Consider the following 224,616-nt stretch of genomic DNA (forward strand, 5'->3'; position numbering starts at 1 on the left):
AAGGGATTCCAGGAGGGGACCAATGTGCTTTGGCCTTAGAACTGCAGTCCGTCTCCCCTCATCCTGCGCCCAACTGGACGGCGAGGACAACCCCGCGATTGAAGTGTCGCGCAAGGACGCGCCCCCGCCCCTGCCCCCACCCGGTGACAGGTGGGGCCGCGGAGCTACTGCTGGACCTCCTCCTCCTCGCGCTGCCTGCCGGGAGCCGGAGCCGCTTCCGGTTGCTCTCGGGTTCCGAACTCCGACTCCCGTCGGCCCCCGGGAAAACCGCAGCGGAGTCGCGCGGTTGCTGCCGGAACTCGTAGTTCCATCTGCTGCTGCGCTTCATAGACAGAAAGGGGAAGGGCAGGGCCAAGAACTACCGAGGCGAAGGTACGGGTGGCGGGGAGGGGTCAATCCGCGCCGGCGTGGGGTTGGCGCTGAGGCGGTCCGAGGTGGTTGGGGTTGGGTGGGAGGAGATCCGCTCGCACACACGAGGAGGGTTGAGCCGCTGCCGCCGTTGTCGTCGCGAGTGCGGAGTTGGGACTGGAGCCTTCGCCGCGACGACGCCGGGGATTGTGTCGCTAGCCCCCGGCCCCTCTGCCTCGCCGCCTCGCCGGGTCAGCGCGGCCTGCTCCTACCCGGCCCGTCGCCCCCGCCTCCATTTCCCGCCCTCTCTTCACCACACACACGGCCCCCCCGATCATGGATCCGGGCAGTGGCGGTGGCGGCGGCGGCGGCGGTGGGAGCAGCAGCGGCAGCAGCAGCAGCGACTCGGCGCCCGACTGCTGGGACCAGGCGGACATGGAAGCCCCCGGGCCGGGCCCGTGTGGCGGCGCCGGCGGCCCCTTGGCGGCGGCGGGGGCGACGGCGGCGACCGAGGCCCAGCGTGAGCACCTCAGTGCGGCCTTCAGCCGGCAACTCAACGTCAACGCCAAGCCCTTCGTGCCCAACGTCCACGCCGCCGAGTTCGTGCCGTCCTTCCTGCGGGGCCCGGCCCAGCAGCCGCCGCCCCCAGCTGGCGCCGCCGCCCCCAACCACGGAGCCTGCAGCGGCGCGGGAGGCCCTCCGGGTAAAGGGCCGGGACGCGCGGGGCGGCCTCTGGGCACGGGAGGAAGCCGGCCTGCGAGGGCGGGAGCAGCCGGCCTGGGCCCGTAGCCCCCTGAGGATGGGGGTGGGGTGCGGTGGGCTCGGGCGGCGCGCCCCACAGGGCCCGGCGGCCCGTGGAGCGCTGACAGCGGCGCCGGGCGCTGGCAGCCCTGGGTGGGGCGGCCCGGGGCCGGGGAGGCGGCCTGCGCGGGGCGGCGGCGGCAGAGGACCCGGCGGGGCGGAGGCGGCGTGCGGGGGACACCCGCGGGGCCTGGGGGCCGCCCTTCCCCGGGGGGGGGGCCCGCAGCCACCCACTGGAAGTGGGGACCGTATGGGACAGGGGGAGCCGCGGCGGGTCAGTGCCACGAGGCCTGGAAGTGAGGACAGATGGAGCCACGAGGGGGTCGGGTGGGCGTTGAGAGATCCGAGGAGTTGGTGAGGACGAATGCGCGAGTTCCCCCTTCCCCTTGGGCCGAGGCGGGAGAGCCCCTCGCTGCAGTTTCTATTATTGAGGCTGTAATTGCGTTTTAAATGCCTGTGACACGGAACCGTCCTGAAGGAATCCCAAGATGCATTGCAGCCTTGTGATCCGGCAGAAACTGTTGGCCATCAATACAAAGATCTTGTTCACCCGTAGCATTGTCGGCGTGTGAAGTTCGCCAGGTGTCAGGAAGTTAGGGTTACCCCCCTAAACGTTCCTGCGTTAGGAGACTGCCTTGATCTCTGTGCCCCTTTTCTTAAGTGGGGACTCGGACCTTTCTCCTTAGTGACACGTTCGGAGTTTTCTTTGCGTTAAAATCGTGTACCTTATTCGGGCCGCCTGGTGTAACTCGCTCTTTCTCTCTGTTGATGGGCCAGGACGAGTCTGTTCACACACTTGAGCGTTTGTTAGGACTCCTAGTCGTCTTGGGCCGTTCTCATCAGCGCTGGTAGGCATTCTTTCTGTGGTTTCAAGTTAGTCTTTAAAAATCGTGCTGCGTTCTGCTTCAGTGACGGCGTGCGTTCAGGAACTGATTTACAGGAATGTCAAGTGAGAGAACTTTATACCTCCCAGAGACAGGTGCTTATGTTAGGAGCTGCCGCTATCAGTTTAAAGAAAGAAAAGGAAGGAAAAGGTGGAATGTCCTTCCCATTATTTACCCAGGGTATTGGGGACTGGGTCCCAGATGTTCTCAACAACTTGTGTGTGAGACTGGATTGTTGATTTCTCTTTCGAGTTCTAAGTTGGTATTTCTTAGGTAGGTGAACTTCAAACTTCTGCTGTGGTTTTTTCCCTAGAGGCAAAAAGAGTTTGGAGAAATAACTTCTCCGTGTATATGTGAATACACAGTTCGCATTTGGTTTTTTTTTTTTTTTTTTTTTTTTTTTGGACTGATTTATTTGTATAGGCACTTGATGTTTTCTTTTTGAATAAGGAAATCCAGTTTTTTTGTTTGGTTTTGTTCTGTTTTGCCTAGATCCAGCCGTTTTGGCTGCCCAGGCTAGTTCGTTATCCCTTTTTCCAGCCATTTTCTTTTTGCCCCTCCCCCCTACTTCCTTAGGAGGTTCCAGCACCGCTTGGTCTAACCTGGAACTCCGCTTCAGCTCTCAAAGGACAGTCATCCCTAGAGCAGTGGTGGGGAATGATGGCTATTGTTGAGTGGCTAGGCACTACCTCTTAGGTGGGGGGACTGCTTTTCTCTTCCTGATAATTTGCCAATTTCAGCTTTCCTCTTAACCCTTTCCTCTGTGACACTACTAGAAGTGGGAGTTGTAAAAGTGTGTGGGGGAGTGGTTGTTGGTAAGAAAATTCCTTACATGGTGTCAGGTTTTTCTTTCTTTATCAGAAACCTGTTTTGGTGTTACTTTATCAGATGCTTCTACAAAATGTCTGTTAATGTTTAAAAAAAAAATGCTTCTCTGTAGGATGTTTATTTAGAAGAGAATAGATATTCTAAATTGAGGTCCAGAGTTCTGTTGAATTGCACGTTCCAGCCCATTGAGGTCCATAAAATACCACCGTTAGAGCAGGGAACTGTGCTTGGAAGAAGCCGGGGAAAAGTTGGAAGTAGCACTTAGATTGAAATTCATAAAGGAGGAACCGTGAAATTTGCAGGTTTTTTTATAGTGAAGAAATAGTCAGTAGGGCAAGCATGTTTTCCTTGTTAGCCATAGCCAGAATTTGTGGTGGGTGTGTTTTGGAAACTAAATCCCAGGAGGGCTCTGGAAGGTGTCTGCTAGAGGTAGAGCACCAGAATGAATGACTGTAGAATGTTTGTCTAGAATGAGTATCCGTCATTTTCTCTACTTACCCACCTTCCTCCTTTCCTCCCTCCATTCCTTTCTTCTCTCTTTTTTTTGGGAAGTAGTTTCAGTGGTCCTTGAACAAGAGGAGGAAGATGCTTTTTCCCAAGGTGTCATTAGGCCTACTGGAGGGCTGCTGGTTATGCCTCTTCAGCTGTTTTTAGCTGTCCCATGTCAGAACTTGGACATGTGTTGACCTTGAATCCTTTGAAAATTTAATAAAGGTTTCCAAAGGAATGATTAAGTAGAACACATTTAAGTGTAATTCTCTACAGATCTCAAGTAAATTGGCTACGTGATGCTCCTTAAAGTAGAGGTCCTGAAATGAATGAAAACAAAAGACATGGGTTACTTGTACTAGAACTAACATTTCCTGTGATCGAATGTACTTGAAGTTCCACTTTGCACCCCAGTTCAGTCTTTTTGTTGTTGCTTTGTTAAATGAGAAACAGATTTAGCAGTGGTGATCAGAGTTACTTGGTGTTTTGGTTTATTTGGGCTGCTGTAACAAAATACTCCAGACTGAGTGGCTTTTAAACAACAGAAATTTACTGCTCAGGGCTCTGGAGGCGGGAAGCCCAAGATCAGGGTCCCGTCCTGTTCTGGTGAGAGCCCTGGCCTGGATAGCCAGCAGCCGACTTCCTGTGTCTCAAGGCAGAAAATGGGGAGCTCTATGAGACCTTTTTTTTTTTTTTTTTTTTTTAATGAAAGATAATCCTGTTGGTGAGGGCTCCACCCTCATGACCTAGGACCTCCCAAAGGCCCCACCTAACTTTATCACATTAGGCATTAGGATTTCAGTATAGAGATTATGGGAGAGACATATTCAGACTGTACTCAGCACCTGGACTTTTGGAACAGCTGGAGCTTCTAAAATAGTGGCGTGGTGTTCTTTCCACCAGCCCACCCTCAACATCTCTCAAAACTGCCATTGAAAGCAGTACAGTTAACACCAGCAGTCCTCAGTAGGCCCTCAGAACTGTCTCTAAGGTGTTGTACCTTGTATTGTGAAACTTGAATTTTGAAGAGAAATGGTCTATTTTGTAGTGTTTGAGTTTTACTGAATGGCTTTTTGTGGGGAAGGGATTTCCTTTTTTTTTTTTTTTTTAATGATTGAGCTAAAACTCACTATAGAATTTATCTTTTTTTTTTAAGATTTTATTTATTTGTCCGAGAGAAAGAGAGCGTGAGCACACGAGAGCACACAACCAGGCAGAGTGGCAGGCAGAGGCAGAGAGAAGCAGGCTCCCCTGCAAACAAGGAGGCTGATGCGGGACTCGATCCTAGGGGACCGTGGGATCATAACCTGAGGTGAAGGCAGTGACTTAACCGACTTTGCCGCCCAGGTGTCCCATACAATTTACCTTTTAGAAGTACACAGTGGTTTTAGCGTATATTCACAAGGTTCTGCAGCCGTCACCATTTGGTGAATGCTTGTTAATCACTCATCTCTCAAAGGTGACCTCTTCGGAGCCACCAGAGTAGAAAAGATCCAGAATCAAGTACTGGTTTTGCCCAGAAGGGCTCTTAGACTTTATTTACATTAAACGGTACCTGTGGAAACTGAGAGGTAAGTTTAGATAGAGAATAGATAAGATTCTTGAGATTTGTTTCTCTTTCTGTAAGACCTGAGGCCTGCAAGAACGATTCTGTCAAGGATTTCTCAGACTTCCATGGGACGGTAAAGAACAGAATAAGCAGAGGACATCAGGGGACAGTATTGTTCCTGGAGTGTCACTTCTTTTCCTGCCTAACTTTCTGTTCTTCCTGGTTATTTCTTTTCCTGCCTTGACTTACTGATGATTAGACTCTTGGATTTGGGCTCTTATTTCATGATTTTACACACTGTTAGAAATTTTGATTGGGAATAAACCCTGTTTGGGGCAGATTTTATTTAAAGTAGTTACTAGTACATAGCTTTTTGCATTCTTTTGTCCTTTGCTTATTTTTTTTTTTCACCTTTTTTGGAATCATACTGCATGAAAAGACAGCAGTTGAAATTTATCAAGCGAGTTAGAGAAATGTAGAGAACAGATTTTAACCCTTGTTTTGCCTGCTTTTGTTCACTGGGAAGGAAATACCTTTTTTTTCTTTTTTTTTTTTAATTTTTTTAGAGAAAGTGTGTGTACACAAGAGGGAGGGGCGAAGGAAAGGGAGAGCGAATTCCAAACAGACTCTGGAACCCCACGTAGGACTCGATCTCACGTACTGATACAACCTGAGCTGAAACCAAGAGTTGGATGCTTACCCAACTGTGCCCCCCAGGTGTCTCAGAGAGGAAAGTCTTAAAGTGTTAAAATAGTATTGTCTTTCTGGTTGAAAAGAAGGGAATGAAAGATGTTTGATAATGTTTTGGGGTGAATTAGCGGAATTAGTGGAATGTTTTGAGATGCGAATCTGTGGCTTTGCTTATATATATAGTAATTAACGAGCAGATGTTTTCATGCCTTCAGAACACAGAATGCTTTGCTGAGCACTTGCATGGATGCCACTAAGAGTTTGTGATCCCTCAAGGAGCATAGGAAGGGATGGATCCAATACCCATTGTACTCTTGTGGCAGACCCAAAGTGGTAAGAGGGCCATACAGAGGGGGTAGAGGTTTTCAAAGCGGAGAGGAGGAATCGGCCACGGATTTTCTTATGTTAATTGTTTCAGTCCTGTCTCGCTAATCCTAAAACCACACATCTGTTTTCTGCGAAGTGTTCTTTGTGGACACTTCCTTTAAGTTGAGATCTAATTTTATATACAGTCCACCCTTACGTTCTCTATTTTACTAAGTTTGCTAGGAATTTGCTGGAGTAGGGCCTTGGTTCTCTCTTTTTGTTACTTGAAGCACAGTTGACCCACAGTGTCAGTTTCAGGTGGACAGTGTAGTGGTTCCTCCCAGCACAGGGAGAGCTCCCCTCTGTCTGTGCCCCTGTATCCTGCTGTGCCTTGGGTCCCCACGAGCATTGCGGCTTTTCTTTTTACATTGCTTGTTGTCTCTTTCATATGAGCAGCAGTGAGGTAGTGCAGTCCTGGGGGTGTATCTGTTGGGCCTGTTAATTTAGGATTGCATCATTCTCTCCACAGTTCTTAAAATCTTCGGGAAGCAAGAATTTGGCCACGAGTTGAAGGTTCTTTTTTTTTTAAGATTTTATTTATTTAACAGAGAGACACACAGCAAGGGAGGGAACACAAACAGGGGGAATGGGAGAGGGAGAAGCAGGCTTCTTGCCAAGCAGGGAGTGGGGCTCGATCCCAGGACCCTGGGATCATGACCTGAGCCAAAGGCAGATACTTAGCCGATTGAGCCACCCGGGCACCCTTAGTTCTTGATTGTTCTGAGAACAGTCATTGTTCTGCAATCATTGATTCATACAAGGTGTGAATCCTTATTTTCAGTAGATTTTAACAAAGCGTGGCTGGCCTGTAGGTGTGTTTGGTTTTTTCATAAGTGGCTTTGTTTTGAGGAAACCTAATTGTGATCTTACTCCAAGTTGAACGAGATTCCCAGCATAATTCTACTTCCCAGGTGAGAGAAACATTCGGTAAGATTTTTCTGAGCATCTGTTCCTAGCCTGGCCTGACAGTGGTGACACAAATCCCAGCCACATCCCGGCCGGGGCATGGCAGCTCACTTCGCTGGAAACAAACAAAAAGTGTGTACTTGTGCGGGTTCTTGGGGCAGTTTCCTGAGTGACCATTTCTGCAGAACTCCAGTGGGTTTCATACTGCTAAGCGGTCTGTCTACATCTCCTTTGGGTGGTTGATTCTGGTTACGTATACGTGTTTTTCTGTTCTCTTTGTACCTTACTGGGGCAGCCTGAAATGGTTTCGGGTGATGTATTTTAAGTATACCTTGAATTGTTTTTGACATAGGTGGGATAGAAACCATAGATGAATGTTGTAGGGTTGTTTGAAGAATACAGTGTGACTTAACTCTACAGAAAGCCTAATCAGGTTGGTACGTGGCGTTGTGTAAGTAGGGTTTTGGAACGTGAGGGCTAGGAGTGACCCCAGCAGTCATAAAATGGCTCATTTTGGATAAAGAAACTGAAGCCTAGAGATGCTAAGTGAAGGCCTAAGGTCACTTATAGCTTTAATGCCATGGTTCATTCTAGAATCCACAGTTGCCAACTGCTCGTTCAGGGCTCTCTGCACCCATCGCTGTTTAATAATGGGAAGGAGGGAATGCCTAGAGCTAATACTCCAGACAGCGTGGGTCTTCTCAGTCAGGAATTTGCCTTTCTTGTATTTCATTCTTAAATTTTTGTAATTATTATGGGTCTTTTAACTGCTCGTTGTAATCATAAATTTACTGAACAGTTACCACTTGCTTAACGTGGAGTCTTCACCACACGGTAGGTACTGTTATCACATTTTACAGATAAGAAAATTAAGGCTCAGAGAAGCTAAGGAAATTAGTGAGGTGATATCCCTGACTGAACGGAGGAGCCACGGTTAGAATCTAGGTCTGATTTCAAAGCTGTTCTCGTAATGGTTACTCTGCTAGCCCTTTCCTGGTGATTTGATATTAAAAGATCTTTTTGGCCGAGATGCTTTTTTCAGAAAAGGAGCCGGAGTGTGTGGGCTATGGCACTGTCTCCGTGTTCTGTCTCAGTGGGAGCTGAGTAACATTCTCAGACGGAGACAGTGCTCTAAAGAAATACTTAGAAATTACGTCTTCGGACGTCTTGGGAAGCGATGACGTAAAATCATTAAAACAGATGTGTTCACTACCGTGACATCATGCCTTTTATTTTTAGAGTGTTAGGTAATTAGAGCAAAACCAGGGGCCTTTGTACGTGTTCTGTGGGCTCCTCTTTCTGATGTCTGCCTTTACTGTTCTCTGATTTTGTTTGTGGGAGAAAAACACCTCAGCGTGCGGTTTTGGTGAGACTGCGTGGTCACGTGAGCGCCCGAGAAGGGCTCCTTCCTTACCACACTGTGCTTGCACATCTCTTGGGTATCGTTTCTCTAACCCCGTGTTAAAAAGTTGGCACATGGCATTTACTCTCACATTTACTCTCTTGAGCCCTGACGGGAACATAGTAAACGCAGGACTGCTGAGAAAACTGAACAAAGGGGCGCCTGGATGGCTCAGTGGGTTAAGCCTCTGCGTTCGGCTCAGGTCATGATCTCATGGTCCTGGGATCGAGTCCTGTGTCAGGCTCTCTGCTCAGCGGGGAGCCTGCTTCCCTTCCTCTCTCTGCCTACTTGTGATCTCTGATAAATAAAATCTTTAAAAAAAAAAAAAGAAAACTGAACCAATAAGACCACCAGGAACTAACCCTGCGAAAACAAAAAGCCAGAAAAATTTAAGTAAAATCAGTTGTGTGTTTATTTTCTATGGTATGTGTGCTGGGCCAGCCTGTGGGGACTACAGGAGTAGAGAAAAAAGTCTCCACATTTCAGAAAACTACCATCGTTCTGGAAGTCTGTGATCTCCTGGGGAACCAGAGCGGAGATCTGTACGTGAGCACCTGTAATTGAAGGGAGGGTCCTGTCCTAGAGGAGTTCTGCGGAGGGATCATAGCCTTCAGGCGGTGGGCCGGGCCTGGAGTATGACGAAAGTGGAGCGTCAGGTGTGCCCAGTTGGTACAATGGAGGAAGCTGTGTGAGAGCAGCTAGAGCTGTGCACGCGTGGCTCTCTAATTAATTGAAATTAAGTCAAATTTAAAATTCCATCCCTCAGTTGAGGTACCACCTTTCAGATGCTTAATAGCCGCATGTGGCCTGGGACTGTCGTGTCACAGCACAAGAGGACACGCCCATCACGGCAGAAACTCACTTCTCACTTCTGTGCAGTGTAACACACTGTGACTTCTGTGACAGCACTGACGTTTTTATTTTTTTCTTTGATGAGCAAACCATTTCGCTAACAGGACAGAGTCTCATGCTCTGTCGACTGAAACAGCCGTGATCAGACCTTTTAAAAATATATTCTTGTTATAAAAATTATGGGGAAATCATGGGGCGCCTGGGTGGCTTAGTTGGTTAAGCGTCTGACTTTTGATTGCCGCTCAGGTCACGATCTCAGGGTCATGAGATTGAGCCTGGTGTTGGGCTGCAGGCTCTGTGAGGAGTCTGCTGCTCTCTTTTCCCTCTCCTCCTCGCTCTCTCAAAGAAATACATCTTTAAAAACAAAAATTACAGTGAAATCCATGTAACTACAATTAACCATTTAAAGATTTTACTTATTTGACAGAGAGACAGAGCGAGAGGGAGTACAAGAAGGGGGAGTGGGAGAGGAAGAAGCAGGCCTCCTGCCAAGCAGGGAGTCCGATGCGGGGCTCAATCTGGGATCACGACCTGAGCTGAAGGCAGACGCTCAACCACTGAGCCACCCAGGCGCCCCCAGTTAACCATTTTAAAGTGACAATTCAGCCAGTGTTGTGCAGTCACCACCTCTGTCTAGTTCCAGAATTTCACCACCCCAGAAGGAGACCCATGTCCATTAAGCAGTTACTTCTCATTCCCTTCCCTTCCAGCTTCTGGCATCCACCAGCCTGCTTTCTGTCTCTGTGGATTTACCTATTCCGAACATTTTATATGCGTGAAATTGTACAGCATGTGACCCTTTGTGTCTGGCTCATTTCACCAGGATCAGATCTCCTCTAACAGTTTTAAGATTCATATTATCATCGGTGTTAAAGCACAGGCAGTAATATTGCCTGACAGTGTTCTGGTAACATCTTTCACTTCTTGATTTAAAATTTGTGGTGATATACCCAGTATCACACCTAGTTCATTAATCTTCCTTTATCATGAACCAGAGTATTAGTTTCCCTTTTAATTTGGGATATGGCAGGTTACTCGCTGATGCACTGATTACTTTGCCACTTAATTAGAATTGTTCCTTTTTCGAATACTTGACAAGATGTATTTCTGCACATGGAAACACCATTGGCAAGTATGAAACCGTAATGTCACTCCTTACTCCTCGGGAGGTTTACTGACTTTCCCTTCACTGGGGATATGAACTGTGCGGGACTTGAGAAATCACGGCCATCTGTTTGTTGACCGTGAACAGTTGACTTTGGGCCCTAGTAGAATTCTAAGCCCGGGCTCCTTGGTGCCAGTAGAGTCAGGATGTGATATCCATTGTGAATAAAATCTGAGTAGAATGAACTGGAAAGGGTTACCTGTGGGTGTATTTGTGTGTGTGTGAGAAGACCGGATGCAATTATATTGAGAAGTTTAAATTGGAAAAAAAATTTTGTTTTATCTGATTTTTCTGGTTCATTATTGGAAAAATACCAGTTCACAAATGTCCGTAACACTGCCATTGGGTTTATAATGTGATCTGTGTCTGGATGCATGGAAAGCTTTTTTCCGCCTTGGGGAAGGTATGGTCAACTTTTTATTTTGGGGCCCTTTAATACCATAAGGTATATATAAAGCACTTAATTGATTTTGGTGCTTGACTCTCTCTGTCCCCGTGAGCTTTACAAACTTAAGGCAGACATATTATCAATAGGATGTTTTGAAAAATAAAGCCATGAGCAGATTTTCATTAAGGTGCATTCTGCAGCCACAGAGGTGGTCTCATGGCTGATGTCATTATTCTGAGAAGTGCCTTCCAGTTTTCTGCGACTATTGTGTATTTGTAAACCTAAGAGTTGGTTCTAGAACTTGGTGGTCAGGTATATGTATTGTTGGGTTTTGTAAAGCTCAGCCGCAGTTTGGGGTATCTTACTACATGATCTTTTTCCTGCCTTGACACACTAACTACATCATCTCTGACTCAGTGTACTTTTGATCGAGCAGTTTTTCAGCAGGGGCTGTTTGAAGACGGTCGAGATGGCGCTTGTCTAGTTGGAAAAGCCCAGCTGGGTCGGGTTTGTCCGAATGTTAGATGCGAGTGATTGCAGTTAGGGACTTCAGGGTGTTTGGAGGGGATCGAATGAGTCAGCACATCAGGGCTTGTTAAAAATCATTTGGAGTTACTTTGCCCCCGCCTCCAGCGCTGTGTGGGTTCGTGGGTGCCTGCACACATTTGATAGTTGTGCTGGTTGGTAGGGTTGAGTATCCCAGCTAGGTTAGTGGGGAGAGACTCGCCTGTTGAATACTGCTTGGTGCCAGGAGTTACTTAATAGTCACCAAGCAAATGTATTCTCTCATGTGGCTGTTTCGGCGTCCTGTCAGGTGGATGGCCAGTGGTTTCCAGAATTCCAGGGAGGGAGCCGCGTCTCACAACTCCCAGTGGCAAGCCGGCCTTTAAAGCAGGCGTCAGCTTAGCGCCCCCCCTTACCGCTGACGCTGCGCTGCCCCCTCCAGCCCGAGGGCTCATGAACTTGGTTCACTTAGCACAGCCTGAAAAAATTGAGCAATTTTTCCTTCCTCTACCCATAAACTTTTCTTTGAAACAGGAAAACGAAAAAAAGGTAACCTCTGTTACTTCTGAAATATCATTCCGGTTTCCTCCCAAACCTTGTTCAAATGATTTTTTTTTTTTAAGTTTCTATTTATATTCTAATCATGTAGGCTGGGGTCATCGTAGACCTTTCACTTCCTCCTCCTGCCAGATGAGGCCTCAGTTATCTTTGCACTCAGCCCCTCCTCTCTGGTGGGACCAGTCACAGGTTCATGGGGCGCGCTTGCCTGTAGTGGTGATGTTGGTCTTTCTGCCAGTGGTGTTTTTTCCCCCCTCTCTAGTTACCTCTTTACACTCCACAGGGACCTTCCCAAGTGACACTCAGCATGTCACTTCTTTCGGAAGAATTTGGTCACCCTTTACCTTTCAGGAACAGGAAATTACTTTCTTCAACACTTCACCTTGTTGAAGACTGGACCCCAAACTGTCTAGACTTACAGGTGTTTCTGTGCAGTGATTTAAAATTTTTTTTTTAAAAGATTTTATTTGACACAGAGAGATCACAAGTAGGCAGAGAGTCAGGCAGAGAGAGAGGGAAGCAGGCTCCCTGCTGAGCAGAGAGCCCGATGTGGGGCTCGATCCCAGGACCCTGGGATCATAACCTGAGCTAAAGGCAGAGGCTTTAACCCACTGAGCCACCCAGGTGCCCCTCCGTGCAGTGATTTTAAATACGGGCTTTGCAGTTTATGAATTCATTGTCTATTATTTGGTGTGCAGGATTCAGGTGACTTCAGATTCTTTTGATACCTTTTGCATCTTGGAGGCTTTTTTTTTTGAAGCAAGGGCACTTTCATATTGGAATATCAGGTTTATCAGATTTTTTTTAAATTTACATATTTGTAAATTTATTAGTGTAGGTTTCTCATTCCTTTCTTCCAGGGATGTCATAAGTAGATTTGCAGGGAAAAATAGTTCTGTGGAAACTGGATTGTTGCTTGAGCTTAGAATTCTAACACAGGGCAAAACTGATGTTGTGGTAATCATCATTTCTGACATGTTGTAAAGGATCCTTTGCATTTCAAGGACTTCATGTGAATGTCCTTTTTATTTTGTTGGCGTCCAATAGAATTTATTCAAGGATCTTAGTAATAATGTGTGATTATGGGATCGTAAAAAGAGCTAATCATAGCCTTCTTGGGCTAGAGCTACTAAGAGAGAATTTAGAAAAGTAATGATGTGTATTTGTTGAGCAGAATCTTAATAATTTGATCTGCACTGGGCTGCCGATTACTTTTATAATGCCTTGGGAAAGTTTTATGAAGCAAATTAAGAGAAGAAGCATACCTTTATGAATACATTTCAGTTACTGAAAATGTAAAAGTAAAATGTTTAAAAAGAACAGAGACTTCTGATTTGAACACCTGAGTTAGTTGCTGTTGATCTACATTATTGAGGTTTTTGTTGCATTACTGAAATTCTATTTTTACTGTATTTTAAAAGATAGATGAACATGGATGTATAGGACTTAATTTTTAATTGACTTTATTTCTATTAAACAGCACCTGTGGAACCTTCTCAGGAGGAACAGTCATTATTGTGTGAAGGTAATTTCCTATGATACGACCCTTTGAATGTCTAATTGAGAAAACCTTAAGTTGTCTATGGGTGTGAAGCCTGGATAATTGTTTTGTAAATACGTATTATATCTCAATTTCTTGTCTAGGTTCAAATTCAGCTGTTAGCATGGAACTTTCAGAACCTGTTGGTAAGAAAATTTCTGACCATATTAATACAGTAATATGAAACCCTTTCAGGATGTAAGGTGCAAATGTAAGTGTCGTGGTTTATTGTAATGCCTGCATTTAAAACTGACTTTGAGTCTTTGCTGTTGGGATTTAGAAAGCAGGACGAGGTGGCCATGAGCGCTGCCATGATACCCCGAGCAATACCCGAGTGACCGCAGATGGGAAAGCTGAGTGGAAGAGCACTAAAGGCATTTGAAGGACTTGTGCTTATTCCATGCCCTTTGTGAAAAATTTCCTTCCTTTTTGCAATGTTATTACTCATAAGGGTGTCGGATTCTCCAAGTCATTGCTAAAGTTGATACCAAATGACTTGCAGAGGGAAAAGCAAAGATATTGTAAATCGCGTGTTCTGATTTTATTTATTTTTTATTTTTTTTTTTTATTTTATTTATTTGACAGAGAGAAATCACAACTAGGCAGAGAGGCAGGCAGAGAGAGAGGAGGAAGCAGGCTCCCTGTGGAGCAGAGAGCCCAATGTGGGGCTCGATCCCAGGACCCTGGGATCATGACCTGAGCCGAAGGCAAAGGCTTTAACCCACTGAGCCACCCAGGTGCCCCGCGTGTTCTGATTTTAAACTCCCGTTTTCTTTGTCAGGACATCCCGACACTGGAATGACTGGGCCCTTAGGAACGGGACATCTCCTGTTTCCAGTTTGTCCTTACGGAAATGAAGCTTTGTTAAAATAGCAATCTCTCAGAGTCTCTGAGTCAGCTCTGATGTCAGCAGTGGGGCTGACTTGAAAGCTGTAATCCTTTTCTGTTGTGAAAGAGATTTTCCTGCTTATGTTTCACTAGATGTTAGGAAATAGAACTAAATATGCAAAGTTCTATTTGTTGTTTAAAGGCATCTGTGTTTTACAGTACAGATTGTAAGTCTTTTTCAGAATACTAAGTTAAATGTCTTATTTCAGTAGAAAATGGGGAGACAGAAATGTCCCCGGAAGAATCATGGGAGCACAAAGAAGAAATAAATGAAGCGGAGTTAGGGGGTGGTTCCTTGGGCGATGGAAGACCCCCAGAGGAGGGCACCCAAGAAATGATGGAGGAGGAAGAGGAAATACCAAAACCTAAATCTGTGGTCGCACCCCCTGGGGCTCCTAAAAAAGAACATGTAAATGTGGTATTCATCGGACATGTAGGTAAGTTGGCGCTCCTCGGCAGTGAAGCAATGACCCGGCATTAGCGACAGCGAACAGCTACCTGGAGATGTTTGTTGGAACTGAACAGAATTAATGTGAAATGTTTGGATTTTTTTTTTTTGACGGGTTTCACCGTTTATTTACGACAAGCCCCCGCTTCTGTGCGCTCCTCCACTCAGAAGTTCTTGGACACGATGCCGTCGGCCTTGGCCAGTCGCAGGATGGAGTCGTTGGACTCACCCATCCTGCGGATGGCCCCGAAATGTTTGGATTTTTTAACTCGCTAGACTTTTTTTAGCTGACAAAATATTGCCAGCGCTTTTGTTGGGCAGATAAATAATTTTGTCATGGCGTGGAAGCTGGAAGAAAATAAGCTTCAGTATATTTGTATGGGATGCACAATGGTTTGTAGACCCCCCCGATGGCGGCTAAGCATATTGTGACATCTGGTAATTAATATCCTAGAAAACGGGCCTGTTGTTCTGCGTGAACCTCTGTTACTTTGTTAATTTTATGGGCTTCATCTAACCTAGTTTAATTTTGTGTGACGAAGGAAATTAATAATTTGGAGTGACTTCTGGATGCTTGTTAGATTACTGGTTTAGCACAAAACAAAACCCTGTTTAATTTGCTCAGGTGTTGTCTGACCATCTGACTTAGCCCCAGAATCATGAGAGGGGAACACAGAATCACGTGTCCTTTTTGCTTCCCTTAGTCTCCGCTTTCTCCTGAATATAATGCTACACCATACTACTTTTTTAGTAGCAAGAACTCCTTTGAAATTTGTAAAGGAACATCTGTATTTGCTAAAATTAGTGAAAGGCAGACTACCTAAATGTAGTTCATAGCCCTTTGGCTACTTTTGCTCTCCCCTGAGATTCCTCTTGGGTAATTTATATTGTTTTGCTGCTGTGCTCTGAGCTGAAGGTCAGAGAGCAGTCTGTTGAAAAAGTCTGCTTATCAGTAAAGTAGTTCTATCAGTGTAAGTCCTTGTTGGGCTGCAAGGGGTCTTGGCAGCTTCTTTTACAACTGAAATCATGTAATTATATGTGCTAATTGGTAATAGTGCACATAGCAGGGTTCTTGTGAGGTTTTTTTGTTTGTTTGTTTGTTTGTTTTGCTTTATGCCTGTAGTTTGTACATTATTGATGTTGTTGTTCCTTTTAGATGCTGGCAAGTCAACCATTGGAGGACAAATAATGTAAGTCTGTATTTTTTGTTAAATAGTAGAGTTAACTTGATTGAATGAATTTTGGGCATTGTAAACGTATAGCCTTACAACGGAGATAAAATAGGTCTCTGGAAAATGCTATAAAGATGTTACCTGTAAGGAAAGCTGTTGTTAAGAAGGAATTTTTGCAGTGTGATAAATTGCTAGTATTTTTTGATAGATTTTAGGTATTCCCTAAAATTCTTTTGTTATCACTGTCAGACTCTTCTGGAACATTAAATGTATTTATGAAGGCTATATTTTAGATTTTAAAAAAATAAAAGCTAATATAGGGGCGCCTGGGTGGCTCAGTCATTAAACGGGTGCCTCGTTCTGGGTTCAAATCCCTGCATCGGGCTCTCTGCTCAGCGGGAAGCCTGCTTCTCCCACTCCCCATGCTTGTGTTCCCTCTCTCACTGTGTCTGTCAAATTAAAAAAAAAAAAAAATTCTTAAAGGAAAATAAAAGCTAATACAGAACCCCAGGTTATAGGAAATCTTAATTTGCTTTGAATATAATTTTCTTAGGAATAATGAAAACCAGCACATGAATCTGGTACATGGTGGTGGGGGGGACCTCCTTATTCCTTATTCATCAGCTCTTTAAATCCTAGGTGGATTAATCAAAGACCGGTAGTCCAGCTAGCATGCTGAGATAATTTGTTATCATAGCTTTTTATTACATACAGAAGCTATCCGAGTATGAAAACACCATGGTTGATCTTCAGCAGTGGATTCTGGCATTGAAGAAAATTTTTTTTAAATTAGCAGGTCTTATAATTTCAGTGCACCTGGCTAGCTCATTTCGTAGAACTTGAGACTCTTGGTCTCAGGGTTGTGAGTTCATGTCCCCCACATTGGAGATAGAGATTATTTTTTTTAAGGTTTTATAATTTTAATCCCTGCTGTATTAGATCTGTTTCTTTAAACTGTCATCAGAGGATCTAGAGGGCATATCTTCATTGTCTTGCCTTGTAATCTTAGTTGGTAATCTTCCCAGTTATTTCTGAAAATTCAGCAACACACCTTTAAGCTATTAAGTAAGGATCCTTAAGTAAGGCTCTATGGATGGAAGTGTTGGACCCATTTCATTTTGTGCATTAGGAGAATGTATATGTCTTCCTTATGGGCTGTAATCTTCATGGGTATTTCGCTAGGATTCTGTGCTCATCTGGTTAGGAACGTGTGCTATAGGTGACTCTGCAGAGAACCCACAGAGATGAAAGCTTGAACAGGAAGACTTTGGTTTGGATTGAGTCAAGGGAAGCAGTTCAGTATTTCTAAGGAATTGTTTTACAACTGCTATCTTGAATAGTTTTTTTAAAATATTAAATACTGAAATGTATTAATAAGATTTAATTACCTGGACAACACTTCTTTTATATTTTTATATTTGCCCCTTAAAAAAGTTTTTATTCTGAGGTGCCTGGGGGGGACTCAGTCAGTTGAATGTCCGACTCTTGGTTCTGGCTCAGGTCATGAACTCAGGGTCGTAAGATCGAGCCCCGTGTGGGGCTCTGCACTCATCAAGGAGTCTGCCTCTCTTCCCCCCACCCCCCAACGCCTCTGCCGTCACCACACCCCACCCCCAATCACACTGCACTCTCTCTCTAAAATAAATAAATTTTTAAAAAATTTATATTCTGGGGGCGCCTGGGTGGCTCAGTGGGTTAAAGCCTCTGCCTTTGGCTCAGGTCATGATCCCAGGGTCCTGGGATCGAGCCCCACATCAGGCTCCCTGCTCAGTGGGGAGCCTGCTTCCTCCTCTCTCTCTGCCTGTCTCTGCCTAGTTGTGATTTCTGTCAAATAAATAAAATATTTTTAAAAAAATATTTTATTCTGGGATGCCTAGGTGGCTCGGTTGGTGAAACGTCTGCCTTTGCCTCAGGTCATGATCCTGGGGTCCTGGGATGGAGCCCTGCGTGGGGCTTCCTGCTCAGCGGGGAGTCTGCTTCTCCCTCTGCCTACTCTGCCTGCTGCTCCCCCTGCTTATGCTTGCGCCCTCTCTCTCTCTCTCTCTCTCTCTCTCTCTCTCTGTCAAATAAATAAAATCTTAGGAAAAATTTAAAAAAGATTTATTCTGAAATAATTTTAGACTTATAGAAAGGTTACAAAACTAGTACAGAGTTACCGTATACCTTTCATTCAGCCTTCCCTCTAGCGTTAACATATTAAATAGCCATAGTACAGCCCTCAAAACTAGGTTAACATTGCTTGAGCGCTATTAACTAATCTGTGGCTCCTACTGGAATTCCACCACTTTCTCTACGATTGTTGTTTTTCGGTTCCAGGATTCACTGTTACATGTCAGTCGTTCCATCTTAGTCCCCTCCGGCTTGTGACACCGCACCGAGCCTCCTCTTCCACGACTCTCATTAATCTGGAGAGTGCTGTTTACGGTGCTCTTCAGTTTGGGTTGGACTGAGGTTTTTCACGGTTAGATTGAGGCTATCCATTCGGACGAGACTATCACACAGGCCATGTTGTGCGCTTCCCAGAGCATCCTGTCAGGGGTGCCTCATGCCAGTTCTCAGTGTGTTCTCTACTTCGGGCGCTCTTAGCCGGGAATGCTTGTTTAACGTGTTGTCTGCCAGGATTCTCCACACTAAAGTTACTATTTTTCCCCTTTATCTGGGAAGAGAGAATTTGAGACCATGTAAATATCTTCCCCTCTGATACTTTCCTTGATTTCAGCATCTATCAATGGTTCCTTTATTTTAAAATAGCTGTTTTCTGGAGTTGAAATCCCCTGAAGGGCTTCTTGACTTCTCTGAATAATTTGTAACTGTTTACTTCTTTTTTCTTTGTTTCCAGGTATTTGACTGGAATGGTTGACAAAAGGACACTTGAGAAATATGAAAGAGAAGCTAAAGAGAAGAACAGAGAAACTTGGTATGGCACTATAAATTACTTTTAAGGAAGCACTGCCTGCTTAATGCTGTTGTCGTCTGCGTAGATTCTAAGTGCGTGAGGTCTGAGGTGGTGTCATAACAGAGGAAAAGTTTCCTTCCCCCCGTACTTCAGAGTAGATCAGCTCCTGATGACCTCACAACTTGCACAGGGGTCGTTTGGGAACATCCACACATCTAGTAATAGACTTGTTGGATAAGTCCTAAACCATTCACTTAATAGGGTCATTACCTAACCACTAAAAAATTGCATTTATATAAAAATAAATAAAATGGAAAAAAATTGCATTTATAGAATTTATTACAGCTAGAAGTAGAACTTAAGTTTCAGTGAAATTTTGGAGAAAGCAGGTGAAATGATATAGTACTTAAGATATGATGAATAATGATGTAAATAAACATAGAAAAGATAAAAATAGTGGACAGAATTATTGACAGTGGGTTGCTTTTGAGTGGTGAAATAAAGGGTCAGTTTTCTTTCTGATCTTTTTTTAAAGTTAAGATTTGACTGGGACATTCATGTTTTTTGTTTTGTTGTTGCTATTTTTATTTTTTATTTATTTATTTTTATTTATTTTTATATTTTATTTATTCGACAGAGAGAAATCACAACTAGGCAGGCAGGCAGAGAGAGAGGAGGAAGCAGGCTCTCCACGGAGCAGAGAGCCCGACGTGGGGCTCAATCCCAGGACCCTGGGATCATGACCTGAGCCGAAAGCAGAGGCTTTAACCCACTGAGCCACCCAGGTGCCCCTGTTGTTGCTATTTTTAAATTGTATTCCTCTCCGGGGTGCTTGGGTGGCTCCGTTGGTTAGCAGCTGCCTTTGGCTCAGGTCATGATCCCGGAGCCCCAGTATCAAGTCGGACATCAGGCTCCTCATCGGAGAGTTGGCTTCTGTCCTGACCCTCTCCGCTCTCATGCTCTCTTTCTCTCTCAAATAAATACATTTTAAAAATTTTAAAAAAGTATTCCTCTGTATTAAGGGAAAAGATGGTCAGCGTTATACCAAAAAATGGATTACATACTATCTAATACACATGATGAAGTAATGGAGATTAACAGCTACTATTCTAGGTGGTTTGAACTTACATAAAGCATTTTCACATGGCATAGAAATCTGAAATAATTTTTAGCAAGTAACCTTTGCTCCCAAATGGTGGTTACTGACTTTCACTTTCGAAAAATATCCTTAGGTATGGGACACCTGGGCAACTCAGCCGCATCTGCCTTTGGCTCAGGTTATGATTCCAAGGTCCTGGGCTCGAGCCCTGCTTCAGACTCCCTGCTCGGCGGGAAGCCTGCTTCTCCCTCTCACACTCCCCTTGCTTGTGTTCCCTCTCTCGCTGTCTCTGTCTCTGTCAATTAAATAAATAAAAATCTTTAAAAAAGAAAGAATGAAAGAAAAGAAAAATATCCTTAGGTAGCCATTGTTTGTAGTATACTTTGTGCCAAATGATTATAAAAGCTCACAGTCACACTGGCCTTGGTACAAAGTAGTCTTCCTATGTATGCCCTCAGCTTATCTTCATAAATACGATTTGCTTATAGAATATATCTGGGTTTGAGGCACCTGGGTGGCTCAGTCGGTTGAGATTTTATTTGTTTATTGACACAGAGAGTGCTCACATGCAAGTACAAGCAGGGGGAGTGGCAGGCGGAGGAGAGGGAGAAGCAGGACTTGATCCTGGGAGCTTGGGATCATGGCCCGAGTTGAAGGCAGGCATTTAATTGACTGAGCCACCCGGGCACCTCACAGTGTCTGATTCTTGATCCCAGCTCAGGTCTTCTCACAGTTGTGAGTGCACATTGCATTGGGCTCAGTGCTGGGTGTGGATCTTACTTAAAAAATACATATATGTACAGTTTTCTCCCATCCAAAGTAAAGCATTCTTTTTGAAACCTTTTGTAAACCAGAATGGCATAAAGCAAAGGAGCAGTTGTCATTAATTTGGAGAAATTAATTAATTAATATGGAGAAATTTTTGAGTATTCCCAGACCCACAGAATAATCTCCCTTAGGCTTTTCTGATACCTTAGGGCTCAGATCTTGATAATGGGTGCACGAAATAAATGGACATAAAACAGATGCTCACAGACACAGTTCAAAGCAGTGGCGGCTTGATGCTGATGCTGCGTGTAGTTCCTGGGGAAAGCTGGAAGGGCTTGAGGGCACCACTCTAACTGCTCAGCATGCTACACTGTCTCTGGGACAGCTGGTTGCAGAACAGACGCTCAGCACGCTAAACACTGTCATGTCTGACTCGTAGTTTTGGCTCATGTCGTGATCTCAGGGTCCTGGGATTGAGCCCTGTGTCCGCCTCTGCACTCAGTGGGGAGCCTGCTTAAGATTCTCTCTCCCTCTCACCCTTCCCCTCCCTCTGCTTGCCAGCTCACTCTCTCTCAATAAAATAAATAGATAAAATCTTAAAAAAAAAAAACAACACCAAAAACCTCTTCAGGTATCTTTCGGTTAGCAAAAACAGGTACTAATACAGGTATTTATGTAATTTTTTTTAATTTTCAAATTTTTTTCTGACATAGGTCTTTTGTAAAAGGGAAGTGGCATCACATGAACTTTGAAAAATCGGGATACCCAGTAATTGACTGGATATTTGTAAAAGCTGGGTTTTTGAGTGTTTGAATCACAGTAATACAAGTTTCATTCTCTTGATTTTCATTTCTGTCTAGTCCTGTTTGTGATTTAAGAAAAAAATTTTTTTTGTTACTTTTAAGTAATCTCTGTGGGGCTCAAACTCACAACCCCGAGATCAAGAGTTGCATGCCCCACCGAATAAACCAGCCAGGCGCCCCTGTCCTGTTGATGATTTAAGTGTATGCCGAACACAAGGCTGGATGTCACCATTAGGCCCTTAATGGTAGAAGAATATCTGAAAACCTTCCATTTTTAGCAGTGTTAACCTCGTTTTCAAATTCTTTCAGGTATCTGTCTTGGGCCTTAGACACAAATCAGGAAGAACGGGACAAGGGTAAAACAGTAGAAGTGGGCCGTGCCTATTTTGAAACAGAAAAGAAGCATTTCACAATTCTGGATGCCCCTGGCCACAAGAGTTTTGTCCCGAATATGATAGGTGGTGCTTCTCAAGCTGATTTGGCCGTGCTGGTAAGTACAGCCTTGCTGGTTCACCTGCACGTTTGTCGGCAGCCCTGCTGAGTATTTGAGTTTATCCTCTCAAAGCTCAAGTGGAGTTTGGAGTGAGCTGTAAGACACGGTGACAGATTGCACTTTCGGCTCGCTTACCTGCTCAAGAAATCTTCATAATGGGATTCTCTTCATAATGGGATTCCCTTCGGAAAACATGTTTCATCTTTTCCCTACCATTGCTATTACCAATGACTGTGTCAGAGTTTAGTGTCCACTAAATGCCAAGCTGGGTCCACTTTGTACTTACCGTGTGTGCCGCGGGTGCAGAACTGAGTAAGAAACGATCTGTTTTCTTAAGGCCTCAGTTGTTTTGCGGGGTGGTTTTTGTTTGTTTGTTACACTACCAGCGCTCAAACACATACATGTTTGAACTGCAAAACAGATTTTGGAAGATCGGGGGATCAGAAGAAACATTTACCGAAATCTTAAGCCATTTAGACATTGTGACATTCAAAAGCATGCAGGTTATAGCTCATTTACTGGTATTGCCTTGCAAAAAAGCTTCTGATAAAACTGAAAGGAAAGCTGTTTCACTGTTCAGGGGGTCTACCTGCGTATGTAGGAATAAGCTGTGGATTTCTTGGAATAGGTCATCTCTGCTAGGAAAGGAGAGTTTGAAACTGGATTTGAGAAAGGCGGACAGACAAGAGAACACGCAATGTTGGCAAAGACGGCTGGTGTGAAGCACTTGATTGTGCTTATTAATAAGATGGATGATCCGACGGTGAATTGGAGCAACGAGAGGTGAGCTTTGCCTTCGGACTAGTGTTTGCAGGCGTGGGAACAGAGTAAAGGGTGGTTTTGCTACCCTGTGCTTTTTTTTTCCCCTGGGGTTTTTCTAAAACCTTAAGTTGTTTAATAATGACCCTAGAGTTCACTTGCTTTATATTATGATTGAGTTATTTATAAATACTCACAGATACGAAGAATGTAAAGAGAAACTAGTGCCATTTTTGAAAAAAGTTGGCTTCAATCCCAAAAAGGACATTCACTTCATGCCCTGCTCAGGACTGACGGGAGCCAATCTTAAGGAGCAGTCAGACTTTTGTCCTTGGTACACGTAAGTAACCTTTTCGTCTTGTGGAAAAACTTTGTCTTCTCAAGTTATTTCAGAAAACGCTGTAAGTAACTGTGGCTTTAAAAATACCGTCACCTTTGCTCATTTTTTAATTGGGTTGTCTTTGTTACTGTATTTTCACTTTCTTGCTGGTATCCTTTGAGGTGCAACAGGTTTTAATTTTGACAAAGGCCAGTTTCTCTTCTGTTCTGTTGGTTGCGCTTCGGTGTCAAACCTGGGGGAAAATCGCCTAATTCAGTCATGAAGACTTAGCCATATTAGTTTCTTCTAAGGTTGTTAGAGCCTTAGCTCTTATATTTAGATGTGTTTCATTTTGAAAGAGTATCTTCGAAGCTTTTTTTTTTTTGGTTAGGTAAAGTCTTGCTTACTATAGCTTTTTAAGTTTTCAAATTAGGAAGTATGAGTCTTTACATTTTGTTGTTGTTTTTTTCCTAAGACTATTTTGGCTATTTTGGGTCCCTTGAATTTCTGTATGGACATTAGGATCAGCCTGTCACTTTGTGCCAAAGGCAGCTGGGATTTTAATGGGGATTGTACGGAATCCATAAATGAATTTGAGGAGCATTGCTGTCCTGGCAACAGTAAGCCTCCCCGTTCCTGCACTGTAGTTTTAAGGGGGAAATTATTTTTATAGAGCCCTGATTTGAGAGCTGGAAAAGTCCGTAAGAATTAAGTAATAGAGTGTAGTCATTTCAGGGGCACTTGGGTGACTTAGTCGGTTAAGTGTCCCAACTCTCTAGCTTTCGGCTCAGGTCATGATTGCAGGGTCAGGAGACCCGCCAGGCTGCGTGCTCAGCTTGGGGTCTGCTTGAGGTACTTTCTCTCCCTCTGGCCCTCTTCCTCCACTCACTGTCCGTCTCTCCTTAAAAAAAAATAAGAACGTATTCACTTTATTACAAGATATAGGCCATTTGCTATAAAGTTTTTTCTAAATCTTTATGGGGAAGCTTTTTCGTTATATCTATGGGGCTATTTTGTTATATTTTTGTTTTCTGAGGAATGAAGGGGAGGAACCAGATAATAAATGGGGTTGGATGAGAAGAGTATGTGGATGGAAAGAATGTATTATAGCTGTGTTTTTCATGTAAAGTTACAGTCTTAAAATCCTGATATTCATGTTGATGGATATTGTTCTGTTCTCAGTGGATTACCGTTTATTCCTTACCTGGATAATTTGCCAAACTTCAATAGATCAGTTGATGGACCAATCAGGCTGCCAATTGTGGATAAGTACAAGGTACCCAGAATGTTCAAGAGATTGGGAGGGAAATTATAGGAGGGAAAGTCATTGATTTGTGTTTTGAGAAACAATCCTAATAATTGACAACATAGCGTGGATGTCTCTCTCTCAATGGCTTTATGTTATTTAGTGCTGTGGATGGATCATAATTTCATCAGCCGGCCTAGTTACTCAAGCTGTTTTCCCAGTGAGCCAGTGGGCATTTTTTTAGAGAGAAAGTCATAACAGCTAAAGCTGCCGGACTCAGAGGATTTGCACAGTCGTTGATGGATGTTGACCGATAGCCGTCCAAAATACTGCCAGCAGTGTGTGAGCGCGGCCTTTACCGTAGCCTCACCGACACTGGCTGTTAGTCTTTAGAAAATAAGCTATTATTTTTAACTGGATTTTCAACTTGGTTTTTAAAAAATTTTTAGCAATATGTAATGCTTTGACCTCCTCAAAGAATTGATTCTTAAAAAAAAAAAGATTCTTTCTTTAGTCCACGCTAAATTTCTTAAACAAGTATTTTTCCAATTTTATACATGAGGAAGCAGGCTCAGAAATTTTTGAGAGAACTGGAATTTAAACAAATAATTGAGATCTTCATATGTAGGATTTTACGCTGTTTGTCATACTGTGCTGCCCCTTTTTTTTTTTTAAGATCTTAGGCATACTTATTAGTACTAAAATTGCTTATATTCTAATGACAGATAACATATTTTTTACCTATCCTGTGTTGAGGAGTAATCCTAACCATTCTGACACTTGAGCTAAAGATTTTCTGAGTAAACTCCGTAAGATTTCACTTGGGGTTGTTGAACTGTTGTAGAGTAGTAATAAAAGTCTATAACTTGTTTTTCTTTTTATTTCACATTTAAACAGGATATGGGCACTGTGGTCCTGGGAAAGCTGGAATCAGGATCTATTTGTAAAGGCCAGCAGCTTGTGATGATGCCAAACAAGGTGAGAATTAGTAATGCTCTTTTTCATTTAGCTGTTCTCTTAAAAATATTAGCAAAGAGGTAGAACTTTTCAAAAATGTAGGGATTTCCATTAAAAGAAACTTAAACTCCTGGATTATGTTTTATTAATATGAAGTACACAGTTCAGTACAGAAGATACGGTGTTGTCGTTGTCCAGTGGCAAATGGGGAGGGGCCGGTATTAGAGCCACGTTCGAGCCGAAGGATGTGTCCTCAGGAGAGTCTTACCTCCATTCTTTCTCCAGGTGCAAGGAGAGCTCTGGAGTGGTTAAGTGACTTGTTTCTGTTAACACATGGGATTAGCAAAGTGAGTCCAGGATGAAAACCCAAGTTTGATCATGATATAATTTGCTTTGTTTTTTTTATTTTTTATTTTTTTAATTTTATTCTTGAAAAAAAATTTTTGAAAGATTTTATTTATCCATTTGAGAGAGGGAAAGAAAACACAAGTGTGGGAGAGGGGCAGAGGGAGAGAGACAAGTGGACTCCCCACTGAGTGGGGAGTGTGATGTGGGGCTGGATCCCAGAACCCTGAAAAGATGACCGGAGCCAAAGTCAGACACTCAACCAATTGAGTCACCCAGGCATCCCTGCTTGCTTCTCTTTTTCTTGTATTGTTACATTGGATACTATAAAATGTGCCCTATTTATACTCCTAATCTGTTTTGAGAGAAGAGAATGTGCCGTTATAATAAATGGGTTTTTTCTTAGGTCTTTCTTCCCGCCTTTTTGTAATTTGTTTATTATTGAGGTGGGTTTCATTAAAACGCATAAAGTCTCCTCCGTGAACTCTTCGTGTTATTTCTGGCTGCTCGGTTCCTGATAATTATAGACATGTTCCTTGAGAAACTGTTACCTGTTTTCCAGAGGGGCCTTCTCTGACAGCTTCAAAGATGTTTATGTAGGAAACCAGGGACTCAGCGATCAGAACCTCCAAATTAATAGGGCATCTGGGTGGCCCAGTCAGTTGAGTGTTTGATTTTTCGTTTTGGCTCAGGTTACAATCTCAGGGTCTTGAGATCCGGCCCCACATTGGGCTCTACACTTAGCACAGAGTCTGCTTCTTTCCCTCTCTCTGCCCCCCCCCCCTCCAACCTGTGTATGTTCTTTCCCTCTGAAATAAATATATCTTTAAAAAAAAAAAAAAAGGATTAGGAAATGTATCCATTGTTAGGGTAACGCTCAGGTGTAATTGGCATTTTACAAATTATACTTTGAGTTTTCTTGATGCCTTATGCACGGAAGACTGGAGTATCCTATCATAGTATCTTTTTACTGAGGTATTTATCGACACAACTTGAATGTCAACAGCAGTGGAATGAAAATAGTCATTGTGAATCCTGGCTCAGAGCAATTGCAGGAGTAGTTCAGTCATGGTAATGGAAGACAGAGTGGTGGTTGCAAAAGTCTAGGGACTTGAAGAATGGGGAGTGACTTGAATGAAGGCACAGAATTTCTTTTTGGGATGATGAGGATGTTTTGGAACTATGTGCCGATGTTGGTTTTACAATATCGTGAATGACAAGGAGATGCCACTGAACTGTACAGTATAGAATGGTTATAAAAGGTAAATTTCACGAGGGGTCTACCGTAGTAGAAAGAAAAGTAGAATTCACCATGATGAGCAAGTGGACTGGGGGCCAGGCTAGACTAGTCACAGCTTGTCTGCGGGAGCTGGGACCTCATACAGAGGAGCAAGCAGGTCGGCATAGCTTCGCCTGCCGCTGGGAGGCAAGCCTCGAAGACTCCATTCCTGTCAGTCCTGCTGAGTCTCCGTGGAACAGACTTAAATATTTCAAAAGACACAGATGCCAGACTATCTTAATATTAAAAAATTAATGGTTGGGTAACCTACGAAATGGGAGAAAGTAATTGTATATCATAAATCTGATAAGGGGCTAAATCCAGAATATATCAAGAACTGCAACTCAACAAACAAAACAGAAAAACCCAACTAAAACACGAGCAAGGGACTGCAACATTTCTCCAAAGAAGATGTGCACCCGACCAACAAGCCCATGCAAAGATCTCATCTGTAATCGTTAGGGGAATGCAAATGAAAGTCACAATGAGATAACGCCTCACACCCATCAAAAAAAACCCACACAAAATAATAGCTGTTGAAGATGTGGAGAAATGGGAACCCTCGTATACTGTGAGTGAGCACGTGAAACTGCACAGCCGCTGCATGGTTTCCTCAGAAAAATTTAAAAGTAGAATAAGTATATGATCCAGCAGTCCACTTCGGGATATATGCCCAAAAGTATGGAAAGCCATACTTTCCAAGAACCAGTGTTCATAGCAGCAGCATTCACAAAAGCTAGAATGGGGAAACAACCTATCGTGTCTGTGGATGGGTGAGTAGGTAAACAGAATGTGATCTAGCCATACCATGGGATATTATTCAGCCTAAAAAAGGGAAATTCTGACACATTTTACAACATGATGAACCTCAAGGGAATTGTGCTAAGTGAATTAATAAGCCAGTCATAAAAAGATAGATAATGTATGATTCCACCTTTTTTTTTTTTTAAAGCTTTATTCGGGGATGGGGAGAGAGGTTTTTTTAAATTTTTTAATGTTCAGTTAGCCACTGGATAGTACATTAGTTTTTGATGCAGTGTTCAGTGGTTCATCAGTTACACATAACACCAGTGCTCATCACAACACGTGCCCTCAATACCCATCACCCTACTACCCCTCCCCTAACCCCCTAGGGAGAGAGTCTTAAGTAGACTCTGTGCTGAGCATAGCGTCCAACGTGGGGCTCCGTCTCGTGATCCTGAGACAATGACCTGAGCGGAAACCAAGAGTCCATCGTTTAACTGAACGTACCACCCGGGCGCCCCCATGATTCCACTTCTTGGAGGTACTTAGAGCAGACAGAATCCTTATCTTCATAAACCAAGAGAATTTGTTGGTCTCAGTCTTAATTTTTGAAATTATGGATTAATTTAAGGATTAGATTAGCTCCTCCATTGTATTTAGCCATAGAAAACCACATGTGGAGAAGAGGGATTGTTACAATGTATTATTTGGCCAAAAAATAGTTCACGGTATTTGCTTCGTTTGTTACGGTAGGACTGCTAGTTTCCGTACTTATTTCCTGAATTTAGCTAACAAATACGGCTCTCTTTCACTTCTTGGAATGAATTTCAACAGGTATCAATGAGGTTTAAGCTGCCTTTTGGAAAAGGACACCATTATTGGTAGAGAGGGGAGAGATTACTAGAGTTAGCAAGTGACAGTCCGTAGAGTTCTGGTGTGGAACATAACAGATTCGCGATTCTCCACCATTTATCTACCAGCATGAGATAGTTTGGTTTGTCTTGAGGGCTATTATTTTGTTTGGTTTGTGGTATGTGTCTTAAAAATATAAATTTCCAAGGCCAGATAGGGGTAAAATAAGGGAATGTTTGTGGGTATTGCTTCTAACCTTTTCTGCCATGCTCTTTTTTCAATAGCTGGCAAAATAATGTAGATTTTACCATTGGACATGTAGTACCTTCACAGCCATCACCACTCTCAAGTTCAAGAACATTTTCATCACCCCAAAAGGAAACCCTGTACCCATTAAATAGTATATTTATTTATTTATTTATTTTAAAGTTTGGGGTTTTTTTTTTTAATTGTGTATTTGACAGAGAGAGATCACAAGTAGGCAGAGAGGCAGGCAGAGAGAGAGAGGGGGGGAAGCAGGCTCCCCGCCGAGCAGAGAGCCCGATGCGGGGCTCGATCCCAAGACCCTGGGATCATCACCTGAGCCGAAGGCAGAGACTTAACCCGCTGAGCCACCCAGGCGCCCCTGAATAGTATTCTTTTAAAGCTTAATTGTTCAGATATCCTTTGAGAAGCACACTCTTCAGATATTTGGTGTTGATAGGTAATAGAAGCTGTAGCCATTAAACCCTAGAATTCAATCATAGTAATCAAAACGACATTCATAAAATTAAAATCCAAGTATTAGATTTAATGTTTTAATTTTGAAAAGGTAAAAAAAGGGGTTGCCTGGGTCGCTCTGTGGGTTAAAGCCTCTGCCTTCGGCTCAGGTCGTAATCTCAGGGTCCTGGGATCAAGGCCTGCATCGGGCTCTCTGCTCAGCGGGGAGCCTGCTTCTCCCTCCCTCTCTGCCTGCCTCTTTGCCTACTTATGATCTCTCTCTGTCAAATACATAAATAAAATCTTAAAAAAAAAAAGAATGAAACATCAATTTCTTACAAAAGAAAAAGAAAAGGTAAAAAAGTCAAATGCTGGTTAATACCGTGTTCAGTTTGGAAATGATTAGGATGTGATAGTAAAAAGCTGATGAATTAGTATTTTAATTGGCAGTTTATACTTGTAGGATAGGATTTTCATAAAATTTGTGTCATATAAATGTAATAAAGTTTTATATCCAAATAAGTGTTTGGGCTAATCCATAAACTTAGAAAAATGTGGCTTGTAAGTCTTTAAATGAATAGTCATCATTTTATGTTACGTTCCGCAGTGAATGTGTCAGGAAACACCCAGTCCTGGGTTTGATTTGTCTTTTTTTTTTTTTTTTTTTTTTTCTTAAGCACAATGTGGAAGTTCTTGGAATCCTTTCCGATGATGTAGAAACTGATTCTGTAGCTCCAGGTGAAAACCTCAAAATCAGACTGAAAGGAATTGAAGAGGAGGAGATTCTTCCAGGATTCATACTTTGTGATCTTAATAATCTTTGTCATTCTGGACGCACATTTGATGCCCAGGTGAACTAACTGTCTTCGGGATCTTTACTGTCTAAATGAAATTAGAATTTAAGTGTCGTCATGCCCAATACAGGACTTGAACTCATGAACCTGAAATTGAGTCCCATGCTCTACTGACTGAGCCAGCCAAGCACCCCAAGTTCTTTTTTTTTTTAATCTCCTGTTAATAATATATATTATTACTTAGATAATTTGCCTAAAGTGTCTTTCCCCATAAATAGAGCACAGTTGCCTTGGAAATTAGGGTGTGTCTGCTCATTCAGAGTCAGTAACTTTCCAGACAGGAAAACACAATTTCTCTGTTATTGGCAACCTGACTTCCGCAGAAGAATGACAGTGTTTTCAGTAATTCAGTTTTACAGAATTTTTGAGTTTTCTTACAAGCTATGATGATAAATTAGATTTTGATGCTGGATACAAGGTTGTTTGACTGGGCCTTAGATACTGAGAATTGGGTAGAATTATGAGAAGTTCACATCTGGAACCGAACAAACCCAAAGCAGCTGTAGTGGTAGTGATGACCGGAAATCCTTAGTGGGGGTGGTGGCGGTGGAGGGAAGGCTCCGCTGAGAAGCAGTCCACCTGCTCTGTTTCTAAAGTCAGGGTCTGGCCAGGAAGGTAAGTGGGGCGAGGATATCAGAGTTCAACCTTGGATCAGGCGACCTGACCCAGCACTTCTAACTCAAAAATAACTTGAGACGGTGAGTTCCCTATTGTGGTACTATATGGAGCTGGAGAACATTCAGTGCTTTTTTTTTTTTACCCCAGGGATAAAGATGTGAAATTTTTTGTTTGACAGATAGTGATCATAGAGCACAAATCGATCATCTGCCCAGGTTATAATGCGGTGCTGCATATTCACACCTGTATTGAGGAAGTCGAAATAACAGTGAGTCTTAATCAGTTGATAATTAAGCTAACTGGGGTTCTGTTCGTGTATGTGTTCGAAGACTGTCTTGATCATTTCTGATCGGCAGCAGTGATGTACTCATTTATTGGCACTGCATGTCTTAAAGATTCTCTGATTCGGCATTCTGATCTCATTCTTTGTCCTTGGGTAGGCCTTAATCTGCTTGGTAGACAAAAAATCAGGAGAAAAAAGTAAGACTCGACCCCGTTTTGTGAAGCAAGATCAAGTATGCATCGCTCGCTTAAGGACAGCGGGAACCATCTGCCTTGAGACCTTTAAAGACTTCCCTCAGATGGGGCGCTTTACCTTGCGAGATGAGGGTAAGCCTTTACACTGATGCCTCGTAGCATCTCTGGGATGCGGGGCTTGTTCCGTCCGAGTACGGTGGGCGTCACAAGTTCATAGAAAACCCGGTTGCATGTCCCGTAATGTGTTTCTGTAATGAATATTTTATGAGTTCAGTGACTCGAACAGACAGAACCGACCGTGTAGCAATATGCTGTGGATTTAAGAATCTTAATTTTGATATTTTGCAGGTAGTGGGCTCTGAGAGTTATTTCCTAAATGAGACATTTCTATGATGAAACCCTTTGTAGTACATACGGTTAAAGCCCGTGTCGAAGGGCTTAACCCTGTAAGGCAAGTGTTCGCCATACGAGCCTCTGAAATAGAAACCTTGTCATTTTTGTGGTCAGGAGACACTTGAAAATCAAATATGACAGATGTTCAGTACGCTGATACTGGGGGGATGAGAGGGACACAGACCTTGTGGTCTTTCAGCACCTGATTTTTATAGAGGTTTAGTCATTTTTTTGGTGTGGGTGTCCATTTCTACCTAGTTCTGAGGAAATCTTAACTTGTGGCCATGAAACTCTTTGGTAGCATGAAAACAAAATGGTTCTTCCTAAATGTTTCTCTGTGGACCATTAATATTTCTAACTCCAGTGTATTTTAAGAATGTGGAAAACTTTCCGTAAAACATTGTGGTTCACTTGAAATAGAGCGTCTGCACCTTGCGAGTTCGTTCCACTTCTGTTTGACAGAAAACTTACTGTGTGTCTCCTGCACGTCAGGAGCTGTGACAAGCACGGGGGATGTGATGATGAATATAGCTTCTGAACCTTATTCAGAGGAATCTGTATAAAGGACAGTATTCACTGAATTTTTAAGTCATTATCTTAAATTCTTCTGGTAATAGTGAACCTCGTTACTTGGCTTTGTCCTAATAACATAACAAAATAAGAATCTTAGTTACCAATTAGAAACTGATAAAAAGAGGGTGGATGGAAGAAGTTCAAACCTAGCAAGAATGTTTAACCCCAGAGTTGTTTTTTCCTAAAGAGTAGCTTGGCTATAATGTTTTTCACGTGACCTACTGGGATTTGTATCCCTTATAATAGGACTGAGAATCCCTCTTCACTCTACTGAGTTCATTTATGTATCTTGAAATTGACTTGTTTTACATGTACAGTTGAATGGATTTTAGTCTGTTTACCGGGTTTTACAGCCATCACCACCGTCTAATTTTAGAACATTTGGAACATCTGAAAAAACCCTTCTACCTGTTTACAAGTCACTTTGTGTTCCTGTCCCTCGCAAACCACAGATCTTTCTGTTTGCGTTTTTGGGACATGCCGTGTAAGTGGAATCATACAATTTGTGGTCGTTAGTGTCTAGTTTATTTCACTTGGCATGGTTTTGCAGTCCAGCCATGTTGTAACGTGTGTTGAATGCGATCATCCCTTTTTATTGCCACATAGTATTCCATGGTCCGGATACTGCACGTTTTCCTTGTCCAGGCTTAGGTTTATGATACAGCAGGGATGTTTCCTTTCAAGTCGAGCCATCCTCTAAAGACCCACTTAGTAAGACTGCCTGATCAGAAGTCGTGCCTCTGGTGGTAAAGCCGATTATTTAGTAATTTGCGTTGTGAAAAATAATTTCGTGATTCTGAATGCCTCACATAGCTTTGCTGTTAACTACTGAAAAAGGGTTTTTTGTTTTGTTTTTGTTTTTGTTTTTGTTTTTTATCTCATTTCTAGGTAAAACCATTGCAATTGGGAAAGTTCTGAAACTGGTTCCAGAGAAAGACTAAGCATTTTCTTGATGACCCTGCACAATACTGTGAGGAAAATTGACTGCAAAAGCCTACTTCACATCGCCTTCTCTTATTTTCTGCCCATTGACAAACTTCGTCCCATATTTTGCAAAGACAAAAATCCACAGCAAAAGTCCACATTATGTCAGCTTTCTCATATTGAGAGCTCTGCTATGCCACTGTTGAATTTTCCCCCAGATTTTTTTCCCTCCCCTCCCAAACTCTGCTTCCTCGGACAGATTTGGCAATAGCTTTGTAAGTGATGTGGACATAATTGCCTACAATAATGAACACTTACAGGAATTTTTTTATTTCTCATTTTCCCCTTAGGCATACCTAGTCTTTTTTCCCCCAGGCAGATGATTCTGGGTGTGCGAGTGTGTGCACATGTTACAGACAACTACCATGTTAATAAAATATTCAATTTGAAATCCTTTTCGGTATTTGAATTGCTTTTGAATAACGTTTTTTATCTGGATGTAACATTGTTGCATTAGCTTTTTAACTTACCAAGTAACTGAGTACATTTTATGACTTGGACTTTTCTAAACTCTTTCCCTACCCCACTACTTTAAATGAGGCATTTCCAAACGATGCGCCAGTTTGTATTAAAGGAACGCATTAGTTTGACCCCTTCCTCTGATGGTTAATGCGTACGTCCACTTACATACTTTATGGAGCTGGGACACTGCTTCAGTAGTAGGTCCCAGCTGTTTCCTGCCAGTTTGTGTTCAACGGGATTTCTTAAACACAGTAAGTTGTAAAAGAGCAGCGTGCTGTAGTTTTTATAAGTAAAGCGTAATGAAATTGTACCCCTACAGAAAATTCCATTGACTTGTCAAATGAGTGGGATTTGCAATAAAGAAAGCATGTTGAGACCTGGCAGAAATGCCTCCTTTAGTATTCATAAGAGCTGCATGCGTCTAGTTTGAAAACTGTACCCGTTGCAAGTGCCGGTTCTGCACATTACTCCGTTTGCTGTTTGCGGCAGTAATTTTAAAGGTTGGATGGTCCTTGCTGCTTCCAGGCTAAATCTCATCCAGCCACAAAAGGCACACATACGTAGAACCACCCGAATCCGCACTGACTAAAGTTAACAGTGATAAGTAGAATCAAGCACAGTATCGAAGTTTTTCTCAGTTATTTGAAGTTGACTGTTTTCTTAAATATAAAGCTGAAATTTGCTGAACTGTTACTTGGGTGAACCACAATGGAGCACTGTGGTGGTTTTTAGATTGAAGGCTAACTTTATACTGTAACTGTCACGACTTTGAAGTTTTTAATGAGAATAAAGGGGAAATGGAAAGCCACTCTCTGGGTTTATTGGAAGCCCCCCCTTGATTCCGAGGGCTGTTGCCATTTATCAGAGACGCGGCCTCTTTTAGATTGTGGCTTATCTCTAAATAAGATACTTCGTAACTGTATATTTAATGACACATACCTTCCCTCAGAAAAGAAAAGCCTAGTCAGACTGTAGTTCCAGTCACAAAACTTAAAACTGAATTTAACCCTGTTCTCTTAACTATAGAATTACCATTCATTTCGTGAATGAGGCTGTATCTTACGGACAGTGCAGAGTTAATGTCCTACATCTTCCTATAAGTATACTCATGGCTATTAAATTGCATGAAGTTTAGCTAAATTTTATTATGTCAGCGAATCTCTGGGCTTTTATTTCTCTGGGAAATCCGGGAGCTTCATAATCAGTACCTACGACTCTTTTTGTACTTCCAAGTTAATAGGAACAAAATAGGAATTGCTTGGATTTTAATGAGTCTTTTAAAAGCTCAAGAGTTGTTGAAATTATTTCCAAATATAGATTTCCATTTTTAAATTGAGCATATTTTTAAAAACCAGTTCTGTTTGCTGTTAAAACACTTACACTTTTAGGATATTATGTGCATGTTGCCAAGACTCTTCAGCAGAACGACATGGATACCAACTGTCAAGGGCCCACCTCCAAAACAGAAGAGATCATGAACACAAATGTAATTGTGAACTAGAAATTTCATTGAATTTTTTTTACACATTTGTGCAAATGATCTAATCATTTAAAAGAAACCCCCCTGTTAAATATGGACTTGGAAGTTCCTTGGGAAGTGTTCATTCAGAGTTGATGCATTTTAAACTCATCACCCTGGCTAGTGATTGGGATGAGGAAATGAAATGTCTGGTGTGAACTGGCCGCGGGTGGCACCGGGCTCTGCAGAGCCGTGCAGGGAGGGCCCTGTGCTGTTGTCCCCCGCCCTGCGAGCGTGTGGATGTGGCTGACCACGCGACCGTACTAGGGTCATTGGCTGCAGACGAGTGTAATACGGACCCACGGACCCATGGACCCAAACATTTTTTCCTCCGGCTTTAGCATAGATAAGTTAGAATCACAATGTTCTTCGCATCTTCTTACATTAATGTTCTGTATACAACTTTCATGCTAGGCTATTTATAGTGTTTTAAATTAATGAACTGAATCGAAGAGAAGAAGGTGTTGTTGAAATGAACATCTGAAGTAATTGCCACTTTAAACTTTACTGTGGGGGAGGGGAAAGGACAGCATCCATTTCTTGTTTTTCATTCGCAAAAGGGACCTAACCCAGTGAAAATCAATGTGAAATCAAACCAGGAGAGTTGGACTGAGAATGTACTGCCGTGAAATTAAGTGATGTGTAGTAAAGTGTTCTTGAATACTTAAGCCCAATGTATGTGCGTTTTGAATGGAAAGTCTTGAAATACGTGATAATTGAATGTAAACACTTTGTAAATGGTGAAAGTACAGGTGGTTCCCCGCAGCGAGAGGCGACTTGTCTGCTAGTTCCCTCCGCGGCAAGCACTGCGTTTTCGGTGTGCACGGACTCTGCGGGGGTGCCCTCCCACGCCCCGGCACCCTCTCAGCCCCAGCGCCACAGATAGTGCGGCTCGCGCCTGCCGTCGGTGCAGGTTTGCAACCCAAGAAAAAGGCCAGCCTCTGGTCAAAAACTGCTTCCAGGATGGACTCTTGAGAAAAATCCGCTAAGCTCCCAGGCATCTCCAGGAGGACTGGTCGCAAGCGTCACCGCCCCGCGGCCTGTGATGACTGTCCCACAGGGCGGCACTTCAGCTCCTCTCCTCGATGGCACGGACTTCCTCACAGGCCGCCGGCCACCACATGAGTGGGGGCTTCGTGGCGCTGGGGACGGATTTCAGGCGGTCAAGGGGCAAACAGTTTTTCCAACAGCTCTCAACCTCAGGCAGCTCTGAACCTTGAGAAGTCGTCATCGCAGTCCTGGTTCCCACCCTCCAGCGGCCTGTAGGACGATTCAGTGTTCTGTACAGCATTGGCCTACCTTCTCAGCGTAAAGTGTGCCATGAATCCTCCCCCAGGCATGCGTGCGGTAGACCACCAGGAGCAGGATTTAGGGGACAATTATCTGTCTCCGCATAACGTGGCTTCCATTTCCTCCTGGTCATTTCTCAGTGATTCCAGCGAGATGCCGTCTGATACTCATGCTTCGTTTCTTTAGAGATCTTGCCACGGCAGCAGCTTGTTAAATAAATCAATGTAATTACACGTGCACAACTCAAAAGACACTATATTAGCTAGGTTTAAATTTAGCAGTCGGTTATATTAGATGTCCTAGTAAGCGGAACAGGGACAGTTTTTCTTCTGCTGCGAAAGCGCAGTGGATTCCATGTGAACCAGTTTATTGCCAGAATTCAGGCTGGGGAGAGTGGTACAATTCGTGATGGTTTTGGTTCTAGGATATTCTTGATTTTCAGTATCCTGGAACATACTGAGTCTTCCCTTCAGTAAATAACACATTTCACATACCTCTAATCCTATGCTTCCTTGAAACAGTACTACGCTAGCCAAGTTGTTTTACCAGGGGACGTTATAAGGGCCCGGAGATGGGAGTGGAGATTAGAACCTTAACGTTCTCTAACATAAGGGAAGAGCAGATCGGCACCGCGTCTGATTAGGCAGAAATGAGCATTTCTCAAGCAAGCCCCCCGGCATGGGAACGGTCTTTTCTGCCTCACCACACATGCCACTGTGCCCTTCAACACTTAACACGGAAACCTCAGGTATGTGGACAGCGAAGGTAGAATGACGTTTTGTGCTTCCTGAGGCTCCCTTCTGCCAGGCACATTAGCTTAGTGCTCCAGATGTCAGCCCAAGTCCCTGCTACCTCCTTTCCCGCCTCTGGGGAAGAGCGTGAGCTCCGAGCCCCTCGTGATCTCCACGTGCTCTCCGTGACAGATCTGAGCCCGGAGAGGAAGGTCTCCGTATTTTAAGGACTCCTACTGGGCTCTTGTAAATCGACTCACCTCTTAGTTAACTAGTTCGTCTGTTGTAAAGGAAATGTGGATCTCTCTCAGGCCAGGACTTGGTGACTAGTTTTTACTAGAACAGCGTAGGTCAATACCTAGCTCTTTTTTTTTTTTAAACCAATGAATTCAAGGGAACTGAGTAGCTCTGCTGGTGTTTTTAACCCAATTCCAAAGCATGGCAGAATGCTCTAGGTAGGAACTGTGGGAATCCAAGGTAAAGAAACCTTTTCTTATGATTTGTAGCTACCTACTGTGCCTGACTTGGTGCCTGTGTGAGGATGAATCCCTTAGCCGCTCTTGCAGTTACTCAAATGACTAAAGTTAAAAGAATTTGCTTTTGTAATAACAATAAAAATTGTCATCTTCCCTTTTGAAGGATTTGTCTGTCTGTTTACCGTCGCCTGTATTACTGTCTCACGCTCTGAGTGCATCTGTCCGCCCTCTCCACAGTCCTCGATTTCGGGGTCAGGTACTGAGCTCCCTCTCCCAGCAGATCTGGAGAGATCTGACGAGCCCGATCACATGAGGACCTGACAAATGCGTGGGCTGCCTGCACATGGGATGCAAAGCTTTGTACGGTCTATGTGACTCAGTTTTTGTTGTTTTTTTTTTTTAAGATTTTAGAACTGCAAGCAGGGGGAGGGAGAGGCAGAGAGGCAGACTCCCCACTGAACGTGGAGCCCGACGCAGGGCTCGATCGCAAGACTGAGATCACAAGCTGAGCTGAAACCCAGAGACAGGCTGAGCCACCCAGGCGCCCTACAGGTGATTGAGGCTTAACAGCGGCAGCCACACAGGAAGTCGGGGTGCATCGTAGTTGTATCTCAGTATGTGGCTTTGGGGACTTGGGGAGACATCAAGGATTCTGTCAGAAGTACTACCCTCTCTGCTCAAGGTTTTTAATAATGATCAAGAAGCCAAACACTCACGTGCCAGGACGGGACATGAATGGTAAACAGAGGCAGGATTTATACAGTGGCTAGTGGGCTGCCTGGCAGCAATATACTCCTGGGTCCCCTTTTTACTCCACGAGTTTGAGTTCTTGCTTAAGCCTTTGTAGGTGAAAGGACTCATTTGCAGGTTTTTTTGGGGTTTTTTTAAGATTTTATTTGACAGAGATCACAAGTAGGCAGAGAGGCAAGCAGAGAGAGAGACAAAGGAAGCAGGCTCCCTGCTGAGCAGAGAGCCCGATGCGGGACTCGATCCCAGGACCCTGAGATCACGACCTGAGCGGAAGGCAGAGGCTTAACCCACTGAGCCACCCAGGTGCCCCTCATTTGCAGGTTTTGGTGATCAGTCTCTAGTAAAGGTGTCAGGCATTCGGCGCAGTCTTTGCTTACAACTTGTCAGCAAGCTTGCTGTCGAAGCAGGGGTTCAGATTAGGGAAGTTCTAAGTGGCTTGGGACTGACCATGGCAGTTCACAATTTTCGACTCCTAAGTGACTAGGTCTCCAACCCTGCCCATCTGACCCTGTGCTCGAAACGTGTCTGGCCATCAGCCGCACGTGGGCACTGTACTGCGGCGGGGAGAAGATGCGAAGGAATCTTACACATCAGGCCCACAGACGCTAATTTCAGAAACAGGCTGTTTCTATCAATGCATCTTAAAAAAGTAGCATCAATACCTCGGACACTGTAGCTTTATAATGAACTACAGATCCGATCCAGTAGAATAAATGATGGCCAAGTTACAATATTTTCCAAAATTTTTAAAAAAGACTTTTTAAGAAAAAGAACACCAGTCTCTGGCCATGGGAAAAAAACAAGTTCCAAAAAATACTTTTTAAAATATTTTATTTGTTTATTTGACAGAGATCACAGGTAGGCAGAGGCAGGCTGCGGGGGGGGGGGGGGGGGGTTGGAAGCAGGCTCCCCGCTGAGCAGAGAGCCCGATGCGGGGCTCGATCCCAGGACCCTGAGATCATGACCTGAGCCGAAGGCAGAGGCTTCAACCCATTGAGCCACCCAGGCACCCCCAGAAAGTATTTTTTTATTTAACCTTTCTAGGGACAGGTTATCTATTTTAAGTCTCTGGCCATTTATGGCCATTCAGATGATACATGAAGAATTTCAAAAGTCACGTACTGCAGCAGCAAATTTTTTTGTTTCCTTATATTCATCCTCTAAATTCAGTCTTAAAAGTGAAATTTTTGTTACTGTGATTATGTTATTTCCTTTAAATTTTTCTCAAGGCTCTGGCTGAATTTCTTGCATGAAATATTTTCCTGTTTTCTGCTAGAAATAGATTAGTTAAAACAAGGAAACAAGAATCTTGCAGCTGACAAGTATACTTTTTGCTATTCAATTACTGTTGTTTTTACAAGATATTCTTTTTAACGCGGGGTTGAACTCATGTTCCTGATACTGAGTCGCGTGCTCTGCCTACTGAGCCAGCCAGGTACCCCATCAATTACTATTTTTTAATGATATGATCCTTCTGTTAAAAATTAGGCAAAAACTTTTCCCACAGTGTGCACCGAGTCACATTTAATGTTGCACGTTTTCTTACCCCATCCCACCTTTGAGCTCTTAAACATTTCATTTCAGTGGAAATGATCATGCCCAAATATTTAAGCAGTAAAGTTAAAATTCACTGAATCATAGGGGTTTTTTAAAAAGATTTTATTTATTTATTTGACAGCGACACAGCAAGAGAGCGAACACAAGCAGGGGGAGTGGGAGAGGGAGAAGCAGGCTTTCTGCTGAGTAGGGAGCCCGATGTGGGGCTCGATGCCAGGACCCTGGGATCATGACCTGAGCTGAGGGCAGATCAGACGTTATTAACAACTGAGCCACCCAGGTGCCCTATGATTTATGTGCATTTTAATTTTTAGGCATTTTCACCAGAAAGTTCTTTTCTTTGGTTTAAGAGGCTACTGGTCATCTCAGTCTGCTGGTAAAAGAGCTAGAGAGGAAATCATGGGGTAAATGAGATATTTAACTTTTTTGTAGTTATTTGTTGTATGATTAGATTAAAACTAACTATGGTGGGGCGCCTGGGTGGCTCAGTGGGTTAAGCCGCTGCCTTCGGCTCAGGTCATGATTTCGGGGTCCTGGGATTGAGTCCCGCATTGGGCTCTCTGCTCAGCAGGGAGCCTGCTTCCTTCTCTCTCTCTGCCTGCCTCTCTGCCTACTTGTGATCTGTGTCTGTCAAATAAATAAAGTCTTTAAAAAAAAAAAAAAAAACTAACTATGGTGACTTCACCCCTTTCAATGGAATAAAAGTGTAGGACTCAAACACTCTGTGTGTGCTCACAGACTTCACAAGTCTGTGAATAAAAGCAATCTCCATGACCAGCTTTGTTATTTCCTTGGCAGAGACACTAAATTTTAGGATCAAGAAATTTTGAAAGAATTAGATTCTTAGGAGTAATTACTATTTGTAAAGAAGTTCCAGCAGGGGGCGCCTGGGTGGCTCAGTGGGTTAAAGCCTCTGCCTTCCGCCCAGGTCATGATCTCAGGGTCCTGGGATCAAGCCCCGCATCGGGCTCTCTGCTCAGCAGGAAGCCTGCTTCCTCCTCTCAGTCTGCCTCTCTGCCTACTTGCAATCTGTCTGTCAAATAAATAAATAAAATCTTAAAAAAAAAAAAGTTCCAGCAGACAGAACTTGTGTACAAAAGTTGTTTTTTTATTAAGGCACAATTTGCATACAGTGAAATGTACATAATTTGTTCGTCAAGAGGGTACAATTACGTAGAAACGCACGTCAACATACAGAACATTTCCATCACCCCAAAAAGTTCCATTGTGTCCCTTTCCAATCCATTCCTCCTCCCAGCCAAGCTGACCCCTGTTCGGTTGTACACTCGTTTTCTCTGGGTTCGAGCTCCACATAAACAGAATCACTAGGCACCCAACTGTCTTCTTTCAGGAAACATGCTTTTGAGATTAATCACGTTGTGTCTTTCCGTAGTTAATTCTCTATCGCCAAGTAACATTCTATTTTATGAATATCCTAGATTTTTTTTTAATCCCTCCTTGAAGGGAGATTTAATTTTGTTTCCCATAAGGATTCTGTCATCTTGGTTGCAAATACAACCTTCTTTGAATTATCATTAGAAATGCAAACAAATACATAACCAGACAGAAAAGTTTCAGCTTTTATCTGCTTTTATTACCAAACAGATCATTTTGTCCCCCTAAAAGGTGGTGAAATGACACAAGCTCCCTTCTGATCCTGTCAGTCCTGAATGCTTTCTCCACTGCGTGCCCTTGGGCGAGCCATGCCTGTTCCCAAGCAGGACTGTCCCCACAGACTTGTGCTGCCAGGGCAAATTACCCAGACTCATACCTCTACTAATCAACTCCTTCAACCCTCAGGACCAAGTCCTTTTTTTTTTTTTTTGTTCCTTGTTCAGCTGACTGACTTTCTTGAATTATGTTCATGAATAACCTTTAAAAAGTTCTTTTACTGACCTTTTATTGATGACCTCCCATGATAAACCTGACAGCGGCTACTTGAAAACCTTCCTAATTTGAGTAAAGATGTACTGAACTGTTAAGGAATCAAGCAGGTATATACCAGTGTGAACACGGTCCCCCAAGAACTTGTCAGCTGCCGATCTTCCATGCCAAGAGACAAGTGGTACTGATAACCTGTTCCGCAGAAGTCTAGAAATCACTTTTCAGATTGGCCTGAATATGACATTCCTCAATGGATGTAATTCCTCTAGACTGGGGCTGGCTGGATTGCAAAGTTTTCTTCCTAAGTTGTGTCCAAGGAGGGGCCGAGTGACTCAGTGTACCGGTGGTGCTCACCCAGCCCCACCGCTGCTGGAAGCCCCCTAACTGCCCGAGACTTCGCTGCTCTCCCGCTTTCTCTTCCCCAGCGCCCTCCCGGGTTTCTTTAGAAAACTGAGTCCAATGACAATGTCTTAAGTCTTGACTAACGGGCCAGTTCTCCCCTGCCAGAACGCAGGTGCACCTCCTCCCCTCTTTCAGCGGCTAAGATGCACAGTTCACCTCCAATCCATTCAATCATCATATGTCCAGCTCGGGGCAAGTCTTGTGCTATTATGTGTGTGCTGGGCGCTATGCAGGTGATTGCCATCTCGCTGAATCCTCTAACGATTCTGGAGAACCAGCGCTCACCTACAAAAGGACGAAAGGGAGTGAGCAGGGAAAGTACGGGAAGGCTGGCACTGTCTTAAGAGCACATGGGAAGCACAAAGACCGCTCCTGGAGGAGGGAGTGAAGACAGTGGACCGGGAAGAGCCACGCTGGGAGCAAGCGTCTGTTCCCTGCGTGCCAGGTGAGCCCTGTGTGTACCCCTGGTTCTCGCGGAACAAGCAGATCCTACCAGGGCAGTGTAGGGCACTGACTCTAGAAAGAACTCTCACAACTGCTGTCCTCTCGATTTGTGAGCCACCCGCATCCACGCGGTACTCGGGTCCCGACAACGCAGTTCACAGTGGGCCTCACACCCTCCCCCGCCTCAGCTCACCCTGGGAACTCACGCTGCTAGGTGCGCACACACAAGTTGGGCACTGGGGACCCGAAGTCCCGTGAGGCCACGGAGGTTCAGTCTATGGGGAAACCAAAGATGCTAACAAGTAATTCAATAATGCCACTAGAGAGACGAGGCAGGGTCATTAAGCATGCTATCCCTGGTGCTGAAAAACTGAGACCCTAACGAAGTCCTTGGGACACAAAAACACGGTCATTTACCCTCCTGGTCGAGGTGACACACATCTTTCCTCCGCCTCTGCTATCACTCATAATCCTTCCACCGAAACGGCTTTCTGTGAGCTCACTGTGACCCCCCTGCCCACCAGCATGGCCTTATTCAGTATGTCTTCCCAATTTCCTCAGTACTGACATGCAGTCACCCTGTCCCGGCATCTCCGCTCCTCCAGAGGGAACGCAACACCCTCCTGGTTTCTCAGGCTCCGACAGTGGTTCCTTTCCTCCTGTCCCCAAACTGTGGGGCTCTGCACAGCCCTGCTCTTGCCCTGTCCCACTTTGTGTGCGCTCATCCGTCCACAGCTATAACCTTCCAAACTTCCTTCTTTCCTTCAAGAACCTTCTCTCCCACGGTCCAGATCCTGGATGTGCCCCTGGAATGTCAAGCTCAAAATACTGAAAAAGAATCTCGTATTTTCTTTCCAAATCTGTTCCTCCTGCCATCCCAAGTTCTACTAACCACCACTCATGTGCCCAAGTATTCAGAATTTGGGAGTAATCTGAATTTCCCTCCTAAAATATCCAATTTTGGGTCAGATCTTTTTCTTTTTTTTAAAGTAAGCTCCGTGCCAATTTGTGCTGTGGGCAGCACAATACGGGGCTTGAACTCACAGCCCCGAGATCATAAGCAGAGCCGAGATCGACAGTCAGACAGATGCTCAACCGACGGAGCCACCCAGGTGCCCTTTCGGTCAAGTCTTACACTTTGTCCTCGCTGCTGCTCCCCCCCTCAGACTTCAGTACCTAGAAGACCACAGTGCTTTCCTGTAAGCCCTGTCTCGGTCATTCCAATGCATTATTTATTCTTTAAAGAAATACCAATTATGTATTATGTATGGGGCTCTCCCCGACCCTCTGAAAGCTTATCCTCCAACGGGACAGCCAATGACGGGGCAGCAGCTGCGGAGGTGGCAGTGTTCGGGGAAGAAGTTAGGGCGCGTGGGAAGGTATGAAGACAGAGAGGAAGGTGTGGAGCCGAAAGCGGGATCTCCAAGGAGTGGGGGCCGTGTGTGAAGTCAGGGACATGGGAGGGAGGCACCAACTGAAGCCCGCCTGACATGTGGATGACCGTGTAGACAACCGTGTAATTTATTGTTCAAACGGAGACACTTTTTTTCAGGACGAATACTAAACTAGATAGGATACCAGATAACAGACGCCAAGTCTGATATATGTGAGGCGTGCGGCGCGATCTGTACCTCATCCTCACAACGACGAGGCCACGGAGGTGGTCAAGCATGATCGGCTTTGATAGGGTCAGATCTGCAGGTTACAAGGAAAACTGAAGAGGGCAGGGAACGGAGTAAGATGCACAAATGGAGACGGGAAGACGAGTTAGCAGTCTGAGGAAAACAGGATGCCGGCTGCACTACAAGATGGCAGGGGTAGAAAGAATTAGATAAATACAAGAGACATTTAAAAGGGATACACAAGTCTTTGCTGTTGACTGTGTCGGGGCGAGAAGAGTTAAGGATGACTCCCATATGCTGGCTGCGGCAACTAGGCAGCTGGTGGTGCCAATGACTGAGACAGAAAACACGGGACACGCAGGTCTGTGGGACCTGCTAGGCATGAGGTCTCCCCGGGATCTCTGCGTCAACACAGTGGATGGGTTTGAAGACAGAAGGTCTACAAATTCCCATTAGCTATCTATGATGGATAACGAATTACCCCAAATTTAGTGCCTTAAAATAACAAACACCTAGTGCCTCACAGTTTCTGTGGGTCAGGAGGCAGCACAGCTAGGTTCTGGCTAAGGGTCTCTCGAGAGTTGGGGTGCCTGGGTGACTCAATTAAGCAACTGTCTTCAGCTCAGGTCATGATCCAGGCCCTGCACTGGCTCCCTGCTCAGCGGGGAGTCTGCTTTCCCTCCCTCTTTCTGCCCCTACTCGACTCCGTCTCTCTCTTTCTCTCTCACATAAATAAGATCTTTTTTTTTTAAAGATTTTATTTGTTTATTTGACAGAGAGAGAGAGATCACAAGTAGACAGAGAGGCAGGCAGAGAGAGAGAGGAGAAAGCAGGCTCCACGCTGAGCAGAGAGCCCGATGTGGGGGTCGATCCCAGGACCCTGACATCATGACCTGAGCCGAAGGCAGAGCTTAACCCACTGAGCCACCCAGGCGCCCCTCACATAAATAAAATCTTAAAAAAAAAGTTTCTGATCGTCTCAAGGTTCAACTCCTCGAGGATCCACTTCTGTGCTCACTCCCGTGGTTGCAGCAGGCTGAGTGGCGTCAGGACAGAGTGGCTGGCTTCACCCAGAGCAAACACTTTGAACATAACAAAAGAGAGGGAGGGACAGAGAGATGCAGGGGGAAAAATACTCAAGGTGGAAACTACAGTCTGCTGTGTCCTATCTGATAGAAACAAGTCACACCCGAAGGGAAGGGAATGAAGCACCATCACTTAAATATCCAAGAATTTCTGGACATGTGTCCTATTTTTTATATCACCACAATATCACAGCCAGATTATGAACTTTCCCAAAGCCTAGTGATGAATTAGGCCACCTCTTCTTCTTCCCTACCACCAGCTCAAAAACCACATCCCTACAGACTGCTCCAAGGTCCACAGCAACCTTCAGCCCCGCAATGAATTAATTCCCAAAGCTACCATTCTAGCCTCATCTCCTATCCTCCCCTCTGCCTGTCCCAGCTCCAGCCACTTACTCCCTGCAAACACCACCGTGCTCCTTTAAGTCATGCCTTTGCTTTGGTCTACGAGTCTGGTTCTCAAACTCCAATTCAGATGTCAGATGTGACTCCCCGATCGCTCTTCTCAGAACGCTAGAAAACGCTGGCACACGGGGCCTCACACAAGAATTCAGAATACCGTGCTAAAATGACGACCCTTCGACATGAAATTCTAGAACAGATGAGCGGGAGTAGGTGCTGAAGGTTTGAAAACATTTCCTCCACAAGCTGATTACGAAGTCACTATCAGAGACCAGCAGAAGAACAGGCCTTTCTCCAGGTTTGCCAAAATGGAAGGAGCATTTTGGGGAAACGATAGACATGGAAAGCCCCCTACTTCCCTTCTTTCAGCTCTCAAAAATGTCCACAGCTAGTTGCAAAAAGACTAGAATCATCGTGTATGTGTATGTCCATTAAAATGCTCCTAAACTGTTTGCCTACACGACAGGAGGCAGGTTTGTTTTTTTTTTAAGATTTTATTTATTTATTTGACAGACAGAGATCACAAGTAGGCAGAGAGGCAGGCAGAGAGAGGAAGGAAAGCAGGCTCCCCGCCGAGCAGAGAGCCGGATGCGGGGCTCGATCCCAGGACCCTGAGATCATGACCCGAGCCGAAGGCAGCGGCTTAACCCACTGAGCCACCCAGGCGCCCCCAGGAGGCAGTTTTTAAAGATGAGGCAGAGCACTAGGTACCGACGTGGACAATCTCCAAGATACATGCATTCAGCGGAAAAGACAACGTACAGAACAGCGGGCACACTAGACTAGTATCTGCTTTCCAAAAAAATGATTAATGGCCGCCTGAGAGGCTCAGTCGGTTCAGCGTCTACCTTCTGCTCAGATCGTGATCCCCGGGTCTTGGGCTCGAGCCCCGTCTTGGGCTCCCCGCTCGGCGAGGAGCCTGCTTCCCCTTCTGTCTGCTCTCCCGGCCACTCCCCCCGCTTCTGCTCTCTATCAAATAAATACGTAAGATCTTAAAAAGGAAAGAGTAAGTTTAAACCCACGCATCCATAAAGAGGAAGAAGTATGTATTTCCTAAACGTGCCTGGCACATCCCTGGAAGGCCCCAGGACAACAGGTGGCCGCGGGGACCTCGGGGGACGCGGGGTGGGAGGGGCTTCTACCTTCTCCGGCCTCGGATTATTCCAGAGGGCACGCTTCGCCCGAGAGCTGAGGCCCAGGAGAGACCCGCGCCACCGGCCTCCGAAGGGGCAGCGGCGGGTGGCAGGCCAGGCCTCGCGCTCTCCCCGCGCCCCTCCCCCGCATCCAGGCGCTCGCTCGAGTCCCTCCGCGCAAAGTGAGAGCCAGAAGTCACCAGGAGGCTCCCGCGCCTCACGCGAGACACTGTGATCCCAGGCGCGGCCGCTAGCTCGGTTTACTTGAGCCGCCAAAACTCCGCAGCTGTGACTTCCGGGTTCTTGACCCCGCGCTCCCGGACGTGACGCGAGAGGCCGGTCCCGCCCCCCGACTTCCGGCTACGGGCCGGAGCTCGCGCGTGCGCACGGGGAGGCAGACCCAGGTACCGCGCGCATGGCTACACGAGGTGCGAGCGACATGGAGGGTTCCGCTTCCACCGCACCCTCGTCCTCAACCGCAGCTTCGGACTCCGCTCCCGCGACCCCGGCCTCCGTGGAGCAGCTGGATAAAGGACAAGTGAGTGGCCTTTTGGGGCGGGGGGCTCGGAAGCGGGGTGGCTGGGGGCTTGTGAGACGCGGGGTGCCGGTGCGGGCTTCGCGCCCCCGCGGGCGCCCCCGGAGTTTGGGGAGAGTCGCTGGGTCGAGCTGCGCTCAGCCTGCGCCCTCCTTCCTGCGCGCGGGGAGGCGCCTGCCGACCCCCAGCCCTGCGGCCTGGTCCCCCAGGTAGATTGCAGGTGCAGCCTGGGGTTCCGAGGTGAGACGCACCTGGCTCTGCTTCTTTACCCGTTGACTTGGCCAGGTCGCTTAATTCTGCAAGCTCAGTGACCTCGGGTCTAAGAGGGCCTCGGCTGGCTTCCGCGCCTCCCGGGGATCCCAGGAGGCAAGGCCCGTGAAGAGCTGTAGCCAGGGGCCTGACCCTTGGTAAGCGCCCAGTGGGTGCTAGTTATGGCGTGTTACGCTTTTCCCGGGATCGCTGCCTCAATCATCGAGGCCGCGGGAAGCACGTTCGCACCTGGCGCGATGCCTTCACGTGGGAGAGGCTCTCTTTGGCAAGTGGGTGCTGAGCGGATACTTCGGTCGTTTCTGATGGAGTCTGATCCCAAATTGCAGGATCCTAACACAGAGGGTTGTGAAGTTGTCTATTCCAATAGTATTTGAGGAGGGGGGAAAAAGGAAAAAAGGCGAGAGGAGGGAGCAAATGCTAAGTTAGAGTGAAATTTAATTTATTTGCATATCTCCACTTTGCAGATTAGAAAGGCAGTGGAAGCTCTGTTGACACATTCCAAGTCCAGGAAAAACGCGAACGGATTGTTATTGAATGAGAATGAAAATTTCTTTTTAATGGTGGTATTGTGGAAGATTCCAAGTAAAGAACTGAGGGTCAGATTGTAAGTTCTGATTTTCTACTTTTGCCCTTGTTATCTGCTGGGTCATTCTGTAGAGCTGTAACAGTCGTGCTTTTGTTTCTGGTGGAAATTTTGGAACTTCAAATTATGAGTTGAAATATGTAATTGTGACTTTAAAAAAAAAAAACACGGGGGGGCCTGGGTGGCTCAGTGAATTAAGCCTCTGCCTTTGGCTCAAGTCATGATCTCAGGGTCCTGGGATCGAGCCCCGCATCTGGCTCTCTGCTCAGCAGGGAGCCTGCTCCCCGCCCCCCTTGCCCCCCGCCCCCCCCCACCTGACTGCCTCTCTGCCTACTTGTGATCTTTCTCTATCTCTGTCAGATAAGTAAATAAAATCTTTAAAAATAATAACAACCCCATGTGCACTACCTTGGGTGGCTTCATTATGTTTTAAGTCTCCCACATAGTAATTGATACTTTATTTGGTGGGGGAGGGCCCTGGGAAGTGGGAGAGAAAGAATCTTTTTTTTTTTTATGATTTTATTTATTTATTTGACAGAGAGAAATCACAAGTAGACAGAGAGGCAGGCAGAGAGAGAGAGAGGAAAGCAGGCTCACTGCTGAGCACAGAGCCCGATGCGTAACTCAATCCCAGGACCCTGAGATCATGACCTGAGCCGAAGGCAGCAGCTTAACCCACTGAGCCACCCAGGCGCCCCGGGAGAGAAAGAATCTTAGGCAGACTCCACACCCAGGGTGGAGCCCAGTACAGGGGTCGATCTCATAACCCTGAGATCCTGACTTGTGCCAAAATCAAGTTGGACCCGTAACCACCCAGGCACTGAGCCTGCCCCAATTGATATTCTGGACTCTGGGTATTTGTGATGGTTTACTTGAATCTTAAATCTCTTCCCTGTACCATTAAAGACTAGATATATTTTTAAATGTTCTTGGTGGAGTATTTGCTTAACTAGCGTGGACATAGTTTGTTGGAATGACAATGAATTTATGTTCTGTGGAATAGAAACATACGTTGTATCTGTTATAATGCTTGCTTTCTCTGTTCCATCTCTGTGTTTTGCAGGTCCTTGCCTCACAGTATTCGATCAGATTTGACAGATATTTGTTTACTTACCAAGGATGAACCCAACTTAACTCCTGAAAAGACGGAACGGTTTTACAAGAAGCTTTTGAACAAGCATGGGATTAAAACCATTTCTCAGGTCAGGAGCAGTTAATATCTTCAGGACAATTAAAAGATCTGAGTCAGTCCTTGAAGTGATAAGTCATACATTCCTGTACTACCTACTAACCTAGTATTTCTGTCCTAGAGATTTTATTTTTATTTATTTAGCCATTCATTCATTCATTCATTCATTCATTTTTGCATAATCTCTCCGCCCACCGTGGGGTAAGCTCACGACCCTGAGATCAAGAGTCACATGCTTCACCGACTGAGCCAGCCAGGCGCCCCTAGGAATTTAAATTTTTTTTTTAAGACTATTTATTTATTTATTTGACAGACAGAGATCACAAGTAGGCAGAGAGGCAGGCAGAGAGAGAACGGGGAAGCAGGCTCCCTGCTGAGCAGAGAGCCGGATGCGGGGCTTGATCCCAGGGATTATGAGATCCTGAGATCATGACCCAAGGCAATGGCAGAGGCTCAACCCACTGAGCCACCCAGGCGCCCCAGGAATTTAATTTTTAATCTGATTTTTTTCTTTATAATTTTCGTTGGCTTCAGTAAGGTATGTTCCATCATTTCTATGATAGATGAACTGTTAAGGTTTTGTTTGTTTGTTTTGACTTAAAAGCTAATGTGTACATCAGTAACTTTTTTTTTTTTTTTTTGAGATTTCATTTATTTATTTGAGAGAGCATAAGCCAGGGGAGAGGGAGAAACAGACTCCCCACTGAGCAGGGAGCCCAGTGCCGGGCTGGATCCCAGGACCCTGGAATCATGACCTGAGCCAAAGGCAGATGCTTAACCAACTGCTCCCCGGGTGCCCCGTTCTTAACTTTTGTATCTTTTTAAAATATTTATTTATTTATTTATTTATTTGACAGAGAGAGAGAGATCACAAGTAGGCAGAGAGAGAGGGAGAAATAGGTTCCCCACCGAGCAGAGAGCCCAATGTGGGGCTCGATCCCAGGACCCTGAGATCATGACCCGAGCCGAAGGCAGAGGCTTAAACCACTGAACCACCCAGGCACCCCCTTAACTTTTGTATCTTGAAGAGTTTCCGGAAGATGGTTCCATTAGGTCACGATCAGCACTTCCAGAACTTTCCTGGGTTTGCCTGTGACTCGGCGCCTCCCGTTGTGGTTTGTAGTTGTTGGTGTCCTTTCTTTATATGGCCGTCCCAGCTCATCAGTCTCTCTGTCCCCAGTGGTTAACATAGTGCCTGGCCCACACTTTGTGCTCTCCACCTGTTCCCTAAACTGTGGCCCTGGCACATTTTAAGATCCGGACACAAGTTATTGCTTCAGTATTTCTTTTTCTTGTTTAAGTTCTTAATTTTTTATGTTTTTCCATTTCCTTGTGTTTTTTTTTTAGATTATCCCTCTCCGAACTTTAAAAAAGGAGTATAAAGCCTATGAAGCCAAGCTCCGCCTCCTGGGCAGTTTTGACTTCTTCCTTACTGATGCGAGAATCCGGCGTCTCTTGCCGTCCCACCTGGGGAGACATTTCTACCACAGAAAGAAGTAGGTTTCTTACCAGTAACGGGGTTTGAACAGAGTAAACTTCGCAGGTGTGTATACATTCTGCTCCAAGTGCCTGTGTGTTCTTACAGAGTTCCGGTACCTGTAAACCTTCTGTCCAAGAATTTATCCAGGGAGATCAATGAGTGCATAGGTGGGACGGTCTTAAACATCTCTAAAAGTGGTTCCTGCAGGTAGGTCAAAGCTATCAGTGTGCACCTGTGTCTCGTCTTCTATCCATTTGATAATAATTGCATAAACTTTTTTTTTAACAAGATCATGTTAATGAAACCAGACCTTCTATTAAAAGTAAGGTGTATCCCTAAGAAGTACTTGGTTCTCTAGAAAAGCACCGTCCCATAGAACTTCCCACCGTGATGGAAGTGGTCTGTGTCTGGGATCTGTATAAGAGCCATGAGCACGGGGCGCTTGGATGGCTCAGTGGGTTAAAGCCTCTGCCTTCGGCTCGGGTTATGGTCTCAGGGTCTTGGGATAGAGCCCTACATTAGGCTCTCTGCTTGGTGGAGAGCCTGCTTCCTCCTCTCTATACAGCCTACTTGTGATCTCCATCTGTCAAATAAATAAATAAAATCTTTAAAAAAGAAAAGGAGTCATGAGCTGTACGTGTCTGCCGTCGCCAAGGAGCTGAATTTCTAATTGTACTTGATTTCACTTCATGTAAACTGGAATGGGCATGTGCGGCTAGTGGCACCTGTGGGTAGTGGCAAACAAGGAGGACAGAACTAACACGTAGGGAACGTCAGTGGTTCTGGGCTCTCGTGTTGCCTGGGGTCGTATTACCCGTTACAGGGGAGAGACCCCTAAGTCTTGATTTGACTTCTCGTTCAGTGATTCGTCATCTGTCCTGCCTCATCTGCTGTCTGGTGTCTCTTTGTTGTCACACTGATTTCTTCTGAACCAGAATGGCGAGCTGGGTAGAAGCCCCACACCCGGCCTCTGGGATCAGGAGAGACCTTTTGGGGAGGTGCGGCTCCCCGGGTGGACAGAGAATGTGGCTCCATCTTTTTGTATTATGCCGAGGGGCTGGTTAAGTTTGAGGACTTGGCAGATGAGCAGAAGGAGGGGATTTTTTTTTTTAATCATATGATGTATTATTAGCCCCAGGGGTACAGGTCTGTGAATCGCCAGGTTTACACACTTCACAGCACTTAGCATAGCACATACCCTCCCTAATGTCCATAACTCAACCATCCTCTCCCTGCCTCCTACCCCTGGCAACCCTCAGTTTGTTTTGTGAGATTAAGAGTCTCTTATGGTTTGTCTCCTTCCCAATCCCATCTTGTTTCATTTATTCCTTTCCTACTCCCAAACCCCCCACATTGCCTCTCAACTTCCTCATATCAGGGAGATCATATGATAATTGTCTTTCTCTGATTGACTTATTTCGCTCAGCACAATACCCTCTAGTTCCATCCATGTCGTCGCAAATGGCAAGATTTCATTTCTTTTGATGGCTGCATAGTATTCCATTGTATGTATATATACCACATCTTCTTTTTCTTTTTTTTTTTTTAAGATTTTATTTATTTATTTGACAGAGGTCACAAGTAGGCAGAGAGGTAAGCAGAGAGAGAGGGGGAAGCAGGCTCCCCGCCGAGCAGAGATCCCGATGTGGGGCTCGATCCCAGGACCCTGGGATCATGACCTGAGCCGAAGGCAGAGGCTTTAACCCACTGAGCCACCCAGGTGCCCCTGTACCACATCTTCTTTATCCATTCATCTGTTGATGGACATCTAGGTTCTTTCCGTAGTTTGGCTGTTGTGGACGTTGTTGCTATAAACATTCAGGTGCACGTGCCCCTTCAGATCACTACATTTGTATCTTTAGGATAAATACCCAGTAGTGTGATTGCTGGGTTATAGGGTAGCTCTGTTTTCAACTTTTTGAGGAACCTCCATGCTATTTTCCAGAGTGGTTGCACCAATTTGCATTCCTACCAACAGTGTAGAAGGGTTCCCCTTTCGAAGGAGGGGATTTTTAAACATATTCAGAATCATTTTGAAAAATTACCTTCTGGCTGGGGCATCTGTGGTGTGGGGTTGGGCAGCACTGGGGGGCACTGGGGCCCTTCCTCCAGATACCCCAGGTATCTGCGTGCCCAGGGCAGGGCCCATGGTAAAATGGGACCACCAGGATGTCTGGACTCTGCTTCCCCAGGGCGGTTCTGGGCTTGTCTTCTGTCTGCAGGTGGGCGGTCCCTTAACTGGTGTAGTAAAGCTGCCAGGAAGAGGTGGTGGTCAGGCCTGGGCCCGACCCCGGTTGTAGGCAGACATCAAAGTCGTGGCTCATGGGAGGTAGTCCGCGGGCAGGTCAGAGGTGTGGGGGCCTGGGATCGATGGGCAGCTGCAAGAGGGAGATGGCTCTGAGAAGGCAGAGGAAGGAGTCCCGGTCTCCTCTTTCCCTTCGGGAGAGCTGTGGGCAGTTGACGGACAGCACAGACGCCTGAACTGTACTTTGCTCTCCTTTCACACCCACCCTCCTCCCGGCTCCCCTCATTCTCTCTCTTTTCCTCTCTCCCGCCCTGTCACCTGCCGCCTCTCCTCTCTCCTTCACTGCTTGTCATCTTCCCGTCTGGGAGACCGGGGATGTGCTTGTAGCCGGCAGTGAGCACGGGGTGGGCAGAGCCCTGCGTTTGGCTGGAGCGGGTGACAGCACCAGCCCCGTCTCGTCATCATTCTGCGACTCCCGGCAGACCATGAGTTTGCCTTGCCGCTCCTGGGGTAGGGAGGACGGGGCTGGCAGGAACAGGGCCCCAGTAGCTGAGCAGTAGTGGAGCTTTCCACTTGGCTTCCGTCTACACCCCGCTTCGGCGGAAGGGATCATCTTGCCTTTGCCCCGAGGACACTGTTAAACCAGGGACAAGAACTGTCGGTCTTAGACGATGACGGCTGGGTCAGGACGGGACCGTAAAGACATAAGCATCCCTCCTAGCGGTCTTTCCTTCCAGAACAGCCCCTTCTCAGGAAAGCTTGAGGGCCAGCTGTGTGACCCATGTTTTCTAGAATGAAGGTGGAACTTCTCCAGCTCTGCCCATTGGCTGATAAGCCTCATAGGGCAGCTCCTCCATCACTGGGTCACAGTATTTCGGGAGCAGGGCATTGCTAGAACTCAAAAGATCATAATTTCCCTTTACAATATATTGAACATGGGGCGCCTGCGTGGCTCAGGTGGTTCAGCGTCTGCCTTCAGCTCAGGTCATGATCGCAGGGTCCTGGGATCAAGTCACGGGGCGGGCTCCCTGCTCAGTGGGGAATCTGTTTCTTCCTCTCTGCTGCTCTTGCTTGCTCCTGTGCTCTCTGTCTCTCTGACAAATAAATAAAATCTTAAAAAAAAAAAAATCACATGAAACTAAGCAAAACAAGTCAATCACAGAAAAAGTTACCATATGATCTCATTGATAGGTGGAATTTAAGAAACAAATCAGGATCGTAGGAAAGGGAAGGAAAAATAAGACAAAACCAGAGGGGGAGACAAACCATAAGAGACTCTTCATCACAGGAAACAAACTGAGGGTTGCTGGAGGGACGGGGGTGAGGGAGGAGGTAACTGGCTGACGGGCATGAGGGAGGGCACGTGATGCTCTGAGCACCAGGTATTATATAGGACTGATGAACCACTGACCTCAACCTCTGGAACTAATAATACACTATGTTAATTGAATTTAAATAAAATATCAGTTGTGTAAAATAACTGTGAAAACAGAAATGGTGAAACCATAAAGGACTTGAACGCTTCTACGTTTAATTTTTTTTCTCAGGATCATGTATTTATGTTTCTCCCTTATCTGCCTGTGCTGTATTTTGAAACACAAATTACTATTATTTTTTGAAGCTTTTCTGTGTAATGCTGTATTACATTTCAGTACGATCCGCGTGGGCCACACTGGAATGGAGGTTGAGCACGTTGTCGATAACATCATCACCGTGGCGAAGAGGCTTTCCCAAAAGTTGCCAGAGGTGCGGTCCCACAGGGGGCATGTCTTGACTCTTGCTCGTTTCACAGAAACGGGACCCGCACCGATCGTACCTTTCTTGTCCGTTGCAGAAGTGGGAGAGCGTGAAGCTCTTATATGTGAAAACCGAGAGGTCTGCTTCCCTGCCCGTCTTTTCCTCGTTTGTCAGCTGTCAGGATGAAGCCAAGGGCATATGCACCCCCAGTCAGAAGAAGAAGGTGAGTAGAATTTAAAATACCAGTGGGCTTCGTCACAGATAGAAACATGGCCCAGGAAGAGGAGCAGATGCCCTTCCTGCCTGACGTTCAGTGGCTGCCCAAGTGGTCCTGCTTTGCGTGCGTTGTCCCCACTCTACAGATGGGCTCCGTTAGCGGGGGCGTGAGTAAAGCGTCGCGGGTACAGGTACCTTGTGTTTATTGGTACGTTAGTTAAGGGCCCGAGTAGGCTCAGCGGGGGCCCGTGTAGAGGCAAGAGAAGCTAAGAGAAAACCGGAAGTTCATTAAGCACTTTTTTATGGGCAAAATTGACAGTTATGTGAGGCTCACAGATAACCTCTCAGTTTGGGTTTGTAGGTTTTCAGTGCTCTTGATGCTAGTGCAAAAAAAAACAAAAAACAAAATCCCAGAGATTTTTTTTTTCTTTCTTTTTTTGGCTGTTGGTTAGACCAGTCTCTTGGTTTAACACTTTTCTTTAGCCATGTTCATCGGGCTCAGTGGGGTTTTTATTTGGGTCTTACTATTTTTTTTTTCTTTTTACTTGTAGGAATAGTGTGTTTTGTTCTTTTTCAAAATGGCTTTACTTCTTTTACTTTTTTATTAACTACCCATAAATCGTTCTCCAGTTCCCGGTAATTCCTGGAACACGTTCAGCATTACTGTTTTATTGTCCGATCGTTGGAGTAGCACTGTGCCGGCGTCACAGCCGATTCTGTGGCCCTGCTGGCTCCGTGTGAACCTCTTCTCTTTACGTCGTCATCATCGCATTGGGAACATGATTGGTAGAAATAATTTGAGGTGTAGGATAGAGATGTTTCTCTAGAAGATTTCCATTTCCGTCTTTTGGGCACCACGAGGCCTTGGGCCTGGAGCTCCCTGAAATCGCATTTCAGGGCTTGAGATCCCCTGAAGGATTCCGACCCAACCATGCGGAGACTGTGCACAGCTCTGCTTCCTCTTCCTCTTCACTCCGAGAGTAACTCACAGGCCTCCCAGCTTACTGGGGGGGGCTCCTCCCAGAAACCCACTCCAGTGTAGACACTGGGATTTGATTTCTCCCCATCCACCCTCCACCCCGTTAAAATAAAACTTGGGGATCAGCAAATACCCTTGGCATAATTTGCTTCTGGGCTCACTTACCCTTTGGGTCCTTATTTTATTTTATTTTATTATTATTATTATTTAAGATTTTATTTATTTACTTGGCAGGCGGAGATCACAAGTAGGCAGAGAAGCAGGCAGAGAGAGAGGAGGAAGCAGGATCCCTGCTGAGCAGAGAGCCCGATGTGGGGCTTGATCTCAGGACCCTGGGTTCATGACCTGAGCCTAAGGCAGAGGCCTTAACCCACTGAGTCACCCAGGGGCCCTTAGGTCCTTTTTAAATGTTTTGCAGGTAGTTGGTTCCTTGATGCCTTTAAGATTTAAAAAAAAAATTATTTTTTATTTATTTTTATTTTTTTAAGGCTTATTTATTGGACAGAGAGAGATCACAAGTAGGCAGAGAGGTAGGCAGAGAGAGGGGGTGTGCAGGCTCCCCGCTGAGCAGAGAGCCTGATGCGGGCTCGATCCCAGGACCCTAAGATCATGACCTGAGCCGAAGGCAGAGGCTTTAACCCACTGAGCCACCCTGGCACCCCCCCAAATATTTGTTTTTTAAATATATTCTACCCTACCTTTTTACTTATTTTTATTGGGAAGATGACCCAGAATAACAGACTGCTGTTATCAGAAGCAAGAAATCTGCATTTTTTGCCATTTGTCCGATTCATTTGAGGACTTGGAGAAAACGTTGAAACTGCTGGTTAAAATGTTGGAACTGGGGGCGCCTGGGTGGCTCAGTGGGTTAAAGCCTCTGCCTTCAGCTCAGGTCATGATCCCAGGGTCCTGGGATCGAGCCCCACATCGGGCTCTCTGCTCAGCGGGGAGCCTGCTTCCTCCTCTCTCTCTGCCTGCCTCTCTGCCTACTTGTGATCTCTGTCTGTCAAATAAATAAAATCTTTAAAAAAAAATAAAATGTTGGAACTGCTGGTTAAAATGGGTCGGACACAGTCAGGGATGTTATTGACTGAGACTCTGTGGTTAGGACAATGGACCTCTTGCCGTGGAAACATTTTACTGCTTCCACTTAAAGCCAAAACCCTTAAGTCGGTAAAAAGTGATCAGTTGAGGGGGCTTTGGGGAAACCGTTTTATTGAGACATAAAATCACATCAGAGTACTCTATATTTGAGGATAATTCTTAACTCCCCCGTGAACAGGATCAGCTGTCACGGAAGCTCCAGCCACACACCCGGGTTTGGGAGTCCCGGCATGTAATTACCAGAGCGAGCATCCTTGGCTGCAAGTTACAGCCAAACTGGAGTTGAGGCTCACGTGCCGGTCATGGGGTTTGTTTGCTCGGAGTTAGTACACATCGAGGCACTTTGCAGAAGCTTAGGGGGCATCAGAGCTGCCCGTGCTGAGTCTCTGCTGTTTATTTGCCGACGAGTGTGTCCCTTACTGAAGTTACGCTTGGGCTTGTGTGTGTACGGTTTTTGTTTATTTTTTGTAGGAAGCAAAGAAAAAACAAAAACAAAAAGAGTATCGTGAAAAACAGAAAGAGAAGAAGAAAAACAAAAGGCTCATGAAACAGGCTGAAAAGACTCCGTCGGGCCCAGAGAAGGACGTGGATACCAAAACCAGTGGAACTGCAGCACCGGCCCCTGCCCCTGCCCCTGCCCCCCAGAAGGAGGGGTCCGGAGCCCGTGAGAAGAAAGAGGGCCGTCGAGGAAAAGCTCAGTCAAAGGTGCAGGAGGAATCCGAAGACGAGATCCCTGTGCTGGTGCCGATAGGGGAGACGCCAGCCAAAGGAAACGCGGAGGTATGGTCATTGGTTTTCATTGTAATTGTAGGAAACACTGCCCATGGTTTTAATGAGCGGGCCAGGGCAGAAACGTGGGCAGTGGTTTCATTGCTGATGGAGAGTCCTGGATCCCCCGTGTCATCAGCCTTAGGAAACTTAGCAGGGCCAGGGCCGGCTTGCATGCGTGCTCCTGAAACCTCTCCTGCACCCCACCCCCGCGGGTTCTGGAAATCCGACTGCATGGGTTTCACGGGATCGGATAAAGGAACAGAATTTTTTAACTTTTTGATTCCTTGGTATAGTTTTCCCTCATTCTCAGTGTCCGTCCAGCTAGGAGAGGGTCTGTTGAACATGAGGAGGAAGAAAGGGGATGCTAAGAGCCCGGTTGGCTGTTCTTACGCCGGTGCAGCCTGCATGTCCCTGGTGTGAGGCGTGGCCTTAGGAGGTGGGAGTGACCGTCCTAGGGCTAGCCCTGCCCTTGACTGATTGGGTACTTTGTCCGGTAGCGGCAGTCCTTAGAATTGTCAGGATGTTGGAATTTTCATGTTGGTGAAAGTACTCCTTGGCAGGTGTCCCCTGAGTTTTTAAGTCTGCTCGAAGGTAACACAAGGATCCGTGTACCCGGGAGCATTGTAATTGTTTTTGGAGAAAGCACACTGTGTGTGTTTCCAGGGGACGGGATGTGACATGTTGCAGATTGGAAGGGCGGATAGCTGACTGGCTGGTGTGTAGCTCGAGCCGTAGAAGTGTGTTCATGCGTACAGAAGTCTCCCTTCTCATTCGCCAGCGAGGTGCAGAGGAGGACATGTCATGGGCCTTTCCAGTCATTTTTATAAGTAATTTGAGATGAAGATGTTCAGTAAGAGAGTACAGAGCCCTTGGGAATGCTAATGAAGTAACTAGGAAAAGGGCATAACATTTGGCATTCATTCATTTGTTTTTAAGATTTTTTTATTGGAGAGAGAGCATGGGTAGAGGGGTGTAGAGTGAGAAGCAGGCTTCCGGCTGAGCAGGGAGCCCGACATGGGGCTCCATCCCAGGACCCCGACACCATGACCCCAGCTGAAGGCAGACACTCGACCGACTGAGCCAATCAGGTTCCTCAACATTTGACTTTTAAATGATGCACACTTCTAGGGGGAAAGTAGTAAATGATAGGTAGTTAATATGGTGTGCTGAAGTTGTCAGAGAATTTCGTTTCTTGTATTTCTTACGTTTTCCAAATTTCCCATAACAATCCTACCATCTTATATTTACTGAAAAGCAAACTTCTGCTTTGCTGGCTGTTTTTGCCTCTCTGACTTCCTCCCATATTGGACGCGTCTGTCACTAGCGTGCTGTCCAGCAGCTGTGATCTGAGCTCCGGAGGATCCCCTGGAACACGCTGCCCTCCAAGACCGTCTCAGTCTGCTTTGGGAAGCAGGGCTTCCTGACAGGCAGCCCGCGTGGTTTTTACACAGACCGTTTGGGAAACTGCTGTCCTCACCCACAGGCAAGGAATGTATACACGAAGATGGAGAAGAGTCAGGATTGGGCCACAGGCTCCCTGCGGTGCTCCCAGCGGGCACTTCTCGGCGTCTCTACGAAAGGCAAAGACGGTTCTCTGTTGACCGGACCTGGGAGAGCAGCACAGGGTCCTTGCTACCGTCCGTAATGATGGAAAACGGTTGCCTTTCAAAACTGCCTGCGAGCCAAAAAGCAAAGCCATCCCTCATCATACTGTAGTATATCCTTTTGGGGGGTGACAAGATAAAGATGACAGTTCACAGAGGGACACTTTCAGGGTTTATCTTCCCTTGGACTTAACTCTGCTTTTTCTTAGGTGCAAAAACACGCCACAGGAAAGAAGTCTCCAAAAAAGAGTCCTGCTCCCAGCACACCCCGTGGGAAGAAGAGAAAGGCTTTTCCGGGTTTGGAGACCCCAAAGGCTGTGGAGCCCAAGACCCCAGGCAGTGGCCCGGGGAAGAAGCCAAGAGTCAAAGAAGATGCAGAGAAAGAAAAAAACTCTCCACTGGGGAAAAAAGACCCAAGACAGATGACCAAAAAGCCGGGGGCCAAGTTCTTCACCACTGCTAGCAAATCTGCAAAAAAAGCTCCCCGCACTCCCAAACAGTGGCCCAAAAAGCCCAAAGTACCCCAGTCGACCTAAAAATCCAGAGACTCAGGCAGAAGGGAACATCCACATCCCCCGAAGAGCTTTTTAAAAATGCAGGGTCCTGAGCCCCACACCATGCAGTCTTCTCTGGGAGTGAGGCCCAGACTTAATATTAATATTTTTTAAAACCTCTGCAAGTAGTTCTGACATCTGTTTGTGCATGTAAGAACCAGTAGTTTTGAAGTAAATCCATTATTTAAAGTCGGTCTTCTGTGCATTTGCTAATAGGACAGAGGGAGAATACAGTGCTGCTCTGGTTATTACAGCGTGCTGTCAGCTTCTGAGCAGAGTATCGGCCTTCCCCACCTTGTTGGTTTTCCTGGAACCCCTCCGATGTGACCCTTTCCCGCCCACTTTCCACCATCTGTTCTCCGAGGCTCCTTTACGCTCGTCCGTGCAAACCCTCCCAAAGCTCGTCCGCAGGCCCGGGATGGGCCCGCTGCCGACACTCGGCTGTGGCACTTCGGAGGGAGTCTTGGTGGGTTTTTGGAATGGACCCTTGAGATCCAAAATCCAAATCATTGATTTCGGTGGCAGTCCGCCACAGCTGTGGGTCACCAAGGCAGTGTGTTCGGTGGGCGGAGCAAGGGATACATGCCTGTCTTCCTCCAGACCCGTCGTCTGCCTGCGTGCGTTTACTCACATGTACACTGTACCTTCTGCATGACTGTCCGGTAGGTGTGTTCTGAAGCAGTAAGTGACTCTTGGGGTGCTCAGCCTCTCCCTGGATTTGATAGGGGGTCCACATCCCTGGTTATAAGCCAATGGCCAGTAAAGCGTGCTTTCCAGAAAGATCTTGTGGTTCGGAAACAAGGCAAGCTCCCAGGGGTCTTCCTCCCAAGTCAGGAGCCAGACCACCTGCTTTTTTGGTACCACTAATAGATCGTAGAATTTACTTTTTAAATCACAAAAGTCTAAAATGCAAAATTTGTAATGCCACTGGCCTCGTAGGCTCTCGAGTGTGCGTTCACTGTCGAGTGTGAGCGTCGTCGATGGGTTTTCCATAGAAACGAGGTGCCGTGGGGACGTGGACAGACGGGCTTCAGAGATGGGAATTCAAGGGCTGTTTTGCAGAGGCAAACTCAACGTTGTCAGGCTAGTCTGTTCTCTACAGGACGTAATTTTGCGGGGGAGAAGCTGTATGGTGTTTTCATCCCAGCCTCTAGCCAAATAAAGATTTTGCAGCGGCAAGTGGTTCTCTGGTCTGTGGCTTGGTCCTGATTGACTGTAAGGCAGCAGTTTACCTTCCTGTCCTCTGTGCCTCGGGTTTCAGTCATAATTCTCTGCAGTGGAAATGGCAGACTTGCTTAAACTTCCCAAGCAGGATATGGTTTTTTGACAAGGGAAAGCCACAGATGGGGCATCGGTGAAAATTCGGAATCGCGAGGAAAAGGCACAAGTCATTGCTGCCAGGTTCCTAAGGCTCAGGCACGATCCCAGCTGACCAACAGTGCTGCGAGCGGTCAGTCGTCTCCCCAGGGGCCGAGAGGAGTGCGGGAAATCTCCACTACAGTGAGACACACTCTTGGATTTAAGAGGTGATTATGTGGCTATCTTTTGGGTTTTGGTTTTTTTAATGATCTCTTTTTTTTAGAAAGAGTTTAGAGAGTATGCCAGCTGGGGAAGGGGCAGACGGAGAGAGAGAGAGAGAGAGAGAGAGAGAGAATCTCAAGCAGGCTCCACACTGAGCATGGAGCCTGACCTGGGGCTCGATCCCCAAACCATAAATCATACACTTTAGTGACTGTGCAGCCCAGGCGCCTTAATCAAATATGGAAGGGTTTTAAATAGCAAACAAGTCTTTGGCCATTTTATTAAATATGTGAAGGGTCTGCTTTGTCTACATTTCTTTCTCCTTAAATGGCTACTGTTTTCGGGTCACCCGAGTGGCTTATTCAAGCATCCGACTCTTGACCTTAGCCCAGGTCTTGAGCTCAGGGTCATGAGTTCAGGTACCACATAGGGCTCCACATTGGTGGATAGCTACTGTTTTGGCTGTGTTAACAAACATAGCATCAAGATTCCCTGTAGGGGGCGCCTGGGTGGCTCAGTGGGTTAGGCCGCTGCCTTCGGCTCGGGTCGTGGTCTCGGGGTCCTGGGATCGAGTCCCGCATCGGGCTCTCTGCTCGGCAGGGAGTCTGCTTCCCTCTCTCTCTCTCTGCCTGCCTCTCTGCCAACTTGTGATCTCTCTCTGCCAAATAAATAAATAAAATCTTTAAAAAAAAAAAAAAAAAGATTCCCTGTAGGACTTTGGGAAAAATAAGAGGTCCTCATCAATCCTTTTATTTTATTTTATTTTACTTTATTTTATTTTTTAAAGATTTTATTTATTTGACAGAGACAGCAAGAGAGGGAACACAAGCAGGGGGAGTGGGAGAGGGAGGAGCAGGGAGCCCGATGTGGGGCTCCATCTCAGGACTCTGGGATCATGACCTGAGCCGAAGGCAGGCAGTTCAACAGCTGAGCCACCCAGACACCCAAGACTTCTTTTTTTTTTTTTTTAAAGATTTTTATTTATTTATTTGTCAGAGAGAGAGAGAGAGAGAGCAAGAGCGAGCACAGGCAGACAGAGTGGCAGGCAGAGACAGAGAGAGAAGCAGGCTCCCTGCCAAGCATGGAGCCCGATGTGGGACTCGATCCCAGGACGCTGGGATCATGACCTGAGCCGAAGGCAGCCGCTTAACCAACTGAGCCACCCAGGCGTCCCCCAAGACTTCATTTTTAAGAAGCAGTTTTAGGTTAAAACCTCTGCCTTCAGCCCAGGTCATGGTCCCAGGGTCCTGGGATCGAGCCCCAAATTGGGCTCTCTGCTCAGCAAGGAGCCTGCTTCCTCCTTTCTACCTGCTTCTCTGCCTACTTGTGATCTCTGTCTATTAAATAAATAAATAAAATCTTAAAAAAACAAAAAGCAGTTTTAGGGTGCCTGGGTGGCTCAGTGGGTTAAGGCCTCTGCCTTCAGCTCAGGTCATGGTCCCAGGGTCCTGGGATCGAGCCCCACAAGGGGCTCTCTGCTCAGCAGGGAGCCTGCTTCTGTTTCCTCCTCTCTACATCCAACGTGGGGCTCTAACTTAACCCTGAGATCAAGAGTCACATGGTCCACTGACCGAGCCAGTTAGGTTCCCCCAATGTACCATTTTCTTTTTTTTTTTTTTGGTAAGATTTTATTTATTATTTGACAGAGATCACAAGTAGGCAGAGAGAGAGAGAGAGAGAGGAGGAAGCAGGCTCCCTGCCGACCAGAGAGCCCGATGTGGGGCTCGATCCCAGGACCCTGGGATCATGACCTGAGCCGAAGGCAGAGGCTTAATTCACTGAACCACCCAGGTGCTCCCCACAATGTACCATTTTCATGTTCAACTCTCCGATTGGTCCCCTTATCAGACCATTCTGCCATGAAAATATCAGTGTAAATTTTAATTTTCTTTCTTTTCTTTTTTTTTTTTTTTAATTTTATTGAGGGGTGCCTGGGGGCTCAGGTCATGATCCTGGAGTCCTGGGATTGAGTCCTGCACGGGGCTCCCTGCTTGGCGGGGAGTCTGCTTCTCCTGACCCTCCCCTTTTCATGCTCTCTCTCATTCTCTCAAATAAATAAATAAAATATTTTTTTTAAATGTTATTTATTTATTTGACAGAGAGATCCCAAGTAGGCAGAGAGACAGGCAGAGAGAGGGGGGAAGCAGGCTCCCTGCTGAGCAGAGACCCCAATGTGGGGCTTGATCCCAGGACCCTGAGATCATGACCTGAGCCGAAGGCAGAGGCTTAACCTACTGAGTCACCCAGGCATCTCAGATTTTAATTTTCTGTGACTCTAAAGCTCTAAGTATTAACTCTGGTCTAAGACACAGTTCTAATTACTGGTATACAATTGATCAAATGGTGTGTATTACGTATTTTGGTAAGATTTTCATTTTTTGCTACTTATAGATAATATTAGCAGCACCTCTCTCGGTGAGCTGGGTCTCTTCTCTTGCACATGTTTCCACGAATGACTGTTCCTCATGGTTACAAGGAGACACGGTTCAGCCTGCTTTGGCTTGCTATGTTTTTTTTTCACAGATTTAAGTGCAGAGAAACCTTACATTGCTGGTTGGAAATGGAACGAGGCTTCTAGCAACGTGGCTCATTCTTTGGCTTTGTTCAGAGCTGTTCAGATACACGCAATTCTTAGAGTGATGCACCACTGAATTATTTTTAACAAGCTGAAAAGTCTATTCATTCTTCTATTTGAGGACGCGGAAGTCTTGAAAGCAAAAATTGGCAAACGTGGGACCCGTTTAACAAGATTACCAGTCATTCATTTTCTTAGCACAGGTATCATATATTTTGAACTTTTCCTAGGTTTTCTGTCCTGAAGGTTTAACAGAAAAAAAAAAAAAAAAAAAACAAACAGAAACCGAACTTCTGTACACTGTTTTTCTTCCCTTAAATGGGAGAAAGGCAGTTTTGTTTTTTTTTAAGATTTTATTTATTTATTTCACAGAGATCACAAGTACGCAGAGAGGCGGGCAGAGAGGGGGGAAGCAGGCTCCCTGCTGAGCAGAGAGCCCAATGCGGGGCTTGATCCCAGGAACCTGGGACCATGACCTGAGCCGAAGGCAGAGGCCTTAACTCACTGAGCCACCCAGGCACCCCAGAAGGGCAGTTTTGAAAGGGGACCCTTTGCAGATTGTTGGGCATTGCTGCTGCTGGCTGGCTCAGTGAGGGAGAGTGCATGACTCTTGATCCCAGGGCTGTGAGTTCGAGCCCCATGTTGGGTGTAGCAATTACTAAAACTTAAAAGCAAATAAAACAAAAACACCTATAAAAGTTGAGGACCTGGAGGGGCACCTGGGTGGCTCAGTGGGTTAAAGCCTCTGCCTTCTGCTCTGGTCATGATCCCAGGGTCCTGGGATCGAGCCCCACATCGGGCTCTGCTCAGCAGGGAGCCTACTTCCGCCTCTCTCTCTGCCTGCCTCTCTGCCTACTTGTAATCTCTGTCTGTCAAACAAAATAAATAAAATCTTTAAAAAAAATAAAATAAAAGTTGAGGACCTGGAAAGTTCCCTTTAAGCTCTCATGCCTCTGTGATTCCCCAAAAGTCCCCGGGGACTCTGTGGCCCAGTTTGAAGACCACTGTTACAGGTGATGGACCAGAACGAGAACTGAGGGAGCAAATAAGTATGGTTAGACCTCAGTTTCTTGCTAGTTACACTTGGCACTGCGTTCCCCACTCACAGAAAACACGCAGTTTCCTCAGGCAACTGCCCAAAGTGTCCCTCCAGTCCTTCCTCTCAAATTAACTTTCATCTTTTTTTTATTAAAGATTTGATTGATTGATCAATTGGTTGATGGATTGATAGAGTACATGCATGAGCTGGGTGAGAGACAGAGGGAGCGGGAGAGAGAACTCCGGCCAACTCTGCACCGAGCAGGGAACCGGATGGGGGAGCTTGATCTCATCACCACGAGATCATGACCCAAGCTGAACCCAAAAGTCAGAAGCCCAACCGACCAGAGCCGCCCAGGCACCACTTCCCCTTTCACCTTGAATTTGATCACTTGTATCCACAATGTGAAAATCTAAACGCATCCTCGAGTAACGGTAGTGCCTCAGGAAGACGACCCATGCATGATCACAGATGCCCAGCTCACGGCCCTCCGCACCTGCAATGTCCTGCGTGATCTTATCCCCAGTAATCCGTTCCCGCTTCCATGGGCGTGTCCTGTACCTTCATCATGGCCACACTGATGTCCTGAAACCTCACTTCCAAGCCCCATTCTCATGCCACACAGTCTCCTACTGCCCTCCGTAACTTTCTCTTGTACCCTTGCCCGACAATTCTCCCAACTCTTGGATGCCCTGCAGTCCCTACTTTCCTATGGTGCCTTGACTTCCTTCTTGGGCCTCCCAGAGCAACGTGGGAGATAATCCCAACCTTTGCTTCCTTCCAACTCTGCATGCCTGCTAACAGCAGCGCCTGGTGCCATCGAACTTTCCGCCTGTGCAGGTGAATTGTCAGAGGCACAGATCATGGAGCAAACCACACAGAGATGCGGTCTGGCCGCCTTCACAATCACGATCACCGACCTCAGAAGCCACATCCTCTGAGAGCTGTAGGTGTCCCAACTTTTGATGTGTCCCTCGCTCCTTCAGCTCCTGCCAGAGACTGCCAGAGTCTTTGTTGAGGTAACTAGCGCAAGAGGAGTCCTTCGTTCTCCCTCAATGGACATTTGTGGCCCACCAAGAAAATGGCAATTTACCATGCCAGCTGCTCAGCCTCAAACTCACAGCAGTCCACAAGCCCCACCCAGAAGTCCCCGACATCTCCCTTTGCTCTTCAAATGATCGGAGGGCCCCCGAAAACTAGGACCTCAAAGGATTTTATGGGGCCTGGAGGCAGTGCAGGAAGCAGTAAACAGAAATACAAATATATATATATATGTATGTATATCTATCTATATATTTTTTAAAGATTGTATTTATTTGCGAGGGAGAGAACACTAGAGAGAATAAGCACAAGTTCGGGGCAGAGGGAGAGGGAGAAGCAGGCTCCCCGGTGAGCAGGGCTCAATCCCAGGACCCCGGGATCGTGATGTGGCCGGAGACAGATGCTAACCAACTGAGCCACCCAGGCGCCCGACAAAAACATCTTTCAACCGGTAACTGATTTTGTCAACACATAGAAAGATCGTATAAATGAAATAAGAATAGGGTGTTATCAGGGAAAAGATCAGTAAAAAGAGCAAGAAATCTTAGAAATTAAAAATGAAGCAGAAATTAAAATTCTAAAAAATTTTTTCTCATAAAGATGAGGGGATATGTTAAAGAGAAGCTTTATAATAGGGAAAAGTGAAAACAATGTTCAATAGTAGAGAATTTAAACAAATACATATATACACACAAAATATATATTTCTTTTTTTTTTCTTCTTTCTTAAGTAGGCTTCATGCCTGATGTGGGGCTTGAACTCACAACCCTGAGATCCAGAGTCATATCATGCTTTACCGACTGAGCCAGGCAGGTACCCCAAAGAGATAATTTTCTGTACCCAAATTTGATGTTTAAAAAAAAGAAGCAAATACAATAGAAAGTCATTAACAATGGCCATTACTGAATGGTGGGTAATTAATACCTTTTTAAAAAAGATTTTATTTATTTATAAATAAATTTATAAATAAAATTATTTACAAACAGAGACCACAAGTAGGCAGAGAGGCAGGCAGAGAGAGAGGAGGAAGCAGGCTCCCCGCTGAGCAGAGAGCCCGATATGGGGCTCAATCCCAGGACCCTGGGACCATGACTGGAGCTGAAGGCAGAGGCTTTAGCCCACTGAGCCACCCAAGCACCCTGGTAAGTAATACCTTTATTTCTACTGGAACCGTTCTTATATTTTACAAAATTTCACCAACATACATAGATGGACATTCATTATTTTTTATTTTTAAAAAATATTTATTTGAGAAAAAATTTATTTGAGAAAAAATATTTAAAAAATATTTATTTTATTAAAATTTTATTTATTTATTTGACAGAGAGAAATCACAACTAGGCAGAGAGGCAGGCAGAGAGAGAGAGAGAGAGGGAAGCAGGCTCCTTGCTGAGCAGAGAGCCCGATGCGGGACTCGATCCCAGGACCCTGAGATCATGACCTGAGCCGAAGGCAGCGGCTTAACCCACTGAGCCACCCAGGCGCCCTAAAAAATATTTATTTGAGAGAGATATTTTACAAAATTTCACCAACATACATAGATGGACATTCATTATTTTTTATTTTTAAAAAATATTTATTTGAGAAAAAATTTATTTGAGAAAAAATATTTAAAAAATATTTATTTGAGAGAGAGACCACACCCAGGAGGAAGGACAGAGGGAGAAGCAGACTCCCTACTGAGTAGGGAGCCCGATGCGGGGCTCCATCTCAGCACCTCAGGATCAGGACCTGAGCTGAAGGCAGAGGCTTAACCGACTGAGCCACCCAGCACTGATCCTTTATTTTTTTAAAAAACAAAATAGCGATATGTCAATATCCCAGTGACTTGGTTAAAGGTTATAGAAAATGTAAATACCTTCCCCAACTGAGACTTCCTGTGTCTACCAGTGACAACGAGCTGGAAACTAGTTTATGGGTTCTGCCAATCTGTCCTACAGGCAGTTCTTTGGGATTATTTTAGGAACAACGGTTAAGTGCTTTGCCTTGGCTTCTCCATCCCTGAGACAGAAATTCATGGTTTTGAAGTGACTGAACTCTGTAAGAGAACAGAATCAAAGCCCCACTTTCTCAACATAGCATGTGTTCTCTGACTTTTTCCCATATAGAGTTTTCAGGTCCCTTCTTTTTTACTCTATATGCTTCAAGTCTTTGTTAATGAAATTTTTCTTCTAATGAAAAAAGCCATCACTCCTTATAACAATATCTTCCTTACTTGTAATGGTCCCCAACCGAAAACCTACCTATCCATCAACGAGGGAATAAACGGGAATCCCTAATATGGGGATACCATATAAAAAGGAACAGACTACTGGGGCGTCTGGGTGGCTCAGTGAGTTAAAGCCTCTGCCTTCGGCTCGGGTCATCATCGCAGGGTCCTGGGATCGAGCCCCACATCGGGCTCTCTGCTCCGTGGAGGGCCTGCTTCCTCTTCTCTCTGCCTGCCTCTCTGCCTAGTTGTGATTTCTCTCTGTCAAATAAGTAAAAAATAAAAATAAAAAAAAGGAACAGACTACTGATACACAAAACAAAGGGAAATATATAAAAATGATTATCCTTGGGGCGCCTGGGTGGCTCAGTGGGTTAAAGCCTCTGCCTTTGGCTCAGGTCATGATCTCAGTGTCCTAGGATGGAGTCCCACATCGGACTCTCTGCTCAGCAGGGAGCCTGCTCCCCCACCCACCCACCTGCCTCTCTGCCTACTTGTGATCTCTGTCTGTCAAATAAATATGATCTTTTTAAAAAAATGATTATCCTCAAAGAAGCAAGAGACAGAATACAGTAGTATATGATGCCATATATAATAAACAGACTTATCTACGGTAACAAAAAGTGGATCCATGGCAAGAGAGGAGAGAGGAGTGTAGATTCCCAAGGGGCATGAGGACATTTCTGGGGGCTTTTATGTTATCTGTGCTATGCTTTCACTGATACGTATATACGCGGCCCAAAGACACCGATTGTATACCTTGGGTTGGTACAGTCTTGTCCCTCGTGTCTACCTCCGCAAAGTTCTGAAGAAAGAAGCGTAGAGTGAATGAAGTTAAGCAGCATTTCCCGTCTTTGCGATAGATTAAGGAAGCTCTGGGTGCTGGGGAGGTCTGCTCTCCTGGTCCTGCTGCTGGAGCCCCGTGAAATACCGGGTGAACTGTGCTTTCTACAGGGGACGCGGGAAACACGGGTATAAGGTGTGGGGGGGGGGGGGGCGAGGAGACCTCCCTCCTCTTAACCAAAGGAAGCTGAAGCCAAAATGACATCATCGCCAACAAGAGCCAGGGGGAAACCATGAATTTCATGGTTTTTTTGTTTTGTTTTCACCCAGATCCATAACTACCATATAACAGTCCCAGCAGCCTCTCCTGGAAGGTTTTTTGCAGACTTGGGCATTGTGAGAAAGCTGCTTTCAGCGCCAGGGAGAGCTACCTACAATTTATATGTTTATGTATCCATATATGTACTTTTATATATAAAAGCAGTGGCCTGTTTTAAGTCATTAAGGATGCTCATTTTCTTATTACTAGGTGAGGACACAGATGTCTTTTGACGTTCGTTACCACTGCAGTTCCTTAGATGGTTCCTGTTACACTGTCTGTTTTTCTATTGTTTCTATTTCTTTGTTAATGTCTTCTGTATAGAAAGGATCTTAAATCCTTTTCTATGTGGCTCTCAGCCTCCATTCCATTATATCCAGTACCATCGGAACTAGAGCGAGTCTAACCGCCTCCAGCATACCATCAAGTAACGCTGACAGTCCCGTAAAATGCAGTGTGTATCCTCAATCTTTACACATCCCTGTACCAAGCTCAGCACTGGGGCAATGCTCCAGTTCAAAACGGGTCTCTCTGGAAAGCTTCCAGAAGTTTGTGGTTGCTTCATGGTGGTTATTGGAAGGAGCACGGAAAGGAAATTAAGAATATACATGAACCATCCCTAACTTCCTGGGGACCTTCTGGGCCCATCCTAACCTCTTGCCCTTTGACACCATTAGCATTTTCAGGCTTTTTGTTTGTTTGTCCAGTTTGTCCAGTCTCCATGCCCAGCATCGAGCCCAACATGGGGATTGAACTCATGACCCCGAGACCGAGACCTGAGCTGAGATCAAGAGTCCAACGTTTAACCGACTGAACCACCCAGGGCCCCTGTTTTATACCATTAGGACACTTGATTCACTTACAGTGAATGGAATTCAAAACAACACCAGAAAGCAGTGTCAGGCGCCATGGGGAGATGGGTACTTGGTGACCTTCTGACTTACCTTCCCCTTGACCTTGTCTCAGAGCTGCGTGTTCCCTCTGCCCGGCTAGAGTTTGGGTTCCTTCCTATGGCCCTGCAAACATCTCTTCTTAGGATTTAGTGTTACCTCTGTCACCTGTCTCTCAGACCTTGCATGCCTACCGTCCCCCAACCCCCCACCACCCCATGCCCCCCGGTTCCCAGTAGGTAAGCCTTTATTTTAGCAAATGCAGCTCCGTATCCTTTCACCTGTGTTTTCCACTTTAGTCTACAAGCGACTTCGAGGTAGGGACCATAGCCGATAGATCTCTGCTTCAGCTTCTGATGCAGGAAAAATGGCAGTTACAACTTTGATGCAATATTGCTGTTGTATTAATTAATTAATTTCTTTAAAAAGATTTTATTTGTTTGAGAGAGTGTGTGCAAGAGAGAGCTTGCCAGAGAGAGCAGGAGTTGGGGTCAGAGGGAGAAGGAGAAGCAGACACCCCACTGAGCAGAGAGCCCAATGCGGGGCTCAATCCCAGGACCCTGAGATCATGACCTGAGCGGAGGGCAGACGCTTAACCAACTGAGCCACCCAGGTGCCCCTGTATTCTATCTGTTCTTTTAGGCATCTCATGAAATGGGGTTTATCTGACCCCTGTTGCTGCATTGTAACCAAAGCAGAAGTCTTGATTTTAGGCAATTTTAACTAATTTAAATTTAAATGGTCATATGTGGCAAGGGGCCTCTGTCCTGGAGAGCATGGGTGCAGACCCATCAGCACACCGGACATCTTCACCTACAGATCCGTCTCACTGTCCTAGGCTCCATGCTCCTCGAAGGAGAATACCCTTCATCAATGTATCTCAGCACCAAGCCAATAATAGATACTCAAATAATTGTTAATTGAAAGACCAAGGGATATATTTTGAATCGTTGGCTTGGAAGCGATCGGAATCAACTAGTTCAATGCTCCTATTTTACAGATGAGGAAAATATAGGCCAGTAAGATGATGTAATCTGCCCAAAGCTGTTGAACCATGTGGAATCCAAGGGCTGAACCCAAACTTTCTGGTTCTCAGTCCAGTACTTATTTTACTGTATCATACTTCTTACAACATTTGACTCCATAAGATTGTGGGTTGTGGCATTTGTTATAACTCTGAAGAATTTCCAGTATATATTGAATTTAATATTACTTAGCCACCAAAATAAAAAACTTTACAAGTCTGCTGGGGCTCCCTTCACATGTCAGAAGGCTGCTGTCACATATAACTGGTGAAATCTGAAAAATTTCAATTTCTTGCTTTTGAGAATATAGTATTTTAACATTGGGAGAAGTTGGGAGACGGGTACACAGGACTTCCCTATACATTTCTCAGAAATCTCCTGTAAGGGGCACCTGGGTGGCTCAGTCCTTAAGTGTCTCCCTTCAGCTCAGGTCATGATCCTGGGGTCCTGGGATGCAGCCCTGCATTGGGCTCCCTGCTCAGTGGGAAGCCTGCTTCTTTCTCTCCCACTCCCTCTGCTTCTGTTCCCTCTCTCTCTCTTTCTCTGTCAAATACATAAATACAATCTTTAAAAAAAAAATGAAAAAGAGGGCACCTGGGTGGCTCAGTTGGTTAAGCGTCTGCCTCTGGCTCAGGTCCTGGGATCAAGTCCCGCATAGGGCTCCTTGCTTGGCAGGGAGCCTCCTTCTCCCTCTGCCTGTCACTCTACCTGCTTGTGCTCTCTCTCGCTCTCTCTGACAAGTAAATAAATAAAATCTTTTTTAAAAAATGAAAAAGAAATCTGTGAATCCATAATTATTTCAAAATGAAAGGTTAAACATTTAAATAGGATTAAAACAGACTGTTGAAATGAAAAAAAAAAAAAAAAAAAGTCTTTTTTTCTAACTTTGCATTTGAAAAGAGACCCAGAAATGCTATTGTAATTATAAGAACTGGCCACAATGTGTCACTGGTGGCCTGCCACAGCCCATGAAAACATTTTCCCCCCTTTTCCCTAAATGAGAGTTGTCATTCATGAAGAAAGGACTTAAGAATATAAAACTACTATATATATAGGTATATATATAGTAAGTTAAGCAATATATATATGTATTTTAATTTTATTAAGTAATCGCTCTCTCTAAGGTTGGGCTCGAGATCAGAAGTTGCTTGGAGTGCCTGGGTGGCTCAGTCAGTTAAGCATGGAATTCTTGGTTTCCGCTCTGGTCTTGATCTCAGGGTAGTGAGATCTGGAGCCCTGTGAGGGGCTCACCTCAGGGCACAGTCTGCTTGAGATTCTCTCCCTTACCATCTCCCTCCCCCTCTGTACCCCCACGACCCCCTCCCAATGTGCTCTCTCAAATTAAAAAAAAAAGAGAGAGAGAGAGGCACCTGGGTGGCTCAGTGGGTTAAGCCTCTGCCTTCGGCTCAGGTCATGATCCCAGGGTTCTGGGATCAAGCCCCGCATTGGGCTTTCTGCTCAGCAAGGAGCCTGCTTCCTCCTCTTTCTCTACCTGCCTCTCTGCCTACTTGTGATCTCTGTCAAATAAATAAAATCTTAAAAAAAAAAAAAAAAGAATTCCATGCTCTACTGACTCTGCCAAAGCTGCTGTATTCAAACGTAGTTTTGTTTTTGTTTTTGTTTTCTGATTGGGAGCATTATGAAGTCCTTTTTTTTGGTGAAAGTCTTTTTTAGGTGAAAAGAAAGAAAACCCCTCAGAAAAGGAATGGAGTTAAAGAGGCAAATGGGGCATGGTCTAGAGGAACATTCTTTCCCAAACTGTGTTCCACAGGCTGATAGTGATGACATGGCCTGAGAATTTGTAAGAGGGGCCAAACCTGGGACATCTGGGTAGCTCAGTGGGTTAAGCCTCTGTCTTCAGCTCAGGTCATGGTGCTGGGGTCCTGGGATTGAGCCCTGCATTGGGCTCTCTGCTCAGCAGGGAGCCTGCTTCCCCGCAGCAACCACCCCCCGCCCCCGCCTGCCTCTCTGCCTGCTTGTGATCTCTCTCTGTCAAATAAATAAAATCTTAAAAAAAAAAAAAAAAAGAAGAAGGGCCAAACCTCAGGCCCTATCCCAGATCTATAGAATCAGTTTCCCAACAAGTTCAAAGGGCTGAGGCTGCTGGTACGTGGATCACACTTGGAGCAGGACAAGGAACTAGAAGAGACTCCAGAAAATGGACAGAGCCATGGGAAATGTCAGCTGCTGCCAGTACCATAAAATCTTCCCGATCCGGAGCTCACAAAATCAGAATTATCCATTTTTACCTGGACTGGGTTAACTGATAGTTTGTGCAACCTGCCTAATTATACCCACGAGATAATGCCTGTGCAGATAGGTGCAGACACAGAAAACATAGAAATTGTATTAAACACTTTTTTTTTAAGATTTTTATTTATTTATTTGACAGAGAGAGAGATCACAAGTAGGCAGAGAGGCGGGCAGAGAGAGAGGAGGAAGCAGGCTCCCCGCGGAACAGAGAGCCCGATGCGGGGCTCAATCCCAGGACCCTGAGATCATGACCCAAGCCGAAGGCAGCGGCTTAATCCACTGAGCCACCCAGGCGCCCCTAGAAATTGTATTAAATATTACACATCAAACTTTGGTTCTGATCTTGCAACGACGACAGGATAACTCATTTTAGAGTCTCAGACCAAAGCATTAATAATTTTTTTTTAAGATTTTATTTATTTGAGACAGAATGTGTGTGGGGGGGCTGAGAACTGCAGAGGGAGAGGGAGAAGCAGACTTCCCTCTGAGCAGGGAGCCTGATGCGGGACTTGATTCCAGGATCCCGGGATTGTGCCCTGAGACAAGGCAGCCTGAGCCACCCAGGCATCCCAGAACTGCTACTTCTATTTTTAACTTGTGCTAAAAAGCTCATAGTTCAAAACTGGCCCCTGGCCCTGCTGCTCTCATTTGTAAACATGCTGAACTTTGTTCAGGGCTGGGTTTCGTGAAGGACAGTTTGCTCCCTGGCTCGTTCCATATCCCATTGTTTACTTTTCCTTCCCTGTTCTTCCATTTTGTTCCCTGGCCTTTTCTGATCTTATCAGTCTCTGCTTTATTTCCTTCTCTCACGTTGACATCCCAAGTCAGTTCAGATACATCGTTACCGGACAGTTGGTGGATTTTCATAATTAAGTATAATTCTCTTTGACTGGTGTTTCTTCCAAGAGCCTTCAGGCTACTTAGGAATCCTTTTGAGATGGCCTTTTACTTATTTAATTTTTAAAACATTTTTTTATTACTGAAGTAGAGTTGACATCAGGATGGCCTTTTATTTTATTGCTTTTTTAAGATTGTGTTTATTTATTTGATGGAGGGAGACAGAGAGAAACCACAAGCAGGGGGAACGGCAGGCAGAGGAAGAGGGAGAAGCCGACTCTGCGCTGAAAAGAGAGCCTGATGGGGGGCTTGATGCCAGGACCCTGGAATCAGGGCCTGAGCTGAAGGCAGATGTTTAAGGGCTGAGCCACCCAGGCTCCCCAGGGATGGCCTTTTAAATTCCCCTTAGAATCTCTTACAGACCAGTGGTGGGCAAGGAGCACACATTCACCGCCAACTTCTTTTCATCCTCTAACACCCTTCTGGTCTGCTATACTTTGGATTTGTTTCTTACTAACAAATGGTCTTTTTAAGAAGCATTTATTTTGGGCTCCTGGGTGGCTCAGTGGGTTAAGCCTCTGCCTTCGGCTCAGGTCATGATCCCAGGGTCCTGGGATTGAGCCTGGCATTGGGCTCTCTGCTCAGTAGGGAGCCTGCTCCCCCCCGACTCTGCCTGCCTCTCTGCCTACTCGTGATCTCTCTGTCAAATAAATAAAATCTTTAAAAAAAAAGCATTTATTTTTATTTTGGGGGGGAGGGCAGAAGGAGAGGGAGAGAGAGAGGGCATTAAGCAGGTGCCACGCCCAGCCTGGAGCTCAACCTCATGACCGTGAGATCATGACCTGAGTTGAAAGAATTGGTGGCTTAACCGACTGAGCCTCCCCATGCCAGCACCTCTAGGGAGTATTTATATGGTAGTGGAAAACGTTTTTTGTTTTTTTTTTAAGATTTATTTTTTTGACAGATAGAGATTACAAGTAGGCAGAGAGGCAGGCAGAGAGAGAGAGAGGAGGAAGCAGGCTCCCAGCCAAGCAGAGAGCCCGATGCGGGGCTCGATCCCAGGACCCTGGGATCATGACCTGAGCCGAATGCAGAGGCTTTAACCCGCTGAGCCACCCAGGCGCCCCTGGAAAACGTTTTTCCGCAAATAGATACACATCAATAAATACTAAAGTAGTCAACAAAATAATTTATTGAACACCTGTGTTCCTGTCGCTATGGGGTGCAATGTTGAAGAAAAACAGATAGAACCCTTATCTTCGTTGACTTACAGACTAGTGAGGGAGAGAAACAGGTATCAAATAATAGGCGAACAAATGTAACATTGTACCTGTGTCTAGGGCCAAGAGGGAAGTAGGTGATACGCTGAGCACCTCGGCTGTTGACCTACTCTGGAAAGTCAGGGACACTTCCCTAGGAGAGTGTCCCATGGAGAAGCTGTGAGTTCAGGAAATGCCCCTGAGGTGGCCAAGAAGAGATGCTTCTGTGGGCAGGCGAACGTAGGGGGTTCAGTGGGCTGATCTGTGCCAGGGATGCTCATGTTAGAGCATCGGGGTGTAGATGACGGAGGAAGTAGGACGTGTAAGATTGCCAGGGAGGGCAGAGAATTGGCACAGGAGAGGACATACTGCAGTGATTTTCTTTTCCGACAAAGAGAGTCACCGTTCTGGACGTCCATGTGTTCGGTACTTAACCTTCTACAGGCGCCAGCGCTTTTCCTTGGAGGAGCCGTCCTTCTGTCCCTTGCTGAGCATGTCACCCCTCCCCAGCTCCACGGGCTGCAAGGACTGAGCGGAAGCCCCGGTCGTATAACACGATTGTATACAACCCATCTTAGACCACGTCCTGGCCTCGGTGGTTGATTCTGAATGGTCGTACAGCCCAGTTCTGGCCAATAAGAGTCAGGCTGGGGTATTCATGGCAGTTTCTCTAAGCGTCAGTCTTCATGGGGTCGCTGAGAAGACGTCCTGTAAGCCTGGACCTGCTGGGAGCTCTCTGGCCTCCTAGAGGGACAGCCTGCTTAAGAACGCAGAATCAGGTACTGGCTGGTGGCTCGATCGGTTAGGTGGCTGCCTTCAGCTCGGGTCAGGATCCCAGGGTCCTTGGATCGAGCCCCGCGTTGGGCTCCCTGCTCCGCGGGAAGCCTGCTTCTCCCTCTCCCTCTGCCTGCCAGTCTGCCTACTTGTGCTCTCTCAATCAAATGAATTAAAAATCTTAAAAAAAAAAAATGCAACCAGTGGACAGATAAAGACTGAGTTCTGATGACATCGGGGCAACATCATGTGGTTGATTAAGTCCCACGAGCTCATACATTTGCTTTCTGCGTTCACCTAGTTTAAGTAGGGTTCGCTACTCACAGATCACTTGCAACTAAAAAATTCTTGACATAACCCACCAACACCTTTAGAAAGAATGCCAGTAAAGTTCTTGAGAAGGAACTGGTGCCCAGAAGGGTATCTGAATCGCGAAGAGGTTGGTTCTTCCTGGCTGCTGGGACTTCACTGCTAGATTTTGATGCCCTTCTATAAAAAAAAATTAAAAATGTGCCAAGCCACTATAATGTGGGTAAACTAGTGGACTCGAAACGCTTCCCCTGATCGGAGAAAAGCAACAGAGACTTTGCTGATAATGTAGACCAGGTGGGGAAAATGAGCATTTGAAGTGAGAGGCTTTTACACAGCCACATGGAACTCAAAAGACTGTCTAATACCCAGGGAGCTAGGTTTATTCTAGAAAAGCAGCAGCAGATTTAAATATATTTTGTAACACATTTGTGTGTGATGTATAAAATTTGTGAATTCTTTTTTTCTTCCAAAAGACCACACACGCGCACGTAGGTTTCCCTGTACACCTATGGCAGTGACCGTTCCCCAAAACATCTCTCCTGATGAAGACAGGAGAATTTCATGTCGGTGGGTGATGAATGTTAGGGAACAGAATGGGCTCCAGTGGTTTTTTTTTTTTTAATTAATATTTAAAATTTATAGCACCACCCGATTACCGTGATTTAGATTTAGAATGTGTTCACATTTATTCCTCTTGGCAAATGTCTTTTAACTACGGTGATTTAAATTTTGCTATAAATCAGACTAGAGCAGCAGACGTAAGTTTGTGCTAAGCGCATTTTATAACAACCTCACAGAAGGGAAAAAATGGCTTTGGACATATTTTTGGAAACATTCGTGTTGTTTACTCAAGGGAGGACTTGTGCACTCTTTATATTTATGGCTTCTGCGAATTTCTTAATAAGCCTTGGCACCCTGCCAAGGGATATAAATGATTGAGCCAAATTTATGATCCTTGAGTATGATTTAAAAAAAAAAATAGTTGGATTAAAGGAGCCTGAGAGCCGTGTCCTTGGATTGAGACGGCAAGTTTCTCTTCAACTACAGTGTGGGTGGTGAGTTACCTTCAGACGTCACGGTAATTCTCCTCATTGATACACATCCCACAATCTCACATCTTGAAAGACCAAGATCTTGGCCCCAGCATTCCAATAGATCAAGTTCCCTTAATCTGTGTTTTGCTTCATCACAGGGGTCCCGCTGCTCCTTCCTGTTCGCTAGTCCATTTCCCAGACCCACATCTTGGAGGATCTTCAAACAGTTTTTTTTAATTCTAAGGATCTTGAGTGGAGGCACCGTGACTGGCCGATTTGGCAATCCAGCAAACTGCCCTGAACGGAGCTGGCACTTGTATTTGTTGAAAAGACACAGGAAGCTCCCTGGATTCTATCCATGGTCCCAGAAGGACCAATTCCAAGTGGTCTCGGTTCCAGAGGCTGGAGGCAGTAGAGACGATGGGCAGGATTAACTCCATAGTCAGAGAGTTGGGGGAGGAAAAATCAGCTGGGAATAGCTATCAAGGAAAGACAGACACGTGGAAAAGGAATCCTATATTTCCAACTCTGGGGCCAAAGAAAGAAAGGAAGGAAGGAAGGAAAGAAAGAAAAGAAAGGAAAAAAGAAAAAAAGCAGTGGAAAGTAGGGACCTTTCCTGAGTCCAGGAAGGGAGTTCTCCTGATTTCTTGTGGTCCTCCGTTCTCAGAAGCTACTAAGAATTGAGTTCTTTTTTCTGGTAAATGTATTGTCTCCCCAAATACAAGCAGGAAACTGTGATACACCGTGACATTGAACTCGGTATCAATTCCAAAAGGAAAAGAAAGTCCTTCAGAAGCAAAGATCTGTTTTCCTATCAGTGTGCAGAGTATCCTCCAGGAGGGCTCCTAAAAATTACTGGAAAAAAAAAACCCCAACAAACTCTGCCTTATTATCCCCCAAAATATTTAAGTATCTGCTCCTCCCCCCCTTGAATAATTGCTGTTCTCTTGCTTTACCTCATGTTTGGTAGCTAGCTTGCAGTTACTTACACATTAAACTTGATGTGCAGGCAACCAGCCTATGGGAAATAAAAGAATCTAGTTGATATTTTGTAACTTTCTTACACTTCAGCATTTCATCAAAGCTTCATTTGGAAGCAGCATAGCCTGGGGGACTCAGGGGGATTGTTCAATTCGCTTCATTATTCATGAGAAGGAATGTGCTATTAGCTGTTTTATTCTGTGCATTTGGGTCTAGCACAGAATTTCATGTGATGCATTGACATAAGTCAGCGCGTGTGGCTTGTACAATTATCACATGGTCCCTTGGCAAACATTTAGCACGTGTCTTTCATGTCTGAGAGCTATAAAATTTCCCTTTCCTGATACAGGTATGGAATGGTAGCAAACAGATCATTTTCATTTTCATTATTATTTGATGTTGTCCCTCTGGTCAGTCCGTTTCTGTACATAGTGATAACTGTCCCAAGATTGAGGCTCTACTTTTTTTTTTTAAAAGATCTTATTTATTTGCCAGACAGAGATCATAAGTAGGCAGAGAGGCAGGCGGCAGGGGAGGGGGGGTACCGAGAAGCAGGCTCCCTGCTGAACAGAGAGCCCGGTGCAGAGCTCGATCCCAGGACCCTGGGATCATGACCTGAGCTGAAGGCAGTGGCTCTAACCCACTGAGCCACCCAGGCGCCCCTGAGGCTCCATATTTAAGCCAGTGATTCTCAAGCATTTTTGTGCTTCAGTGCCCCTAAGAGATGGGTCACCCCTTCATTATGCCCCTGGGAACAGTTTCTGTAACAGTGGACCAGGGAATATGCTTCAGTGTCTGGGGGTGCAGTGGCTTGCAAGGGCCCCTTCTGACTCCAAAGATGATGCTGGAAAGCTTACTCCGTTCATTAGTCACTCCTCTAGGGCAAGGTAAGGGTACTTATGAGAGAAAGGAGAGCCAGAGAAGTTGTAACAGAAGCCGAGTCAGAGCCACGCATTGAGTTGGGGGAAGGTGCCACGAAGCCACAGAATTCGGACAGCTTCTAGAAGCTGGGGACAGAGAGAGGAGAGATCCTCTGCTGGAGCCTCCTGAAGGAACCAGCCTTGCCAACACCTTGACTGTAGCTTAGTGAGACCCACTTCGGACTCCAGATTTGCACAACTGTCAGATAGTAAATATGCGTTGTTTTAAGCCATTGAGTTTGTGGCGATCTGTTGCAGCAGCAACAGGAAACTGATACAATCCCTTCGAGTTGTCTTTGTACTGGCAGATAAGCATGCAGCTTCCTGTGGCTTTATGATGGCCTTCAGTGCCTGGCCCTTGCTCGTCTCAGCTCCCTGATACCCCATCCAGCACTCTGGGGTTTGGCCACTGTGGCCTTTCAGGATCTTCTGACTTAATTTTTCCTATTCTCTCCACATGCCCCTGCAGCCAGTTGCCTCTTGTGCACCCTACAGATCTTGGCTCCAAGGTTCCTGTAGACATACATTCCAGAAGTGTTTACGAAGTGGTAGTCACTCTGCCAGGGACTGGGAATCCACAACAAAACAGGGTCTCTGCTCTCCTAGTGGGGTGGAGATAGGCTGTAAGTACCCAGATGATTCAACAAGTCATTCCAGATAGCGGGCTGCTGTAAGGCCCAAGCTGCACCCGGCACCCAACACTCCCGAGCAGCGTTAGATGGGCTGCGGGCTAGGCCTCTCCAAGGGAGCCAGCCATTGGGAGCTGAGACTCAAATGGTAAGCCGCCTCTGGGCCTAAGAGCCTCTTCCTTAGAAAGGCCTTCCCCAATGCCACAGGCCCTGGCAACTCTCCCTGAATGTTTCCGTCACAGTGCTTACCTGGTATTGTAAATCAAATTGTGTCTCCTCCAAATCCAACTCTTGAAGGCCTGACCCACATGTGACTATCTGATACTACATTTTTTTTTTTTTTTGACAGAGATCTCAAGTAGACAGAGAGGCAGGCAGAGAGAGAGGGAAGCAGGCTCCCCGCCGAGCAGAGAGCCCGATGTGGGCCTCGATCCCAGGACCCTGAGATCATGACCTGAGCCAAAGGCAGAGGCTCAACCCACTGAGCCACCCAGGCGCCCCACACATGTGACTATCTGGACATAAAGCCTTTACCAAGGTGATTCAGGTGATAAGAGTTCACGAGAGAGAGCCCTAAACCAGAAGGAGGGGCATCCTTATGAGAAAAAGACACCAGGGATGTGTGTGCCCAGAGAAGAGGCCACACGAGGACACCGTGAGAAGGTGGACACCTGCAAGCCAAGGAGAGAGTTCTCACTGGAAACCAACCGTACAGTCATCTTTATCTTGGATGTCCAGCCTCCTGAACTGGGAGAAAATTCTTGTTTTAGGTCGCGGGGTCGGTAGTATTTTGTTAGGATAGCCTACACAGACTAATACAGCTGATCTGTAAATCGACATCCCCTTGACCACTGTGAGAGAGGCACGTAGCTAGTCTCCCTGTTCCTCATCCTGTCCCTCCTATGACCTAGGCTCTGCCCGGTAGCCGGAGAGAATGGTCTAGAATGCAAATCAATTATGGCACTCCCAATTCAGATCTGTCGAGGAACTGCCATGCCACATAAAACAAACTCCAAATTCCAAGTCATGGCCCTGCTCTTCTTTCTGACCCTTCCCACCAACCATATAGACCCTCTGGCTCCCCAGACACCAAGCTGCAGCCTCAGGGCCTTTGCACTGGCTCTTCCCTCCTCCCGGGGCACACTCCCCATCTTTGCGTGGCGGTCACCTTCTGAGGCCTTTGCTAGTGACTCACCCACACCTTCAGTGTAGCTCCCCATTCAGGTCATGTCACCTGGCTTCCGTGTGTCTTTGGTTTGCACTGCTCTAAATGGTCTGTGTCCCTGTTCTACACCTTGCACCCCTTCCCAGGCCCGGCTGGGGACTCTGCCTCGTGCACTGCGGAGCCCCAGAGCACAGGGCCGGGCCTGGCCCACAGGGGCACCTGGCCGCGTCCAGTACAGTGGGTGACGTGGCACTGGCTTGGTACCTGCGGGCCCGGGAGCCAGGCCCCGGGGAGCCCGCGCACCCCCGAGCCAGGCCGAGGCGGCCCCGCCTCCCGGAGCTCCCCGGGGGCGCCCGTGCCCCCTCCGTCCGGAAGACCGGGGACAATACGGTGGCTCCGGGGCTCCCGAGTTTCCACTCGCAGAGTACGAAGCACCGGAGGAGGTCTGAGGTCCGGACAAGTAAACAGCCTCTCGGGGGAGGCTGCCCGAACCCCGAAAGTGGGTCAGCTCCCGGTCGGACGCCGGTCTAAGCCCCCGCGCCTCCGCTCCGGGGAGCGCACGCGGCGCCCGGGAATTTGAACCGCGCGTCCAGCAGTCGGGGGTCGCGCCGCCTGGGGCCCCGCTGCCGCCCGGCCCGGCCCGGCCCGGCCCGACGTGGCGCCGCCGCCCCCGGCAACGACACTGCCGGGCGCAGCCAATGGCGGCGTCTCCCGGGCGCCCAGCGCGGCCTCCCGCCGCCAGAGGGCGCCGCGCGGGCGCAGCCGAGCCGCCGCCGTCGCCGCGGGTCGCGGAGGGAAGCTGCGAGCGAGCGAGCGCCCGGGCCCCCGCCGTCGCCGTCGCCGCCGCCGCCCGCTCCCCTGCGCGCCGCTGTCCGCCCGCCGGCCGGCGCGGCCGTCCCCGCAGGTAGGTGGGCGCCGCCCGGCCCCGCGCGCCCCCGGCCCGGCCCGCGCCCCTCCCCCGCCCGGCGCCCCCGCCCGGCGCGCGCCCGCCGCCGCCTCGTGCTCGCGCGCGGCCGTTAACGGACGCCGGGCGGGGGAGGGGCGGCGGCGGCGCCCAGGGGCCGGGGCGGTAGAGGTGGGGGTGGGTCGCCGCCCCCCAGGGAGGGGAGGTCGGAGCGCGCGCCGCCGCCCGGGGCCGGCAGTTCCCGGCGGACGCAGGCGGGCGGGGTCCCCGGGGCTCCCCTCCTCACCCCTTCTTCCCCTCCCCTGCCCTCCGGCGGCGGGGCGACCCCCGGGGCGCGTCTGCGGGAAGCGGGGCGCCCAGGGCCGCCGCTCCCCGCCCTCCACGCCTGCACGCGCTCCCGCTGGCCCGGCACCTCCTCTCTGCTTCCTTAACCCCCCTTCCCCCCAACCCTCCACCAGTTTATTTTTTCCGTCGTTTGTGTCTGTTCGGTCACCGCGGGTCCCCTAATCCAGTGTCTTGGGTCTGGGGGCGGGAGGGACGCGCGCCGAGTGCGTGGCTCGTTTATTTCGGGGAACCAGCACCCCCCCCCCCGTTGCTTTTGCGCGGGGCGCCCAGCTAGGACGCGCGGCGGAGGGTTTCCTGTCTTTCTTGGGGATGCGGGGACTGTCGGGTTTTGGGTTTCTTTCCCCACCGGTGAGGAATGGCGACCTGTCAGTTCTCATTAGCGCGAAGGCACGGCTGGGGACGGTCATCGCAGGGGTGTGGTCAGGCCGGGAAGCGCCGGCGGGGGCCCGAGAGTTTGCGCCTGCGCCCGGGCTGGGGAATTCATCAGCGCTCGGGTATTTCTCCCGTCCCCCCCCTCCCCCACCCCACCAAGTGCTTAGAGATCAAAGAAGGCACCTGTGCTAGGTACCGAGCGAGCGGGCATCATGAGACCCGAGCTGCCCGGGAAGGTGGCCGCCGGCCCGCCACACGGGCGTGCTGAGCGCTTAGGTACGTGGCTGGACCCAGCTGAGATGTGCCCCGGCTGAAAAAGACATACATGATTTTAAACACTAGGTATGGAAAGGGAAAAACCAACCAACCAACCAAACGGTGAAAGATCTCATAATTTTAAGTTAAGATGTGAAGATGATAATACTTAGAATCTAATCGGGTCAACCAGAGTAAATCATTGACATTATTTACACCGGTATCTTTTTACTTTTGTTGAACATGGCAACTTGGAAATTTGAAATTACAAATATGGTTCGCCTTATACTGCTATTGGCCAGGGCTCTAAAAGAGCATCGGAGTGGGGGCAGGGCAGCTGGGAGCCTGTGCCATCTGCTTATCTTTTCCTGCTTCCCTGATGGCATGTGGCCTCCTGTCCCCTAGGCTCTCAAGGAGCCCCCGCCTGGTCCTTCTCACTCTGAGCTGAACTGAAGTGAGCTGATTGCAAATGAGGTTCTTGTCCTAATTTGCAGAATAATACAAGTTTTAAAATTTTCTTTGTTAAGAGAGTTTCTCTCTCTGCTGTGTATTGGAGTCTGGAAACAGGTTGGGTTAGAATCAGAATGAGATCGTGAGTTACGGAGGATGAGTATTACCAGTATTCATGGGTGCCTTCTGTAAAGAGCATGTTAATTTCCAGGCCCTCTGCCACCAAAATGAATTGGAGAGCCCAGGCCATCCTCTGAGTTAATGTGATTTTTGCTTGGGGGCTCCCGTCTGTCTCATAACAAAGTGTCCAGTAGAAGAGTCATTGTTTCAAGAAAGTGTTGGAACATCGGGGATGTTTCACTGCCTGGGTTTGTAGTCTCTGAGAGTTACAATGGAGCCCAACACTTCTGTAAGTGTTACAGAGTGAGCTAACTGTTGCAAGACAGGGTTGGGTAAAGTTACTTTAACTACTTTTTGTTTTGTTTGTTATGCTCTTCCGTGGAGAGGCTTGAGTCTGAGGATACAATTTAATGCAGACTGGTAATTATAAGTTTTCACTTTAAATTTAGGAATACCTTTTTTTTTTAAAAGATTTTATTTATTATTTGACGCAGAGAGATCACAAGTAGTCAGAGAGGCAGGCAGAGAGAGGGGGAAGCAGACTCCCCACCAAGCAGAGAGCCCGGTGCAGGGCTGGATCCCAGGACCCTGAGATCATGACCTGAGCCGAAGGCAGAGGCTTTAACCCACTGAGCCACCCAGGCACCTCTAGGAATACCTTTTTAGGAGAAAATACAAACACTGTGCATATACCCTGCTCACTTTCTGTTTTGCTGCGTATGTCTTGTACGACTGTTTAGTATTCAGTCCTTGTGTTTAAACACATTATGTTATGGGTGAAGCATATTTCCAGATGCAGAGTTTCCCTGGACTGTTGTCCTACCTCCTTGAGTCTGCTGCATCCCCATGGAAACCCTCTGCTCTAAGTTTCTTAAAATGGTGTTCCTTGAGCATGTCACCGTGTGTGTGAGTGCGCAGAGGTGTGTTTATTCTGTCCCCCTGGAGTGTCTTTAAAATGCCCACCTGTCTGTCGGAGGCGTATTTGTCTTTCAGATCCCAGCCTGGGGCTGACTTAGACTACTCGTCCTCCTCCTGGCATCACCGCCACTTACAGTGCAGAATAGCCTGGTGGATAAGAATTTGGGCTTGGAGCCAGCCTGTCTGGCTCTGAAATCCAGCTCTGCCACTTCCCTAGCTGTGATCCTGGACTGCTTGCGTCACTTCACTATGCAAAATTTCCTCATGGTACCTATCTCTTGAGACTATTATGAGGATTAAATGATTTAATACCTGCACAGCACGTAGAACAATGCTTAGCATCCAGTAAGGGCGCTAAGTGTTAGCTATTGTTCGGTCTCTACACCATGTTGCAATCATGTATCAGTTACCGTGGTGTCTTTTCTTAATGGGAGCTAGTTTCTAAAGTTGTCTAGTGGAGCTAAAATGCCACGTATATGAGTACAGTGTCCAGCTACTAGCGTTGTGCTTTGTACCAGACTTTAGTATGATCAGTTTCACTGTATAGGCACTGAGTAAATAAGGAACTGTAATGAAGACCGAGGGCACCTTTCCGCCTTACCTAAAACTTCAGAATGAGTAACAGATTTAAAATCAGCTGATGGAAGAAAGATGAGATGATGAGGATATTCCAGCTTGTAAAATTTCAGATAATCCAATGAGATTTATATCTAGTTGAGTTTCTTGCTTTAAAGTGCACTATCCCATTCCGGTTCCCTTTTATTTAGGGAGAAGTGTGTCTGCCATGCTTCTCCGCTGTTGGCAGTGAATGAAACCCATCACTGCGCTCCTTCATGGGTCGCTTGTGGTCTTTCTCTCTGTTGCTGTCTCTGGTTGATCCCCATTGTGTTGATTTCCTCCCCACCTTGTTCCCCTAACGGGTAGGAGGCAGAGTCCCATCACAGCCAGTCCCATCCCGGGACCCTCTGTTGTTACGCCTGCCCTTTCATGTTGGGTGTTAACTCTTGGGCCTCTTGTAAGAAGCATTCTTTTTTTTTTTTTAAAGATTTTATTATTTGACAGAAATCACAAGTATGCAGAGAGGCAGGCTGAGAGAGAGGGGGAAGCAGGCTCCCTGCTGAGCAGAGAGCCCGATGATGCCTATGCCGTGCTTGATCCCAGGACCCTCGGATCATGACCTGAGCCGAAGGCAGAGACTTAACCCACTGAGCCACCCAGGCGCCCCAAGAAGCATTCTCTTTATGCTTGGCCCCTTCATTCATTCTTCCATTCAAATATGTATTGACCTGGATCCAGATGTGGGTAGATAATCAGGACTAAGACAAACAAGGGACCTCTGGAAGCAAATAGCTTAGCGAACATGGGATAAGGCAACAATTGAGGGGATAAGGGAAGGCCTTTAAAGGTGATATTTAAGCCAGGACTCCAGGGGAAAAGGAACCAGCTCGGTGAGGTTCTGGGAAGTGTGTTTTGGGTGGAGGGATGAGCAAGCACAATGCCCCAGAGACACGGAGCCCTTGACTCATCTGTGAACCCGCAGAAGGCCAGTGTGATGGGAGCTGAATGTGTGGGTGCATGAAGGTGGGTGAAAAGAGGTTGGGAGGATCCTCCCGGCTATGATAGGTCCCGGTAAGGACTCTGGATTTTTTATCTACGTGCCCAGGGAAGCCACTGAAGGAGTTAAAGCAGAACTGTAACAACTGATTTGTGTGTTTAAAAGAACATTCCTTTTAGTTTAGTGTGGGAAGTGGAGGGGGGAGGGGACAGTGGAGAAGACTGGGAGCTCAGAGCCCAGGCAAGGAAAGGAGGATATTGCGACGTCCGCGTGAGCGAGGGGTACGACCTGTGGATCTGTGATCCGGCAGGGGGTGGCGGAGGAAGCCTGCGCCGTGGCCAGAGGTGGGGGGGGGGGGGGGGGGCTGCACATACTCTGCAGTGTCACTTGGGGGCTTTGTCAAGGGGCTGGTGGAAGTGGGATGGGAGAGAAAGAGGAGGGTGGGGCCAGGGGTCTGATTTGAGCAAGGGGCGACAAGGTGGGTTTCATTACGGAAAAGGTAAGATGGAGCAAAGGGTTTGGATTGGCGGGAGGGCCTAGAATTGGGACCGTTCAAGTCAGAAGTGCTGAGTAAACATCACAGACGGCTCAGAACTTCATATATGTCACGGCCTTACGCATGTCAGCATAGACATAGACGGTCTTATTAATGCTGCTTGGAGACCAGGTAGCTCTTTGGAAGGGAATTAGGCATATCCCTGCATCACTTCTTACAGTCCACGGGTGAGTCGCATTAAAAAAAAAATTTTTTTTTGTTTTTGGATGAAACAATAAGAGTATTCAGAGAAAACATGCAGAGTTATAATTTCAAACTGGTGAAGGTGTATGTGGGTGTGTCTGAATCCAGGTGCCATGAAAGAAAATATTGATGCATTCAGCCACGTAAGCTAAAAGCTTCTGTCAGAAAGCATAGGAAACCAGGAAGGAATGACATCGAATGGGGAAGAATAAGAACACCACAAAAGTCTGCTTTCCTCACTCTGGAAAGAGCTTTCCTGAATGAGAAAAGCTCAGCCTGGAAGGAAAGTGGGCAAAAGGTCCACGCGGGCAGTTGGTGGAGAAGGAAGTGCAAGTGACCTGACTCAGAGCAGCCTCCCTAGTGACGGAAGGGCTGAGACAAAAAGCTCGTCACATTGTCACCCCACTGTCACACGTTTCTTACCTCCCCGGTTGGCAGGAGTGAAACACTAGATGAGTGGTCCGTGAAGTGGTGAAATCGGGGCCCCCGTGCGATGTGGGGCAGGGTCGTGTTCTACCTTGGCAGTGGCTGGTGAAATAAACGCGTGCCGCCTTTAGCCCGTGGCATTTCTTTGAAGATATGCACGTATGCGTATCTTCACACACACACACACACACACACACGGACACACACATGAAAAGTCCCGGGTGCCTGGTGAGCTGTAGAGACTGGAAACAACCCAAGTGCGCATCATCAGAAGCCATGGTAAGACCGGATCCTGGAACACGGCGGTTAAAGCAGCTTCTCCTGTCCCCTGATAAGGGAGTGACCTTTGAGGTTAGGTGCGGAGAGACAGAAGCAAGTGCAGAACGCCTGGGGAGCCCCAGATGGTATATAAAATGACAGACGCACAGGGTGGGTTGAACTCTGTAGTTTGAAATAATTACAAGCTCACAGGAAATTGCAAAAGTGGTGTCTCGAGGCCCACGAACCCTTCATCCATTTCCCCCAACGGTGCCATCTCATGTCACTGTAGTGGAGGATCAAAGCCAGGAGACTGAGATTAGAGCATACTGTTAACCAGAGTACAGGCTCTTGCTCTGACCAGGTTGTCCGTGCACTTGGGTATGTGTCTGTCTGTCTCTGCAATTTTATCCCCTGTGTGGATTCACGGAGCCACCGCCGCAGTCAAGATGCTCTCTCGTTTCGCAGAATTTCTTTAGGGTGCGGAAGAGACCGTAACAGTGGGTGGTTGCCCTGAGGAAGGGTGCACGGGTGGCCTAGTGACAGGCGAGGAGACATGCCTTTTCACCGTCCTAGCAGTAAAATCTTACTTCTTAAACAGTCCACGATGTCTAGGAGACATCTCGAACTGCCAGAGGGGGCCGGGGAGGGTGGGGGGTGGAGGAGGGTCTTGAGCCAGGGTTGGTGCAGGAGGTCCAGGGGTGGGGGGGTGCGGCTGGGGAAGAGGAGGGGCTCCAGCAAGACCCCAGGGCTCTCCTGAGATAAAGCCCCAGTCTCAAGGAGGGAGTGGATGTCTGTCCTGCTCCGCTGAGTTTGAGTAAGAAAAGTAGCTGTTGGATTAACTTTATCAGATCCTTCCTCACTTTAAAATCGAGGCCAGATTTTAACTAGATCCAAAAATAAGATGATGTATAAAACATTTATCTTTTTTTTATTAAAAAATTTTTTCAGATGTATTTATTTATTTGTTAGTGAGAGTGCGTGCACAAGCAGGGGGAGCACTAGGCTGGGGGAGATGCGGGACTCAATCCCAGGACCCCGAGATCATGATCTGAGCCAAAGGCAGCCGTGTAACCCACGGAACCATCCAGGTGTCCCTATCTTTTCTTTCTTTCAAAACGGAAAGGGAAGGGGTGTGTTTCTCAGGTGAAACTCAGCTGGGATGGAAGAAAATAAGGACAGAGATTGCCAGGGGTAGGGGCATGGCAGGGATTGGCTGGGGAAGGGGCCTGAGGGAACTTCCCTGAGTGACTGGAAGGGGGTTATGTCTAGGTGGGGGGGGGAGCTGGGGCTGGGTGACAGGAGTGTACCTTTGTTCAGAACTTGCCTTGAAGTCTGTGTGTTTTACAAGGAAAAAAGTTTCTGCATTTTACCTTAAAAACACTGTAAACAAACACTGAAATCTAGGGTCATGGTGCGCATGCAGACATGCGTACTGATGAATTATAATGGACGTCTGCCGCTTTGCAGTTCATCAAAATAGTAAGGTGGATGGATGGATGGACAGAGGGACGGGTGGATGGACAAAGATGGGCAGATGGGTTAAATGGCAAAATATTCACTGTGGAACTGAGAAAGATTTGTAACCCAGCTCTGGGTACGGTTCGTCTTAGTGCAGGTTCCGGGGGAGAGAACTAGAAGAACATGAGATCCCCTATCCTACTGCCTTTGACTGTCACCTGATACAATGTTCCCAAATCTTTAACCATGTAAAGGAGGCATGTGTTTCACGCTATTAAAAGAGCCTGCTGTCTTATTTTCTCTTAATCGCCTGCTTCAGCTCTTTGCCACCTGCCCTTTGTCCTTAAGAGGTCGAGGTTCAAGGTTTTCTGGCACTTTTCTGGGGAAATAGCTCTAAGACTATTAACTCAGCGGATTATCCTGATCCCATAGTCCCTTCTAGGCCAACAGGGACCTCAGACTAATTCCCCACCTTCCCTGTAGGTTGGGAGGAAGGGGTCCTGTTCATTAAAGATAGGGAAGAGTTCTTGCTTTGGGTAGACTTTTTTGTTACTGAGTTTCACTCCTGACTGCTGTGACCCCCACCCCCCCCACCCCGCCAAGTGCTATTCTGGGTGCCTTTGAGCGGTAAGCTCTTGCCCTAAATTGGTACCACTTTATTATTTTATTTTTATTTTTTGAAGATTTTTATTTATTGATTTATTTGGTAGAGAAAGAGAGCACAATAGCAGAGGGAGAGGGACAAGCAGACTCCCCGCTGAGCATCGAGCTCTTTGGGGGGCTCCGTTCTAAGACCCTGAAGTCGTCACCTGAGCAGAAGGCAGACACGTAACTGAATGAGCCCACCAAGTCTTCCCAAAATTGGCCTCACTTTAAATAAAAGAGAAAAAAGGCTTGATGGTCCCTTACGTCATCTTTTCAAGGAAGGGTTCAGAGGCTATAAAGACTTTTTAAAAAATACCCCAAATTTTTTTCTCAGCCATAATTCACTTACAGGGTTCAGGAAGAACGTTTTAAAGGTACACAATGACAAGGGCCTGTCCCCCAGTTTTCTTTCACCACCGTGGTTCCATCTGGAGCTGTTTCGCAGATATACAAGCAACTGTGACTATATAGTCTCCCCCCACCCTTTTTAAAAAAAAAAAATCACAACTGGGTTGTATTGTGGACACTTATATCTTACCTGTCTTTTTTTTCCAGTGCATTTTTTTTCTGGCACAATCCACTTACATCTTGATAGGGATAGAGTACATTTTTTATCTTTTTCTTTTACAAATAGTGCCTCCTTAAATAACTTTGTACATGCAGGTAGGAATTTAAACTTTTTTTGTTCAGGAAATGGTCAGATATGTACAGGTGGAAATGGAGAAGCCCCCCCATCGTATACCTCCCATTGCCAGTTGGGACAGGGGTCCATATTTTTGGCAGTCTTGTTTCATTTCCACCCTCTCATCCCCCTTTAAGCTAGATTACCTGAAAAACAAACTCCAGAAGTAATGCCATTTGCTTTCCATGTCATGGGCTTTGGAAACATTTTATTTTGGAAATATTTCAGATATTGACGAAGTAGAAAGAATCCCTGTGTTTGTCCCCCATTGGCTGCATTCTGCTGTTTAATCCCCACCCCACTCCTTTTTTTCTTTTCTTTTTCTTTTTTTTTTCTGGTTGCTGGAATGTTTAGTCTGATTTGATTTTTTTTAAAGATTTTATTTATTTATTTGACAGACAGAGATCACAAGTAGGCAGAGAGGCAGGCAGAGAGCGAGGGGGAAGCAGGCTCCCTGCTGAGCAGAGAGCCCGATGTGGGGCTCCATCCCAGGACCCTGGGATCATGACTTGAGCTGAAGGCAGAGGCTTTAACCCACTGAGCCACCCAGGGGCCCCTGATTTGATTTTTTTTAAGGTAGGTTCCACACCCAGCATGGGCTTTAACTTGATCAGGACCTGAGCTGAGGGGCACCTGGGTGGCTCAGTCATTAAGCGTCTGCCTTCAACTCAGGTCATGATCCCAGGGTCCTGGGATCGAGCCCCACATTGGGCTTCCTGCTCAGCGGGAAAACTGCTTCTTCCCTCCCACTCACCCTGCTTGTGTTTCCTCTCTCGCTGTCAAATAAATAAATAAAATCTTAAAAAAAAAAAAAAAAGAACGTGAGCTGAGATTGAGAGTCAGATGCTCACCTGAGCTTAGGAGATTAGATTGTCCAGGTTCCCTGCTGGAATTTTTTTTTTTTTTAAAGGAAGTTGGGTTTTATTTATTTATTTGACAGAAAGTACAAGCAGGCAGACTGGTAGGCAGAGGGAGGGGGGAAGCAGGCTCAGTGGGGAGCCTGCTGAGCAGGGAGTCCGAAATGGGACTCCATCCCAGAACCCTGGGATCATGACCGGGGCGGAAGGCAGATGCTTAACTGCCTGAGCCACCTAGGCGCCCCCTTGCTGGAATATCTTAAAGCCAACCCCAGATAGATCATTTCACATATAAAGACTTCAGTGAAGTACCAACTTGGGCAGAAGATCAAAATATTTAGAACTGACAGTATTTAAAAGATGAAAAAGTGATCACCAGTTACCTACCTTTGGAGCATTCCAGAGCTCCTCCCTATCCCCTACATTTTGAAACAGGTAGATTTAAAAATAAAACTAAGAATGTCAAGCAATAGTGAAACTAAAACATTTCTGCTAGCCTGGGTGCAAGTTCCCCATCCGCCACATGGGTTCCCGTGCACAGTTTGAGTGAACAGATGTCCTCCGAGGCTTAGGTCCCAGCAGTCATGCAGGATACCTGTGCGCCCTCCTCACCCCTGCCACGGGGCATTTAACAAACCTTGGAGGTACTTCTGGTTGTCATGCTGGGGGAGGGGCGCTACCGGCATCAATGGGTGCTGGCTAGGGGCGCTGCTAACATCCTACTGTGCACAGGGCAGTCCCCAGAATAAAGGACTGTCAGGCCCGAACTGCTGAGCTGGAGAAACCCTGGTTTAGGACGCTGGAAGATGGTGTTTTATCACCCATCTCTTCCCTGTGGTTCTCCCTTAACTTGCTGGGAATTGCTTAATGAACAGTGATGGTTGGCGGGGGGGCAGACACAAATAGCTTTGACTGGTGTTGACATTTGCCAGTACACCCTTACTTTCTAGAAAATTCCAAATGAATGACTTCATTCAGATTTTTTATTCTATCAGTTGTATCCACAAGGATTATTTCAGAAGTTTGTACGACAAAATATGTATAGGGTTTCCGCTCTGCTTACCAGGAAGTCAGACTCCCTCCCAGGCAAGCGGATGTGAAACCTTTCCACTTCTGGAGAGCTTCCAGAAGCCAAACAAGGCCAGGACTGTTTTAGCGGCAGCTTCTGCGTGCGTGCGTAAAGAAAGGGAAGGAACAAAACTTAGAGCTGAAGCGGTGGGGGGATGGAGAGAGATGGAGGAAAATGACTTTTTCATGGTGATTGTCCAGGAGGAACATGCCCAATTAGCGTGGCTGCTGAACCTTGAGAGAGTGAGGACCCGATGCTTCTGTGTGCTGGGCGGCCCAGACCATCTGGATAAGCCAGGGTTCTTGGCATCGGGGACCCCAGAGTCAAGGCAGCAGAGAGGGACGTGGCCACAAGTAATTGCGTGGCAGGACCGCAACTTATGGGTGTTAGTGTTGGGGTCCGGGAGCCCTGTGCCTGATGTGACCCTGTGGCTTGTTTCTTTCCAGATCGATCATTTAGAACGTGGATGTGTGGGGTAACATGTCCAGTGTGTCCGAGGAAAGAAGAAAAAGGCAGCAGAACATTAAGGAAGGACTGCAGTTTATACAGTAAGAGCTTGACTCGTACCTGCGTTACTGGCACGTGGTGCAGCTGACCCTTGAACAATGCGGGGGGAGGCACCCCCCCACACCAATTTAAAGTCCACGAATAACCTTTGACTCCCAAAAACGTAACTACTGATACCCTACTGGTGACTGGAAGACTGACCAATAACCTAAATAGTCAGTGAATGCATTTTGTACGTTGTATGTATTATTTCTGTTTTAAGGTAAAGCATGCTGGAGAAACAAAGTAGTAACAAAGTCATAAGGAAAAGAAAATACATTTACAGTAACGTATTATATTTGTCGAAAAAGAGAAAGTTATAAGTGAACCTGTACAGTTGAAGCCCGTGTTGTTCAAGAGGTCAACTGTACTTTTTTATATTGGATTAAGCGCGGGGAGCCTGCTTCCTCCTCTCTCTCTGCCTGCCTCTCTGCCTACTTGTGATCTCTCTCTCTGTCAAATAAATAAATAAATAAATAAATAAATAAAAAAAAAAAGAAAGAAATCTTTTCTTTTTTTAAAGATTTTATTTATTTATTTGACAGACAGAGATCACAAGTAGACAGGCAGGCAGAGAGTGGGGGGGAAGCAGGTTCCCCGCTGAGCAGGGAGCCCGATGCGGGGTTTGATCCCAGGACCCTGAGATCATGACCTGAGCCGAAGGCAGAGGCTTTAACCCACTGAGCCACCCAGGCGCCCCAGATTAAAAAATCTTAAATCCGGTTTATAAGTGCCCTTAATTCAGGTCTGAAATGAGGTATTTTTATGCAGCAATAGTTTTTGCTCTTGTACTTTTGATTTCTTGTTCTGAAGTATAGCTTACTGTCCCTGATTTTTAGAGCTAAAATCCTTCAGTGTCTCTGAAAATGTTAGACCGAGGGGAATTGCAACCTAATCCATCAGAACACTTCCGAAGACTGGAAAGTGACTGAGAATGAACTTGTACGCAGGGCTTTTGTAATCAAACATTTCTGTTAAGAAGCTTGGGCTTTAACTAGCCTTCTCGAGGGTGGCAGAGTGTGGCCGGGATGATACAGTCCAGGGCCTGGGCGGACTTGTCCCCGCCGAGGGGCCTCCATGTTCTGTCCGTGAAGGAGACCACCTTCTCTGTATACAGTGACTCAGTCACAACTGTTAGTGGCTCGATGCTGTTTCACAGCTTTTTTGGTATTTGAGGAATTAAGCCTTCTTTTAGTGGAGGTAGGTTGGAGAAGAGAAGTGTTACACTTACTAAAGAGAACATAAAGGAAGAGTTACAGATTCTTCCTTCCCCAGACCTACCTTATGTGTGAGTCGTGGTGTTAAAAGAGAGGTAGGTCTTTCAGATGCGCTTTGAACCTGTGCAAGCTAATAGAACCTGTTTCACAATGCCTTCTGGATGGAGAAATCCTGATAAGAGCCCGATAATTACAGTTACTTGGTTTCTTCTTCCTAGGTCACCCCTGTCGTACCCAGGAACACAGGAACAGTATGCGGTAATGATGGGGAACGTCTGCCTAAAAGCTCTGCAAGTAGCCTGAGAACTGTCACATTTAGTGGGGGTTGGCCGACGACGGCTTCGTGGGCCGAATGTGGCCCGAATGTGGCCCCGTTGTCTGTTGCTATGAATAAAGTTTTATTGGAGCTCAGCCACACCTATTTGTTAATATATTATCTGTGGCTGCTTGCATGACGTATGGTAGCCAAGGTGGAGACCATCTGGCCCACAAAGCCTGAAACATTTACTCTCTGGGCGCTTAGAGAGTTTGCCAGTCTTGTCCACATACGGGACAACGGTATTTGTTGGTACAGGTGGACAGTTGTCCTGTATTGTCTTTCCGCCCTGAGGGTAGTTTGCACTAATTTTTCTTCTGAGACCTTTGAAAAATACCATTAGCCTAGCTCTTAGCTCACTGAAAATAAGGGGGATAGATTATGTCGCAAAGGAAAGTACACACATGCTCTTAATTTAGAAGAGAGGAGCTAACAGGAGGAAAGGGTGCCTGGATCCTAAGAGGGGAGAGCTAGAGATGAAGCTAGTTAGAAACACGGTGAAAGCCCGGTTCCCTGGGTCTTGGACTAAAGGCCCTGGTACGGACTGTTTGTTCACCTGTGGCTTCTTGTCTCTGTGGGTTTTGATGCTTCGAAATGGTCCTTCTTTCTCTCTGCCTCTCTCTCTCCCCCTCGTCTCTGTTTCCTTCTCTGCCTTTTTCCTTCTCCCTTCCCTCCCTCTCTCCAAACAGATGTAGAATCAGTGTTATGGCTCGGAAACACCCAGAACGATCCGTTCATTTTACAGTTCATTTTCTAGTCCTGACATTTGGAACTGGGTTCCCGAGAGGTGAAGTTGCAGGTCACAAGTCACCTCCTTTGTTAAAGGTTGATCTGTCCAGTGTTCCTTACTACTTTTGTCAGCTTAGACAGGAATTTTGCAAAATGAGACCGAAGACCTGAATATTTGTCTGTTCTTGTACTATGTATCTGGTCTTGACTTTTAAAGATTTATTTTTTTATTTTTTTATTTTTTTTTTATTTGACAGAAATCACAAGAGAGGCAGGCAGAGAGAGAGGAAGGGAAGCAGGCTTTCCGCTGAGCAGAGAGCCCGATGCGGGACTCGATCCCAGGACCCTGAGATCATGACCCGAGCCGAAGGCAGCGGCTCAACCCACTGAGCCACCCAGGCGCCCCTGGTCTTGACTTTTAAAAACATTAAAGCACTGATAGAAATCATGAAGGAGCTTTTTGTATGTACTTCAGAACTTTTATATGTTCTAGAAGAATGTATATACTACACTTCCTTGGTGAGGAAGAGGTTTACCATCCCCACTCCCCAATCCGTAATTGACTTGAGTGAGCATTTACAAAAGAGGAAATACAATGGTCCATAAAAATGTGGGACATTATTTGCAACTGATGAATCACGAAATTCTACCTTGAAACAGACAAAAGATATAGAAACAACAACAACAAAAATGTGGGAAATCGTTGGTAATCAGACATGCAAATAAGAAAGGGGACAGTTTTTCACCTAGAAATCGGTAGGGGTTTTGTGCGCACACAAACACAGATGCACACATCCTACCCTGATTTGGGGGGGGGGGTGCCATGAAGGAAACCAGATGTGTTCGGTGTTACTGCCCCTTTGGAAGGCAGTTCAGAAATACTAGTCAGAAGCTTACGATGCTCATTCTTTGTGACCTAGAGTTTCCCCTTGTAGGACTTTCTCATAGGCACAGAGTTGGGGATGTGAACAAATATTTTGCTGCATTTCTCTCCATGAGAAATGGAATTTCCTCTTTAAAAAGCGAGCAAGAGGAAGCCCTTGCTGAGATGGCGGCAGGTTCTGGGTTCCCAGTTTCTTAGAGCTGTGTTTCTTGTTACATCTCTTGGAAGGCTCAGGAAGTTTTTGGTACAAAAACGAAAATTTCCTTAAGCCCGGACTTGTTCCGTAAAGGGCTTCAAGTGGTACCTTTCTTTTTTTAAGGTATATTTACGTGCTCTGGTGAGAAATCTTTTTAATGAAGGCAATGATGTTTATCGGGAACGTGATTGGAACAACTCAATAAGCCAGTACACAGAAGCTTTGAATATTGCTGGTTATGCAAAGTCTGAAGAAATTGTCATCCCTAAAGAAATAATTGAAAAGCTGCATATAAATCGTATTGCTTGCTATTCTAACATGGTGAGTTGTGATTTCTTTTAAAACAGCGTTTCTAGAGAGAAAAAAATGTTTTCAATGACATAGTACATTAGAAGTCAATTTTCTAATTTCTGTTTTGAAGAAAGACATACTGACGCTTTTAGAGTGGCTTGAGGCTTTGAAAAATCAGCTTTGGCTAAATGTTTAGGGATTTTAGAAATACTGTTTCTTGGACTGGTCCTTGGAGTTGCCTTGTGAGTTTGGCTTCTGGACTGTGTCTGTTTGTAACAGAAATTGATGCCGGAAGACACAGGTGTTCACAGATTTGTTTTCCGTGGTGGATTCTCATCGGCTAGCTGTTTGGAGGTTACATTTCCAGGTGGCATTTTTTTCTTTTTTAAAGATTTTATTTATTTATTTATTTGACAGACAGAGACCACAAGTAGGCAGAGAGGCAGGCAGAGAGAGAGAGAGGGAAGCAGGTTCCCTTGCTGAGCAGAGAGCCCGATGCGGGGCTCGATCCCAGGACCCTGGGATCATGACCTGAGCCGAAGGCAGAGGCTTAACCCACTGAGCCACCCAGGCGCCCCCTCCAGCTGACATTTTCATGAGCTCCGCCAAAGGGTAACTAGTGGAGAGAGTAGGACAGGAGAATGACACCTGGGGCATCAACCGTGTCTGAGAAGTTTTATTTCCTGAAGATCCGGGGCCTTTCTGGCCAGATGTTAATGTTTATCTGATCTGGAGGATGGGTATATGGGGAGTGATCTTCGTACTTTTGCATATTTGAAATTTCGTAATGAAGATAATTTTCAGAAAGAAAAATGATACTGCAGACTCAAGAGTTTAGAAGGGTTGGGGGTAATAGTCTGGGTCTCCATTGGTTTGCATTCGCAGGAAGCCACCAGTGTAAGAAATGAGCTGTGGCTAACTTTTCTCTGGTCTCACACCCCAGGGTTTCCACGATAAAGTTTTAGAGGAGTGTGACGCCGTCCTCAGTTTAAATGCCAGTAACTGCAAAGCTCTGTATCGGAAATCAAAGGCTCTCAGCGACTTGGGAAGGTACAGAGAGGCTTATGACTCTGTAGCGAAGTGCTCCTTGGCGGTGCCTCAGGTATGGATCTCGTGCTTCGGTTCGTTGTTTTACACCGTAACCGTCTCCTTGCTTCCGTGTGGACAGGTGGCATTGAAAGAGTTAACATTTCCAGCCAGCTGTCCGCTTGCTCAGTTGGAGCACTCAGAAAGCAAGTGTCTGGACCAAATAGGTTTATTGCTTTTCTGCCTGTGCGTCTTCATGGTCAGTACGTAGAAGCCTCCATTAAACTTATTTTCGTTGTCCCCCCCCCCCCCCAGGATGAACATGTAATAAAACTAACTCAAGAACTAGCTCAGAAATTGGGATTTAAGATAAGAAAAGCATATGTCAGGGCCGAGGTAAGTCAGTTCTCTCCAGGAGGGATTTTCATTTTGTTTTGTAACTTAGAGTCAGTTCTATTTGTAACTTGATTTTTTTTTTTAATTAGTGTCTTTATTTTCTTTCAGCTTTCATTAAAATCAGTTCCTGGGGATGGGGCTGCCAAGGTAAAGTGATTCCTTCTGTAAAACTCACAGCTTTTTGTTAAAAAAAAAAAACAAAACCAGATAGAAGCATTGGCAGTTCTGCTTTTAATATTTTTGGTTTGCATCTATTTTTGAGGGCTTTTTGTTCCTCAGACACATAATTGGCCAGAGCTTCCTGTCCTATAAAAAGAAACAAACAGCTCAAGTAATATCTTTCAACCAGCATTTCCTGAAGGCCAGTGGAGCGTTTTCCAGGATGTTCATAGATGTTAGGTTTTCTTAGAAAAAGTGGCTCAGGGCCACTTACTAATTTGGGGAGTCACTGGGTTTAACACAATGAACAAGTTGTTTTTTTAAAGGTAAGTCTTGGAGCAGTTAGGATGCCATCCTGAGTTGGGGAGTGAGCGGTGGCTAGACTGGTCCCTCTGGCACGGGCACGGTCCTGAGGATCCGTTGAGAAGTAGTGTCCACAAGCAGCAGGCAGTGGTGCCCCTAGACCAGCCCTGCTTAGCCCCGTGGCCCCCAGCGTCCCATTTGTTTCCTGGATCCTCACTGGAAAGGGGTCCGCTTTCGGTGAGAACCTGCGCTGCTTTTTTAGAGGGACGTGGACAAGACGGCTTGTAGCCTAGAGTCCTTCCAATACTATGATCCACTCTTTGGTTTAATTTCTAGGCTTTGAACTCTTCTGTGGAAGATATCGAGCCAGGTACGTTTTCACCTGTCCTCTTTATCTAGAAAGTGCCAGCTTTAGACACCGTGTACCTCATAGTGCCATCAGATAAGATTCCCGTGTGCTTGTTAGTATTAAAGCAAGAATCATTTTGAAAACGACCTTTTGCTGCTGGCTGTGTGGGCAAGGGAAGGATTTTACTAGAAGTCGGTTGGCGGCCCCTGAGCACTTCCTGTGGCCCCCCCAGCATCTCACAGCCCTGGCCAGAAGGGGCCCGGGCACCGTGAGAAACATGCATACGTTTTCACAACGAGATATGTCTATTCCTGGGTAAAGCAAATGACTTTTAGAATTCTTTCTACCTTCCGATTTGAATTGCTTTTCCTCCGTCTCTCCATTTATTTTTATAATCGCTTTCCTAGTGTCCCCTAGCTCTGCACTTTTTCTGTTACTGCCTCTTGACACTCGTCTTCTGTGGGTCCACTGAGGGCGAGTGTGTGCGTTTCTGTCCGTGTTACAGATTTATTAACTCCGAGGCAGGAAGCCATTCCCGTTGTCTCTGTGCCCGCATCCAGCTTCTCTCACCAAGTTGGAAGCGAGCTGGCCTCCGTTCCCATTCTGCCCTTAACTTCCGTTTTGCCGCTGCAAGTGGAAGAGAGCTCTCTGCCATCGACAGTGTTGGCAAACGGAGGGAAGACCCCCTTCACCATGCCGGAAGCATTCTTGGATGATGGAGATATGGTCCTTGGAGATGAAATAGATGACCTTCTTGATTCAGCCCCTGAAGCCAATGAAACTGTGATGGTAAATGTCAACGTTACTCTTCTCTTTTGAAGCCAGGTCTCATTTTTATTTATCTGTTGCTATTATTTTTTAGAGAGCGCGTGAGTGGGTTGGGTGGGGGAAAGGCAGAGCGAATAGGAGAGACAGTCTTAGGCTGCTCCATGTTCAGCTCCTCTGCAGGGCTCGATCCTGTGACCCTGAGATCATCATGAGCTCAGCTGAAATCAGGAATTGGATGCTTAACCAACTGAGCCACCCAGTCGCCCCAGGCTTAATTTAAAAAAAAAAAAAATTGCCGTATAACTGTATTTTCAGTATTATCTGTAGACTAAACTTTGGGTCTCTTACCTTAAAAATGACTTTTGTCCTTCTCTGGTTGTACCTGGCTCATGTGGTTATTTTTTCAGTAAAATAGGAACGCTAATCTAGTGATGACCCAGTTTTCCTCAACACATGTTGGAATCACATAGCATGGAAAGGGTGCGTTTAAAATTCTGAAAAGGAGTGGTGACTGGGTGGCTTAGTCGGTTAAGCGTCTGTCTTCAGCTCGGGTCATGATCCCAGGGTCCTGGGATGGAGCCCTGGTCGCTTGTGCACATGTGCGCGAGCAGTCTCTCTCTCTCTTTTTAAAGATTTATTTATTTATTTGATAGAGATCACAAGTAGGCAGAGAGGCAGGCGGAGAGGTGGGGGGAAGCAGGCTTCCCACAGAGCAGAGAGCCCGGTGCGGGGCTCGATCCCAGGACCCTGGGATCACGACCTGAGCTGAAGGCAGAGGCTTTAACCCACTGAGCCACCCAGGTGCCCCCCTCTTTCTCTCTTAAATAAATAAATAAATCCTTTTAAAAATAAGTAAAATCCTGAAAAAGAATAGGCATTTGATATTTAAAGAAAAATATGTCTTTTGGATTAAGGGCTCATGGGATAACGCCTCAGGGCAGCTATAAAGCCAAGGCCAGATCTGGACCCAGACTGCTGCTTGTCTGGCCTGCAACCTAAGAATGGGAGGGGGTGTGCTTACAATTTTAAATGTTTGGAAGGAAAAAAAAAAGGAGATCAGTATCTTGTGACATGGGAAAAATGATATGAACTTCGTATTTCAGGGTCATCAATAAAGTTTTATTGGAACCCAGCCACGACTGTCCACTGAAGTAGTGTCTGTGGCTGCCTTTGCATTGCAGCCACATAGTGGAATAGTTGAAACAGACACCGTGGTGGGCAAAGCCTCAAATACTTAACATTGAGCCCTTGGCAGAAAAAGTTTACTGACCTCTGCCGTAAAGTGTATTGAAATAGCGGCAGTGGCAGCAACAGTCAAAGGAGGGGGAAGAGGCGGAGAAATTCAGGGCTGGTTTCCGTGTGGCTGAAGTAGAGAAAGAACAGGGTAGAGGGTGGGCACCCCGGGCTTTGCATCTTCCCGCCTCCCTTCTTCAGCAACTTGCTTCACCTCCGGTTTCCTGGTCTCTACCATGGCCGTCAGGGTGGGATGTATCCAGGAAACTCAAGGTTAACGTAGATAGTATGTAACTTTCCTCTCAGTTAATTGTTACAGTGAGCGGGGAGGAGAGAGGCAGCCTTCCATTTGTCCTGGTGAGATGGTACCTTCACATCCCCAGGAAGGACTGTCCAGGGTTTCCGGCTTCTGCTGCTCCCTTCGCTTGAGCGCCTTCCTTCCTCCCCAGCCCCCACACTGCTCCTCTGGAATAAGGCCGCTTCTTAGGAGTCTCGCGGTAGGGTGAAGGAAAGAAGTCAGAGGGAAAGGAAATGGGAATGGAACATGTGGCTTGAAACAGTACCGGACATCACATCTTGATCCTTTTTGAAAAGTGGTCTTGGGGGTACCTGGGTGGCTCAGTGGTTTAAGCCTCTGCCTTCGGCTTAGGTCATGATCTCAGGGTCCTGGGATCGAGCCCTGCATGGGGCTCTCTGCTCAGCAGAGAGCCTGTCCCCCCCCGCCCCCCCGCCTGCCTCTCTGCCTACTTGTGATCTCTCTCTGTCAAATAAATAAATAAAATCTTAAAAATATATATATATGTATATATATACACATTTTTATATGTATATATGTGTATATATATACACATATATATTCATATATATATATATATATATATGAAAAGTGGTCTTGCAAAGAACTAAGCTCTGTATCCTTGATTCTTCTACGGAATCTTGATTTTGATTTCAACTTTGTTCCGTAATTGCCCAGTGTAAGACTTTGTGTCTGTGTGCTGATGTTCAGAGCAGTTCAGCCTACTTGTAACTGAGTTGCCCGGATTTTAACAGACTCTTTTTTTCTTCTCTAGCCATCAGCGTTAGTCAGAGGAGCCCTCCCAGCAGCCAGCGTCCCCCCCAGCATACCCTTCTCAGCATCTCTCTTGGGCACTTTGCCCATCGGTGCGAGGTATGCTCCTCCGCCCTCCTTCTCAGAGCTGTACCCGCCTTTGACTTCATCCTTGGAAGATTTCTGCTCTTCTTTAAATTCATTTTCAATGAGTGATGCCAAGCGAGGTAAGAATTGAGCCATTCATGTAAATAATTGCAGTTAATTTTTTAAAAAAAGACAACCTGTGTTTGGCAGTGATTTAACTCTAGGTAGTTGGTACTTGGATTATCAGGGTGGCTGAAAACTCAGTCTTCAGTTTTAACTGGCCTGGCCTGAACCGTGTGCCATTCAGGAGCTCGAGAAGCATAGGAGTACATAGGGTCGTAAGTGGCACCCGTTTTTGTTTGCTTTCTTAAGCAAGATAGCGTGTTAAGTGGGATGTCTGTTGTTTGGGGGGGCGGGGCGCAGAATGACTTATACTGTTTCCGGCAAGGAAGGAGTACCCCATCTGAGAGAGCTTTAAAGACAGGCTATCCCTTTTAAATTCTGAACGAGGCGCATAGTTAAGACTAATTTCCAGTGAAGACTTTTCAGAATTAGACTTCTAGAATTCGAGTGTCCTGCTTCAGGCTCCATTCTTAGAGGTCAATGGACTGCCTGGTACCTTAGTTTTCACAAGGGTTTGCTGAGTGTTTGTTCTGACTCCTGTTTCCGTAATTCTGGGTTTGATATATACTTTAAACAGTAATGATAACAATCTTCATATTTTTTCCAAGGCGCTGTTACATGGTTAAAGGGAGAAAAATCATAATGATTAAATTCAAGAGATTGATACCTGAAAAACTTAAATTTGTGTGAAACAGAAGGGCAGAGAGCGAATAATCGAGTGGTAGACTGAGACAAAGAAAGTCATCGCGTCCTTACTAACTTCCTTTATGTGAAGAGTTCTGGCTTTGTAGTTTGACAAGGAGAGGCTCTTTTCCCTTTTGGAGTATGAATGATTTTCTTAGTCTTTTTAACTGGTCCTGCTCTGTAGGCCCTGCTTTAGCTATGGCTCCGAAAACAGCTCTTTATTTAAGTTTGTCTAAGGGTTGTGTGTGCCCTTGGTTTCCAGAGGGAGGTCCCCTGCCCCGTCTGGGTGTCGAGAGTGAGCAGGAAAGTTTGGAACGGGGATGGGGAAGGAAGGCGGGGAAGTCGGGGAAGTCGTAGTCAGCCCCTGAGCCCTGATGTTCTTGTCACATGATTAGAACGAGAAGGTCTGTTGAAGTGTTTTTATTATTTTAGATCTGTCCACCTCAACTTCTAGAGAGGGAACAGCGCTTAGCGGCAGTAATTCCTCCCTTTTACTTGTAAGTGTTACTTCCTCTTTTGTAAATACGTCGTTGCTCAAACTTGAACGTAGGCCTTTCGCTTAAGTAACTCACTTACTTGGATGGATGTGCTGGGGGAAATAATGCTAAAATAGGACTCTCCTGGGACATCTGGTCGTAAATGCTCTGTGTTGAAGCCTGGGTCTGTCGCAGACCCCGCAAGAGGCTGTCGCGCTGCAGAATCAAAAACAGGGGAGCTGAGAGCAGGGCAGATAAAAATCAGGCGCTGTGGTGCTGTCGAAGCAGAACTGTTACCTGGTACTTTTAACAACTCGCAAGGAGGATCAAAGACAGTGGGGGAGGGGCCTAGAGACCCAAGGAGAGGAAACCGAAAGAAACCGTTTTCTTACATAGAAGCGCAGCAAGGACAGACTAGCACTGATTTCAGCGGAGGACGAATGTTTTTGTTTTTTTTTTTTTCACAAATTTGTTTCCTTCTTTAGTGATAGTGCAATATTTGTTGGCTGTTTTTTTTTCCCTGTTTTTTGTTTTCTTTCTTGTTCTTCTTGCAGATGAATGGACCAGGCAACTTGTTTGCTTCTGAGAGTTTCCTGGGAATTTCAAGTCACCCCAGAAATGACTTTGGAACCTTTTTTGGAAGTGCAGTTACTAAACCACCTTCATCCGTAACCCCCCGACATCCCCTCGAAGGAACCCACGAACTGAGACAAGCGTGTCAGATCTGTTTTGTTAAATCAGGTCAGGACCAAACAAAGGCGCCGATGGTATCAGTAAGCCAGTCCATAGTCTGAGAGTTCTTAGGAATTAGTAAATATGTGTGGAAAACCCCAGCTACTGTGATTCTTCCATCTCTATTTGAGGTTTTTGTGTTGTTGTTTTTTTTTTTTAAGATTTTATTTATTTATTTGGCAGAGAGAGACAGGGAGAAAGGGAACACAAGCAGGGGGAGTGGGAGAGGGAGAAGCAGGCTTCCCGCGGAGCAGGGAGCCTGATGTGGGGCTCCATCCCAGGACCCCGAAGGCACACACTTAAAGACTGAGCCACCCGCCCCTGTCCCTATTTGAGTTTTCTCTTAGCAAGCAGCAATTACTGATTTGGGCCCATTGGAGTCTAATAGGATAAGTCTGCTCTTATTTGATATGATTTCACTTACAGAATTATATGGAATGCAATATCTACCTGATTTTGAAATCTCGAAATTTTTATGAGATTCTTTATGTTCCCCGTACATGTTTAAGAGAGTGATCATTTTCTTTTTTCTTTTTTTTAAAGATTGATTTGAGAGACAGCAAGAATGGGGGTGGGGAGAGGCAGAGGGAGAAGCAGGGAGCGCAGTGATGCGGGGCTCCGTCCTAGGACCCTGAGATCACGACCTGAGCTGAAGGCAGACGGTTCACCTAACTGAGCCACCCAGGCGCCCCAAGAATGTGATCCTTTTCAAATAAAGCAAGAACTAGCGTAAAAGCATTCTAACACCAGTATTTGATGTAATGTTTATAAAATTAAAGTCTTTTCATTGATTTGTTTCATATCTTTACCCATAAGTCAGATGCTAGAAACAAAGTTTATCCTAAACTGGACCCAAATTCATTTCCTTTCTTAGTTGTGTATTTAACAGTGTTCTTTAGTGTAAGAGGCCATCAGAATTCCTGCCCTCATAGTTAAATAACGGTCTGTTTTGGGGCCACTAGTGTTGAATAAAACTTTGTATTCTCTGACAGCAGATACGAGGCACAAATTGCTTCAGTAGCTTATTTACATTTGGGAGTTTTAAAAATGGGATTTTTGTGGGACTGTAATAATCAGTATCCATCTGTTCACATCTGCTTGTAAATGTGCCTGTGAAATGAAACGTTACTTTTTGTGCCTTTGAGCAATCCTTCTTCATGTCTTTTCCAGGCCCGAAGTTAATGGATTTCACTTACCATGCTAATATGGATCATAAATGTAAGAAGGATATTTTAATTGGTAGAATAAAGAATGTTGAAGATAAATCATGGAAAAAAATACGTCCAAGGCCAACAAAAACAAATTATGAAGGCCCATATTATATATGTAAAGGTACGTACCAGAAGTACATAATTGGCATGCATGGCATAAGCGATAAGTTATTTGCTACATTTATTCTAATGGTTCCCATATTCCTGTTACCAGAAGTGTGCAGGTCGAGTTAGCAGCAAGTTCCTTGGGTTGAGACATTTGTATTTTTTTCTATTCTTTTTACCTTTGTTTTTAATGTCTTTTTTTAATATTTATTTACTGTAGAGAGAGAGTAAGCAGGTGTGAGTGGGGGTTGGGACGGGTTGGGGGAGAGAGAGAGAGACAGAGGGAATCTTAAGTAGACTCTCGCTGAGTATAAGACCCAGTACAGGGCTCGATCCCATGACCCTGAGATCACGACCCCAGCCAAAATCAGTAGTCAGCCTGCTAAGCCATCAGGCGCCACGTTTTCTCGATGTTGATGGACACAGGCTTTGACCACCTTCCCCACAGAAAGCGTCTCACACTTGGAATCCCCTGACTTAGCGTAAACAGAATCAGAGTGCTGAACCAAGGCTTTGAGAAGGTTACTCTTCTAGGTTGCTTTTGAGAGAAGTTCGTGGATTCATCTTTGTCCGATCACTCCCTCTGAATGTGCTTCGAATGTCCTTGAGTGATTTTTTAAACTTTGGTGGAGCACATGCGGGAATCAGAGCCTTTCCCCCCATCAGAGATTAAACAGTAATTCAGGCTCATGGGCTGTTGTTTTAGGGTTAAAACCTGCCCCCCCCCCCAAAGTGAGATGCGTATCCTTGCATAAAGCTGTCCGTGAGTTGTTCCAAGAAACTTACGGGGTGCCCTAAACGTGTCTGATAGTCACTGTCTTTGAAAAACCAGCAGCCACGTTTTCTCCGTCTTTCAATTGTCTGTCTTTCTAGACGTGGCCGCTGAGGAGGAATGTAGGTACTCCGGCCACTGCACGTTCGCCTACTGCCAAGAAGAGATCGACATCTGGACCCTGGAGCGGAAAGGGGCGTTCAGCAGGGAGGCTTTCTTTGGTGGCAATGGGACGATCAACCTCACCGTATTCAAACTTCTCCAAGAGCATCTTGGGGAATTTATATTCCTTTGTGAGGTACTGTCTCCAAACCTTATTTTCTACCATAGAATCGGTGAGTTTCTGACTCGCAAGCCCAGAAGTAGAAAATGCCGAGCACTGGTCTGGCCATATGGGGACCATTCACTCAGCCTCCAGCCGTTACGACTAGGATCCAAAAGGAAAAAAAAAACAACCTCATTTTTAACATATATCAGTAGAACTGTGTAATATGTAACTATGTGCAAAAGTATGGTACAAAAGTTCTGTTTTGCATTACGCTGTTGTGGTAACTCTTCTTCTCTGTCTGTTCCAGAAATGTTTTGATCATAAGCCTAGAATGATAAGTAAAAGAAATAAAGATAATTCTACTTCTTGTTCTCACCCGGTTACAAAGCATGAGTTTGAAGACAATAAGTATGTTGGTAGTTTCTAATTTTTATAGTGACGCAATAGATTCTGTTTTTAGATCCAAATAAAACCAGAGTAGTATCTCCGTAGGCATTTTAGGCTTTTGCTTTTGTTGTTGCTGTTTTGAAAGACGATGACTGTTGAAAGATGTCTCTTAGTATACTTGCTGGGAATTTTTAAAGGGATTATTAAATTAATGTTTCATACAGAAAAGCATTATTGATTTGTAGCTCCTTATGAGAAGGTTTTAAGTATCTTATGGCTTAATGTGTAGTTACCGTCCCCTCTCCATTAATGCAAGGGTTGTGTAAAGTGATTCATTTTTTTCGAGAAAGATTTAAGATGTATTTTCAGTCTAGAACTTGACCTGATGTACATATATATATTTTTGTTTGTTTTCTTTTGGAGAAACCGTGGCAGAACAATAAAATATCACTCCGTTTGTATCTCAGGTGCCTTGTCCACATTTTACGAGAGACAACGGTAAAATACTCCAAAATACGCTCTTTTCACGGCCAGTGTCAGCTGGATTTATGTCGACATGAGGTTCGATATGGCTGTTTAAGGGAAGATGAGTGCTTTTATGCACATAGTCTTGTAGAACTGAAAGTCTGGATATTACAGAACGAAACAGGTAGGTTTGTGCGGGGAGAGACGTCACCTCGCAAACCAAGAAACAGACTCCTCACTCCAGAGTCCACACTGGTGGTCCCCGGGGGGCAGGCGGGGGGCCAGATGGAAAAGGGGACGGGGATGAAGGAGCATGCTTATGGTGAGCCAAGGGGGATGGAATGAGGTGCTGAATCACTGGATGATGTGCCAGAAAATAACGGAACCCTGTAAACGAATCTGGAATTGGAAAAAAAACCCCAAAAACAAAAAAACCCTCAAATGAAACCCAAAGGTCTCTTCAAAAGCAGGCAGGCTTTGGCAGAGCCCCGTCGCAGACTTCCTCTGTCATCGTGATGTGGCGACATCACTGCTGATTTTATCCTTAGCTGTAAACTGTCACCGTTCGTTTCTGGAGTGGCTTATTTTGAGTACAGCCCCACGTGGTGACTTGCTGGGACCAGTTCACTCACCTAGCCTGCTCTTGTGAGGAACGGCGATTCCTCCAATGGCATCAGGAGCTGCGTTTGTAAATACTCCGGGGTGGAAAAGAGAGACGCGACATGCATTCGTCGCTGGTGGGGGTTTGTGCTACGTGGGGGACCAGGAGGGAATCGAGACTGGCCGGACTGGTGGACTGTCCATGCGCAGAGGGGGAACCTAAAGGAAGGCTTGTGCATTTCCAGGTATCTCACACGATGCTATCGCCCAAGAATCTAAACGGTATTGGCAGAATTTGGAAGCGAACGTACCTGGAGCTCAGGTATTTTCTCTCTCTCTCTCTCTTTTTTTTTTTTTAAGATTTTATTTATTTATTTGACAGAGAGGCAGGCAGAGAGAAAGGAGGAAGCAGGCTCCCTGCTGAGCAGAGAGCTCGATGCGGGGCTCAATCCCGGGACCCTGGGATCATGACCTGAGCTGAAGGCAGAGGCTTTAACCCACTGGGCCACCCAGGCGCCCTCACTGACTTACTCTTAATGTGAAAAAAATCCCAAATTTTAGTTGATCATCATTAAAAAAAAGCAGATATCCTATAATACCTGCCAAGCCTGTAGGAGTCAATTCTCTTATTCAGTTTAATTGGTAAAACAGTTTGGTTCTTGGGCTGTGGGGAACCTGGGAGTGAGGGACGTGGACCGTGTCTGTGGCTGTTTCCCATCCGGCGACACTGCTCTATCCACTGCCTCCCCAGGTCCCCCAACACTCCCCCCCAACAAAATCCAAATTATCATCCTCCAGACCTGGCCTTCCTACAGTGAGCTTTGGCATCTGTAATCTCTTATCATTCTCTTGCATTGGGGGGAGAATTGGAGATTTAGTTATGTACTCAGTGTCTCTGGTAGTGTACATAACGGCCAACTCATCACACCAGAGAGTACCAGAAATTGCGTGCTGTCATGAGAAAAGAGATGCAGGGTAGTTCAGTATTTTGTTCTCTGAAAACTGGCGTTCTCTTAAAAGTAAAATTTGGGTTTTAATTGTTTCAGGTGCTTGGCAATCAGATAATGCCAGGATCTCTTAACATGAAGATAAAATTTGTGTGTGCTCAGTGTCTGAGAAATGGCCAAGTCATTGAACCAGACAAAAACAGAAAATATTGTAGTGCAAAAGCAAGGCACTCGTAAGTAGTGTGTGAGTGTGTCTCTGTGTGTGTGAGAGTGTGTGTAAACAATGCCAGTTTCATAATTCTCTGTTACATGGGTATAAAACCAAACGTAGAAGAAAAAACGATTGACTTTGAAGAGAACAGAGCAAAAGTGGATAACGTAGGAGTAATTGCAAAGCGAAAGGGATTTTTACCATTTCATAGAGAAGAATTCAACAAAATTTGGTAGTGTCTTTTCTGAATTGGATCAATTCTTTGTTCAGGATTCCTAGGGAATGTCTGGTAACAAATATGAACAGGAAATGAAATGACAGAATCAGAAGGCATTTCTTTTAGAAGGGTTGAGAAAAAAAAAAAATCTCTGGTCCTTCAGGTACAAACGTTGTACCTGTCCCTTTATATTATGCCTTGTGCCAGTGTGTCTTTGTTTTTTCTGAACTCCATGTTTCTTAGGTGGACCAGAGATCGGCGTGCGATGAGAGTGATGTCCATCGAACGTAAGAAGTGGATGAACATCCGTCCTCTCCCCACAAAGAAACAAATGCCTTTACAGTTTGATGTACATACGTAATTTTTAAGCCACTTTTTTTTTTATTAGGCATTTCAAATCATTATAAAGTAGTAGTGATTCAGATTGAAACTTGGAGCCCTTTCAATGCTCGTCTTAATACCAAAATTTTTAAATGGTTCTCTTGTTTTCCTTCCCCTTTTGTATGTGTGGTTCTGTGACAGTTTTCCGATTGACTGGGATTGTATGAGTTGCTCGGAAAAAAGGAACTAGTCAGTGAACTCCAGAAGTAGTCACGGGCACGACCGACCTTATTTTCAGATGAATTACTTTGGGAGTGAGTGGGAAGGGATTTCGTTTAAACTTCATTCCTAGGCCAGCTTCAACCTTCAACTCAAGGCCTTCTCTTACTACAAATGCTATTGCTAAGTTTCTTTGACTCAAGCAGTGGATACTAGCTCAAAGATACTCCACTTGTTAGGATTTTCTAAAAGTCACCCAAAGGAAAAATGGTCACTGTTCGAGGCACATCGTTCTTCAGAAACCTTTGTGTTTTTTTTTTGTTTTTTTTTTTTTAAAGATTTTATTTATTTATATGACAGAGAGAGATCACAAGTAGGCAGAGAGGCAGGCAGAGAGAGAGGAGGAAGCAGGCTCCCTGTGGAGCAGAGAGCCTGATGCGGGGCTCGATCCCAGGACCCTGAGATCATGACCTGAGCCGAAGGCAGCGGCTTAATCCACTGAGCCACCCAGGCGCCCCTTCAGAAATCTTTGGAAAGAAAGTACCAGACCCGCTGAAAGTTAGGCTGCTTTTTCGTTCACGAGGTGGCGTGTTTCTGCTCCATACCCTCTGCTGCCTTCTGTGGTCTTGAAGGTCTGAGCAGACCCTCTGAGCCGGCCCTGGACTTGACTCTCCACGAGAGAGAGTCTGGAGGGAAGTCACTGTGTGAGCTAACAGAGACGCTTGGAGCGTGGACAGGCAGTAAACTTTTTTGCCCCGATGGCGGACAGGAGGAGAGAACCGTTTGCCTAGAGAAGCCATGCAGGCGGCTTGCAGAGTCCCCTCGGAAACGATGCCCCCTCTGACTTGCCCGAGAGAGCTGAGGAAGAGGCAGGTTAATACCCCGTCACCCAGGGTACCTTGCATTTTGTGAACGTACCCAGGTTACAAGGTCAGTCTATGAAGGAGGCAGCGTGCATGTTTCATCCACGGTGGTTTTATGCTGGGGATCGGAGTAGTTTAGTTGGTGGGCCTTGTAGACGGGGAAGAAGGTTTGTTGGAGCCGTGGATATCTTAGGCTTTCAAAGAGGAGAGAATGGGTGTACTCCTCATTCTTTTTTTTAAGATTTTATTTATTTATTTCACAGAGATCACAAGTAGGCAGAGGGACAGGCAGAGAGAGAGAGAAAGGAGGAAGCAGGCTCCCTGCTGAACAGAGAGCCCGATGCGGGGCTTGATCCCAGGACCCTGAGATCATGATCTGAGCCGAAGGCAGAGGCTTAACCCACTGAGCCACCCAGGCGCCCCATTCTCATTCTTTGTTAAAACAAAGGCGGCTGAGAGTGATTCTAGTTCAGCTGCCGGGACGACTGGTTATTCTTTAATCTCAGACGTGATGCGTTGCCGTGCACTGTGCCGCTAGCTTATATCCTCCTTTTTTCTACCATAGTAGGTATTGCTAAGGGATCCTTTTTCTAACAAGAAATAATACTCTGTGTGTGTGTGTGTGTGTGTGTGTGTGTGGAGACAGTATGGTGAGGTGGATGGAAGGAGACCCGGCTTCAGAGTCTGCCAGAAGGGTCCTGGTCACGTTACTCAGCCTCAGTTTGCTCACCTGTAAATGGGAATAATTATGTCCTAGGGAAGATTACGTGAGATGGTGTTAGTAAAAACCCAGCACAGTGGCCGGCCTTTCCCTTTATCTTCTCTTCTCCCTGCTCCTTATCATTGAACTTGGAGAGACTGTGGTAAATGTTTCCCTAGTCATACCTGCCTAAGAACTTAATGGGGTTTCACTTTATGCAGAGGATTGGAAGTGGTGGTGGGGGGCATTGACATTGGGCCAAGGGAGGAAACCTGCAGTATTCGGGGTGGCCCGACCGCTTTTAGATTTATAGCGGAAACTGACGCTAACCTCTGACATTATGTAAACTGATATATAGGGCCAGCCTCTGCTGAAACACAAAGTGAGCTAACAGTTAACCGTACTAGAATGCTCTGTAAAGACAAGCATATTGCTATTTGAGAATGAGCTTGGTAATGGAGGTTTCCTTCGTTCCTGCTCGTTGTGGTTCTCAGGGCCGTCTACGTTCGGCTGATGCGATCACCTTATTTTCCTCCCTGTTTCACCACATTTGCTTAGTAAAAACACGAGGCAAATAAGCAGAAGAGATGTTGTTTGAACGCTGTGTAACGAGACGGCCTGGCTCGTGTCATCATTGTCTCCAGACAATGCGTATCGAATGCACGACGGCTGCGGTTAGCGGCCAGTATGGGTTATATGAGGAAACCGAATTCTGAGATTTTTCCTGATACCGTGTAGGACCCTTGGAGCAGTCTGCAGTTTCCTCATTACCTCCCAGGAGCTGACAGGGAGGTCTCGTGGGCATTAGGCAGGGAGAGCAGGAGCTGTCAGACTGAGAGGGGGCCAGAGATCTGCCCTGTGGAGATCCAGGGCACTGGATAGAAGCAAATGCTTCGAATAAGGGCGTTTGTAGACATTTTCTTGTCAGAAAATATTCCACATCCTAGTTCCTTCCTTTTTTTTTTTTTTCTTTTGGAGATTTTACTTTGAAGGATTTTGAGAGAGAAAGCTTAATTAATATCATCTCATGTCTGTGGGGCTTAGAGCCGGTTTTGAATTCATTCAAAGTCATCCTGTGTAATAATTGTGTCACTCAGTGTTAGCACAGATAATAATGCTCATTTTGCTTAAGTGTAAAAAGTAGGCAGTTTCACTAACTGTACCCTTGTCTTAAAGCCTGTTCATGTATTTTTTTTATACAGCTGTGCAATCATATTGCTTCCGGGAAAAAATGTCAGTATGTCGGGAACTGTTCCTTTGCTCATAGTCCTGAGGAGCGGGAAGTGTGGACTTACATGAAGGAGAATGGGAGTAAGTTGCCGTCTTAACTGTGGCTTGACGTCTGTGCAGTCGAGCTTGCTGGGAAGTTGCCTTTCTTTCTGTATGTAAATATGCCAGCTCACCTCGAACCCAGAAAGCAGTTTGCCTTGGAAACAGTTGTGCCATTGCGTCAGTAGGGGAGAGCCCGACACCTGATCCGTGTTTGCGTAGGTCGGAGCTGGATACAAATCCATGGGTGTATGTGCATGAAAGAAACAGACATGTTCCCGAAAGGTGGCCCGGGAAGTTAAGGCCTCCTGTTGTGAGTAGGCACCCCCGAAAAACCAGGTCAGATTTGAAGTTCCTCAAGGAGGTCTTACAGCTGCAGGGGCAGAGGCCTGAGGAGAGAATGTCTGTCTTGGTCAAACGGCAAGTGTACCGTGGGAGTCTTGGAGAGGAGCCCGAGACAACCTTTCACTTTTGACCAGAGAGGTTTTCCTGCAAGGACGGGGATCGTTGTTGTTGAATCTCTAGTACAGTGATGGGAATTTACCAACTGTTGAAGATCTGCGGTCTCTGAATTACAAGAACCAGTCCGACTGAAGCATGTCACCTGCCGGGTCTGACCAGTGTCCACGGTCGGTGACGTGTGTGGATGGGACTCGTGGCTGTCTTGCTTGGAGGAGGGGCGTACCGGTGGGCCTTCCTGAAGATGTCCTTGCCGAGCAGGGCCGTAGCAATGGTTCCTGCTCCCACTGGTCTGAATGGAGAAGGATTTCTAGGTGATCTCTCTTCTTAGTCTGGTGACATGTTGTTAGAAACACTTGGGTAGGCAACAAAGCCAGTTTTTTTTGTTTGTTTTTTTTTTAAAGATTTTTATTTTTTTGATAGAGATCTCAAGTAGGGGGAGAGGCAGGCAGAGAGAGAGAGACGGAGAGGAGGAAGCAGGCTCCCCGCTGAGCAGAGAGCCCGATGTGGGGCTCGATCCCAGGACTCTGGGATCATGACCTGAGCCGAAGGCAGGGGCTTTAACCCACTGAGCCACCCAGGCACCCCCAAAGCCAGTTTTTGACCTTAACCTTACTACCAGATTTTTTTTAGCACAGTGGTTCTCAGCCGGGGATGAATTTTGCCCCACACACCTGCCTCCCTTGAGGACACTGGGCAGTGTCCAGCGATGTTTTTGTTGTCATGACCTGGGTGGGGTGTCCTATGGGCATCCAGTGTGGAGAGTCCAGGAATGCTGTTAAACATCCCCAGTGCACGGGACAGCCCCCCACAGCAGAGAATTAGCTGGCCCAGATTGTCAGCAGCCGTGGGGTTCAGAAACCTGGCTTCTTCGCACTTGTCGGTCATGCTGAACATACCTGGTCTTACTGTAGGAAACTGCTTGTAGCCACTGCCCCGGACCTGGTCCCGGCTGTGCTGTTGTAAATTGTACCCCAGCATGTGGGTCCTCGCGGACAGGGGCTCGACTGATGGGTTCCCGTCAGGGTCAGAATCTTGGTCGCAGAGGGGAGTGAGTTTCTCGACTTTTTCGGTAGACAGGAGCATATCTGCCGCAGGACCCTGAGCTGTGTTAAGTAGCCCATGTGGTTGTGGGGGTGATAGGGTCCTCCTGGGGCAGCATGAAGCAGTGGGAAGTGCTTTTATTTTTCTTTCTTTTTAAAGCAATACCCTTTTAATGGTTTCTGACTTTTCAGCACCCCCAAAGAGTCTTGCAAATGTGGGGAGTTCATAGGTTCAGGGCCATGAGAGTTCACCTCCTGCTGGGACAGGGCCCCTCTCCTCGCCTAATGCAGCCTAACGCAGTCCGTCTCCGTTCTGCCCTCTGGCTTCCCTCTGGAAAATGTATGCCGACTGATGCAAAAGCTTTGCGTGTTCTTGTGTGTGTCAGTGGCGTAGTTAAATCGCCGCCGCTGAAAGGGATTTGTTTTTCTTTAGTACAAGATATGGAGCAGTTTTATGAACTGTGGCTAAAGAGTCAAAAACATGAAAAAAGTGATGACGTAGCCAGTCAATCAAACAAGGAAAACGGAAAACAAATTCACATGCCGACAGATTACGCTGAAGTTACCGTGAGTCCCCGGTGGTCACCCCCCCCCCCCCTTCCTTCCTCCACTGACGGAGCCTTCCTTTCCTCCCAGCGTGGCTCCCCGGCTGCCTGCCTTCCTCCTGTCTCTCCACCTCCCTCTGGTGGCCCTGGGCTGTTAGCTTAAGTCCCCGATGCTAGCAAATCCTTCCCTCTGTCCTTTTGCTGACTTCGGAGCCGGAGAATTTGGAGCCTAAATGCTGGGGCCTCTCCTTACCAGCCTGTGGCCCAGGACAGGTCATTGAGCATCCCCGAGAGGGGTTATGGTGGGTAAGTGAAGGAGGGTGGGTCCCGGACACTTTGGCCAATGCTGGGTCTCAGAAGATGCTCCGGAAATGTGGGTGCTAACCCCCTCATTCCCTCCTTACATGGCGGTGTCTGACCTCTGCCTCAGGGTCCTGTGAAGATACTAAGTCACCTGTGGTTTTTTACTGTTTGGGTTTTCTTTTAAACATTTTTACAAGAGGAAAGAGGATAATAAAATGAATATCTTGAGCCCACCATGTTAACAGTTCATCGTGTTCACTTTTGTGAAATAAAGAAAATGTTTACAGACAGGGCTGGTGTTGCCCCCTTTGTCCCCCATCCCTGAGGGACAAGATCCAGTGTGAATTTTCCAGGCTACGTTTACCTGTCTTTGACACATTTCTTCCTGAGCTATGGTTCTGGCTGGCTTGTGTTTTTAAAGAGGACATACACATGCATTACTCCGCTCCTTGTTTCTAGTTTTGTGTTTTGGTACCTCCCCGTAATTGATTCTGCTGGATCTGGGTCACGTCTCTGGCCTGGCCTTGCCCCCAAGCGTTTCCCGGAGTTGTGCCCTTTGAACTCCCATCTCCTCTGCCAAGGCACAGCACTGGTTCCCTTGCCGCCTCTCAGGTGTTCCTGTGTTCCCAAAGCAGGGTCACCTGGACCTACTGGATTGTGAGATTTACCTGGGCTGTTTAATCAGGTAGATTTTCATCTGTCCCCTAGCTATAGCGAGTCACAGTCTCATGGCAAGTCTCCAGGAATCTGTTCTTAGTCACTTGAAAATGATTCTTACCCAGGACATTTAGGGAGCCCTGCGCAGACGCCTGTAGCTTGCATCTGCGGTGGTCCTTCCACTGACCGGAATGTAGTTCCTTCTGTGTAGGTCTGTGTCCTAGGGACAGTGTCTTCGCAGCATCTGGACTTCTCTGGTCCCCGGCGTGAGCCTGGGACCCATAGCAGGAGCTCTTCTCGTGTGCCCTGAAAGGCACGGCTGCTTGTCCTCTGCAGCTGGAGAGCGCTGGGCTTTCCTGTCCACTCTACGGGTCCTCACAGCGTTCATCCTTCCCAGGGTCCTCACGGGAGCCTGGCCCCTCCTCCTCCCCACAGACGTGCTCGTCTGTGCACCAGCCCCTGTCGCCTCCCTGCCAGAGACTTGCTGGGCCCTGACCCAGTCCATCACCGCTGCCCTCTGCCGCCTGTGCTCTGCCGCCCCTCCCGGGGCTGGGGTCCTTTTCTTGGTCCTGTTTTCTGACTTTGACTTTGAGCTTTACCTTCTTGCCTGGCTCCCCCCACCAGACGGGCTCCCCGAGAATAGAGTCTGGGTCTGAGGTCAAGTGCTTTCTAGCTCTGCTGCCCTCCCTGCACCGGGTTTGGCCCGTCAAGGGACGCAGATGACCCCGTCTGACGGGACGCGTGTGTTTGGGGCGTTGCAGGCGGACTTCCACTGCTGGATGTGCGGCAAGAACTGTAACAGTGAGAAGCAGTGGCAAGGCCACATCTCTTCAGAGAAGCACAAGGAGAAGGTTTTTCACACCGAGGACGACCAGTACTGCTGGCAGCACCGCTTTCCAACAGGGTATTTTTGTATCTGTGACAGGTACGTCGCTGCCGCGAACCCCCCCGCGCGAGAAGGGCCGCGGTCACGTGACTCACAGTCCTTCTGTGGTGGGCAGAGGTTATGCGGGCGATGAGGTCTGGGAGCGGATGCCGGGATTTGGGCTCCAAGCGTTAGTTGTTCCTCGGGTGTTTCTTCATGAGAACGTGTGCTTACATGAAAAGATTGACTAGTCTGCCCGTATGGGTGTGAGATGTCTTAAGATCACCGAGGAGATAGGAATGTTTGTTCCAATTTGCCCAAACCGTCTTTGAGCTGTCAAGGGTGAGTGGCTAACCGCAGTGCACCCTGCCGTTCTGAAGCCGCCCGCTGGATACGGGCTGTTCCGGTGCATCTACGGAACCGGCTCAGGCCGAAGGAGAATGTTACTGTCGCTCCTTTGTTTAAGTTGCTTTAGAAAATGTTTTAGCAAAAAACCAGAGTTTTGAATTGCTCCTCATTTTGTCAAGATCACGGTCTATATGTGATTTCCCCGTTTAGATCCAGGTGATACCCAAAACTACCCAAGACATCTTTTACAGAGCGCGACTTCTGATTTCTTTCCCCTCCATCAGGAAGGACTGTGGTCTTCCCCCGGCCACCCACCCCCAAATCACCCTTGTTTTTCACGACATATATTTACAAGTGCTGATTTATTTCCCATGGCAGATGTCAAGGCTATGTAGTATTCATTTCCCTAGGCTTAAGATTTTGAACTAAAAGTTTTATGCCAGTCACCAAGCCAGTGAAGCGTGCACGCTTTGGGTTTGTATAAATAACTCGCGGACGCTCACCAAGCTGACTCGCCCCGCAGGTATATGAACGGCACCTGCACAGAAGGGAACGGCTGTAAGTTCGCACACGGGAATGCCGAACTGCATGAGTGGGAAGAAAGAAGGGATGCCCTAAAGATGAAACTCAACAAAGCAAGAAAAGATCACTTAATCGCCCCAAATGATAATGACTTTGGAAAATATAGTTTTTTGTTTAAAGATTTAAACTAATATGCTGGCTTTTATGTACGTTACCTAATCAAAGCATTGACCAGAAAAATTGAAAGTGTTCCAAGGCACGTAGCAGAGGAGCTGCAGACTTTCTGCTTGTATTGGCGTCTCTCGTACCTCCTGAGCAGCAACCCACAGTAGGTAGGAAAACGGGCTGTTGAACAGGTCTGGCCTGATGCTGTCGTGGCCCCACTGGCATCAGATGGCGAAGTGACCGCTACCCGGTTGCCATCTGTTGAACAGACTTTTGGATGAAGTGTGTTGGGGAAGAGGATAAGGTTATGTCTAAGACGACTCCTTGAGTTGGTCCTTCAGATAAGAACCATCATGGGGAGAGAGTAGACACTTGGCGCTAGGGGTCAGAAGACATGATGGATGAAATTCTTCACGTTTTAAATGGAACAAAATCGTTTAATATAATAAAGTTTGCTACTTATCTGTATGTAGGTTGCTAAAAAGGATTTTCTTAACTCAGATTTTAAGCCAAATAACCATTTAACACTAGTACATGTTAAATGGGGTATTTTTCTGTATTTGTATGTTTCACTATGATAAGGGAACTAAGGATAATGTGCATTGAGACTATTTTGAAAAATAATCAGTTGACTCAAATTTTATTTCTTGGTCTTTTGCTGTTTAAATGATGATTTTGAGAGATTACACTTGTACTGTTGGTATTGTGTAGTGTATGGACCAATATTGCCTATTGCCTGTAATAAACACTTTATATATAGATGTCTTTCATTTTTTGGTGTGGTCCTTCCCCCCCCCCCAAGAGAATTATTGAAACTGGGCCCTAAAAATCACAAGGTTTTTTTTTGTTTTTAAACACCTTTACTTAAGCAATTAGTGATAGTATGCAAATTAGACACGAAAGTGACTTTTTTGTATTTTTATTAAAGATTTTTATTTATTTATTTGACAGACAGAGACCACAAGTAGGCAGAGAGGCAGGCAGAGAGAGAGGAGGAAGCAGTCTCCCCACGGAGCAGAGAGCCCAATGTGGGGCTCGATCCCAGGACTCCGGGATCGTGACCTGAGCCGAAGGCAGAGGCTTTAACCCACTGAGCCAGCCAGGCGCCCCCAAAAGTGACTTTTCACTCTGTCCCGCTCTCTCCCAGATTTGGGTTGATAAGCAGCTTCTCTTGTTCAGTGACATGGCAACTCTCCTGGGGCTCTTCTGCGTTTCATTCAGCTGCATGACTAGCAGGGAGACAGACGTGCACGTGGGCCATGGGACGAGGGTTTCTACAGACGACTGGCACAACACTCTTCAGTAGGGCCGTTTTGGTTGTTCAAAGACCACAGACGGCATGGTCAGGATGGCTGGCAGAAACAGAGACAGAGCTAAGATGTCCCCTGGGATCCTGGCCTGCTTCAGAGGCTGGGATGCAGTGAGCTGGGGGGCAGAGTTGTCGGCAGAGTGCGGGGTGGGCGTGGGGGCTGCTACATCCAGAGGTAGGCGCCCTTGTTGGGGATGGGCGTCATGCTGGACGGATTTGGAAGGCAGGGATCTGCTGGGCTGTGATGTGCCAAGCCTCCACACCCTCACGCAAAGTCACTTCCTCGTGACAACCTTGAATGGGTGGGTTTAGGGGGGTAACAAAAAGGTTCTTTGTTCTGGTATATGAGTCCAACAACCCTGGAGAGGAGGGCATAGCTGCTGGGAGTGAGATGAGACAAGGAGAACATTTAGAAGAACCAGAGGCTGCCTGTGACTCCTTGAAGACAGGAGAGACTGGTTTCTCTCCACGTGCGGGAAGGCGGTTGAGACCAGTCATACTTGGTGGATGCATTAGGAGCGCGTCTTGTTTGCCAAATAGATAATCTGTTATGGGTGACATTTTCTGTAGAATAGACTGGTAGTGCTATTTTTCTACTAGGTCTGTCTAGTCTGTAAAGATGGACTTCATTACATTTTTTTCTTCTTTGGACTTTCTTCCAAACTCCTTTCTCCAAGGAGAAAACAGATGTTAAAAAGTGGGTCTTGGAGGGGCGCCTGGGTGGCTCAGTGGGTTAAGCCTCTGCCTTCAGCTCAGGTCATGATCTCAGGGTCCTGGGATCGAGCCCCGCGTCGGGCTCTCCGCTCAGCGGGGAGCCTGCTTCCCTCCTCTCTGACTGCCTCTCTGCCTACTTGTGATCTCTGTCAAATAAATAAATAAGATCTTTAAAAAAAAAAAAAAAAAGTGGTCTTGGGGCACCTGGGTGGCTCGGTCATTAAGCGTCTGCCTTTGGCTCAGGTCCTGATCCCAGGGTTCTGGGATCGAGCCTTACATCGGGCTCTCTGCTCCACGGGAAGCCTGCTTCTCCCTCTCCCACTCCCCCTGCTTGTGTTCCCTCTCTCGCTGTGTCTCAATCAAATAAATAAATGATATATTTTAAAAAAAAGTGGTCTCTGGTGCTCTGTTTCAGTTAACAGATGAAAAAGTCGCTTGTCTTAACTTTTGGAACACCTGCTAGAAACTTAGTTTGAGATCCTGTGAGTGGTCGAGGATCACTTTAGTTGGCGTGGAGAGATCAGAATATAGGTTTCTTATTATTTGTTGCAGGGGAAGAATACCAATTTCTAGAAAGCCAATTCTGGGTTCCTGATACAAGGTCTCCAAGCAGCAGAGCCACAGTTGTCCAGATGGCCCAGGCTCAGGGCGTAGGCTTCCCTCCTGCAGTACCCGCCAAGCTGTACCTTCTCGGGCACATCCTGTTTGCTAAGTAAATGCTCAGAAGCTTTAAAAGTTAATAAGCATTATTTCTCTGTGGTTCTAAGAAAGGATTTACAGAAGTAACATATGCTCTCCCCGCCCCCTTCTCAAACTCCAGCAACTTGATCATGGCATAAAAAGTGACCATGAGGGGCACCTGAGTGGCTCAGTGGGTTAAAGCCTCTGCCTTCAGCTCAGGTCATGATCCCAGGATCCTGGGTTCGAGCCCCGCATCGGGCTCTCTGCTTGGCAGGGAGCCTTTTTCCTCCTCTCTCTCTGTCTGCCTCTCTGCCTGCTTGTGATCTCTGTCTGTCAAATAAATAAATAAAATCTTTAAAAAAAAAAAAAAAGTGACCATGAAAGCTCGGATATGGGTCAATGTGGACATTATGGCTGACTTGGCCTTGAAGGGAGGTGCAGTCTGACCCTGACTGCCTGGTGTGTTCAGAAATGAACTTATCAGTTTCAGAAGCACATTCTGGTGTCAGGGCAGCAGCCAGATGTCTCGATGAGAAGAGGAAATGAACTGCCTTTTTAAATCCAGGGCGATTTCCTGGTCTATGAGGTGTCACCTTGCATTGCCGCAAGGTATTCTGGGTCTGAAGAGTGAACCCCCAGGCAGCACAAGTTCTTTGGACCTTATCAAGGCCTGTGCCAGCGACAGGTGTCTTACAGAAGTGTAGGGTGAATTCTGTCCTAGCAGCCCACGGTGAATGGAGACTGGTGACTTTTGACCACATTTGTTTTCCTTAGTAATACACCAGTGAAACTCAGATCTATACAGACGAATCCACAGGGACTAGAAATGGTAAAGAGGGTGAATATTAAAAAACCTAGAAATACATTTTTTCTAGGCATCTATAAAAACAAGATTATGTAAAACGGTACAAAAACACTGTATTACCGAGTTTGTAATATAATAGATGAAAAAGTGAAAGAGCACAGGAACGGGAAGAGGAAACAGCTACATTGGAGAAGCTTTTGTCTCCTACTGCAATTAAGGTAGTATAGTCTGGGGCGCCTGGGTGGCTCAGTGGGTTGGGCCTCTGCCTTTGGCTGGGGTCGTGATCTTGGGGTCCTGGGATCGAGCCCCGCGTCGGGCTCTCTGTTCGGCGGGGAGCCTGCTTCCCCGTCTCTCTGTGCCTGCCTCTCTGCCTACTTGTGATCTCTATCTGTCAAATAAATAAATAAAATCTTAAAAAAAAAAAAAAAAAGGTAGTATAATCTGAAGTAGAAATTCTGGGAAAAAACTTACATAGTGATCCCCAGAGCAACTGCTAAGGATATAACCAAAGAAAGGTTTAAAACCATTAATTGATGGGATACTAGCAAACATCCACTTAATACAAATGAACAAAGTAAAGAAGGAACATAAAGGACATGGCAGCTACAAAACAAGGAGCAAAAATGGTTGGTGTAAATAAACTGCCAGCGTACTGGGCCTCAGCGGTTGACACACGGAATGTTCCAGCTCCCTAGCAAGGTAGGCAAGGGTAACCACACCTTCCATCCTTGGAAGCCAGGCACCAGGCTCAGGCAGCTGCCCTGGGGCACAGGTGAGGTCTTATCTGGTTATTACCCGCCCGTGCCTTTTTTTATTTTATTTTATTTTATTTATTTGACAGAGATCACAAGTAGGCAGAGAGGCAGGCAGAGAAAGAGGAGGGGGATGCAGGCTCCCTGCTGAGCAGAGAGCCCCATGTGGGGCTTGATCCCAGGACCCTGAGATCATGACCTGAGCCAAGGCAGAGGCTTAACCCACTGAGCCACCCAGGTGACCCCCGCCCGAGCTTTGTTTGTTTCTTGCCGGCACTCACCCTGCCCTGGTCCCCTCCGAGTTTCATCTGCCTCCTTTCCCAGTCATCTGCGGCCCCAGCAGCTGAGTAATCATGGACCTCACTTCACCCCCGGTACACATGGCATCTCTCTCTCATGGAAGCACTTCCTTTCTGTCACTCTCACACCGCATTTCGTCCCTTACTGGCTTGTCCTTTATAATCACAAAACTTCAGGAAGGACCTCACAGAGAGAGTCAGCAGAGAGTCACTGGCGCCCTGGCAGCCTGCCTTTGAGTCTGAATTTCCCACCGGCTTGCTTTGCGGCCTCAGACAGGTGACTTTTCCAAGCGTCGGTTTTTCTTGCCATCTGTGGGGTGAGTACAGGCAGCACAGACCGTCCCCCAAGGGCCGTGGTGGTGGGAGATGAGGCTCTGGGCCACACGCCGCTTGAAGCAGATCGTGGACGCTGGGAGACTACAGTCGCAGACTTAGTGAGACGTCACTGTGGGCCCGGCACGTTGCATAAATCACCTCATTTATCCTCAAAACAACCCTGTGTGAGAGGTACTGGTATTACCTCCCATTTCACAGACGTGCAAATCGAGGCCAGGGGACCGCTCCCGCCTGCCTCACTCCTGGGACCCCGGGCACCTCTCGTCTCTGCACGTATTCTCCTTAGGTTAAGCGGGGATGATACACGGCACCTATGTCCCCCAGGCCTGTGCGGACTCGAGGGCACTATGGCCATCATCATCAGCACAGCGTTTAAAACTCAGCAGGGAAAGAGACCGCTCCCCTGTGCCCGAGGCTCCCTACAGCCGCGCCGGGACGCTCCCGTCATGGACCCGCCGCTTGCTCAACCCGCGCCTGCGCGGACTCTGCGGACGGAGGGCGGGGCCTGTGCGACGAAGGCCGGCGGCCGCAGGTGGCGCATGCGGGGAGGCAGTCCGCGCCGGCTCCGTGAGCGAGGGGCGGGCCCTCTGGGGGCGGGGCTGTCAGGCGGGTCGGCGTCCACGCAGACTCCGTGAACGAGAGGCGGGATCGCCGAGGGGGCGGGGCTGCCGGGAGGGGCCAGCGTCCGCGCAGACTCCGTGAATGGGGGCGGAGTCGCCTGCGCGGGGGCGGGCGCCGCGGCGGCTGTGGGGCTGACGTGGAGGGTCCGGGTTAGCGGGCGCGTGGGGCTGCGGGATTGGGGAGCGGCGGGCCGGGCCGGGCCCTCGGGCCCGAAGCGGCGGCGGCGGCGGCGGTATAAAGCCGGCGACAGGGAGCATGTAATGTCGGAATGCGGAGGCCGCGGCGGCGGCAACAGCAGCAGCAGCAGCGACGACGCCGAGGACGAGGGTGGCGGCGGCGGCGGCGGCCCCGCGGGCTCCGGCTCCCTCAGCCCGGCCCCGGCCGGAGCGTCCTCGGCGGGCCGGCTCCGCCGCGGGCTGCGCGGCGCTTCCCTCATGGCGCGCCGGCGGCCGGAGCTGCTCTGCGGGGCCGTGGCCCTCGGCTGCGCGCTGCTCGTCGCCCTCAAGTTTACCTGCAGGTGAGGCGGCCCGCAGCCCCGGAGCCCCGGCCGCGGCTCGGGACCCGCAGGGTCCGGGGCTGGAGAGGCCTTCGCGGGGGGAAGTGGGGCCTGGCTTCCCCGGGAGCCACCGACCGGACCCTGCTCTGCCTGCGGCCGTGCCCGCCACTTTCTCCCGGTCGGCCAGCCAGCCAGCGGCCAGGCGAGATTTTCGGGCGCCGCTCGGGACCCTTCCTTCGTCCCATTTTAGCACCGAAGTTAGTGGGCCAGGTTCTGAGCACCTGTTGGGGCTTAATGGGGGGCGCACCTGTCACTTGTGCCCAGGCTGTGGGACCCTCCTTTTAACACCCATCTTGTTTCCCTGATGCCTCGAGTGTGATGATTCACGACTGTTAGAGTCCCACACCCCTTCGAGAATCCGTGCCCGCATCGGTCTAACGATTATTTATCCACACGTGCTCTGGTGGGTAACACTCCTCCGGGGGAGCGTTGAAGATCGCACCCTCCTTTCCAGTGGGTGGGACCGGCTTAAGCAAACAACTTACTGTAATTTTAAAAGACTTCTGTAAATGCTGCCGGGATAGAAGGGATGAGGGTGGGGCAGAAAGGCCTTGGTGACCAAGCGACAGAGGAAGCTCACCCCAGAAGGAGGAAGGGCCCAGCGCCCGGAAGATTGGGGGGTAGAGTGTCCAAGGTAGAGCGAGCCAGAAGTGCAAAGGGTGGAGGAGGCGGGTGTTTTCCTGGAACTGCAAAGAAGACCTGGGTAGGCTGGACCTTAGTGACCAGGAAAAAAAAATGAAGTTACTGTGCCTCTTTGGGGGGGAAGGTACCCACATACAAAATGTTCTTTAAACTCCAGGAGTCCTTTTGGTCCCTCAAGTCCTCAGTGTATCTTCTGGGACTCCCCAGTTTATAAGTCTCTGTTGCAGCTGACTGGCGTGTTCGCCAAGGGGAAGATTGCAACTTGGAACATTTTAACCGGGCGTAGTGTGTGGCTTCTGTTGTCAGAGAGGTGTCAGAGGTTTGGGAATTTTAGTGGAAAGAGAAAAGAATTATGATAACTGTCATTGATCATTTGCCAAGAACCAGCGCGGTTGCTCATCCTTGGCACTCGGGCAGAGGGGCCGTCCTGTCCGTGGTGGAGTGTTGAGCGGTATCACGTACTACTAAATCCCATAGCCCACAGCCCTAGATGCAACAACCAAAAATGTCTGCTGACATTGCCAGGTGCCGCCTGGGGAACGAAGCTGCTTCCTTGAGCACTGTAACTTCCTTCAGTGCATTTATTCATTTAATACGTAAACTGAGAGCCTGGCATGAACTTTTAAAATCTCAATCCCCAGTCGTGTCTGGGTGTACTCTAGTCCTTCCAGGTTATAGGTGAAGGAGTTGAGCTTTGGTCATGTTACAAAACTTGCCCCAAATCACACCCACCTGTTAAGTGGCTGAGCTGGAGTGTGAATCCTTTATTGTGAGGTACAACAAGGCTCTTAACCTCGCTCTTTACCGTTCGCTGTGCAAAGGAAATATATAGAGAGGATTTTACAGTGTGCAATTGCCAGGTGTCTTTGGGTTCAAATTAGGAAGAGAGGTTCCCCCTCACCCCACTCCAGGGCTTACTGACATCTCTTTGTTCACCTATAGACATAATGCTTCGAGTTTGTTCTGAAAGCTTAAAAAGCTAAGAAAGTCCTTTGAGATTTGGGAAGGAGGAGTGTAAATCCAGTTGCTGGAGCAGGCGGAGCGAGATCCCTGCCTGCTTCGGAATAAGAGTGAGCCAGTGAACTGTCTCTCTTCTTTCTGTGCCCCTGGCAAATCTGGACAGTCTTTCAATAGACTGAGATTGATTTTTTGCTCTTACTTGATTGAATGTCATGATACTGTTACAGACTTGAACCTTTCTGGCCCCCTTTTTCTGTTTTTTTTGTTTTTTTGTTTTTTTTTAAAGATTTTATTTATTTATTTGACAGAGAGAGATCACAAGTAGGCAGAGAGGCAGGCAGAGAGAGTGAGAGGGAAGCAGGCTCCCTGCAGAGCAGAGAGCCCGATGCGGGACTCGATCCCAGGACCCTGAGATCATGACCTGAGCCGAAGGCAGCAGCTTAAACCACTGAGCCACCCAGGCGCCCCCCTTTTTCTGTTTTACTTTTTTGTAAGATTTTGTTTATTTATTTATTTATTTGACAGACAGAGATCACAAGTAGGCAGAGAGGCAGGCAGAGAGAGAGGAGGAAGCAGGCTCCCTGCTGAGCAGAGAGCCCGACGTGGGGCTCGATCTCAGGACCCTGTGATCATGACCTGAGCCAAAGGCAGAGGCTTTAACCCACTGAACCACCCAGGCGCCCCTCTGTTTTACTTTTAAGATTGTTGTGTTAATGAGGACAATAGGATTTTTTCCAAAATGTTATTTTTATCAATAGCTCCAGGCCTAAAATGAGCTCCAGGCCGTCTTCTGTGTTGGTTGCTTAGCTGAGTTCAAACCAGATAATATAAAAGAGATTGGTTTGGGGTAGAGACACGATAATTGTGCAGTTTGGGGCCTTTAATCTTTGTTTTACCTGCCTTTCTAGGCATTGACTCTCCTTGATGGCATCCTACTCCCTTTCCTTTCACCGTGCTTTTGGAGGGAAAAAGTTGTGTGTATCTATATATGTATGGCACATATATTCATTTTGCTTTGTTGCATTTTGTGAATTCAAAATTGCTTCAGATCCGCTTCAGAAGGAGGTGTAGGGCATGCATTTCACAGAAAAATTGGGAGTTGAAACCAGCCCTTTTTGCTTGCAACCAGCTCTTGAGTTTCTCAAACCTCAGACTGAGCGTTCAAATCTGCAGGAAATCTTTGGTCTAGGTAGAGTTTCTCAAAAACTTGTAGCAAGTTTAAGAGTTAAAGGGAAACTTGTGTTTCTGGTGGGGCAGAGGCAGGTGTTTCTTTTCCCTGGTTAATGTTTGCTTTTCCATGGGCCACGTATTTTATCTGGCCAGCGTGCTTTAGGAACAGCTCTGAACACACGGAGCAGTAATACTAAGTGGATTGTTATCCTTCGGCTGTCACAGACCTACATTTTCCCTCAGATTGTGTTATTTCACACTCAACACGCAGTTTGACTAGGAGAAGAATCATCTTGAAAGGGGGAATTTTGGAGCTTTTAATAACGTGTCACGCACGACCTTCCTCATCTCGCTGCATGGCTGCCTGTCATTCAGGTCTCTGCTTTAAAAGATCCCCTGTCACATCACCCTGTTAAATTCTCCACATAGCGGTGACACTTTGTGGGTTTTGGTTTGTTGTGTACGTGTTCGGTTGTTTGCCTGTTGTCTTCCTTGAGAAGTAACCCCCTGAGAACATCATGGTGCTTGCTGTTGTCACCTTGGTGCCTGCGGGGCAGTTTCTGAAGCATACTCCCATTTGCTCAGTGAACATTTTTTGAATTACTGCATAAGTGACTCAGTTTTTCAGGTTTGGAGATCTTTTGCATAGACAGAGCTCCCTGATTGCAGTGTTGAAATGGTAGTTTGAGTGGATAAATAGGAGATTGGCTCTTTTGGTACTGCTACTTTATGATATTAATAGTTTTTGGTTAAAATAGGGAAGCAGCGTATTTAAGTCTGTCTTAATTCAGGAAGCTAACACCTTCTAGATGCAGAGGAGGGTGTGGGATCCTTTCCTTTATGCTAAATGACCCACTCCTCTTAGAGGAGGTTGGGTCTTGGGTGTTTACATTTTCCTTTTTGGTTCTAAATACCTGTCTGTCTGCTGGGTATCTCAGAGTTGGCAGCACGTTCCTTCTTGTTCTTCCTTCCTGTTACCTTGCTGTATTCTGAGAAGCCAGAATGTCAGGTTTGTTTGAACACGTATGGGAGCATAGAACATAATGATGTGTCCTTTAGCGTCGTCCCTAGTAAAGCAAATGGGCCTCTGACACTTTGATTCTGAATGTTCTTATTTATGTCTGTCTGTGTGGGTTTATATTAAATCTGCCTTTGCATATGTTCAGGTGAGATAGGAGGGTCAGTTTGTTGGTTTCACAAATTATTGCACTTCAGAGGACCAGGAACCATAAACAATGAGGATCTAACTGTGAAAAAGATAGGGTTCTTGCCCTCAGGGAGTTAATGGTATGGTAAAGTAAATAGATCATAGGTAAAATAAGTAAGTTGCTAATTGTGGTGAGGGGTATAAAAGCAACCAACAGGGAGCTGAAAGAAAAAAATGAGGTCTCATCCTTTGGGTAGAGTTGTCAGAGGAGGAGACACACCAGCCAAGATGTTTTCTCATCAGCTTCATGGTGGTATATTTTACATTCAGTTAAATTACACATTTTATGTGTACAGGTTGATGATTTTGATAAATTTAACCACCTGCATCCTTTCAGTCAAGATAGAGAATGTTTCCTTCTCCCCAGAAAGTTTCCTCATACCCCTCCACAGCCAGTGTCCTTGCCCCAGTCCCCACTCCAGACAGACACTGATGTGATTATTTTGTTATAGATTAGTTTTGTCTGTTTTGGAATTTTACGTAGATGCATTCATGTTACATGTATTTTTTATTATCTGGCTTCTTCAGTGTAGTTATTTTGAAACTCATCCAGTTATAGTATGTATCAGTTCTTTATTGTTGAATAACATTTAATTATAAGAATATATACCAGTTTATTCTTTCACTTAATGTGACACGCCAGCTTCCTTACGCATACTATTTAGATAATTTATCTTTTCTCATCCGTGTGCTTTCATCTTTCCTATGTCTTTATGTGTAAATTGGGTCTCTTTTAGAAAGCATTTGGTAAGTCTTGCTTCACTATCCAGTCTGGTATTCTCTTCCTCTTAACTGGGTGGTTTAGTCCTTTTATATTTAATGTAATGATTGATATTGTTGGGTGTAATCCTGCCTTCTGGCTGTTTGTTTTATTTGTACCTTCTGGTTTTTGTTCCTTTCTTGGTTCTTTTCTGCCTTTTAGGTTAATTGAATATTTTCTAGGGTCTCTATTTTAATTCTTTTGGCTTCTTGGCTAAACCACTGTAATAGTTTTATGCCATGTTAGCGCAGATGTGTGAACAGCTCAAGGTGTTCATTAAGCTCATTCAACCTGGTGGGATGCAGCCTCAGCCAAGATTTTTGTCTTGTTGGGAGAAATAGTGACCACTTTGTGATTTCAGACCACTTACTCATTCTTTTCTGTCTTCTCTTGATCTCTCCCTTTTGGGAACTTCAGGTACTCAGGAAGACTGTCTTACAGGTTAAATGGGCTGTTACTTTGTTAGTCATCTTAATAATCTCTGGATCATGACATTGTTAACATTGAAAATTAAGCAGTCAATTATTTTACCGGAAAAATGGGTTTACTCAGGAATAGCAGAGAATTGCAATCCAGGACATGCAGGCTATGGCAAACCATAGGCAAGTCCTCCAGAAAAATGAGAACAATATTCTTTTACGGAGAAGGAGGAAGATGGGAGGGGGTAGTTGTGAATGAAAGTCCATTGGAGAGATGCAGGAGTTTGGGGGGGATGACAGTTTTTCAGTGACTGGTTGCTGAAGTCATCAGTGTTTTTGTAGGAGTTGTCACATCTTTTCCAGTTGGGGTTTGTAATCCTTTTCCTGTTGAAGATTCTCCCTTAGAGTCTGTAATTGATCATTTTTTTTTCATGTAATTGACATGGAGAAGTGTTGGCTCTCCCCTCTGGCCTCCGAACTCCATTTTAGTGGCTTCCCAATATATATCTGGAGAAATCTACCTTATTATTCATTACTTTTGCCTGAATGGCCTGTATAAATGCAGGCCAACTCCAGCTCATAAGCATAATGTTTTCTCAAAGTTGAGTTGATGGTAAAAATTTCCCATAGAAATGTTAGTGGTAGCCATGAGAGCTCCCTCCCCTTAGTTCTGAGCAAGCTCACTGGTTGTTCCAAAGCCCTGGAGACCAGCAGCTCCTGTGGAGAGCCAGGCTGCAGAGAGATGAGGGTGGGGTGTTTTGGGTGTAGGAGGCAAGAATATGGATTCCTCAAAGAATCCTTCTCCTCTGCTCTCTGCTGCCTTCCCGCCCCAACCTGGGGAGAGAGTATTAGAGAGTCGTTTTCAACATAGTGTTCGTGTATTGCAGTTCCTCAGCTAAATACTGCCTTAGCACAGCCTAGTTTTTACTCCAGGGTGATATTTTGGGAACTCCATTTTCTTATTCAAGAGTTGTTTCTTTTAAGCTTAAGCTGCATTCTCCCTCCACGTAGAGCTGTTGTTAGAAGAAGATAAACTTAGCAATCTTGTTTGTGTTTGCTCTTTTTTAGTCGAGCAAAAGATGTGATAATACCAGCAAAGCCACCTGTCAGCTTTTTCTCCTCGAGGTCGCCGGTTCTTGACCTCTTCCAGGGGCAGCTGGACTATGCGGAGTATGTTCGCCGGGACTCAGAGGTGGTGCTGCTGTTCTTCTACGCCCCGTGGTGTGGCCAGTCCATCGCTGCGAGGCCAGAGATTGAGCAAGCAGCGAGCCAGCTTTCCGACCAGGTAATGCTGACCCTCCACCTGCCCTCGGGTGACTGTTAGCCTGGTGTGCGGGACTGGTTGCTCCCCCAGAGACCCCTCACCCAGCTGGCTGATTGAGCCAGGCTGAAGGCCAGGAGCCTCACTTTATAAATGGTAAAGCCTTTTGTAAAGAAAAAAGATTTCTGATGGGTGGGGGTAATCGTTGGTTAGACTGGAGAGGGAGCAGTGGATGCAGATCAGTGTCATCTCAGGGTGCCAGGCTCTTCGGTTTCAGTGCCGAAAAGCCTAGTTGAATTTCTGTTTGATATTTGTTGATGACTTCTTTTCTTTTCCTTTTTTTTTAATGTGCACGTCATTTATTTGAGAGAGAGTGCGCGCGCACGAACATGGGGTTGGGGTAGGGCGTAGGGAGGGGCAGAGAGAGAATCTCAAGCAGGCTCCATGCCCAGCATGGAGCCCGATGCAAGGCTGGCTCTCACCACCCTGAGATCGTGGCCTGAGCCGAAACCAGAAGTCAGACTAAGCCAGCCAGGCACTCTGCTGTAAGACACATTTATGTGTCATGACTACAGTGGAACATGTTGCCCTATTAAAAATACATGGACCAAAAGTATATGCATCGAGTACTTAATGAAGGCTACCTTTGTGCTAGGCCAGAGGGATGGGCAATGAGTCATCTGTATGGCAGTGGTTTTCAACCCAGTGGATCCTAGTTGCTTTTATAAAACAAATACATAATGAGGTGCCTTTTGCTGTCCTGAGAAGGAATTCATAGATATAAAACTTCCGTACGCATGTAATTGCAAAAGAGTCAATCCACTAATTATAAAGGTGGGGGAAACAGAAGTAACATATAATCAGGTCATGCGTGTTTCAGGTTGTAAGTGCTTAGGCGGAGTAGGTCCTGATCACTTTATGGAGAACTGCTGGGGGCAGACTGGTGAAGGTGTGTTGTGGTAGAGACTCAGGTACTGCGGGGACACTGCTCTCACTGACTTGAGTTTCCTGAACGGGGGACAGCTCTTGGTAAAGACTGGGACCAAATAAAGTATTTTCTGCCTTAGGTTTACGTAAGAGTTGCCTTCCCAAGAACTTTGGTGAATACAAAAAACAGGCTTTCGGTTCACATATAAAATGGAATTAGGTCCTGTATTAGAATAATAACGGACGGGTTTCCCCAGCCTCCTTGTTCGGCAGGACATTTCAGACTGCTCTGGGTGCTGTGCATAACTCTTCCCTGTGCAGAGCAGTTTCGAGCATTGTGGGCTGTCTCCCACAGTGCCTACCCACCCCATGCCCTGTAGCTTCCCAGGCATTGCAACAACCAGAAGAGCATCCCACAGATTTCTAAAACGCTGCTGCTGAAAACCACTCATCTGAGGTAACTGATGCAGGCAGCTGAGTTCCAGAAGTTTCTTTGGAACTCTGGGTAGGTTTTTCTTAGAAACAATGTTATAAATGCTGGTGAGGCTTTCTGCCCAACCTAGCAAAGCCTTTTGAACCATTATAGATCCCTGAATGTGGTGCAAAGTACTGTTTAAATCTGGCTCTTCATTAGAACTCTTCATTGCCTAGGACATCTGTTCTGAGGGGGTTGTTATTTTCTGTTCCAACTTTGGACCCATGGGATCGATCAGTTCCCTGTGCTCCCTTTCCTCCCCTCCCCCTTTAAAAATGGCTAGCAGTCGGGGCACCAGGCTGGCTCAGTTTGGGAAAGCCTGTGACCCTCGACCTTAGGGTTGTGGGTTCAAGCCTCACATTGGGCAGTAGAGCTAACTTGGAAAAAAAAAAAGGGCTAATAATAACCAAACTGGCAGACACTTCGAGGGAGGAAGCAGGAACTCCAGTGGAGCACTGGGAGGCAAGCAATGGGTTAGCATAAAAGATGTCACCACTTCATTCCTCAGGCTTTCCCCAGGTCTTCTGAATTAAGAGAACACGGCGGGGGGTGGGGGCGCCTGGGTGGCTCAGTGGGTTAAGCCTCTACCTTTGGCTCGGGTCATGATCCCAGCGTCCTGGGATGGAGCCCCGCTTCGGGCTCTCTGCTCAGCAGGGAACCTGCTTCCGCCCTCTCTCTTTCTGCCTGCCTCTCCGCCTACTTGCGATCTCTGTCAAATAAATAAATAAAATTAAAAAAAAAAAAAAAGAGAGAGAACATGGGGGAGCACGGAGGGACTCTCCTGTGTTTAGGGCGGGAGTCAGTCACTTGTTGCCTTATTGTCAGCTGAAGCAGCTGTATCCTCACGAGTGATTACAGGAGTGGCGTTCTGGTGTGCCGGGGCCTGTGCTGTTTCTCATGACAGCTCTGCATGCTGGTGCTGGCATCCCTGTTCTTGGAAGCAGGACCTCAGACCTAGATGGTGGAGCGGTTGGCCGAGGATCACAGGATAAGGGGTGAAGGTTATAGTGCCATGTTTTTTTCAAAATTTTTTTTCCAGCTCCTTCCAAATTGAGTGCTTATTATTCTGTGTTCTCACTAGGGAAAAGGAGGGGGTTTATTTTTGGAAACAGGCAAAAATCTTTTGAGCCACGTGGCTTTAGTAAAATTAGCAAACATGGTTGATTGTGCCCTATTTTTGAGTAAAAGAAAATGAGATGTCACCTTAAGTAAAGATGATATTGTTTTCTTTTTTCATAAATGGACTCTTAAAGGAGCTCTGAAGAGCTTTTACTAAGTTTTAAGCAATATTGCTGTTTCCAACATGGAAGGAAGGCCTCTGAAGGTGACTTTTCATTTGTAGTCTTCTTATTTTTTCAGTAGTATTATGAAAATGTTTTCACATAGCAAAGGTAAAGGAATTTTGTACATACCTGCAAATTAAATGTTATTCACTTTTTTTTTTAAGATTTTATTTATTTATTTGACAGACAGAGATCACAAGTAGGCAGAGAGGCAGGCAGAGAGAGAGGGGGAAGCAGGCTCCTGCTGAGCAGAGAGGCCGATGTGAGGCTCGATCCCAGGACCCTGGGATCATGCCCTGAGCTGAAGGCAGAGGCTTAACCCACGGAGCCACCCAGGTGCCCCTGTTACTGACATTTTATTGTCATTTATTCCTCTTACTATTCCTCTAGTCAGTGGTTCTCACCTAGAGGAAGTTTTCTCCCCCAGGGGACCTTTGGCAGTGTTTGGAGCTGTTCTCGGGGATCACTACTTGAGGCGGGGGAGCTGCTAGCGTGCAGTGGGTACAGGCCAGGAATACTGCCAGAGCCTCCATCCAGTGTGTAGAACGGCTCCTCCCAACAAAAGCAAACCTACCGAGAGCCCTGTACCGGCGGAAGGCTGCGGCGGCAGTAGTGCTGGAGTGGAAGAGCCCCTCTAAGCTATGACCCCACCTGGTTTGGGTACATTTCAAAGTCGATTGGAGACCCAGGGACACTTCTCCTTAAATACTTTAGCATCTACCTGTAAGTAGATGTTTAGTTTGTATTTTTGCTACTTAATACTACATTTTAGAGCATAGCTTTAATTATCTTATTCTTACTGGGTGTTAGTGTGGTCATTAAAAATGGTCCTTTGATACTTGTGACGTTTTATTTGCAGCTGACATTTTTTTCCCTTCTCCCATGCTCAGTTTGACTATCAAAAGATAGCTTTCCGTTGAGTTTTAGTGTAATCATGCTTAGAAGAAGCTCACTCGTGCTCATTCACTTTAGAGTTCAAAGCAAATCATTTCCCTCTTGGACTAGACTGTAAAATACTGGAATCCTAGCTAGACAGCATCGATGAGAGTCTGTCTTGTTTATTGTGGTGGTAGGTGATGACCTTCTTTGAATACCGGCGATAATTTTTTTTTCTCGCTTTCTGTTTCGGAGAAGAACAGTTCCATTTCTGTGATTTTATCTTTAAACTCTTGGTAGTTTTTCAGTTGTTATTCGTAGTCATTTGAAACCTTTTTTTGACTCTGCAGGTGTTGTTTGTGGCAATTAACTGTTGGTGGAACCAGGGGAAATGCAGAAAACAGAAGCACTTCTTTTATTTCCCTGTGATATATCTGTATCATCGGAGGTAAGAACTTTGAATTTGTTTTCTAATTCCAGTAAATTTCCAAAGTGAACTTTTCTTCTGTTTTAAAGTATTAAATATTCACTGTAGGAAATGGAGAAAATACAGATAAGCAAAAATGAAAGGGTCTGGGTATTTTATCAGCACTACACAATCGTAACGTGTTTTGCTATATATCCTCTTCAGACTATACAGATCCACCCTCTTTTTTAAATAAAAAAATGGGATTGTGTAGTATTTCCTAAACTGCTTTTTCTTGCTTGTGTGAACATCTTTTCATACCATTACAATGTATGGCATTGGTTTTGATAGTGCCCCCTGCCCCTTTGTGTGGCTACACATTTCAGACATTCTGAAGTATTTTACTGTATGAAAATGCAAAAAGGTCCTAATCCTGATACCTGGCAATATACCTAGTCAGGAGGGAATTTTAGCACCTTTTCAGCTGGGAAGAAAATTAACTACGAGTACACGGTCCTATGCCCATAATCCTGAAATCCAAAGAGGTTTGAAAACCTAAAAGCTTTTCATAAATGTTGTTCCCATGTGCACTCACCTAGCCTGAAGTGACAAGAGGCTGCCTTTAGTCTTTATCCCACTTATGGACCCAGTTTATTATGCTGCATAAATATTGGTGTTTGATTTTGGAATCCTGCCCAGATCTTGCTGTGAGTGTTAAGTAATGTCTCAAATCAGACTTGAAGAATTTTGAAGACAGATGAGTCTTTGGACTTTGTTCAATGTAATTGGCTTGAAGTTTGTTAATGAAGGTTAAATGGGTAAAGAATGTTTCATTAGTAAGAGCTTTACTCTTTATGCTTAATTTTTTCCCTCCCTCTAAACTTCCTAGGCCTTTAATCAATGAGGATTTATAAGAAACATCAACCTATCATTTGTGGGTTATCTGTCACGTTCCATCACGCCTCATGTTTCTAACATAAAATGTTGTGTGGCATGCAGTATTGTTTCTCAAGAGCTGTTAAATAATATTTGAGCAGAAATGCACTTTGTCACCCCATCTCCACCTTCAAAGTCCTCTCTAGATACAAGAGTACTTCTCAGAGTGTGAACTGTTGTATTTGCAGATGCTGAAGCTCCGTGCTCTGTAATGGGATAAATAAGCTTGCCCTACGAAGGTCCCTGCAGTTCTCTTCTTGGAAATAGACAGTATTTGGAGATAGGAAATAGGGCACGGGTGCCTAGTATAGGCCTTGCCACTGTAGGTAACCAAGCCACTGACCAGAGGTGGGCCTGATTTGATGTGATATTAAAATCAGGAAAGTTCCCTTGAATCAAGTACAAAATATCTTTTTGGGTTATATGGCTCTGCAATATATTGTCTTATACTGTTTGTTTTTTTAGATTTATGGAAAGATTGAAAGGACGTGCAAGGAACCTTAGAAACATCTAGTCCATCCTTCCCATTTCACAGCTGAGAAGTTGGAGGTTGATAGTCTCCTCTAAGTGCTCGCCCCTCATTTTTGCCCATTAGGTTTTACTTTTTCAGTTCATTCAGACCTCTTAATAGTCATTTCAGTATCCCCCATTCCCAGTGTACCAAAAACAAACAAGTGTTAAGGCACAGAGATACCTGAAAGGTAGATTTTTCATATCCTATTTAAGAATCTCTGTTTTATCCAGAACACATATGAATGAATGTGTTTCTTTAACTAAACTCTTTTGTGACCATTCAGTGGTGTTGAGGTTCTCTTGATTGATAGTGCTTACAAATGTGGCCCCTCAGCCTCATCACCAGGCAACAGACCATTGCTGTCTTTGTGGTTTTGTGTTTTTTTTTTTTAAAGCTTTTTTTTTTTTTAAAGATTTTATTTATTTATTCTACAGAGATCAACAAGTAGGCAGAGAAGCAGGCAGAGATAGAGGGGCAAGCAGGCTCCCTGCTGAGCAGAGCCCGATGCGGGGCTCGATCCCAGGACCCTGGGATCATGACCTGAGCCGGAGGCAGAGGCTTAACCCACTGAGACATCCAGGCACCCCCATCTGTATGTTTTTGTTGTTGTTACTGTGTTTGTAATGGCTTACTTGCTAACGGCTGCTTAGAGAAATTAATAGACTTTCTGTATTGCTTTTAAGTAGATTCCATTTTTTTTTGCTCATATTGATAACCACTCACCGAGAAAGTTTATAAAAGGTTCTGAGGCAGGGAGTGGTTTCTTCTAACACTCGTTACAAGGCTCCGCAGCCCTGGATCAGCTTGTCCTGTGGTCGTGACTGTGGTGTGTTGGTGAAATATGTTCTACACCTACATTCTAGAGATCTTCTCAACTTCTGCCAGTCACTGGGATCCTTCTAATGACACTCCAGGAGGCTGCTTGCCTGAGTACATGACATTTCCAGATTTGTTGCCTCTTTTTTGCTGAACAAAATATGTTATCAGATGATTTTTTGATTTCTTCCTTTAATTTTTTTTAAAGATTTTATTTATTTATTTGACACAGAGAGAGAGATCACAAGTAGGCAGAGAGGCAGGCTTCCCACCGAGCAGGGAGCCCAATGTGGGGCTCGATCCCAGAACCCTGGGATCATGACCTGAGCCAAAGGTAGACACTTAACCCATTGAGCCACCCAAGTGCTCCTTGCTTTCTTTCTTTAAATTAAAAATTGTTGGTGGTTGATGGGGTTGGTGGTGGTGGTAATTTTTAAACTTACGTAAGTCTTGAATTGATAGAGTTGTTAACTCTGTCTTCCAGCTGTGCATGTGGAGCGCTATGTTTACTTTTTTCATGCTAACGTTCTTTTGTTTGGCATCATATTTTTCAGAGCACCCAGAAGAATTGTGTATATCTCATCCCATTATATGTGTGTGTGTGCATTTATGTTAGCATATAGTATTGGGATCACAGCATTTATGTAATTCTTTACTGTGCTCTGTTTATTGTTGTTATTAACAGGAAGCTTAATGTCAATTTCTGTTTAGACAAAAGGATGGTTGTGGAGTAATTAATTTCACCTTACTCCCCCACCCTGCCACATTCCATTCAGTTGTATTTGAGCAGCGTCTACATTGTGCAAGACTGAAGAAAGCCATGTGAGGATTCTGATTAGCTTATTAGGAGGGTCACTGAAAGTCGGTCTTATTTCTTAGCAATGCTAAATCATATTCCTGTGTATCCTTACGCACACCTGGAAGGGAAATAAGATAATTTTTGCAGGTCCCTAACTTTGTCCCTTCCCCTAATCTTTTTTTGTTAAAGTAAAGCTTCGAATAGGTTTTAGGTTATTTAGTGATTCTTTGTGTAAGTGCCTGTGGGAATTTTTTTTTTTTTTTAAGATTTTATTTATTTGTCAGAGAGAGAGACAGAGAGAGAAAGATCACAAGCAGGCAGAGGCAGAGGGAGAAGCAGGCTCCCTGCCGAGCAAGGAGCCCGATATGGGACTCGATCCCAGGATGCTAGGATCATGACCTGAGCCGAAGGCAGAGGCTTAACCAACTGAGCCACCCAGGCGTCCCGCCTGTGGGAATATTTAATAGATACATGTTAGTAGGCCAGGGGCCAATTGCTCAGCTTGTTTTTTTATTTCAGAATGATGTGCAAAAGAAAGTCTGCCACCCCCTCCCCCCGCCATCGATTATGTAGTTAAGATCCTGGAATCCGTTAGCGTTTGGTCAGTTGCCAGGATCGCCTTTCTGTTTGGTTTTGTTTTTTAAAGAAATATTATTATGAGAATTTTTCTTTTCCCCCCAGAGGCTAGAATGAATGTTCTTTGAAATTCAGTTTGCAGTTGAATTAAGCTCACAGGAGAGTCGTGGCTGCTTGTGCCACCTGGCACACGAGATGCCTATTCTCAGGCCCTGTATCCACCGCGCGGGACACAGAAGGCTACTCACCTGTGAAGCAGTCAGGATCGTCTTGTGGTTGATGATTTCAGTTATACGTTACAGGTTTAATGCATGGTGTATTATTTTTATTTTTTTATTTTTATTTTTTTGGTACTAGTTTTGGACCAATCGAATACAAAGGCCCCATGAGTGCTGTTTACATTGAGAAGTTTGTCCGCCGGGTGATGAAACCACTTCTCTACATCCCATCTCAATCAGAGTTACTAGATTTTCTCTCAAACTACGAGGTACCTGTCTTTCATATCTCCTCCCATCCCCAAGGTTTCACTGGGTTGTGTTGGATTGTGCATATTGGAAAGGTTTTTTATACCTCCTGATTTACAGCGATGAAAAGATCACGTTAGAGATAAGCCCCAATTAAATACTTTTTGAGATACTTGATCATAGGGATGGTTTGGCCAAGTGAGTTTCAAGAGAATAGAACACTTGTAAAACCTTGTGAATTTTTTGTTTTGGAATTTGCAAGACTTTTAGTCTGTCTTATGATGCGCTTAGAGCATGTAAGAGTTAATTTACAGATTATAATATCTGCAGATCCCTAGAAATCTTATTTGACGCTTTATGGCATGTTACTACAGAATAGTTGGTTTTACTTGTCGGCTGTAGTTTAGCTTTAAAAAAAAAAAACTGGGAATATGTTCCCTTCTGTTTTATAAAGTGCATAACCCTTTCTAGGTCTTATTAATGGAAAGATTCCTAACATGGCTTCTCTGCTGCTTTCCCATCACCAGCTTCATCCCCTGATAAGTTATTTTTATAAGATCTTCAGTGTGTGTTCAGGACCGCTTATTAATGAGAGGCCAGTGTAAAGCTTAAAATAATCTAAATAAATTATAAGTACAGTTCCACAGAAAAACTCAATGGAGCAAGTGTAAGTCATACTTGGGTATAGCAAGTAAAAATGATACTTAGACACAGGACTGTAGGTACCTGAGACATAAACCCTATGATCCCAGACCTCACTGAGGGTTTAGTAATTGTGACTGGGTTGGATTTTACCTTTTGCACTGGGGAGAGTTTATGCAGATTGGACATGAATTTCTTTCACTGGGATGTCATTTACAGCTTTTCAGCCATGTTAGAAACACTGTGTGTTAACTGTCCGTAGGTTCTCTAAGCAGCAGTATCGCTGTCCAGTCATCCTGCTTGTAAGTTCTCAGGTGTGCATTAGAGTGAATGTGTCCTTCCTCTTACGTCGACACAGGATGGATTTTTGTGCCCTTCACAGGTTTGTCTCTGTTCTGCCGGGACAAGCTGGCAGCTGGGAACCACCCTGGGGGCCTGGGCCTGGTCCCTTTGGCAACACTAACTCCTGTGGCGTGGGCCAGATCACTCAGCTGCGTGATGTCAGGGGACTGGAACAGGGTATTTAACTCTTAGCTGCCGTAGTTGTGTGGTAAGTGGGTGTTCACGTAGGTTTGTGTAGGCGACGGGGCCTCAGAGGCAGGGCGGCAGAATGCTGAAGAATCAGGACTTGGATGCCGAACTCTGTCACGTGTTAGCTGGGTGGCCTATGGGCTGCTTAACCCTTTAAGCCTCCGTGCCTTCATCTATGGACAGGGATCGAATAAGACATGAAAATGCCTACATGATGTAGTCCCAGTACAGGAAAACTTATCTGCACAAATGGCATGACGGGAAAATCCTGGATTTTTAGCACTGTTGAGAGAACTTGACATGTGCATAGTGCTTGCTGGAGCTCCCTACTTCTGTAAGAAATCTTGTGTTTTATAATTAAGATGATAAAAAATGACCAGCAGGGACGAAGAGGTCTTCCTTCAGGTGAGCTCTGCAGGGAGTTCTGTGGGACACTGTGCCCAGTTTTACTTGAAACCCTCTATTTTTTTTTCATTACATTTTCACTCAGTTTTTCCTAAAAAATAAAGGGAGAGATGGCAGAGGAGCAATGGCACATCAATAAACACTGTATATTATGTGTTTACCCTTTCAAAGAAACGTATGGGAAAAAATGGAGATCATTTAGTTTTATAATGAGAGCACTGAAAGGCAACTTCAGTATTCTTTTCAGCCCTGTTGGAGATTTGTATCCAGAGTTCTGAGCCAGTTCTTAGCAGGGGACACGCAATAAGGGGTAAGACTCGGCTAGGACTTCGGGGGCCTGGATATTAGCCCTGATGTAGGCAAGTCTCTGACTGCTGAGTTTTGCACAGATTTCTCATCTCTGAATGTAGGGAATTGGCTTATGTAATCCCTCCCGACTGTTTTGGCTTCCGTGAGGTTTAAAGACGGAAAGAGGGAGGGAGAAGAAGGTTCGTCAGTTATTGGTTGGGGAAGTTGTTTTTTTTTTTTTTTTGAGACAATGCGCGTGAACATCAGTATCAGAGCTCTTTCTGATCTTGTTTTGTTTATGGCCTCCGTAGTGTCTCTGTGGTTGGGCCTGCAGGAGAGAGGCGAGTTCCCCTTTAGGACTGAGCAGCAAGGCTGGTTTCCTACCTTTAGCCTCTGCATTTTCTGAGTCTGCTTGTCAGCAGTGCTTTCAGAGATGATGCTCCGAGTTTGACGCTGAGTTCCCATCAGGCTTACTGATGTGCTGGTTACATTACTGAAGGGTGTGTTTCGGGGGCCCGCCGAGTTAGAGTGATGCGCAGCAATGTTCAGACTGCCTTGAAAGTAGGACCAAGAGGGTGTGGCCACGATGGGACCCTGTATGGCCTGTCAGCCTTTAGAACGCTTCCTCTTGAAGTGGTAGATAGCTTTCATCATGTTAGTATTCTCTTTCACGGGGCTTCTTCTCACTGAGATGAAATTGTCTGGTTGGCAAGAGACAATATTTGATTAATGGTGAAAGAACTCGGGAGGCAAGCCCAGCATGGCACCTGCGAAACCCTTCATCTTGTGAAACATACCGACACTGCCTAGATGGTCTCGGTTTCGTGCACACTCTCTGTAAGATAACATAATGGCGAAATTCTGGATCCAGAAATGAAACCACCACCACGGCTTCGAGAGTCGAATAAAGAGGAGAGGTAAAGGAATTTTTGGAGGCCCCACTCTAGAGCACAGTATGCTTCTGGACATTCCTTTGAATTACAGTTTCCCAACCTCGGCATAATGGACGTTGGGAGTCAGGTAGTTCTTTGGAGGTGGGGGCTGTCCCACACTTTGCAGAATGTTCAGTAGCATTCTTGGCCTCCACCTACTGGATGCCAGTAGCACATCCTCCCCGCACACCCCCCAACCCCCCCCCCCCCCCCCCCCGCTTTGCTGTGACAACCAAAAATAGCCAGGCATTGCCAGATATCCCCTTGGAGGACAAAATAGCCTCATTTGAGAACCTCTGTTGTAAATTACTGTTTTCCCAAATGAGGCCTTAGGAAGATGCTTCACAGGCGTTAGTACAAACACATCTTTTTTGCAGCACACAATGCCACAACCTCATTGTCAAGCTTTTCTCCTCATCACAGTGGCAGAGAGAATATGGAAATCAGGGAGTGCCTTGACTGGAAAATCCTGGAGCGTTATCTCTGGGGGACTGGAGACAGGAATGATTTGCATGGTCATCAGTAGAACTGTCCGTGATGTTCAGCCTTATAATCAAATTGTTACTGCCCCTCCCCGCAAAACATGCTTCCTAAATATGTTGAGGATCTCGCTAATTTAAAGGAATCTTACTATAGAAGGTACATCTTTTGATCAAGAGCCTTATCTCCTAATTCGTATGTTTTTTAAATAGGGATTTCAGTATCAAGTGTATTTAAATTTAAGTTTACCAGAATTGGGCTAAAATAATGATTTCATGTTTTTGTGGCACTTTGGAGGTTTGTTAGAATGGCGCTGCTTTTTGCTTATGTCTCCAAGTGTGTTTGTGACACCTTGAGGAAATGCATTTGGTAATTGTCCCCTCATTAAAAAAACTATACTGGTTAATTGTAAATCAATTTGTCTCTAATCCACTTATTTGTGAGCAGTTTGGACCATCATAAAATTGTGCCATTAGTGTTAATTACTTGGGAAGTGATATCTGAAAGTAATAACTTTTAACATAAATTTTTATTTTACTATGTGTATCCTGACCGTATATGTACATATGCTTGCGTTGCTGTTTTAAAGAAAAATGCTCTGATTTTATCTTGGTTTGAATTTTTTTTAAGTCCTACCGATGAATCCTTCCAAAAGCTTCTTTCAGATGATTTGTTATTGAATTACCTAAAGCAGTAAAATGTGTAAACCATTGTAAAACATTGTATTTGACTTGCTCTCTCAAACCTGCCCAAACCCATTTGCTCATCATTAACTCTAGTTTTCTATGTGTAGAAGATGATAGTGCGCCCGGATGCAATTTTTAGGAAAATAATTTTGCCTTTGATTTATGGAATATCACAGAAATACATTGCAGGGCGAATATTATAAATATTTGTTTCTGTAAATTCCAGTGTACTTCACTCGTTATTAGCTAACAAAGAATGTGTAAACTGCACTGCAAAAGTGCCCTCCAGTGTTCACGTGCTTTTGCTTCTGATCTTCCTAATAGCCGTGTGAGATAGAAATGATGGGTCCTTCTGAGCAGAGTAAAAGGTGGAGGACACCAGGGGTGTAATTTAACCCTCAATGGAGACTGGCCTGTAGCCCAGGGCTTCTGGCTCCCCAAATTCTCGCTTGTATCTGAAGAAATGTTTAAGGTCTTGGAGTTGAAACTTCTCTGTACATCTAGAAGTTAAAACTTTGGGCATTTAACTATTTTATGTCATTTTTCAGCTTTTCTCTTTCAGGATAGAAAAATTTTGAAGGTGTTGACTCTAACTTTTCCCCCTTCATTTTTAGGAATTTTTTTTTTTTATATTTTATTTTTTATTTATTTGACAGAGAGAGAGATCACAAGTAGTTAGAGAGGCAGGCAGAGAGAGAGGAGGAAGCAGGCTCCCCGCTGAGCAGAGAGCCCGATGCGGGGCTCGATCCCAGGACCCTGAGATCATGACCTGAGCCGAAGGCAGAGGCTTTAACCCACTGAGCCACCCAGGCGCCCCAGGAATGGTTGTTAAGAATGAATAGTAATTGAGGATGGGGCCAGGGCTGTTAACCTACTGTTAAAGCAGCCGGGTTTCACCATTTCCTGTTACAGATTGGGTGTTCTGTGTATGATAATCACAGTATTGAGGCAGGGTAAGGTCTAGATTTTTCTTCTCAGAGATGCACTGAAAACATATCTGCTTTGGTGCACCTGGCTGGCTCAATCAGTAGAGCATACGCCTCTTGATCTCGGGGGTTGTAAATTTGAGCACCATGGTGGGTGTAGAGATTCCTTAAAAATAAGTAAGTAAATAAATAAAACCATACCTGCCTCATAGTGAATGCAGCTAAAAACCAAAGTAAACTTGCCAGTGGATACTGCAGAAGGAGAAGAGGAGCTTGAAGTCCTCTTGTTGGAAACTATGTTAAGAAATTCTACTTTCTTCATTCATGCCAATCATAGAATCCCTCTTCCTCGAGGATTCTTCCTGCCTATTTAAGATACAGACAGGAAAATGTCGTTTATTACTTGTGGACAACACAGACAAACATATGCCAGGGTCATTGTTATTTTGGTGAATGTCGAGTCGAGTGGGCAGGAAATAGCATTCAGTGATGAAAATGTCACTTGCAAAGTCACGAGTTCTGTGCCTCTTCTCATTTTAGTACTTTTTTAGTTATTTGACTTAGATATCAGTAGCTTCTATATTAACAATGTCTTCTTTTTTAGTTTTTAAAGCCCTTGACAGAGTCATCTGATTTGTGCCTTGTAACCTACCCACCAAATGCCAACAGTATCATTTAGAACATTTATCTTGTATTTGTAGCTAAAATAGTTTCTAATTCTTATCACGAATTTTCTGTAATTTATCCACCTAAGATCAGTGATTCTGCATACATCCATTAATTTATTCTTAGTGGTTTTGGAAAACCACCTTGTTTTAAATTGAAGTGGGATGGGGAAGAATCTTGGGAATCTTTGGAGGGGAAAGCAGGGGCTTAGGAAAATTGCCAAGTGATAGAAAACCTGAGCCTTTTGGAGAAAAACCTAGTAGAATGCCTGGCACCTGTTGTTATCCTGTTGTTTGTTAGTGAAAGGCTGCTCTGCCGCTCCCAACTCATAGTTTTAGAGCACTGTGAATTAGACAGTTTTGAATTTTCTAGGTGTTTGTTAACATCAGTACAGGAACACTGTAAGTGCCGTTGAGTAGAAACATCCCGAGGTCATTGTTCTTCTGGCCACTAGAGGGTGCATACACCGTCTGCTAAAATTCAAGCCGCGCTGCGAATGGTGTTCACTTAGCAAAGAAATATTTTATGCTGAGGAGGATTTGCTGGCCTTCTATAAATAGCCCGTTTCCAGCCCCCTCATTAGATCAGGTGCTGAATATACTGTCCCCCACGGAATGGAATTAAAAGCACGCAAACTGGGTCGGGTTGTAAGCCAGAACTCCGCATGTGTTATTCTTGCTAAATTGTAGGAGAAGCTTTGTGTCATTTATCTTTTTGTCTCCATTCTGTCACTCATTAACAAATGTTTGTTTTGTGCCTGCTCAGTGCCAGGTACTGTCTGAAGCGGCTATATAGTGAGGAGCTAGAGAGACCCTCTGCTTCCTGGAGGTAAACACCGAGATGAGCAACAGACCAGAGCACAGACAAGGTGCAGGGGGTTGAGTCGTGTCCTCCCAAAATTCCTAGCTGCCAGGAACCTCAGAATTGGCCTTATTTGGAAATAGGGTCCTGACAGGTGTCGTTAGTTAAGGATCTCGAGATGCAAGCATCCTGGACTTAGCGTGGGTCCTAAACCCAATAACTGGTTCTGTAGACGAAGAGGAGAGGATGCAGAGACACAGGCCAGAAGGCCATGTGACATTGCAGGCAGACACGGGAGGGATGCAGCCACAAGCCAGGACTTTATAACCAAACGCTGGGGAGGAGGCAAGGAAGGGTTCTTCCTCAGAGCCTCCGCACAGAGCACGGCCCTGCTGCCCTCCTGATTTCGGACTGCTAGCCCCTAGAACTGGTGAGAACAGATTTGTTGATCAAAGCCAAGTTTGAGGTAATTTGTTAGGGCAGCTCTAGGAAACTAATGTACAAGGTCATTTCAGATCAGTGCCCAAAGGGAAATCAAGGAGGCTGATGTGGTAGGCACAAGGGCAGGGAGGGATGGTATAACTGCTTTATAAGAGAGGGAAGCCGTCTCTGAGGAAAGGACGTTGCAGCAGAAACTTCCAGTGAAGCCCGTGTGTTATCCAGCCTTGAGGAAATTTCCAGGAGGAGGGAACAGTAAGTTAGAGGTCCTAGGGGAGGACTCGGACTGGTGGAGCCGGAGCAGACGGCAGAGTGGTGGGAGAGGAGGTCACACAGGCATCCACCTGTCGTGGGTCCCGAGTACACCTGCCTGACCAGTTGTATGCGGGCACTTGAGCTCCTGTGAGCGTTCCCCCTGGGGCCAGTTAAGCATCCAGGAGTGGACCAGCAGGCCACTAGGGGAGGAAGACCTTCATATGTTGGTCAGCATCCGAGTGAGGAGGCACAGCCTGTGTACGGGCAGGGCTTCGGCGTGCGTGCCCTGCCGGCTCATCTGAGAGAGCCTCACAGGTGTGCGAGGGCGGGACAGTGTCGTCTGCCTGGCGGTGGGCCCTGGGTTTATTTGTTGCTGAGCAAACTGTGGGCCCGGACCTAGACTGGTCCTTGTGCGTGAATACGCACTTTCTTGTCTGAAATATTTTAAGTTTCATTCTCAAACCTGCCAATTTTCAAAATTTAATACAGACCATTAATGGTATTATCAATATTTGAAAAATAACACTTGAAATAGACTTTGCATACTCCTTGTGTTGGGAATGGCTAGTTTTTTACAATTTCTGTTGCTTTGTACCATGCTCTGAAGTTGTTGATTCTTAGGTCTTCATTTCTGTGGCAGAGAGAAGTGAACATAACCTTGCAAATGAGATTGCTTTGTATTTTTTATGGGATTGCTTTGGCCACAGTGCTTGAAAATTGGAATGCCTGTTCTCTTGAAGATGAGGTTCCTTCATCCCAGTTACAAAGGTGCTTGAAAAACCGCAGCTGTGAAGCTGTCAACAAGAGTAAACCCTTACTCTGGAGAGGTGTGCACAGAGGACCCCTGCAGTCGGTCCGCCCAATACTCGTTTTGAAACGTTGAGTTTGGGTTTTCCTTGAGGACTCAATTCACATTTCCCTTCCTTCCATTACTGTGTGTACAACGTGTGCATATGTATACATGAGACGTGCAGCTGTACCACACGTGTAGACAGGTGCACGCTCCTGGGCCCCGTGTCCCCTCCTGTTAACGTGAGTGGGAAGAGGGTTGACATTGACCTCCTTTAATTTTTAGCCACGGAACATTTCTTCATATGTAGGGTGAATTTATTCTACTTGATTTTGGTTTGGAAGATTCGTCAGAATTTAAAGAAACTTGAATGAGTCTGTTGTCTTTCTGTTGTGTTCATTTCTGTTATCTTTTATGCCCAAGATTAACTGACTAACTAGAACATCTAAAGATTTCATTTTTTAGATGTTAGGATTAACCATTCTGACTCTGTCAGTTTCTAAAAACCAGTTGATTTATTTAGAATTGAATCTTAAAATAAGCAAGTGCTTTAGATTTGAATGTGTGTTCCACTGCAGATCAGAAATTTCCTTTTTTTTTTTTTTTTTTTGGCAATATACTGATGTAAAATTTCACCAACAGATTAAATTTCTGCTTTACCTTTGGGATCTGATTTTGTCCCAGTGATCAAATCAGCTCAGTTACTTACTGAGAGCGTGTTTTAGGGCCAGAAAGGAGTCTTTACATTTGTCTAGTGCTTTATCAAGCTCAGTCTTCTCAATAACCCTGTGATGAATTGTCCCCATTTGCCAGAGAAGGAGACTGAGGCTTCCCATTGAAGGGTCCACCCAAGCCCATTCAGCGTCAGACTCCAGGCCCAGCACTCCTTCCCCAGGGATCTCACGGTTTGGCTTTTCGGACAGATACGATTATCACAGACAGAATTTGTGCCTCAGGGCCTTCAGAGAAGGAAGCAATTATCCTGACCTGGAAGGCGGAATATGTCTGGTAGGGGACAATTAATTGGTTTGGCAGAATGCAGGAGTGTTCTGTGCTAAAGCTTAGAGAAATGGTGTGAGCAGGTGGAAAGAAGCTGGTGGGACTGGAGGAGCAGGAGGGTAAGAGTTGGGCCCTCTGCCGACCGACCTGACCAGAGAGGAGGGTTGCCATTGTACAGGATGGGGGGGGGGTCTGAATGTGGGGGGAAAGTGCCCCTGGAAGGATGACCGTGAACAGCAGTGGAGCCAATCTCATTTAACCTGATCTCCGTAAGTGTGAAGGCTTGTTTGGTGTGAATGGGAGGAAGCGATTGAGGAAGACATCTGAGAAAGGTCACGAAGAAATCACTGATTTCGTTTACCTGGAGACACTTAGATAAAAGGCGTGAGTACTTGAACTTGACGGTGAGGTTTCTAGTCAGGGACCTAGGAGAACTGTGGTCTGAGCGTGGAGAGACCCACTTAGGGAGAAGGAAGAAAGTTTCAGCTCTCAGTGCCTCAGTAAACGCTCTGTGTCTCCCTCCCTTACCCTGCAGGTTGTCTAGATGGAGGGAAAGCTCAGTCCTGTCCCGCAATTTTGTTCGTGTGGTTAGGCTTCTTAAACAATGAAACATAATGAATTGCAGTTTCCAAGTAATAACAATGGCATGTCCTGGTTTAAAATATTCTTGTGACACAGTGGCCGCCGGTCCCTCAGTCACCTCATTCTGCTCTTGTTCCCGCAGCCCGGAGTCCTCGGCTACTTTGAGTTCAGTGGCTCGCCCCAGCCTCCTGGTTACCTGACCTTCTTCACTTCAGCGCTGCACTCGCTAAAGAAAGGTAAGAGTGGTTCCTGTCCAGACATGAGTACTTGCAGCAGACGTGTGTATATTGTTACCTTCTTTTATGTGCCTTACCCTATGATGACGTATTTTAATTGTCCCGATTCTTTTTCTCGGTATGTGTATAAAATAACACTGTTTTGTGTTGTACTGGCAAACAAAACGCCATGCCATCTCATATACAGTTTCTAAGGTGTTTAGCTTTTTAACTGTAGCTTGATCATTCTGTATTATTTTATACCTGAAAATTTAATACGCCATGATCTCTTTTTTGAGTGTATAGAGACAAGTTGTGGTCAGAGTTTTTAGTGGTTATGTTACCAGTTGGGTATACCATAATTTAGGAATGCATTTCCTTTGGGAAGTAGTTTTACCAGTATGAGAGTCATGTTACATTACAGCATAAGCATATATATATATGTATATAATTTTGTTTTATTTTATTTATTTATACTTAACTGGATCATGTATTATTTGAGGTCCCTACTTTTTAAATGAAACATTGTGTCCTGCCCATCTTTTCATGTTGTTCCATGTTCTTCTCTGTCCCAGTCATGACCTCCTGTCAGTTTTCTGTTGGATCCACTTTCGTCCGCTCACTTGTCTGTGTCTTCTGTTACTGTGCTGCTCTAGGCCCCTTCCCTCGCCCCTGGACTAGACCTGCACCCTCAGCTGGTGTCCCCTCTTGCCCTTTCTTCCTCACATTAGGGTCTGTTCTCCCCATCCTCTAGGATCCAGCTCTCCACCTGCCAGACCCTGATTCATCCTACAGGGTCCGGTCAGATACCACTTCTACAGTTTGCCCTCATCTCATTTGGGTATCTTATCAGTTCTCATTCATAGCACTTAACATACTTTGTATTTATGTATGAAGTTATGAGATTTGTTTTAATGTCTGTCTTCTTCCTCAGACCGTGAGATTTCTGAGCGTGGGGCCTGTATGTCTTCCGTAAATGCTCTTCCTCCAGCGTCTGGCGCGTAGCAGGGTTCAGTCACTCTTTGCCAAGTGAGCAGTCAGATTGATGGCTGTGTCATCTTTTCCCCAGTAGATCAACCAAAAATACATAACTGTCCTTCTATTACTGGGTATTAGATTGCTTCCATTATTTTGCGAGGAGGAGGATTAGAGTAGTATACGAGTACAATCGAACAGTCATATGACGGGCCGTTTTGAGATAGACCCTGTCTTAGGTTGTATGGATAGAGGATCTACTACGTTTGTGTTTTTCATCTTGGGGACATCGAGAGAGGAAATCAAGCTGTCACATAAGTATGTGTCCACCTGAAAGACCCTGAGCTGCCCAGATTCAGGTGATTAAGAAGACTTAAAGTTTGAACTTTGAAAGCAGCATACTGCCAGCATAAAAAAGCTTAGGAAGCCGATACTCAGAAATGTTCTTAGAAATGAAAGCTCCCTCAGAGATCTCAAGTGAAAACTGCGTGAAAGGCCAGTCTGCAGTCACTCACTCATTGACCTCATGGTAGTGTTCAAGTTCTTGAGCTGTGGAGGACACTTCGGGATGGTGGAAGGATGTTTTATTACCTGGTTAGCTTGTGTTGTGTGCTAGCGATTCTTCTCAAATTACTTTTTCCTTCAGAAGTTTCCAAAATATTACTTCTTTTAGAAGAACTTTTCCAAGTATAAGATAGTAATCTTTTCTCCCCTGTTTTTTCTTTTCTTTCTTTTAAGCAAGGGAAGGTGATAAATGGGTAAAAACTATTTGAAAGAACAAAGTGACCTCTTTGGTCAAATCCCTAAAACTGACAAATGATCCCAGGCAGTTTCTTGTCAGAATAAATCTAGTCTCTGATTACCTTGACTACATTTCTTCCCTAGCTTGTGACTCTAGTCGGGTCTGGTAAAATCCTTCTGTATATGAACTTTGCAAGAGCTGAGATTCATTCTGATTCATCATTTTTCAGTTCATTTTTGTGGGTAAACTCTCACTTAAGTTTAATGAAGCACTTTTAGAAGAAAAAGACAAGTGTAGAATGATGACTTTCCATATATAATATGTGCACTAAAATCTTGCTTTGAGCATCTGGTTTTCCCCCACCCCCCAACTTTCCTTTCTCATACCCAGAAGTCAGACAGTATTTTACTTTTGAATAGTAGATGTTTAGTAAGAGAAACGTGTGCACATTTTTTTTTAATGTTATAGTTTGAGATGCAAATTATAGGTCAGGGTTGTGTTTAGATTGTGTGCAACAAATTGAGGCCTAAGACACATTTGCCTCACTTAACAGTTGCTTGTGGAGAGCTCACCTAGAGAAGTGCCCGGTCTGTTGTAGGAAGCAGATGCCCTGGTTCAGCACGACACAAGTGGTTACAAAATGCACCTCTCTTTCCATTGCCTTAATTTTTTTTAGTTGTCTTAGAAATAGCCAGGACAGTCTCTGACATTTGTCTTGAAGCTAGCTGGCCTCAGTGGACAAGTCTTCTGAGAATGTACTGATGTGAAGCCTCATGTCTGGGTGTGGGGAGTATGCTAAGAGAGTCCACGCCTGCCTCAGAAATGTGTGAGTTAAGTTCTAAGATCTGGTTCCGTGGTACTTTGTCCCTCTCAAGACCGTCTCTATAACATTTGATAACTTTTACACATTATCATATGGAAAATTAAGGAAATTGGCTTTCTGCCTGAGGACTTAATACTGACTGCTTTCTCTTTTTGTGGTTTTAGTTCTTGCCTTTCATCTCAGTTATCTGGGTCCTTTGCCCCTTGATCGCAGTCTTGGTGCTGATCTGTCCGTTGACAGGCCTGTTAAGTGATGTGGGCGGTACTGCTTTGTCATATTTCTGTCCACTCTTTTCCTAGCTGTGTTACTGTCACCGTTTGTTAATACAGCACTTCTGTATTTTCATGTAGTTTAATCTGTGGTCCTTCTTCTTGATTTCTTTTTTTTTTCCCCTAAAAATCTGATCACTAATTAGTTCATTTTCTTTTTAATTTTTAAGAATTGTTTAGCACTTCATGCTACCTGGATTTCCTCTGGCTTTTTTCACATACAGAGCACAGTAGTTTTTTCCTCCCCTTCTTATTGGCTAATCAGCACCATTTACAAAATAATGCTTCCATTTTCCCTCATCTTGATGATGCCTGGTTTTATCTCAAAATAATGTAAGCGGGTTTGTTTCTATGTTTTCTTTTGGTCTAGATACCTCTTTTTGTATGAGTAAATATAATTTCATTTCTTGCTTTGTAAGTTATTACCTGGTAAAGTCTGAACTTTGCCTCCCCTAAGTCTTGTGTCCTATGGAATCCTCTTTTATATCATTTGGCTGGTTTTGGTAGCAATTGTATTAAAGGTATATATTGACTTAGAGGTGATGGATGTCTTCCTAACATTTCGCCTCCCTCTCTAGGATTGCAGCATGATTATTCATTTATTCAGACCTTTTAATTTTTTAAAATAGGTCTTACACATTCCTCATTAATGTTTGATCATTTCAAAGTGCTGAATGATTAATTGTGGGCCAGCAGTCTGTGTGTGTTTCAGGATTGGGAGGGGAACCAGTCTCTTGGAGATGGTTCCAGATGCAGAGCATCTTTGAACCTTTCCATTTTTGATCTTGGCAGGCAGGCTTTCTTTTTTTCCTAAAGAAAATTTGGTAGAAAAAAAAAAAAAAAAGAAAATTTGGTAGAGGGGTCAGTGTTTTTAAGTTGCTTACTGGATTTTTTTCCATCTTACGCTTATTTCATTATTTGTTATAAACGTGTTCTGGTAAAATGTTGTTATATTCCGTTGTGATTCAGTGACTTTTTTAAAAAAGATTTTTTGTTTATTAGAGAGAAAGAGTGCCCTCAAGCAGGGGAAGGAAAGAGAGGGAGAAGCAGACTCCCTGCTGAGGAGGGAGCCTGATGCGGGGCTCAATCCCGGGACCCCAGCATCATGACCTCAGCTGAAGGCAGATGCTTAATCTTCTGAGCCTCCCAGGGACCGCTGGTTTAGTGACTTTTTGAAAAGAGAAAATTTGCAACCAATTTCAGTCCTTTTTTCCCTTTGGCCTACAGGAGGGACAGAGTGCTGGCTAGTGAGGGAAGCCGTGGTCTGGGAGATGGCACTGCCTAGTGTGTACCCTGTGTGTGCCAAGGACAGGAGCTATAAACTTGAAGAAAATAATTGAACTCTTCTTCGTGTGAGTTTGTGTATCTGTGAGATTGAAGGTGGTGGAGAGAAGAGTCAGCGATGATTTTATATAGCTACATCCTCTGTACGATACTTTGTGAATAAGGTAATAGTCTTCATGTCCGTAGTAGCTCAATTAGAAAGCTGCTTGGCTGAAAGCACTTTAAGTATCATGTATGTTTCCTTAAAGAATTCTACACAAGGTATAGTATAACCTGACCAGCCAGTGGACACAGACCTTCCTTTGCTTGCACTTTCTGTTCCTATGGCATGGTGCTCTCACTGTGGAAATGACTGTGTACCTTTCCCACCAGGATATGAGCTGCTTTGTTCAGATAATATTTTGATTGAGTGCCTTGAGGCCCAAGTTTTATCCTCCTCCTCCTCCAGCTTCAGCACCCTGCTTGACCAGTGTTGTAGCTAAAAGGCTGAATGAATGACTATAATAAAGGCACTTGACCTTGAAATTGCTCAAGTGAGAGCAATTGGAGCAGTGAGATGTTAAGTCGCCTTGGATTCCTTCCCACCACCACTTCTGTTACCTGGCCTTGCTGGTTCCTCAGACCAGAGTGTAGGCATCGCTCGTGACAGGACGGCGTGGGCCCCTGCCTAACGCACTCTTCTTTCTCTGCCTTTCTGCTGGCGTTTCACTGTCCCCTGACACTGGAATCCTAATGAGGGGAACTGAAATTTACATGGTACTTAAATGTTGACCTTGAAAATACACTAAACCATTAACTAAGGATGCCATTTCTACTTTCTTCTGCCACTATTAGGAGTTCCTAAACTTAGTTGACTCTGGAACCTTGTGGCATTAATTTTCTAAGGAACACCCTTTGGGAACTACAGTTGTAATGAATTTTTTATTTTATTTTATTTAAAAAAATTTTTTTTAAGATTTTATTTATTTGACACACACACACACACACAGAGACCACAAGGAGGCAGAGAGGCAGGCGGGGGGGGGGGGGGAGCAGGCTCCCTGCTGAGCAGAGAGCCCGATGTGGGGCTCGATCCCATGACCCTGAGCCCAAGGCAGAAGCTTAACCCACTGAGCCACCCACACACCCAGTAGTGAATTTTTTAAAAGAGGAATTTATTAGTGGAGGAACCGCTAATTCCAGTGTAGGGTCGCCCACTCTGCCAGGTGGCATCCGACGGAGCTGTGCTTTGCTGGTAGAATTGAGTCCGGGCGCATCCAGAGCACTCTCCTGCATATCCTTATTCATGAATAAAGCTTTTTCTGGAGTGCTTTTCCGTTAGCTTGTGAACTTTTATATAACATCAAGAAGTCCAGAGGGGAGGATTTTCTTATTCTGTAAGTGACAGACATTTTTAAAGGTACTGAGAAAACAGGGGACTGATTTCTCAGATAAGTAAGGTTCATTCTGAGATTGGTTTTTTCCCTGAGTTCCTGGGTCTAACTCTTGAGAGTTTGGATCAGGCATTGGGTTTAACAGTTCTCCGTGAATGAAGCAGGTTCCAGGATTACTTGTTTTTCTTGGATAATCACATTCGTTGTCACTGTACTTGTAGAGGGAAATCTTTTCCTAGCTGTCTCCTTGAGTTCTGAAGCCCTCTGGGGACTGATTAGTACACATAGACTAAGTATGTTAGAAATTCCATGCTTTTTGTTCCTGTGCCCCAAACTGACTTCTTTGTGATGTTGCTGTTGTTACAGCAAGGATGTCCCCATGTTTCATAGGAGATGTTTTTATTGCCCTTATGACTTATCTCTTAAGCCTTGTAAATGCTGCTAGAGAAGAATTAAAGCCAAAGGCAACCCTCCCCCGCCCCGCACTTCAAGTTAGAGTCAGAAGCACGACTTACTGATGGAGCAGACATTTGAAGATCCACCGTGTGCTCCAACTTTGAATAAAACTAGTTCCCCAGCATGTAATACCACCAGGTAGGATGGCAGACAGGTAAGCTTGCCTACAGGCGAGTCTGGGGACTAGTTTATGCCAGTTTGTTGGAGTGTGGAGGCGGGTCATTCACACTAGATCACTGACCACTCAGAGGAGATGGTGCTGGCATGGGGAGGGTTTCCCAGGAGAGTGAAGTGTTAGCCTTCAGGTAAGTGCAGGGAACTAGAGAGAAGATAGAGAGGGGCTGGGGAAAGCAAAAGGTATGCAGGAAGCTCAGAATCAAATTTAGTCATTTATAGATATTTTAATTCCTTGAACCGGTGTATTTTAAAATTAATGCTATCTTCACTTTCTGTTTTGTGATATTTTCTACCTTTGGAGAATTGTCCTTTTTAGGGTGTGTGTGTGTGTGTATCCTGTTTCTTAAGGGTTTTTGGTTTGCGTGTTTGATGTTTTTGACGCTAAGACTCCAGGCAAAGAACCAAAAACATTAAAATCTTTAAAAACTCTCAGGGATCGGGGCGCCTGGGTGGCTCAGTGGGTTAAGCCACTGTCTTCGGCTCAGGTCATGATCTCAGGGTCCTGGGATCGAGTCCCGCATCGGGCTCTCTGCTCAGCAGGGAGTCTGTTTCTCTCTCTCTCTCTGCCTGCCTCTCTGTCTACTTGTGATCTCTCTGTCAAATAAATAAGTAAAATCTTTAAAAAAAAAAAAACAAAACCTCTCAGGGATCCCCTTCTGTAATAAAGTCACAAGCTTATAGTGAAACAACTCTGCACCAACCCAGTTCTGGTCTCTGCTTGGCCACTGTTTCTGTGAAGCTGAGTATGGTAAGCTGCTACCAGGCTGAGCCTTTCCGGGAGTCAAGCCCTTTATCTGCATGATCCAGTCTTCCCTCTTTGAAGTAGGAACTGTGAATATGGCCTTGTGACTGTCTCGGGTAAGGAAACAGGCTGTGAGGAGGCTGTTAACTGACTCGAGGTCACTGGGGTGGCTCCCCAGAGATGTCCGTGTTCTAATCATCAGAACCTATGAATATAGTACGTGGCATGGCAAGGGACAGTTGAGGTTGCCAACGGAAGGAATTGGGTTGCTAATCAGCTGACTTTGAGAACGGGAGAGTATCCTGGATTATCTGAGTGGGCCCAGTGCCATCAGGAGGATCCTTAAAATTGGAATTGAGAGGCAAAGAACAGTGTCAGAGTGACACAATTTGAGAAGGACTTGTCCAGCCCTTGCTGTCTTTGACGGTGGAAGGGCCCCAAGCCAGAGAGCGCTGGCTGCTTGTGGAGACGGATTCTCCCCGGAGGCCTCCAGAGGGAACATGCCCTATGGACACCTTGATTTTAGTCCACTGAGGCCTGTTTTGGATTTATGACCTCCAGAACTGAGAGATAAACGTAGCTCTTTTTTTTTTTTTTAAAGATTTTATTTATTTATTTGACAGATAGAGATCACAAGTAGGGAGAGAGGCAGGCAGAGAGAGAGAGAGAGGAGGAAGCAGGCTCCCCACCAGGCAGAGAGCCCGATGCGGGGCTCGATCCCAGGACCCTGGGATCATGACCTGAGCGAAAGGCAGAGGCTTTAACCCACTGAGCCACCCAGGCGCCCCAAACGTAGCTCTTTTTAATCTACTAAATTTGTGGTAATTCGTGACAGCAGAGGTAGCAGACGAATACAGTCACAGACCAGCAAATGAGGAGCTGGGATCGGAGCCCAGGACCACGTTATTCCCGCTTACTGCTGTGTTCTCCATGGCTGTGGGGCAGGGGGCCTTGTGGTCATTCCTGCCTCCTGGCCTTTGCCCATGATATTGCTTTAACTAGATTGCCTTTCCCTAGTTAATATCCACCTCCTTCATTTTCCAGTTTGTAAATATTGCCTCGCTAATAAAATGTCTGGCACATTACGAACATCAGATGGAGATTTCCACGCCACCGGTCCTTTCCTGGAGCTCCTGCTACACGAGGTGCCGTGGCCCCACTTAGCAACTAGCATTGTTTTCTCATTTCCCCCTGAACTTCATTAGTATCTTCCTCACAGGAAGTTTCCATAGGCCCAGACTGAGTCCCTTAATAAGTCATTTTAGTAGCCAGTGTTCTGTGTGACCATGGTCTGTCTACCCATGACCCCTTCCAACTGGTCTTCAGGGTCTCTGTCTGGGAGATAAGGGAGCTGTGCTCTAGTCGCCTCTAAAAGACACTTCAGTTTGAAAATGCACTGGCCCTTGGCTTGTTTTTGTAGGCCTGGGAGCTGAGAATTGCCTTTATATTTGTTAAGGGTTGTTTGCAAGAAAAAAATACATAAAAAAGAGCTTGTTACCTTTGTGCTAGACCTTAAGAACAGCCTTAAATGGAGGAGGGATTTGTAAATGGATGGGTTTCTTTGCTGAAGTCTTTCCTTCCGTGAAGGTGTAAAAACAAAAAAAAATTTAATCGAAATACACACAAGAGAAGTACTTGATCATTTTCATACCGTGCTTTGGTGAAATGGGGGGCGGTGTGAGGGATTTACTGTCGCGTTGGTGTAGTGACTGTGCATGGTTAGCTCTGCGGTTTGTGTTCCCCTGAAACGATGTATTTGGAACTACATTTCTCTCCTCCCTGATTGACGAGAAATTAAAAGTCCCAGTGAAGGAATTCTGTGTTTCCTTAGCATTTAGTAGTGTTGTGGCCAGCACCAGAATGTGCATGTTGTCTCTGTGGTGCCCAAATGCCAGAAAAGTTTCTGGGTAATTGCTTTGTGCTTTATATTAAGAATTTTGAAAATACGCAAACCTCAGAGTCACAGTTCTGGTAACAAAATGCAAGTAATTGCTATAGTTCATGTGTTGGAAACAAACATTTCTGTGGTCTGTTACCTTTCCTTGAAGGTTTTTTTCATCTGGGTGAATATATTTAGTATGGGAAATGTGGGAAGTCATCCACTGAAGAATTACGAATCACTGCATAATGCTAAGTAACATGGGAGGGGGGTGGTTACCCTTTTTGTGTAGTCGTGTTGTTTCCCCTTTTTCTGCCTTGTCTAAAACTTAGGAAAGAAGGGCAGGAAAGCAGAAGTTCATAAAAATGGCAGAGTATAGAGTATAATGAGGATTGTTTCCAGGAGGGTGCCACGATGCAGGTTTGCTTTTTGGAAATGTCACTACTTCCCAGGGTAAAGAGGTGAAAGAAGTTTTCCCAGGGCATCGGGGACTTCTTAGCCATGCTGATTAGAAGTCACATGACTTAACCCAGTGGTATTTAGTTTTAAAGTATCATGCTTTTTATTAGCAGTTCTCTTCCTGAGCATTTTTCTTGACCTGATACTCCGTTTTGTTCCCTGGTACCTCCTGGCTAGCACATGGCTAGTTCTGTTGCAGAAATTTCCGCACTGCTCAGCTGCACCGTTTCTCGTCATTCTTTCAGTGTATCCTTGGCCGTCTTGCTTTGCGGTACACTGAGTGCCGTTAGCTTCAGGCCTCTGAGAGAGAATTGATTTCAGAAGCTCAGCAGTTTATACTTAGAGGCACAAGGTCTAGGGACCCACCTTTTCCTTTCTGAAGGAGAGGAGGGGACACAATTTTTTGTTTTTTTAAAGGTTTTATTTATTTGACAGAGAGAGACACAGTGAGAGAGGGAACAAGCATGGGGAGTGGGAGAGGGAGAAGCAGGCTCCCCACAGAGCAGAGCACCTGATGTGGGACTCGATCCCAGAACCCTGGGATCAGGAGCTGAGCCAAAGGCAGATGCTTAAGGACTGAGCCACCCAGGCACCACCCCCCCACACACACACTCACATAAACAGAGCTCATTAGCTGTATGTTGCTGGTGGCTACCATATAGGACCGTGCAGCTACCGACATAGGCCTCATTATCCAAGTGTTCCAGGGTAAAACAATTTTTTCTTGAGCTACTGAGTCTCCTGCAAACACATCCCTGAGTTAAATGGTTTCAGATTTGTGTTCCTGGTTATATGTTAGGTGGTGAGTGTGAGTTGTGTAACTTTGCTTCAGGCAAATTTATTATTATGATTATTATTGGGTGGGTTTTTTTGTTTGTTTTGAGAGACAGAGAGCAGGAGAAAGTGTGCACACATGTGCGAGTCAGGTCGGGGGAGGGGCAGAGGGAAAGACAGATTCTTTTTTTTTTTTTTTAAGATTTTATTTATTTATTTGACCCACAGATCACAAGTTGGCAGAGAAGCAGGCAGAGAGAGAGGAGGAAGCAGGGTCTCTGCTGAGCAGAGAGTGACTCAGTCCCAGGATGCTGAGATCATGACCTGAGCCGAAGGCAGAGGCTTAACCCACTGAGCCATCCAGGCACCAGGAGAGACAGAGTCTTAAGCAGACTCCATGCTGAGTGTGGAACCCGACTCGGGGCTCCATCTCTTCACCTGATCCTAAATCAAGAGTTAAACGCTTAACCGACTCAGCCACCCAGACGCCCTACAGTTGAAAATCTGTTCTCCTTCCTAACCAAAGAAACGATTGTTACGTTTTCTGGAATGTTTGAGAATGTTAACATTTTGCCTCCCAGAGGTAGTTGATACCGTCTCAGTATGTGTGTTTTACCTCAATAGTAAACTGAAGTCTTGATGTTAAAAAGTAAATTTAGGCAAAATAAAATAGTCTGATATTAAAATGTTAAGCAAAAGCCCCCAAAGAAAAATCTTGATGTGAACCAGAAAGAGAGCCAGATGCATCTGAGTAGAAACCAGATGGAATTTCAGATTCTTCCATCCTGGATGTGCCTTTGGTGCTTGCAAAGAGTTGAACAGTGATGGTGCTGTATGGAAGGTCAACAGAAGCTGTGTTACCTAGGGGGAGTGTGGGAAGCAGGGGTGGAGCTTTTGGTTAGTGGTGGAGAAGAACCCCACCCTCAAAAACAGCCAGGGGTGAACTATGCATAAGTACAAAAAGTAGACAAGATTAAGATTGAAGCAAGCTTCTTTATTATTCAGAGCACATAAGTAGGGACGTTCTGCTGTGATGCTGTGGTGATGCCCTGCGGGCCTAGACGGTGGCTATGTGTGTGGTAGGCTGCCTTGTCTCTGAGGGACCCAGATCCCAGGGCTCAGCACCTTTTGCGGCAAATGGCCAATACGCCAGTGTTTATGGGCTGTGCTCAACTCGCTCTCTTTAGTTTCCTGTCTGACCAGCTACACAAACTGGTTTTAACTATTGCCTTTACCCTGATGTTCTCTCCTGGTCTTGGTACATTAGGCAGCGGTCTTTGTAACTCTTTTCACTGGATGGTTAATAGACACTTGTAACTGGCCAGTTACCTGGCTAACAAGAGTTTATTGAGATTTCAAAAAAAAAAAATTAATTGAATAGGATTACGTATGTCGTTGTTGGACCTTATTTTGGTGGGGAAGGGGAAAGCATTATTCTAAATTTATTTTAATTTTTATTTAGTTTTATTTTTTTAAGATTTTTATTTATCTGTCAGAGAGGAGAGCGAGCAGGAGCACACAAATAGGGGGAGTGGCAGGCAGAGGGAGAAGCAGACTCTCCGCTGAGCAGGGGGCCAGATGTGGGACCCAATCCCAGGACTCTGGGATCACGACCGAGCTGAAGGCAGATGCTTAGCTGACTGAGCCACTCAGTCATCCCCCAAGTTTATTTTTAATTCAACAAATTCAAAGTCCTTAATTAAAATGTTGAAGCTTTATTACTTTTAAGAATAAATTACTCATCTTAGAAATGGTAGAGATCCCTACTGTAGAAAGCCTTGGAACCCTGTTTAACAGAGAATATTCTGGATGTGGAGGTGAGAGGTGTTATTTTTTGTGTCTTTTCTTACAGTATAAACTTCCTCTGCTAGTTCAAGTACTCTTTGTACACATGGCAGTGCAAATTTAAGTGGCTTCTCCTAGCAAGATTTCTGCTACATGCAGGAACTTAAAATAGATGTGTGAATTTCATAGATATCTGTGTATGTGAAAAGTAAAGTTTTAAAATTGTGATGTGTTTGGGTATGTTCGAATCCGCTGTGTGCAGCAGGCTGTCCATTCTTAATGTAGTTAAACAGGTTTTTGAACGGGCCTTTTCAACTTTTGGATCAGCCTGTCACTTTTTATTTTCTGCTCTTGATAAGTCATGTTGGTGACATTGGCCAACTATCAAATGCATTTCCTCACTGGCTGCTTTTCCTTCTCCTCCTCTCTTTTTTTTAGCGGTGGCCGTCCACCAAGATTCAGCCTTCTTCTGGAGAGTGGTGCCTTCGATGGTGGCCTCTCTTATGTCCTGCTTTTTCTTTTGATGGCTATACATGCTATACCATTTTTTAAAATTCAGATTTTGAGCTAATTTTATACTTGTAGAAAAGTTGCAGAAATAGGACAAGGATTTCCTCCATTTTCTTCCTTCACCTCGCTTCCCCCAGTGTTAAGATGTTCTGTAACCAACCATTTGTGACGGTACTTTGGTCAAAACTAAGACATGACCATCGGTACAGTATCATTAACTGAACCATAGGCCTTGTTTGAATTTTGCCAGTGTCTTCACTTTCTTTTCTGTTCCAGGATCTAATCTGGGATCCCACATCACATACAGTTCTTTTTTTTTCCCTCCTTAGTCTCCTCCGACTGGTGACAACTGCGCAGTCTCCCCATGTTTTGCGTGACCTTGACATTTTGCAGGAAGGCTGGTCATTGTTCACTTTGTTTCTCAAAGCGCTCCAGCTTTTGCCATTAGGAGCGTCTTGGGTCAGCTCCTATACCCTTTGAAGATGCTCCATCCTTTATTGTGACACTGAGGTGTGCCCGCCTCCTTTTGTACTTCCCTTGCCCCACTTCTGGAATCAGCCTCTTCTCCAGGGAGCCCTGGTTTCTTTTATGGAAGAAAGGCATGTAGAAACCAAGATCGGGGTGCTGGGTGTGCTGGTTGGTGTCAGGTCTTATGACTTGTAGGCCCTTTCAGCAGGTAAAGCAAGGACATGTTATGTATTTACACCCACACATTGACATAGATTAGTAGCTGTCTTTCTGTTATCTGTGTGTGTGTGTGTGTGTGTGTGTGTGAAAAGCCCTAAGTTTCTATAATTTCCTCTGATTCCAATATAACACCAGCATGTAGCTTTCCTCTGGTAATGTGTAACTTTTTCCACCCAGCCCTGAGAATCTGGCTCTCATTGTCCTTAGTTTTACGATACTCAGTCAAGATACTGTTCCAGTTACTCAGCTCTTTCTCCCCACACCTCCAGCCCCCCACCCCTCACCCCTCCTCTGTGGTGTGATAGTGAAGCTTGTTTGTTAGTGCTTGTGTTCCACATTAGCTCCCCCACATCTTGGTTGGTTTAATGATTTTGGTTTGTGAGTGTGTGAAGGATCTGAAACATCGCTGAAGCTCTGAGAGCCTCCATAGGAAAAGGTGTCCCCGGAGGAGGAAGGTCAGGCTGCCTCACCCCTGTTCTCCCGACCCCATTTCCTCTCCTTTCCCATCTTTGCCCCTGCTCCCCTCCATGTGTAACCAGTGTCTGTTGTTTCTAGCTTATCCTTCCTGTGTTTCTTTGGTTTTGTGTCATATTAAACTAGTCGGATTTGAATGAAAGGTGGCGTCAGGGATTACCACACTGGGCCCTCCCTCCCCGGCATCCACTCCTCTGAAAGCAAAGCGACACTCCTGCTGGTGTGTTCTGTACCTTCGTCGTTTATATTTGGGCTACTTGGATGGAACTTGTTACATCTAACAAGTAAATAAGATACCGGTATGGCTATCTTATATAACATCTAGTAAAACAGAAGGGAGCTAGGAAAGAAGGTATCATTTCCTATACCGTCTTACCCACTCGCCTCTAATACTAGATATTTTAGTCAATTTTTAGCTACACATACTACATCTGCTCCTTGAGGGAAAGAAAAGAAAGCTTACACTTAAGGATAAGGTCCCTTTTGATCTCTATCTCCCACACAAAACTATTTTTATTATCCTTTCAGGGTCCTTATACTCTTTTTTTCCTTATACTTTTTTTAAACATACATGCCTGTAGGGGAAAAAAAGTATGTTGTTTTATAAGGTGTGAGTTATTTTTCTTTCTTTTTTTTTTAACATAAAAAGATACACTTTACCTCTTTTTAGTTTGCTTTTTCCTCTCACCTGTGTCAGGAACTATTTGACAGGTTCATGTCAAATAGTAGCCCCAGTCCACCGTTTTGAACACCTGCAGAGTGTTTCTTGGTGACTGTCCATACGGGTGACCTTGGGCACACAGGCCGGGACTCATGGTGGGCTTTGGGGCCGCAGCCTCTGCCCACGTCTCACTGTGAGCATGCAACCCCTTGCTCCCCTGAGTGGCTGCCGCTTCGTGTGTCCCATCAGCATCACATCAGATGTCCTTTCTCTGCTGGTCACCTATAGTTGGTATTTCCTGTGTCTCAAATTTGGGGCAGTTTGAGGTAAAGAGAGGTACTTTGTTTTAATTTGCTTTCTTCTGAAATAGGGCGGTTGAGTGTATTTTCATGTAATTATTAGCCTTTTGCTTTTTTTCTGTGGTTTGCGCATTTTTAACTTCTTTCTTTTTCTTGTTAATTTGTGTGAGTTCTTTGTACATTTTAGGTTCATTCATTTAACCAATATTTATTGATCTCTTAGATGCCTGGCCACTGCGATAGGTGCTGGGGTAATAGCAATAAATAAGGTTTCTAATGACTTCACAGAAGTTAAGAGGAAGTTGGACCAAAGAAAATTAAAATAAATCAACAAGATTATGTAGATATTAATAAGTGCTGTTAAAAAATAGAGTAAAGGTAGAGAGAGTGCTTGAGCGGAGAGGAAGCCCCCGTTTCCCCTTATAGACCTGGTCCTCGGAGTATTTGCATTAAGGTGGGGTGGTCAGGGAAGGCTTTTTGGAGAAGGTGGGGCTGGAGCTGAGGTCTCAACGGTGAGGAGCCAGCAGTGGAAGTGTCCAGACAGAACAGCATATCCCTAGGCTCCACGGTGGGGCACATGAGAGAGTGGCAGGGGTTCACAGGAGATGAGGTCAGACCACCGCAGGCAGACACAGTGTGGGGACTGTCAGGGTTGTTACTCAGGAGGCTCTGTGAGGTCTGTTTCCGGAGGAGTGTTCTCCAGCTCCTCCTTTTCTGCCTAGGCTAGGTGACCGCAAAGAGCTTTGCTCTGGGGATTTGTGCATCAAGACTTGATCATTGCATTTTGTGGTTGTTTTAAGGCATAGGCTTTTTTCTTTAATAAAGGCAAATTTTCTGTTTCAGATTACCTAGGAACAATACGATTTGGGGTTATCACAAATAAACATCTTGCGAAACTGGTATCCTTAGTACAATCTGGAAGTGTGTATTTACATAGACATTTCAACACATCACTTGTAAGTATTTTGAAATCACATTTATATTAGTGCAGTGGTTCTTAACCTTGTTTAGGTCATGGAGTTCTTTGAGAATTGGATAAGATCTATGGGCACTCTCCCTAGGAAAGTGTATGTGATTTTTCTATGCAAATTGAGAGTTCCTGCAACACCACGCTAGAGCCCGCGTCCCCGTGTGCAAACCCACGCGTTAGAGGGCTCTCAGATGTAACATCTACCGATTCTTTGTTTTTATTCTTCGACGTTGGTGCAGCCTTGTTTGCTTTCCTCTTCGGATGAAATCGCAGGATGATTCTGTTGGAGAGTTGTTACTCTGGGCATAATGTTCTCAGAGGTTAAGCTTCCGTTCGGCGATGTTCTTCGTTCATCTGTTCCATTCGTCAGGAGTAATCATGTGGCACGCTCTTCTCCTTAGCTGATGAAACGGATTTTGAGGTTCTTGTTAAGTCACAGTGAGAAGCTGATGGCTTCTCACCCCAGAGAGCCTTGGTTTTCCATTGTCTTTGCTCCCTGATTTCATTTGCTTTTGGTGAAGCAGCCCGAGCTCAGCTCTTTCTGAGCTGCTGACCTGTGCCCTGCGTAGCCCTGTGCCTCTGCTCTATTGCTGCTGCTTCAGTCCTATCACTGAGTATTTTTTTAAGTATATTCTGTCTCTAACGTCACTAACAGTGTGTGTCACTTACAGGTTTAGTGAAGACCAGTATCTGTGTAACCCATGTACCCAGCCCATTCAAACTGGGCTCCCCTTGACTCTGCGTGCAAGTCTCATGCCTGCGGGAGGACTGTTAGGCCCTCTCCGGGGCACCACTTTGGTTGCCAGTCCCCCTGGCTTCTGCAAATCCCTAGGAGCCCAGATGCCATGCTGTATTTCATGTAGTTTGTACTCCAGCAGTCAGATGTATTTTTGTGTTTTCCAAATAGAAATGTGTTTATGATGTCTGAGTTTGGTTTTTCAAATTCCTGGCCTCCCCACTTTGAGAGTCACTGCTTCGCTGGTTTCTCCGCCACCCGCCCACCCTCCTGGTGCCTCTGAGCTGCTTCTTACTTCCTCTGCTTTCACTGTTGGTGTTTTCCCTCCATCCTCCTCCTGTAGCTTGCTGTACAACCAACATACATCGTATGGGTTTAGAGGGGAGGGCACTGAGGAAGGAGCATAAAACAGAGAGAAGCTGGGGCTGTGGGAATGGCCCTGGCAGACGCACTGGGCTTACTGCTTCAGGTCTGTAGTTCTGAAGGTCGGTGGTTGGTTTAGCAGAATTCCTTTTAATAGTTTTTTTTTTTTTTAAGATTTTATTTATTTGACACACAGAGATCACAAGTAGACAGCGAGGCAGGCAGAGAGAGGGGGAAGCAGGCTCCCCGCTGAGCAGAGAGCCCTGGGTGGGGCTTGATCCCAGGACCCTGAGATCATGACCTGAGCCCAAGGCAAAGGCTTAACCCACTGAGCCACCCAGGTGCCCCAGAATTCCTTTTATCAAATGAAATACTTTTGGGATTCCAGTATTTTAACAAATAAAACCAGTGGACATCCTTGTCACGAGGCAATTTAATTCTCAGTTTTGGAGAGTATAAAAGATCTCATTTTGTGGAACCCTCCAAAGCACTTTTTTTGGGTTTCATTTTGAAACCCAGTAATCCATATTTGAATTTCAAACATAATTTTATGTTGACCTACTTTAAACAAAGCACAAAATCTACATGTCTCTTTGCTTCATTCCGTACACGTAAGTGTGATCTGTGGCTTTGTACAAGTTCTAGGTCGTGCGTGAATTCATTCAAGTATTTGTTGAGTTTTACTGTGTGCCAGGTGTTCTTCTAGTCACTGGAGTACGGGTGACCAGACGATGCAGATACAAAGCTCTGCCCTAAGGGGTATCTTCTCCCACCATTTTGAGCCCAGTTTTGAGGAACCAGCGTACAAATCTGAATGAGCCTCGACTTTATAACTTCCATTCCCTTGGGTATTCATTGATCCTTTTATAATAATTCTTTTATAAGAACCCAGTAAAATATAATAGCTCCCCTTGGCCAGGGTGGAAGAGGTCGCTGTTGCCAGCAGCAGATCGGGAGAGTTCTTCCTTGGTTGAGGAGTCTGCTGAAGGGAGCAGGAGGGGTCTGTGACCTGAAAGTCGCCCCTCTGAGCTGCCCGTGCTCTTCGCAGCCACTTGGGAGGAAACGCTGTCTGGCGGAGCAGGGGCAGGTCACGGCCCAGAGTCGTCTTGTGTGCACCTGGGCGGTGGTGGGGTGGTCGGGGCCTCTTGAGCCTGCCCTGCCTTCAGCCCTCCCTGTGTTGTCCTTCGCAGGTCTTTCCCAGGGAGGCGATCAACTACACAGCAGAGAACATTCATAAGTGGGCCTTAGAAAACCGAGAGGCGCTCCTCCGATGGCTGCGGCCACACGGCGGCAAGAGCCTCCTGCTGAACAATGAACTGAAGAAGGGGCCTGCGCTTCTTGTGTTTGTCCCTTTCAATCCTTTAGCTGAAAGCCACCCTTTAATAGATGAGGTAAGAGTCCTGATGTTAAAAGGTATCTGCTAGGGAGCAGGAAAACCTCATGAACTTGGATGTCTCACTCCACGTTCAGAGTGATTTCCACCATGCAGTGGCAGCTGCGTTTCTGTGGCGTTACTCCTTCCTCCCATGAATGGGCAGGAGACTGTGTGCTGGAGATGGGATCCACTGCGGCCTTGCTGGCCACGTTGACTGACAGCTGCTCGGGTCTGGGGGAGTCGGCGCGAACAGGCATGACCAAGCTGCGCCTCCCCAGGGTAGGACCAGATGTCCCTCGTCTGGCCATGACCCACTGGGGGAGTGGGATAGAGGGGATGGAGAGCAGCACAGGCAAGGTTCAGTGTGGCCTTGGAGACGCCGTTGTGGAGGGTATGGGGGCCTGACGGCAAGCCCTGGCCATGCTCAACCCGGCAGCCAGGGAACGACAGTGGTGATACTGGGCTCCCCTGTTTCTCTCAGCCTTTCCTGTCTCGAAGATAAGCAGAGCGGTTTCCAGAGACAGAGCTGTCAGGAGTCTGCCCCTCCCTCCTGCTTTTCCTGTTTCAGCTGGTGCACTCACTCTCTCCGGGTGTGAGTTTGTTTTATATGCGGATCATTTGGAGGCACTTCGAGAGAGTAATAACAATTACCAGAGAGTGCCTGGGATTGCTAAATTGGATTTACTGGGGGTTTTTATTTTTTCCTTCCCTCAAGGATTCTTTAATGAGCCCAAACCAATTTCAGACAGCCGGTGTAGCACTGGCGGGGCTAACCAGACACGCGCCCCGCGCCCCCCCGCCTCTCTGCGTCAGCCTGGTGGTCTGCCTGGAGGCAACGGGGGTTCAGGGATCTTCCCCAGCCAGGCCCCTGACTTTGATACTCTGGAGCCTCATTGTGAAAGTTGTTATCCCTGCTGCTACCCTGGCTTCAAGGAAGAAAGGAGAGAAATGAAATGGCTTTTGTTTCTTTTCCTCTGATTAGGGAAGACTTGAAGTAATAAGACTTACTCCTGAAGAAAATCTTCACTACGCAGATATTTTATGAACTAAGACACTCTCCCAATTTCCTAGGCTTTTACTGCATCTACTCTTAAGGGCCTTAAGGCTCTTTGTAGGAAAGGTGGGTTTTGCATCCAAGGCACAGCTACGGTTTAGGGTTTTTACTTTGACTTTTAAAATTTCTTTGTGGAGAATTCTGTCTTGTCTAATTTGGGCAAGTCAGGGACCTGGGTGGGGTAGTGTTTTGTGACTGGAGCCCAGTTCCCCTGTTTAGGGGGTTGTTGGATTTGGGCCTGTGGCAGGACACTAGCTTTCCTGCCTTTTCCCCTGGCTTAGCATCTATCTTCTCTGCCCTAACTCCTCCATCTCTGGCCAGGCCTCCTCCTCCTCCTTTTTTTTTAAACCACTTTGTTCCTGTGTCTCCTTTCCTCTGAGCTCAGAGTGTCCCTGCAAGATGCGTGGATTCCCCTAACCTCGCTGTATGGTTGAGATTGTTGAAAACCAGATGGCATCTCAGCAGTATTGTGAATTACTTAGCCAAGTAAAGTGTTCTGTGCAGTACATTTCCCTCTTCCTTTGAGGTCATTTTAGCAAATGTTTATGGAGCACTGTGTCAGGGAGCCGTGGGTGAGAACGATGGAGAAGACGCAGCCTTACTCTCACGGTCTCAGAGGCTTGTTCAGGAGGGCGGCAGGAGCTTACTTTTAATTAATGCAAGGTGGGGGAAGGTCAGTCCCAGGCCTGGCTCAGGAGGAATTAGAGGAGAGAGGGCTGTGTCCCAGAAAGCTAAGGGCAGCCAGGGGCGAGATTAGGAGAGGCAGTGGGTGGGGCAGGTATGGGGAACAGACTTTCAAGGTGGCCAGGATGTGGATGGGTTGAAGGAAACATAAGGGAAGGCACAGCCTGAGCAGAGGCCAGGCGGTGGGGAGGTTCCTGCAAGTTTGGTGTTAGGAAGTGGTGTGGGCTGCGTGGCCCCCAGAGGGGCCGCCTGGAGAAGACCCAGATTGGAAACCTGAACAGGAGAGGCGGTTGGGTGTGGCTTTGAGGACTTCAGGATAATTGTGGCTAGCACAGTCTCACTGACAGAGGAGAGATGTCAGCTGAGCTGTGTGCTCCCATGATTCACGTTTTCCGGGCAGCACTGCTCCAGGACTTTGGGAAGTAGTAAAGCCCGGAACTTGGGCGCTGGTGGGGATGGGAAGTGGGGTGTGTGAGCAGAGAGGTAAGGAAGCCCTCAGGCTTGGGTCGCCTGAACACTGCACCTGGACATTCCCAGGCTGAGTTCTGAACTCATCAGCTCCTCAACCACGGGAGAGTTTACGCTTTAAGCCTTTGCCCAAGCCCACCTCGAGGCCCAACTGGGACAGGCGGTTGAGGAAGCTCACATGGTGGAGAGAGGTCAGCGTCACGTGAGGTTAGTTGCTGGAGCTTGCCAGGCAATGGGTTTTGAGGCAGCCGTAGTGGGGAGTGTGGTGGGGATAAACCAGAGGACGGCTGTGTGCTGCCTCCGCTGTGAGCCCCGGTCCGGGCCCGGCAGCTGCTGACACACACGCACGCCCCCCACCCCTGGGAGACCACAGCGTCAGGCCACTGACCGCTGCATCTCTGCAGAGCTGCTCCCTGCGGCCAGTGAGGGGTCCGTGTGCCTCTCGCAGCGCTGCTCTGAGGCGCTCACGGTGTGCGAGCCTTGTGGGCAAAGTCATGGTTGTCTTGTTCTTACTTAAAACTTTGTCTGATTAAAGAAGATGGAAGAAAGCATTTACAGCGCATTTAAAGTTATGTTCCAGGTTTTCCTTATTAGTTCATGGGAGATGAAGTATGGCCTCAGGCGATTCACATGTGAAGACGAAACTGGACTCGCCTTTCCACAACTGCCCAGTGTGTCAAAGGGGCATAAAAGTAAAAACCAGTTCAGCTTATAGGAGAAAAATAAGAATTCCTCACGTTTTAAGAGCATTACTCTATACAAAATAATTTCTTCAATTAAAAATATCCTTTATGTGGCTTCTTTGCTTATGAGCAATGTTGTGAAAAGAGCTGAGAAAACCTTTTAAGACTCCTGCTGTCGTAAATATACTCCTACTTCGACTTTTTGTAAAAAAAAAATTGCATAAATACTTGAATTTTTGTGGGATTTTTTTGGGGGGGGGCAAGGGGCATGGGTGGGAATGATAATCCGTGGTGTCTTTGGGTGTCAGGCAGTGCCCAGATGGGGCCAGAGGGCCGCTGGGCTCCTATGCAGTCAAATGCTCTACCACTGAGCTATACCCCCCGCTGGGCTCCTATGAATCATACGGGCTTGACCTTATGAGTGTGGTGTGCCGTCAGAGCCTTAGCCACAAAGCCTGAGATGTTTTAGTGGCGGGGGGGGGGGGGGGGGGGGGGGGGGGGGGGGGGGGAGGGGTGGAGGGGAGGAAAGAAAATGAAACACTGGTTTATCTTCTTAAGTGGTCTTTTTTTATGCCCGAGAACTATTCCCTTCATTTTTCTGTACAAAGGCATATGTTTTGAATTAACAATCTCTATGAATACCATATATAGAATTGGGATTTTTTTTTTAAATTGGAAAAGTACTCATTAAATGGCTTTGCGCGCACGTGCACATACACACTCTCTCTCTCTCTCTCTTTCATGAAAAAAATCCCGAGTGACTTAACACCTTTTAACTAAGTGGCAAGATTTGATCCAAGTTAGCACGTGATTCTATTTTAGAGAGTAGATGGAGTAAATGCTTTTGGATTATAATGACTTGCTTGTTTTTCTTATGAACCTGGGGAGGGTAGTGAAAGGTGTTCAGTTTGGAAACAGAATGAAATGTCAATCTACTCAGGCTGATACTGACCTGAGGGGAAAGCAGTTAATCTCCCCAGGACATGGGGATCTGTATGTTACCCCGAGATGCCATTCATTCCCCAGATTTTGGGCATTTGTTCTGTCCCTGGCTCTGGGGAGAATGGGAGAAATCCAGCAGGGTCCCAACCTGTGAGGGTCTGTAAGCTTGTGGGGAGGAGGGGTGTCTCAGCAGACACTTATGAGACTGTGGGTAGGGCTTTGGAGCCCTGAAGATACAGAGCCGAGCTCCCAGGTGAGGTAGGGTGCCGGGGAGTTAGCTCTCCTGAAGCAGCCACCCTGCTGCTTGGCCTTGGGGCAGTACAGAGGTGTGTCGGCTGGAGGAGGTCCTGGCCAGGCCTGCTCTAAAGAGGGTGGGGCGACACCGGAAAGGCAGATGCAGGCCAGACTGTGTTAAGTTGTATCCTCCGGGTAGTAGGGAGCCATTGAATGTCGTTCGGCTGAAGAGTGCTGTGCTTAGGGTGGTAATTTGAAAACCAACGGTGACAGTGTGGAGGCCAAGTGAGGCAGGGGAGAGCTCGCTGTGGTGTTCTGTGACAACTGAGGGCCTGAACTGAGGCTGTGGGGACTCAAAGGAAGGGGCCGTCTTTGTTTGAAGTCCGAGGTGGTGGGCTTGAGGGATAGCCATTCCCATTCTGCGATGCTGATTTCTACGGGGGGGAGGGGGAAGTTAATGGGGGAAGGCAGGATGGATGAGTGTGGTTTGGAGTAGGTTGAATTTGAAGCCTCCTGTGAGGTGGGGTTTTATTTGGAAACAGGATTGCCGTGAAATACTGTGACCCACTCATTAGGGGTTTGGGACGTGTTCGGACCGTTAGTGAGGGTGAAGAAAGAAGACGTCATCCCTGTGGGAGAGTTACAAAGCTCTGAAGGCAAATGCACTCACCTGGGAGCCGAGATTTAAAATCTGTCCCGGCTTCGCAGCCTGGAGTTATGTTGCAGGGGGAGCTTGGCTCTTGTCGTGTAGTGGTCGGAGACGTCTGCCTCTGAGACTCCCTCCTGCTCTACACAGTTGGCTCACTGTTAAGAGAGTGACATGTTCTGAAAGATAATCCAAGCCTCTTCCTGAATAGCACTTGGTGTAATGGTTTCCTCTTGGACGCATGGAGAGGAAGAGCCAGCAGGGGCTTCTTGTGAATCAGACCAGGGTGCTTCCGGGCCCGACGGCCACGGGTCTCTCCTTCCGCCGTGACCGCACCTCTCATGGCTCTGCCCTGTGTTTCAGATCACCGAAGTGGCCTTGGAGTACAACAACTGTCGTGGGGACCAGGTGGTGGAGCGGCTCCTTCAGCACCTGCGGCGAGTGGACGGCCCGGTGTTCAGGCCTCTGGCGCCTGAGCCTCCCGCGCAGCTGCCAGAGCCACGGCTGATCACAGCGTCCCCCTGCTGTAACACCGTGGTGCTGCCCCGCTGGCACTCCGTCTCCAGGACCCACAACGTCTGTGAGCTGTGCGTCAATCAGACCACGGGGGGCGTCCGGCCCAGCTCGGTGGGCATGCCGCAGTGCAGCTTTTTCGAGATGGCGGCGGCTCTGGATTCTTTCTACCTCAAGGAGCAGACCTTTTATCACGTGGCGTCGGGCAGCATCGAGTGCAGCAATTTTCTGAGTTCCTACAGCCCCTTCAGCTACTACACTGCATGTTGCAGGACCATAAACAGGGCCGTGACAGGCTTCATTGATGCTGGACACAGTGTCTTTGAAACCCCGACCATCGCGCTTTCTTCCCTCGAGGAGAAATGTGAGGCCGACCCCCCAGGCTCCGTTCCTCACATTGAGGAGAACAGGTATCTCTTTCCTGAAGTGGACGCGAGTAGCACAGACTTCACAGGCCTGAGCTGCAGAACCAACAAGACCCTGAACATCTACCTTTTGGATTCAAATTTATTTTGGTTATATGCAGAGAGGCTGGGGGCTCCGAGCGCCACTCGGGTGAAGGAGTTTGCCGCAATTGTTGATGTGAAAGAAGAGTCTCACTATATCTTGGATCCAAAACAAGCCCTTAGGAAGTTCACCCTAGGTACTGTGGGCAGTTTCCTTCCACAAACATAACGAGTATTGCTTAACTTAATGCTGGTAACTTTTATCCAGGGATCTCAGTACCTTTGGTCTTGGGGGGATGTCAGTTTTGTAGCTCACTTGAAATCTTTAGACTCTATTTGGTCACCATTTTAAAAGAAGCTAATTTTGTCTATTAAAGGGAACAGAAACTTCCTAACTCCCCATTTGGGATAAGTTTGTCATGTAACCCCTGGGGGTGATAGGAGCCCAGCGTTCCAGATGGGCAGTGCCTGTCCCGTTTCTGAGTTGGAGCGAGCTGCGTGGGGTGGGCCCCTGGCTGCCAGAAGGGTGGTGGGGTGAGAGCTGTTGTGCTGGGAGCGTCCCGGGGAGCTGATGAATGGGACCCCCATGGCAGCGCCATTCTAAAGGAGCTTAAGCAGGAAGCGGTGAAACGTAGAACCACCTGTCCTCCCTTTCGTCTCAGGTCTGGATGTACAACTATCAAGGCCATCAGACCCAGTTCGCTTGGATGCTGTTTTTACCTCCTTGAGAAATGCTGCTCTGACCTTGGGTGCCTAGATTGTAACAGACAAGTGTCAAGTGCAATAAACAAGTGTCTGTTGCAAACCAGCAGAAACCACTTTGGGGGTGGGGGGGCCCATTTTGGGAAAGCATCGCGAACTTGCCCTTGGTGCTTGGCAGCAGCAGTAAACTAACCCATGCTGTCCTGTTCCCAGGGCTTTGCTGACATCCTTGATGTCCACACAAGGAAGTGAGAATTCAAAAGCCGTGTTAGTTCAGCCTCAGTGGAAACACAGGGAAAGTCAGTGTTTGCCAAATGGAGACAGGAGGAATACCGTAGGGAGGGAAACCTTTTATTTCCAAGTTTTAGAGGGTATGAAAGCAAGAGTAAACTCAAAGACCCCTAAATAATAGTCCTTTTAGCTGTCTTCTTTTAAGCCCAGGTGAAGTTTGCTTCTGATATTTGACACTTTTGGCTCAGGTCATGATCTCGGGGTCCTGGGATTGAGCCCCGCATCGGGCTCTCTGCTCCACAGGGAGCCTGCTTCCTCCTCTCTCTCTGCCTGCCTCTCTGCCTGCTTGTGATCTCTCTCTCTGTCAAATAAATAAATAGAATCTTTTAAAAAAAAATCAAATTATATATTATAAACGTGATGCTCTTAAGTGTTCAGAGAAACCCTGTGACCAATCCCTCTCTGAACTGCATTCTGTATCGATACTACAAATTGCTCCGAATTTGTGTTTTCTTTCTTTTTTTTTTTTTAAAGATTTTATTTATTTATTTGACAGAGAGAGATCACAAGTAGGCAGAGAGGCAGGCAGAGAGAGAGGGGGAAGCAGGCTCCCCGCTGAGCAGGGATCCCCATGCGATGCTGGGCTCCATCCCAGGACCCTGAGATCAGGACCCTGAGATCATGACCTGGGCAGAAGGTCTGACTGAGCCACCCAGGCACCACCCCCTCCCCGAGTTTTCTTAAAGTGAAACAAGCCTGTTTTTAGAGGGTTGTTCATTGGACTTCATAATTCCATTCAGTAATACACTTAGCATTCAGTGAGCTCATAATGATGTTCAGTTTGAATTTCGGGTCTTCTGAAAGAAGGCTTCTTCAGATTTCTTGTGATCTTCTGTATCTACTCTGCAGCATACATCTAGCACAGTTCTTTTTGTCCGATAGTTGGTGACATTTGAAGGGTCCTCATTTAAAAATGCCTGTGTGTCGTTGGTTTGCAGAGTTGACTCTTCAGTCAGTTTCTCTGGGCGAGTTTAGGGATTTAGGGTTTGTTCGCATGAGGAGAGAATTTTTGGTTTTAAGTTTCAGAAACTTAGCCAAGTAAATAACTCCGATGCCGACGGTGACCTGTCTTTAGTATGTGTGTGCCACCCTTCACTTCCTCCTCCCTGTGTAGAACACATCAGTGTTGATCAGGACCGGAGTGAGTTAGAAGAAGGAGAAAGAAGGGAGAACACAGCAGATCAGTCCTGCTTCGGACGGACAACCAAGCAGTCTGAGGACAGTGGATTTTATGGGGAGGGGAAAGCTGTCAGGTCAAGTTAGGTGTTTGGATTGCATGTGGGTTTTATTTATAGGGTTTCCCACTAAATATAATTGATTTATTTTCCCTAAACTTTCAAGAATGAAACTTAAAGAACTCGAATAAACAAAGACCACAGCTCCATAGCTCCCTGTCCTTGAATTAATGAGCACGAGAGACTCGTGCTTGCGTAGTAGCTGTTTTTGTAGTGATGTTCAGAGGTCTTGGGATTGTAGGTTGAAATCTCTTAAAGATTGTGGCATGATGATCTTTGCAGTCTCGGGTGTCTTATCTGTGGACCGATCCCGTGAGCAAAAAAAAGAGAATTCCTAGTCTGTAAATACCCGAGCATCTGACACCTAGCGTTTTGTTACCTAAATCCCTGTCTGGGGAGTTGTCTCGGGGCTACACCGTGTGCCACACCGGGCAGCTGTGATCAGAGTTTTACCTGCAGGTGAAGTGCTAAAAATGTAAGCCTGTGAAGCCAGCCCAGTTTTTTAAATGTAGCCTTTAAAGTAGGCCAGCTGCTCTCCTCATACTTGGCGAAGAGCTGATCTCATTTTCTCTTTATTTTTAGAGTCTTTTATTCAAAACTTCAGCGTTCTTTACAGTCCCTTGAAAAGGCATCTCATTGGACGTGACTCTGCCCAGTTCCCTTCTCAGCATCTAATCACTGAAGTGACAACTGATACCTTTTGGGAAGTGGTCCTTCAAAAACAGGTATGGAATCAGGGGAGAGGCAGAAATCACACCATCGCTTCCTATTAAAATAATCCCCAGAGCCGCAGTTGTGGGGTGAGCCTTCAGGTTTGATGTGCAGCTTAATCACATGGCAGTCTTCTCGCACAACACGCACAAGTTACATGCTGGTTTTCTAACTGCAAAAAGTCCTTAAAGAAAGCACATAATTGGAAAGATCTAAAAATGAAATTTTTCATAATTGGTGCATAAGCAGCATTTCTTGAATGCCTGCTGGGTTCTGAGCCCAGTGAGGATGTGAGCCCATTTCCTAGGGCCAGTAACAGCCATCTTTCCCTCCCCCAGGATGTTTTGCTGCTTTATTACGCTCCGTGGTGCGGCTTCTGTCCATCCCTCAATCATGTCTTTATCCAGCTCGCTCGCCTCCTACCGACGGATACATTCACTGTGGCGAGGTAAGGGAGCCTGCGGCGTTTCGGGCCTGTGCCCGTCTTCCCTCCTTACAGCCTAGCCATATGGTTTGCAAGGGTCTGCCCGCTGTTCGTTAACCTTGGGTAAGACTTGCTGCGATTGAATTGTCAGTTTGAAGCCATGAGCAAAACCTCACTGAAACCGAAGCTTTCCTGATGCGTTCTGAGTGTTCTTTCCATGGTGTCGAGTGTGTTTAGCCCTGATTGAATTTGGGGAGGAGAATTTGGTGAGTGTGGGAGCAGCGCTGACCTGGTTGCTAGGACAACCCCCGCATTGGCCGACTCTCCAGAACAGCATGGGAAGGGTGCCACGGGCTTCCATGCACTGCGGCCTTGGCACAGGGGAAGGGGGCCCAGTGCCCGATGTGCTGCCAACTGGCCCTGGGACCTGGAGCAAATCTCTCCGCCCTCACTCTTGAAATTAGGAGGAAGGATTGGTTGATATCTATGTGTTCTAGTTTTTTGATTCTGTGGGTAACTGGATGTGGCCTCTGTACTAAGCAAAACGATTTTTAAATCCTTATTTTGTTAAAAAACAAGCGTCAAATGAAGAATTTTTGGAAAAGGTACTAAACTGTTTGGGGCGGGGCTTCTTTAGACTACAGCCTTCCAGACAGAATTAAATATAAAAGATTAAATCATAGGACAGAATATCAGAACAAAGAATACTGGATTTGCTCGTTCCTTTGAGAAATGGAAACTTTGCAAAGTGAAGCAGTTACAAAAAATAAAGACAGATTCCATGAGGAAAGGGCTCAATGAGAGAAACGAGGAAAGTAGGCTTTAAAAAAGAACAGTAGCTGTATTTTCCAGCATCTGTGTTTCACCCACTGGATCTGCTGTAAGTGGTGGTCAGAGCCAGATTTGAGGAGCTACTGTGTGCCATGAGATTTCTCTGTATATATGTTACCTGACCTGCTCGTTGGAACACTCAGTGAAGCAGGTGTTAGGATCTCTTTTTACTGAGGAGGCAACTGAGTCTCAGAGAGGGTAGGTAATTTGCCCAGAGTCACACAGCCTGTGAGTGAGGGACCAGGACTCAGAATCAGGTGCTCATACACCAGACCCTGAGAAGGAACAAAGGTTTAAGGAAGTGCCGAGAGGAGAATGTGGTCTGTCTGCACAGGGGAATGTTCTTCAGCCTTGAAAAGGAGGAACATTCTGACACCTGCTACAGCATGGGTGAACCTTGAGGACTCAGTCCTAAATGAAGTACAGAGATACAAAAGGGCATGGGCGCTGGGGGTCGAGTTGGGGGCTCAGTCGGTTCAGCATCTGCCTTTAGCTCAGTTCATGATCTCAGGGTCCTGGAATCGAGCCTGGTTCAGTGCTCCCTGCTCAGTGGGGAGTCTGCTTCGCCCCCGCCCCTGCCTGCCCCTGCTCCTGTTCACACATTCTATCTCTTCCAAATAGATAAAATCTTCAAAAAAAAAAAAAAAAAAAGGACACATGCTCTGTGATTGCCAGGTTGTGAGGCCCCCAGAGGAGTCAGAGTCACAGAGACAGAAAGTAGCTGGTGGGTGCGAGTGGGGGACTGTTGAATGGATAGAGTCTCCGTTTTACAGGATGAAGAAATGGTTGTGGAGATGGGTCATGGGGATGGCTGCACCCCATCATGAGTGCACTTACTCAGCTCAGCTCTGGGCTCGGAAGTGGTCAGGCTGCAACATTTTGTGTGTATTTTACCACAGTGAAAAACCATCTGGGGGGCAGGGGGAGCCACAGCCGGGAGGGACTCCTGGGGGAATTAAAGACTTGGATAGGTTTCTCCTGGAGGAGAAGAGTATAAATAAACTGAAGTGTGGAGATGACAGTCTAATAAATGTAAATTAGAACAATAACAAAGTGGGGCACCTGGGTGGCTCAGTTTGAGCCTCTGCCTTCGGCTCAGGTCATGAGCTCAGGGTCCTGGGATCGAGCCCCACATCGGGCTCTCTGCTCAGCGGGGAGCCTGCTTCCTCTCTCTCTGCCTGCCTCTCTGCTTACTCATGATCTCTCTCTGTCAAATAAATAAATCTTTTAAAAAAAAAAGAACAATAACAAAGTATCATTTACACTTACTAACAGTTGCTTTTAAGTGACAGCATCTTGTGTTGTTAAAGTGAAGTTGGCTGGGTCAGACCTAGCTCAGTGAAATGGGTGTAACCTTTTTGGAAAGCATGTTAGCAACATTTGTAAGAAAGTACAAAAATGGTTACACAGTTTTGCCCCAGTTAATCTCACTTTGGGGAATTAAGGAACTAGGACTTGGAGAGGAGCTCAGCCAGTCATTGTAGCAGGAGAGCAACAGCTAAGTACATTGGGGCTGGGAGTGTGATGGGATGTTGACCCTTTATTAGAACAATGCTTTTCATATCATTAATTGAAAGGAGTCGCATCTGAAATGTCGGAGCGCCGCTCTTCACGTTGTGGAGGTTTGCACACCGAGCCCGAATGCGAATCCCGGAAAGAAGGGCCCGACCAGCTGTGGAATTTTGAGTGGATGTTAATGATAATGTTTTTCTTTCAATCGTACTTGCTTTTTTTGAAGTAAATCTCAGGAGAAGAAAAGTATTTGATGATAACGAAAACGTCACTTGTTTAAAAAATGGAACTCTGACATTTTACGTGGGCTGTCCCAGGCAGAGGCGGGAGTGCTGTTTTGTTCCGTTGTTTAAAACCATTATAATTCGGCCATCCTTCTGGACAAATGCATGGCACTGATTCATTCCTACTCCCCATTATACTTTCTAGAAACTTCTGTCAAGTTAATGATTCAAAAAATTGCCATCTTTTGTATGTATTGTTTGTGATGATGGACATTGGAGTCACCTGGCCAAATGGCCCTCCATGGTCTGCTCCTTCTTTCTAGGATGTTTTCTTGGTTTTGTTTGTTTGTTTGTTTGTTTCTGCACCGCCTGAGCGATCCCTGCGGGCTGGGGTGGGGGGCTGCTGCACTTAAGCCGAGTGCGGGCTGCAGGAGGGACCACTGCCTCCTTCAATATTAATGAAGCACAGGGTGGGTAATTGAGCAAAGGTATCATTTTCTGTGTTAGAAAATTAATCTAAAATCTGCTAAAAAAAATAAAGGTTTTGTGGCTCCATCCAGATTTACAAAATAGAAATATAAAATAGAGTATAGTCTTTATTTTCCAGCTTTCTTATGTCTTCAGAGGCTTGATGTATTTTGCACAGTGATTTCCTTTTTCCAGAGTTGATTCAGGGACTAAGGTACTTGACCAGGCCCCGTTAGGTGGGTGGACTGCTCCTGAGGTGTCGGTGAGGTGTTTTGTTTTGTACTGTTTTTTGGGGGGAAGCTCATTTTTACTCTCAAGATATGCCACTTCCACTCCACAAGCGAAGTGGAAAGTGGCATGTTCTGGAAGCATTGGTTCTTCTTGCCTGAATTGCAACCAGCTTGCGTTGGTTGTGTACCCACTAAGAGGGGCTGGTCAATGTGGCCACAGAAAGTGTTCCAGGCTCTTCTGTTATTGGAGAAGGTTATTTCAGGTCAGAGTGTCTTCGGCTGATCCTTTACTTTTTTTCATCTTTCCCTTTCCCAGGATTGATGTGTCTCAGAACGACCTTCCTTGGGAATTTATGGTTGACCGTCTTCCCACTGTCTTATTTTTTCCCTGCAACAGGTAAAGCTGATTTTTTTCTATATTTGAGCAGATGGGATTCTTTTGCCGAAAATGAAATGTGTTTAAGGTACTTCACAGAAGTGAAATGCAAATCATTACGTATTACTAAACTGTTTTGAATAAAATATATTGTTCAAAAAATGTGCCCTTGGGGACCAAGGATAAAAGGGCTTTGGCGTCACAAGCTCAGATGTGGTTTTGGTAAGAACTTAGCCCCTCTCAGAGTGTGTGTTCTCACGCATATGAATATGGCCATCAGAACTTGTTTGCCTTCTTCACCATAAGTACGTACAGTGGATGGAAAGCAAAGACCCACATTCACGGTGGGGGCCAGGACACGCGCTCATTGTCGAGCCCCCGGATGTCAGGCCCTGCCTGCCCCAGGCTTTCCTATGTGTCATTTTCCGCTGGGTCCTGCTGATGACGACCTTGTCCCTCTTGTGCAAGTTGAAAATAGACACTCGCCTCCCCACCGTACCCCATTCCCGGGATTCAAGGAGCCTTCTCCCCAAGTGTGCAGACTTCTGTGAATATCTGCCCTGGGGCTGTCACTTTGATGTCTTCACGTTTGTCTAAGCAGACTCCAGCTTTGGTGATGACAGCAGCTACCTTGAAAGCCCAGCAGACAGGGGTGGGACATAAGCAAAGGGGACGGCTTGACTTGATAATTAGTAAATGTTGGATGTGGATATTTTGCTAAAAGGGAAATTAACTCTTGGCCTTTGAAAGCCTGATAAACCAGATGTACTTTCCCTGTTTAAAAAAAGATTCCCTCTTGTTGATAAAAGAATGGGTCCTCGGGGAACAGTCACACGGCGCTGATGGTATCTTTCCAGGGGGAAGCATTTGCAGGATTATTTCAGTGAGGTTGTTGAGTCCCACATGTGATGTCTCCTGTTCTCATCTCCTGCACTCACTTCTTCCGTTCATTGTAGCCACTGCCATACTTTCTGTGTCTCCAGGAGAATGCTTCCTTCCTAGAGATTGAATCATTTCCTTGTTTTTTCCTCTTAATGTCAAGGAATTTTTGCTGGAATACTTCCTGGGGTGGTAGGGTCCTGTCACATCACACACTAAAAACGGAGTGTGACTCATCCTGTTCTGTTAACTGTCGTGAAGAACCTTTTTCCTTCTAAGAAGCATTTAAAGTGCCACACGTTCAAGGGATCCTGGGCGGTAATCCTGACAATTTCATCTGTGCGGGGTGGAGGTCAGGCACGAAGTTCAATGGTTTTGGAATTTCAGACAGAGTTTGGGAAGGTGGTAAAGTCATAACACCCAGCATGAGCCTTTGCATGGAGACGTTCTCAGCAGCTAGAACTCGGGAGTGCGCATTGAAAGAGACACAGAGAATCGTGTGTTGGGGAGACTGAGTCGGGCTGTGTGGGGGACGAAGCTTTTGTCGGAAAGCCGGCGGAGGCGGTCACTGTGGGATGCGCGTGGGTGCTCCCTGAAGCTCCTCACTGCTGAAAAGTCAAGAAGGTACATACCAGATATGAGGAAAGTGTCCCGCTCTTCGTTAACACGCAGAGCTTGGGAAATTAAAGCCTTACTGCTCAGGAATGGAATTTTTCTTATTTCCTAAAAATAAAGAGTAGTCAGAAATGAAGTAAGCTCCTTGTCAGCTGGTCCAAGTTGAGTGTTGGCGTGCTCAGAGGGCGTAAATGGGCCAAGGGCAGGCTTTGACCACTCGCAAGAGAGGAAATGGAAAAGGCCTTTTTCACGATGTGTGTGCTTAGGTTATTTTTAGTGAAGAGACTATATAGGTTCCGATGAAATAGAAGTTTGCTCATGCCACTGGGTTAAAATGTGTGCAGCAAGTAAGGGACATGTCAAGATGCTGACAGTTACTTAAGAGGAGAAATACTGGTGATGGGAGGGATGCTGCTTGTTTGCTTCGCAGCTGGTTTCTGGTGAGCAGGTATTTTATAGTCGTGAACAAGAGAAGCCACACGGAACGGCTTGTCCTCCCCATGGTGTGCCCCCTGGCAGGCCCGGCTCTCCTGTGCGGGGGCGTCTTAGAGCCGCTCTGCTCGCTCTGCTCTGTGTCAGTTGTGGAAGTCGGGTGCTCTGGCCAGGCCTGGCTGAGGACATCTCGGGGGTGCAGTGGCTTACTGTAGTGTGGGCCTGGGAGGGGAGCAGCCCACCCGCCCCCACCCTCCTACCCCCTTCTTTGGAGTAGAGGCCTCACACCCTGTTCCTCAGGTTCATATCTAGCGGTTTAGGTGCTAGAGGCGTGAACGCACTCCTAGTGAATTTAGAGCGGACTCACACCGCGGGGCCTTTTACAGCTCCACTTCCAACATGATTCCTTTCTGGAAAGTTTGTTTACACCTTGCGTTCTCACTACTTCTAGAAAGAAAGCTGGTCAGCAAAGCCTGTAGGTAGCTTCCCAGAGATGACTCTGGGACAGGACTCCAGAATAGCGTGCCGACAGGGGTCGTTCTCGGCCCTGGAAACATCTGCACACATGCGAAGGCACCTGGGCAGCTCTCTCCCAGGGAGTTCAGTTCCTCTGCCCTACGTGACTAGGTTTGCGCCGCGCGGCTCAGCAGCAGAGCCGGCCTCCGCTCATCCTTCCCTGCCCGCGCCTCACACGGGCCAGGTTTTCAGTTGTCTGCTGAAAGGCTGGGAGGCCCCAACTCGAAGCAAACTTCTCCAGATGAGAAAACCTGCTTTAAAGGAGGGTGTGGCTATATACTTACTCCAGATGTTTGACTGTTCCACGTATCCCAAAGTCTCCATAAGTGTATAAAATGGTGCATGTGTGATTTTAATTTCCCTGTGATTTTTATTTCCTTGGGAAAGAGCTGTCCATCAATAGACCACCTTTTGTCTTTTCTTGGATATATGACCACTGGCTTTGTGTGTGGAGAGGGTCTGTAAGCTTTTAATGAGTGGTTTCTTGGTTGGGTTTTTTTTCTTTTTTAAGATTTTATTTATTTGATAGAAAGAGACACAGTGAGAGAGGGAACACAAGCAGGGAGAATGGCAGAGGGAGAAGCAGGCTTCCTGCTCAGCAGGGAGCCCGACAGATGTGGGGCTCAATCCCAGGACCCTGGGATCATGACCTGAGCTGAAGTTAGATGCTTAACAACCGAACCACCCAGGCGACCCTCTTGGTTGGTTTTTTAAGGCATCAGATGATTGTTTTTCGGCTAACACTCTGTTCAGATTAATTGGTGTCATCCATACAGCAGTCTCGTGAGAGCGACAGTGCTCTTTTACAGACGAGAGGCAGTTCAAGGGCACAGAGGGGCCACCTGTCTGGACACTCAGGACTGTGAGCAGCAGCCTCGTGAATCTGCCCAGCAGGCGGCTCTGGGGCCCGTATGTGGTAGAAATGTTGGTCATCAGACAGTTAAATGACAACTTCTAGAAAGGAATTTTCTACATCAGGACTTGTGACAGAGCTTTGGGGGGGCCCCGTTCATACGTCACTTTCCTTCCTTATTCTGTGTTCTCAGGGCGGGGCAGCCTTAATTTCTCGGAGTCCCTTGGTTGGTCTTTTTGTCAGGGGTCAGGCTTCAGTGATACCTCCTCCACTGTGGTAATAAAAACAACTCCAGATGTTGCCAGATGCCCCTGGGGGCTTATAGTTACCCCAGTTAAGAACTCCTGCCTTGGATAATGTGTGATAAATGTTGGCTGGAGAAATCTGGCTGAGTGTGCAGTCTTTCCAATTGCATCACGCGCTGTTGACAGCCACAGAGTGACGCAGGTGATGTCCTGCCCCAGGACATCCTTCTTACACGCCACTGGGCCTCTCAGAGCTTTCGAAGGCCACTTTGCCCCTGTGCTGCCGGTGCCCTCCGTCCCTGGCTCAAGGCTTGGGCCTGGGAGCTTCTAGTATTTCTCGCGAGGTGGTTATCAGAAACTGGGCTCTTTGTCCTTAGGAAGACACATACTCAAGATAAGCCACCTTAATTACAGAACGAGCATATGCGACATCCTCAGCTTTGTAGAGAAGTTTTTGCCCAGAAAACATTTTCCTTGCTGACTTTAAGTAAAATCCTCGGCATGTCTCTTGGTGGGAAGCCTGGCCTTCGGTAGCAGTGTGCTTTGGACTAAGAATGTTGATGGGACTCTCACCTTTGACCCCTTTCCCTTTGTCTCCAGAAAGGACCGCAGTGTGAAATACCCCGAAGACCTTCCCATCACCCTTCCTAATCTGCTGAGGTTCATTCTGCATCACTCAGACCCTGCTTCCGCCCCCCAGAACTTAGCTAACCCTCCTACCAAAGAGTGTCTTCAGAGCGAGGCAGTCTTCCAGCAGGGGCACATCTCCCACTTGGAGAGAGAGATCGGGAAGCTGAGGGCAGAAATCAGCACCCTCCAGCGGGCGCAGGTGCACGTGGAGGCCCAGCTGTCCAGCGCGCGCAGGGACGAGCACCGGCTGCTTCGGCAGAAGCACACCCTGGAGAAGCAGCACAGCCTGCTTCAGCGGCACAGCGAGCAGCTGCAGGCCCTGTATGAGCAGAAAACCCGCGAGCTCCAGGAGGTGGCCCGGAAGCTCCAGGAGCTGGCGGATGCCTCGGAAAACCTCCTCACTGAGAACACGTGGCTCAAGATCCTGGTGGCAACCATGGAACGGAAGCTGGAGGGCAAGGACGGAGCCGCAGCCCTCTCGGCCCCCCGAGAGGCTACCTCTGACCACCCCGAGCCTCCGGGTCCCCCCCGGCTACCAGGCAGCAGCCTCCCGCCTTCCAACAGCAGCTCCACGCTGGCGTCCGAAAGGAGCAATGAGAACAGGACAGACTAACTTTTTAAAATGACATGAAGAAATCAGAGGTGAAAACTGTACATTGGGAATATATTTATGCAAATTTTATTGAAATTTATTGTAAATAAAGATTTTCTCAGTGGTCTAGAAAATCAGCTTGAATGTCATTCAGCGTTTATTGAACAGGGATGACATCCCTTCCACTTATTGCACCAACTTGGTAGCTTTGAGACAGAAACAGTAGCACAGCCCATTTGAACATCTGTCTGAAAAGTTAGTCCGGATTTTCGTGGCTCAGTGTCAAAGAGTTCCCTCCCCATTCCCCGACTGTTGCTTCTGTGATGACATGCGGGATGAAAGGCTGATTTCCTGACTGACCCGTCAGAAGGCCAGAACACAACAGTTGGGCCATTCAGAAAGAATTCAATGAGAGGTCATAACTTCACTAAGCCATGTGAGCGTGTGGCTCTGGCGTCAGCGCTAAAAAAAGCAGCCATCGATCAACAGGAACAGTGAGCGCTCTTGTGTGGCTGTTCGCTGCCTCTCCAGGCACTCCCACTTGCCTCGCAGAGACCCCCACCGGTGGGTCCCCCCCCCCCCTCCATGGGCGCTGTGCGCCGTGCCCCTGACCCAGCGAAGACGTTGCCCCTGGCAACCAGGTGTAGTAGGCGGGATGAGGGAACCTCCAGGAGCAAGACCTGGGAGAAAGTGAAGGTTTATCATGTCAAAAACAGACTTCACCAGCGCCGGTTAAAACCTCAGGGCAAGTCTGACAGTTAAGCGATCACGTTCAGGGTCAGCCTGGGGTAGGGGCTGGGGGGCGGTCCTGGGTTCCCCAGGTGAAGGCAGCCTGGGTGCGTGCTGCTGGCTGCGGAAAGTCGAGGTAGAAAGCCTGGAAGTTCTGAGATGCGAGCGGAACGGATCAGACATCCCTGCACCTTCCGTGTTGGTCTCAAGGGCCCTTCATCAGAAAACCAGCCTTCTCCCTGGTCGTCCCTGGGGCACCTTTGCAAGTGCTAGCCCCCTCTGGCCCACGGGCCCTCTGAGGGTCTCTGGCCTGATTCTCAGGTTCAGCCACCCCCATTTTAGGGGCCAGGGACATCTCTCCTGTGCCAAAGCCTAGCTGCCTTACTGGGGCTCCTCAGTCGCCCCCTGGGGCAGCTCAGACTGCTTACCAGCCCTTCTCCCAACTCCCGAGCTAATTCTTCACGTCTGACCCCCACTCTAAGGGTACGCTGCTAAGATGAAGTGTTCCCTCAGCTCCCTCCTTGGAGTTCCAGAAAGAAGATTAGTTCAACATGCTTGTTAGACTTGGGTGAGCCCAGAGGAGCTGCCATCAGCCTGACCGGTGCTCCATGATAAGCCCACGCGGGCCTCTGGTTTATGACCAAGGGTGCCGACACAGGCCACATTTTCGTCACAATAGTGGAGAGTGTGCTTATGGTGGTGGGATTAACGAACTCTGAGAGTTCACTGATGTGTACACAAGGGACGCCTTGAAGATGCAGGCCGTGGGGGTGCTGGCCCGGCTGAGAGCCACCATGAAGACCCTGTCCTTGACCTGAAACTCACTGCCTCTGCCGCGCGCCCTCCCTGGGGATCCTCTAAGGGTGGGCTGTCAGGCCGCCGTCCGGGGGCCTCTCCTGGGTGCTCATTCCCTCGGAGCTCTTCGAGCAGGGTCAGGAGACTCTCCCGGGTGACCCGCTGGGAAAAGTGAAGTCCGATACCCAGCAGGTGGGTGCCGCTCAGAGAAGAAAGGAAACTAATGTGTGAAAAGGAGGAGGGGGGACCCTCAAAGCCCCCTCCCCCGCCCTTCCAGTGCAGAAAGTATTAAATACAACAACAAACAAAAAACCCGATTTCCTCTTTTCTGGCCCAGCTGGGTTTCCGATAAAGGCAGCAGCCACAGGTGCTGGTGTTTCTAGCAAAGCCTGTGCCAAGTGACGCTGGCTGGGGGCGGAGGGCGGACAGCAGTGGGGCAGTGCTCAGCTCTAGAAACTGCTCTGCTACCAGGCCACCTGGCAGCCCTCGGGACGTGGGCCCTGGCCCGTCCTTCACCGGCTTTCAAGCAGTGGTGGTGGCTTCCTTGCAATAACTCCACTCTCAACAGGAACTGGTTATTTAGGACCGAAAGAGAGGGGGGCGCGGTTCTTGCACCCATTGCTAACCAAGCAGAAATCATCCAAGCACCCCAGCTGGTCAGCCACGAGACTTAACACGGACATGTCACGTCTTCTGCCCCCCCCACCCCGCCCCCCACACGTATATATTAGAGGCCCCTGCCAAGTGCAGTGTGGGCCTTCCATGTCTGAGACCCCCCCCACCAACCCCACAGCCTTGAGTCAGCTCATCATGACTACAGTCAATCCCATGTGTTCCACACGGTCTTTTTAAAAAATCAGCAAAAAAGGCTTCAGCACATGCTTCCCGGGCCTATTTACAGCTCTGCTTGTGAGTTCAGCGTTACAGTAGTAGCTCCATCAAAAACAGGCTCAGCTAAACATTCAAGTAACAAAAGCGCTACGGGGTCTCGAGCCCCGGCAAGGTCAGGCCTGCCCACTGCCTGCAATGGGCAGTCCCACCGGGAGGCCGGGGGTGGGGCACCCAGGGCCGCCGCCTCCTGGCTACTGAGGACAGCCAAGACCTTGGGAGTCAGTGCATGCGGTGATGAAGCCCAGCGAGGCCATGCCAGCAGGTGTCACGCCGTCCTCAGCCGCTCGTCTGTGGTGTCGCCCCTCCCATGCCCCTCAGCTGGAGGCAGACAGGCCTTGGGGCCTCTGCATCCCAGCTTAGCCATGGACTTCTGGGCCGCTCGGGGTCAGCTTGGCCTTTCTCTCCACGCACGGTCCCTTGGCGGAGTACTGCACCAGCAGGAAGGGCTCCTTGGTCTCGCCATCGCCCACGATGCTCTCCTCGTCCTCCGACTGGCTGATGCGCTGCAGCCGCAGGTAGCACCAGCAGCCCAGGATCAAGGCCCCCAGGGCAGCAATGGCAATGAGGATGACGATGACCGTGACCACACCCGTGGTGGGGCTGTGGTCCATAATAGACATGGTCAGCGCCTGGGGAGGCTTCCGCGGGAGGAAGCGCGTGCGGCCGTCTGCTCAGCGAGGCTGGAACCCAGGCTGGACACGAGAGCCCTGAAAGACAAAGCAGGGTGAGGTTCCGCTGGGGGCTCCACGGGGCCCTGACAGCTCCCAAGCTCAGGGGTCCGGGACTGGGGGACCTTTTTAATCAGGTCTTAATTAAGTCTGACCATCCTGCCCTCGTCCTAGCAAAAAACACGCCGGTCAGCTTTCACCGTTCCCAGCTTAGGACGTCACGAGCGTTCTCTTGGCTCCCAACAGCCCACTTCCACCTCTACCCCTGACATTGTCGGTGCTCCTGCCACCAAAAAGGAGTCACCCTTGCCCAGCCAGGGAGCCAGAGATGCAGGAAAGGGGACCCATGACCCCCAAGCCCACTGCAGCCCCGCTGGGAGCTGGAAGAGGGTCTGTTCGAGGGGATTGTCCTGAAAGCCCAGCCCGCCGATGTGTTCAGTAACTGCCCAGGGACCAAGAGGAGCCAGGACTCCGTGATGGCCAGACACGTGAGAATTGAAAGCAGGGACATGACCTCAGCCCCTCGCTCCGACAGGCGACGTAGGTAACTCAGCCCAGTCGTCGGGAACACCCGGGAGAGGGTGCAGCCGATGACAGCCTTTGTCCCCTATTACCAGGGAACTGTGACCAGCCAGGGAAGAGCCCTCAGCAGCCCAGTCCTGGAACACGGATGCACTCGGGACAGCGTGGGCAGGGCAGGCGAGAGAGTGGGGCAGACCGACCCCTTCCCGCACCGAGCTCAGCGTCAGGGGCAGGACCCAGACTGCAAACAGATCGATACACCAATGCCCATCACTACAAATGCATCAGTGCCGTGTCAGGAACACAGGGGACTGGGCGCCAGGACGCTACGTTGGCGGGGCAGGCGAGGCCGAGGCTGAGCCGGCAGGAAGAACCAGCAGGAAGAGCCGGCCCCTGGGGAGGTGCATTCCTGGCAGGGGAATGGCATCTGCGAAGGCTCAGAGGCAGGAAAGGGCCTGCTGGCCAATGCAGGAGCTGGAGCACCAGAAGCGTGTGCTAGACCACCACCTTCTCACGACGGCCCATCTTAGACAAGCCTCTGCACCTTGCTGGGTCTCAGACTCCTCCTCTGTGGATGGGGCTGGTGAGCGGCCACGGAGAGCCGGCAGTGGGCAGCACAGCAGACTGAAAAAACGCACTCTCGAGGTGACTGAAGCCACCAGGCTCCCCTGGGTCCCAAGACCCTGCACTTTCTAACCTCCCCACCATCCAGGAAGCAAATAACAGTAATGAGCACCCAAGTGTTCGAGGGTGGGGAAAACCCTGTGCGGCCCTCAGCACTCCGTGAGAGCTGGCTGTTGAACTCATTTCTCTGGAAAGGTGGACATCAACACAGGGAGACAGCGGTGGAAGGGAAGGCTTTCCGCCCATTCAGGATGGAACCTGCCGCCCTTGAGCAACAACCACCTTAATTAGAAGTGATTCTTAACCCAAACCAAGGAGACTCCCCGCCCACCCAAGGCCAGGCTTGCCTGAAGGTCAAAGACAGCTAAGTCGACGCCCCTGGAGTCTGTCCAGGGACCAGCCACCACCCGCCCCCCCCCCCCAGCCCTGAGCACAGCCCTGCCACCCGTGCCCACATCTACAGAGACGTCCTGGGCAGGAGGGGGCGTGATATCCCTGAAGTCCGCCCCGTTCTTAGCACCTGCAGGGTCAGGCTGTTGCTGTCCCTCTCCAGGGGCTCCCTGGTCACCATGTGGGTCCACGAGCCAGTACCCATGTCGCCCAGAGGAAAAGCCTCAAGTCCTACGGGGCCTGAGAGGCCGCATCCCCATCCCCATCCCCTGCTTCTCCCCGACCGCAATGACCTCCAGGCCTTTAGCCGACAGATCTCTCTGCCCTAATGCTCTGCTCCCCACACCCTTGTTCGGCTGGGGCCACCATGCCCTCCTCCTAGGGGACATCTGGCAATGTCTGGAGACATTATTTTTGTTGTCACAGCTGGCAGTTGGGGGGGGGTGTTCTAGTGGCATGGAGTGGACAGAGACCAAGGATGTGCTAAACATCCCATGGTGCAGGGGACAGCCTAACAGGGATCCAGCCCCAAATATCAACAGTGCGGAGGGTGACAAACCTGGGCCCAGGAGGGGGTCCTTGTCCTGCGGCCACACCTGCTCCCCCCCACCAACCAAGAAACTTGCTTCAGTGTGCAACCGTGGCTTCCCTGGCAGCCATCTGGTTGGCCCCTGCCTCCCCCATCGGGCTGTGCACTCTTGGAGGGGTCCTGCACGCTGCTGGGCTGCCAAGTGCACAGGCTATCCTGGCCTCTTCCGTCCCACCACCCCTCTCTGCCTGTCCCCTCAGGCCTCCAGAAAGGACAGATACTCCCCCACACCCCCGACAACCTGCCACTTGGGCCCAGTGAACCTCTATTCCTGCTACGGAGGACACCTGCCTTGTCCCTCCGCCTGGCCCTCTTGTGTCCAGTGCCTGCTAGGGTGCTTACCCATCTACCAGGCCCCCGGACAGGAAGGCAACGCAGTATCAATTCAGAAGGGGAAGTATGTGTGTGTTTGGGGGCAGGAAGTAGGAAATCAAACAATAGCGGCAAGACCTGAGTGGGGGGGTACCCTAGGGGCCAAACCTGCCACAGAACCTAGGAGGCACCTACCAGTCCAGGGGGAAGCCACATCATCCTAGGAATGATGGGGAAACTGAGGCAGAGGCTGCCCCAGCTCAAAGGGACACTTTGAGAGGACTGGTGACCTCAAAACCCTGTCTGCTGTCTTCCCCCTAGGCCAGAAGGACACTCACCCCCAAGTGTACAGAGCCATGGGCACGCCTGGCCTGTGCTCGCTGGCGCCACCCTCCCCCGCCCCCAAGTGTGCTGTTTGTCCCCGCATTTGCTCAGCAAGTATTTTCCAAGAAATGATGGTTTAAAAAAATCAGTTCACATCATCCATTGCTCAGAACCCGCCCTGGCCTCAGCAGAGAAGCAAAACTCCCTGCCTCCCCGGGCTTCACAACCTTCCTGCCCTCCCACCTCAAACCCTCTGAATTTTCTGTTCCTTCTGCCTGGAATGTTATTCCGTGACTCTCTTGTGACTGGCTCCTTCCTATCATTCGGGACTTTCTCCGTGGGTGCCTCTGGGGAGGTGGGGGTGGGGTTCCTTCCCAGACCACCCTGGCTCCAGACGCCCCACCACCCCACACCTGCCATCGCCTTGCAGTACACCACTGTGACCACTGTGATCCCCAACCCTGTGATTATGCTCGATAAATGACAGCTGAGTGTTTCAAGCCCAGAAACCTAGTGATGAGTTAGAGGAGCCCCAGCCCTTATGGGGATCGTGGAAAGATCCCACCCCTGAGCCCGCCCTCCAACCCAAAGCCAGTCCCGGGACCCCTCTGCATGGGTCCACACACCTGTCCCAAGAGACTCCAGAAAGTTGGCAGCCCGAGTGTGAGGGCAGGTGGATTCCCAACAGGCCTGAGTCCACGAAGGGGCAGCTGTCTCCACGTGCTAGGAGGCAGGGAGAGGAGGGCGTCTCTGGGAACCGGACCCCAGGGGACGTCTGAAGCGTGAGGGTGGCCAGCTGGTTCTCCCGACCCCCCTGTGGCCGAGGCTGGACCCTATCCACTTGGTTCGCCTCTCCTGATGTCCCTTATGCCCTTCTGAGCCAAGTTTCTCCTGTAAGTCAGCTGACCCCCTCACCCTGATCCAGGCAAGCACCCAGGGTGGGACAAGGACGGCCATAGCTCCCGGCTGGGTCGACGCCCAGGATGGCTTGCGAGAAACCAGCCCCCGTTGAGAACACCATCAAAGTCGCTTAACACTCATTCCATACACTCGCTTCACCCTCCCAAAAACCCCGTGGTGAACACTGCTCACTGGTATCAGTCCCACTTTACAGATAAGCAAACTAAGGCACAGAGAGTTTGTGTGCATTGCCCAAGAGTGAAGAGCCAGAATGCAGCATGTGACCCCAGAAGGGCAGCCCAGGAGAGCCAAGGAAGGGGCCTGCAGGCTCCGGGTGCTCTGGGGTGGGCAACAGAACATATGCCCCCACCCCAACCTCTGCAGCAGCTCCTGGCCGGCCCCTCAGTTAGGGTGAAGGCTAGCACTGGAGGCCGGAGGCCGTCTGGATCCCCAAGACATACAGGACCGATCCTCCACCCCCAACTCCGTGGACGCTCAGTCCTGCCTCCCTGGGCCAAGGGTGGCCTGACCTCGGATCTCACCCACAGCTCCTGGAGAAGCAAGCTCTATAGCTCAGCCCTGCCAGTCTGTTGAGGCCGCCCCACTGGGCTCCCCACTCCCTGTCCCTCTGCCCACCAGTGGGTTCAAAAGGACAGTCCCCACCTCAGCCACCAGCCAGCTGAGGGTAGACAGATGCCTTCCATGGCCTGCTGACCCTCAGGGTTCCCAGCTTAGGTCTTCCCCGGTGTAACACTGGGTTCCAGTTACCTCCTCTTTATGAGACCCCCAAACTGAGCCTTAACCCCAGTCCACAGGCGACATTACACACCCAGGCCCCGTGGGGCCGCAGCTAGCAGGAGAGCAGATTCAAACCCTCCCACTTCCCCAGCCCACCTCCCGCCCCTACAGTCAACAGTGAGTTGTTCCCGGCTGTCCCAGCAAACTACTCCTAATGGCCTTGGTGTCTCAGTGTGCAAAATGTGTGCTCAGCCCCTCACCTCTCCAGCCAGGCTATGGGGAGGATAAGCACTGGTAAGAAATGTGGAAATGGAATGGGGGTGGGGGGAGGCACTGGGTTTGCACGTCACCAGGCGCCACACCTTCCTTGCCACAGGGAGGACAGTTGAACCCTTAGCATCACCTCCGCCTCCCACCACCAAGGACCTGCCTCCCAGGAGGGTAGAGAGCCCAGTCCAGGCCCATCACCACAAACCATCTCTTCCTCAAGGCCACCTGCCACCTTCTCGCTTAGCTGGGCATATCACTGGTGACAATGTGCCCAGCAGGACACCAGCTCACCACTCCCACCCTCCACCTGGAACTACCCTATTTACAGGGGGACCAACCCCTCCCCGGGGATCGGGGGAGCGGGGTTTGCAGCAGTGCCCCCAGGGGTTAAGCCATGCCCTTGGGCAACAAAGACATGTGCCAGGTGTGCCAACAAGCCAGGCTCCTCCCCTTCAGGGGACCCCCGTTCACACACCAGAAACATCTCCTGCCTGGTTTCTGATTAGGAACATAGTATGGCAGAGGGAGGACAGGATACTGCTGGGCACCGTCAGGATGCAGATGGGACGTCTTCTCTGTGCCAGGTCCAAGCAGGCGCTGGGACCCAAGGACGCATGGCACAAGCCTCCTGCCCTCCAAAAGCCAGGACCAAGAACAGGAGGGATGCAGACGGGAAAAAGCATCACGGGGCTGAGGCTGTGGACAGCCATATATATAGGCAGGGTCCTCTCCACCTCCCATCACCCACCCAATCACACCCCATCCTCCAGAAGAGGAAGCTCGCACCAGAAACCCCCAAGGGTTCCGGAGGGCAGAAGAGGAAGCTGGTGCAGACTGAGCCCAGGGGCTGCCCCAAGGTCAGTCTGGGTCTCCTGGGGCCCAGCCTGCGGCTCATGCCCCCACCCTGTGAATCAGCCACTGGCCATTCTCAAAGGGTCAGCCCACTTGGCCAAAGAACTTTGGTAATAACAGAAGATGCCCAACGAAAGTTGCCGATGATACTCTATGTGCCAAACACAGAGAAGCTGAGCACTTCACACGGATCCTTTCTCCTTCCAGCCTCAAACAACTGTAGGGTTATTATTAAGCCCACTTTGCAGATAAAGAATCTGTGGCTCAGAGAAGTTAAGTCAATTGCCCAAGGTCACACAGCTCAAAAGTAGCCTCCCAGGGAGTCAAACCCAGGCAGCCTGGATTCCAAATGCCAGATTTCAACCCTGACATAAAAATGTCATATTCTTGATCCCCACCTCCCTACTCCCCTGCTTCAGGCCCAGGAGCCTGGTAAACCCCGGTGCAGCCCCCCCCCCCCCCCGGCCAGGGCAGGCTGAGTGACAAGGGTTGGATGCTGGGGACACAGGGATGACAGGCGCCCCGGCAGCTACCGCGTGCTGAGCGCGGGCGACGTGCAGGCGCGGTGCCAGGCGAGCTCCACGCACCCTCTCATTTAACCCTGCCAGGCGACGCTGTCTTCCCCACTCTACCAAGGAGCTGAGCGAGGCAGGAGGGGGGAAGGGGCTCAGCCCCCTGGGCGACAGCTGGAGGCGGAGCGACAGCTGGAGAAGCAACTCCGGTCGGCCCGACTGGGGCGGGGAGGGGGGCGGGAGGACGGGGGACCACGATACCCAATCATGCCCACGCCGCGCAATCACCGCCGACGAAACTCGGCCCCAAACGCCGCGGCCCGTCCTCAGTTCCCCACCTGCGAAATGGGCTCCAGACGCCGCCAGGACCCGCGTTCCCACCCCTGACCCCCGGAGCCCGCCGGACCACCCTGGGGGATGCTAAGACGCCCGCCTCCTCCGTTAATTTTAAATACCCCGAGGCGTCCCGAGGACCCGTTCCAGCGGCCGGCCTGGGGAGCGGAACTGCGGGCCGCGGTGGCGGGCTGGCACGGGGGGGGGGGGGGCGGGAAGACACCCGCTCCCCGCAAAGCGGCCGCCGCCCCCCGGCGCCTCCTTTGTCCCGATCTCGCCGCAGCGCAGCGGACAAAGAACCCCCGCCCGCGGGCGCGGCCCCCCGGAACAGACCCTCCTCCCGAAGCCGCGCCCCCGCCCGGGCTGCCCCTCCCCCGCCGCAGAGACACCCCCCACCCCCCCACCACTGCCCGCGGGCGAGCCTCCCCGCGCGCGCCCCCAGCCCACCGGGGGCCGCTCTTTCCCCTCCCTCGAGCCCCCGCCCGGCCCAAGCGCCCGGCCCTCCCGGCTCTGCTCACCATTTCGCCGCCCGAAGCCCGGCCCGATCGCCCCGCAGCAGCCCCGCGGGCCCGGCTCCGCCCGCCAGCCAGCCGGGTCCGGCCGCCGTGCACCGTCGGGACGCAGGAGCCCCGCTCTGCGGCGGGCGGGGCATCTCTGGTTCCGCCCCGGCCGGAGGCGTGGCGCGCTCGGAGCGGCCAATGGAAGCCCGCGCTGGGGCGGCGGGGCGGGGCGAGGTCACGTGCGCGCGGGGCCGGGGCGGCCCCGGCGGGGCGGGGGCTGCGTGCAGCTGGCGGCCCTGGGGGCGGGGGGCGGGCGCGGCCTCGGCGCGCGCGGATTGGGCGCCGGTGGGTGCGGGGCGCCGGCGGCAGCCCTCCCTCCAACTCCCCGAGGTTGCCGTGATTCCCGCTCACTCACAGAGAGGGAAACTGAGGCGCGCCGCAGGTAGGAGTGTTGTCTGGAAACGGGGAGCTGCGGAACCCTGGGCGGGGGCAGGGAGAGGCGGGACCTTGGAGTTGAAAGTCCTAGTTTGGGGACGGAGCAGGTCATTCATTCGTTCGTTCATGCATTCGTTCCACATTCGTGCGTCTGTTCACTCCACTCTGCGGAACACCCACCAGGTGCTGGGTTCGCCGGTGGCCGAGGAACAGTTACGGACAGGACCAACAAGGATCCTCCTGGCACCGAGCTCACCTTCAGGTGCTGGCTGGGGCTGCGGGCAATTTACAGCCCCTTGGCCGCTTATAATCATGGCTCTTTAACCTAGTAAGTCCGTGATTAGGTCCCCCCACCGCCACGTGCTGTACTGTGGCTCAACATATTTTATCCACTCGACCCATTTTACGGATGAGGAACCCGAAGCTCCAGAATGCTGAAATACCACAGCCTCCTCGTAATGGAGGCGAAATTCCAGGCCAGGCCTTGTAGCCTGGAACACCAAGGTGCCTGTTAGTGCACTAGTCCCCACCTGTCCTCCCAGGAAGGCAGTCCAGAGAGATGACAGCCCCTTTGTGGCCAGCTGGGGCCTTCAGGAGGGGTGAGAGTGGGTCCTTTGAAGGCCTCTGTGCCCCAAGTCCTCCACAGCTAGGAAGGCAGGAGGAATACAGGTAGAGCCATCATCCTGGGAGCCGAGTGTTCATCTGCCTTCCATGTCTTTCCCAGCCTCAAGCAAAGCCTCTGGGAGAAGATGGAGGGCCCAGCTCATAAGGCCTGGTGGCCAGGTCCTGCTTACTCTCCCCACTCCAGTATGGCTGGCCTCTTTCCTTTCTCTCTTGCACCAAGCTGCTCCCTTCCCCCACCCCTGCCCTGCAGCCCAAACTTGGCCAGCCCTGCTTAGTCCCACTGCAACATTCTTGCCCTTCATCTCCCAGATATCCACCCAAGTGCAGTCCGCTTCATTATTCTCCCTCACTATGCACTGTGAGGGCGTGTGATTAACTTCTAGTGTGTCTCTCCCGCCGGGCTTGGGTCTGCTCTGTGCATCGCCACGTCTGCAAAACAGTATCTGACACACCACAGATCCTGACTCCAGGGATGGTGAGTGAGTGAGTGACCACACCGTAGACCTCCGGGCCTGGCCCAGCTCCATCCTAGCCAAGGTGGGGCCAGGTGCCGACGGTGAGCTGGAGGTTAAGCAGGAGTGGGAGACAGAGAAGCAGAAGGAAGCCCAGCTCCAGGCCGCCTATCCTTGAGGCCAGATCAAGCATCTCAGTACAGTGCCCGCTCCTGCCTTCAAAGGCTCCCCTCTGGTCAGCCACACCTGGGAGCCCAGAGCAGGGGGAAGCAGATTCTTCCCACGGAGCCAGTTCCAGAGCTCTCTGCATTCCCAGCGTTAGGTTGGCAAAGACCTCATTAGTGGTGAGGACATGGGAGGGGCAGGCTCAGAACTCCAGAGCCAGGATTGGCAGATGACTGGAGAGGCAGGGACACTGCATGTGTGTGTGTGTGTGTGTGTGTGTGTGTGCGCGTGTGTTGGGGCAGGGGGTGGGGAATGCCACTTGACATAGAGGGGGCTCAGATCCAGCCTTTCCTGCCCAGTAGCTTTGGAAAAGCAGCCAGTTGGGGGTGGTTTGGAGTCCCATCAAGTGCCTGGTATAGAGGATGCAATCCTCCCTATTCACTGTTAACATTAGTAACAGGGTCAGACAGGTGTGGGGTGAACTTGGGCTTCCCCATGTAGAATTTGGGCAAGTCACTGCACCTGTCCGAGCCCCAGGCTTCTTGGCCCCTGAGACCCACCTGCGGGATGCTGAGGCATGGGGGGCTGGGAGCAGGCTACCTGCGACCACCCTCCAGCTTGCCCGGAGTGAGTTGTTTCAATAACAACAAGAATGCTAAGTGATGATAATAGTGGACAGCAAGCACCACATAGGCATAAACACATTTTAATCCTATTTTACAGATGGGGAAACCGAGGCACAGAAGCCCGCTGGAGGTCCTATTGAAATGCAGGTTCTGTCTCAGTAGGTCTGGGCCTGTGGTTCTACATTCCTCACAAGCTCCCAGGTGAGGCTGGTGCTTTGTGAACCACACTTGGAGCCCCGAGGGGCTATGGCACTCACTAGGGGTCACCCAAAGTGGTGAGCTCTGAGCCTGGTTTTATCCCCGTACGGCAGGCTGCAGAGTCCTGCCCTTAACCTCGACTCTCACTGCCTGCCTGGCCCGGCTTTCTCCCCTACAGAGAAGAAGCAGGAAGCAGAGCTCCCCTCCCCAAGCGCATTTCCTCTCTCAGGGCCCCCGCCACCTCCCTCCGAGGTGACATCTGGCCCTTAGAACCTCCCAGCCCCGAGCCTCCCAGGGGTCCTCCCTGTTGATGGCACGAAGCTTCTCACAAGTTCAGTAGCCAAAAAGATAATTAAGGGCGAGGGATGAGTTCACCCTGGCCCCCTGGGGCTTGCTGGGACCCAGCTGGGCCTGCCCCACGCCAGCCCGGCCCTGTGCCTGCTTCCCCTGGGGGGCTGGAGGGGCTGGAGCAAAGGAGGGGCTTGCTGAGGAGTAGAGCCAGCTCAGGCCAGCCTCGGGGAACCTCCCTGCAGCTTGGCCTCCCTGCCTAGCCACAGCTCTCAGCCCAGGCCGGCCTCTGCTCCTGAGGCTCCCCGCCTCTATCTCAATAAGGGTTCCAGGCCGCAAAACAAAATGAAAACTCCTTGGCCAGAGGGGAGTCTCCCAGAGGCTGAGAGTCGACCCACTGATGAGTCCTGGAGGGTGAGGTTAGGGTGGGTGCCAGGGGAGGCGGCACCTAGCTCTGAATCACACAGCAATTCTCCTTGAAGGGGAGAAAGCTTCACTTACTGTTCTGCAGTGCTGACATCGCTCCGGGCGCTGGCTCAGCCCCTGCCAGCCGGGGAGAGCGGGCCTTGGGCCCCGAATCTTGCTCTGTCTACACTCTGGATCTAGAATTTCACAGCCTGTTGTTTTTCTGCCTGTTCATGTTTACAGTCGCCTTCTACTTGTGGCACAGGTATCGCTTTTCCATTTGTGGTGGAGACACAGCCGTTCCTTTTTAAAATCAATCTATTTCGGGGGGAAAAAAGTGAGTCACCTCGAAGCAGCATATGATGGGAGTAGAGGGGGTATGGGGACACATTGGGGGACAATTGAAAGCATTGGGGCCGGTGGCAGACGGTTGGATGAGGTGGGGCGCCTCTTGGAGCTGTACCACTCACAGCTCAGGCACCCCACCATCCCCAGACTGCACGGCCCCGGCAGAGCCCCGGTTGGGAGACCGATAGCCCCCGGGCTCCTGTTCCCACAAGAAAACTCTCTCTGGGTGGTCATGGGTTGCGTAGGGCCTGGGTCAGCTCTGGTCTTTGTTCCCGGGGTCCATGGTGTCACTGTGATGAGGACCAGACCAAGGGAGGGGGATCAGCACACCCCTACACCCCTCCCTGGGCTGCCTGATGTTTCCGTCTGTAGCATTCACCCTGCCCCCCACACACACTTGACCGCTGGAGCCTGTTAATCACCCATTCACTAAATCATTCGTCCCACCCAGTCATTGTTGGGCACCTACTATGTGCTGAGCCCTGTGCTGGCAGCTGGGGAGACTGCGTGAGCTGGACAGGTACAAGTCAGGTCATGAAGTTCAGGTACATAGAATTATGGGTACACTATAATACAAATCACAGTGTATTCTCTTTGGTCTATGCATGACCTGCTCTTTTGAAAAGAAGTCCATAATTAAAAGAACTATAATCATGTAATAGATACCCCATAGCCCATCGATCAAAAGCTATGACCCTGACAATGGCCAACATCTAACCCCGAGGTACCCCCGTCCCATCCCTGCCTTGAAACCTGTCTTCATCACTCCCCGCTTTCCTATGGGGGCAGTTTTCTCATATGCACCTCCTACAAGTATTCAGGCACACCTTGGAGATAGGGTCAGTTTTGTTCCAGACCGATGCAGTAAAGCAAATAACGCAATAAAGCGAGTCAGATAAATTTTTTTTTTGTTTCCCAGTGCATGTCAGAGTTTTGTCCACACAATACTGAAGTCTATTAAGTGTGCGGTAACATTATGTCTATAAAACAATGCACATGCCTAATTAAAAGGAAATATTGCTTAAAAACGCTAGCCATCATCTGAGCTTTCAGTGGATTGTAATCCTTTTGCTGGTGGAGGGTCTTGCCTGGATGTTGACTGTGGCCGACTGATCTGGGCAGTGGCTGCCCAAGGCAGGTTCTTAAAACAGCAACGACGTTTGTCACCTGGACGAATTTTTCTTTTCATGAACAACTTCTCTGTTGCATGTGATGCTCCTTGATCCCATTTCCCTCCGCGTAGAGCTTCCTTCCAAACGGGGGTCAATCCTCCAAGCCCCACTGCTGCTTCATCGCCTACGTTTATGTCCTATTCTCAGTCATTTGTTGTCCTTTCAACAGTCCACACAGCGCCTCCACCGGAAGTAGTTTTCATCTCCGGGAACCACTTCCTTTGCTCGTCCTCATGCAACTCTTCTTCCCTCCAAGTCATATGAGGAGATTGCAGCGATTCAAATAGGATAATAATGAAAAATAATGAGACATTAAAAAAATAATGAAGAAGTTTGAAAGATTGCAAGAAATACCACCGTGGGACGCAGAGGCTCCACGTGAGCAGATGCTGTTGGGAAAATGGCGCCCGTGGACTTGCTTGGCCACACGATTGCCTCAGACCTTCTTCTGTTCGTGAGAAACACAGTGTCCGTGAAGTAGGGGAAGCAAAGCACAATTAGACAAGTTACTCTGTGTTTTTAATTTTAGTTTCTCTCTACTAACTTCATCAGAAGGGCATATTCATTTGCCGGGGCTGCTGGGACAAATGGCCACCAACTGGACGGCTCTAACTGAAGAGAAGTGTCTTCTCTTCCAGCCCTGGAGGCCAGAGGTCTGCTTTAAAGGGGTCGGCAGAACCGTGTTCCCTCCAAAGGAAGGAGACCCTCCCGGGAAGGGTCTGTTCCCTGCCTCTCCCGGCTGCTGGTGACTGGCCGCCATCCTTGGCAGTCCTTGGCTTGTGGATGCATCACTCCGGTCTCTGCCACTGCTATCACGTGAGTTCTCGTGCCCTCCCCCCCCCCCCAGCATTATTGAGGAATAATTGACAAATATAACTGTATTTATTTATAGTGTACAATGTAATGATGTGATACACATTGTGCAATGATTACCCAGATCAAGATAATGACTCCATCCCTTCATGTGCTTCCCTGTGTGTGTGTGTGTGTGTGTGTCCTTGTGTGTGATAAGAATGCCTAAGGTCTCCCCTCGGTGATTTGCAGGTATACGGTACTGAGTTAGAAACTATCGTCATCATGGTATGCATGAGATCCTCAGGATTTCTTGATCTTCTAACTGAAAGATTGTACCCTTTGACCTACATTTCCCCATCTCCCCCTCCCCCCAGCTTCTGCCAACCACTGTTCTGTTCTGTTTCTATGCAACTCGCTCTTTTGTCTTAATTCCTCATATAAGTGATACCGCACAGTTTTTGTCTTTTTCTGTCTGGTCTCTTTCACGTAGCGTAATGACCTCTGATTTCATCCATGTTGCAGATGGCCGGATTTCCTTCTTTTGTACGGCTGAATAATATTCCAGCGTGTGTGTGTGTGTGTGTGTGTGTGTGTGTGTGTGTGTGTACCACATTGTCTTTATCCATGCATCCACTGAAGGACCTTTAGGTTGTCTCCATGTCTTGGCTATTATAAATAATTCTGCAATGACATGGGGATGCAGATATCACCCCAAGATAGTCATTTCATTTTCTTCAGATCTATACCCAGAAGTGGGATTGCTGGATCCTATGGTAGTTCTTTTTCCTATATTTTGAGGAACCGCCACACTGTTTTCCATACTGGCTGCACCAATCTACATTCCCACCAACGGTGCACCCAAAGGGTCTTTTCTCTACATCCTTACCGACCCTTGTTATGTCTTGTCTTTGATGACAGCCGTCCTGACAGATGGGAGGTGGTATCACATTTTGGTTTTGATTTCCATTTCCCTGGTGATGAGTGATGTTGGGCACCTTTTCATCTCTCTCTTGGCCACTTGTGTCTCTTCTTTGGAAAAATGTCTGTTCAGATCCTTAGCCCATTTCTTAATTGGATTGTTTGGGTTTTTTTTTTTTGCTCTTGGGTTGTATGAGTCCTTTAAATATTTAGGATCCCCTACTGTAGATTCCCTTTTCACTTTACTGATTGTTTCCTTTGCTCTGTGTAAGCTCTTGGGTTTGATGGGGCCCCTCTTGTTTATTTTAGCTTATGCGCTTTTGGCATCTCCTACAAGAAATCATTGTCAAGACTCCTGTCAAGGAGATTTTCTGCTATGTTTTCTTCTACAAGTTCTGTGGTTTTAGATCTTGTATTTAAGTCTTTTATCCATTTTGAGTTGGTGTTTATTTTTTTTTGAGTGGTATAAGACAGGGGTCTGTTGTCATTCTTCTGCAGGCAGATATCGTCTATTTATTTAAGATTTATTTATTTATTTATTTTAGAGAGAGAAAGAGAGATAGCACAAGTGAGTCAGTGGAGGGGCAAGGGGAGAGAAGCAGGCTCCCAGCTGAGCCTGGAGCCCACCAATGGAGGGCTCGTGATATGGGGCTCAATCCTAGGACCCTGAGATCATGACCTGAGCTGAAATCAAGTTGGACACTCAACCATCTGACATGCTCATTCGCCCTCCCCCCCAATACCATTTATTGAGGGGACTTTTTTTCACCACTGGGTTTCTTGTCAACGTTGTCAAAACAACTAGTCAACCATGTATGGGTTAGTTCCATTCTAACCCAATAAGACTTCATCTAAACTTAATTAATCACATCTGCAAAGACTTTACTTCCAAATAACATCAGATTTATAGGTTCCAAGAATTAGGACTTTAGTATATTTGGAGGGGAGGGACACGAGTCCATCCATGACAAGGGCATCCAAACAACCAAAAAAAAAAAAAAATGTATCGAGTTGTATGAATCTTCTGGGGCTTAATTTCTTCATGTAATAGTACATAACTAAGATCGACCCATACCAGTTCACTTGTTTTAACTGTCCCGTCGTATTCCCCCAGATCAGTGTACTGTTGCTCTCCTGTGGATGGCCTTTTGGGTAGCGTCCAGGCACCTGCTACTTGGAAGTGCTGTTTGGATGTTTCTGTGAATGGCTCTAGCTACATGCACGCAGGAGTTCCTCTGGGGTGTTTACTAGAAACGGAATCACCAGGACTCAGAATATGTGAACGTTCAACTTTAGGAAACAATAGCAAATAGCTTGTTAAAGTCGTCATACTGGTTACACTCCCACCAGCAAGGCATAGGATCTATGTTCTCTCCGGCACTTGGTATTATTAGATTTGAAAATGTTTGCCAGTTGAGTATAAAATTGTTTCCAGTTGAGACCTTGATCTGCATTTCCGTGATCACTCATGATGCTGAACGTCTTTATCAACCTAAGGTCTAAAACAGGTTCACCTGTACTTTCTACTAAGGTTCTGAAGTGTCATTCTAGACATAGGAGTTCATAATCTATCATCTTTCCCAACATCAAGTTCTAAAGGATATTTACCTGTAATTTCTACAAAAGATCTTTAAGTGTTTTTTGTTTTTGGCCTTTAAGTCTTCAATCCAGAGTTGATTTTTGTATCTACGGTGTGAGGTAGGGATTGGTTGTATAACCTTAGGAGCTTTTGTAGGGTGACAGGTGTATTTGAGGGGTGGTGGGCCAGGATGCTCAACTGGGGACTCTTGACTATACTAGCAATTGCTCACCGGGTTTTGAGTTCAAATTCTGCTTCTCTCATGGATTGCCCATGGGATTTTACCTGTCATGCCTGTGAGCCTCAGTTTCCTCATCTGTAAAATAGGAGTCCTAGTGGCTAATGCCCTTGGCTGGTTTGGAGATTGCATGAGTTAAAGTATACAGAATGTTCCCCACATTGCTTGGTATGTAGCATAAGAACACCGACTAGCATTTATTGAGCACCTGCTATGTGCCAAGTAACTTGGCAAGGTCTTTATTTGTGATATTAACTCATTGAAGCCCCTGGCAACTCCATGAAATAGATGTCTTCCCCACCCTTTACAGGTGAGGAAACTGAGTCTCAGTAGGAGCGAGTAAATCCTCCAAGAGCACACAGCTAGCATAGGACTCCCACCACCATCACACATCAAAGCCATCTCTTTACCTTGCCTCCAGCCTCCAGAATCCAGTCCCAGGGGAGGGGAATGGCTGTCTCTCCTGGAGGAAGTTTCTAAAGGTTGAAATGGATGAGCGGTAGGCAGTGCGTTTGACCGTCCCACTCCCCCAATTCCCCTTTGGCCCCTGCCTTTGACCCTGAAGCTGGCAAGAGGCTGGTAGCAACGTCTATCCATTCTCTCCCTCAAGGGCAGTTGGAGGCCACAGAGATGAGTCACTGGCCCTAATGTCCTCCCCCTGCCCCCCCCACCGGTGTCATCCATTATTCACAGCTGCCATCCTGGGCCCAGGCGGGGTTGCTTTGGGGTCAGGCGGGAATTACTCCCAAGGCCTGGCTCTCAGGGGCTTTTCTCCACAGCTGAGCCCGAGCACACACAGCCCTCTTCTCTAGATCTGACAGCTGGGGGCTTCCCACCAAGAGGGGACGCAGACTCCAGCATGCGCTCCAGGCCTGTGGTCCGCCAGTGGACGAAGGGCTTTGAGCTGCCTCTGAGCCCAGCTTTGTCACCTCCCAGTCACCTTTACTGTGCCTTAATTTTGTCATTTGTAAGCGGGGAGTACTAGCTCTTCCTTGCTGAAAGCTGCGGAGATAGATGATCCACGCAGGAGGCATGAGTAGCCCACAGCAGGCTTGCTCACTAGAGCCACTATTATTACATTCCCGACTCTGGGGGTTTCTGTCACAGCCCTGCTGAGGGTGTCAAGATGGTGTGTCTCCTACAGGACACAGACCCCCAGTGTGCTGCCTGCAAAAAAGGCTTCTAACCAGCCAACACGTCCCCCCATAGAAGCTGGCTCAGGGTGATGAGTCGTGGGGTAGCTGTTTACTGAGCACCCACTATGTGCCTGCAAGCTTCGGTGGTGACCCACAATCATGTCCTCGTGTCCACGGCTCTTACAGTTCTGCGCCCCCGGAAACGCAGGGTCCTGCCAGGAGAAGACCTCCTGGGATGGGGGGGGAGGCAGTCTACAGCCAGGCTGGGGCACGGACTGGGGCCAGAGGGCTCCCAGGTCTTCCCCTGGCTGGGGTGAGGACTGATGCACACCCATGCCTGAAACTGCACAGAGCTCCCATCCCCCACACCTGCCCCTTGGAAGGCCCTCCCTGAGGGGCAGGGGTAAGCCTGGAGCCGCTGGGGTCATGCAGACCCATCTTTGTCTTACGGCATATTTAAGTTTATTGCTACATCACAAACTACCCCAACCCTCAGCAGATAAGATTTTTCCTCACAGCTTCTATGGACCCGGAGTTCAGGAGTGGCTCCGCTGGTTGGTTCTGGCTCAGAGTCTCTCATGAGGTCGCAGACAAGATGCCGGCCAGGGCTGTGGACCCAGGAAGGGCGGACAGGCTGGACGACCCGATTCCACGTGGCTCAGTCACCTGGCTGTGGGCAGGAGGCCTCCGTTCTTGAGCGTCCTCACAACATGGCTGAGTGATTCCAGATGGGGACCAAGAAGGACGCCTCATATAAGCTCGTCACACAAGTCACCCTCCTTCATTCCCACTGTATTCTGTTCGCTGGAAGTGGGTCACTGAGGCCAAAGCCCACGCTCAGGGGAAGGCTCTACTTGTTGAAGGAAGGGATGTCAAGGAATTTTGGGGTCTATTTAAAAATCCCCAGATCAGGTGACTTGCCCAAGTCCCTTCTGTGTTAGCCTCAGTCTCCTTATCTGTGGGATGGGGGTATTGAGTCCTAGCCCCTACCTCGAGCGGCCTCTGGGAAGTTGAGAGAAGATACAAGTGCAGAGCCTGTCAAGGGAGTGACACCCCCATCAGAGGGTGATACGGCTCTGGGTATTTAAAGGGATTTTTCCAGGGCCAGTGCCTTGTTCTCCTAGCTCAGTGGGTCTCAACCCTAGCTTCACCAGAGGGATCTCACACAGAACTTTAAAAACATACCTCCAGGGAAGCTTGGGTGGCTCAGTTGCTTAAGCGTCTGCCTTCAGCTCAGGTCATGATCCCAGGGTCCTGGGATCAAACCCCGAGTTGGGCTCCCTGCTCAGCAGAGAGCCTGCTTCTCCCTTTCCCTCTGCTCCCGCCCCCCAACTTGTGCTTTCTCTCTCTCTCTCTCTCTCTCTTGCTCTCTCACATGCATGCCTCTGTCTCTCAAATAAATAAAATCATTAAAAAAAAAAAACACCTCTAGAACCCCCCTACCCTATTTTCTGATTCAGTAGGTCTTGAATGGGACCTTTAAGTGTATTTTTTTAAGCTTTCCAAATAATTCTCATTCACAGCCAGGTTTGAAATCAGGGTCCTCACCTGGGAAATGTTAAATGTCCCATCAACAGACAAAATGTCATGAGGAAATTAAAAATGAAGGGGAAGAGGTCCCTATAATTCAGTAGTTCTCAGAGCGTGGTCCTCAGCGTCACTTGGGAACTTGTGAGAAATGTGCATTCTTGGGACCCACCCAGGCCTACTGAATCAGGAGCTCCAGGGCTGGAGCCCATCAGGCTTCATTTCAGCAGTTCCTCCAGCTGAATCTGGTGCACACATGCCTGAGACCCACGGCTCCCTGGCTCCTTCTCTCCCCTTTGCTCACTCTGATGAAGCAAGTTGCCATGTTGTGAGCTCCCATATTGGAGGGACCCACACCGCAAGGAACTGAGCACCACCAACATCCACTGAGCAAGTTTCCAAGCAGACTTTTCCCCAGCCAAGCCTACAGATGAGAACACAGCCCCACCAGACACCCAGGGGGAGCCCATGTGACCCTGAGCTGGAGGAAGCCACACCCAGATTCCTGTCATGCAACACCTGTGGGGTGGCCTTTGTTGTTTCAAACCGCTAAGCTCTGGGGCCATTTGTTACACAGCAGATACATAGCCAATAGGATGGGTATGGGCAGGAAGGGAAGAGTGGGAGGAGGGAAGGAACTGCTGGAGTAGTCCGGAATCTTCGTTAGAAAGAGATTTGAGAAGCATGGAAACCCAGTTTGATGTGTAGAGCTTGTTTGGATCCTGATTTGAACACATTAACTTGAACAGCATACGAATTGGTCTTTATGTATTTTTGCGTGTGTGGATATTCTGGGAAATGTGAACGCCACAGGGATCCTGGATTTATTTAGGCTATGATTTATTTGGTGTGATGATACCATAATGGTATTGTGGTTCTATTTTGAAAAAGAGGCTGTGTCTTTTAGAGAAACATATTGAACTATCGGCAGTTGAAGTGATAGGCCATTGGGGATACGCTTTAAAATAATCAGATGGGGGTGTGTGGGTGCTTCAGTCAGGTAAGCATCTGACTCTCGACTCCTCCTCAGGGTCGTGAGGTCGAGCCCTGCCTCTGGTTCCTCATGGAGTGGGGAGTCTGCTTGAGATTCTCTCTCCCTCTGCACCCCCCCCATTCATGCTCTCTGTGTCTCCAAAATAAATAAATAAACTCTTCAAAAATAAATAAATAAAATAATCAGGTGGCGGGGGGGAGCGTTATGTTAAAATGATTGGCCGTGAGTTGATGGTTGTGTGGAGGGGAAGGATGGTGTGTGGAGGCTCCCTTTATTATCATCTGTGGCTTTGTATGTATTTGAAGTTTCCCATAATAAGTTTTTAAAAAAATGCTGTGAGCCCAATGTGCCCATTTTACAGATGGACAAACCCCAGAAGCAGGCAAGAGGGTTGGAGTATGAGTAGAGGTATGTAGGGCTGGACCAGGGCTCCACCCGTGTTTTGTTCATCCTGGGGAAGGGGCTTGTGCATGGACTCTGGGGCCTGCTTCCATGCCTAAGCCTGGGTGTGGGCAGGGATCTCCCCTGCCATTTGAGTCACGGATCTCCAGCAATCCATCCGTCTGAGAGCACCTGGTCGCTATTATGTCCATACCTGTGAGAGGCATCTTTTTCTTTAAGATTTTATGTTGTTTTATTTTGAGTGCGATCAAGTGCAGGGGGAGGGGCAGAGGAAGAGAGAGAGAGAATCCTTAAGCAGACTCACAATGAGTGCGGAACCTCATGTGGGGCTCGATCTCACAACCCTGAGATCATGACTTGAGCTGAAATCAATGCCAGACGCTTGGCCACCTGAGCCACCCAGGCACCCCTAGAGGCATCTTTGAAGTGTATAAATGTTAGTGTTGTTTTGTTTTAACCTATGAAAACAAGAGGTATATTTTATTTTAGATCCTTTTTTTTTTTTTTTTTTAAGAAGATACTTGTTCATGGTAAAATCAAAGGGACAAGCCAGGCTCCCTCCCTCTGTTCTCCAGTCACTCCCCAAACACAACTATTTAACTCATTTATTCAACAGGTGTTTGTTGAACACCTCCTGTGTGCCAGATGCCATGCTGGGCTGTGATGCCCACGAGAAATAGGATACAAGCCTCGAATGAGAGCCGCACATGAAATTTGAGATTTTCAAGGAGCCACATTGGAAAAACGTAGAAAGAAACCGGTGAAATTCATTTTAATAATGTATTTTCTGTAAATTCATATATCTAAATCCAGGATATAGAACCGATCTAAAAATTATTAATGAGATCCCTTACATGGTATTTTCATACTGAAGTAGTCTGTTCGGGCTGCCGTAGCAAAATCCCACAGGCTGGGGGCTCAGACAACAGAAATGTCCATTCTTACAGCTCTGGAGATGGGAAGTCTGAGCTCAAGGTGCTGGCAGGGGTGGGTTTCTCTCCCTGGTTCCTAATCTCTCCTTAGAAGGACACCCGACAGATTCGCACCCATCTTAACTGCCTCAGTTTACTTTAACCATCTCTTTAAAGACCTGGTCTCCGATTACAGGCATATTCTGAGGAACTGAGCCTAAGGTCTGAGGGCTTCAACCTGGGAACTAAGTCTTCAAAACACGGTGTATGTTTGACTCGCATCATGTCTCCATTCCGACCAGCTCCGTTTCAAGTGCTGGTCACCCCATTTTTCTCAGTCTTTTTTTTTTTTTTTTTTAAGAATTTACTTACTGGGACGCCTGGGTGGCTTTGTTGGTTAAGCATCTGCCTTTGATTCAGGTCATGATCCCAGGGTCCTGGGATTGAGTCCCACACAGGGCTCCCTGCTCTGTGGGAAGCCTGCTTCTCCCTCTCCCTCTGTCTGCCACTCCCCTGTTTGTGCTCTCTCTCTCTCTTTCTGACAAAAAAAAAAAATTTACTTACTTATTTGAGAAAGGGAGAGAGTGAGAGAGCGAGCATGAGCCGGGGGAGGAGCAGAGGAAGGGAGATAATCTCGAGCAGACTTCCCACCGAGACAGAGCCTTATGCGGGGCTCAGTCCCATGACCCCAAGATCCTGACCAAAACCCAAACCAGGAGCCAAAAGTGCAACTGACTAAGCCACCTATTTGCCCCTTGGTCTTTCTTTCTTTCTTTTTTTTTTGAGACATAATTGACATAGAACATTTCTTTTCTTTTTTTTTTAAAGATTTTATTTATTTATTTGACACAGAGAAAGAGAGATCACAAGTAGGCAGAGACGCAGGCAGGGTGGGGGGAAGCAGGCTCCCTGCTGAGCAGAGAGCCCAATGTAGGGCTCGATCCTGGGACTCTGGGATCGTGACCTGAGTCAAAGGCAGAGGCTTAACCCACTGAGCTACCCAGGTGCCCTGGAACATTTCTTTTAAGATTTTATTTTTGCATTGTCTTCACACCCAGCATAGGGCTTGAACCCACAACCCCGAGATCAAGAGTTGCGTGTTCCCCTGACTGAGCCAGCCAGGTGCCCCAACATACAACATACTAATTTCAGGTATACAGAATAATAATTTGGTATTTGCACGTATTGCGAAATGATCACCGCCATAAGATTCCCTAACGTCGGTCACCAGACGCGCTTACGGATTTGCTCTTCTTGTGGTGAGAGCTTTTAAGATCTCTTCTCTTAGTAACTTTCGAATAGACGATACAGTAGTATCAACTGTAGTCACCGACCTGTGCATGACATTCCCAGGACTTCCTGATCTTATAACTGGAAATTTGTACCTGCGGGCCACCTTCACCCACCTCACTCCCTGCCCTGCCCCTCCCCTAGCTTCTGGCGAACCCCAATCTGTTCTTTTCTTCTATATTTCAGTGTGTTTAGATTCCACATGTAAGTGAGATCATACAGCATTTATCCTTCTCGGTCTGACTTACTTCACTTAGCATAATGCCCTCAAAGTTCCATCCCTGTGGCTGCAAATGGCCGATTTCTCTCTTTGCTTTATGGCTGAATGGCATTCCTGGGCATAGTATACACTGTATCTTCTTCATCCATTCATCCATTCATAGATACTTCGGTTGTTTCCATGTCTCGGCTGTTGGAAACGATGCTGCAGTGAATCCATATCTTTCCAAGATCCTGATTTCATTTCCTTTGGATCTACACCCAGAAGTGGGATTGCTGGATCATATGGTAGTTCTGTTTTAACTTTTTTGAGAAACCTCCGTACTGTTGCCCACAGTGTCTGAACCAATTTACATTCCCACCAACGGAGCATAGAGGCTCCTTTTTCTCCACATCCTTGCCAGCGCCCGTGCCCTGTCTCTTTTGTCATAGCCATTCTGCAGGTGTGAGGTCATCCCTCATCATGGTTTTGATTTCCATGCCCTTGGTGATCCGTGACATTGAGTACCTTTTCATGTGCCGTGTACTTGTATGCATACTTGGCACGTACTTTCACGTACTTGGCCATCTGTACGTCTTCTTTGGAAAGATGTCTATTCAGATCCTCTGCCCATTTTTAAATCACTTTTTTTTTTTTTGCTCTTGAGTTGTATGAATGAGATATCCCCATTTTTAAGAGTACAGATGGTAATATTCCATACATGCCGTTCTTTGCTTTTCTCACTTAAAAATAGATCTCCAAACTTGCTTCCCATCATCTCGCACAGATATGCCTTATTCTTTTTGATTTCTTGATTTTTTAAAAGGATTTTATTTATTTAAGATATTTATTTATTTAAGATCACAAGCAAGCAGAGAGGTAGGCAGAGAGAGACGGAGAAACAGGCTCCCCACTGAGCAGAGAGCCCAACGTGGGGCTCGATTTCAGGACCCTGAGATCATGACCTGAGCTGAAGGCAGAGGATTAACCCACTGAGCCACCCAGGCGCCCCTGATTTCTTGATTTTTTTTTTTTTTAAAGATTTTATTTATTTATTTGACAGATAGAGATCACAAGTAAGGAGAGAGGCAGGCAGAGAGAGAGAGAGGAGAAAGCAGGCTCCCTGCCAAGCAGAGAGCCCGATGCGGGGCTCGATCCCAGGACCCTGGGATCATGACCTGAGCGAAAGGCAGAGGCTTTAACCCACTGAGCCACCCAGGCGCCCCTGATTTCTTGATTTTAAAGACTGATTTGAAACATTTCAAAGTGTGATGCGGCTGAGTTAGAGTCACAGAGCCAGGCGTTTGTGGGGCGCTGACTGCCCCGAGTGTGGGTCACCTCCTCCCATTGACCCCACAACCCTGCAAGGTGGATGCTGTTCGCAAAAAACGATGCAGGTTCGTGAGCTGCTCTTATAAACAGGTGGAAAATAAAAACCACTAACTTCCAGGGAAATGTCAAGTCCTAGATCTTAGAACTCCCTTAACCTCCCCTGTCGAGGTTAACAGAACAATAGAATACTAATGTACACTATTATCATACTTCATTAATACAGAGTAATGTTATAATATAGTAATAAATGAGCAATAATATCCTATCATCAGGAGAAACTGAGAGGTTACCCCACAGGGACTGAGACCAGGACCAGCAGACCCAGGGCTGGTTCTGGGGCTGAACTGTGGACACAGTACCCGAGCCCAGGGGTCCAGGCAGAACTCTGCCCCTCTCGGATCTCACTCCAGGAAGGAAGAACCTTCCAGAAGGGAAAGTGGTGCCAGGAATCAACCTGGAACTGGCCTACCGGCCCCCACGTGTGAGATGAGAGAGGGGTAGAGGGCACATTCCTACACCACAGCTCACCTTCCAAGCCCCAGAACCTTCTGGGTCCTAGCAGCTACTCCTTCCTGTTCGGGGGGATCCTGAGCCAGCAGGGTCTGTCAGGACATCCTCGGGGCCTCTGCCAGTGCTGGGGCCCCAGACAGTGTGCCTGCCCTGTCAGAGGAAGGGGCTGAGCAGAAGACCACAGTGCCTGCCTCCTAGGTATGGTGAGGGTGCAGCTAACTGGGTAGCTGATGTCTTGTGAGCATCGTGAGCCCGGACGGGCCCCGTGTGACTCAGGGAGGGCCTTTGCCCAGAACCACACTGCCCCCGTGGAACGGGCTCTTTGGGCTCTAAGCCACGCAGGCTGTGGGTTCAGGTCTGAGGGTGACTCGTCCCAGCTCTGGTGCCCCCACATTTCTGCGCCCCAGTTTCTCCATCTGTAGGTAGCATGGGCTTGGTCCAGGGGCCGCCTGAGCACTTGGGAAGAACTCTGGCCCACGGGGGGTGCACAAGAAATTGAGAATCATTTCTGAGCAGAGCTGGTGGCCGCGCAGGGCTCCCTGATTCCTGATGAGCTGAAGAAAACCCATTTTGCCCACCCTACCCTGGGCCCCTTCCAGGCCCTGTCCCCGCTGCTCCGGCTCCTGAGGGAAGACGTTGGAGCTGGCAAGCCTGTCTCCAGCACGGGCTGGGAGGCCAGAGTGAAGGGAGTGGCTGAGGCAGAAAGGTGGCTCTAGGCCCTGAGCTTCTGCTCGGAGTCTCGTGGGGGTTTCTGCCTTTCCACCTGTCCTTGTTCCCTCTGTCCCCTTCCTCCCTCCTGCATCGCAGTACACATAGCCGCAGCCGCTCCTGTCCTCTCGCATCCGCAGGTCTTTGCACGCGGGCCGCTCCCATGGCCTCCGGGTCCCTCCCTGGCCTTTGAGATCCCCCAGCCCCCGTCTAAGACCCTGCCCAGGATGTCCGCCCTGAGCTCCTACTCTGCGGGCCCCAGAGGGCTGGGATCAGATCTGTGCCAGTGGTGCAGCCCGGAGACAGTGGGTTCTTCCCGACCCCCAAACTTTGAGATACCAGGTGCGGTCCTGGGAGAAGCCGGGAAGAGAGGCTGCCCACGCCCGGGGCACTCGAGGTCTGAGAGGAGGCAGATGTTAAACGAATAGTTATGTAACTACCCCCATACAGTCTCCGAAGGCGAATGCTGTGCCACGAGAGTGTGTCACAGCGTCTGTGACCCGGCCAGGGCTCTGGGAAGATGTCTGGAAGAAGTGACATTAAAGCCGAGTCTGAAAGCTGGGAAAGAACAACCAGCCAGGCCGAAGGAAGCACGGGTTCAAAGGCCCAGTGCTCATGGGAGATGCAGAGGGGAATAGGGAGAGACGCCACAGGCACACAGAGACGGGGGTGAGAGGCTGCGGGCAGAGGTGAGAGGGCGGCGGACCTGTATCCTCAGAGAAATTTGAGGCCATGAAAGGATTTGGCGTCCCTGGGGAGATGGGACCCCAGTCAAATGTTAAAAGCTAACTATGTCGGTCTGTCCTCACGGAAAACAGATCAGAGGGGCTGGGCCAACAGGGAGGAGGCTCCCACAGCCCCTGAGTCCCTTGGACTGAGGCAGGGATGAAGAGACGAGGAGTTTGGAAGAGTTTTAGCTGGGTGCAAAGAGAGGGATGGGAGGACTCAGGGCGAGGCCTGGGACAAGGGCCGACAAGCCTGCTGTGCCCAGCCGCCCACCAGTCGCCAGCCAGGCAACAGTCCCGGGACCAGAGCCATGGGCCTGGGGGACACAATGGGTGCTGACCCCGTCCCCCAGGGAAAACACATTCCAGGAGCCAACACCCATCTCCATCCCAGAACCAGGCCCTCTTGGGAGGAGACTTTGAGCCCCGCCCTTCCTGGAGCGCTGCTGGGTGACCCTGAGGAGGGGGCAATCTCGCTTGCCTTCTGGGCTGAGAGCCAACCGACCGCTGTCCCCAGGCTTTCTTGGGGACCTGGGACTCCTTCTCAGGAAGCCTCTGCCCTGCTCAGCCCCGCCCCGCCCTCGAATGTCCCTCCAACCTTTCGGGAGGCCCATGCCAAGCCCTGGGGACAGATCGCCATCAGGAAGAATTGACATTCCGGAGGAGGAAGCAGGGAACACAGGAGTGAGCAAAGTAATTGCGTGATACATTTCAGAGAAGCGTCAGTGTCGGGGAATAAGGGGGAGCGTGGGTTGGAGGCTATGTCGGAGAAGGGTCGCAGTGTGCCCCCCCACCCCCCAGGACATAGAGCTGAAGCCTGAAGGCTGAGGAGGAAAGCACTCCAGGCAGGGGATCCACCACGGCCAAGTCTGGAGGTGGGAGCAAAGAGGCCAGGGGATGGGAAGGGTGGAGGCTGTGGGGACTGTGACCCTGGATCGGGAGGGAGAGGTTCCCTCCCTTAAACCACCAGAATCTCCCTTCCCCTCCACCCTGGAAACCCCCTCACCCGTAGGGCCCCGTTGCAGCCCTACGCAGGGTCTTTCCAGAGACTGCCCCTTTCCCCCTGTTATAGGTCCTTCCTAGGGTGGGATTTCCCCAGGACCTGACCCAGAGAGGGGAACTCTTGTTCACGGTGAAGGCCACGTGGGCGGGCCTCCCACAGCGCACCAGGCCTGAGGCCCGCAGACCCTCCCAGCGGGAGCATTTTACAGATCAGGAAACCCAGGAAGACAGTAGGATTCGCTCCAGGCCCCGTGGCACAGAAGGCAGGAGGCAAGAGGCAGGATTTGAACCCCGCTCAGAGCCATCCCGAAGGTCCACCCAGTCCCATCAGAGTCTCGGGACAGTTTTGTAACGGGAGGAGCTATAGATTCCCATGTCCCTTTCCTCCTTTCATGTTCCCCTTTAGGATAGATGTTTCCACCAGCTCCCCAGCGTCTGATCCAGATGCCCCAGAGCCGTTCTGAAACCTCCGTCACTGTTCCCTCTCTTCCCAGGGCTGGTCAGTCAATGCCCCTCGATGGGCCTTGTGGCAGATATAACACCCACCCCGTAGGTAGTGCTTCTCTCTCCCTCTGTCTTGAGGAAAAGGGAGGAAATTAAATTGTGCCAAGTTATCATTGATCTAGAGAAAGCCGCACTGAGGTCTGTGGGCACTTTCCCTGAAGACAGACCTCACGTGATTGCCGTATGTGCCATGCGTCGACAAGTGTCCCCAAGGAACACCGCAAGTCCTGCTGGTCAGCAGGTGTCCTGTGTCCTCCCCCACCCTGGGGGGGGGGTTCCAAATCCAGATCTGCTCAGACAAATGAGAAGTAAAGAATTCCACAGGCACTAGTTCCTAATCACAGTAATCAGAGCTAAGTTTCTTTTTGACTGGTGACATGCTGGGCTCTGTTCTGAGTGTCAGGTCGTGTGGCTCACAACAACCCCCCCCCCCCCCCGCATCAGACCGACGTGATCATCCTCTGTTTGACAGATGGGGAAACTGAGGCACACGGTGGCGGCGTGAGTGGCCAAGGTCCAAGAAGTGTTAGAGGCGAGGTTTGAACCACCCCATATAGTCCAAACCCTCATACCCACCCGTCCCCCAAGACACACAAAAGGAAAGAAGACAATAATAGTATAATAATCAGCAGGTGTTTCTCTGCCTACTTGTGATCTCTGTCTGTCAAATAAATAAATAAAATCTTAAAAAAATAATAATCAGCAGGTGTCACCACTGCTCAGTGGGCCAAAGGCAGGTCCCGCGCCACGTTCCCCTGGGCGCCAGTCAACCGCCAGCGTGGCTCAGTTCCAGACACGGCGCGTTTTCTGCCATCCTGTGAAGCGTGTCTTTTGGGAAAGATACAACTTCCTCTATGTTTCTTTTCTTTTTCTTTTTTTCTTTTCTTTTCTTTTTAGGGACGGCTTCCTGTAGATGACCTTGATTCACTGCCATCCCCCGCCCCTTCCCCCCTCCCCCGCCCACTTGCCCTCCCCACACCGCACCCCTGCTGGATTATCCTGCTATAAATCCCATCCTTAGGTCATTTCATCCATAAATTCTTCCGAATGTGTCTCTGAGTGATAAGAACTCACCCTTAAATATCCGCGTTTTCATTTAATTGCCATTCTCGCACCTACACAAAGTTAATGATTGTATAATATCCTCTAATATGGCATCTTCCCGCCATTGTCTCTTAAATGTGTTTTTTTATGGGTGGCTGGTTCACATCGGTGGGCCGAGTCCGTACACTGCATCTGGCTGATGGATCTCTTAAATCCCTTTTAGCTCTAATGATTCTCCCCTCTTTATTTCCTCCTGCTTGGATCATCACAGACCTGGGGGAGCTCTTGCTTGTGATCATTGATTTCCTGCCTCTTGAACGGCCTTGAGCAGAAGTTGTGGGGGTCGAGGGTAGAGGGTGGGGATTGGCGGAGGGCTGGCCCAGCCTCTTGGCCTTGTGGAGAGCCTGGGATTTCCATCTTAACTGGTTGTCCAAAAAAAAAGAAAATTAGGTCCGGATAGAAAGCAGAGGCACACTGAAGCTAGCTGTAGCTAAATATTCGGTTTGTGTATTTCATCACACTGCTGTCAGTCCCGCCTGCAAAGCACATCTGCCCACCTCTTAGAGCTGATGGTGGCCTGCCAGGGTGGTGGCTTTGGGCAAGAGGGAACAGCACCCACGTAGACTTGATTGGGTGCTGTGTGGATGTGGGGGAGGACAGGAGTCATCCAGGGGGCTCCTTTCTTGCTGGGAAAAGCAGCCTTCTTGCCTCCAGCTCATGTGCCCAGACCCCTCTCCTCAGCTCAAAGCTGCAGCTGGGGAGGGGACACACACACAAACACAAAATGAGGGTGACTCACTCCTCAGCATGGGCCACCGGCACCCACGCTCAGCCTTCCAACGACGATTAGCCAACGAGAGGAAAGAGGGGTAAGCAAGGGGGACAATGCCAGAAGCAGCTGCTTCCCAGCTTCCTGACATCAGTCAGTGGAGTACCTCTCTGAGCCTCAGTTTCCCCATCTGGGCGGTGAGAATGCCCCTGGGCTGGGCGTCATGAAGGATTACGTGGTGATCCCTGCTCTTCAGTGGTGGTCTTGGAGAGAGCCAGGGTGGCCCCAAGCAGGTCAGGGGGATGTGAGGAGTGGCCAGTAGGGAGACTGGGCGTGATGGCAGCTTGGGCGGCAGCTAATCAAGATATGTGTCCAAGCACTCCCCAGCTGGTCCTTGATCCAAGCAGGAGCACGCTGGGTTTAGGCATATCTGAAGTGATGAGGTCGCGAACGATTGGGGGTGCTGTCCGCAGTACTGAGCCCCCAGCCCCAGCCCATGAGTGGGCTCTTCCAAGCTTTTGGCTGGTTTTGTTTTGTTTTAATTTTCCTATTTTTAAAAAAATTTTACTTATGTGGGCGCTTTGGTGGCTCAGTGGGCTAAGCCTCTGCCTTCAGCTCAGGTCATGATTTCAGGGTCTTGGGATCGAGCTCCGCATCGGTCTCTCTGCTCAGTGGAGAGCCTGCTTCCCTCTCTCTCTCTGCCTGCTGCTCTTCCTACTTGTGATCTCTCTGTCAAATAAATAAATAAATAAAATCTTTTTTTTTTTAAAGATTTTATTTATTTATCTGACAGAGAGAGATCACAAGTAGACAGAGAGGCAGGCAGAGAGAGAGGGAAGCAGGCTCGCCGCTGAGCAGAGAGCCTGATGCGGGACTCGATCCCAGGACCCTGAGATCATGACCTGAGCCGAAGGCAGCGGCTTAACACACTGAGCCACCCAGGCACCCCATAAATAAAATCTTTTAAAAAATATTTAAGAGAGAGAAAGAGTGAGCAGGGGGAGGGACAGAAGGAGAGGAGGAGAAGCAGGCTCCCCACTGAGCACAAAGCCTGATGTGGGGCTCAATGCCAGGACCCTGAGATCATGACCTGAGCCAAAACTAAGGGTGGGATGTTTGACCAATGGAGCCACCCAGGCGCCCCTTTATTTTCCTTTTCTGCTTTGATGCTGAACATCTAACATAAATGAAGAGGCAGCTGAGAGGATGGCTAAAGGCATGGACTGCAGAGTCAGATGGCCTGGGTTCGGATCCTTACTCAGCCACCTACCCACTGCATGACCTTGGACAGGTCACTTAATCTCCCTGGGACTTAGTTTCCTCATCTGTAAAATGAGCATAGTCGTACAGTCCTCTTATAAGGCATGTTGTAAGGACTAAAAATGAGGTGAAGTAATTTTCCTAAAACCATGCCGAGCACAACTAAATGGGAGCCCCTTAGCTCCCTGTCCTGCATCCTTTTGACCAGTTTGACAGTTTCTTTGGTTTTTGCATGACAGCATGGCCCGGGATCATCTTACATGCTTTCTACCTGGAATCAGCTGTTTCTCACAGGAGTCCTGTTCCTTCTGGTGATCAGTGGAAATTAGGGACCACAATCTAGACATTCAGGGCTCTCACTGCTTTTGGGTTATTATTGAATGTAGGCTTCAAGCTGGAGAAACTGAGAACTCCTTCACATTTAAGATTACGAGGTCTTCATTGAACTTCTTTGATTTTGTTTGGCATCTCTTTATTTCTTACACAGAAAATCTTGGTTTCTAACACATTAATGTGATTTCTTATCTTCTTTATCTTATAAAGCTAATAGTTTCCAAGAAATGATACTACTATAATTAGTACCTATTACAGAATGATGGAGGGTAGTTGAAGATTGCCTTGTGGTTCTGTTTCTTTGTGGTTCTGCGGTCCTTAGGATAAAGCCCATTAGGGATGTACAATGGGCTGTTTGAAAGATACTTCCAATAATCTTTCTTAGTGTGGTTGCCAAGTTGGCTTTCAGCCAGGTTTATTCATTCCTGTTGGTTTTTTTTTTTTAATTAAAGAGATTTTTCCCCCTTGTCTTTGCTTTACACTTTTGTAAACAGTTTATATTTATAAAATAAGAACTCTAAAACAAGATACCCTCAGGAAAGTCTAACTTCCACTCCTGTTCCCTTTACTTGTTGTCTCCTTCCTTCATAGGTAGCTAGTTTTGTTAGTTTATGCTTTCTGCCTCCATTGTTTATTTTTGAAAAAAGAAGCAACTGTGTATATACCCCAGACATAATGAGAAGACAGCAAACCCTGCGTACACACTTCTGCTCTGGGGATTTTGTTTTTATTTTTTCACATGAGTCACATACCCTGGAGATGATTCCGGTGCAGTATCTGGAGAGTGTCCCCCCTCCTTCTTACAGCTGCGCGATGCTCTCCTACGCAGCAGTCCACAGTTGAGTCAACCGATTTCCTCTTGGTGGGTGTTTAGATTGTCTCCTTTTCTGTGCATACATGATTTCATATTTTGGTTAGGGTATTTTTTTTTTAAAGAGAGAGAGCACCCATGCACAGTCGGGGGGAGGGGCAGAGGGAGAGGGAGAGGGAGAGAGAGAATCTCATGCAGGCTCCACACTGAGTGTGGAACTTGACATGGGGCTTGATCCCATGACCCTGAGATCATGACCTGAGCCGAAATCCAAGAGTTGGGTGCTTAACTGAGTGAGCCACACAGGTGCCCCAATCTCACAGAATTTTCTGGTTAACTTTTCCTTAGGACTGTTTTTCTAGAACGGTTTTAGGTTCTCAGCAAAATTGAGAGGACCTCATGGGATTTTTAATTTTAACTGTAGTACGTATCACGTAGGAGTTTGTGATGCTATGGGGCTACAGAAAAGGGACTCTCAAAAAAAAAAAAAGAAAGAAAGAAAGAAAGAAAAGGGACTCTCACATAGTCAGAGCAGTCACTGAGATCTTCCTGGAATAAGTGGTCATCCTGCCAAGATCTGAAGGATAAGTGGGAGATGGTTAGATGACGAGAGGAGGAAAAATTGTTCCGGGTAGTGGCATGTGTTAAGGTCCTGTGACAGGAGTGTGCATGATACATTCAAGTAATTGACAGAAGGCCCATCAGGCTGAAACTCCAAAAGTGAGGAGAGTGAGGGGGTCATGCCTTTGTCTGGGGTGAAGTTGGTGGAGATTTGAAAGAAGTAGATAAACATGGGTAATAATTAGGAGGTAAAATGCACAGAACCTGGTGATTCCATTAGTTGGAATACAGATCCCAAACTGCCACTTCAGAGACACAAAGTACTGGTTTAAAAAGAGGGAAAGAACTCTCTTCTCTCTCTCTTGTGTGCAGTCTTGGTTCACGTGTTCTGGTTCTGGTTTGGGTGCTCCAAGTCATCAAGGACCCAGGCTCCTTCTACCTTGTTGCTCTGCTGTTATTCCTATGCTATTGTCCTTGTTTCTGTGGTCTAACAGATCACACTGTGCCCTGCACTACAACAAGTGGGGAGGGAAAGGAGAAGGGAAGGGAGTGAAGGAGGAGGACATACCCTTTCCTGTAAGGGCAGAACTGGGAATTTGTACACATCACTTTTGCTCACATTGTATTTACCAGGTTTTTTTGGTTTGTTTTTTTGAGATAGAGCATGAGAAAGAGGAAGGGCAGAGGGAGAGAGAGAGAGAGAGAGAATCCCAGGGAGGCTCCACACCCAGCACCGACCCCAATGTGGGTCCCACAAGACCGAGATCATGAGTCAGATCTAGGAGTGCCTGGGTGGCTCAGTGGGTTAATCGTCTGCCTTCAGCTCAGGTCATGATCCCAGGGTCCTGGAATCGAGTCCTGCATTGGGCTCCCTGCTCAACAGGAAGTCTGCTTCTCCCTCTGTCCCTCCCTCCCCAGCTTGTGCTTGCTTGCTCTCTCTCTCTCTCTCTCTCTCTCTCGCAAAAATAAATAAATGAAATCTTAAAAAAAAAAGTCAGAAGCTTAACCAACTGAGCAACCCACCCGCCCCGCCCCCCCCATTTGCCAGAATTTAATTGCTTGGCCACATCTAGCAAAAAGGGAGGCTGGGAGATGTAGTCTTAATTCAGAGTGGCCTTTCCTAGCTAGACAGTGGAGGGTGTATTGCTGTGGGAGAAGGGCGGGTGGAAGTTGGGGCACAGCCGGCAGTCTGCCACTGTGAGGGTTTGGATGCAGTGGGGGAGGGGAGCAGAGGGAGGTGGGAAGGAGGCCTCCTCGAGCTCTGGCTTGTGCGCACATGTGGGTGGAGGTGTTGCTTGCTGAGACAGGAAGCATCAGGGGGGCGGCTCCTTCTAACCTTGTACCCCAGAGTTTAGCCCGTGAGCTAACCTTGCGGAGGGAGCATGGTCACGGCGCTGGGGGGACAGAGGCTGAGTTTGGAGGGGCACCCCTCCAGCGGCGGTGCTCTGGTTGCGGCTGACCGGGAAGTCATGGTGACCCCACACTGTTCTTGGAGAAGGGGCAGCGGTGGGTCTGGCCTGCCTGGCACGCCCACTGCCGGCTCCCCATGAAAGGACTGCCTAGGGACGCCTGGGGGCCTCAGTTGGTTAAGCATCCAGCTTCTTATTTCGGCTCAGATCATGATCTCAAGGTCCTAAGATTGAGCCCCATGGTGGGCTCTGTGCTGGGCCTCGAGTCTGATGAGGACTTTCTCTCCCCCTCTCCCTTGGCCCCTCCCTCCCCACCCCCTCCTCTAGCAGGGGTGCGGCGGGGGGGGGGAAGGACTGCCTATATCCCCAGGCAGGAAACAGGTAGAGACCAGGGGACTCATGTCCACCCCTGCTGACTGCGTATAGTCCCCTCTGGGCTCTGGCTGGGATAAGAGTGACCCTGTGGGCCTTGGGAAGGCAGCCTGAGTCTGTCCCAGGACTAGGAGTCCCTCTGACCTGAGTTCCAATTCCAGCTCTGCCCTGTGACCATCCTTAAGTTACTTAACCTCTCTGAGGCTCAGTCCTCTCCCTTGTCCGGCGGGGATGAGGCAGGACGTGCTTTCCTGGATGGGGCTGGTGATGGCCGTGAGTATTCGGGGACCGATCATGTTCCGTGTTCTCCGTGCCAGTGTTGGGGCTTGGCTCTCGGGAGCCCTGGTTCCCACCTTCTCTGTGGGGAGCAAGTGGGATGCGCTGGCCCGTACTGTGGGACCGAGTCCGAGGGGAAGTCGGGCTGGAGAGGAGGAGGTGGTCCCCTGCTGGCACCGCAGTGCGCCCCTCGCTTGCACCCATAATGGTCACAGGTGCCCAGGTCCCAGAGGTTGACAGAAACTCACCCCGAGCACAGGGGATCCTTCACAACCAGACTTCCTTCTGCCTGAGTTAGGTCAGGGCGGGAGGTCCCCACCGCCCCCGTCACCTGTAGGCAGTGGAGGAAACCGCACGTGCGGTACGTGCAGGAGTCAGGCTGCTGAGCTTCAAAGGCCGACCTTGCCACTTCCTGCCGAGCTGACGTTCTCACCCTCTCTGAGCCTCAGTCTCCCCATCTGCAGGGTGGGGGTAAGGAGAACACCTCCCTCCCAGGAGCGTTGGATGTCATAAGCTCAGACACTTAAACGGCTCAGTCCAGAGCTGGGCAGGTGGAAAGGTCTGACCAATGTCTCATGAACCTCCATCGGTCTCCCGAGGGGGCTGCCGTGTGAGGTCAGAAGCGGTGACGGGTAGGAGGGCGGGGGACTTGCAGCCCAGTGACAGAGGTTTATAAACTCACGAGTCTCATGCAAACATAGAATCCTTGAGATTCTGTTTAACTCATCCGTTAATGGGGGAACTAATAAGCTGTAGCAGCCAACTTAAAGGAGCATTAAAAATCACACACGTGTGTCCTCAATCAGGAGTGTAGGCGAGAATGGACAAACAGGTGCAAAGCTGGTCGACGGCCACAGGGTGATAAGCAAGTGTATTTGTGCCCGCTACGTTTATTTGTGTTTCTGTGGCTGAGGATAATTTGCATTACAATCCGTTCGCTACAACTTAACCGAGTTGTCACACAGCTTGAAGATGAGGCCAAGATAACCGAGCACTAAGCAAGGCCCCCAGCCATCTGTCTCGCCTGTTTCAAAATACCTCATCGTTTTTTCCTGACAGCATATGCACACACACAGACACGTGCGCGCACACAGACGCACGCGTGCACACACAGTACCACGCTAACCGTGCACAGATCCCACAGACAGGGCTCACACTGTGTGTGTGTATCTGGGTGCCTTTCAGTCCCTCAGATGCCCTCTGGGAGAGAGAGACATTGACACTGAGCTCACCTCCACGCCTTTGCTCCCTCCCGCTGCCTCCCCTGCTCAGCACACTCCCTCTCAGAGCTGGAATCCCTCTGAGCCTCAGGTCTTATTCCCCTCCCTCCCTCCACGCACCCCCCCCACCCCCACCCCGATGTCAGGTGGACGGGGCGTGGGCTCCAGTGTGGGTTTGAATCCTGGCTCTGACACTTCCCAGTGGGAGGCAAGTCACAGCATCTCCCGGAGCCTCAGTCTTCCCACCTCGACGGTGGGACAACAGAACCAACCTCATGGGGATTTTGTTTTGTTTTGTTTTTTCAGATTAAATCAGCAGAGGCAGGGGGGCTGACACGTAGTAAGTGCTCAGTAGATGTCAGCTGTCGTTGCTATGAAAACAGGGCTCAGAGTTCCCATTTCCTGGGTGGCTGGGAGGCCCCTCGAAGCCATGCCTGCAAAAGGGCACTGTCAGCGTGTCTGTGGCGGGGAGGGGCTGCCTAGGAACTTTGGGCTGTGTGGGGGTCTCCTTGGCTCCTTGGGCCCGCCCCGCCCAGCTGTTGTCAGGGGGCTCGGGGTTCAGAGCTGGGATGAAGTGGAGAGGCTGCCGGGAGCCCCAGGAGGGGTTGCCGGGGGCCCGAAGGCTGCCGCTGAGCTCAGTCCTGGGGCTGCTGTGATGGGTGCGGGGCTGGCTGGTGGAGGAAGTGGCTGTCCCCACCAACGGCAGGCTGACCCTGGTGGAGGACAGGGGAAGCAGGGATGCAGGAGGGGCTGGGGAGTCCAAGGGCCTGTGGCAGGCTAAAGCCCAGATTCAGGACAAAGCTTCCTGGTGCTGGTCTAGAGGAGCAGCCTGGGGCCTGCGGCGGTGGTGGGGGATTGGAGACAGAGAGCACGGGCCTCCCAGCTGGATGACCCCGGCCATGGTATATCCCAGACACTCCTTCCTCAGATCCCATCACGGGGGCGACTTTAAACGGCCCATGAGCTCCAACATCAGGCGGTCGGGGGCCAGGCTGTGAGATCTTGGCAGGTAGAACCAACAATAATGTGGCGCCCTCAATCCTCACAACCAGCTGAGAAATGGATCACTGTCATCCCAAGCTTGCATACGGAGAAACCAAGGCTTGGACTGCAGGAAAGAAGCCAAGCTACGTGTCAGAGCAAAGCCCTTTCCACATCCCATAAGGCCAAGAGCCCCCTCGAAATGGCACTCCGCACTCCTTCCTGGGCCGGTCAGCTCTGGCTCGCTTAGCCAGACTGATTCATCCATTCCTTCATTTGTTCGCTCATTCATCTGTCCATCTACTAACCCCTAACTGGATTTCTTCCTCTCTGCCGGGCCCTGGCTGGATGGGGGGAGACACTTGGGTCCTCAGACGCAGTCCCTGACCTCCCAGAGCTCACAGCCTTCAAAAGCAGACAGACCAAAAGCAACCCAGTATATCCTAGCACAGCATGCCAAGTGCCGAGCCTGAAGGAAGGACTCTGGGGGTGTAGGGGTCGTCAGGAATGGCTTCCTGGAGAGGTGGAGCCTGGGCAAAGACTCAAAGGACAAGTTGAAGGAGGGACCCACTCTTCTCTGGGCAGCGCAGGGAGTGGGAGGAGAGGTCTTCTGAGCAGCGGGGACATTTGAGCTGCGTCCCGAAAGGCACGTAGTGGGTGGAGGGGAGGTGAGGTCTTCCAGAAGCAGGGGCAGCATGTGCAAAGGCCCAGACGCAAGAATCACACAGAGTGAGAGGATAGGTCTATGACATGATGATTGATAAACACATAGATTGTAAAATGATCGCTACAGGGAATCTAGTTAATGTCTACCACCACCCGCCTAGTTACCATTTCTTTCCCTTGACATGAGAGCTCTTTGTCGTCGTCGTCCTCTTCTTCTTCTTCTTCTTTTTTTTGAGAGTAGGAGAGAGAATGCATGGCGTGGAGAGGGACAGAGGGAGGAGAGAGAGTGAATCCACAGTCAGCGTGTACCAGAGTGGGGCCCGATCCCATGACCCTGCAATCAAGACCTGAGCTGAAGTCAAGAGTCAGACACTACCCACCTGAGCCACCTGGGCGCCCCGAGATGAGAACTCTCAAGATCTACTCTCTGAGCAGCTTCCAAATATACAACACCGCATTGTTAACTAGCGTCACCACGCAGTACGTCACATCCCTGGGACTGACTTGTCTTAGAACTGGAAGCTTGTTCCTGTTGACCGCCTTCACCCACCACACTCCCTACCCCCACCGCACTCCCTACCCCCGCCCTGGCCTCTGGCCACCACCAGCCCGTCCTCTGTATCTATCTACAGGCTCAGCGTTTTTAGATTCCACATATAAGCAAGATCACACAGTGTTTGTCTTGCTCTGTCTGACTTATCTCCCTGAAGGCCATGCCCTCGAGGTCCCTCCATGTGGTCACAAATGGCAGGGTTTCTTTCTTTCTTTATAGTGGGATGGTATTATATCTCTATATATCGCTCACATTTTCTTTATCCATTCATCTACTGATGGACACAGGTTGCTTCCGTGTCTCGGCTGTTGGAATAATGCCTCAGTGGACATGGGGCTGCAGATATCTTTTCCAGGTAGTGATTTTCTTTTCTTCAGATAAATACCCAGAAGTGGGATGGCTGGATCATAGGGTAGTTCTATTTTTAATTTTTTGAGAAACTTCCATAGTATTGTCCTTAACAGTGGCTGCACCAGCTTGCATTCCCACCAACAGTGCTCGAGGGTCCCCTTTTCTCCACATCCTCGCCGCCGCTTGTGATCTCTCCCCCCTGCTTTTTATAATAGCCATTCCAACAGATGTAAGACTATTCTGAATGCTGGGGAGGGTGTGACTTGGTCCTGAAGGTGCTAGGGAGCCATGGAGTGTTGTCAGCGGGGGAGTGTCTCGTGAGATCTGTGTTCTAGAAACAGAACCCTGACTGCAGTTTGGAGGGTAGACTGGGGAGGAGACGTGGGCCATTTGGAGGACAAGGCACTAATTCGAGAGAGCGGCTTCCCCGTGGAGGAACCCAGGGGTGGGTGGAAGGAAATAACCGTATAGAGGATGTACAATGGACAAGCCTCAGGGACAGCAATTTCCTGGGCAGATGTTAGCACAGAGAGGCCCAGATGTTCTGGTCACCGGTCATTTAGCCGGTCATTCTACCACAGTCAGCATGGACTACAAGTACAGCCGCGAGGAAAGGACGCTGCCACTGACCAGGAGTGGGGAGTGTGGGAGAGGAAAGGATCCCAGAGCCACACATAGGGTGTTTTCCTACATGACCCGTGGTTTGCAGTGCACATTACATCATAGCCGAGAGGGTGTTGGACTTTGGGCTGGGGGCTACACTTGGGGAGGACAAAGAAGGGAACAGTGATTGGGGATGAGAACGATGGGATTTTCTGGGATGCCGGCAGTGTTTCAGTTTTCATCCCGTGTAGCTCACGAGTGTGGTTTCTTTGTGCAGGCTCGTTGAGCTGTGACTTAAGATGGGGGCCTTTGCTTTTTTATGTAAGGTTTTTATAACTCAGCCACAAAAATATAAAAAATGTTACATTGCATTTTACAAAGGACAGAGCACTGGGTTAATTTTTGATAGGGTCAGGGGCATACTTACGGTTCCATTAGTAGGTGGAAGAGCCCTGATCCAAACCCAGGAGTGCCCAAATCTGGAAACTTGTTTCTGATCTCCCGCTTGGTGACTTTCAACCCGAGCTGCCCTTCCCCGAATGGCCTGCAGGGGGAGGCAGAGAGCAAGGGATGAATCACGGGGGTGCCAAGAGGCACCCGGCCAGAAGGGGGCGCTGCTGTCACAGGCGGCGGGCGCCGGAGGGGAGGCAGGCAAGACTGCACGTCCTGGGGAGTCAGTTCTTACCCCATTTTACAAGGGAGGCCTGGAGGGCCTCTGAGCAGGCGAGAGCCGGGGTGGAGGGATGATGGAGAGGAGCCTCAGGGCATGATCCAGGGAGGAGTAAAGCCTCCCAGAATGAATGGTCCAGGATTCTCCCCATGGGTGGGCACCCAGTGCACCCTGTATAAAAAATGGGGGGAAAGACGATGCCAGGTGGCGCCTGAAGGGTGAGGTGTCCTGCAGCTCATCTCTTGAGGGT

At 47.7% G+C, this 224,616-nt stretch overlaps 5 protein-coding genes and 2 long non-coding RNA genes across 9 annotated transcripts; 5 read left to right on the top strand and 2 right to left on the bottom strand.

Moving 5' to 3' along the window:
- The first annotated feature begins 411 nt into the window (after window positions 1–411).
- On the top strand, window positions 412–37,576 carry GSPT1 (G1 to S phase transition 1). Of its 2 annotated transcripts, none has more exons than XM_045993145.1 (15): window positions 412–1,051; window positions 13,211–13,255; window positions 13,375–13,416; window positions 14,368–14,595; window positions 15,763–15,796; window positions 18,618–18,695; window positions 21,654–21,834; window positions 22,466–22,620; window positions 22,796–22,936; window positions 24,098–24,191; window positions 25,059–25,139; window positions 29,715–29,888; window positions 30,688–30,777; window positions 30,950–31,118; window positions 32,841–37,576. In XM_045993145.1, the coding sequence occupies exons 1-15, from the start codon at window positions 685–687 to the stop codon at window positions 32,891–32,893; spliced, it is 1,932 nt and encodes a 643-aa protein (XP_045849101.1). In that variant the 5' UTR covers window positions 412–684; the 3' UTR covers window positions 32,894–37,576. The 2 variants fall into 2 exon arrangements, with proteins under 2 accessions (XP_045849101.1, XP_045849102.1); XM_045993146.1 differs by lacking the exon at window positions 412–1,051 and adding an exon at window positions 1,393–1,503.
- A 3,232-nt stretch (window positions 37,577–40,808) lies between these two features.
- LOC123933921 lies at window positions 40,809–46,977 on the bottom strand. The gene is made up of 2 exons (XR_006816706.1): window positions 46,703–46,977; window positions 40,809–42,292 (listed from the first exon to the last, which is right to left on the bottom strand). It is a non-coding gene; the product is annotated as an uncharacterized LOC123933921 (long non-coding RNA).
- Window positions 46,978–47,052: 75 nt separating this feature from the next.
- Window positions 47,053–60,149, top strand: RSL1D1 (ribosomal L1 domain containing 1). Its single transcript, XM_045993677.1, has 9 exons — window positions 47,053–47,231; window positions 47,963–48,102; window positions 49,145–49,283; window positions 50,618–50,766; window positions 50,856–50,957; window positions 54,648–54,741; window positions 54,830–54,955; window positions 57,503–57,811; window positions 59,616–60,149. Exons 1-9 carry the CDS (start codon window positions 47,109–47,111, stop codon window positions 59,940–59,942), a joined length of 1,509 nt encoding a protein of 502 aa, XP_045849633.1. The 5' UTR covers window positions 47,053–47,108; the 3' UTR covers window positions 59,943–60,149.
- A 22,049-nt stretch (window positions 60,150–82,198) lies between these two features.
- On the top strand, window positions 82,199–118,376 carry ZC3H7A (zinc finger CCCH-type containing 7A). The gene is made up of 23 exons (XM_045992618.1): window positions 82,199–82,430; window positions 93,029–93,130; window positions 94,564–94,603; window positions 96,593–96,790; window positions 97,704–97,862; window positions 98,102–98,182; window positions 98,291–98,329; window positions 98,981–99,014; window positions 99,499–99,782; window positions 102,065–102,269; window positions 103,369–103,433; window positions 103,967–104,153; window positions 105,315–105,476; window positions 106,334–106,530; window positions 106,808–106,908; window positions 107,355–107,536; window positions 108,198–108,274; window positions 108,999–109,132; window positions 109,571–109,676; window positions 112,633–112,741; window positions 114,635–114,768; window positions 116,468–116,631; window positions 117,443–118,376. Exons 2-23 carry the CDS (start codon window positions 93,063–93,065, stop codon window positions 117,630–117,632), a joined length of 2,916 nt encoding a protein of 971 aa, XP_045848574.1. The 5' UTR covers window positions 82,199–82,430; window positions 93,029–93,062; the 3' UTR covers window positions 117,633–118,376.
- A 4,872-nt stretch (window positions 118,377–123,248) lies between these two features.
- Window positions 123,249–183,189, top strand: TXNDC11 (thioredoxin domain containing 11). 2 transcript variants are annotated; one of them, XM_045993102.1, is made up of 12 exons: window positions 123,249–123,640; window positions 129,906–130,122; window positions 134,010–134,107; window positions 138,064–138,193; window positions 147,734–147,827; window positions 163,019–163,131; window positions 165,435–165,635; window positions 170,694–171,486; window positions 174,100–174,242; window positions 174,567–174,676; window positions 178,234–178,314; window positions 182,434–183,189. In XM_045993102.1, exons 1-12 carry the CDS (start codon window positions 123,384–123,386, stop codon window positions 183,074–183,076), a joined length of 2,880 nt encoding a protein of 959 aa, XP_045849058.1. In that variant the 5' UTR covers window positions 123,249–123,383; the 3' UTR covers window positions 183,077–183,189. The 2 variants fall into 2 exon arrangements, with proteins under 2 accessions (XP_045849058.1, XP_045849059.1); XM_045993103.1 differs by lacking the exons at window positions 123,249–123,640; window positions 138,064–138,193 and having other exon boundaries at window positions 129,986–130,122.
- Window positions 183,116–193,137, bottom strand: SNN (stannin). Its single transcript, XM_045993114.1, has 2 exons — window positions 193,023–193,137; window positions 183,116–186,177 (listed from the first exon to the last, which is right to left on the bottom strand). Exon 2 carries the CDS (start codon window positions 186,088–186,090, stop codon window positions 185,827–185,829), a length of 264 nt encoding a protein of 87 aa, XP_045849070.1. The 5' UTR covers window positions 186,091–186,177; window positions 193,023–193,137; the 3' UTR covers window positions 183,116–185,826.
- A 149-nt stretch (window positions 193,138–193,286) lies between these two features.
- LOC123933685 lies at window positions 193,287–198,527 on the top strand. The gene is made up of 3 exons (XR_006816653.1): window positions 193,287–193,446; window positions 195,404–195,507; window positions 198,356–198,527. It is a non-coding gene; the product is annotated as an uncharacterized LOC123933685 (long non-coding RNA).
- The last annotated feature ends 26,089 nt before the right edge of the window (window positions 198,528–224,616 follow it).

The sequence above is a fragment of the Meles meles genome, chromosome 21 (genome assembly GCF_922984935.1).
Source record: "Meles meles chromosome 21, mMelMel3.1 paternal haplotype, whole genome shotgun sequence".
NCBI classification, from domain to species: domain Eukaryota; kingdom Metazoa; phylum Chordata; class Mammalia; order Carnivora; family Mustelidae; genus Meles; species Meles meles.

What these genes read in the sequence shown, in the direction of transcription:
- RSL1D1 (XM_045993677.1), top strand. Translation starts at nt 47,109, where the DNA reads ATGGCTACACGAGGTGCGAGCGACATGGAGGGTTCCGCTTCCACCGCA. An exon ending in GGATTAAAACCATTTCTCAG is followed by an intron (nt 49,284 to 50,617) that starts GTCAGGAGCAGT and finishes TTTTTTTTTTAG; the next exon opens with ATTATCCCTCTCCGAACTTT. An exon ending in CCCCCAGTCAGAAGAAGAAG is followed by an intron (nt 54,956 to 57,502) that starts GTGAGTAGAATT and finishes TATTTTTTGTAG; the next exon opens with GAAGCAAAGAAAAAACAAAA.
- GSPT1 (XM_045993145.1), top strand. Translation starts at nt 685, where the DNA reads ATGGATCCGGGCAGTGGCGGTGGCGGCGGCGGCGGCGGTGGGAGCAGC. An exon ending in GGAACTTTCAGAACCTGTTG is followed by an intron (nt 13,417 to 14,367) that starts GTAAGAAAATTT and finishes GTCTTATTTCAG; the next exon opens with TAGAAAATGGGGAGACAGAA. An exon ending in TTGAGGAAGTCGAAATAACA is followed by an intron (nt 30,778 to 30,949) that starts GTGAGTCTTAAT and finishes GTCCTTGGGTAG; the next exon opens with GCCTTAATCTGCTTGGTAGA.
- ZC3H7A (XM_045992618.1), top strand. Translation starts at nt 93,063, where the DNA reads ATGTCCAGTGTGTCCGAGGAAAGAAGAAAAAGGCAGCAGAACATTAAG. An exon ending in AATGAGTGATGCCAAGCGAG is followed by an intron (nt 102,270 to 103,368) that starts GTAAGAATTGAG and finishes TTATTATTTTAG; the next exon opens with ATCTGTCCACCTCAACTTCT. An exon ending in CGAACGTACCTGGAGCTCAG is followed by an intron (nt 108,275 to 108,998) that starts GTATTTTCTCTC and finishes TAATTGTTTCAG; the next exon opens with GTGCTTGGCAATCAGATAAT.
- SNN (XM_045993114.1), bottom strand. Translation starts at nt 186,090, where the DNA reads ATGTCTATTATGGACCACAGCCCCACCACGGGTGTGGTCACGGTCATC.
- TXNDC11 (XM_045993102.1), top strand. Translation starts at nt 123,384, where the DNA reads ATGTCGGAATGCGGAGGCCGCGGCGGCGGCAACAGCAGCAGCAGCAGC. An exon ending in CGAGCCAGCTTTCCGACCAG is followed by an intron (nt 130,123 to 134,009) that starts GTAATGCTGACC and finishes TTGACTCTGCAG; the next exon opens with GTGTTGTTTGTGGCAATTAA. An exon ending in ATTTTCTCTCAAACTACGAG is followed by an intron (nt 138,194 to 147,733) that starts GTACCTGTCTTT and finishes TTGTTCCCGCAG; the next exon opens with CCCGGAGTCCTCGGCTACTT.